The following is a 250,080-nucleotide window of genomic DNA, read 5'->3' on the forward strand; positions in this document are numbered from 1 at the left end:
ATCCACTACATCATGCTGCTTCCCATGGTCTCCTCCTTACAATCTACTCTTTTCCCCAATTATATTCCCAGTTTACCCTCTTCTTCTATCCACTACAGCATGCTGCTTCTTACCTCTGCACTTACATACTCACAACCACTCATAGGAATTCCGCACATTTTATCTTCCATACTCTACTATTTAAGCACTAACTCATCTATGTATCCCTCTTTCCATTCTCTTCTTTCAATTGATCAGTGGATTCCCTGAGTACCTACTATGTGCAAAGCACAGTACTAAACTCTCAGGAGAGTACTGCAACAAAATTAGCGGTCATGTTCCCTGCCCATTCTTTCTCCTATTTATTTTGTGTCTGTCTCCCGTGCTATATTGTAAGATCCTCTAAGGCAGGGATTCTGTTTTCTAACTCTGTTTTCCTCTCTCATGTGCTTAATATAGCGCTTAGTACAGTGCTGTGCACACAGTAAGCACTGAATAAATACGATTGAATGAATAAATGTAGGACTTTGCTCACAGTAAATGTTCAATAAAAACTATTGATTAATTATGTTAGTTTTGAAAACACTACCTGAAGATTTGCTTCTTCATTGTTGAGTCTTCTTCCAAAATCTATAGAATACCATATACTTGTTTTAGAAAAATGAATTCCCCCACCCTTGTTTGCTGAATATTGCAGATCCCCTCATTGTGGGCAGGGAATTGTGTCTACCAACTCTCTTATATTGTAATAATAATGATGGTATTTGTTAAGCGCTTACTATGTTCCAAGCACTGTTCTAAGCACTGGGATAGATACAAGGTAATCAGGTTGTCCCACGGGGGGCTCACAGTCTTAATCCTCATTTTACAGATGAGGTAACTGAAGCACAGAGAAGTTAAGTGACTTGCCCAAAGTCACACAGCTGACAAGTGGTGGAGTTGGGATTAGAAGCCATGACCTCTGACTCCCAAGCCTGTGCTCTTTCCACTAAGCCACGCTGTATTCTCTCAAGCGCTAAGTACAGTTCTGTGCACACAGTAAGTACTCAATAAATACTATTGATTGACTGATTGATGGAGGGGTTAGAGTCAGCGTGATTTAGTGGATTGGGCCTGGGCTGCCGAGTCAGAAGGACCTGAGTTCTAATCCCACTTCTGACACATGTCTTTTGTGTAACCTTGGGCAAGTCATTTCACTTCTCTGTGCCTCAGTTACCTCATTCATTCAATCGTATTTCTTGAGCGCTTACTGTGTGCAGAGCACTGAACTAAGCGCTCATCTGCAAAAGGGGGATAAAAACTGTGAGTCTCATGTGGGACAGGTGCTGCGTCCAACCTGATTACCTTGTATCTCCCCCAGCACTTAAATACCACCATCATCATCCCAAAGGAAGTGGGAGGAGGAGGGAGGGAGTGGCGAGAGGGATAAAGAAAGATGGGAGGAGGAAGAGGGCCATAGTAGCTCAATAAGTTGCTGTTACTGCTTGAGGGTGCCATTTTCTGCCCACTCCTGCAGCCAGCATTGCTGCTTTCTGGGCTGAAGGGGCAGCAGAAGTGGTTGTGGCAAACAGCAGTGTGGGAGGGGAAGGAGGGGAAGGAGGAGAGACTTGGCTTCTTCTGCGGCAGCCTCAACCGCCCCCACTGGCCTGACTCAACTGGGCTGTTTGGGGGCTGCTCACGGGAGTTTCTAACAGAGCCAGACTAACTCCTTATGTTTACCAACGTCAAAGCCAGCGACAAAGCCCACAGGCAGGTTACACCCTGCTTTGGTGGCAGTGGAATGTCCTCTACCGTTAATAGATCCATATTTAGAGCATTCCCTCTACATGACTTGTGTTTTGGAGAATGTGTGTTTCAGTAACCAGCCCATTCCCCAAGAACACAACAGGATAGGGCAGAGAAGAGGAGAATTGTGACATCCATATGCTCCTGGAGCAAAACACAGCTGGTTGTTCTATTTTAGGTCCACCTGCTTTCCAAGAATGTAGTGGCATCATTTAAGTACTACCTATCCCTTCAAAAGTCCCTGCTCTGTGTTTTGGTCTTTTGCTCTTCCCCCGGCATCTCCCTGCCCCACAGCACTTATGTATATAATCTATAATTCTATTTATTTATATTCATGCCTGTTCACTTGTTTTGATGTCTGTCTCCCGCCCACCCCGAGACTGTCAGCCTGTTGTGGACAGGGATTGTCTCTCTTTATTGCTGTATCATTCTTTCCAAGCACTTAGTACAGTGCTCTGCACACAGTAAGTGCTCAATAAATACGATTGAATAAATGAATGAATGGATGAATGAATTTTTTGAATTCTGGGTGTTTTCCTGCAAGGAGCCAAATGTCTGAAATAAAGCACTACTAAAATAATCAATCAGACTAATAGTAGCAAAACATAATTGAAAACCCCAAAATAACACTATCTCTGCTTCCCAAAAAGTCTCTCGTTGACTCATTTGATGATATGTACAGAAAAGTCATCAAGTTGTTCAGGATCCGAGGGTTGGGGAACATTAATGCCTAAAGGCAAAAACTCTGCGATTCCAGCTATAACTCTAAACTTATTAGGTAATTCAGTTTTCTAGCTCCTTCATAGAGGTAGAGTCTGTCATTCTGGGTCTGGGTTGTAGTCGGCTAAATTATGCCGGGTGTACCAATTTTGCTCAATTTACTTTAATAATACAACTTTTAACATATTTACCTAAAAAACCTAAAAGGTTCTTTCACTTCTGGAATAACAGGTAAACATCACACAGCTGAAAAAATCTGACTAGCTATGTACCTGACATGCCAAAATGGCTATTTCAGAGCATTCCACGGCACTGAGTCAAGCAGATTGGCCCAGGGAAAGAAAAGCAGTTCTGAACTCAGGGAATTGAGAACCTTGTTAAATTCCTCCAAAAAATACACAGAACAGAAAATGTATACATTTGTTTATGCACAGAGTTTTTTTTAATGTATAAAAAAAATATCCTCTTCAATCTCATTACTGCTAAGACTAGAAGAGGCCATGGGTTTATATCCGCTGATCCTATTTCTACAAGCTTTCAACTCTAGCACACTTGAAAAATGCAGGGCCAATTCTGACCAAGGGTGACACTTGTGATTCCCTCAGTATGCTAGCAGAAACGAGTGAAATCGCAGTGAGAATTTTATATGGGAAGAAAACATTATTTAGCGCCTCTCTGTTACATGAGAGAGCATCGAGCAGCAGCTTTTCAGAGAGCAGTGTGGCTTAGTGGCAAGAGCCCGGGCTTGGAAGTCAGAGGACGTGGGTTCTAATTCCAGCTCCACCATTTGTCTGCCGTGTAACCTTGGGCAAGCCACGTAACTTCTCTGGGCCTCAGTTACCTCATCTGTAAAATGGGGATTTAGACTATGAGCCCACGGGACAACCTGCTTACCTTGTATCTACCCCAGTGCTTAGAACAGTGCTTGGCACATAGTAAGCGCTTAACAAATACCAGAATTATTATTCATTATTATTATTAGAGATAGACAGTGAGTTTCAGCTGCTAAAACTTCCTTCACCTCTGCTTTCTCTCTGCCATTGGCATAAACAATTTTTTCATGTATTTTTTGCTCTTAGTAGGGAATCTACTCTATAAGTAGCTTCTAAACTATATTCTATCCAGAGGACATGTTATCCAATGGAAACTGAGATTTGGTCTGATCGAAAATTCAGATGTCTAAACTCAGTTGGTCAGCCTAGCTTAGACAAGCAGATACTTTGTTTTCATTATCCAGACTTTTAAATTAAATCAATTAGGTTCTGTTCGGACAATCGACGGGTTTAGATAACCAGATGGATAGCCAGATTTCCGCTGGAATAATTTACTGCATCAAGTTTAGATTCCTTTTTCAATTACTCAATTCCATGTTTGCAATTCTTACACTGATTTTCAGTAGTCTCAGTGTCTATATTACTAGTTTTAGAACAATTTACTTTTCAGTACCTAGCATTCACAAAATACTGAGAATAGTTCACACATAAAGAGTTCAGAGGGGGAAATAAAAATCATAGAGAATTGTGAATTTTAGCCATGCGCTAACCAGTAAGCTCCTCGTGGGCAGGGAATGTGTCTGGCAACTGTTGTATTGTACTTTCCCAAGCACTTAGTACAGTGGTCTGCACACAGCAAGCATTCAATAAATGCCACTGATGATGACGCTATGTAGCAGCATGGTGTAGTGAATAGAGCATGGGCCTGGGAGTCAGAAGGTCATGGGTTCTAATTCTGACTCCACCACTTGTCTGCTTGTTACTTGGGCAAGTCGCTTCACTTCTCTGGGCCTTAGTTCCCTCATCTGTAAAATGGGGATTGAGACTGTGAGCCCCACTTGGGACAGGGACTGTGTCCAACCCGATTTGCTTGTATCCACCCCAGCGCTTAGTACAGTGCCTGGCATATAGTAAACGCTTAACAAATACCATCGTTATTAGTAGTAGTAGTAGTGATAGTAGAAGCAGCAGCATTCAAGGGCCCGACCCTTGCAATGCAGTACACTAAACATTTGAGAAATAGAAAAGAAAGAAGTTACATGTTCTCTGCCCACAAAGAGCTTACACTTTAATGGGGCAGACAAAAATATTTACAAAGAGAATAAATTATTGAATTAAAGTTTATATAAAAGTTCGGACTAAAAATAAGTTCATAAGTGCCTGAGATTGCTGATGGAATGACTGGCGGGTGAAATGTGGTTGTTGAACTGTATGCATGTGTTTTCCAGGAAACCGTTTTAACTTTACAATATTTTGTCCTATTACACCCTTAAAGTAGCAGCGGGAGAAGCAGTGGGGTCTAGCGGACAGAGCACAGGCCTGGGAGTCAGAAGGACCTGGGTTCTAATCCTGGCTCTGTCACTTGGTTGCTGTGTGGCCATGAGCAAATCACTTCACTTCTCTGTGCCTCAGTTATCTCATCTGTAAAATGAGACTGTGAGCCCTATGTGGGACAGGGACTGTGTCCGACCTGATGATCTTGTATCTACCCCAGTGCTTAGTACAGTGCCTGGCACACAGTAAGTGCTTAACAAATACAATAAGGAAAAAAAAGCAGCACTATGGTATAAAAAAGTGAGACGATAAGTACAGGGGTGATAAGAGCTTGATAAAGAGGGTTGGAACACTTTTGTTTTGTACTCTCCTAAGTACCTAGTACTTAGGAAACAGCATGGCATGGTGGAAAGAGCAAAGGCCTGGGACTCAGAAGGTCATGAGTTCTAATCCCGGCTCCGCCACTTGTCTGTTGTGTGGTCTTGGGTAAGTCAATTCACGTCTCTGTGCGCCTCAGTTGCCTCATCTGTAAAATGGGGATTAAGACTGTGAGCCCCATGTGGGACAGGGACCGTATCCAACCATATTTACTTGTATCCACCCCAGCGCTCAGTACAGTGCCTGGCACATAGTAAGTGCTTATCAAAAACCACAATTATTAGTACAGTGCTCAGCACAAATGCTGACTGATTGATCCCCATATTTTCCATGAAACAAAAATTCCCAAATACCTATTTTACTAATAACCTCTCAAAAATAGAGGGGGACTTTTGCACAACTTTCTGTATCAAATATATTCTTACATCTAGGAAATGAAATTTGAAGCCTTTTTAACAGAAGCACAATTTACATTTGATTAAAAGATGAGATTTTGGGTTCAGCACTGCACTTGAAAGCAGAAAGTTTTACAGCAAAGACTAATATTAACTAGTAATGAACAATAGATTCTTGGGAATGCATAACCTCCTGTAGGTCTTTTGTACATATAATAATAATAGTAATTGTGTTAACAAGAGACTCTTTGTAATATCTTCTCAGAGACAATGATCCTGTCCATTTAGCTTTTGAATTAGATTTTACCTTTATTAATGAAATTAATTTTAGATGTAAGGATTATTTTAAAACAGCCTCATACAAAATTCACTGTGGGTTTAATGGAACTCTGCGTTATTTATTATTATTATTATTATTATTATTATTATTATTATTATAGAAGTCTTTTGCAAAAAGCATTCTCTACATCACCAGATTCACTCCTGAACAAATGTGCCTTTCAGTGCCAAAATTTCACAAATGTCAACTTAGATTCACACAGTTGATTCATTATTTTTATCATCAGTGTTAATAATAATAATGGCATTTATTAAGCACTGACTATGTGCAAAGCACTGTTCTAAGTGCTGGGGGATACAAGGCAATCAGGTTGTCCCACAGGGGCTCACAGTCTTAATCCCCATTTTATAGATGAGGTAACTGAGGCACAGAGAAGTTAAGTGACTTGCCCAAAGTCACACAGCTAACAATTGGCAGAGCTGGGATTTGAATCCATGACCTCTGACTCCAAAGCCCATGCTCTTTCCACTGAGCCATGCTGCTTCTCTGTTATTATTACTCTATTTGTTAAGCACTTACTATGTACCAAGCACTGCACTAAGCACTGGGGTAGAATGAATACAATCAAATCAGATACAGTCCCTGTCCCACTTGGGGCTCACAGTCTAAGTGGGAGAGAGAACAGAATTTGAATCTCCATGTTACAGATGAGGAAACTGAGGCCCAGAGAAGTTAAGTGACTTGCCCAAGGTCATAAAGTGGGCAAATAATAATAATGGCATTTGCTAAGCGCTTACTTTGTGCAAAGCACAGTTCTAAGCGCCGAGGAGGATACAAGGTGATCAGATTGTCCCGTGTGGGGCTCACAGTCTTAATCCCCATTTTACAGATGAGGTAACTGAAGCTCAGAGAATGGCAGAGTCAGGATTAGAACCCAGGTCCTCTTTCCATGCTGCCTCCCTACATAGCCTATCTTACATATCCTATTACTTAAGCAGTTACTCATAAGCATATCCCTTTTTCCTTTTCCTCGATCTCTAAAGCATTTCAGTGCTTGTCTAAGCTGCTCAAGGGCAGGGACTATGTCCACTAACCCTACTGTACTCTCCCAACCACTTTGTACAGTGCTCTGCACATAGCAGGCCCTCAACAAGTCTCATTGAATAATTGAATGATTTTTTTATATGGTATTTGTTAAGTGCTTACTATGTGCCAGGCACTGTACTAAGTTCTGAGGGTGACACAAGTAAATCAGTTTGGACACAGTCCCTGTCTCACATGGGGCTCACAGTCTTAATCCCCATTTTACAGATGAGGGAACTGAGGCCCAGAGAGTGAAGTGACTTGCCCAGAATCACACAGCAGATAAGTGGCAGAGCCGGGATTAGAACCCAGGTCCTTCTGACTCCCGGGCCTGTGCCTCTATCCACTAATAATAATGGTGGTATTTGTTAAGTGCTTAGTATTCATTCATTCATTCATTCACTGCTTAGAGAAGCAGTGTGGCTCAGTGGAAAGAGCACGGGCTTTGGATTCAGAGGTCATGGGTTCAAATCCCGGCTCCACCAATTGTCAGCTGTGTGACTTTGGGCAAGTCACTTAACTTCTCTGTGCCTCAGTTACCTCATCTGTAAAATGGGGATTAAGATTGTGAGCCCCCCGTGGGACAACCTGATCACTTTGTAAATTCCCCAGCGCTTAGAACAGTGCTTTGCATATAGTAAGCACTTAATAAATACCATTATTATTATTATTATTCATTCAATCATATTTATTGAGCGCTTACTGTGTGCAGAGCACTGTACTAAGCACTTACCACACTGCTTCTGTTTGCAGAGCCCTGAACTAAGTACAGGCACATAGTAAGCACTTAGCCTTAAGAAAATTTAAAAACATATATACCATCAATTGATTGATTCTAAGCATAGCACTTCACACACTGTAAGGACTTCATTGAACTAAACTGGAACAAATAAAGACTGTTTTCATATTTGTATACCATGTACATGCTTTCTAGAATTAGAAACCAAATATGAATACGAGCGTCTATTTGAGTGCCCTTTACACGTAGCATATATACTAGCAAAAACACTCAGTTTTCACCTGGGTTAGAGAAATATTGTATTTTTCTTCCTTTTCTCTCGCTTTACTCTTTCGTTTCTCCCACTCTTGGTAACATAGGGCTTTTCCCTGATAATAATAATAATACTGAGAAGCAGCGTGGCTTAGTGGAAAGAGCATGGGCTTGGGAGTCAGAGGTCGTGGGTTCTAATCCTAGCTCTGTGACTTTGGGCAGGTCACTTAACTTCTCTCTGCCTCAGTTACCTCATCTGTAAAATGGGGATTGAGACTGTGAGCCCCTCGTGGGACAACCTAATTACCTTATATTTACCCCAGTGTTTAGAACAGTGCTTGGCACATAGTAAGTGCCTAACAAATGCCATAATAATAATAATAATTATTATTATCAATAATAATGATGATGGTATTAAGTACTTACTATTGGGAGACAGGACAGGCATCAAGACACGAAAGTTACACAGTAAGCACTTTAAGCACAGTAAGCACTTTATATATCTTTTTATCTGTCTCCTCTTCCAATCAATCAATCCTATTTACTGAGCGCTTACTGTGTGCAAAGGATATCTTGGGGATTAGGGATCATGCCTAATTCTCACCTGTGTTTTTTTCCCCAGAACTAAGTATAGAGCTCTGCACAGAGTAGGCACTTAATAAATACCATTACTACTATTACTATGAGGACTAGCATAGATCCAAGTTATTCAGATCAGACAAAGTCCCTGTCTCACACAGCGCTCACAGTCTTAGAGAGAGAGAGAGACTACAGGTTCAATAATGACAACAATAATTGTAGTATTTGTTAAGTGCTTATTATGTGCCCGCACTATACTAAGCACTGGGGTAGATACAAGCAAATCGGGTTAGACACAGTCCCTGTCCCACATAGGGCTCACGGTCTTAATCCTCATTTTAGAAGATACATCTGTTCAGGAGGGAATCTAGTGATGTAGAGAATAATAATAATAATGGCATTTATTAAGCACTTACTATGCACAAAGCACTGTTTTAAGCGCTGGGGAGTTTACAAGATGAGCAGGTTGTCCCATGTGGGGCTCACAGTCTTAATCCCCATTTTACAGATGAGGTAACTGAGGCACAGAGAAGTTAAGTGACTTGCCCAAAGTCACACAGCTGACAAGTGGCGGAGCCAGGATTTGAACAGATGACCTCTGACTCCAAAATCCATGCTCTTTCCACTGAGCCATGCTGCTGCTTTTTACAAAGGACTTCTGCAATAATACAAATGATAATTACAAAATGCAGAGTTTCATTAAACCACCGATGAATTTTGTATGAGGCTGTTTTAAAAATCATTCATTCATCTAAAAATGAATTTTATTAAAAGTAAAATCTAAGTTTTATTTAAAAGCCAGTTTGGCAGGATGACTGTCGCGGAGAAGATAATACAAAGAATCTCTTGTTTGTCTGATATTGCCTCAGAAAGTTAAAATTAATGGTTAATAAAAACCCAAACTACCCACCTGGGAACCCTGAGGGTTCTGTTTCCAAATAAACAACAAACAACTTCAGGCAAATCCTGGTATCATTTTACCCACCCAGCAATAAAACTGGATAAATGCAAACAGAATGCAGAGAGAAACATCTGCTTCATCTGAGATGAACTATTATGAGTCTGGGAATTACAGGGAGACTCAGAACCCAGAGAACAGATTTAGAAATTAAAAAGAGGGGGACATCTATCAATGTCATACTTCTCCCTTATTTCCCAAATGCCCTAACCCTTTTCCCCTACTCCACCCTTTCCCCACCAAACCTAGGCAGGATCACAATCTTTCAATCACGCAATAATTCTCTAGGTCCTTCTAGCCGTCGGTCAGCACTTAAATCTCTCAGCCTCCTCCCAGCCTTTGCACATCTGTCCAGATCTGCTATTTTATGTCTTTTGCTCTCTACTCTTTTTTTTTAATGCTATTTGTTAAGTGCTTACTAAATGCCAAGGCACTGTACTAAGCGCTGGGTAGATACATCGTTGGATACAGTCGTGTCCCATGTGGGGCTCACAGTCTTAATCCTCATCTTATAGATGAGGGAACTGAGGCCCAGAGAAGTGAAGTTACTTGCCCAAGGTCACACAGCAGACAGGTGACAGAGTTGGGATTAGAATCCAGGTCCTTCTGACTCCCAGGCCTGCGCTCTATCCAATAGGTGACACTGTTTCTCCACTAGCAAACATCAACAGGGTTTCTCCTTCGGAAACATCCTCAAGTAAGATCAAATGCTACAGAATAAGCTTCCACTTCTGCTGTCATCTTCTTTCTCCTTTAGGAGCCATGCTGTATAGCACCATAATCTATAATACTTCAAAAAGTCCTCGCTTGGCTAGTCTTAATTCCACTGAGTACCAAATAAACACCACGATAATCACAATCATGTTTATCAATGCCACAAGCAGTGGTGGCTTAGTGGAAAGAGCCCGGGCTTGGGAGTCAGAGGTTGTGGGTTGTAATCCCAAATCTGCCACTTATCTGGCATCAATAGCATCAAAATAGATAAACAGAATTATAGACATATACACATCATTAATAAAATAAATAGAATAATAAATATGTACAAATATACACAAGTGCTGTGGAGAGAGGAAGGGGGTAGAGCAGAAGGAGGGAGTCAGGGTGATGGGGAGGGGAAGAGGAGCAGAGGAAAAAAGGGGGCTCAGCCTGGGAAGGCCTCCTGGAGGAGGTGAGCTCTCAGTAGGGCTTTGAAGCGGGGAAGAGAGCTGGTTTGGCAGATGTGAGGAGGGAGGGCATTCCAGGCCAGGGGTAGGACGTGGGCCAGGGGTCGACAGCGGGCCACCTTGACTACCGCATCAGCCTCCAAACTGACCTCCCTGCCTCTGGTCTCTCTCTATTCCAGTTCATATATCACTCTGCTGCCCAGATCATTTTTCTACAAAAATGCTCAGTTCACATCTTCCCACTCCTCAAGGAACTTCCAGTGGTTACCCATCCATCTTCACATCAAGCAGAATCTCCTTACTGTTCACGTCAAGGCACTCAATTAGCTCTCCTCTGCCCTACCTAACTTTGCTAATCTTCCACTACCACACTGTCCACAAACGTCGTTCCTCCATCACCAACCTGTTCACTGTATATCTATGTTGTCTGTCTTGTCGATAACCCTTTTGCTCAACTCCCCCATCTAGGCTGGAACTCCCTCCCTCTTCTTATCCAACAGATCATCACTCTCCCCACCTTCAAAGCCTTCCTAAAATCACATCTCCTCCAAGAGAACTTTTCCCTCACTAACCCTTTATTTCCCCAACTATTCACCCTCCCTTATGCATTTCTTATGCATGCATATGCTTATAATAATAATAATAATTTTGGTATTTGTTAAGCGCTTACTATGTGCAAAACACTGTTCTAAGCACTGGGGAGGATACAAAGTGATCAGGTTGTCCGATATGGGGCTCACAATCTTAATCCCCATTTTACAGATGAGGTAACTGAGGCACAGAGAAGTGAAGTGACTTGCCCAAAGTCACACAGCTGACAAGCGGCAGAGCAGGGATTTGAACCCATGACCTCTGACTCCCAAGCCCGTGCTCTTTTATGCATGAGAAGCAGCGTGGCTCAGTGGAAAGAGCACGGGCTTGGGAGTCAGAGGTCGTGGGTCCTAATCCTGGCTCTGCCACTTGTCTGCTGTGTGACCTTGGGCAAGTCACTTCACTTCTCTGGGCCTCAGTTAGCTCATCTCTAAAATGGGGATTAAGACCGTGAGCCCCACATGGGACAACTTGACTACCTTGTATCTACCCCAGCGCTTAGAACAGTGCTTGGCACATAGTAAATGCTTAGCAAATACCATTATTATTATTATCATTATGCACTTGAGTCTGTACCTCCTAAGCACCTTTCTACCTCACACCAGCCTCACAGCATTTATGTACATGTCCTTATACTCTCCCCTCTCAGGGTCACACCTAGAGAGTTTCCAGTCCTCTACCAGTCTCGGGTATGGGAGGGAGAGTCAAGCAGAGGCATACCCATTCCATTCCTAGCTTGGCCAGTGGCTAGCGAGTGGAAGGCAATCTGCTACAAGTCAAAGCTCACCTGTTCTGGGCAGCAGCAGCATGGGAGAGAGTCAAGTGTGGAGACACAAGTTTAATATGCGGAGGAGGTGATGTTAAACCACTTCTGTATTTTTATCAAGAAAACTCTACAGATACGTTTTCAGAACGATTGCAGATGGAGGTGGCATTGCCATGGGTCGCAGATGATTCAACAACACAAGACAAGACTGTCTGTCCACCTCACTAGATTGTAAGCTCCTTGAGGGTAGGAATTGTATAATAATAATAAGAGCATTTATTAAGCGCTTACTATGTGCAAAGCACTGTTCTAAGCACTGGGGAGGTTACAAGGTGAACAGGTTGTCCCATGTGGGGCTCACAGTCTTAATCCCCATTTTACAGATGAGGTAACTGAGGCACAGAGAAGTGAAGTGACTTGCCCAGAGTCACACAGCTGACAAGTGGTGGAGCTGGGATTAGAACCCATGACCTCTGACTCCAAAGCCGGGGCTCTTTGCACTGAGCCATGCTGCTGCTGTATCTCCCAACTCTATTGTATTATACCCTCCCAAGCTGCTTAGTATGGTTCTTTGCACACAATAAGAACTCAATAAATATCACTGAATCTTTGATTTAAATTGTAATGCTAATTATGACAATTGGTGGGTTGATTAGATGATTCCTGATAGAGTCATACTGATGCAAACAAAAGCCACCCCATTTCTTGGAGGCAAAACTGCAGTCTTAATTAGTGCCAGCCTGCAAACAGTAGCCTTCAATAGTCAGCAGGAGACAGAATATGTAGTGTGCAAAGTACTGTTGGCAAGTATGAGTTTCTTTTCAAATACCTTTGTGTGCACTTTGCAATGATTCATTCATCCATTCAATCATATTTATTGAGCGCTTACTGTGTGCAGAGTACTGTACTAAGCGTTTGAGAAGTACAAGTTGGCAACATATAGAGACGGTCCCTACCCAATAGCGGGCTCACAGTCTAGAAGGGGGAGACAGACAACAAAACAAAACATATTAACAAAGTAAAATAAATAGAATAGTAAATATGTACAAGTAAAATAGAGTAATAAATCTGTACAAATATATATACAGGTGTTGTGGGGAGGGGAAGGAGGTACGGCTGGGGGGATGGGGAGAGGGAGAGAAAGGAGGGGGCTCAGTCTGGGAAGGCCTCCTGGAGGAGATGAGCTCTCAGTAGGGCTTTGAAGGGAGGAAGAGAGCTAGCTTAGCGGATGTGTGGAGGCAGGGCATTCCAGGCTATGGGGAGGACGTGGGCTGGGGGTCAACGGTGGGACAGGCGAGAACAAGGCATAGTGAGGGGGTTAGCAGCAGAGAAGTGGAGGGTGCGGGCTGGGCTGTAGAAGGAAAGAAGGGAGGTGAGGTAGGAGGGGGCGAGGTGATGGAGAGCCTTGAAGCTGAGAGTGAGGAGTTTTTGTCTGATGTGTAGGTTGATTGGTAGCCACTGGAGATTTTTGAGGAGGGGAATAACATGCCCAGAGCGTTTCTGCACAAAGATGATCCGGGCAGCAGCATGAAGTATGGATTGAAGTGGGGAGAGACAGGAGGATGGGAGATCAGAGAGGAGGCTGATGCAGTAGTCCAGTCCAGGTAGGATGAGAGATTGAACCAGCAGGGTAGCAGTTTGGATGAAGAGCAAAGGGCGGATCTTGGTGATGTTGTGGAGGTGAGACTGGCAGTTTCTGGTGCCAGATTGGATGTGAGGGGTGAATGAGAGAGCAGTGTCGAGGATGACACCAAGGTTGCGGGCTTGTGAGACGGGAAGGATGGTAGTGTCTCCCACAGTGATGGGAAAGTCAGGGAGAGGGCAGGGTTTGGGAGGGAAGATAAGGAGTTCAGTCTTGGACATATTGAGTTTTAGATGGCAGGCAGACATCCAGATGGAGATGTCTTGAAGGCAGGAAGAGATACGAGCCTGAAGGGAGGGAGAGAGAGCAGGGGCAGAGATGTAGATTTGGGTGTCATCAGTGTAGAGATGGTAGTTGAAGCAGTGGGAGTGAATGAGTTCACCAAGGGAGTGAGTGTAAATAGAGAACAGAAGGGGACCAAGAACTGACCCTTGAGGAACCCCTACAGTAAGGGGATGGGAGGGGGAGGAGAAGCCCACAAAAGAGACTGAGAATGAATGGCCGGAGAGATGAGGAGAACCAGGAGAGGACAGAGTCTGTGAAGCCAAGGTTGGGTAGCGTGTTGAGGAGAAGGGGGTGGTCCACAGTGTCGAAGGCAGCTGAGAGGTCGAGGAGGATTAGGACAGAGTAGCAGCGTGGCTCAGTGGAATGAGCCCGGGCTTTGGAGTCAGAGGTCATGGGTTCAAATGCCAGCTCTGCCGTTTGTCACCTGTGTGACTTTGGGCAAGTCACTTAACTTCTCTGTGCCTCAGTTCCCTCATCTGTAAAATGGGGATTAAGACTGTGAGCCCCCGGTGGAACAACCTGATCATCTTGTAACTTCCCTAGCGCTTAGAACAGTGCTTTGCACATAGTAAGTGCTTAATAAATAAATACCATTATTATTATAGAGTAGGAGCTGTTGGATTTGGCAAGCAGGAGGTCATTGGTGACCTTTGAGAGGGCAGTTTCAGAGGAATGTAGGGGATGGAAGCCAGATTGGAGGGGTTGAGGAGAGAGTTGGTGTTGAGGAATTCGAGGCAATGATGCTACCCTCCTGCCTACTCACTCGCTATATTTGGTGCCCTATGGGGAACATGACTGGCAGGGATGAGAGAAAGCAGGTGGTGCCTCACAAACCACTAGCACCACAATCAATTCCTCCAGGCAGGACCAAGGCTCACTCGTTATTCTTCATTGGAGACTCCATCATCTCTTCACAAACTTGTTGGGACCACGGCTAATTCAAATCACTGAAAGCTTGACGAACTGAACAGAATTGGGTTTGCCTCTCTCTGACATGCTACGGTTCATAATTTTGTTTGTTGTTTCCTGAACTAGAGAAGCAGTTTGGCTCAGTGGAAAGAGCATGGGCTTGGGAGTCAGAGGTCATAGGTTTTAATCCCGGCTCCGCCACTTGTCAGCTGTGTGACTTTGGGCAAGTCACTTCACTTCTCTGAGCCTCAGTTACCACATCTGTAAAATGGGGATTAAGATAGTGAGCCCCACGTGGGACAACCTGATCACCTTGTATCCCCCCAGCACTTAGAACAGTGCTTTGCACATAGTAAGCACTTAACAAATGCCATCATTATTATTAAATTGGTCTCATTTCAATGACCAACCTTTGGACAATCAGCTTCCCACTGAACAACCTCAGCTGGGTCATCTGCGTAAAAGAAACGCAATGATTGCATTTTGCAAAGAAAAATGCAAATGATTGTATTTTGAAAAGAAAAACTTATAGATGCACAACAAGAATAGTCTCTTCTATTCATTTCACTATCCGTTTCAGGATAGTGTGTGACTGAACCACATGGGTGAAAGTACGTGATTAACACGAGTTCTTCTTATGGACTGCCTCGCCATGTATACCACTGGACACGCTCACTTGCTCACCCTTCTGTGTTTTCTACGCACTTGGATCTGGGACCCTTGAGCATTTGATATTCGCCCCACCCTCAATCCCACAGAACTCATGTACTGTGAGCCTGTTGTTGGGTAGGGACCGTCTCTATATGTTGCCAACTTGTACTTCCCAAGCACTTAGTACAGTGCTCTGCACACAGTAAGCGCTCAATAAATACAATTGAATGAATGAATGAATACATATCTTTAAATGATATATTATAAATTACTTATTTATTTGTATCAATGTCGGCCTCCCCCTCTAGACTGTGAGTTGCGTACACACAGAGAATGTGTCTGCTAATTCTATTTTACTGTACTCTCCCAAGCACTTAGTATAATGCTCTGCACATAGCGCTCAATAAATATCATTGATTTGATTGATTGACCAGTCGATTGTGTGTGAAAAGCTCAGTGCAAACCATCTCCACTAGGGCAAAAACTAGTTAAGCGTATGTCCCACTGGCAATAGGACTTACCCACCCCCCACCCCCATCAATCGATAATAACAATAATAACAATTATGGTATTTGTTAAGCACTTACTATGTGCAAAGTATTTACTAGGAGCCTACTGTGTGCAGAGCACTGTACAAAGTGCTTGGGAGAGTACAATAGTTAGTAGATAATATTTTGGCTCCCAGAGAGCTTACAATCTAGCAAGGGAGTCCTACACTACAATATTTTCAATCAATCAATCAATCATCTATTAGTGTTATTATCAATCATCCTATTATTATCATCCTATTTATTGTGTGCTTACTGTATGCAATTTCAAGATAAGGGGGAGAAGGAAAAGGAGGATAGGAAAATAATAATGATATCAGATAATCGGATTACACATAGTCCTTGTCCCAATCACAGTCTAAGTAGGAGGGAGAACAGGAATTGAATCCTCATTTTGCAGGTGAGGAAACTGAGGCACTGAGCAGTGAGGTGACTTTCTCAAGGTCACACAGCAGATAAGTGGCAGGACCGGAACTGGAACCCATGTCTTGTGACTCCCAGGTCCAGGCTCTTTCCACTAGGTCATGCTGTTTCACTTAAGAACTCACAAACCTCCATATCATTTACGTAGAGATTTCATATACTTAATTACTTCCTCCTATATGAAGTTTACTCTGTCTCCTCCACTAAATTGTAAACTCCTTGAGGACAGGGATCATCTCTACTAAATTTACTGTATGTTCCTAAGCACTTAGGTTCAGTGCTCTGCATGAAGTAGGTACTCAATAAATACTATGCATCGATTGAGTGGACAAAAAAAATAAACACTTTCATGTCCAGAACAATTCAACCAAGCTCATTTCACTAATCCATAAAAGCTTGAGTCCTCAAAGAACCGAATCGAATATCACTCAAGTAACTGTTAAGTGTTGAAATTTCAAGTAGTCCAGGCTTATGTTTGAAGTACAGTGGAATTGAAGTGCCTTCTGAAAAAGAGGCAAGTTTAGTCTTTCCTTTTCAATCGTGTTAAAAATGATTGAATTTGCCTAAATTAATATAACAGAAGGAATGTACGGCTCATTTTATATCACTAACTGGGCAAAATTTGCAGTCCAGATAAGGAGATGTTACTAATGGAATGTTTTAAGGAATGAGAGATGAGGAGGAAGAAGGGAAGACAATGTCAGACACTAAATAAACAGTACAACACAACAAGGGAACACATTTTTACATATCTAATGTGGCCAGGGCCATGGATTCTGCATTGACTTTTTCAGGCACACATCCACTCAGGAAAATTTCAAAATCAGTGGTGTCTTCCATGGATATGAAGGACAACTACATATTTAATGGAATATTTGAAGTTTATCATGGAAGAAAATACAGAACTAATATATAGTTGGTCTTGTGCTAAATAATTTAAACTATTTAATAAAATAGTATGTCAGAACATACGTTGGTAATGCAAAAATGGCTGTTGGAACAAATTATTATTATGCTGTGATCTCTAAAATGAATATGGAAAGATGCCACCAGGGAAAATAGGATAAAAATCTCAGCGGCACCTACAAATGAGGGCTCAGTTAGGGATATGGTTCAAACCAGAGAATATCCAAGCATTTGTCTGATGGCTTGAGGAGAGGAGCATAACCTTTCTTCACCTGACCCAAACCCTAGCTTAAATAGGTAACTCTAAGAAGATTTTGTGAATAAGGTTAAGAAAGAAAAGCAGCATGGCTTAGTGGTTAAAGCATGGGCCTGGGAGTCAGAAGACCTGTGGTCTAATCCTGGCTCCACCATTTACCTATGTGACGTTTGGCAAGTCACTTCTCTGTTCCTCAGTTACCCCATCAGGAAATGGGGATTAAATCCCCCTCCCTCTGACTTCAACTGTGAGCCCCAGGGGACAGGGATTGCATCCAACCTGATAAACTGAATAAATCCTCTTATTTCCCACTGAAACAGAAGCCCACACATGATAGTGACATTAATAACAAATTCTCAAGAACAGTTCTATAGGCATTAGAGAGAGACTATTGCATCATATAGTAAAGTATACCACATCGGTCACGTTTTTGTTTTTCAGACTGTGAGCCCTAAATGAGACATGGACTACATCCACCTGATTATCTTGTATCTACCCCAGTGCTTAATACAATGTCTAGCACATAGTAAGCACTTAAGTACCATTAAAAAAAAGCTCTTCTCTACATGCTCTATCCAGCGGTCTACTATCATGCAAATTCCCTCAGTCTGCTAAGTAGAGGGACTCCAACCCTAATTATAAAGGATTTTACACAAACCTTGATATAGTAAGCACCAAGAAGCAGCGTGGCTTACCAGAAAGAGTACAGGCTAGGGAGTCACAGGACGTGGGTTCTAAACCTGGCTCCGCCACTTGTCTGCTGTGTGACCTTGGGCAAACCACTTAACTTATCTGTGCCTCAGTTACCTCATCTGTAAAATGGGGATTAAGACTGTGAGACCCACGTGGGACAACCTGACTACCTTGTATCTACCCCAGCGCTTAGAACAGTGCTTGGCACATAGTAAGTGCTTAGCAAATACCATAATTATTATTACTATCATTATTATTATGTAGTAGCTGGACCTCATCATAATCATATTAATTGGAAGCAAAGGTCCCGGAGCAGTGAATAAAAGGGTAGCCGGAGAAGCTTGTCACCTTCTCCTCCTCCTCCTCCTCAGTGCTCCTCTGTTTGCACATTCATAAATACGATTGATGATGATGATGATGCACATTGCTGTAGCGGAGACTTGGAGAACTTAGAGAAGCAGCGTGGCTCAGTAGAGAAGCAGCATGGCTCAGTGATAAGAGCACAGGCTTGGGAGTCAGAGGTCATGGGTTCGAATCCCGACTCCGCCACATGTCTGCTGTGTGATCTTGGGCAAGTCACTTAATTTCTCTATGCCTTAGTTACCTCATCTGTAAAATGGGGATTAAGACTGTGAGCACCACGTGGGACAACCTGATCACCTTGTATCCCCCCCAGCACTTAGAACAGTGCTTTGCACATAGTAAGTGCTTAACAAATACCATCATTATTATTATTAGAAGAGGTAGAAGACGTGACCTCTACCTTTAACGTTTTAAAATTCTGGGATGTTTTATACAAAGAGGTACATTCAGCGGATTCCTGCTTTCCAGAGCTTAGACTGGAAATCGCTAATGGGGATTGTATTTAGGAAACCGCTGTAAATTACAGAGGACTTCGAACTTGTCCTTCAATTATGACATGATGTATTATTTCAAAAATAAGGTTGGGGACTACTTGAAAATTAGAATTAGAATAGAATATAGAATTTTGGACTATTTAGTTACTAAAATGAAATTTTTAGTGTTGGTAAAATGAATCCTAGTCAGGACTATGCAGCAGGTGTTGAAATTCCATCAGCCTCTTGCAAGTCACATCTGGGACCATTTAGAAGTTTGAAGAAAGTCCTGTAAAAACTGCTTATAAAAAAAAAACTACTCACCAGTGAAATCTATGGCCATATTTAGCCATCTCTTACATGAACAGTTGAAATATTTTTAATGCAATTTGTAAAAATTTTGCTCTTCATAAAATTCTAAGAATTTCAGGCACTTTCCAAGATAGATAGCATATATGAATGGGTGTGGTTAATAAGAAGGTAGGCCTGCATACGTCTGTGGTTATTTTATGATCTGTGAGTTGAGAGGAGGAAGATATTTATTTCAAACTATGAAAGAGATTTAAACTCATTCTGGATAAATACGCCTGTGGATTTAGCCTGCCACCTGTTTGTTAACTCAAGAGGTTATTATTAGGTAACTCTAAGACGTTTTTGTGAATAAGGTTAAGGAAGAAAAGCAGCATGGCTTAGTGGAAAGAGCAGGGGCCTAGGAGTCAGAAGGACCTTGGTTCTAATCCCAGCTCTGCCACATGTCTGCTGGGTGACCTTGTGCAAGTCACTTCACTTCTCTGGGCCTCAGTTACCTCACCTGTAAAATGGGGATAAAGAGTGTGAGAGCCCCATGTGGGACAGGGATTGTGTCCAACCTGATTAATTCGTATCTACCCCAGGGCTTAGAAGAGTGCTTGGCACATAGTAAGCGCTTAACAAGTACCATAATTACTATTACAGTTACAGAAGCAGTGTGGCTCAGTGGAAAGAGCCCGGGCTTTGGAGTCAGAGTTCATAGGTTCAAATCCCGGTTCCGCGAATTGTCAGCTGTGTGACTTTGGGCAAGTCACTTAACTTCTCTGTGCCTCAGTTACCTCATCTGTAAAATGGGGATTAAGACTGTGAGACCCCCGTGGGACAACCTGATCACCTTGGAACCTCCCCAGTATTTAGAGCAGTGCTTTGCACATAGTAAGTGCTTAATAAATGCCATCATCATTATTATTACTATTATTAATAATAATAATAATAATAATAATGACACAGAAACTTTTTACAACTAATTTCTCTAGTATGGCCCTTTAAGTAGTAGTTTGTGATCTCTCTGAGATTCTTGGCATATATTTTGGAATGATTAGATTTTAACTCATATCACATCACTGGGTTTAACTCCCTTTTACAACAGATTGAACCAATCCGCAACTGCATGATTTCTAACATCTTATGAAGTATTCATTCTGGTAAGAAGCCTGCTAGAGGTCACCATTTGTAGGGGACACTTTACACCTATCCATAGCCAGAAATATTACTGGACTAAAGCTTGAATCACTTACTATATTGCTCTGAAGTGAAAAATCTTTCCAACCTATGAGAGAAAAATAAACATTCCTCCTGAACCGTAATGTCCAGGTGTCTGAATCCCTCTGGTTTTTGAAGCTCCCTAGAGTCGAAGCAAACATAAGTGAACAGTGTCACCCAGTGCTCAAACATAATCAATCAATCAATCGTATTGAGCGCTTACTGTGTGCAGAGCACTGTACTAAGCACTTGGGAAGTACAAGTTGGCAACATGTAGAGACAGTCCCTACCCAACAGTGGGCTTACAGTCTAGAAGGGGGAGACAGAGAACAAAACCAAACATACTAACAAAATAAAATAAATAGAATAGATATGTACAAGTAAAATAAATAAATAGAATAATAAATATGTACAAACATATATACATATATACAGGTGCTGTGGGGAAGGGAAGGAGGTAAGATGGGGGGATGGAGAGGGGGACGAGGGGGACAGGAAGGAGGGGGCTCAGTCTGGGAAGGCCTCCTGGAGGAGGTGAGCTCTCAGTAGGGCCTTGAAGGGAGGAAGAGAGCTAGCTTGGCGAATGGGCAGAGGGAGGGCATTCCAGGCCAGGGGGATGACGTGGGCCGGGGGTCGACGGCGGGACAGCCGAGAACGAGGCACGGTGAGGAGATTAACAGCAGAGGAGCGGAGGGTGCAGGCTGGGTTGTAGAAGGAGAGAAGGGAGGTGAGGTAGGAGGGGGCGAGGTGATGGAGAGCCTTGAAGCCAAGGGTGAAGAGTTTCTGCCTGATGCGCAGATTGATTGGTAGCCACTGGAGATTTTTGAGGAGGGGAGTAACATGCCCAGAGCATTTCTGGACAAAGACAATCCAGTCAGTGGCGTGAAGTATGGATTGAAGTGGGGAGAGACACGAGGATGGGAGATCAGAGAGGAGGCTGATGCAGTAGTACAGACGGGATAGGATGAGAGCTTGAATGAGCAGGGTAGTGGTTTGGATGGAGAGGAAAGGGCAGATCTTGGCAATGTTGCGGAGCTGAGACCAGCAGGTTTTGGTGACGGCTTGGATGTGAGGGGTGAACGAGAGAGCAGAGTCGAGGATGACACCAAGTTTGCGGGCCTGTGAGACGGGAAGGATGGTAGTGCCGTCAACAGTGATGGGAAAGTCAGGGAGAGGGCAGGGTTTGGGAGGGAAGACAAGGAGTTCAGTCTTGGACATGTTGAGTTTTAGGTGGCGGGCAGACATCCAGATGGAGATGTCCTGAAGGCAGGAGGAGATGCAAGCCTGGAGGGAGGGGGAGAGAGCAGGGGCAGAGATGTAGATTTGGGTGTCATCAGCGTAGAGATGATAGTTGAAGCCATGGGAGCGAATGAGGTCACCAAGGGAGTGAGTGTAGATCGAGAACAGAAGGGGACCAAGAACCGAACCTTGGGGCACCCCCACAGTAAGGGGATGGGAGGGGGAGGAGGAGCCTTCAAAAGAGACTGAGAATGAATGACTAGAGAGACAAGAGGAGAACCAGGAGAGGACAGAGTCTGTGAAGCCAAAGTTGGATAGTGTGTTGAGGAGAAGGGAGTGGTCCACAGTGTCGAAGGCAGCTGAGAGGTCGAGGAGGAGTAGGATTGAGTATGAGCCGTTGGATTTGGCAAGCAGGAGGTCATTGGTGACCTTTGAGAGGGCAGTTTCTGTGGAATGTAGGGGACGGAAGCCAGACTGAAGGGGTTCGAGGAGAGAGTTGGTGTTGAGGAATTTGAGGCAGCGCGTGTAGACGACTCGTTCAAGGAGTTTGGAAAGGAATGGTAGGAGGGAGATGAGGCAATAACTAGAAGGTGAGGTGGGGTCAAGAGAGGGTACATACATAAGAAACATACCCTCATGTTCATTAATATCCTTCCTGCCTTTGGCCTATATAAGTGGACAAATTTTCTTGAAGTTCAAATCGATTCGCTCATAGTAAACCACTCTCTGAGCTTAAGCTGAAACTCTCCTTCTCACAATATGAGAAAACAGATTGCACTATTATCATGGGGTCTATGTTTTCCTTTTGTTTCATTCACATGCAAAGATTCAGCTGAAATATCACTCAAAATAAAGCAATGAGTTCTTAACTTGCAAGAAAAGCAAATAGATGGGGGTGGTTAGCTCTACATTTCATGAAATTTTCAAGGGAGAACACTTGGAGAAGAAATGGAAAATTTCACTGAATCTCTCCAATTTTTTTTTTTTTAATTTGAAAAGGTACAGAAATACCCTAAGGTCGAGTGTTAGCTGAAATTTCAAAAATTGATATTTTTAAAACAATTTAGAGGTGTGCTGATTAAAGCCATTTGTACTTCATTAAACCCAGCTAAAATGAATTAACCACCATCATGTCGTTATTATACAAATAGCATTTAAGAAGAGCAGGTGCATACAAGGTACGGTATTAGCTGCTGTGTAGAATAGAACAGAAACCATACTACTCTCTAATCAATTGATCAATACCATTTATTGACCACCTGATGTGTGCAGATGTACTAAGTGTTTGGTAGAGTAAAACAGAGTTAAAAGATACAATCAATATTATTTTTTGAGTGTCTACTACGGGCAGACCTCTGTACAAAGCACTTCAGAGATTAGCAAATAGATATACTGCCACCTTTAAAGAGTTCACAATCTAAATAGGGAGGCAGACATGAAATAATTTACAGATAGTTGGAAAAAGAGAATGAAATGATGAATATGAGGAGAAGTGTTTAAGTAGGAAAGTATGTAAATCGATACATATAGAAGTGCTCCGGGTGGATGTGAGTGAATGAGTTCGGAGGTGGCACAAAGCTGCAGAGGCGGTAGTTGAGAGGATATGATCTGGGGAGAAGAAAAATGAGTCAGGGACAGCCTCCTGGGAGAGGTGGGAGTTACAGAAGAGCTTGAAGATGGGGAGAGCTATAGCCTGATGGATTTGAAGGGAGAGGTTCTAGGGAAGAGGAAGGGTGTGAATGAAGGGGTAAAGGCAGGGGAGACACAAATGAGGCATGGTGAATAGGTGAGTTTGAGAGGAATGAAGTGTGTGAGCTGGGGTGCAGTGGGAGAAGAGAGTGTAAAAGTAAGACAAGAGAAGATGGAGTGTCTTAAAGCCAGTAATCCGTCAGTCAGTCTCTCTGGTTGATAAGGAGAGGGATGGGCAAAGAATGAAGTTTTTTGAGGTGTGGAGAAATTCTGGTTTGGGAAAAGGACCTGGGCAATAGAATGAAAGGTGAACTGGAGGCCGGGAGACCAATAAGGAGGGACATAGAGTAAATCGGAAACAGAATTGCTAAGTGAGAAGCAGTGTGGCCTAGTGGAAACAGCACGGGCTTGGGAGTCAGAGGACCTGGGTTGTAGTCCCGGCTCTGCCACTTGTCTGCTGTGTGACTTTGTGCAAGTCACTTACCTTCTCTGAGCCTCAGTTAGCTCATCTATACAATGGGGATTAAGACTGTGAGCCCCACATCTGGGACATGGGCTCTGTTCAACCTGATTAGCTTGTATTTACCCCAATGCCTGCCCCTCTCAGGGTCGCACCTGGAGAGTTTCCAGTACTCTACTAGTCTCAACTATGGGAGGGAAAGTCAAGCAGAGGCCTACCCATTCCATTCCTAGTTTGGACAGTGGCTAGAGAGTGGAACGCAGGCCATCTGATACAAGTCAAAACTCACCTGTGCTGGGCAGCAGTGGCATGGGAGAGAGCCGAGGGTGGAGACTCAAGTTTACTTCGCGGAAGGAGGCAATGGTAAACCACTTTCGTATTTTTACCAAGAAAACTCTATAGATCCACTACTAGAACGATTGCAGATGGAGGTGGGGCATTCTGGGAGAGATGTGTCCATGGCATCACTATGGGTCAGAGACGACTCAACAGCATAAGACAACACAAGACCCCATTGCTTAGTACAGTGCCTGGCACATAGTAAGGGCTTAACAAATACCATTAAAAATAAGAATCAGGATTGCAGATGAGACTTTACAATAGATCTGTAGATTATGCTCTTAGAGTTTACAATCTGTGGGGCAATGCTACAAACAGAACTTGGCCCAACTGTTGTGTGTTTCACCCAAAGATTGCATAATTACACAGTAAAACTCAGGCTGCACACTGTTCTAAGGCCTAAGAGACCAAGAAGTGTATCAATCTAGGATATGACTTGCCCTCAGTGAGGTTAAGAGAAGAATGGAAACTTGCAAAGTTTCTTTTTTACAGGACTGATTTTCCAGCTCTGCACACCACTTCTGGAGTTGTTTCAAATGTGTCCACTGTCCAGCCAGGGGGTGGAAAGCTGGGAAGACTGGAAGTTGTTGAGTATTAGACGTTAAAATATGGTTAGGGTCTGCAAACTAGCTGTGTAACAGTGTCCCTTTCTTAGACAACATACCTGCTGCCTGTGGGTCACTCAACGTACCTCAGTTGACATTATGGGCCAAAATACGTTTTCACTTTCACAAATCCTCCTGGGATACTGCAGCTATGCAAGAGCTGGTTTGGATTCTGTACTACTTCATGCATCATTGACAGAACTGTTAGATAAGATCTGAATACAGAATCTTTATAGCTGATGATGTAAGAGGTAGAAAGATCACAGCTGGACTTGCAGTTCCCTAGTGGAGAGGGAGGTGCTGACAAGCCTTTAAAAAAAAAATTTAAGTGAAAAAAACTACTGCGAAAGTAATGGAAAAATGATAAAAATGAGACTTCATTGTCATGTTTCAGGGCTTTGCTTTTCTGACAATACTGTACTAAAAACTCACAGCTTGCATTCTCCTCTGAGAATTTCCCCAACCATGCTGAACGTAATTTACTGGCCATCTTGTTTTCTGAAAGAACTATACATTTTAATATGCAAAAAAACCCAAAACTATTTTTCACATCCTTTCCAGAGACATTCAGAAAGTGGTCATGTCCAATGGCTACATACATCACGAGGTGACCTTGGGTAAGTCACTTAACTTCTCTGTGCCTCAGGTTCCTCCTCTATAAAATGGGGATCAAATACCTGTTCTCCCTCCCCCTTAGACTATGAGCCCTATGAGGGACAAGAACTATATCTGACCTGATTACCTTTTATCTCCCCTAGCTTTAGTACAATCCTTGGTTCACAGTAAGCACTTAACAAATACCACCAAGAAAAAACAACCACCACCAGACATCTAAAATGAGCGGAAAAAAGGAAATGTGAACATCATCTATTATGTGCTGGTGCATTCATTTCAAGAGGAAGAATTATTTTATTAAAGTCACTGACAAATTTGTATTTGGAAATAAAACTGGTTTTTGATCATAAATTTTAATTTTGGAAAGCAAAAAAAGGGAGTGGATTTTCAGTAATATTAAAGGTGACCAAACAATGGGTTTTGTATAGACTCAACCTTTACATTTTATTTAGAGAAACCCAAGATCTCATATGCTATTTCATGCAATAAATGGTGAAAATCCTCTGAACAAAGTAGAGAAAACTTCAGATTAATTGCCACAAGACCTGGGAAAATGCAAGTAGTTCTGGAATAAAGTTACAAGGACAAGATAATTAGAGAGTGAGTTTAAAATAAAGATGTAATTTGAGTGGGGGCATAATACATCGAATGCCATTATTATAGTCTTAAAGTATTTATGCTTGTTTTGTACTGTAATGCTGTTACTTGAAACCCATTTTTCTCTAAAAACATCAATGACTGAAGTTGTATTAAGACTTGAGAAGAAAGTCATTTTGAAAGGGTACTTCTGGATTGAACTTCAAGAGGGACGAGAAGCAGGGTGGCCTAATGGATAGAGCACGGCCCTGGGATTCAGAAGGATCTGGGTTCTAATCCCCAGCTCCGTCACTCATCTGCTATGTGACCTTGGGCAAGTCACTTCACTGGCCCTCACTTGCTTCATCTGTAAAATGAGAGAAGACAGTGAGCCCCATATGGTACCTGGACTGTGTCCAACCTGATTACCTTGAAGCAGCATGGCTCAGTGGAAAGAGCCCGGGCTTTGGAGTCAGAGGTCATGGGTTCAAATCCCTGCTCTGCCAACTGTCAGCTGTGTGACTTTGGGCAAGTCACTTAACTTCTCTGGGCCTCAGTTACCTCATCTGTAAAATGGGGATTAAGACTAGGAGCCCCACATGGGACAACCTGCTCATTTTGTAAACTCCCCAGCGCTTGGAACAGTGCCTTGCACATAGTAAGCGCTTAATAAATGCCATCATCATTATTATTATTATCTACCTCAGAGCTTAGTATAGTGCCTGGCACATAGCAAGCTCTTAAACAAATACCATCAAAAAGGGTAATCCTGATTATTTAGATTAGGGGTGGACAAAATATAGCCCCTTGGACTAGATCCTCTGCTTCCCACCCCCTCAATGGATTGGCACTATTTCCACCAGAAGCTCTGAGTGTCTTGGCATGTGGCGGCTGGACTGCATCCAATCAATCCATAGTAGTTATTGAGCATTTACTCTGTGCAGAATGCTGCACTGTGTGCTTGGGAGAGTAATAATAATAATTGTGGTACTTGTTAAGCGCTTACTATGTGCCAGGCACTGTACTAAGCACTGGGGTGGATACGAGCAAATCAGGTTGGACACAGTCCCTGTCCCATATGGGGCTCACCTTCTCAATCCCCATTTTACAGATGAGGTAATTGAGGTACAGAGAAGTGAAGTGACTTACCCAAGTTCACACGGCAGACATGTGGCGGTGCGGGATTAGAACCCATGACCTTCTGACTCCCAGGTCCGCGCTCTATCCACTATGCATACTACTTCTCAATAATAATGAGGGACATGAGCCTTGAGGGACATCAACAGCTCAGGAGTGGGAGGCAGAGGAATGGCTGATAAATGAGAAAGGTAGCATGGCCTAGTGATAAGAGCAGGGCCCGGGAGTCAGAGGACTTGGGTTCTGATCCTAACTCCTGCCACTTGTCTGCCGTGTGACCTTGGGCAAGTCACTTCACTTCTCTGCATCAGTTTCCTCATCCGTAAAACGAGGATTGACTCCTACTCCCTCCTACCTAGACTGTGAGCCTCCTGTGGGGCAGGGACTGTGTCCACACTGATAACCTTGTATCTACCCCAGCATTCAGAACAGTGCTTGGCACCTAGTAAGCTCTTAATACCATAATTACGATAAGTCCGAAAAGGATCGACCAGAGAGTTGAGGAGAACCAGGAGGGAATGGTGTCAGAAAAACCAAATTTTAAATAAATCTAACTAAGTTCTTTAAGGACAAGAGTTGACTAAAGAGATCACATTGGTCAAGGTGATGGGGAATTAATCAGGGAAAGCTTGTTGGAGGAGGTGGGATTTTAGGAGGGATTTGAATGAGGGAGAGCTGCAGTCTGCCTAGTGTGGCGAGGGAGGGAGTTCCATGGGAGGGGGACATCATGAGTGAGGCAGTAGAGTCGAGAGTGAGGTACAGCTAGAAGTTTGGCTTGGATGGAGCGAAGACAGAGAACTGGGGAAGAGCCTTCTCTCTGATCTCCCATGCTCCTGTCTCTCTCCACTTCAATCCATACTTCATGCTGCTGCCCGGATTATCTTTGTCCAGAAACGCTCTGGGCATATCACTCCCCTCCTCAAAAATCTCCAGTGGCTACCAATCAATCTGCGCATCAGGCAGAAACTCCTCACCCTGGGCTTCAAGGCTCTCCATCACCTCGCCCCCTCCTACCTCACCTCCCTTCTCTCCTTCTACAGCCCAGTCCGCACCCTCCGCTCCTCCACCTCTGATCTCCTCACCGTACCTCGCTCTCGCCTGTCCCGCCATCGACCCCCGGCCCACGTCATCCCCCGGGCCTGGAATGCCCTCCCTCTGCCCATCTGCCAAGCTCGCTCTCTTCCTCCCTTCAAGGCCCTACTGAGAGCTCACCTCCTCCAGGAGGCCTTCCCAGACTGAGCCCCTTCCTTCCTCTCCCCCTCGTCCCCCTCTCCATCCCCCCCATCTTACCTCCCTCCCTTCCCCACAGCACCTGTATATATGTATATATGTTTGTACATATTTTTTACTCTATTTATTTATTTATTTATTTTATTTGTACATATCTATTCTATTTTATTTTGCTGGTATGTTTGGTTTTGTTCTCTGTCTCCCCCTTTTAGACTGTGAGCCCACTGTTGGGTAGGGACTGTCTCTGTGTGTTGCCAATTTGTACTTCCCAAGCGCTTAGTACAGTGCTCTGCACACAGTAAGCGCTCAATAAATACGATTGATGGTGATGATGAACTGGGGAAGAGCTGGTGAAGAGAACAGATGTGTAAGGTGGGGCCAGGTGGTGGAGCCTGTTGTGGGCAGGGAACATGGCTCCCAACTCTGTTCTACTGTAATAATAATAATAATGATGGTATTTGTTAAGTGCTTACTATGTGCAAAGCACTGTTCTAAGCACTGGGGGGATACAAGGTGATCAGGTTGTCCCATGTGGGGCTCACAGTCTTAATCCCCATTTTAATAATAATAATGATGGCATTTATTAAGTGCTTACTATGTGCAAAGCACTGTTCTAAGCACTGGGGGGATACAAGGTGATCAGGTTGTCCCATGTGGGGCTCACAGTCTTAATCCCCATTTTAATAATAATAATGATGGCATTTATTAAGTGCTTACTATGTGCAAAGCACTGTTCTAAGCAAGACACAGAGAATTTGAGTGACTTGCCCAAAGTCACACAGCTGACAATTGGTGGAGCCGGGATTTGAACCCATGACCTCTAACTCCCAAGCCCGGGCTCTTCCCACTGAGCCACACTGCTTCTCTGTACTCTGTACTCTCCCAAGCACTTAGGACAGTGCTCTCTACACTTAAAGCACTCAACAAATACACCAATTGACTGGAGAACCTTGAAGCTGATTATGGGGGATCTTTGTTTGATGTGAAGAGACCCAGGGAGTCAGAGGGGAGTTGTGAGGAAGGAGAGATGTAAACTGAGCAATTTTACAGGGAAATAATCCATGCAGCACCATGTAGTGTAGATTGAAGAGAGGAGAGGCTGTTGGCTGGGAGACCAGCAAGGAGCCATAGTCTGATAGAGGCGAGATCAGAGCCTGTCCCAGGATGGTAGTAGTTTGGGTCGAGAGGAAGAGGTGGCTCTGAGAGATGCTGGGTGGGAAAAACTAACAGTATTTGACAGCAGACTCACTGTGAGAGTTCAGTGATAACAAAGAGACATTAGTATAGGCACAATCCCAGTTACCTTTCAAATTAGGGGCATTTAAAGTGTCACAAATTATTTTGGCCCTACTTAATGGAATCATCATTAGAGTTTCACCACAACCAGAGAAGGTCATTTAAAAGGTCTAAAATAAGAAATCTTAGTTTCAATTATTGGAGAAAGGAGATCTTCCAGTTCTGCGGCTAAGGCCAATTTAAAAGAACTGTCCTAAGACTCACTCAAAATACTCATATATTGTTGCTTCACAAGAAGGTATATCTTTTAGATGCTTAACGTTTTTAATTTTCAAATTCCCTCACAGGAGGCTATTCTATACCTTTACAATTCATTGCAAAAATTCTCATTTAAATTATGCAATCATTTATTGTTCAAACCCTCCCCCATGCTATACGATCAACTGAAAATGTTCATTTGATTTAGATATCCATTCATTTTGTTCCTTGGTTTACTTAGATACTGTGAAAACTGAATCAACAGGCATTTTAAAAATGTTTATTGACACATTACTTGGATGACATTAGAGCATCAGATTCAGAAAGATTTATGTTCTGAGGTCATTGCTCCAAACCAACATTGAATTATTGATCCTGTTATTTCAAGATTCCAGTTAACACATTTCTCTATAGTTTGACGATTTGTACTTCCCAAGGGCTTTGTACAGTGCTCTGTACACAGTAAGTGCTCAATAAATACGATTGAATGAATGAATGAATGAATTTACCAGTTGTAGAAAGGACTCAAAGGCGACTCTAGTGATGGGATCTCTTGTCAGCAAGATGGATGAGTCTCAGTCCTATCACTAGACTGTACACTCCCTTTTTTCTGGTATTCCATAATAATAATAATTATGGTACTTGCTAAGTCCTTCCTATGTGCCAAGCACTGTTCTAATCACTGGAATAGATATAAGTTAATCCGGTTGGACACAGTCCCTGCCCCACATGGGGCTCACACATTTATTCCCATTTTACAGATGAGATAACTGAGGCACAGAGAAGTTAAGTGACTTTCCCAAGGTATTTGTTAAGTGCTATGTGTCAAGCAGTGTTCTAAGAGCTGGTGTAGATACAAGTTAATCAGGGAGTCCCTGTAACAGCACTTGTGTATATTTGTACATATTTATTACTCTATTTTTATTAATTCATTCATTCAATCGTATGTACTGTACTTGGGAAGTACAAGTTGGCAACATATAGAGACAGTCCCTACCCAACAACGGGCTCACAGTCTGGGGGGGGGGGGGGGGCAGATATATAGCTATAATTCTATTTATTCTGATGTGACACCTGTCTACTTGTTTTGTTTTGCTGTCTGACTCCCCCTTCTAGACTGTGAGCCTGTTGTTGTGTAGGGACCATCTCTCTATATTGCCGATTTGTACTTCCCAAGCGCTTAGTACAGTGCTCTGCACACAGTAGCCCGCTGTTGGGTAGGGACCCCCTCTCTATGTTGCCAACTTGTACTTCCCAAGTGCTTAGTACAGTGCTCTGCACACAGTAAGCGCTCAATAAATACAACTGAAAGAAAAAAAAGAAAAAGTAAGCACAATTGAATGAATGAATGAATGAATGGGGCTCAAAGTCTAAGAAGGAGGTAGAACAGGTATTGAACTCCCACTTTGCAGTTGAGGAAACTGAGGTACAGAGAAGGTAAGTGACTTGCCCAAGGTCACGCATCTGGCAAGTGGCAGAGGCGGGATTAGGACCCAGGTCCTCTGGCTTCCAGGGCCATACTTTATCCACTAGTATACTCTCCTAAGTGCTTAGTACAGTTCCCTGCACACTTTAAGCGCTCCATAAAAACACCTGATTGATCGATCTCTAATTTTACAGAACGTTCTCCCACAGGAGGGTTTCTTTACAAAATGACTAGAAACTAGCATTGTTACCTATCATTTGAGTAGCAGCCTGCTATTAGTGGAAAGAAGTCTCAGCCGGTGCTGTAAATTGCTAGTCTTTTCTGCACTCCTTGTCCTTTCCACATCACTGGGATCTGTGAACAGAATCAATCAATTAATCATATTTATTGAGCACTTACTCTTTGCCGTGCATTTTACTAAGCACTTGGGAGAGTACAATGTAACAGAGTTGGTAGACATGTTGAGGGGGAGACAGACATTAAAATAAATTATGGATATGTACATAAATGCTGAGGGTTGGGTGAATAAAGGATGCAAATCCAAGTGTAAGGGGTGTTGAGAAGGGAGAGGGAGTAGGGGAAATGAGGGCTTACTTTTCTCATTGCAGTTTCTTGTAAATGAGCCATTGTGTGTGTTGGACAGTGGCCCTGCTTTCCTGTTGATGGGTTATTCTGAATGAATGTAGATTTATCCTGTCCTGGAAAACCGGGGTGCTGTGTGATTTCTGATAGGTAGATTTATTTCACCCTTGACAATGGACATGGCTGACTTCGGTATTGTTGTTTTAAATGGGGGTTATTATTTCCATGAACTCCATGGAGTTAGGTCAATTATTAATCAATTTCCCAAAATGTGAAAAATAAACCTCCTTCTCCTCCTCACAGCACCTGTATATATGTTTGTACAGATTTATTACTCTATTTATTTTACTTGTACATATTTACTATTCTATTTATTTTGTTAATGATGTGCATCTAGCTTTATTTCTGTTTATTCTGATGACTTGACACCTGTCCACATGTTCTGTTTTGTTGTCTGTCTCCCCCCTTCTAGACTGTGAGCCCGTTGTTGGGTAGGGACCATCTCTATATGTTGCCAACTTGTACTTCCCAAATGCTTAGTACAGTGCTCTGCACACAGTAAGCGCTCAATAAATATGATTGAATGAATGAATGAATAAATAAATATTTGGGATATATACACGGACCAGAGCAGCCAGAAAACTCAGAAAAATGTAACTGATGAAGGGATATGAAGTCGTCAAATCTAGGGCTGTGAAAAGTTAATTTTAAGTAAGTTTAATAAACCTCCCTCAGTTAACCGGAGGTCACGGGATTGTAAACAATAGGCAGTAGACTTAAGAAAGATATTTTAATCAAAGAATTGTGGTTACTGCCTGAGGACAGGCTTACTTTCCCTATCAAGCAAATTGTTTAACCACTATAATTTCAGTGTGTTAAGTATTTGGGGAATAATCAGAGTGACATCAGTAAAGGTTGCAGGGCAGAGGTTGAAGGGCAAACAAGAAGTTAGGGGGAGCAGATGGAATGGGAAAGGCAGGAAGATTAAGGGAGAGGAAATTGTCCTAAAAAGTTAAAGGCACAGAGACTAACATCTAAAACTTGATTTGAAAGCTGAGGGAAACTAGAGTCTTTAGCTATGATCCAGGATAAAGCAAACAACAATGCAGTGATAAGAAAGACTTGGAAAAGATTTGGGCACAGATTTGAAAATCATTGAGGCACAGATTTGGCAAGAAATGAGCTGTCTGCTCCTTAGAAAATCTGTGAGCCCAATCTCTTTTGGGGAAATGGTGAGAAGTCTGTTCTTAAAAAAAAAAACGCACACTCAAGAGAAGCAATTTAGAATTATTTCTGTGAATTGAGCAGAAAAGCTCACAAATTCACTGAAAATGAACTTAATTGTTAAGACTTGGTGGGTTACTGAATGTTCTGGACTGTTACATTTTCTGCTATAGTTGAGTGTGTTTCCAGGTCTCCACAAGTGTCTTTTTACTATGAGTACAGTAGTTTATTGGAAAACTACTGTAATACAATAAATTCCCATTAGCCAAAAAGGCAGAAACATTTGCTGGAGCTATGGACAACTAACTGGCTATTCATCATTAGCACACTTCCCCCCTTCAAAGCCCTACTGAAAGCTCATCTCCTCCAGGAGGCCTTCCCAGACTGAGCCCCTCTTTTCTTCTGCTCCTCCTCCCCTCCCCATCACCCCTACTCCCTCCCTCTGCTCTACCCCCCCCACAGCACTTGTGTATATATATGTACATATTTATTCATCATTCTATTTATTTTATTAATGATGTGTATATATCAGCACTTAGAACAGTGCCCAGTACTTAGAACAGTGCTTGGCACATAGTAAGCACTTAACAAATACCATCATTATTATTATAATTCTATTTATTTATATTGATGCTATTGATGCCCATCTACTTGTTTTGTTTTTCTGTCTTCTAGACTGTGAGCCCGTTGTTGGGTAGGGATTAATAATAATAAAAATTATAATGATAATGATGGCATTTGTTAAGCGCTTACTATGTGCAAAGCACTGTTCTAAGCGCTGGGGGGGGATACAAGGTGATCGGGTTGCCCCATGTGGGGCTCACAGTCTTAATTCCCATTTTACAGATGAGGTAACTGAGGCTCTGAGAAATTAAGTGACTTACCCAAGGTCACACAGCAGACATGTGGTGGAGCCGGGATTCAAACCCATGACCTCTGACTACAAAGCCCATGCTCTTTCCACTGAGCCATGCTGCTTCTCTTTAATTTCTCTTCAAATTGTCTCTATTTGTTGCCAAAATGTACTTCCCAAGCGCTTATTACAGTGCTCTGCACACAGTAAGCGCTCGATAAATACGATTGAATGAGTGAATGAATCACTAGGAGACCCATGTAATGGCAGAGCTGATAAACCATAACTCATAAATGAGTTTACATGACGTAAAGGGATAGGGAAATGATGATGCCATTCAAAAAATGACTGATGGCAGGGAATACATTTAATGAGGCCTCTATCACTGCATGTTTTAGTTGACGAGGCTATGCATCATATTTGCTGTTCTTTGAGTTCTAATAGTTGAACTTTAAAGCACTCAAAGGAGGAGATGCACCTTCAGTAAGGCTTTGAAGGTGGGGAGAGTAATTGTCAGATATGAAGAGGGAGGGCATTCCAGGCAGAGGCGGGACGTGGGTGAGAGGTCTGCGGTGCGTGATGTAATGGATAGAGCACAGGCCTGGGAGTCAGAAGGTCATGGGTTCTAATCCCGGCTCTGCCACTTGTCTGCTGAGTGACCTTGGGCAAGTCACAACTTCTCTGTACCTGTTACCGCATCTGTACAATGGGGACTGAGACTGAGCCCCGCGTGGGACATGGACTGTGTCCAACCCGAATTGCTTGTATCCACCCCAGCTCTTAGTACAGCGCCCGGTACATAGTAAGCACTTGACAAATACCATAATTATCCATTAATATTATAGATGAGACCGAGGTACAGTGAGCAGGTTGGCATTAGAGGAGCAAAGTCTGCGGGCTGGGTTGTAGTAGGAGAGTAGCAAGGTGAGGTAGGAAGGGGTAAAGTGATTGAGACCTTTAAAGCCAATGGTAAGGAGCTTCTGTTGGACGCAGAGGTGGATGGATGACGACTCTCCAGTTCCTACCCTAACCTAGTCCGCACACTTCACTCCTCTATTGCCAACCTGCTCACCATACCTTGATGTCTTCTGTCTTGCAACTAACTCCTTTCTCCTGTCCTCCCCTCTGGCCTGGAACTTCTTCCCCTTCATACATGAAGGCTCAACACTCTCCCCCGCTTCACAGCCTTATTAAAATCACACTTCCATCAAAGACCTTTCCAACCAAGCCCTCGTCTCCCCTACTCCCTCTCCCTTCTGCACTGCCTATACACTTGGCTCTGTGCCCTTGAAGCACTTGATATTCACCCCACCCTCTCCCCCCCAGAACTTATATACACATCCATGATTTATTTTAATGGCTATCTCCCCCACTCTAAACTGTAAGCTCCTTCATTCATTCATTCAATTGTATTTACTGAGCGCTTATAGTGTGCACAGCACTGTACTAAGCTCTTGGGAGAGTATGATACTACAACAAACACACTCCTTGCCCACAGTCCTGGGGGGCTTGGAGAAAGAGACAGTCTACCAACTTTGTTGTATTATACTCCCCCTAAACGCTTAGTATAGTACTCTGCACACAGTAAGCATTCAGTAGAGACCATTAATTGATTAAATTATTGAACCCATTACTTATAATAATAATAATAATAATAATAATAATAATGGTATTTAAGCGCTTACTATGTGCAAAGCATTGTTCTAAGCTCTGGGGAGGATACAAGGTGATCAGGTTGTCCCACAAGGGGCTCACAGTCTTAATCCCCATTTTACAGATGAGGGAACTGAGGCACAGAGAAGTTGTGACTCACCCAAAGTCACACAGCTGACAAGTGGCAGAGCCGGGATTAGAGCCCATGACCTCTGACTCCAAAGTCCGCACTCTTTCCACTGAGCCACGCTGCTAATTATGGTATTTGTTAAGCACTTACTATGCGCCATGCACTTGTACTAAGCGCTGGAGTAGATACAAGTTAATCCAATCGGTCACTGTCCCCATCCCACGTGGGGCTCATGGTCAAAGCGGGAGGGAGAACAGGATTTGAATTCCCATTTTACAGATGAGGAAACTGAGGCACAGAGAAGTTAAGTGACTTTCCCAAGATCACAGAGCAAGAAAGTGAAGTCGGGATTAGAACCTATGTCGTCTAACTCCCAGGCCCATGCTCTTTCACCTCGGCCATGCTCTGATATACAATCTACTGTGGAAACAGGGTCAAGAACTGGTAAATCAAGCCTAAGCATATTTTTTTATTTTAAAATATTTAAAGTAGACTTGAGGCCAGAAAGCTCCAGTGGTGTGCTGAGTTGGAGCAGATCGAGTTCTTGGGAATAATTCTAGGATTCCTCCTACCCAGATAGGAGAAGAAGCCATCCAAGTACCTACTACAGTTTATCCAATGGAGTTTTCCTGTCCCGCCGTACAACCTCGCATTATGGAAAAATAGAATTAGAGTACTCATACCTCAGAGCCATGCCAAGGCCATATGCACACAACTGTTTCTTCTTGCACTGTGTCTACTTGTGTCAACTTGGATGGATTGCCTTCTGTGCAGATAGACACATGTTGTGGAAAGACTGTTCTCGAATTCAACAGCCTTCTATCCAAATCTTGTAATGAAGACAGCGTGGGTTATTGGAAAGAGCGCGGGCTTGGGAGTCAGGAGATGTGGGTTCTAATCCCGCCTCCGCCACTTGTCTGCTGTGTGACCTTGGGCAAGTCACTTAACTTCTCTGTGCCTCAGTTACCTCCTCTGTAAAATGGGGACTAAGACTGTGAGCCCCCCGTGGGACAACCTGATGACCCTGCATCTACCCCAGTGCTTAGAACAGTGCTTGGCACACAGTAAGTGCTTAACAAATACCATTATCATTATTATTATGTGTTACAACAGTCGATCAGTGGTATTTATTGAGCACTTGGTGTGCAGAGCACTGTACTAAGCGCTTGGGAGAGTACAACATAAGAGTTGGTAGGCACGTCATACCCTGCCAAGAATGAATTGCTGAATGAGTCACGTGGCTTGTTAGGACTGTAGTGAGACTAGCAAAACATTCATTCATTCATTCAATCATATTTATTGAGTGCTTACTGTGTGCACAGCACTGTAGTAAACACTTGGAAAGTACAATTCAACAACAGATAGAGCCAATCCCTACCCAACAATGGGCTCACAGTCTAGAAGTTGAAAAATTACCACCCTTGAGATTGGTCCAAAGAACTCCTCCCCGCAAAACATCAGAGAAATGATTATGGCAGATCATGTATGTGGTAGCTATGAACTTTTTTAGTTTTATTGTCAAACTGGGGGTAAAATCAACTTAGTATTGCATAGGTAATGACTGCCCCCTGGAGTCATAAGAAGGACAAACTGCTCCAAGAATAGTAAGACATCAATAATAATAATGGCATTTATTAAGCACTTACTATGTGTAAAGCACTGTTCTAAGCGCCAGGGAGGCTACAAGGTGATCAGGTTGTCCCTCGGGGGACTCACAGTCTTAATCCCCATTTTACAGATGACGTAACTGAAGCACAGAGAAGTTAAGTGACTTACCCAAAGTCACACAACTGACAATTGGCAGAGCCGGGGTTTGAACCTATGATCTCTGACTCCAGAGCCCGTGTTCTTTCCACTGAGCCACGCTGCTTCTCTATTAGTCCCCTCCCCACAGCAGTTGTATATATTTGTACAGATTTATTACTCTATTTTATTTGTACATATTTACTCATCACATCACACATTTTATTACACATTTTATTAATGATGTGTATTTAGCTATAACTATTCTGATGGTATTGACACCTGTCTACTTGTTTTGTTGTCTGTCTCCCCCTTGTAGACTGTGAGCCCGCTGTTGGGTAGGGACCATCTCTATATGTTGCCAACTTGTACTTCCCAAGCGCTTAGTACAATGCTCTGCACACAATAAGCGCTCAATAAATACAATTGAATGAATGAATGAATAAATACAACTGAATGAATGAATCAATCAATCAATCGTATTTATTGAGCACTTACTGTATGCAGAGCACTGTACTAAGCGCTTGGGAAGTACAAGTTGGCAACATATAGAGAGAGTCCCTACCCAACAGTGGGCTCACAGTCTAGAAGGGGGAGACAGAGAACAAAACCAAATAACAAAATAAAATAAATAGAATAGATATGTACAAGTAAAATAAATAAATAGAGTAATAAATATGTACAAACATATATACATATATACAGGTGCTGTGGGGAAGGGAAGGAGGTAAGACGGGGGGATGGAGAGGGGGATGAGGGGGACAGGAAGGAGGGGGCTCAGTCTGGGAAGGCCTCCTGGAGGAGGTGAGCTCTCAGTAGGGCCTTGAAGGGAGGAAGAGAGCTAGCTTGGCGGATGGGCAGAGGGAGGGCATTCCAGGCCAGGGGGATGACGTGGGCCGGGGGTCGACGGTGGGACAGGCGAGAACGAGGCACGGTGAGGAGATTAGCGGCAGAGAAGCGGAGGTTGCGGGCTGGGCTGTAGAAGGAGAGAAGGGAGGTGAGGTAGGAGGGGGCGAGGTGATGGAGAGCCTTGAAGCCCAGGGTGAGGAGTTTCTGCCTGATGCGCAGATTGATTGGTAGCCACTGGAGATTTTTGAGGAGGGGAGTAACATGCCCAGAGCATTTCTGGACAAAGACAATCCGGGCAGCGGCATGAAGTATGGATTGAAGTGGGGAGAGACACGAGGATGGGAGATCAGAGAGAAGGCTGATGCAGTAGTCCAGAAGGGATAGGCTGAGAGATTGAAAGAGCAGGGTAGTGGTTTGGATGGAGAGGAAAGGGCAGATCTTGGCAATGTTGCGGAGCTGAGACCGGCAGGTTTTGGTGACAGCTTGGATGTGAGGGGTGAATGAGAGAGCAGAGTCGAGGATGACACCAAGGTTGCGGGCTTGTGAGACGGGAAGGATGGTAGTGCCGTCAACAGTGATGGGAAAGTCAGGGAGAGGGCAGGGCTTGGGAGGGAAGACAAGGAGTTCAGTCTTGGACATGTTGAGTTTTAGGTGGTGGGCAGACATCCAGATGGAGATGTCCTGAAGGCAGGAGGAGATACGAGCCTGGAGGGAGGGGGAGAGAGCAGGGGCAGAGATGTAAATTTGGGTGTCATCAGCATAGAGATGATAGTTGAAGCTGTGGGAGCGAATGAGGTCACCAAGGGAGTGAGTGTAGATCGAGAACAGAAGGGGACCAAGAACTGAACCTTGGGGCACCCCCACAGTAAGGGGATGGGAGGGGGAGGAGGAGCCTGCAAAAGAGACTGAGAATGAACGACTGGAGAGATAAGAGGAGAACCAGGAGAGGACGGAGTCTGTGAAGCCAAGGTTGGATAGCGTGTTGAGGAGAAGGGGGTGGTCCACAGTGTCGAAGTTCAGTCACGTGTTGTACAGGATGATTGAAAGCTGACAATAAAAATTAGCATTTAATAAAATAAAGGCATAGAAGTTGGAGCAGAATTTCTCCTCTAGACAGTAAGCTCACTTTGGGCAGGGAATGTGCCTACCAATTTGCTTGTACTGTACTCTCGCAAGTGCTTAGTACAGTGCTCTGCTCACAGTAAGTGCTTAATAAATACCAATGATTGAATATGGACCTATCTTCAATGGCTATCTAAATATTGAAAAAGATGTCATAAATAATAAACATGTACCAAAGCAACGTGACCTAGTAGAAAGAGCGTGGGCCTTAGGTCAAAGGACCTGGGTTCTAATCCCAGCTCTGCCATTTGTCTACTGTGTGACCTTGGACATCACTTCACTTCTCTGTGCCTCAGTTCCCTCATCTATAAAATGGGGATTAAGACTGTGAGGCAGGGCCTGTGTTCAACCTGATTATCTTGTATCTACCGCAGCACTTAGTACAGTGCCTGGCACATAGTAAGCACTTAACAAATATCACAATTATTAAGTATCAAATTAAATACACTGGATGAGACATGTGAAGAAAATGGGTGACAGAGAGATAACTAAGTCGCGGCTGTATGGTGAATTGAAATGGGGCAACCAAAAGTGAGACACGGGGAAGAAAAAAGATGGACAAAGGACATAATAAAATGCCGGCGAAGGCATCACAGCTAAAAGCTGGAACAGCGTCGACTAACGGATAGAGCCCGGGCCTGGGAGTTAGAAGGACCTGGATTCTAGTCCCTGCTCCGCCACTTGTCTGCTGTGTGCCTTTGGGCAAGTTGCTTCACTTCTCTAGGCCTCAATTACCTCATCTATAAAATGGGGATTAAGACTGTGAGCCCATGTGGGACATGGACTGTGTCCAAACTGACTTGCTTGTATCCACCTCAGTGCTTAGTACAGTGCCTAGCAAATGCCATTTATTATTATTATTATTACATCAGTGACCCAAGCCATCTTGACACACTGCAAACAAGAAATGAGTGGCTATTTGAACAGCAAGACAAAACAGCAAAAACTAAAAGAGCACCAGCCCCTCAAACATGTTATCAGTATTGCAAGGGCCAGGAATTATGTGTACCTAGGGTGGTTAGTCAGTCAACTGCATATACTGAGCATTTACTGTGTGCAGAGCACTGTACTAAGTGCTTGGGAGAGTACAACACAATAGACACATTTTCTGCCCACAATGGGCTTACCATCAGTCAAGTATTAGCCTTTCCAGGAAAAGTGCCCATAAGCTAAAATTCACTCTCACAATGTTCAATTATTAAAGGCAATTTCATATATACAGAAATTTTTTTATCATAAGGTGGATTTTAAGGTCCTTGAGGATGGGGTTTATGTCTTTTAACTCTACTGTATTATCCCAAGGAGTTGGTACAGTGTTCTGCAGGTGGTTAGGTGGCCAATAAATACTATTGACCGACACACACACAATACACACACACACCACACCCCCACCCCCACCCCAACACCACCACCACCACACCAAGGATGAGGCTACCACTGTAGAATCAACAGAGCGACACACTAACAGGAAGCCTCCAGCACACCAAAGTTAAGTACCAGCTTTCAGCTGGGAATCTTCAATCATTAATATTTAATAAGTGCCTCCTGTGTACATAGCATTGCACTAAGCCTTTGGGAGAGTTCAAAATAATTAGTATATGTGATCCTTGCCCTCAGGAGACACTAAAATAGATTTCAGAGAGGAGGAAGCAAGAGAAGCAGCAAGGTGTAGTGGATAGAGCTCGGGCTTGGGAGTCAGGAGGTCATGGATTCTAAGCCCGGCTCCACCACTTGTCTGCTGTGTGACCTTGGGCAAGTCACTCTACTTCTCTGGGCCTCAGTTCCCTCATCTGCAAAATGGGGACTGAGACTGTGAGGCCCACTTGGGACAGGGACTATGTCCAACCTGATTTGCTTGTATCCCCACCAGTGCTTAAAACACCAACTGGCACATAGTAAGCACTTAAAAACTACCATAATTATTATTACTACTATGGGAGAGCATGGCACAGACATTTCTGCCAACTCGATTGTATTGTACTCTGGCAAGGATTTAGTATAGTGATCTGCCCATAGTAAGTGCTCAATAATTACTACAGCTTTAAACATATACACATACACACACACACACGAGAAATATACAGGGACTGTCTGACCTGATCATCCTGTAGCTTCCCCAGTGTTTAGAACAGTGCTTGACACATAGTAAGAGCTTAAATACCACAAGCATCATTATCATCAACACAGAGCTGAATCCTAGCATTGATTCTTGCTACCTAAGCTGAATGTTGTCCCATACTGCTCAAGTAACAACGGTAGAAAACTAATTCAAGGACGGCAGCATGCATTTTGGGAGGACAGTGATGTCAGCCTAGAGCCTGGGTTTATAGTCCTGGCTCTGCCAATTGCTTGCTGTGTGACCTAGGTTAAGCCATGTTCATTTATTCAATAGCATTTATTGAGAGCTTACTGTGTTTACAGCACTGTACTAAGCGCTTGGGAGAGTCCAGTGTAACAGTAAACAGACATATTCCCTGCACACAATGAGCTTAGAGTCCAAATGGGGAGACAGACATTAATATAAATAAATTACAGACATCGAACTTGCCCACTGAATAGTGGGTGACTTTAAACTGTCCCACACGCTACCACTTGGTATTCCTTTCCACCAGAAATGGCAACAGTGTCCTGTAAGTGCTGTGGCACTTCCATAGTTATTCCTAGGAGCTATTAGAAAGGCTTCATGCCAGGGAGGAGTCCACAGATACCTGGATGTCAGCCTATACTGAGCCCAATATAGACAATTTTTTTATGGCAACTGCGTGGCTTAGTGGAAAGAACCCGGATTTGGGAATCAGAGGATGTGGGCTCTAATCCCACCTCTGCCACTTGTCTGCTGTGTGACCTTGGGCAAGTCACTTAACTTCTCTGTGCCTCAGTCACCTCATCTGTAAAATGGTGATTAAGACTGTGAACCCCAGGTGGGACTGACTGACTGAATGAATGAAAGTTTACTCAGGGTTATATACTATATCAATCACAGGAACTGAGGTTCACATTAACAACAAATCCAGGAAATGCAGAGATGCGACATTATGGGCTAAATGGATATCAAGGGTACAGAAGTCTTTTTAAGACCTAAACAAATGGATGAAATCTGCCAGAAGTACCCTGGGAATCAGAAGGCCATGAATTCTAATCCCAGCTTCACCACTTGTCTGCTATGTGGCCTTGGGGAAGTCACCTCACTTCTCTGTGCCTCAGTTACCTCATCTGTAAAATGGGGATTGAGACCGTGAGCCCCATACAGGGCAGGGACTGTGTCCAACCCAATTTGCTTGTATCCACTACAGAGCTTAGTACAGTGTCTGGCACACAGTAAGTGCTTAACAAATGCTATTATTATTTCTTCTTTGAAAATGAGACAGCTTTTCAGTTATAAGTACATTTAAGCGCAAGAGACAAGATCTGGTGAGGAAAACACTCAAAAACAAAAGGCAGAAGAGCTATTTTATAGTGATGAGAGCTTATACATGATGAAACATGAAGTCTAGCTTTCAGGCATATAATTTGTACTAAACCTGACTAATCAACGAGCCCCTATTTCCCCTCTTCCAAAGCCTGTGAAGGATATATATGGGAGGGGCATGGTAAATGGCAAGCTTAGAAGGTGGCTCTTCTCCGGAGGCAGTGTAAGTGAGGACACAAAAGAAGATACTCACGGATGTCTAGTTGACATGTTCCAAGAGTTTTCTTCTCCAGGAACTGGTTCTTAAATGAGAATTTGAATTCTGCTTTTTAGTTAACCTTTCCCTTGTCCAAAAAGGAGGAAAAACTAACGTCTACTAACTGAATTATGTTAAAAATCAAAAGTGCTTCACAATGGCAAATGGCCAAAATACAATTTTTGTTGTCTGTCTCCCCCTTCTAGACTGTGAGCCCGTTGTTGGGTAGGGACCGTCTCCACATGTTGCCGACTTGTACTTCCCAAGCGCTTAGTACAGTGCTCTGCACACAGTAAGCACTCAATAAATACGATTGAATGAATGAATCAAGGAAATGAGCCAACTCTGAGTTTGGATCATTGACTTTGAGTTATCAGATCTTGATCTTTTCTTTTGGGAGCCTCTGAGTTTGGAGGAAGTTTTGGTTCTCCTCTCCCATTTTTCAGGGAGTCAATCTGAGTATTTTTTGTGGCAAAAGCAGTCACCCATTCCTTTCCTCCATTATTTCCAATAAGCAATGACACTACAGGCCACTATTCTAACTGCAACAGGGACAAACAGGCTAAAATCTGCCCTTTCCTCTCCATCCAAACTTCTAATCCACACTTTTATCCTACCCCACCCTGACTACTGCATCCGTCTCCTGAGTGGAGCTCAAACTGGAACTGTTTTCATGCTGAGACTCAAATCATAGCAATTTAACTGAACTACTTCAAATAGAGGAACTTCTGCATATCCTTTTTTTTAAAAAAAAAAAAACAGGTCAAAACATGGCAAACTGTGTCTTAACAGTATAGAAATAAACAATTATGCAGGCAGATCCTAGCTTGTGCTTATGTTCAGCCCTGCAACCAACTGGAGGGAAGGGTGGGTGTGAATGTACTCACTTATGCAAGCTTTAAAGTCTGGATAATTTTAAACATAAATTTATTTTCTCCCTAAATGCTTAGAGCAGAATCTTGGTCCTACTTAAAATTTAAGTGTTTGCAGTAATTGTGGTATTTGTAAAGCTCTTGCTATGTGCCTGAGGTTATTGTTAAATTCATATGAGCAGTTTGAACTCATTTTTACTGCATCTTCAGAGGGGAAGGAAGTGGAGAATTTAATCAGGTTGCATAACGAGGGGTTGTTTATTTTCCTGAATAACTTTGCATTCAGCAAAGCTCATAATGAAGTACTCATGCTGTGTCCGAAGTCAGGTGCACACACAATACCTTATCTTCTGACACCTAATTCGCATTGTGCTGCACACAGATGTGTGTTGTCAGAACATTCCCTAATTCCACAATAGCATTCTATCCAAAACGTGTATTGAAAGCACCTAATGGCAGGACTGTGAACCCGTTGTTGGGTAGGGACTGTCTCTCTATGTTGCCGACTTGTACTTCCCAAGTGCTTAGTACAGTGCTCTGCACACAGTAAGCGCTCAATGAATACGACAATGAATGAATGAACTAACTGTGGTTGAGAAAGAGCAGCATTTTGAAAGTCTCTTTTCATGACGAGTAGATTTCCTTGACAATGTTGAGCAGACAGTGTCAGGTGCTGCCTCTGATCTTGATATTTTCTTTTTGGAGCCTGTAAGTTCAGAGAAAGTTCTGGTTCTCCTCTCCCATTTTTCAGGGAGTCGATCTGAGTATTGTTTGTGGCGAAAGCAGTCACGCATTCCTTTCCTCCATTATTTCCAATAAGCAATGACAACTATAAGCCACCATTTTGACTACAACAGGGACAAACAGGCTAGAATCTGCCCTTTCCTCTCCATCCAAACTTCTACCACGTTAATCTATGCTTTTATCCTATCCCACTCTGATTACTGCATCGACCTCCTTACTGATCTCCCTGCCTCCTGTCTCTCCCCACTCCATTCCGTACTTCACTCTGCTGGTGCCTGGATCGTTTTTCTACAAAAACATTCAGTCCAGGTTTCCCCACTCAAGAATCTCCAGTGGTGGCCCATCCACCTCTACATTAAACAGAAACTTCTTACCATCGGCTTTAAAGCACTTGATCACCTTGCCCCATCTTACCTCGCCTTGCCACTCCCCTACAACCCACACTGCACATTTCTCTCCTCTACTGCCAACCTACTCGCTATGCCACGATCTCGTCTTTCTCGTCACCGACCTCCACCACTGCCCATGTCCCGCCTCCGACCAGAAACGCCCTCTCGTTTTATATTCAACAGTTGCTCTCCCCACCTTCAAAGTCTTATTGAAGGCACAACCCCTCCAAGAGGGCTTCCCTGATTAAGCTCTAATTCCCTTTTTTCCCACTCCCTTCTGTTTCTCCCTGACTTGCTCCTTTTACTCACCACTCAGTCCCTGCCCCAAAGCACTCATAGACATATCTGTAATTTATATTAATGCCTGTCTCCCCCTCTAGACTGTAAGCTCATCTTGGGCAGGGAATGTGTCTCACTCTCTCAAAGGCTTAGTACAGTGCTCTGCACAAAGCACTCAATAACTATGATTGACAACCATATATTTTGTAGACTTACATCTTTGTCTTTCCAGATGTAGAGTCCTATTTTTTTTCCTCCCAGTTTATCCCCATACAGAAGCTTCTCCCTCCTCCTTCAGTGACTTGAAGAAAAAAGAAGAGCAAGAGAGATGTGCTTAGGTTGGTCTAGGCCTAAATCCAAGGCCTAGGGAATAAAACACAAATAGGAGAAGAAAGCAAATGGTTTGCAGAGAGAAATGTGTTTGAAGGGAGGCGGGGTGGAGAGAGAGAAGAAATGAATTCAGAGTGGAAGAATACAGAGCTTTGAAGACAGTGATGTGTGCTTTGATAAAAGCAATTCAAAGTCAGGGAAAGCAATACAGAAGCTCACTGCAATAGGCGAGATAATAATTTTGCAGATAGTATTTTAACTACTTGTTAAGGACCTGGGCTCGCTTCTGGTCTGATCAGACAGTTGCTAAGTGTGCCCCAGTTGAAGAAAAAGCAGTTATAGGGCCTAATATTTATGCTACTACTTGTGATGAAATCAGTCATCTACAAGTTACTGCCCCAATAAGAGTGTTACTTAACTTCCACTTTAGAAGGAAGCATAGTGTGAAATCCAACAGACTTTCGGGTAGCTTCAAAGCTCTCACTGCACCCCTGCTTCCTTCTCTCTATTATGTGGGTAACAAGTGAGGTGACTAATGAGTCAGCGAGTGTGGGAAGGGAAGTGTTGGTTTCTCTCGAATTCAACAGGTTCAGCTTAGAACTTGCCTAGGATTCTCAATCATATTTATTGAGCTCTTCCTGTTTAGAGCACTGTACTAAGCACTTGGGAGAGTACAATATAACAGAGTTGGTAGAGACATTCCCAGCCCACAAGAAGTTTACAGTCTAGAGGGGGGAGACAGACACTGATGAAGATAAATTACAGATACGTACGTAAGTGCTGTGGGGCAAATAAAGGGTACAAGTGCGAGGGAGAGGGAGTAGGGGAAATGAGGGCTTAGTCAGGGGAAGGTCTCCTGGAGGAGATGTGATTTTAATAAGGCTTTGAAGGTGGGGGGAGTGATCATCTGTTGGATGTGAAGGGGGAGTCCCTTGAGGAATTTCTGGCTGGGAATAGAGGAATTGTTGGTGTATGTGATGACAAAACTGGTTCTCAACAGGCCCAGATCCTGAAACACACTGTGAGACAGGAGACAGAAAGGCATAGAATGAATAAAGGGTGGGGTTCTGAGAGGCTAGGATGGCCTGAACCGAAAGCCCAGACTTAAGGAACCTAAGCCCTAAGCCTGTAGTAGCCCAGGGCTAGTCTCATAAGGCTCATTCAATCGTATTTATTGAGCACTTACTGTGTGCAGAGCACTGTACTAAACGCTTGGGAAGTACAAGTTGGCAACATATAGAGACGGTCCCTACCCTACAACGGGCTCACAGTCTAGAAGGGGAGACAGACAACAAAACAAAACATTTGGACAGGTGTCAAGTCATCAGAATAAACAGAAGTAAAGCTAGATGCACATCATTAACAAAATAAATAGAATAGTAAATATGTACAAGTAAAATAGAGTAATGAATCTGTACAAACATATATACAGGTGCTGTGGGGAGGGGAAGGAGGTAGGGCGGGGGGGATGGGGAGGAAGAGAGGAAAAAGGGGGCTTCTGAGCCTGGTCCAGATAGTCTCCATCCATCACTCAGATGACTGAAAAGGTCTATTTGCTTTTCTTGATCATATGCGATTCCATGTAACTACTACTTAAAAAAAAAAAAGGCAGAACAAATCCTATGAACTGGAAGGCAATCCATATATCCAAAGGGTGTGTTCCATTCCCGTTTTGGGAAGGGGCTATATTGTGTGCCTGCTACTGAAAAAAAGAGCACAAACTATTGAAAATAGTGGATGGAGTTCTCCCTCCAGTGGCAACAGCCTGTAAAGCAGGCCAAGATGTAACAGCAAAATTGAGCACAAGCTACAAAGGATAACTTTGGAACTATTTAATAGCTTTTCATCTAAATAGTAATGATATTTCTCAAATGCAATGTACTCTTTTAAGCACTTGGGAAGAACAGAAGCACAACACATGTTTCCTGTTTAAAAGGAGCTTGCACTTTAATGAAGGGGGGGGGGATGGAGGAAAGCAGAGAAAGTCCAAAATTCACAAGCAGTGGAATCAGAAAATATAAATTTGCAACTTCAAATGTATACACACAAACACATATATAATACACATGTGCTAAACATGGACATAAATTCTAAAGTGCAAGTTACAGTTGAAGGGTTAAGAGGTGTGGAGAAGGTGGGATTTTAGGAGGGCTATGAAGTTGGTGAGGGTAGAGGCCTTCTGGATTGGTGGGGAGAGGGGAGGAGGGGAAGAAAAGCAGCAGCAAAATGGCCAGATGGAAAGATCATGGGCCTAGGAGACAGAGGACCTGGTTATAATTCCACCTCGGCCACTTGCCTGCTGTGTGACTTTCGGCAAGTCTCTTAACTTCCCTTAGTTTCCTTAGAGAAGCAGCGTGGCTCAGTGGAACATGGGCTTTGGAGTCAGAGGTCATGGGTTCAAATCCCGGCTCTGCCAGTTGTCAGCTGTGTTACTTTGCGCAAGTCACTTCACTTCTCTGTGCCTCAGTTCCCTCATCTGTAAAATGGGGACTAAGACTGTGAGCCCCATGTGGGACAACCTGATCACCTTTTAACCTCCCCAGCGCTTAGAACAGTGCTATGCATACAGTAAGCGCTTAATATATGCCATTATTATTATTATTATCTGTAAAATGGGGATTCAATACTTAGACTATGAGCCCCAAGTGGGATAGGGACTGCGGTCCAACGTGAATACCTTGTATCTACCCCAGCACTTAGAACGGTGCTTGAAGCATAGTAAATGCTAACATATTTTAAAAAATTGTATTTATTGAGCATTTACTATGTGCAGAGCACTGTACTAAGAGTTGGGAGAGTATAATACAACAGAATCAGCAGACACGTTCCCTGCCTATACAAGCTTCCAGTCTAAAGGGAGAGACGGACATTAATATGAATTTTTAAAAAAGTAAGTTCCTCTAGGCTGTCAGCTCCTTGTGTACAGGGATCGTATCTACCAATTCTATTGTGTTGAACTCTACCAAGTGCTTAGTACAGTGCTCTGCACACAGCAAGTGCTCAATAAATACCACTGGTTGAGTTCCAGGACCTGGGGAACAATGTGAGCAAAAGGTCAGAGGTGAGAAAGATGAGAGCAGGGTATAGCCTGGATATGGGCTTGGGGAAAGCTGGGAAGTCGTGGGTGAGAGCCTGTAAGACGGAAAGAGCTGCTGGAGAGTCTTTGCTTCATGTGGAAAGAGATGGGCAATCATTGGAAGGTTTTGAGGAGAGTTGAAGACTGAAAAAAATAATAATAATCTGGTGTTTCGATCATTTCGAAAAAGAACATTTCACATTAGGTGCAAGTAGTAGTAGAAAATTAAGTACGTTAGACGCGCTCTAATTTAAGACAAAAATGCAAACTAATGCAAATATGTCAATATTTATTTAAAATACCCACATCTTAAATACACAAGTTAATTTCAATTTGATAACTCACGGTTTTTGAACTCTACACAGTGCCAAAATATTTTCTACAGCAGATCACTTTAAGGATCTTGCAGACACCCTTGGGTGAAGATACATACGTATAGACAGTGACAACCCAAACCAACCACTCAGTCGAAAGCCACAAGCACCTAAGGGCGATTGAAATACCACTGACTAAGAAGCTCTGATTCTTGAGTCTCTTCCCAGACTTCTTGGTTATTTAAAGAGGCTTCTTTACTGACTTCAGAGGACAGCTCAAGCACCTGGGCAAAGCTCCTAGAACAAAAACAAAAGTCCCACCACCCAGAATGGATTAGTGTTCTATCCAATGTCCAGGGTTAGCCCACAACCACCCCTGCCACTGATGACGAAAGGTTATGATGCAAATGATCGAGAACACATGCGGGTAAATCAGGCAAGAGAGACAATAACACGAGTTGGCTGCTTTGCTTTTCTAGAGTGAGAGCATTTCCAGAAACCATGAATAAAACTTCTGACTCACTGGGGAGCATGAGTAAGGAAAGACATCACAGTATTGCTCCCCCAGGCCTGCAGATAGTTTACATGTCCACAGACCTCCCTGGTTGGTTTGTTAATATTTTCCAAGAGCTGCAGCCAAAAAGAAGGCAGCGATTCAGCATGACAGAGGGTAGCAGACTTAGTCCAACTAGATCTGTAGAATTACCAACTGAGAATTCCCATTTAGTAACTCACAATGACTTCGGCTTTTACAGTCAACTGGGAGAGGCAGAGAAACAGTTTGAGAATTAAAGAGTTTTCTATGAAGTTGGTTTTGAAATACCTCTGAAGCTCTGTGTCCTTCTTTAGCACTACTTTCTGGAGGTCACGCATCGCATCAAATGCTTTACAATTCTCTTCTGAGTGCTCGTTAGTAACTTCTGACAAGAGGCTACGCGAGATGATTAGTTGATGTTGTAGATCGTCTTAAAAAAAATTGACATCGCACAGAATGATTTCAGTCCAAAAGACAGAATTGGTAGGGTTTTTTTTCGGAGGGGGCGGGTTAGAGGAAGGATAGAAAGGGGTAAAAGGGTGTTAGGGTTAGCTTTAAGTCTCTAGGATGCTACTTTCATACCTAAAAACTTGTGTCTATTTCCTTCCATGTGAATCTGCTTCACTGGCAGTTCATGCCTGGTGGAATCTAGAGCGGTTGCAAAGGCTTTATATTCCTCTTTAAAACATTCAGACTTGGCTACAGAGGGAGCAAGCATTTCATTCTGAAAAGGAAGAGAAACAAAAAAGACATTTGATATTCACCCCACTCCCAACCCAACAGAATTTCTGTACACATTTTTAAATTGAAGCAGCATGGCGTAGTGGATACAGCACGGGCCTGGGAGCTAGAAGGACCTCAGTTCTAACCCTGCTTTGCCACCTGTCTGCTGTGTGACCATGGGCAAGTCCCTTCACTTCTCTGGACCTCAGTCACCTCATCTGTAAAATGGGGATTAAGAATGTGAGCCCCATGAGGGACATTCATTTATTCATTCAATTGTATTCATTTATTCATTCATTCAATCATATTTATTGTGTGCTTACTGTGTGCACAGCACTGTACTAAGCACTTGGGAAGTACAAGTTGGCAATATATAGAGACGGTCCCTACCCAACAACGGGCTCACAGTCTAGAAGGGGGAGACAGACAACAAAACAAAACATGTGGACAGGTGTCAAGTCATCAGAATAAATAGAAGTAAAGCTAGATGCACATCATTAACAAAATAAATAGAATAGTAAATATGTACAAGTAAAATAAATAGAGTAATAAATCTGTACAAACATATATAGAGGTGCTGTGGGGAGGGGAAGGAGGTAGGGCTGGGGGGATGGGGAGGGGGAGAGGAAAGAGGGGGCTCAGTCTGGAAAGGCCTCCTGGAGGAGCTGAGCTCTCAGTAGGGCTTTGAAGGGAGGAAGAGAGCTAGCTTGGCAGATGTCCGGAGGGAGGGCATTCCAGGCCAGGGGGAGGACGTGGGCCGGGCAGGACAGACAAGAACGAGGCACAGTGAGGAGGTTAGCGGCAGAGGAGCGGAGGGTGTGGGCTGGGCTGTAGAAGGAGAGAAGGGAGGTGAGGTAGGAGGGGGCGAGGTGATGGAGAGCTTTGAAGCCAAGAGTAAGGAGTTTTTGCCTGATGCGTAGGTTGACTGGTAATCCAGTTGGGATAGGATGAGAGATTGAACCAGCAAGGTAGCGGTTTGGATGGAGAGGAAAGAGCGGATCTTGGCGATGTTGCGGAGGTGAGACCGGCAGGTTTTGGTGACAGATTAGATGCATGGGGTGAATGAGAGAGCGGAGTCGAGGATGACACCACGGTTGTGGGCTTGTGAGACGGGAAGGATGGTAGTGCTGCCCACAGTGACGGGAAAGTCAGGGAGAGGGCAGGGTTTGGGAGGGAAGATAAGGAGCTCCGTCTTGGACATGCTGAGTTTTAGATGGCGGGCAGACATCCAGATGGCGATGTACTGAAGGCAGGAGGTGATATGAGCCTGGAGGGAGGGAGAGAGAACTGGGTGGAAATGTAGATTTGGATGTCATCAGCGTAGAGATGATAGTTGAAGCCGTGGGAGCGAATGAGTTCACCAAGGGAGTGAGTATAGATGGAGACCAGAAGGGGAACAAGAACTGACCCTTGAGGAACCCCTACAGTAAGGGGATGGGAGGGGGAGGAGAAGCCCATGAAGGAGACTGAGAATGAACGGCCAGAGAGATAAGAGGAGAACCAGGAGAGGATGGAGTCTGGGAAGCCAAGGTTGGATAGCGTGTTGAGGAGAAGGGAGTGGTCCACAGTGTCAAAAGCAGCTGAGCGGTCAAGGAGGATTAAGACAGAGTAGGAGCCATTGGATTTGGCAAGAAGGAGGTCATTGGTGACCTTTGAGAGGGCAGTTTTGGTGGAGTGTAGGGGACGGAAGCCAGATTGGAGGGGGTCTAGGAGAGAGACGGGAAGTTGGAGTTGAGGAATTCGAGGTAGCGAGTGTAGATGACTCGTTCTAGGAGTTTGGAAAGGAAGGATAGGAGGGAGATAGGGTGATAACTAGAAGGGGCGGTGGGGGTCAAGAGAGGGCTTTTTTTTTAGGATGGGGGAGGTGTGGGCATGTTTGAAGGCAGAGGGGAAGGAACCAGTGGAGAGTGAGTGGTTGAAGATGGAAGTTAAGGAGGGGAGGAGGGAAGGGGCGAGAGTTTTCATAAGATGAGAGGGAATGGGGTCCGAAGCACAGGTGGATGGGGTGGCACTTGAGAGGAGGGAGGAGATCTCATCTGAAGATACTGCTGGGAAGGATGGGAAAGTAGCGGAGAGGGTTGAGAGCGGGGCGGATGGAGAAGGGGGAGGGGTGACTTTGGGGAGCTCAGACCTGATGGTGTTAATTTTACTAATGAAGTAGGAGGCCAGATCATGGGGGTGAGGGGTGGAGAAGGGGGAGGAACAGGGGGCCTGAGAAGGGAGTTAAATGTCCGGAACAGCTGATGGAGGTGGTGGGCATGGGTTTTGCCTGGCAGAGGAGAGGGCAGAGTTAAGGCAGGAAAGGATAAATTTAAAGTGAACAAGGTTGGCTTGGTGTTTAGACTTTCGCCAGCTGCGTTCAGCAGCTCGAGCACAAGAGCGAAGGAGGCGGACAGTGGCAGTGATCCAAGGCTGTGGGTTAGTGGTGCGAGAGCAACGAAGGGAAAGGGGAGCGAGCGAGTTGAGTAGAGAGGGTGGAGTTGACAGCAGTAATCTGGTCATCAGACCATGACCAATCTGATTATTTTATATCTACCCCAGTGTTTAGTACGCTGCCTGGTAATAATACTAATGATAATGATGGTATTTGTTAAGCGCTTACTATGTGCCAAGCACTGTTCTAAGCACTGGGGTAGAAACAAGGTAATCAGGTTGTCCCACTTGGGACTCACAGACTTAATCCCTGTTTTACAGATGAAGTAACTGAATCAGGTTATCCCACTTGGGGCTGTCAATCCCCATTTTACAGATGAGGTAATTGAGGCCCAGAGAAGTTAAGTGACTTGCCCAAAGTCACACAGCTGACAAGTGGCAGAGCTGGAATTAGAACCCATGACCTCTGACTCCCAAGCCTGTGCTGTTTGATTCATTCAATCATATTTATTGAGCACTTACTGTGTGCAGAGCACTGTACTAAGTGCTTGGGAAGTACAGTCAGCAACATATAGAGACGGTCCCTACCCAACAACGGGTTCACAGTCTAGAATAATAATGATGGTATTTGTTAAGCACTTACTATGTGCAAAGCACTGTTCCAAGAAGGGGGGCTCACAGTGCTTCTTAATTAGCTTCAATTCCCAAACTACCCTCCCTTGATAACCAAATAGACTTTCTTAGCATCACCCTTACTACTGAACTCAACTCACTGGCTCCCCTATCCCTTAGCCGATCTCATACCACGAACCCACAGCTCTGGATCACCTGCACAGTCCACCTCCTTCACTCTTGCGCTCGAGCTGCAGGGCGCTGCTGGCGGAAATCTAAATATGAGGCTTTGTCCACTTCAAGTTTATCCTTGCATGCTTTAACTCTGCCTGGCAAAACTATTTCTCCACCCTTACTGACACCATGCCCATCACCCTCGCCAGTTGTTCCAGACATTTAACTGCCTCCTCTGGTCCCCTGTGCCCGCGCCGCCCCGATCCCTTCGTCCCAATAACCTGGCCACCTACTTTTTTATGCAAATTGACACCATCAGGTGTGAGCTCCCTAAAATTGTCCCTGCCCCTCCACCATCCCTCCTGCTTCCAGCCCCCTCTAAAATTATCCCATCCTTCCCAGTAGTATCTCTAGAGATCTCCTGCCTCCTCTCAAAAGCCACCCCCACCACCTGCGCATCTGACCCCATTCCTTCGCACCTTATCAAAACTCTGGCCCCCTCCCTTCTTCCAACTTTCCAAGTTCACGTGCTCACTGTGCCTTGCTCTCACATACTACTACTGCTAATAGTGGTATTTGTTTAAGTGCTTACTCTGTGCCAGACACTGTACTATGCACTGGGGAAGATACAATCTAATCAAGTTGGACACAATCCTTCTCCCGGGTGGGGCTCTCAATCTTAATCCCCATTTTCCAGATGAGGTAATTGAGGCACAGAGAAGTGAAGTGACTTGCCCAAGGTCACACAGCAGAAAAGTGACAGAGCCGGAATTAGAACCCATGACCTCCTGACGCCCAAGCTTATCCAACAGACCACACTGCTTCTGTATCCAATCCACTGTTTATGCCCTTCCCCCAGCCAGAACTACCCCCTACTTCATTTCTGGCAAATTATAATCACCCCCAGATTCAAAGTCCTCAACCCCCCACCACAAAAACTTTCCTGGATTGAACTCCCCAGATTCCAGTCATATCTCAACATCCATTTTAGCATTTAGATTACATACGCATAGCTACTAGAGCTATTCATTCCCCTATCCATCTATCCTTACTCTTGCCCTCCAGTTGAATCTGTATTCCTCCTCCTTCCACTAACTGTATATAATTTGGTTCTGCTTATCTTCCCCGCTAGACTGTAAGGTCCTTAAGAGTAAAGCCTATGTCTTGTATTTCTTTTGTGCTCAGTCAAGTTCTTAAAACAATGCTAATGCCACAGTAAGCGCACACTAAATACCACTGGTTCAAGTGAAATAATTTCATTTCTGCCCTTCTAGATGCTGACTTGAAAAAGCAAGGCCAAAGAATGATTTGATTACACTAAAAAATTACAATTACATTGGACCTTGATCTCGTCTATCTTGCCGCCGACCTGTGGCCCACGTCCTGCCTCTGGCCTGGATCGTCCTCCCTCTTCATATCTGTCAGGGGATCACTCTCCCTACCTTTGAATCATTATTAAAAGCACATCACCTCCAAGAGACCTCCCCTAAGCCCTCATTTCCTCTTCTCCCACTCCCTTCTGCGTCGGCCTGATTTGTTCCCTTTATTCATCCCTCCCTCAGCCCCAACACTTATATCCATATCCACAATTTATTCATTTATATCAATGCCTATCTCCCCCTCTAGACTGTAAGTTTATTGTGGGCAGGAAATGTATCTACTGACTCTGCTATTTTGTACTCTCCCAAGTGCTCAATACAGTGCTCAATAAATACGGCTGACTGATTGACAAAAGCCCTGGGGTAAGGGTTAGAACTAATAGGATCATACAATGTAGTAGCTATTTACCAAGGAAAATCAAAGCATTATAGATAGAAAGCATTTCATATTGAAAATACATACAGATAAGACTTGTACTTCCCAAGCGCTAAGTACAGTGCTCTGCACACAGTAAGTGCTCAATAAACACGATTGAATGAATAAGTTGTTGGCTTATCATTCCCAATATAAAACTAACCTGCTTAGTAAGAACTTCAGCAAGCCGCTGATCTCTCTGATGAAGTAGTAATCTGCGTTTCATTTCGTAAGCCTTTTGCTGCAATTTTTCCTTTTCTTCACATATTGTTAATAAATTTTTTTCAGCTTTTTCTTCCAGTCTTGTGAGATTTTTTTCCATCTGTCAGATTCAAAGATCATTCCGGCTCACAGTAACTATCTCCACACATTGAAAAATATTTTTAACAGGAATATTTAAAAAATGAATTAACTTTACCTTCACGCTTAGAAAGTTTAAAAGCAATGTCTGAGACTCAATCATTCTTATTATATCTTCTGGAGTCTAAAATAAAGCCAAACATTATTGAATAGATTTACAACAGAGAACATGTTTATATCAAAGTTTCTCAATTTAATACTTACTGAAGTTTGCTCCTTTTTCAGTGTTTTGGGCCCTATATTCTGATCTGTCTGCAATGGTTTAGAGGTCTTAAGATGTTTTGCATCTGGAACCTTTCCTCTGAAGAGACTTTTGTCTAAGCCAAGCATACACAAAAATGGGTATTAGCTTAACAAATTGGGTGGGCTGACGAAAAAGAAACAAAAGGACTTTTGGGTGTGTGTTTTCTACTAAAGTAGCAATTAAGTGACTTACCATTGATTGCAGAGAGATCTAGGTCAGGATGGGCAATACTGTGTCCTTCCAAAAAAGTTGACTGAAGATTATTTTTTGTAGTATTATCTGGTAGAGTAGGAACACCTGGAAGGCAGCGCTAATAAAGTCAAGCAGAACTCATGCTTACACCTTTCCAAATTTACCAGCTCTTTTAAATTGTACTCTCCCATTCATTCATTCAATCGTATTTATTGAGTGCTTACTGTGTACAGAGCACTGTATATTAAGTGCTTGGGAAGTACAAATCAGCAACTTATAGAGACGGTCCCTAAGCACTTAGTACAAGGGTCTGCACCCAGTAAGCGCTCAATAAATACCACTGATTGACTGATAATGATGATGGCATTTAAGCGCTTACTGTGTGCAAAGCACTGTTCTAAGCGCTGGGGGGGATACAAGGTGATCAGGTTGTCTCTCGTGGAGCTCACACTCTTAATCCCCATTTTACAGATGAGGTAACCGAGGCCCAGAGAAGTTAAGTGGCTTGCCCGAAGTCACACAGCTGACAAGTGGCGGAGCTGGGATTAGAACCCACGACCTCTGGCTCCCAAGCCCGGGCTCTTTCCACTGAGCCATGCTACTACTCTAACACATGACTGAAGGAATGTAGAAAGAACTGAATCTTCTTTTGAGGACGAATGATTTGTGATGAATAATAGACATTGTAACAGTGACCAAAACCTTTTCCTTTTTTTAGGGCTATGACTCATTTTCATTATGATCTGGATTTTTCATCTAACTCTCCTTGCCAATCTCCTCCCACACTGGCCGTCATAACCCCAGTTAGTGGATGCCTTTAAGGGAATTTCAAAATACCACCCTTTAAATAATAATAATAATGGTATTTGTTAAATGCTTACTATATGCAAAGCACTGTTCTAAGCGCTGGGGGGGATACAAAGTGATCAGGTTGTCCCACTTGGGGCTCCCAGTCTTAATCCCCATTTTACAGACGAGATCACTGAGACACAGAGAAGTTAAGTGACTTGCCCAAAGTCACACAGCTGACAAGTGGCGGAGCCAGGATTAGAACTCATGACCTCTGACTCCCAAGCCTGTGCTCTTTCCACTGAGCCATGCTGCTTCTCCTTTTATGGCTGGGCGCATTATTTTCTTGTTGAGAGCCGGGACCTTTTTTTTTTTTTATAATGGTATTTGTTAAGTGCTTACTATGTGCCAAGCACTGTACTAAGCTGGAGTATATACAAGATAATTAGGTAAGAGACAGTCCATGTCCCACGTGGGGCTCACTGCCTTCATCCCCATTTTATGGATGAGGTAACTGAGGCACAGGGAAGTGAAGTGACTTATCCAAGGTCACAAAGCAGACAAGTGGTGGAGCTGGGATTAGAACCCAGGTCATTCTGACTCCCAGGCCCAAGCTCCATCCACTGGGCAACACCACTTCTCAGTGTGACAACATTGCTAGTTTGTCCACCTTCCTTTTCTCTCTTGGCAACCTTGTGATGGGAAAAGTGTGGTTAAGTAGTACTAATAATATTTACTGAGTACAATGCACTTTACTAGTGCTTGGGGAAAGTCTAACAGAAACAAGAGTCATGTTTCCTACTTACACTCTAAAGGAGAAGTCCCACGGCATTCCACGACATTTGCACCACCCGTCCGAGAACACTCTCCCAGGACTAAAGAGGACATCTAAACTGAACACGTTCCAGACTGGAACACGGAATCCCAAGCCCTTGGAGTGAGCAAGAGTAGGTGGGAGGTTGCTGCCGGAAAGGCTGACTAGTTTAAACCAGGTCAGTGCCAACTATGGGTTAATTTAATTATTTTCCTAAAACTGCCCTAGATATCCTACAAGAATCCAGGCTAGATCAGAATACATCACAATTATTTATGGTGTGCTTATTGTGCTGAGCACTGAACTAAGCAATTGGGAGAATACAATAGTGTTTGTAGACAGGACCCCTGTCCTCAAGGAATTTACTATCTAGTGGAGGAGACACAATAAAAATACATTACATACTGGAGGAAACAACAGAATGTGAAGATATGTACAAAAGTTCAAGTGGAGAAAGGGAATACTCAAGTCCTTAGGTGACATGGAAGTGCTTAAGTGGCAGTGGAGGTGTGTGGAGTTAAATAAAGGAAGGCTTCTTGGAGATGCGATTACAGGAGAGCCCTCGAAGACGAGAGCAGTGGTCTGTCGGATGTGATGGAGTACGGAATTCCAGGCGGAAGGGCGGGCATGGGCAAGAAAGACAAGAATGAGACACAGTGAGAAGGCTGGCTTGAGAGTGAAGCATATGATCTGGAATATAATGGAAGCGAGATTAAATTATGGCAGGGGGAGGGGAGGGGGCTGAGTGCACTAAAGTTAATGGTCAAGAGTTTCTGCTTGACGCAGAGAGGACGGGGCAACCACGGAAGGTTTTGAGGAAACATGCCTTTTTTTTTTTTTTTTTGAGAAACATGATCCAGATATCTGTGTGAAGAATGGACTGGAGGCAGGGAGGTCACCAAGGAGGCTAATGCAGTAGTCAAGTCAGGATATGATATGGGCTTGGACCACGTGATGGCAATTTACAAGTCGAAGGGACATATTCTGGAAATGTTGTAAAGGAAGAATTGATAGGATTTGGTGGGGGGAGAGGGGAGGGAGGGGAGAGGGGAGGGGGGAGGGGGGGAGAGGGGGGAGGGGGGGAGAGGGGGAGAGAGGGAGAGGGGGGAGAGAGAGAGAGAGAGAGGAGAAAGTCAAGGGTATTCATTCATTCGATCGCTTAGAGAAGCAGCGTGGCTCAGTGGAAAAAGCACGGGCTTTGGAGTCAGAGGTCATGGGTTCAAATCCCAGCTCTGCCAATTGTCAGCTATGTGACTTTGGGCAAGTCACTTAACATTTCTGTGCCTCAGTTACATCATCTGTAAAATGGGGATTAAGACTGTGAGCCCCCCGTGGGACAACCTGATCACCTTGTAACCTCCCCAGCACTTAGAACAGTGCTTTGCACATAGTAAGCGCTTAACAAATGCCATCATTATTATTATAAGGATATCACCATGGTTTCCCTGTGCTGCGAGACAGGGAAAATGGTGATATGAGTGCGGTCCCTACTCTTAGCAACCACAAGTTTATTTTTTAACCACTACCGGAATTTTATATTTAAATTGTCAAAATACTAAAACTACAGGTTGGAAAGTTATATGCAAACCACCAATTTACATAACGTACCTGAAGTAGTTTTGCATTTTCTTGTGGGTATTTTCACATTTGAAAATGACTTCCCACTACAATTAGTTGATTGATCAGCTACAGAAGTCTGTCAAAATGACAAATAAGAAATTCAGAGGGTGATGATAATTTCAAGTAGTTCTCTGCATTTATTAGCATTTCTATTGCAATCCACAGTAAAATATCCATAGTTATCTTTCTATTCTTGCTTGGCGCGGGGAGCGGTAGGAGGATGGGGGCATGAGGGTGAAGAACGAATTTTTATTTAACTGTGATTGTTTAATTCCATCCTGTTTCAGTTTCTGACAACACACCTAACATTCCTAAAGGAACAGTACCATAACTCTGCAGACATGGTCTGAATGTTTCCACAGAGTGAAGTTGTACAGATATGGAAGTCTAGTTCTCCCATTTGAAAAGCAAGCATTTGGTGAGGAGTATCAACTCTTTTAAGCTACTGTAAGATCATGTATTGCTTTGTCATGTACTTTACGCCATCACTGCTGCAATATACTGTTACAAGACTCTAGGGAGAGAGAAGGCCTTCTTCCATCATCAACACCAATTGGATAAAGAAAGCAATTAATGGACTCTTGAAAAAGATTCTTTTCATTAACTGATGGAAGACTGGTTATGAAAAACAATGAGTTCTAGGCACTGAAATCAGAGATTCTGCAGAAGACAGAGCATGTGCCAAAATAAACTTAATATTGCAATTTATGATTTTTTTTAAAAAAGCTTCACCATGGTCCTCTCTGCAATTCTGTGAGCCCCATGTGGGACGGGGGCTGTGTCCAATCTGACTACCTTGTATCCACCCCAGCGCTTAGTACAGTGCCTGGCACACAGTAAGCACTTAACAAATGCCATTATTATTATTACATCAAAACAGTGGCCAAGGGAATACCAACCACTACCCTAAGGGCAAATAGTTCTGCCATATTTCATCACCTTCCCAACTGCTTTCTTCTCATATTGCATATACCGAGACTTCACCAATCTTCCTGTTGGGGAGACAAAGAGAATACTGTTGGCAACATGCAAAAGACTTTCAGCCTGCAGCTATCACTGTGCCATGATCCAATGCTTATAATACTGTCACCTGACAATGATTAATCCTGTTTTAGAGTATAATCATCTGATCCATTAATGCTATACACTCTGTTGCAAAGAAAAAGATCCCCATCACCCTTTAATGAAGTAGACAAAGAAGGCTTATATCTACACCTGAATAATGATCAATCAGTCAGTTAGTGGATCAACCAAAACCTGGGAAGATGCTATAGCCTTGAGTTTTATGATGTGCTCCTAAACTCTTCCTAAAAACACTGTTGTCCCCCTCTACCTCCTCATCAAACAGAAACTCCTTACCATTGGCTTTAAAGCACTCCATCACTTTGGCCCCTCCTATCTCACCTCAATGCTCTACTCCAACAACCCAGCCCACAAACTTCACCCCTCTGCTAACCTACTCACTGTACCTCGATCTTGTCTATCTTGCCACCAACCTCTTGCCCACATCCTGCCTCTGGCCTGGAACACCCTCCCTCTTCATATCCTTCTAGACTGTGAGCCCGTTGTTGGGTAGGGACCGTCTCTATATGTGGCCGACTTGTACTTCCCAAGCACTTAGTACAGTGCTCTGCACACAGTAAGCGCTCAATAAATACGATTGAATGAATAGCCGACAATTACTCCCTCCACCTTCAAAGTCTTATTGAAGGCACTTCTTCTCCAGGTGGCCTTCCCTAAGTCCTCATTTCCTCTTTTCCACTTCCTTCTGCATCACCCTGATTTGTTCCCTTTATTCACCCCTCAGCACCACAGCACTTATGCACATATCTATAATTTATTCATATTAACTTATATATTAATGTCTGTTAAGCAGTGCGCCTCAGTGGAAAGAGCCTGGGTTTGAGAGTCAGAGGTCATGGGTTCTAATCCCAGCTCTGCCAACTGTAAGCTGTGTGACATTGGGCAAGTCACTTAACTTCTCTGTGCATCAGTTATCTCATCTGTAAAATGGGGATTAAGACTAAGTCCCATGTGGGACAACCTGATCACTTTGTATCCTCCCCAGCGCTTAGAACAGTGCTTTGCACATAGTAAATGCTTAATAAATGCCATCATTATTATTATTATGTTAATGAGAAATAGCATGGCTTAGAGGCAGGAGCACGGGTTTGGGAGTCAGAGGTCATGGGTTCTAATCCCAGCTCTGCCACTTGTCAGCTCTGTGACTTAGGGCAAGTCATTTAACTTCTCTGTGCTTCAGTTACCTCATCTGTAAAATGGGGATAAAGACTGTGAGCCCCACGTGGGACAACCTGATAACCTTGTATCTACCAATGCTTAGAACAGTGCTTAGCACATAGTAAGCGCTTAACAAATACCATCATCATCATGACACCTGTCTACTTGTTTTGTTGTCTGCCTCCCCCTTCTAGACTGTGAGCCTGTTGTTGGGTAGGGACTGTCTGTTGCCCGAATTGTACTTTCCAGGTGATTAGTACAGTGCTCTGCACACAGGAAGCACTCAGTAAATATGATTGAATGAATGAATGGCCCCCTCTAGACTGTGAGCTTGTGGTAAGGGAATGTGTCCACCAACTTTGTCACATTGTACACTCCCAAGCACTTTGTACAGTGCTCTGCACACCATAAGTACTAAATATATACAATGGATTGATTGAAGTCAGATCAACTACATCCACAGTCAAACGCTTCTGCTCTCCATCACCTCGCCAGCTCCTACCTCACACCTCCCTTATCTCATTCTCCAGCCCAGCCCGCACCCTCCGCTCCTCCACCGCTGATCTCCTCCCCGTACCTCGCTCTCGCCTGTCCCGCCATCGACCCCCGGCCCTGGAATGCCCTCCCTCTGCCCCTCCGCCAAGCTAGCTCTCTTCCTCCCTTCAAGGCCCTGCTGAGAGCTCACCTCCTCCAGGAGGCCTTCCCAGACTGAGCCCCTTCCTTCTTCTCCCCCTCGTCCCCCTCTCCATCCCCCCATCTTACCTCCCTCCCTTCCCCACAGCACCTGTATATATGTATATATGTTTGTACATTTTTTTTACTCTATTTATTTAATTTATTTGCACATATCTATTCTATTTATTTTATTTTGTTAGTATGTTTGGTTTTGTTCTCTGTCTCCCCCTTTTAGACTGTGAGCCCACTGTTGGGGAGGGACTGTCTCTATATGTTGCCAATTTGTACTTCCCAAGCGCTTAGTACAGTGCTCTGCACATAGTAAGCGCTCAATAAATACGATTGATGATGATGTTGCCGACCTGTACTTTCCAAGCGCTTAGTCCAGTGCTCTGCACACAGTAAGCTCTCGATAAATACGACTGCATGAATGACTACCCCATCTCTTCTCCCAAACCAATGTATTGAAATGAACGCTCTACGAAAGAAGCGGGGGGCATTAACGAGCTTTTGTACCTTGCGTTTTCTTGGCCTGTGGCTTGGGATTGTCCGGAATAGTTGACCCATCTTCCATAGCGAACCCCCTAAAACAGGTAAGAGACGGGAGGGAAATCAAGTTGCCCTCAACCCGGGACGGATTGTGAGGAAAATCTACCCTCTCCTCCCTTTTCCCTTCGCTCTCTTAAGCCAGTCTCCTCTGGACAGAAGTTCTTTGGGGAATTCCAGGATACGTTGACCCAACCGCCAACCCAATTAACTGACTGAACCACTCACTCGAAACCCGAAACGTTCGCCATTTTCCCGCCTTCTCCCCCACCCCCCCCAACACACCTTATATCGCCCAATGTTTTTTGGGCAAAGCCATAGTTATGGAAAGGGCGTTTTAGTATGGAAGGAGCAACTCTTCCCTCGTTTGGATGGAACGTACAACGACAGAGCAATTAAATAGAATTAGGGAAGGATATAAAGCGGGCGACTCGATCAAACATCCCTTTCCTTCAAAATCAACCTCCCCCGTCTCCCGTCAGATTTGGTCTCGCCCGGCTGTGGGACGTAGCGCCGCCCTCGCCGTCGCCTCCAGGTTACGTCGTGACGTCATGACGCATGCGCGGAGACGCTGCCTTTCCCCCCCCTTCTTTCTCCCCTCCCCCCGCCCCTCACCTCCCTCGACGTCCCCCGCCCTCCCGGAACCCGGAAGTGAGACGGAGCGAGGGAGCTGCGGGCGGAGCGGCCGGGAGGAGCCGCCGGGGGTAATCCGCCGCCGCCGCTTCGCTCAGGTACGGTCGTAACAGGTAAAGGTTTCTAACTGGGCGGGGGACTATGGGGGGAGCATTAGGCGGCATTTGCGGGGGGACGGGGGACGGCAGCGGGCGACGAGGGAACCTAGAAGCCCCCCTCGCCCACCCCTCCCCCGTCCTTTTTTCCTGCGCGCGCTTGAGGCGTTCGAGAGTCGTCTACCCGGGGGGAGGAGGAGGGTGGGTGTGGGGAAGAAACTGAGGAGGGGATGGAGGTTGAAGAGGACGGCGACCTGTGAAGAAGGGTGTTGCTGCGGGAAACGTTGGGGCTGCTCTGAAGGGAAGCTGCCGGAGAAGGGCGATGAGGGACAGTGATGCGGTGGGAAGGGTCAGAGGTTCTGGGCGGCGTAGGTAACTGCAAAGAGTGGTGTGAGAGGTTCGAAATTTATTTTGTTAGTATGTTTGGTTTTGTTCTCTGTCTCCCCCTTTTAGACTGTGAGCCCACTGTTGGGTAGGGACTGTCTCTAGATGGTGCCAATTGGTACTTCCCAAGCGCTTAGTCCAGTGCTCTGCATCATCATCAATCGTATTTATTGAGCGCTTACTGTGTGCAGAGCACTGGACTAAGCGCTTGGGAAGTCCAAGTTGGCAACATATAGAGACAGTCCCTACCCAACAGTGGGCTCACAGTCTAAAAGGGGGAGACGGAGAACAAAACCAAACATACTAACAAAATGAAATAAATAGAGCCTTCTCTAAGTGGCTTAGAGAAGCAGTGTGGCTCAGTGGAAAGAGCACAGGTTTTGGAGTCAGGGGTCATGGGTTCGAATCCCAGCTCTGCCAATTGTCAGCTGGGTGACTTTGGGCAAGTCACTTCTCTGGGCCTCAGTTCCCTCATCTGGAACATGGGGATTGAGACTGTGAGCACATATGGGGACTGCACATAGTAAGCGCTCAATAAATACGATTGATGATGAAATACAAGGGCCACCGATCTCTGGTGGGCTCATTCATTCGGTCGTATTTGTTGAGCGCTTACTGTGTGTAGAGCACTGTATTAAGCGCTTGGGAAGTATAGAGGCAATTCCTGCCCACAGCGGGCTCACAGTGCTTTGCACACAGTAAGCACGATTGAATGACTAATGGCGGGGCGGGGGGGTCCTCTCCTGAGACTGAAATCAACGCATCTCAAATGGGGTGGTGAGGTAGCTCGGGTGACAGATTTCCCAGGCTTCCAGTCCACCGGCTCAATCTGAACCGCGTTGATTAATAATAATTATGGTATTCGTTAAGCGCTTACTACGTGCCAGGCAAGCAACGCTTGGGAAATAGTTTTGGGCCGGAATAACAAGAACGAGATCGGCCCTCGCGAAAAGGCTTCTAGACCCTGGCATCCCTTTCCCTGAAACAATCACACGTCAAAGCCCTATTGAAGGCTCACCTCCTCCAGGAGGCCTTCCCAGACTATGCCCCCCTTTTCCTCAGCTCCCCCACCATCGCCCCGACTCTGCTCCCTTTGCGCTTCCCCCCATACCACAGCACTTGTGTATATATGTTCAAATCTATAATTCTATTGATTTCTACTAATGCCTGTTGACTTGTTTTGATGTTTATATATATTTCCAATTCTGTTTATTTCTATTGATGTCTGTTTACTTGTTTTGATGTCTGTCACCCCCCTTCTAATAATAATAATGATGATGATGGTATTTGTAAAGCGCTTACTATGTGCAAAGCACTGTTCTAAGCGCTGCGGGGATACAAGGTGATCAGGTTGGCCCACGTGGGGCTCGCAGTCTTAATCCCCATTTTACAGATGAGGTAACTGGGGCACAGAGAAGTTAAGTGACTTGCCCAAAGTCACACAGCTGACAAGTGGCAGAGCCGGGATTAGAACCCATGCCTTCTGACTCCCAAACCCGGGCTCTTTCCACTGAGCCATGCAGGGATTGTCTCTCTCTGTTGCTGAATTGTACTTTCCAAGCACTTAGTACAGTGCTCTGCACAAAAGAAAGCGCTCAATAAATATGATTGGATGAATGAATGAGTGAACTGTACTAAGCGCTTCGTATTCAGCGCCTATGTCGGAAAAAAAGGACTTTTTATGAAGGGATATTATAGCTCATCTTTGTTCCAAAGGAACGGTTTGAAAATTCAGGTGATAAATCCTTTAGGCATAGGTAGCTAACGAATTCAACTCATTACCCTTAAAAAAATGTTTTCCCTTACGCTTAAGTTGGTAATTATTGAAATAAAGTAGCCCAACGTACTGATAGGGTTGCTTCCATTTTCTTGTTTATGATTTTCGTGAAGTAAACAAACCCTACATGGCTGGAATAATACATGCCCACAGCAACTCTGAAATTAATTGATTTCATTGTCTGTATGCTTAACAAAAAGGGTTTGAAGAAGCCCTCAGATTTTCCTGGCTTTAGCAGGATATGCCCGAGGCTGCGTTCTTCTGGCACCATCCTGTAAGCCTGATTAGCATTAATCGTGCTTTCTCATCTACAAATTCTTATCTGTGATCTGGTGAGAAGGAATGTGGATCTTTACTCTTTTTAAATGATGTTGAATAGAATAAAAAATGCATAATTTTAGATCATCATGTGAAGGTTAAAATGGTGTTCAGAGAATCCGATTACAAATCAGGAGATTTTATTTTCTGCTTTGCTAATGTTTGCAGTATGGATTAAAGGTATTCCATTCATTAATAGCATGTTTAATTGGAGCAAGGAATGCGGTCGTAATTAGAACACAGAACTTGATAACTGAACTTTTGAGATTCTGCTACCAAATCTGCCGCTATCCCATATGAGTATATCGTAGTAGAAATGCTTTATAATTACATCAGTTTTCTATCTCTAATGAACATATAATAAAAAAGGAAAATCAAGAAATCAGACACAAAGGAGAAGGTATAAATAAGAGAAAATGAAAACCAGAAACTTTATACACAGGCTGCTTTTTGTCTGATTTGTGTGCCATAATTTTAATTTTCTTTTCATTCAGAATGTCATCCTGACCTGGATGACTCTGAAAGTGTACTTCTAAACCATGCATTTTTTAAATATTTTTCTTTTCTAAAATTAAAGTTATCTAAACTCTTTCCCAAAATACCGATTGGAGTTAGTAGCCCAACTAGTTATGAAAGAGTAGTGGATTTTTTAGTAAGCTTTAAATTCACTGAATCCAGTTGACAGGGTTTTCTTTTGGTTCAGTATGCTTATTAATGTTCCAGTTTTCGATATGGTTTTATTCCTCTCTGCTTATTTGGCTTAGTTAAAAACAGAATTAGACGTCTCAACTTGGCTTCTTTTTCTCAAGATTAGCCCCTGTTACCATGAAATTGGGTGGGGGAGGGGGAATTCTTTTTATTTGATTAAACAGGATTTTGATGCAGCCTCCAGCTTCTCTTTTTGCGTCTTCAGAAGGGCAAAGATATACAAGCCTTTTGTACAAAGTGCAAACTTATTCCCAGACCTGTCACTGCCAGGCAGCCCCTTCTCACAATGATGCCCATGGAGCTGGCACCAAGCAGCTTCCTAGCTCTCTCAAGAAAAGCCCTGCTCTTCTGCAGTCTGAGAATGACCGACTGGCTTAACAAAGAGCTTTGTCTGGAACCTTACTTGGTTGTAACGTACGTCAGTCAAACGAGGCAGCCCACGGGCTTTCAGAAGCGCTTTCAAACCGCATGGAAGGCTTATTTCTTTTCTCTAACATTTGAAATTTGCCGTAGAAAAGACTGCAGTGATTTAAACATCCCAAAAATGGGCCAGATTAATTTTGTGCCTTTTACTCATTTCCTTTTTTGAGGCTTTTTCAAATGGAAACTTATGATAAATAAAGTAGTTATTCAAGCACTTAGACCTGTTGGTTAGTATGATGTATGAATAACTAGCCTATTCTGACTCACGCATTTATAGCCCAACTGACTGCCCAGCCTTAATATCATTTTATTAGCTGGAGGATAAATTCTGCTTTCTCATAATGAAGAAATAGTAGGAAAAAAAATCTCGCAAGAGAGAAAATATATTTGTTGCCTAATAGCGATTTCTGTAAGTCTTATGTGGGATTGCATGGGTCATTTTTTGTAACTTTTTTAAATGTAAGGATTAGACTAGTGCCATATTTTTTCTTTTTCTGTATTCTTATAAATGTTCTGAATGAGTTAACATTTTAGTTCTTAAAGCTTGCTGGTTGCTTCTAAGTGTGTGTAGAGTGAGGGGCAGACCTTGTCTTCAAGGACAGCAAATGCAGATGTATTTCAACTGATACATTTTTTTCTAAATATCTAAATCATTTTGTGCTAGAAACCTTTTGTCCTTCAGAAAAATAGGAGATGCAATTCAATTCTCTGTTTCTGACAGGGTAACATGAAAATATAAAGTGTTAGATTCCGTGCCCTCTTGTCGCTGATTTTTGCTGCTATTATTATTGCCCAGGAAATACAATATAATGCATAGTTTAGTTTCTAGACTGGAAATCAAAAGCCCAGATGTAGTTCTGACTCCTGGTATTAGCTTTCAGTGTGCCCTTGGGCATGTCATTTAACCTCTTTTTGCCTCAGTTTCCTTGTCAATCCAGTGGGCAAAATACTGGCTCATGGAAATGGTTAGTTAAATGAGTAAATATAGTATAACCCCATTTATCTAAGTCACTCGGGACCAGACATTATCTGTATAAAAAATGGAATAGTTTGAGCCCTGAGACAGGGACTGTGTCCAAATCTATTGTCTTGTTTTCTACCCCAAGCACAGTGTGTGGCCCATAGGGAGTGCTTAATAAATATTGTAATCATTTTAATGCAGTACAGTACAGGCTTGTTGCTGGCAGTACAGGTTTGTTGCTGGCAGCGTGGAATTCATCCTGACCCCAAACACACATGAAGCAATCTGGAATGATGCTAACATAACTAGAGAATGTTAGTGAGCACAGTGGTTCGCGTAAATCAGAGATTGGGATAAACAGTGGCCAGAAGCAAGGTGGCTCAGTGGAAAGAGCATGGGCTTGGGAGTCAGAGGTCATGGGTTCTAGTCCCAGCTCCGCCACTTGTCAGCTGTGTGACTTTGGACAAGTCACTTCTCTGCCTCAATTACCTCATCTGTAAAATGGGGATTAAAACTGTGAACCCCGTGTAGGACAACCTGATTACCCTGTATTCCCCTCCTCAGTGCTTAGAACAGTGGTTTCCACATAGTAAGCGCTTAACAAATACCATTATCATTATTATTATTATTAACCATTATAATCAGGTTGTCCCACGTGGGGCTCACAGTCTTATTCCCCATTTTACAGATGAGGGAACTGAGGCACAGAGAAGTTAAGTGACTTGCCCAAAGTGACACAGCTGACCAGTGGCAGAACTGGGATTAGAACCCACAGCCTCTGACTCCGAAGCCCGTGCTCTTTCCATTAAGTCACGGTATAAGGTTGTGCTATCTATGTAAAATATTTCTGATCTGTGGCTGAAAAATGCTATGTCAATTCAGTGTGCTGCACTGTTACTAGTATTGGTATGATGGGTGAGGAATAGAGGTGTTAATCAGGATGTTATTGTTATGTTTAAATGAGTTCAGTGCACTTTAAGACCTTTTAACTGGCAGTTAACGCACCAGCAAAGAACATATTAACATTTGTAAGTATTATTCTTTTGTTGGCATATGGTGGTATTAATGAGTACTTGTCTGGGGAGTACGCCTGTGGAGTGCTTCCATCTCTCTTTCTTGACTGACCCCATTGGGTCACAGCTTTCAGCTCGAGCTCCAAATGCCTTGGCTCTTTCAAAATGCTAGAATTGAAACTTCTCCCTAACAAACTGTACAACAAAAACTCCACGTTCACATTTTTTGTTGTTGTTGGTCCTGGCAAATAATTTTGGAATTGATCACCCTGCACTATATACAGTAAACGCTCTTGGCGAAGGAAGGTTGAGAGTTTATTCGTTCCCGGATTAAGCCACCCTTTTCCTCTGCTCCCCCTCCCCTCCCCATCGCCCCAACTCCCTCCCTCTGCTCAATCCCCCTCCCTGCCCCACAGCAATTGCGTGAATATATGTACATATTTATAATTCTATTTATTTCATTAATGATGTGTATATATCTATAATTCTATTTATTTATTTTGATGCCTGTTTACTTGTTTTGATGTCTGAAACTCCCCCTTCTAGACTGTGAGCCCATTGGTGGGCAGGGATTGTCTCTGTTGCTGAATTGTACTTTCCAAGCGCTTAGTACAGTACACAGTAAGCGCTCAATAAATGTGATTGAATGAATGAATGAATTGGTTGAGCATGCTGCCCCAGCAACTGACGGGTAGCGGTGCACTGTAACCAAAAAACCTCCACCTTTACCCCAAGGGGTGCCTGGAAACCTCAGCTTGGGTGCACCATGCTGAAGTTTAAAAAATCTCCAACCTTCACAGCGAGGGGTATTTTTTTTTTAATGATCCCGACTCGCTTTTTTATTTTCTGGTTCACTGGAGCCGGAGATTGAACCAGAAAATTGAGAGATTACAGTACTCTCTAGATAAAGCCTCTATTGGGTCTCCTTCAATTGTTCTAATGTGATTTTGTCTTGTCTTACACTGTCGCGTCGTCTCCGACTCCATGGGCACGTCACTCCCAGAGTGCCCCAACTTCATCTGCAGTCGTTCTGGTAGTGTATCCATAGAGTTTTCTTGGTAAATATATGGAAGTGGTTTACCATTGCCTTCTTCCTCGCAGTAAACTTGAGTCTCTGCCCTCAACTCTTTCCCGTGCGGCTGCTGCCCATCACAGGTGACTTTTGACTTGTAGCAGATTGCCCTCCGCTCACTAGGCACTGCCCAAGCTAGGAATGGAATGGGTAGGCTTCTGCTGGATTCTCCCTCCCATAGTCGAGACTGGTAGACTATTGGAAACTCTCCAGGTGCAATCTTGAGAGGGGAATGTGATTGTTCTGTACCCTTAATTCTTTCTATAACATTTCTTATTTTATGTTTATCTGTATAGAATGTAGTGCCATGATGGAAGGAATGACTTTGTGGGGAGGTGGATGTTGGTCAAAGCTCATGTATGCTAACAGTTGTCCTTAACATTAGGGTTGGCCCAAGCGTGACCCCCACATTATAGGAGAATGGAGTGGAATGGAGCCATTCTTTAACATCCCACCTCCTGATTAGGGATGTACTTGCTAATACCCCTACCTTTTCCCTATAATATTCCATCATGGACCTAAAGCCAAAACTCTCATACCCTTCTTTACCCATCTAGCTTGTCTAATTTTTCCCTCTGGTAACGCATTATGGCTCTCTCATCCATTAATTTTTCCATATTTTTTTGTCATCATCATCAATGGTATTTATTGAGTACATTATGTGTGCAAAGCACTGTTCTGAGTGCTTGGAAGAGTACAGTACAACAGAGTTGATAGGGACAGTCCCTGCTCACAGTGACCTTACAGTCTAGAGGGGGAGATCAATTTATAAATAATTTATAATCTGTAATTTATCTATGTCCATAAGTGGTGTGGGGCTAAGGGTGGGTAGAATGTCAAATGCCCATAGGTCACAGATCCAGTGCATATTTTCTGCATTTACAACCTACGGTGATTAATCCCATACTCCATTTGTTGTGTAAAGAAATGTTTCCATTTGTTTTTTTTTAATCCATCACTTTGAAAGCTCCTAAAAGTGCAGAATTTGGAGAACAATTTGATATTCCTTGTCCACATCTTTCAGGTAGACTTCTGTCATATTCCTTCTTTCTTCATAATTCCAAAGACATAATCTTTTTAGAGTATCCTCACAGAAAGCTTCTGCATCTACTTGACCATTTTGGTGATCCTTCTCTGTAGTTTTCCCAGTGTTTTGTTTTATGTCATTCTGGAGGTCCGGAAATGTCTGCAGTATTCCAGGAACATTAGAACCATGACTTTTATATAGCGGCCAAGATACGCTTTTTGCTTTCTGTACCCTTACTGATGATGCACATCATTTGGACTTCCTTGGTTGCTGCCATACATTTAGGCAGTAATCTTTAAGATAATGTCTTCAAGTTTGAGGACCCACCATTTTGTAGTTTGGATTATTTTCCCTGAGTGCATGATTTTACATTTGCTCAAGCTGAAGCATCTTTTTTGTGAAATCTTCTTGCAGTTTACCCCTTTCGGCCCAGTATTTCAACCCCCAAAACAGCTTCACGTTATCTGCAGACTTGGAGATGTCGATGCACAATCCCTCTTTCAGATCATTAATACAAGTGTCAAATTATATAGCACCTAACACTGATCTCTGGGGGGGTCTGTTTACATTTCTGTATCGGAAGTGGCTATTCGTGTTTTGTTTCCTATCTTTTAGCCAGTTTTTTTGATGAAAGAACAAATCCCATGATTATTCAATTATTTTTAAAAGCCTTTCAAGTCTTGAACACTGTCAAGAAGTTTTTGGAAATCGAAATATAGTATGTCTGTTCCCCTCTACCTTTGTGCTTATAGACCCCTTCCAAGTGTCCAGATTTCCACTTATAGAAATCATAATTTCTTCCCCTCAACAGATTGTCTAAGTACTTACTGAGCTTAAACTTTATTAAAGATTCTCCTAGTTGGTAGGTACAGAAAGGAGACCAACTGGGCTGTATTTCCCAGATTCCCCTTTGGAACATTTCTTATAGGTGGGTGCTATATTAGTGAACTGCCAGTCGTCTGGTACTTTCGCCATATGTAATATCAATCAATTGTATTTATTGAGTGCTTACTGTGTGCAGAGCACTGTACTAAGCGCTTACACACACTTGCCAGAAGTTCCATATCTTCCCCCTCAAGTTCCTTCAGAACTCTCATGTCTTTCGGGATCCAGGATTGGTGATTATCACTGTGGTCTAAAATATCTGATGTCATCCTCGACTCCGCTCTGACGTTCAGCTATCACATCGTCAGCTGTTAAATCTTGCCGATTCTTCTCCCTAAGCTTTTACTGCCTCTGACCCTTCCTCTCCACCAAAACGGCCACCACCTTGTTTCAAGCTCTTGTCATATCATGGTTAGACTACTGTATCAGCCTTCTCTTTGGTCTTTCTGCCTCTGGCCACTCCCCAACTCAGTCCATACTCCATACTGCTGCTTTGATGAGCTTGTAGAAATGCCACTCAACAAAAGACTCTCCTCATGTTTTTGAAATCCCGTTTCTCTCCATCAAAGACTCCTTGCCATTAGCTTCAGGGCTCACAACGAGCTTTCTCCATTTTACATGTTGGCTGTCTTCACCGGCTCCCCTCCCAGCTCACGCTCTTCATTCCTCCCAAGCACACCTCCTAGTGTTGATATTTCCCATCCCCTTGCTCACACTCTTCCTCCATCCGGGAACTTTCTTTCCTGCCTCCTAAATCCTCCACACGTCAGCCTCTTCAGATTCCAAGCCTCCTAAAATCCCATAATAATAATAATAATGGTATTAAGTGCTTACTATGTGCAAAGCACTGTTCTAAGCCTGTCCCTAGTCATGTCAACCCAACAACCACCTGTAGTATTTTTGTGTCTCTTTATACTCAGCACTAGTGTATATAGGCATGTTCAATTATATGATTGTTCTGATATTTCATCGTGACATACTTGTTCAGCTACTTATCTGAAACTTGTTCTACCTATTGTTCCCACTATTTGTAAATAATTGGGTCTTCAATAAATTGTGAGCTCCTTTTGGACAGGGAATGTGACTTGTACTTTTATGCTTTTCCAAGCGTTTAGTACAGTGCATTGCACTCAGTATGCTCTCAATAAATACCATTTAACACCACTAAGGGGAGTTCAAGGCTGGGGGAACAATGTGAGCAAGGGGGCAGGGGTAGTGACAGTATGGTCAGGTTGTTCCTGTTATTCTTTCATTTAGTCATCTTGATTGAGCACTTACTGTGTGCAGAGCACTGTACTAAGCGCTTGGGAATGTACAATGCAGCAATAGAGACAGTCGTTGCCCATAATGAGCTCACAGCCTAGCCCTTAGCATAGGTTTGTGGGAGGGTGAGAGTAATGAGGTAACCATTCAGTAGTATTTCTTGAGTGCTTACTGTGTGAGTGTTTGGGAAAATCCAATATAAGAGAGTTGGTAGGGAAAAATGACAAGAAAGGAATGAGGATTAAAGTAAGGAAAACGAAAGAACTGAGATACATGTTAGGGCTTTGCCTGTTATTTTTATTATTTTTCTCAACTCTGTAAGGTATGGCAATCTAATTTTACGTATGATGAAAATAAGGACTTGTGGGGCTACGTGTCTTGACCAAGGTTGCGCAACATTGTGACCTTGGGCAAGTCACTTAACTGTGCTTCAATTTCCTCATCTGTTCTCCCTCCTACTTAGATTGGGAGCCTCTTGTAGTACAGTAACTCTGCCCGAATTGATTATCTTGTATCTACCCCAGTGCTTATTAAAGTGTTGTGCACATGGTAAGCGCTTAACAAATGCCACTGTCATTGTTGTTATTATTCAAACTTAGTACCTGGATTTATTATGCAAAATCCATTAGGCTTTCTAGGAGTTTAGCCACCTGTTACCCCTGCAGTTCTATCCTTTTATAGATTCCTTTTCGGACATTTAGTAGCACTATCCATGATTCCAAGAAATTTGTTCTGTAATAATGAATATTGGAATTTCTGTCCCTTCATTTTATTGATGTTCAGGTTTTGGCAATATAGGTTTGACTACTATTTGTAACTAATCTAAATTTCGGCAAGAGTTTTTTGAAGGGGGAGAGATGGTACCATTGATTGATTAGGGAATGGAAGACTGAAGTAAGGTAGGCAGTACCCTCAAGGCAAATGTTTTTGGACTTTAGAAGAAGGACAAAGAAGGAGCATTCTTGGAAGAGAGATCCTGACATTGAGAATGAAATGATGGCAGTATCCCAAAATGGAGCATATGCCCCATGTTGAGTTTGCCCACAGGATGGAAAGGGGGTTTCATGCTAGAAGGAATATTTTTGTAGGAATAATAATAATAATAATGGTACTTTTTTAAGGGCTTACTATATTCCAAGTACTCTGCTAAGCATGGAGTGACTATATCGTATACTATATATACAGGATGACTATATCGTAAACAGCCCCTGTCCCACATGGACCTCAAAATCTAAGAGGGAGGGAGAACATGGTTCTTAACCCCATTTTGCAGATGAAAAACTGAGGCATGGACAAGTCAAATGACATGCCCAAGGTCGCAGAGTAGACAAGTGGAGAAGAGAGTTCCAAGGCTAAATGTCTCAAGGTGCTTCCCCAGGATGGTAGAGGAGATATGACCACTGTGGAATATTTGTTCCATCAGTCAGTAACATTTATTAAGTGCCTGCAGTGTGCAAACCACATTGAGAAGCCTGCGGGGACATTGTTTCAGAAATAGTCCTTGATCCACATTGAGCTCACAAGCTAAAGGAGGACGACGATGATGATGATTATTATTATTATAACCACCACGTAGGGGAAGCATGGTCTACTGGAAAGAGCACAAGCCAGGGAGTCAGAGGACCTGAATTCTAGTCCCAGCTCTGCCACTTGCCTGATGTGTTAACTTGGGCAAGTCACATAATTTTTCTGTGCCTCAGTATCCTCATCTATAAAACGGGGATTCAGTGCCTGTTCTCCCTCCTAATTAGACCGAGTTTCATGTGGGACATACTTAATCTGTCACCAAATCCTGTCGATGTCAAGATTTTATCTTCACAACATTGCTAAAATCTGTCCTTCCCTCTCCATCTAAAATGCTACCTCTTCCATGATGATCCAGGCACTTTTCCTATCCTGCCTTGACTACTTGACTGCTTGAGAAGCAGCGTCTGTCAGTGGAAGAGCAAGGGCTTGGGAGTCAGAGGACATGGGTTCTAATCCCAGCTCCACCACTTGTCTGCTGTGTGGCCTTGGGCAAGCCACTTCGCTTCTCTGGCCCTCAGTTACCTCATCTGGAAAGTGGGGATTGACTGTGAGCCCCACATGGAATAACCCAATTACTTTGTATCTACCCCAGTGCTTAGAACAGTGCTCAGCACATAGTGAGCGCTTAGCAAATACCATAATCATTATTGTTGTTATTATTATTATCACTACATCTGCCTCCTCTGACCTCCCTGCCTCTTGTCTCTCCCCATTCCAGTCCATACTTCACTCCGCTGCCCAGATCATTTTTCTAAAAAAATGTGCAGTTCGTGTCTCCTCACTCCTCAAGCACCTCTGATGGTTGCCCATCCACCTTCCCATCAAGCAAAAATTCTTATTGGTTTTAAAGCACTCAATCAGCTCACCCCCTTCTACCTTACCTCACTGTTCTACTACAGGCCAACCTTCACACTTTGCTCCTCTAGTGCCAGCTCATTCACGGTGCCCTGATCTTGTCTGTCATGCTACTGACCCCTTTCCTGCATCATCCTCCTAGCCTGAAATGCCCTCCTCCCATATGTCAGACCACCAACTCCCTCCCCACCTTCAAAGCACTATTAAGGTAACATCTTCTTCAAGAGGCCTTCCCTGATAAAGCCCTCTTTTCCCCAGCTCTCTCTCTTCTGCGTCATCTGTGCACAGAGATTTGTGATCTTTGGACATTTGATGTTTGCCCCACCATTGACCCCAGGGCACTTATGTACACTTCTTTAAATGATCTATTGTAAATTATTTATATTAATACCTGTCTCCCCTCTAGATTGTGTAAACTCACTGGGGGCAGGGAAAGTGTCTGCCAATTTTGTTGTATTGTACTGCCAGTCCTCTGCATCTAGTAAGCACTCAATAAGTACCATTGATTGACTGGGACAGTATCCAACCTGATTAGCTTGTATCTACCCCAGTGGTTGGCACATAGTAAGGGCATAACAAATACCATCCTCATCTTTATAGGGAAACAGAAAAAAGGAAGCAAGCTAAGCCAATCCAGAAAGTGAACAGTAACAGTGAATTAATCATTGCGAGGGGTCATCCTTGGTCTCTCCAGCCCCTCGCTGCTCCAGTCTGGGCATCTCACACAATCTCCTCAGTGTTCTCCATGTGAAGGTTGGGGCTTCTGCATGTCCTTTGCTTGGGCCGCTTGGTTCCCCGCTTTTTCCTGTCCTCCCTGGGTGTCGGGGCAGGAGGAGGGAGGTTGCCCTCGCCTCCGGAAGGCCCTATAGCTCCAGGGACATCGAGGCTCTGGGCTTCTTTAAGTAGGAGAAGTGTTGGTGGCTTGGAGGATTATAGGATAAATATTCCATGTTGTATCCCTTACTAGCTGCCTTGTCTGAAGCTTACTGACAAATCTGGTTAAATTTGTATGGGATTTTTTCCTCCCCCGTTTGCACATGCAGTTCTTCAGTGGTTTGAAATGGTGTTCAGACATGGAAAGCCTGGGCCATGTTAATAAAGAACGTTGTGTTCTTTTCCCTTAAAACATATTGCTTTTAGTCTTAATAAACTTTTTGGACTACAGTTTTGGCTTTGCAAAGTTGCTTGTAGAGTTTTAAAAATATAATTCAGAAAGAGAAGTGATCTATCTAACCAAAAAATAATGTTCAAGGCTTTCTTTTTCATCTGCTCTGGATTAGCTTCAGGATAACACTTGACATGTTTTGAAGGGATTTGGTGCAGTTTCATTGTTTTGGCCTTTGGCTTTTTCTGTGACCTCACTGAACCTACCCCTTTTTCCATGAGATAACTTAAATTGTCTTTTTATTTAGAGACAAAGCCAGAATCCTTTCTTTGGTTTTGAACATGACCTTGACATTTTGTGCACAGCTTTTGTATTAACTTCCATTTTTATTGATAACTATTCACAAGATTTTCCAAAAATTGTTTGAAATTAAATTAAATCGATTTTATGTCATTTTCCATTAGTGACATCGAAGGATTTTTCTTTTTCAATCAGTAATTCGATCGTATTTACTGAGCACTTAGTGTGTGCAGAGCACTGTATTAAGTGCTTGAGAGAGTGCAATACAATAGAAGTTGGTAGACATATTCCCTGCCCACAACATTTTCAACTGGGGGAAGGGGAGCAGGGTGGAGAAGGAAACTTTTGACGTGCATTTTGATATATATATATATTTTAATTGGTCTGGCTATTTACAAAGGTAGTGACCATTGATATTGCCTTTTGTTTTGAGGAAATATTTTTGACTTATACTTTTGAGATTCTTAACTTATTTGACTGTATAAACTAAAGGAAATTTGCATGAAAATAGAAAGCACTAAAATACAGACCGTTCTTGAATGCTTTTGTAATGCTAGCCTTCTCTTTTTAGCTTTAGTATGATTTCACTGGATAAACATGTGGCTTCAAATTATGGCCTTATATAAACAAAACAGCTACACTACACTGATTGGGGCTCTGTTTTACTTATTTTTCCAGTAAATTCCAATAGTTTCTCAAACAGATGCAGAATGCTCGTTTTCATCCATTTTATGTTTCCCTTGGCTTTATTGGTGTTCTAGAACAGAACCCAAACAGATACTAATTGAAGTTTTGGTTTATAGGACAACTAGATAAAATTAGACCATAAACCATTTTGCTCCATACTCTCCCAAGATGAGCCGTTTATGAAGTTAATACTAATCACCTACTGAAATTTAAATTCTTTTAACTTTCAGAAAGAGTAAGTGAACAAATGTGATCTGTATGCGCTAAATTGAAAGGCATAAAAAGTCTTTCCTTTGGGGATATAGAAGTACTAGTTATGGTATTATGTGCCTACTGAGTGTATTATGCTGTACCAAACGAGGGTGTTTTTGTTCTTTTGGTTTATTAGTTTTCTCTATTCAGAAGTGTCATTGGTTAAGGACACTACAGTAGTCTTAGTACTTAGAATTTGTCTTATTTAACATATAGGGAATATTTTATTTTATAATAATTATTTGTAAACTAATAGCTGCATTCCTCACTTGTTTTGTTTCCTGCTAGCATTTGGGTGATTCAAGTAGACATCTAGACAGGAAGGAGTGAGGAATGAAACTTGAAAATGGAGGTTTTAAGACTTTGAGATCTTAGTATTCATTTCATTTTGGTAATTCAAAAATATCTCAAAGCACTTTAAAGTCAAACTAATTAACTGGGTAGCTTTTCCTACTCTAGATGGCATATAACATCACCAGAAGCTCCTAGAGATAGCCCGGAAGGACCAATTTTGGTGTATCTCTAGACTGTAAGCTCATTGTGGGCAGGGGGCATGTCTACCAACTCTGTTGTACTCTCCCAAGCATTTAGTACAGTGCTCTGCATACAGTAAGTTCTCAAGAAATGCCGTAGATGATGATAATCTAAGGGGTCGTGATTGCTGCTGACTGTCTGACCAGTCCAACAAAGTCGTTGGGCTGGGTGTTGGTGGTGATGGTAGCAGGAGCCAAGCTCTGGCTGAGCTGCTAGGGCCAGGCAGCCACAGATGGAGGTGGAGGAGGATGTAAGGCCCTGCCAAATCCCTCCTCCCCTCTCTCCTGCATTTTAGAATCATTCATTAATCCTCTCTGTGCTTGTATTTTGTTATCCCTATTTGGAAAACGTCTCTTGGAAATTCTCTCCAGTAGCCTGACTTGATGAGTCGTTTTTCTAAAGTGAAAAAACACCCATTTTTCAAAAATAGCGTAATTAACTCATCCTAACACGATACAGCAGTTTTGCATGGAATAGAACCTTCCAAAGTCAGATCTTCAGAAAAGTGAAGTAAACTGGTCTGGATTGTTAACTTGCAAGGAGACCACTTTTCTGATTTTTAAAATTTTTTTTTCTCAGCATGGAAGTAGTAACAAAGTGAATTTTCTCCCCCTCTCCAGATATGAGCTTCCTTCTAGAGAACGTGCAAAAATGCTTGTAAGGTTGGGAGAGGCAGATTCAGCAGTATTTATGAAAATGAAGTCAACACATTTAGCCACCAGAATGTTGCTGTGGACACACTTGTGGCCATAGCACAAATTTTCCATTGAGTTACTATCTTAGAGATGTGTTAAAAACGTCTGTGCTTAGTTTTTTTTTTTCTTATTTTGCCAAAGTGTTCCTACTGGAAATGAGAGAATAAATGAATTAGTCCAACCCTTTTGTCCACCGAATCCTGGCAGGAAAAAGAGAACCCAGTTTATCACTGAACAATGCCATTCCAGCTAGAGGTAGCTGAATTTAGAAGCGTCACAAATGAACAATGCCCTCCATTACCATCAGTGGAATAGAGTTCTTTAAAACTAACTGGCAGAAACCTCAGAAAGCAGTTTTAGCCTCATGATATGAGGATTTTTGAGGGATTTTAGTGGTATTTTTATTCATAGAATCTTTTATATTTTCTATCAAAATAGGTAAACCAAAGTAGGTAAATTGTTATTGTTCTAATTTAGCATTTGTTAGGTGCCTAGACTGTTTTGGAACTCTTCTCAGGCCCAAGCCAAACCCCAGGAGTGCAAACTGAGGCTAAAGACCTTACTAGATCTGAGCAGACCTGGTCTCATCTTGCGTGGTGCATGGGCTGTTGGGATGCCAGGGATTGGAGGTCCAGAAAGTGTACAGGGATTTCCGTTTGTGATTTCCGCCTGCGACCAATATTCAGGTGCACCATAGATGCCTTATTGGCTAGTAATAGTGTGACTCTGTGGCCAAAAATGGTCCTGCTATTTCCCTATATAAGGTGACTCTGGAGTGCCTTTCAACAGGGTCTTTAATTGACCTAAAAAAGTCACAATCCAGGCTCACAAGAAATGTTCATTCTAAATAAAGATCAAGACATTCAGAGTATCAACACAAATGTGCACAAGCATTTCTTTTTTAAAAGTCTTTTATTCCGTTGCAGTTTTATCTCTTTAAGGTGGGCAAGGTTAAGTGGGTAACAGCGCGTTTGTCATGATCCTGTGGAAATCTGCTGAGTTTTGGCTAAATTGAAAGAAAGGGTTAGGAAAGAGGTAGGTTGGGAAAAGGTTGTGAGTTGGGTGAAGGATGGTATTAATTCTGAGAGATTTGTCTCTGATAAAAAGAGAGGGTGAGAAACTATGGGAGAGGAGAGAGAGTGACCTAAATTCCAGAAGAAGGATGAAGGAGTGGGAAAGGTGAAACTGTTCTGTGGACTTCCTTTTGTCTATTGCTATCCGACTTGGTGGGTGTCAGTTTTTCTCTTTTATTATGGCAAGGAACTTGGGACTGGCTGAGCACCAAGTGGGTGGGGCATTGGGAGATAAGAGGAGGGAAAAGGAGAGCAGTGAGGGGTGGGGACTGTAGGGGTGAGGCGGGTGGACGGCTTCAGCGCTTAGAACAGTGCTTGGCACATAGTAAGTGTTTAACAAATACCATCATTATTATTTACCTCTTGAGCGTGAGGATACCGGCAGGGAACAAAATGGTGAGCCAACATCCTGGTCCCACCTGTGATCTCCTCCCAGCTCCAAGAGGCAAGACATGCTAGCCATTGCCGCCCGCTCTGTCCAGAGTGTTCTGGGGACAAAACTAATAGTTTCACTCCTTCAGGGCAAATCCCAGGGGGGCAATTCCCCCTTTGGAATTGGCACCTAAAGTTGTAGCAGTGTGGTTGGGTACTGTGGCTGTTTGCCATGGAATATAATGATAATAATAATAATAATGATAGCATTTATTAAGAGCTTACTATGTGCAAAGCACTGTTCTAAGCACTGGGCACTGTTCTAAGCCCTGGACCGATAGTAGTAGTGATAATAATAGTATTTATTAAGCACTTTGTGCATAGCACTGTCCTAAGTGTTAAAGAAAGAATACACCGGTGGGAATTAGACTCTCCAGGGGCTCACAACCTAAGAATGTAAATGGTTACTTATATTATCTATCTCCCCCTCTAGACTGCACGCTTCTTGTGGGCAGGGAATGTATCTACCAATTCTGTTATTTTGTACTCTCCCACGTGCTTATTGTTGCATTGTACTGTCCCAAGCGATTAGTACAGTGCTCTGCACACAGTAAGAGCTCAGTAAATATGAGTGATTGACAAAAAAATATGCTCGATTGGTGGAATCATGTCACTGTATTGGACATGACAGGGAAAGAGCTTTGTAAGAGCTAAATTGGCCTTTAAAGGTGAGTTTTCTGCCCACTGTATTGCTGTTTTTCAATCTGAATTGTGTAGCTTAAACACGATCTTAAACTGTCCAAACACTCTGGGGAGTGTTTGGGTGAAGAAAGTTTATTGTGCCACACATCCTGCTTTTAAGTTCTAACTCTCGAACTCTCCTTTCTACAGACAGGACATTGAACACCGAGCCAGGGAGGCATGCTGAAGCCAGGCTTTGGGCAGAATGAGTTTAAAAGATGCTGGCAGTGCAGCTTGCCAGGAGAAAGGAGTCTATCATCTTCTCATTTACCCTCAGCTGTCTACAGAAAGCGCTGCCTGCTGCAGAGTCACAGCCACTAAAGATACCACCACGTCAGATGTCATCAAGGATGTGATCGCTAATCTGAATTTGGATGTCACCAAGTGTTATGTGTTAGTGGAGGTGAAAGAATCCGGAGGCGAGGAATGGGTATTAGATGCGAACGATCCACCTGTACATAGAGTACTGTTGTGGCCCCGGCGGGCTCAAGATGAGCACCCCCAAAGGGATGGGTACTATTTTCTTTTACAAGAGAGGGACAAAGATGGGACCATAAAATATGTTCACATGCAGCTGTTCTCTAAGGCAAAGGAAGCACGGCGTTTGGTGGAGAGGGGCTTTCTTCCTTGGCAGCAGGAAGACTTTGATGATCTATGTAATCTTCCTAATTTAACAGAGACAAATCTTTTGACAAATCTCAAGCACCGTTTTCTACAACGCAAGATATATACTTACGCAGGTAGCATTCTCGTCGCAATTAACCCCTTTAAGTTTCTCCCCATTTACAACCCCAAGTATGTCAAGATGTATGAGAATCAGCAGCTTGGAAAGCTGGAGCCACATATCTTTGCCATTGCCGATGTGGCCTACTTCACCATGCTCAAAAAGCATATCAACCAGTGCATAGTTATTTCAGGCGAAAGTGGCTCTGGGAAAACGCAAAGTACAAACTTTTTAATTCACTGTCTCACTGCACTGAGTCAGAAAGGGTACGCAAGTGGAGTGGAGAGAACAATTCTGGGTGCCGGACCGGTATTGGAGGTAAATTCCTTTTGTTTTGTTATTTTTTAACCCTTCTTTGGGGTCTTCTCTCTTAGAGACTTCTGGAGGGACAGGGTTTCCATTTCTATGTTGGATTTGTAGAGAGAAAATGTAATTGGGGATAGGCAGTAAATGTTAAATCATACCTACATTCTTCTGGAAATACATTTCAAGTACGGTTTTGTTTTCTTGTTGCTTTGTGTAACCTGTATTGCAGCCTTTATTTTCAGCCCCGAATTTGAATTGTTATTCATCTGATTTACCCCAAGTGACAGAATATTTCCATTCTAATCAGTTATTCTTTGAATTGAGTTTTTGAGTTAAGCTGGCTATAGCCAAAGCAAGGCTGGACTTTATGTAATTATCTAAATAATGTGGGTTGTTTAGGCGTGTGGCCAATCCAAATATTTGAATTCCTCAACCCTACAAATAACCCATATCATTTTGGCAATGAAACCCAGCCAAAAACCGTCCTCCGATGTATGTTTAAAAACTCAACTCTGTGTGCTTATTCTTTCATTCTAAAGCTCTTGATTTGTGTTCTATGTCATCTTATTCTTAATGTATTTGGATTTATTGCTAACTTACAAGTTAAATAAAAACCAGCACTGGAACTGTCTTAGCGATGAAAATTCAACGAAGTCAGGTCAGACTGTATCTGTCCTGATGAACTTTTATCTACCCCAGTGCTTAGTACAGTGGTTGGCACCTAGTTAATGCTTAACAACTACCACAATTACATATTGGGCAGTTTTAATTTAGTCACTTTCTAAATATTTCTCTCGCTTTTAAGTCAACTTTGGATTGCGAAGATTTGCAGAACATGCAAGTTTTGGTCTTGTTTTTTTGCACCTTGAAAGGAGAAGTTAGCTTGTTTTGAGGTTTGATAGTTGCTTGGTCTCACAGTGCTTGTGCAGCTTAACTATGCAATTTTGAAGAGAAAACAGGAAGGGGTCACTGTGGAAAGCTTGGTTCAATCAGCTGATCTTGCCATGTTTAATATAGTTAACTGTTACTGTCACAGTGCTACAGGACGTGATGCAGCAGAGTGAAATCATTGGCCATTCTTGAGTGTTGTGCCACAAGACAAACCCAGACGTCAAAACAGTACAAATTGGAGCACGGCGCTTTTTAAACGCTTCAGTACAACAGACAGTATCTTGCTAAAAAATATTAGAAATTTGTTTGGACTAAGTGGGAGTGAAAATACAGGCTGCATAGACACTGGAACGATGTCCATTTTGATGCACTTTTATTTGGAAACTCTGGATGTTTCTTGAGAGTCTTAAGGGTAAGGTTTAGAGTGGGAAGCACTATTTTTGTAGAAGGGACAAAAGTACATTTGTCTACAATGTATCAAGGAGTCTCTTATTTTCCCTTTTGCTTCAGCTCAAAAACCAGACCTATAAATTGTAATTACTGGGTGAGAAGCTATATTTCAGGTTATTCTTTAAGCATCAAAAGGGTTTTTTATATTTGCTAGTGTGCATTGTAAAATATGAAGCAACAAACACTAGTGATGCTTTTTGTTTGATTTTGAAAGCAGAAGTGAAATGAGGATCCTTACTGGTTAGGTCCTATCCCTGAAATAATTAAAATAAGAAAGTTTGTTGGGGGTTTTTGGGGTTTTTTTTACATTTCAAGGCCTAATGAAGTAGGCAGAGGAGTTAAGTTTAGGAGTTAGATCTGCTTGACTGGGGTTCTATCTATGTGCATATTCGGCTTAGATGTACTTGGATTGTGACAGAACGTGATTATGAAAGTGTTCCTAATTATAGTCCCTTTTGGGTTATTAAAATGGGGATGTGTAGAACACACTTTTTTCTCTGTGGCAGACCCCTGGCCCTTCTTCTAGCCCATATCACCCCCCAAAGCCACTCGTGGAAGGGCGCAAACACTTGGAGGGGCCCCCAGAGTCCTAAAGCCCTCCACCTCTTCCTTCTGAAGAAGGAAAAATTTCCCCCCTTGACTGGTCAGATCAGCACGCTTGAATGTCAAAGGGATCATTCGGGAGCCAACCAGCTTTGCTTCAAGAGGGCTGGTTACTGTGCATCTGAAAGACGTTTCTCCCTCTATTATCTGAATAGCACGCTATCCTCAGTTATGAGCCATGCACCCTCCCCATTGGACTCGGACACCAAGGTTAGTAGAAATAAGTAGATTTTAATTAATTTTTACCCTTCTTGACCGTGAGCCCGTTGTTGGGTAGGGATTGTCTCTATTTGTTGCCGAATCGTACTTTCCAAGCACTTAGCATGGTGCTCTGCAAACAGTAAGCGCTCAATAAATACGATTGAATGAATAAATTTTAATAGCTAATGTGTTTAGGTAACAGTATAAAACATCTTGTTAATAATAAGAGCGGCAGCCTGGCCTAGTGGATAGAGCATGGGCCTGGGAGTCAGGAGGACTTGGGTTCTAATTCTGGCTCTGCCACTTGTTTGCTGTGTGGCCTTGGGCAAGTCACTTCTCAGTACCTCAGTTACCTCATCTGGTAAATGGGGATTCAGACTGGGAGCCCTATGTGGAACAGGGACTGTGTCTAACCAGATGAGCTTGTATCGACCCCAGCGCTTAGAACAGTGCCTGACACATAGTAGGCACAGAACAAATACCACGAAGACAAACAAAGCAAAACAAACCGCCTATCTCTTAACTGATCTGTTCCCCATTAGGTTTACTTTCCCTTCCCCAAGACTCTTGTACTTTACAAGACATCCTGGTGGATTTCTCTTTATTGACTGACATCCTGGTTCAGTTCTTCCCAGTGCACCCCTTAACAGAGACTTTCCCAGCCAACTCTGCCCAGGGAGCCATGCTCCCTGGGATCCTAACCTCTGGGGAGTCTGGAAGTTCTCCCTCCAGCCTGTAAGCTCCTTGTCTTCCCACTCTGTTGTCTTGTACTACAAACTGCTATTCCGTTGATCCAAACTCTTATCCTATCGTGCCTTGACTACCGTATCTGCTTTTGCTGAACTCCCTTCCATCTCTCTTCGCTCCAGTCCGTACCGCACTCTGCTTCCCGGATCGGTTTTCTAAAAAAAAAAAAAAATGTTCAGTCCATGTCTCCCCACTCCTCAAGAACCTCCAGTGGCTGTCCATCCACCTCTGCATCAAAAAGAAACTCCTTACCATTGGCTTTAAAGTACTCAGTCAGCCCTGATCTCATCTATCTCATCGCCAACCCCTTTCCCACATCCTCCCTCTGCCTTGGAACTTCCTAAACGCCAGACCGCCACTCTTCCCACCTTCAAAGCATTATTAAGGTCACATTTTTTCCCAGAGGCCTTTCCTGATTAAGCTGTCCCTTCCCTGCCTCCCTCTCCCTTCCGTATCATCTGTGCACTTGGATCTTTGACCTCTGGACATTCGGTATTCACCTCAACCTCACAGCACTTAGGCACTTAAATCATGTATTATATTAACGCCTGCCTCCCCTTCTATACTGTAAGCTCATTGTGGGCAGGGATTGGGTCTTCCAAAGCTGTTGTATTCATTCATTCATTCAGTCATACTGTGTGCAGAGCACTGTGCTTGGAAAGTACAATTCGGCAACAGATAGAGCAATCCCTACCCAACAACGGGCTCACAGTCTAGAAGGGGGGAGACAGACAACAAAACAACAGTTTTATTGTGCCCTCATAAACACTTAATACAGTGCTCTGCACAGAGCGCTCAATAAATTCCACTGATCGATTGATACTCTTTCAAGTGCTTAGTACAGTGCTCTGCACACAGTAAGCGCTCAATAAACATGATTGAGTGGATGAATGTAACCACTCCATAAATAATATAATTAAGGTGCTTATTATGTGCCAACACTATACTAAGTGCTTGTGTAGATACAAGATAATGAGGTCAGACACAGTCTATGTCCCACATGGGAGTTCACAGTCTTCATCCCCATTCTACAGATGAGGGTAACTGAGGCACAGGGAAGTGAAGTGGATTGCCCAAGGCCACACAGCAGACAAATGGTGGAGCCTGGATTAGAACCCATGACCTTCTGACTTCCAGACCCATGCTCTATTTCCTACGCTCTGCTGCTCAGGTAGCAAAGCTGAGATTAGAACTCAGGTTCTCTGACTCGCAGGCCTGTGCTCTTTCTACTAGGCCATGCTGCTTCTCAGTAAATACCATCGACTGATTGACCCTAAAATGGAGAACTCTTCTCCAGTGTCCCAGCTCCAGAGCAGTGACACACCCAAGTCCCCTGCTGCGGTATTTAGATATCGAAATATTTTTACAGGCTTTATGGACACAGGCGATTTTAGTTCATTTTTATGGACTCTTTGTGAATCTATAGCCCATTTGGTGATGTCTGCGGGCACAACAATTCCAGCACTTCAAGGAGCAGGCCTATGTGGCGACAGGCACATTCATGTGAATTTACAAACGGTTGACAATCTGGGTCCCAAGGATCACTCAGGCCCTTCTAACTTAAAATGACCTTAGGGATTCTTCCCCACTTAGCTAGCCCCCTCCTTCTTTTCCCAGCCCTCCATTGAAGTTCATTGGGTTACAGGTAGAGCCATTCAAATAAGTACCTTTGGGAGTGGGTTCCCAGGAAGAAGTAGTCATTTGTCCAGAAATGTCAGAGTTCCTTTCCCTATCTCTGGTTTTGGGGTTAGAGTGACTATCACAATATGTGGAAGAGAGATTCCATCAATCAGTGGTATTTGAGTACTTAACTGTGTGCAGACCACTGTATTAAGCACTTGGGAGAGTGCAATGGAGTAAGGAGACACAATCTCTGCCCCGAAGAAACTTACTTTCTAGCCGGGGAGACAGACACTAAAATGAGATATAGGTAGGGCAAACAAGCAAGTATATAAAAAAAAATATGTATGTATATATATATATATATATATATATATATATATATATATATATATAATGTATGTATGCACTGTGGGGGTAGGACATGGGGAGATAATCTAAATGCTTGAATATTAGTGTTTTCATTTTCAAACTCTTATGGTTCCCATTAATTTCTCAAGGCTCAAATTCTTGATGCTGCAGATCAAATATTTAGGAATTGTTGGTTATTGGATGTTTTGAGTTGCTTTCATTTTACAGAATTAGTTTCAGATAATTGCCTCCCATTTTACTGTGGCCTACAATTGCTGTGCATCTGGAGATTCAGTAAATGTTAACCAATCACTCATATTTATTGAGCGCTTACTGTGTGCAGGGCACCGTACTAAGTGCTTGGGAGAGTGCAACACAATATAACAGACACATTTCCTGCCCACAGTGAGCTTACAGTCTATCAGTCATAATTATTGGCTGCTTCCTCTGTGCAGAGCACCATACTAAGTGCTTGGGAGAGTATAATAGAGTTAGTATAAATGATCCCTTCCCTTTGTACGTAGGCACATCAGAAAGGTGTGCGTTCCCAAGTGCTTAGGTGACATGGCAGAAGTTGGGAAATAAGGTGGGGATGTGAGAGGTTAATCAAGGAAGGCCTCTTGGAGGAGCTGTGATTATAGACGGGCCTTAAGGACCGGGAGCGCAGTGTGTGAGAAGTTGGGGGACGTACGGAATTGATGTTTTCGGAAAATGATCTGGGCAGCAGAGGGAAATATGGACTGGATCTTGGGAGGTAAGCGAGGAGGCAGGTACGATAGTCCAGTTAGGGTGGGTCTTTTCTCAGAAATGACACAAACAATTATAGCTAGACTGCCATCTTTTATGACATATAGCATTAAGCTATAGTCCAAATTTGAAAATACAGTCAGATATATGTAAATTCTTTGGGGCCAAGGACCACATCTAACCCAAACTCCTCAAATCCATTTCCACTTCCAGAGAGTGCTGGTGCTTAGACTAAGCAGTCTTAGTGCTGGTTCTTAGGATGGTGGAAATTCTGTGATTTGTTTACTGTTCTTTTTTCCCCTCCAGTGATGTTTTTGGATGTGAGGATAGTTGGATCTTTGTGATTTTTGTCTCTTAGGGAACAGGCTTTACCTAACCTGAAAATAATAATAATAATAATAATTGTGTTATTTGTTAAGTGCTTACTATGTGCCAAGCACTGTTCTAAGCGCTGGGGTAGATACAAGGTAATCAGGTTGGACAGAGTCCCTGTCCCACATGGGGCTCACACCCTTAATCCCCATTTTACAGATGAGGTATCTGAGGCCCAAAGAAATGAAGTGACTTGCCCAAGGTCACATAGCAGACAAGTGGCAGAGCTGAGATTAGAACCCATGACCTTCTGACTCCCAGGCCCGTGCTCCATCCACTATGCCATGCTTTGCCCATATCACATTTTTGAAGTTTTTCTGTTGGGTAGAGGTGAAGCATATTATGTAGTGTAACTTGAGAGAGGCTTTTTTGTGTCTGGAAGGGTTTAGTGCTAATTTTCATTTCAAATGAGCATTCTTTAGGGAAGTGAGATGTAGCTCTTTCAAAAGAGCAGTAGTTGTCATTATTATTATTATCTTGCTTACAGTTTGCTTCTGCATAGCAGCTCATTCATATTTGGCTTTATTCATGCACAGAAAAACTTGGATGTAAGAGAGTACTCTTCCATGAACTTGAGTATAGCATGGAACCAACCCTGTATCCTGAATATGTCGGGGAAGTCTGGGCCAGCTGAGCTCCTGCAGTAATAATACCAATGGCATTTATTAAGCGCTTACTATGTGCAAAGCACTGTTCTAAGCGCTGGGGAGGTTACAAGGTGATCATGTTGTCCCACATGGGGCTCACAGCCCTATTTTACAGATGAGGTAACTGAGGCACAGAGAAGTTAAGTGACTTGCCCAAGTCACACAGCTGACAATTGGCGGAGCCAGGATTTGAACCCATGACCTCTGACTCCAAAGCCTGTGCTCTTTCCACTGAGCCATACTGCTGCAATGCCACTTTCAGGTTGGGGTGTCATGAGCTCTGCAAATCATGCCGCTGTCCTTGAGTGCCCCACAGCACTTGCTCCTCTGTGGGCAGCTGGGGCCTGGGCTAAAGCAGCAGAGGGGAATGGGTTAGCTCTTCTCTAGTCTGTAAGCTTCTTGAGGACAGGGATTGTGGCAACCTACTCTACTGTATTCTCCCAAGTGCTTAGTGCAGTGCTCTGCACACTCTAAGTGCTCAGTAAATGCCATTGATTGTTGGGAAGTGCTTTTGAGATTCAGTTGCTGAACTCCTATATTTGAAGAAAATGGACTTGCAACAGATGGTATTAAGATGGATGGTAAAGGGATTAGAAAGTGATTAAGGAGCTCAAGACGGGCTCAGTTATGAACTGGATGAATTTTGGTTTTTCTAACTCACCATGCTTGATTTCTAAACTTGAGCATTGTGGTAAAACCTTTAAATAATGCTTTCCACTTTTGCATATTTTTTGAAAGTCGCCAGTGCTATTTGGAGTTGGCTACTACACCCATGTCTCCTATGACATGGGAGTTGCCTTCTTGCATTAAGGAAAACTTGGACCGGGGCACCCGTTGGTTTTAGATGCCAGCCACTTTGCACTAATTGTTTCTTTCGACACCGCAGCATGCTGTATCCACACAGACTCATTCTGTGGCCTGATGTTCCCTAATTTCCAAAATGCACATGAAAAATCACATTATTGCAGAACTGAGTGTATTTGGTTTTCAGTTTTGATCTATGAGGCATTGTGCGTCACCAATAGAAACCGGATGGACGCCCTGTAAGCCAGGGGTGTTGATATTTTTCCAGTCATGAATCTCTTTAAAAGAAAACTAAAATCCTCACATTGCCCAAATTCCTAACCCCTTCGACTTCCCAGATGCACCGGTTTCTCTGCCCTTCCCCACACCTCTTCCTGCCTGTCCTCCTTTTCCTGAGGCCATTGACCACACTATTCCCCCCCCCCCCCCCCCCCCCCACACACCGTTTTTGCATCTTTCTATCCTGAATCCCCCTTTTCCGGACCTTATCTTCATTCATCTGCTAGGAACAGTAGCCAGTCCTGCAAGTCTCCTGAGAGTGAATGTTGATCCACTTTGATCCACTCATTTTTAACCTGAACTGAGAGGCTGTGAAGAAGCATCCAAATATGCCTGGGTTTGGTCGTGCAGGACCCACAGACTTTCCTAAATTCACCGAGGGCTATTATGTCTGGCAAAAATCCAGGTATCGGGCCGACCTGATGTCATCCATCTCAGACTCATCCTCACTTGCTCCAACTCTGCTCTCCTCCACCCAATAACAATACTTCTCCACCCTTATTTACTCCGATGCCCATTTCCCCTCGTGACCTTGCCTCCCCATCTCTTGTCCCTAATGACCTTGCCACCTATTTTACTGATAAAATTAAGACCATCAGGCATGATCTCCTTAAAATCTCCCCTCTTTTCGATACTTCCATCCTTCCCAGAAGTTTCTCAAGAGATCTCCTGCCTTCCCTTAAAATCTACCTCCCTGTACTTCCCACACATTCCTTCCCACAGTTATTAAAGCACTTGCCCCCTCCCTTCCTCCTCCGTCCTTGGCCCCCGTCTTCAACTGCTCACTTTCCAGTGGCTCCTTCCCCACTGCTTTCAAACATGTCCATGTCTCCCCTATCCTAAGAAAGCCCTCCCTTGACCCCATGGCCCCCTCCAGTTACTGCCCATCTCCCTCTCACCAGTCCAGTTCAAACTCCTCAAGTGAGTTGCTTAAGCCCCCTTCCTCTCCTCCCTCTCCTCCAATTCTCTTCTTGATCCCCTGAAATCTGGCTTCTGCTCCCTCCACTCCACAGAACCTGCCCTCTGTGAAGTCACCAATGACCTCCTTCTGGCCAATCTAATGGCTTCTACCTCATCCTCATCCTCTTTGTCATCTCTGCCTTTGACAGTATCAACCACCCCCTTCTGGAAACATCCAAGCTTGGCTTCGCTACATTGTTCTCTCCTGGTTCTCCTCTTACCTCTCTGGCCCTCCTTCTCAATTTTTTTCGCCAGCTCCATCCCTGCAAACATCTTACCATTGACTTTAAGGCAATCAATCAATCAGTGATGTCCTGTTCCTCCCTCACCTTCTGCTCTCTTGCTACAACCCATCCCACACACTTCGCTCTTCTGTCAACCTAGTCTTTGTGCCCCAGTCAATCAATCTATGGTATTTGAGCGCTGACTGTTTGCAGAGCACCATTACTAAGTGCTTGGGGGAGTACAATATAACAAAGTTGGTAGACTCGTTCCCTACCCACAATGAGCATACAGGCTAAAGGGGGAGACCAGACAATGTAAATAAATTACAGATATGTACATAAGTGCTTGATCTCTCCCTCTGGCTTGGAACCCCCTTCCCCTTTATATTCAACAGACCCTCCTGTTCTCTCCACCTTCAAAGCCATCTTAAAATCACCGCTCTTCCAAGAGAATTTTCCTGATTAAGCTCTCACTTCCTGTATTCATCCTCCCTTCTGTGTCTCCTATGCACTTGGATATTCACTCCACTCCCAGCCCCATAGCACTTAGGTACATTTATTCATTCATTCAATCGTATTTATTGAGCACTTACTGTGTGCAGAGCACTGTGATAAGTGCTTGGGAAGTACAAGTCGACAACATATAGAGACGGTCCCTACGCATCCTTAAACTCTGCCATTTTCCCTTTCTGTAACTAATTTTACTGTCTGTCCCTCTAGACTGTAAGATTCTTAAGGGCAGGGATTGAGTCTGCAGCTCTTTTGTATTGTTCTCCCCTCAATGCTCAGTACAGAGCTTTGCTGCAGTAAGCACTCCATAAATACTACTGATTCCAAGGTTTGTCCAGCAAAATGCCAGAGGGAGCATCAAGAGGGAGCAGAGCTTTACTTCCCTCCATTCCTCGGTTAAACCACCATTAATTTACATAGTGATCAAGTAGGAGAGCAAAGTAAAATAGCCAGAATTTCCAGGGACTTTATAGACTAGGGCTTAATATCCTCAGCCCACTAGTTCCTGTTGTGGCTATGTGTTTAGATGCTGTCCCATGACAATCCCAGCCTCCTAAGGGCAGGATTTAGGAACTGCTTGGGGCAGCTCACTGAACCAGCCCTGCAGCTAGTTTGCTACTTCCTTATTGAGGGCAGAGATCATAGCTTCCTGCAAAGTACTCTCCCAAGCATTGCACATAGAAGGTGCTCAAAAATACTGTCGATTGATTTGATTTTTTTGCCTATAAAACCAGATTTTCCCTAGCATGCAAAATGGCTTTTGAGCTTCATGCTGACAGTATCCTGATGTAGGTGGTTGAACCAAAGCAATTTTCTCTAATCCCTTCCTCTAGCACAGAAATTTCCAAGCAAATATTTCTCTTTGGAAAAGGTGGCTGCCTGGATATGGTCAATATGCAGAATTGAGCACATTTTTTCTGTTCAAGTTCTATTCCATGTAACCAGGTAGACCTGTATTATCACAGATAATTTGGGGGTTTTGGTTTTGTTTGTTTTTTTAAATCAAAGGAGAAAAAAATATATTTGGGGAAAATACCCTTTACTACAAGAAAGAAGTGGCATTATGGGGATATATTTTAAGTACTAATAATGTATCACTAAACTTATGAAAGGGCTTGATTAAGAGCTGTGAACGTTTGATCCTCGGAAACTTGTTGAATTACTTCTGGCCATTTTAAATCTGAATTGGATCAATGTACAAAAGTCATTTTCCATGAAAATGCTAGGACCACTTTATGCATTTTTATTCTTTGAGCCCTAATGGCAAATTTTCTCTGCCTCCCTTGGACTGTGTGTCTGAGAGAGGTAGACTCTCTCTTAAATTTTAACAGTTGGAAAAATTGCCAATGCTGCAGTTTTCAAATAGGATACATTCTTGGCTAACTAGTTTGCACAATTTCAATATAGATGGTCTCTCTAAAATTTACTTTTTGATGACTCAGCTGCTAAACCAAAACCAGCTCCTGAAAGTAAATAATGGTATTTGTTAACATCCTTGAGCTGCTTTATAACATCATTCATTAGGACTCAAAAATACAGCTGGCCCTTTCTTTTTTTGATTTGGTCCCCAAACAGTTGCTGCTGTTCCTTCCATCTTAGAGCCTAAAACGGTCAGTTGGATGCTTTAGGCTGGGTAAGAAGCGAGAAAGTCAAATTAATTGCGCAAAGCCAGACCCAGTTAATAATAATGATGGCATTTATTAAGCGCTTACTATGTGCAAAGCACTGTTCTAAGCACTGGGGAGGCTACAAGGTGATCAGGTTGTCCCACGTGGGGCTCACAGTCTTAATCCCCATTTTACAGATTAGGTAACTGAGGCACAGAGAAGTTAAGTGACTTGCCCAAAGTCACACAGCTGACAATTGGTGGAGCCGGGATTTGAACCCGTGACCTCTGACTCCAAAGCCCGAGCTCTTTCCACTGAGCCAGGCCCCCCCCCAATCCCCCCCCCAGTTTTGGGAACATCAGGCAGTAGGGAGCTTGGGGTCCTGCTAGAACTCATATCACCTTAGCACAGTGCTGTGCACACAGAAAGCGCTCAATAAATACGATTGAATGAATGCAGTTGGTCAGTCATATTTTTGAGCACTTACTGTGTGTAGAGCACTGAACTAAGCACTTGGGAGAATACAGTATAACAGGCATATTCCCTGCCCACAACGAGTTTACAGTCTAGAGGAGGAGGCAGACATTAATATAAGTAAATAAATTCCAGGTATGTACATTAGTGCTGTGGGGCTGGGAGCTGGGGTGAATGAAGGGAGCAAGTCAGGGTGACACAGAAGGGAGAGGGAGAAGAGCAAAGGGGGGCTTAGGGAAGGATTCTTGGAGGAGTTGTGCCTTCAATAAGGCTTTTAAGAGGGGGAGAGTCATTGTCAGATTTGAGGAGGGAGGGCGTTCCAGGCCAGAGGCAGAACGCAGGCCAGAGGTCGGCATTGAGATAGACGAGATCGAGGTACAGTGAGAAGGTTGCATCCCATGCCAGCATAGGAGTGGGCCCCAGAAATGAGCTAGGACCACTTCAGCCTGCCCCAGCCCCATCCTGGCTCCGGCAGTGAGCCGACTCCTGGATTTCCAGTCCTTGCAGGGCTTGTAACTCAAATGCGTGCCAGAAATCTTGTGGAACTTGTTGTTTTTCAAGCGTTGAACTTCCAAAACCATAGAAAATAAGTGTGTTTCCTTTAGTAGTTGGTGAGTGTTGTGTGGAGCAACGTAACATGGAACTCCAATCTTCCTGATCCAGGAAATCGTGTGAAATCACAGTCTGCTGCTCTTTTCGGATCCAGAAAGATGAATTCAGGTCACTTTAACACAGATCATTTTAACACAATCATTTGTGTCATTTGGATGATTTGTACACTTCATGAAACATTTCTTTTTGGCCATGTAGGTAACAGAGCTCAGAACTGAAGAACAATCAGCTCTGCTGTATGTGCTTACATTAAGTGAGTTGCATATTAATCAATAATAGTTGTGGTGTTTGTTAAGCGCTTACTATGTGCCAGGCACTGTTCTAAGCGCCGGGGTAGGTAGAAGATCATCGGGTCGGACTCAGTCCATGTCCCACATGGGGCTCACAGTCTTAATCCCCATTTTACAGATGAGGGAACTGAGGCACAGAGGAGTTAAGTGACTCGACCAAGATCACAGAGCAGACAAGTGGCAGAGCTGGGATTCATGCTCTATTCATTAGGCCATGCTGCTTCTGCAGTGAAGCAATAAAAAAAACTTGGAAATGTTCTTCTTCCAGCTCGAGTCTGTGTGCAGAATAACACGATCCACAGGTTGGCATAAATAGCTGAGGTTTAGGAAGAAACAGTTGTGTGGCAGGTGGCATTCATCAAGGCGTGATGCTGCTAAACTTCCCAGCCTTTGCATCAGCCTTACTTGACAATACACAGGATATGTCTTATCTACCTAACCCCAAGAAACCTTCCTCTTTCCCCCTTCCCACCCTCCCCCCCTACTCAAGAGGTAGTTTGATAACCAAATCAAACTTGTTGAGCTTTGATGAAATGTGGCTTTTAAAAAAGAGGAAAATGAAAAACCATCCACGTTTTGAGCCGATCCCTTGCAGATATTTTCGTGACAAGGCTCCAACAGTAGTCACGTCCACCATCTTCAAGAAGAAAGGCTCAGTTTCAGGGCCAGATAAAGTCTGGTTATCTCTGAGAAGAGAAAGGGCAGCTGACTATAGAAGCTATCGGGATTTCTCTCTGTTTCTCGATGCCAGCAAGATTCTAGCCAGAATCCTTCTGGACAGGCTCCTTAAAAAATAAAGTTAGCCATGCACACTACCTGAATTGCAGTGTGGCTTCAGATCAAAAACCAGCACAGCAGATATCATCTTTGCAGCACAACAGTTACAGGAAAAGTGCAGAGAGCAACTTGAAGACCTCTGTACTGCTTTTGTAGACCTCACAAAAGCATTTGACACCATCAACAGGGTCTGAACTCTGACAACTGCCAAGCAAGTTTGCTGGCCCTGAGAAGTTCACAAAGATCTTTCAACTACTCCGTGATGTGTCAGAGTTGAAGGGGCACCATCTGACCCTTTGCCCACCACCACTGGAACGTAAGCCAGAGCTGCGTAGTGGCTCCAGTTCTATTTCACCTGTGAGCCAGTCATTGGGCAATCAATCAATCAACCAAGCAGTCTCATCTATCTTGCCACTAACCCCTTGCCCACATCCTACCTCTGGCCTGGAACTTCCTCCCCCTTCCTATATGACAGAGCACTTTCAAAGCCCTCTTAAAATTACATCTCCAAGAGGCCTTCCCCAGCTGGCCCCTCATCCGCCCTTCTCCCTCTGCTTTCTGCATCCCACTTGGATTAGACCCTTTAAGCACCTGATATACACCCCACCCTCAGCCCCACGGCACTTAGGACATATCTATAATTTATTTTAATGTCTGTCTCCCCCTCTAGATGGTAAGGTCCTTCTGGGGAGGGAATGGGTCGACCGACTCTGCATGGTACTTTCCCCACCGATTAGTACAATGCTGTGCACACAGTAAATGCTCAATAGAGTGTCTACTGTGTGCAAGGCATTGTACTGGACACTTGGGGAAGTATTCTCGTGATAATTTGTGATATTTGTTAAGCGCTTTCCTGTGTGTCCGGCACGTTTCTAAATACTGGGTAGATACATGCTAATCAGGTTGGACACAGTCGCTGCCCCACATGGAGCTCATAGCCTAAGTGAGAGGGAGAGTTGGTATCGAATCCCCATTTTGCAGATGAAGGATCTGAGGCCCAGAGAAATGAAGCAACTCCCCCAAGGTCACACAGTAGACAAGTGGCAGAGCTGGGTCCTCTGACACCCAGGCTCTTTCCGCTGGGCCATGCTACTGCTCATATTTTGTACAGTACAGAAGAGTAGATATAGACAATCCTTGCTCATAGGGCGCTTACAGAGTAGAGGGGGCACTGCTGCATGCTTAGATGCATACTTAAGACAGGCAGATAATCAGGAATTACCTCCGAGTCAGCTCATCCCTATGGACTGGCTAAACTCAGTGTCTTGCTGTGAGAAGTATTGTGGCCTAGTGGCTAGGGCACAGGCCTGGGAGTCAAAAGGACCTGGGTCCTACTCCCTGCCCCACTACTTCTCTGCGGCTGTTACCTCACGGGGATTAAGACTTTGAGCCCCAAGTGGGACATAGATTGTGTCCAACCTGATTAGTTTGTCTCTACCCCGGTAAGCGCTTAACAAATACCATTTAAAAAAAAGTAGGCTATGCCCAGGAAGCTCTTCCCACAACCGAAAATTTTCATAGGCCACACAAAAATAATTATTGTCATTGATTTCTATTCCCTAGACAGTACACTACCCAGTGATGCTTTGAGAGACAAGGTAGTAGGGAATACATTTAAAATTCAGCATAGCTTTTGGGAGACTAAAAGTTTGACAACAGGGCATCAAGCTTCATATGCAAGTGAAGGTCTTCTACCAGGCTGTAAGACCTGATCCTTCCATTGAAGGAATCAGCTACTAGAGCGGTTTCACCAGCATGATCAATGAGCCCTGCTTTTTTTTATGGTATTTGTTAAGCATGTACTATTGTCAAACACGGTTCTAAGTGCTGACAAAGTGCCCTTCCCCACATTCAAATCCCACCTCCTCCAATAAGCTTTCCCCACTTAATTTCCCAGCATCCTGAGCCATATAATCTCCTCAGCCAACTCCAGCACTTAGGAATTTATTTACACCTCCCTTAGCACTCGTGTGTGTGTGTGTGTGTGTGTGTGTGTGTGTGTATGTTTCCTCAATTTAATTATCAATCATTCAATCAGTGGTATTTATTGAGCACTTACCATGTGCAGAGCACTGTACTAAATGCCGGGGAGGGTGCAGTACAACAGAGTTGGTAGACACGATCCCTGCCCTCAAGGAGTTTGCCGTCCAGTAGAGTTTGACAGCTCTGTTTGTTCATATTTGTATTTTTGTCTCCCCCATTTAGAGTGTGGGGAGGGAGCATTTCACGTCTTTATTCTACACTTCCCAAGTACTTAGTACAGTGCATCAACTGGGTGCTCAATAAATGCTGCTACTACTGCTAATAATAATTATAATTATGGTATTTGTTAAGCGCTTACTATGTGCCAGGCATTGTTTTAAGCGCTGGGGTAGATGCAAGATAATCAGGTTGGACACAGTCCCTGTCCCACTTAGGGTTCACAGTCTTAATCCCCATTTAATAGATGAGGGAACTGAGGCACAGAGAAGTGAAGTGGCTTGCCCAAAGTCACACAGACAAGTGGCGGAGCCGGGATTACTAATACTACTACTCAGGCTCAGACTGACTGAGGAGAATAGGGTAACATTCAAGACCATTCCAGCAGCAGCCTCTCCCATGTTTCTTATTGCTATATTTTTTTTAAAAAAAATTTGGCGCCATAGACCTTACCAGTATTGCGAGAGCAGCGGACACCGTAGATGCTCCCAACTTTTCCTGTCCTGTATTAGCATGGCGTAGTGGATAGAGCATTGGCCTGGAAGTCCGTCTTCTAGACTGCGAGCCCGTTGTTGGGTAGGGACCGTCTCTATATGTTGCCAACTTGTACTTCCCAAGCACTTAGTACAGTGCTCTGCACACAGTAAGCGCTCAATAAATACGATTGAATGAATGAATGAAAGTCAGAAGGTCATGTGCTCTAATCCTGGCTCCACCACTTGTCTGCTGTGTGACCTTGGGGAAGTCACTTCCCTGGGCCTCAATTCCCTCATCTGTAAAATGGGGATTGAGACTGTGAGCCCCATGTGGGGCAGGGACTGTGTCCTACCTGATTTGCTTGTATCCACCTGAGCGCTTAATACGGCGCCTGGCACATAGTGAGCGCTTAACAGATGCCATTATTTTTATTGTTGCAAGAACTGTTCAAAATGCCTGTCGCATTTTTGATTTTTTTAATGATAAAATCTGAAACCTCAAGACCCAGTCATTTGATTGCAAACGAGCTTGGTTTGTACAGTTGCTTTATAGCTCCCCTGTGATGACTGTCATTTTAGGCAGTGTAGGTTTTTACTAAACTTTTAGTTTTTAACTATTTGTTATTTTTAACTTTTAGTATTTTAGTGTTTTTCAAGAATTTTTCACTCCAAATTGCTCTAGGGCTGTCCATTAAGGCTTGGCATAGTACATGTACAGAGTCTTTATATAAACCAGATGGGAAGCAGCGTGGCCCAGGGTATGGAGCACGGGCCCGGGAGTCAGAAGGACCTGGATTCTAATCCCAGCTCTGCCACTTGTCTGCTAAGTGACCTTGAGCAAGTTACTTAACTTCTCAGTGCTTCATTTATCTCATCTGTAATATGGAGACTGAGACTGTGAGCCCCATGTGGGACAACCTGATTACTTTATATCTACCCCAGTGCTTGGCCCATAGTAAGTGCTTAACAAAATCTGTAGTAATAATAATGAACTTGTATCTACCCCAGCACTTAGTACAGTGGCTGGCACGTAGTAAGCACTTAGTAAATACGATTTTTTAAAAAAGTACATTTAGAGGTACGTTTCTTTAGTATTTCTAAAATATTTGTTTCAGTGTTCTGTTGAGCATGCTATACCCAGAGAGATAATCAATCAATCAATGGTATTGAGTGCTTACTATGTGCAGAGCATTGTACTAAGTACTTGAGAGAGTGCACTATGAGAAGCAGCATGGCTTAATGGAAAGAGCCCGGGCTTGGGAGTCAGAGGTCATGGGTTCTAATCCCGGCTCCACCGCTTGTCAGCTGTGTCTGGGCAAGGGCAGCTGGGCAAGTCACTTAACCTCTCTGGGCCTCAGTTACCTCATCTGTAAAATGGGGATGAAGACTGTGAGCCCCACGTGCGACAAGCTGATCACCTTGTACCTACCCCAGCACTTAGAACAGTGCTTGGCACATAGTAAGCGCTTAACAAGTACCAACATTATTATTATAGCAGAGTTGGTAGACATCGTCTCTACCCACAGTGAGTTGACAGACTGGTAATCAATTGGTCAGTTGAAATTTTGAGGGATGCGAGGGATATTCTGACCTACTGCAGCCCAGCCTGCACAATTAATTCCTACTGCGAGCTTACTCATGGTGTCCTGATCTTGTCTGTCTCGCCTCCGATCCCTTTCCCACCTTCATTCATTCATTCAATCGTATTTACTGAGCACTTAATGTGTGCAGAGCACTGTACTAAGCATCTTCCCCCAGCCTGAAACTCCCTCCCCTTCCATATATGCCAGACCACCACCCTCCCCCCCTTCAAAACCTTATTATTATTATCACTACTACTAATAGTAATGGTATTTAAGTGCGTAACTCTGTGCCAAGCACTGTACCAGGCACTGGGATTGATACAAGCAAATCGGGTTGGACACAGTCTCCGTCCCAGGGGGGGCTCACAGTCTCAATTCCCATTTTACAGATGAGGTCATTGAGGCCCAGAGAAGTGAAGTGACTTGCCCAAGGTCACACAGCAGACCAGTGGCCGAGCCGGGATTAGAACCCATGAAGTCACATCTCCAAGAGGCTTTCCTCAGCCGTCTCTTCCTTCTGTGTTCTCTGTGCACCTGGATCTGCGACCTTTGGGCATTTTGATATTTGCCCTACCCTCAGCCCCACAGCACTTATGTGCTCATCTATAAATTTGCATATAAATCCTTTATATTAATGTCTGCCTCCCCCTCTAGACTGTAAGCTCATCGAGGGCGGTGACCATGTCTACCAGTTCTCTAGTACTCTCCCAAGCCCTTAGTCATTCATTCATTCATTCATTCAATCGTATTTATTGAGCACTTACTGTGTGCCAGAGCACTGTATTAAGCTCTTGGGAAGTACAAGTTGGCAGTCCTGTGCTGCGCACACAGTACGCGCTCAGTAAGTACCATTGGTGGTGATATCCTGCAGGATGTTGGCCTCAGTCTTACTGACATTTTCCTGGAAATAGAGAAGCTTCTCACTAAGTTTTTTCTGTTTGGTTTTTTGATTTTTTTTTTAAGTATTTAAGTGCTTACTATGTGCAAGGCTCTGGGGCAGATTCAACCTAATCAGGTTGGACACAGGCCCTATCCCACATGGGGCTCGGAGTCTTAATCCCCACTTTCCAGATGAGGTAACTGAGGCCCAGAGAAGCGAAGTCACTTGCCCAAGGTTTTACAGCAGACGAGCGGCAGTCGGGATTAGAACTCAAATCCTTTCCCTATCCACTTGGCAGTGTTGCTTCTCATAAGTTCTCATAAATGGAGGTAAGGGGGTGGTCAGTACCTTGAAGGATAGGGTCAGAATTCAGAGGGGCCTTGGTCAACTGGAGCAATAGAAACAAAGTGAACAATGTTTAACCAGGAGTTCAGGGTAGAACACCTGGAAAGGAAAAATAAACAGTACAAATACAAATGAGGAAAGAGTGGTTTTGTGCAAGTGCTACAGATTAAGATCTAGGAGGTTATAGTAGTTAAAATGACCATGAATCACCAGTGTAGTGCTGTATTAAAGCAAACACAATCTCAGGATACATAAACAGGAGTATTGTATGTAGGAACCGTGAGGTAATCTTCTCATTTTGCTCTGCCTTGTCCAGACCACTACTACAGTTCTGTGTCTTGTTCTGGGCTCCACAACTAAAAAGGGATGTGGAGGGACGCAAAGACACATATAAAGAGTTGCAAAATAAGATGTATGGCAAGTAAAGAGGCTGGGATTACTTAACCTGGAAAAGAAAGACTAAGGGATGATTTTAATAATGGTTTTCACGTGCATGAAGGGTACTCACACTGAGAAACTGCACTATCTCTGAAAGGAGAGCCAGAGAAAATAGGTTTAAACTTCAGACAAAGGGATGTGAGCTAGCTGTAAGTTTCCTGAGTGGGGTTTGTTAAGCATTGTGGAGGGGGTTACTAGGGGAAGGACTTTTTAAAAATAGGGTAGATTTCCTCAGGATAAATTTTATTGTGATCCTACTTGATATAAACTAGATGGCCCCTCAAGCCCCCATTATGCCTTTTTTTTTGCCAGACTGAGTGCAATGCACTGTCCTAAACACAATTTATAACCTGTTTTCATTCTTGGCTTCTAAATCCATTGCACAATTTAAAATTTTGATTAAAGAAAGCGCCATCAACACATTGGCCATTCTCCAATGGCTCCTTAGTTTCTGCTTCAGGGGTGTCCTCCTTCAGGTCAGAACTCCGAGATACTGATGAACCTTGCTCTTTGCCCCAAGGGTTAACAGACTAATCTTCCAGATTGGCAGCACAAGTATTAAAGGACTAAATAGCTAAGTATTTAATGAACACAATTCACATTCGTGTGTATTCACTCATTCATTCATTCAGTCGTATTTATTGAGCACTTAGTGTGCAGAGCACTGTACTAAGCACTTGGGAAGTACAAATCGGCAACATATAGAGATGGTCCCTACCCAACAGTGGGCTCACAGTCTAGAAGGGGGAGAAAGACAACAAAACAAAACAAGTAGAAAGGTGCCAATACCATCAGAATGGAGTTATAGTTATGTACACGTCATTAGTAAAATATAGTAAATATATACAAATAAAATAGAGTAATAAATATGTACAAATATATACAAGTGCTGTGGCGGGGAGGAGGAGGAGGAGAGGAAAATGGGGGGGTTCAATCTGGGAAGGCCTCCTGGAGGAGGTGAGCGCTCAGTAGGGCTTTGAAGGGAGGAAGAGAGCTAGTTTGGCGGATATGTGGAGGGAGGGCATTCCAGGCCAGAGGAAGGACGTGGGCCAGGGGCCGAGGACGGGACAGGTGAGAACGAGGCACAGTGAGGAGGTTAGCGGCAGAGGAGCGGAGGGTACGGGCTGGGCTGGAGAAGGAGAGAAGGGGGTTGAGGTAGGAGAGGGCGAGGTGATGGAGACCCTTGAAGCTGAGAGTGAGGAGTGTACCAAGTTGTGTACCAGGTTGGCCCTTGGAACTAAATAGGGCAGTGAGCAGGGTTTAAAAAAAAATTAACAGTATTTAAGTGCTTACTATATGCCAGGCACTGTACTAAACACTGGGGTAGGTACAAGCTAACCAGGTTAAATACAGTTCATGTCCCACATGGGGCTCACAGTCTTAATCATCATTTTACACATGAGAACTGTAGGCACAGAGAAGTTAAGTGATTTAACCCTCCGCTCCTCTGCCGCTAATCTCCTCACCGTGCCTCGTTCTCGCCTGTCCCGCCATCGACCCCCCGGCCCACATCATCCCCCGGGCCTGGAATGCCCTCCCTCTGCCCATCCGCCAAGCTAGCTGTCTTCCTCCCTTCAAGGCCCTACTGAGAGCTCACCTCCTCCAGGAGGCCTTCCCAGACTGAGCTCCTTCCTTCCTCTCCCCCTCGTCCCCCTCTCCATCCCCCCCTTCTTACCTCCTTCCCTTCCCCACAGCACCTGTATATATGTATATATGTTTGCACATATTTATTACTGTATTTATTTTACTTGTACATATCTATTTTATTTTGTTAGTATGTCTGGTTTTGTTCTCTGTCTCCCCCTTCTAGACTGTGAGCCCACTGTTGGGTAGGGACTGTCTCTATATGTTGCCAACTTGTACTTCCCAAGCGCTTAGTACAGTGCTCTGCACACAGCGCTCAATAAATACGATTGATTTATTGATTGATTTGCCCAAGGTCACACAGCAGACACGTCGAGGAGTTGGGATTAGGACCCGGGTTCTTCTGACTCCCAGGCCCATGCTCTATCCACTGTTCATTCATTGTCATATTTATTGAGAGCTTACTGAGTGCAGAGCACTGTACTAAGCGCTTGGAAAATACAATTTGGCAACAGAGCCAATCCCTACCCAACAATGAGCTCACAGTCTAAAAGGGGGAGACAGACAATGAAACAAAAAAAAACAAGTAGAAAGGCATCACTAGCATAAATATAAATAAATATAATTATAGATCTATACACATCATTAATCAAATAGAATAATAAATATGTACATATATACACGAGTGCTGTGTGGCAGGGAGGGGGTAGAGCAGAGGGAGGGAGTAGGGGCGATCGGGGGGAGGAGGAGCAGAGGAAAAGGGGGGCTTAGTCTGGGAAGGCCTCCTGGAGGAGGTGAGTTTTCAGTAGGGCTTTGAAGGGGGGAAGGCCACACTGCTTCTCAGGTTGACAGAAGAGCCGACAAAATGGTCGTCAACCTGTATTTTTTCCTAATCTCCCCAGCCCTTGCATGTTTCTGTCTGCATATGTGCTTTGGCTGTGCATGGATTCTCACCATCTGGCATGTATGCATTTGAAAATAAAAGCCGCGGGGGGTCAGGGTATGCCTGTGTAGCCAGGGGACAAATGGGGTGAGGAAACTGCACCTTCCCCCTCACCCCCCATTATCATTCTGGAGTCAGCCCGTACTATATCTCTGGTGATAGAGTTGCTAGGTGAATGAATGTCTCTTTCCTCCTTTTTTGCTTAAGATGGATTCATGAAAGTTGTCATTCACTGGTAATGGTAAACTGAAATTAAGAGTCGCAATTGCTTGCCAGTCCTCAAACGCCTTTCTTACAGGCCAGCTGTGTTTATGGTTTGAGTCAAAGATCTTGGCTTAAACTTAATGATGCTTCATCTCTGGTTTACATTCACCATGTTACCAATCATGCGTAGTATACTTAGTGGGCGTTGGCTATGTTCTATTTAAGTAGAAAGCTGCTTTGGAGACTGAAAAATGCTTGAGGGGAGGAAAAAAAAACAGATAGAGGGTGGGATTGACTCTTTGTAGCTTTAGATAAAAGATCTCAGAAGTGCTCCAAGTGCAGAAGTGGTTGTGTAAATTATTCTTACCCTTCATCTGTGGCATTCCCCACAATCCTGAATGGGATTGCCATTCTAAGAAATTATGCCAAAAAAGCAAAATTCTCCTTTTATGTACTGAAATGCTTTGTTACTTTTTAATAACTGGGATCCCACCAAAATTATAACTGTACAAGTATTTACAGCTTTTTTTTGTTTGTTAGTATCTTAATTTGGTTATCTTATTAAGAAAGATTGCAAATCTTGGTTTTGGGTAAACAACCTTTGTACTGTTGAAGTTGTGATATAATTCTGTTTAATTTTAGAAATTCCAGTTGATTTACCTATTGACAAAGTGAAAGAATGACACAGTTTTTCCATTTTTGAGTTTGAAAGACTTGTTTGTGAGATCTTGACTGTTGGACTGCTGTCCAACAGCAGTCCATTTTCATTCAAGAGCTACTTAAGACTAAGACTTGAATGTAGCAATTCTTCATCTGAAAGTGGTCTGAGTGTCAGCCTATTGCAGCGTGACTTGTTGAAAATAGCTTTGAGAGGGCTATCGTGAACTATTACGTTTTTCTAATGATCATTATCATCATCATGGGATTTTACAGCAGACAGGGAGGAGTTGCTGAAGCAAATTGGGGAAAACACAGCAAGATGTTTTAGACCAAATTGTTAAAAGTAGACATAAACACATTACCAGCCCTGTGTGGCATTCTCCCAAAAGTTCTGGAGGAACTTGGAGAGGAAGTTGCAGAACTGCTGGCATCTAAAAGAAGGGTTCCAGGGTTGAAGCTGGGAATTAAATACCAGGGATTTTAATTTAATTTCTAGATCTGGCAGCTGGCTATGATCTGTAGTTAAGTTTAGGACCAGTTAACATGGGGTGGGGGTGGGGGGCGGGGAGAAGAAAGAGAGAGAATGAAGGAGAATACCAGGTGATCACTGGTTTTTCCAGACACTGAAGAGGCAAGATCTCTACACTGTAAGTAGGGAATGTGTCCCCCAATTCCATTGTATTGGTCACCCAAGCACCTAGTTCAGTGATCTGTACACAGTAGGTGCTCAATAAATACCATTTATTGATCTCCAGGATCCTTCTACCAGTGCTCAGAGCAGCGTTTGGCACACTCTCTCTGTTGCCAAATTGTACTTTCCAAGCGCTTAGTACAGTGCTCTGCACACAGTAAGCGCTCAATAAAAACGATTGAATGAATGAATAGTAAGTGCTTACCAGATACCGTATTTCTACTGCGGGGACTTCAGGAGTTAAGACCAGAAGCTCATCCTTGGGGTGAGGGTAGAATGCTGCTCTTCTCTGATTCTGAATTGCATATAAAGGCCCTGGTAACCTTAAGGGAGCCCCTTCCCCTGTCACTAGCCCTAGCTCTAGCCCTCCCTCCTCATCTCAGAAACCTCCACTGCTTGCCCATTCCTCTTTGCATCAAGCAGAAACTTCTGAAGAACTTTGGCTTTCAGGCACTCAATCAGCTATTTCCGTGCTACTTTTCACTCTCCCTTCCCACTGCACTCCTGCTTGCATTGTTTGTTCCTCTCAAGCTAATGTACTCACTGGGCCTTGTTCTCATCTCTCCAGCCACCGACCTCTCACTCACACCTTTCCACTTGCCCAGAACTTTCTCACCCTTCAAATGTGACAGATCTCCGCCCTTCTGAAACCACATCTCCTCCAGAATGTCTTCCCTGGTTACTTTCTACCCTCCTGATATCCTCCGACTGCTGCTTTTTAAAATGGTATCTGTTAATAATAATAATAATAATGGTATTTATTAAATGCTTACTATGTGCAAAGCACTGTTCAAAGCGCTGGGGAGGTTACAAGGTGATTAGATTGTTCCACGTGGGACTCAGTCTTAATCCCCATTTTACAGATGAGGTAACTGAGGCACAGAGAAGTTAAGTGACTTGCCCAAAGTCACACAGCTGACATTTGGTGGAGTCAGTATTTGAACCCATGACCTCTGACTCCAAAGCCTGTGCTCTTTCCACTGAGCCATGCTGTTTCTCTAGTTTAGAAAACAGCAAACGAAATGATGAACCGTAGCATGTCTGAGAGAGGCAAACCCAATTCTGTTCAGTTCGTCAAGCTTTCAGTGATCTGAATTAGCCGTGGTCCCGACAAGTTAAGCATTTCAGCACTTCTGTAGGTAGCACTTCTGTATTCATTCATTCAGTCATATTTATTGAGCGCTTGCTGTGTGCAGAGCACTTTACTAATAAGCACTTGGGAAGTACAAGTATGCACCTGTGTACTCAAAACATCCTGTGGCCCTTATGGACATACATATCTTCTTTCCTTTTTCCTCTTAGCCGTAATTTCAGTGTCTCTTTCCTGCTAGATGGTAAGCTTCTTGAGGGCAGAAACAATGGCTGCTAACTCTAGTCATCCAATACTTGGGCAGTGCTTTGGCCACAGGCCGAGAAGCAGCATGGCCTAGTGGAAAGAGCAGTGGCCTTGGGAGTTAGAGGACCTGGATTCTAATCCGGGCTCCACCACTTCTCTGCTGTGTGACCTTGGGCAAGTCGTTTCACTTCTCTGGGTCTCAGTGCCCTCATCTGTAAAATGGAAATTAAGACTGTGAGCCCCACGTGGGACCAGGGACCATATCCAACCTGTTGGTCTTGTATCCACTCTAGTGCCTGTCAGTGCCCGGCACATAGTAATCCTTAAATACCATAAAAAAAAAAGCATTTCATGAGTACAACTCATTGATTGGTTATTGTTGCTTCCAGAGAAAACCCATTTCCCTAGCTAGGCAATTATGTCCCTTGCCTTGCTTTTCTAGGCTCTTTGCTATGGATTTGGCAGAGTGGGGAGTGGTTGGGAGCGGAAAGAGTGGCTCAACACTGGAGATGCTCTTACAACCTTTTCACCATCACTGTGAAGATGTGGAACCTTCAGTCTGGAAGGAAAGATGAAGAGTGAGAGGGGTCATGAATGATTGAAGTTTACCGAATTGTTCATGAAATCCCTCATCTCTCGGACTGAGAGACACCTTGAAGCTTGAATGTGGCAGGTTCAGGATGACGAAAGGAAACCCTCGATGCTGTGGGTAGTAAGTGTATGGAATTACTTATCACAGGGCGAATGGAGGCAAAAAAAACCCCAGAAGGTTTAAGAAGGACATAGCTAAATTGATGTGTGAGTAGCCTGTAGTAAATTATTCAAGGGATAAGTTAAGGGATGTTAAAAGGAACATTCTTAAACATGTATTTGGATGTCAAGGAGGGCAAGTATCAGATTGTTCATCCAAGCATCCATTGGTACCTTGTTGCAGATAAAATCCTGGGCTGGATGGGGCATTCATTCATTCATTCATTCATTCAGTTGTATTTATTGAGCGCTTACTGTGTGCAGAGCACTGTACTAAGCACTTGGGAAGTACAAGTTGGCAACATATAGAGACGGTCCCTACCCAACGGTGGGCTCACAGTCTAGAAGGGGGAGACAGAGAACAAAACAAAACATATTAACAAAATAAAATAATTAGAATAAATATGTACAAATAAAATAGAGTAATAAATACGTACAAACATATATACATATATACAGGTGTGGGGCATTCCCCACATTGCATTTCTTACATCCTTATGCATTATTCTTTTTGTAAGTCAGTGGTATCATATGCTAGGAGCAGTACAGCTGAAATTAGCAATACCTTGGATTTATGTAATACCTTAAGTCTTAAGAATTCTAAATTCAGTGGACATAGTCTCTACCTTCAAGAAAAGAATAATGAACATTTCTTCTGAAGTACGTTGACAACATTCGCTGCCTCCATTTCCTCTCCACCCAACTCCCTTCTTGACCTTCTACAATTTTTCGACCCTTTTCGCTCCACTGAGATGGGGCTCTCCAAGGGCACCAATAAACTCCTCCTTGCCAAATCAAACAGAGTTTCCTCAACCTCCTGGCTGCCTTGGACACCACTCCCTTCTTCTGGAAACATTATCTAAACTTGGTTTTTCTGAAACATTTCTTTCCTAGTTCTCCTCTTACCTCTCTGGCTGATCTTTCTTAGTATTTGGCTGGCTTTTGCTCTGCCTCTCTTCACCCCCTCCCCCCCATCTCTGGGTATCTCTCAAGAATCTGTTTTTTGGGTCCCCTTTTCTTCCCATTTTAAACTCACTCCCTCAGGTAGCTCATCTGCTCACATGGCTTCACATGGCCAGTTCTATGCAAGTGTCTCCCAAATCAATCTGCATCACCATCCCTGACTTCTCTCCTTACCTGCAGTCTGACATCTTCTACCGCCTCCAGAACATCTGTACCTTAATAATAATTGTGGTATTTAATTGCTTACTATGTGCCAGGCATTGTACTAAGCGCTGGGGTGAATTCAAGCAAATAGGGTTGGGCACAGTCCCTGTCCTTCATGGGGTTCATAATCTCAATCCCCATTTTATAGGTGAGGTAACTGAGGCGCAGAGAAGTGAAATGATTTGCCCAAGGCCACACAGCAAACAAGTGGCGGAGCTGGGACTAGATCTCCAGCACCTCAAGCTGATTTGTCTAAAACTGAATTCTTCTTCTTCCCTCAATCAATCAATCAATCGTATTTATTGAGCGCTTACTGTGTGCAGAGCACTGTACTAAGCGCTTGGGAAGTACAAGTTGGCAACATATAGAGACGGTCCCTACCCAACAGTGGGCTCACAGTCTCCTCTTCACCCAGTCCTCTCTTCGAATCAGTCATATTTATTGAGCTCTTACTGTGTGCAGAGCATTGTACTAAGCGCTTGGGAGAGTACAGTATAACAATGGAATAAACACATTCCCTGCCTACAAACAAGCTTACATTTTCCCATCACAGTGGATAGTACCACCATGCTCTCAAACCTGCAATGATGGCATTATTTTGACTCCTCCCTTCTGTTTCAACCCCCACATCCAGTCTGTCGCCAAATTTTGTTGTTATTATCATTATTATTTTATGGTATTTGTTAAACACTTACTTTGTGCCAGGCAGTGTACTAAATGCTGGGGTAGATACAAGCTAATCAGGTTGGAAACAGTCCCTGTCCCACGTGGGACTCACAGTCTTAATCCCCATTTTCCAGATGAGGTAACTGAGGCCCAGTGAAGTGACTGACCCAAGGTCACACAGCAGACAAGCGGTGGAGCTGGGATTAGAACCCAGGTCCTTCTGACTCCCACGTCTGTGCTCTATCCATTAGGCCATATCCTGTTATTTCTCTCATCAGGTTTCCATACTCCTTCCCTTCCTCATTAACTTAACAGCCATCATGCTGGCTCAGGTACTTGTCATATCCCAGCTTCGTCAATCACCATCATCAGTGGTATTTGAGTGCCTACTGTGTGCAGTACCAAGCACTTGGGAGAGTTGGTAGATACATTCCCTAATAACAACCATGCAGTCTAGAGGGAGAGGACAGTCATTGATATAAATAATTTATATAAAATTTATAGATCTGTAAATAGACAACTGCCACCAGCCTTTTCACTTATCTCCCTGTCTCCAGTCTCACCAGTCCATGCTTCACTCTTCTGCCCGAATTATTGTGACCAGTGTCCTACACTCCTCCCCTTTCCTCAGAAACCTCTAATAGTTGCCCATTTGCCTCTACATTAAGCAGAAACTCTTGGCCATTGGCTTTAAGGCCCACAGTCAGCTCTCTGCTTCCTGCGTATCCATTCTTCTCTTCTACTACACCTCAGTTTGCAATCTTCATTCCTCTCAAGCTAATCTGTTCACTATATAGAGAAACAGCGTGGCTCAGTGGGCAGAGCACGAGCTTGGGAGTCAGAGGTCATGGGTTCAAATCCCGGCTCCGCCACTTGTCAGCTGGGTGACTTCGGGCAAGTCACTTAACTTCTCTGAGCCTCAGTTCCCTCATCTGTAAAATGGGGGTTAAGATCGTGAGCCTTACGTGGGACAACCTGACCACCTTGTATCCTCCCCAGCGCTTAGAACAGTACTTTGCACACAGTAAGCACTTAACAAATGCCATCATTATTATATGCATCTTTCTCAGTGCTTAGAACAGTGCTTGGCACTTAGTAAGCACTTAACAAATACCATCATTATTCTTCTCATCGGCTGGCTCCCACTTTTTACCTCTTGTTCATGTCCTCCCTCCTGCTTGGAACTCCCTCCCTCCTTTACAACCCACAGACCCCAGCTCTCCCCATCTTCAAAGGGCTCCTGAAGTCACAACTCCAGGAGCATACCCACACACACCCACAAAAAACAAAACCTCCTAATCTCTATTCTTTTTTTGTCTTCCCACCTTGGATCCCTAACTGTCACTTTAACCCTTCTGCCACCTAAGCACTTGCTACCACAGCCTTTTAGCTCTTATAATTATAATAATATTTAAGTGCCAGACACTGTACTAAATGCTGGGGGTGGATACAAGCAAACTTTGTTGGACGCAGTCTGTGTCCCACATGGAGCTCACAGTCTCAATCCTCATTTTACAGATGAGGTAACTGAGGCACAGAGGAAGTTAAGTGACTTACCCAAGGTCACACAGCAGACAAGTCTGGGAGTCGGAATTAGAACCCATGACCTTCTGACTCCCAGGCCTGTGCTGTATCCACTATGCCAGGGTGCTTCTCTCGCAGCATCTTAAATGCATCCTAAAATACTCCACCCCTACCCCTATAAATAATTTAAGTGTGAGTCTCCCGTGCTTGATGGTTAGATGTGGGCTAACTCTTGTACTCTCCCCTCTCCCATGAGCGTAGTACAATGCTTTGAACACGGCATGCACTCAGTAAATGCTGTTGATGATGATGATAAGATGGTTGAACCAGCTCCGACTGATGAACAAACAGGTTTAGCCAGAAAAGGTTTAGCAAGAAAAGTTTTGAAAGTTACATTGATAAATCCAAGTAGATCAAAAGGTAAGGTATTTCAGGGCAAGCTTCAAATGTTCCCCTCCATTTGCAGAGGAAAAAGTTGAATTTGTTTCTTTTTATTATAAATTGTGAATTGCAACAATGGTGACACGTCTTCCAATTAAAACATTCTATTTCATTGGTGAAAGAGCCATTCTGAGGAAAGATTCATTAGTATATTGTATTTGCCAAATTATCAAGTACTACTGCTCACGCCCTTCTCACCCACTTCCTCCCGTTATTCCATCCTGTAACAAAACTCTTTGCCTTCAGACCCATTATTCCCAAAATTATTTTACTTGTCTTTTGAGTCTAAAATAAATTATGTGGGAGTAACTCTTGGAATCTTTGTGAGTTGTGTAAATGACATTAACATCACTCTGTTTTGCCCTAAACCCTCAAATTCATTTCTTGAAATATAATAGTATAAAATGGATATTTTTAGATTGGTTTTTTAAAAAGTAGCAGTGTGCTTAGACTGCATACCAGACATGTGAGATCATAGGAGCTATGGGGCAGCTTTAAACCATACACATTGCTTATGAGAGTAATTGCTTAAAAAAAAAAAAAGCCCTGGGTTCAGGAAGCCAGGACTGTGTGTTTTTCTTCTCATTAATTGTTTGACCTTGTGTTGCTTGTTTGCCATTCTGTTCTTTGCACATTAGGAAGCTACACATCTTGTTTTTAAGTAAACAAGTAAGTTTATGACAAGGTGAGGCTAATTTTAGTTATGCATTGAAATCTATTTGCACAGCTGGCAGCATAATGTATTATCTTGTCTATTTTAAAGACAAAATGTGGAGATGTCTTTCACCTCCCCTAGATTGTGAAAATCTTAGCAGTGATGTTCTGTTAGTCGACCTCTAAAAAATGTCCAGGCTGAGAGCTCAGGGGAATCCTGCATCCCCAGACTCTCCTTAGTGTGTTACACTAACACATCAGTATCTTCATCTGCAAATCCAAACCACGGCTCTATATAGGCACACACACAATCTCTCTCTCATTGTAAAGTGTCTTGGCATTGTTGAGGAAGCAATTATGCACAAATACAGAGGAGCAAGGATTGGGTCTATCATTGTAACATCTGGTGGTAGTTAAAACAAATGGGGACTTGCATACTTCAACAGTTGATGAATGGAGGTTTGTTTTAGGAAGGTGTTTCAGAAGAATTTTAAACCAAGAGGGTGGTCTTGTGTTGCGTTATTCAAAATCTAAAACTGGTAGTGAGGCCAGCTAGAACGCATTTCTCATTTTTGTACACTAAGAGTTAAGAGTTACTTGGTTGCATGGGTGATGTGTGTTTTTGGTCAAAAGCAGACCTTCAAAACGCCCTATAAATACCACTGTATTTTTCAAGAAAGCAAACGTTTGGCTGCTACCTCTCTTGGAGAGGGAGGTAAGAAGGAAAATCTAGTTACCAGAAAGCAGGCATTTCAGACTTCATCAGTTACCATGAAGGGGTGATATTTATGATGGAGAGAAGCAAATATTACTTGTTTGTACTCTGTGGCCCTGGAAAGCATGGAGATTTTGAAAAGAGTTCTTTTGATGTCTGATCTTTCCTTAAGGCAGATCTTTGAAATCCCAGATTCAGTTGACAGAGAAAGCGTCTAGAAATTTATGCTACCCATAAAGCAATTTCAATGTAATTCTCTTCAATTGCAAAACTGATTTCCAGAGGGCCTCATTTTTTATTTTTACTTCATTTCCCACAGGGTTAATTTTTAGAAACCAAACTGTAAAAGTCATTTTTGGTTTAAAAAAATACAACAACATTAAAAGGATCACTTCTTTTCCATCCTTTCTGAGACAATGTTTGTGGTTTCAAGTATTCTTGTTCAGGCGCAGCATTTATTTTTGGAACAGGAAGTTGATCTGTCTTGTGACCTTGATAAAATGGAGTCACTTCATGGTGACTGAGGAAGTCTTCCTATTATGAAGATGCCCCCAGACAGATGCGCCTGCTTTTTGATCATTTAAACTTCATAGTGCCTTTAGGGGAGGCAATTATATTGATGCAGTCTTTCATTTTGACCCAGTTTTGTGTTCTACACACTTCATAAAAGGCATACTTTCCTCCTCCCTACCATTTGTGCAACCTCTCACACTCCCCAGTTTCCTCCTTCTAACCGAGAAAGAAAAAAAAGAAACTTTGCAGCAGTAAAAACATTGTGGCCTGAGGAAAAATGGTTCTGAGAGAACTCAGCTGCTTACTTAACTGTGGCCTAATTTTATAAATTTCTTACTTACAAGCCTTACATATGTATATTACTTTTGGTAGATTATTTGGGATATGTAGTGCTAAAGCCTTGTCCTCCTAATTGAGTTCTACATATGATGAATTGTATGCTGGTGATTGACAAGCGTATAGAATCTCCAAATTCAAATGACATTGTTGTTTTTCTGGAAACTCAAACTCTTCTTTGCTTTACTTTCCAGGCATTCGGAAATGCCAAAACAGCCCATAACAACAATTCGAGCCGCTTTGGAAAATTCATTCAGGTCAACTATTTGGAGAGTGGCATTGTCCGCGGGTAAGTATGCCATAGGTAGACGTTGTTTTGTTTTGTGGCCAGTGTCAATTTTCCATTGAGGGTGTTATTTTGGTGTGTTAGTGGGCTGTTTGAAATTTTGATAACTTATTTAGCGAACTACTTGAGCCTTTTTAACCAATGGGCAATTAATTGCTTAAGGCTCAAAGCAGCCATCAACGGGATGTGCTGTTGCAGACGGAACACTCACTCCCCCTGGCCACCGCCTCTTACTTCCACCATGGCCACCAGTCAGTCTGAAAGTAGCCCTGGCATTGCTTAAGAGGGAAGTGTCTCTGCAGAGCTTCCATATATGTGGGCACCGGGGAGAGAGTGAACTTTGGTGTGGGGGTTTCCGTGAGTTTCCATTGCCCAAGGGCACACCAGTTGCTGTACACCGATCTTGCTTGCTACACCTCTATGGTTTTTACTAAGCTGAAATCATATCCTGCACTAATTAGATGCTGAATAATAGCCAAGAATGGCATTTATTCTCCTTCAACTTGTCATTAAAAGGGATACCGTTTGCTGTCTTTTATGTTATGTAATAAGGAGTTTAATAGGACATGGATGTAGGGGAAATCCTGTTTTGAGGAAGTTGCTTTACCTCATGTTGGAAATGAAGGTCAGAAATGTGTTTGGTAGTTTGTCAGTCATATTTATTGAGCATTTACAGTGCAGAGCACTGCACTAGGCACTTGGGAGAGTACAATATAACACATTCCCTGCCCACAGTGAGCTTACAGGCCGGGGAGGGGGAGAATTTAATGTTCTGTACTCAGTGATTTCGGAGACAGACCCGGGGAGAGGACAACCCTGGGAAAGAGGCAGACTCAAGGATGGGGAAGGCATGTGTGGGTGGGGAGAAAGGAGAGAGACCTGGGTCAGAGGAGAGAGAGAAAGAGAGAGAAAAGAGACACAAAAGCAAACTTAGACCTCTTTCTTCTTTTTTTCCTACTCTGAAGTTCTTCCAGTGCTAGGCTCCACCCCTCTTCTAGGGGTTGCTTGAGATAGAGGGAGTGGATAGGAAGTGCTCTTGCAAGCCCTTGATTTCATTGTGCTTTGCATCTCCAGCCCCCCTGGCAGAGAGCCAGCAGAGAATGAAGAGGGAGAGAAAGTGAAATACCTCTGCTCCCAGCAACCTGAGAGAATTTGTGTGCAATTTGAGGAGAGTCGGGTTTTTTTTTTTTTAATTCTAAAAATAGCCAAGAAAGGACCTATCTTGGTTTCAGGGCAATCTGGTAGTTTTCAGTGCAGGTCTGTTGTCTGGGGCATGACACCAAGTTCTCCATTTTATCAGGTTTCCATTTTCTTTGTGTTGAAGGAGAAAGACTGCAGAGTCTAGACTAGTAGTTCCAAAATGGGGTGCTTAAGAAGTGCAGTAGTGGGTGGGGTCAGTTAGGAAGTGAACATAACAATTACAATAAATGAAGAAAGGGGTTGTTTTCCAAGTAGCCTAACAGTGGCAGGCCTAACAGTGGCAGGCCTGACAGAGATGCTTTTTTTTTTTTTTTTGCAAGTTGGGTGTCCAATTCTTTCCAATTCAGTATTTAGAAGAAACCTTTTCGATTTAAACTCTCCGCACCTCCCAAGATTTGGATTTGGGTAATTGTTTTTTTATTTTGGTCTTTTAAAAAAAACTGATATAAAGAGGAGGTATCACTCATCCTTCCAAGAAAAGGGAAAAACCGTAGGCAGTCGAAGAAAAAATATGCATTTGACTAGTCTCATGTCGCACACACGATGGCTTAAAAAGTCAGGACAATATTCATCGGTTTCTATATTGACCCAGCCAGTGGTATTTATGGGGTGTCTACCATAAAGCTTCCGGGAGAGTACAGGACTAGTAAGATTCAGAATCCCTGTTCTCAAGGAGCTTACCATCCAAATCTGTAGATTTTCTTTCTTTTTTTTTTCTGAAAATGATTGTTTTTTGAAATTATTCTTTATCTTTAAATTTGATTTTGAAAGGCGTCTGACACCAATCAGAAATTTACTATTTGTTTCTCTATTCAATTAAAATTGATTTGAATCCAGAGCAACGATATACAGAATGTCACATTGCAAAGATGTGAAAAATGAAAAAATGAATAGAAGTACCTCCAATCCGAAGAATTCATTTTTTTTTAAAAAGGTAATTAAGTGCTTACTATGTGCCAAGCACTTTTCTAAGCACTGAAGTAGGTAATCAGGTTGCACAAAGTCCCTGTCCCATATGGGGCTCACAGTCTAAGTAGGAGGAAATTGAATCCTCATTTTGCAGATGAGAGAACTGAGGCACAGAGAATAAAGTGACTGGCCCGTGGTCACACAGCAGGTAAGTGGTGGAGCCGGGATTAGAACTCAGGCTCTGATTCTCAGGCCAGCGCTCTTTCCGGTAGGCTGCACTGCTTCATTCAGTCAGTCAGTCGTATTTATTGAGCGCTTACTGTGTGCAGAGCCCTGTACTAAGCGCTTGGGCAGTACAAGTTGGCAACACATAGAGATGGTCCCTACTCAACAGAGATATGTATTTACTAGTATGGATTGTAGCCGGTAGAATAAAGAGTCATAGTCATAGAAATTGAATTCTATTTCTCATGGTCAGGAAAAGGGAGGCATTGTTTCAGAATGTGTCCATTTTTTCCCCTTCCTTGACTTTATTGATGTTTTAGAAGTTATCACATGGGTCCGGCTTGTCACACCGTCTTGAGCCTTTGTAGAGTTCATAGCTGAACTTGCTCGTGTGGTGTAAGGTTTAAGGGAGGTTTTCTCACACCTCCCTTCCCACCACCCCCACAAGCATTGCCGGAGAAGCAGATATCAGCATCATGACCCCAACAGCTTCAGGACATCTCACTGGGCCAAAAAGAAGCAGGGGTGGGGAGCTCCCAGAAGGGGCATTGCCTTTTTATTGTTATCAGTGTTATTATTATTATTATTGTATTAAGTGCTTACTTGTGTCAAGAACTGTGGTAAGTGCTGAGGTTGATACTAGGTAATCAAATCAGATTGTGAGCCCTATGAGGGACAGGGACTATTTAAGAAGAGTGGAGATTAGGTATTTCAGCTCTGTTGTACAGAAGAAGAAATTGAGACATAATAATAATATTTGTGGTATTTGCTAAGCGCTTACTTTGTGCCAGGCACTGTACTAATCATAGAAGCAGCCGTGGCTCATTGGAAAGAGCCCAGGCTTTGGAGTCAGAGGTCACCGGTTCAAATCCTGGCTCCGCCAATTGTCAGCTCTGTGACTTTGGGCAAGTCACTTAACTTCTCTGTGCCTCAGTTACTTCATCTGTAAAATGGGGACTAAGACTGTGAGACCCCCGTGGGACAACCTGATCACCTTGTAACTCCCCAGCGCTTAGAACAGTGCTTTGCACATAGTAAGCACTTAATAAATGCCATTATTATTATTATTATTACTTATCACTGGGGTGGATACAGGCACATCAGGTTGGGCACAGTCTCAATCCCCATTTCACAGATGAGGTAACTGAGGCCCAGAGAAGTGAAGTGACTTGCCCAAGGACACCCAGCAAGTCAGGAGCAGAGCTGTAATTTTTAGTTAGTAACCACTAAATGACTTTTAGGGGCTCTTCTTTGAAAAGTGCTATTAGGCTATTACCCTATGTTTGTATCATTATTTATTTCTTTTGGGGCTTTCCAGGGCTGTTGTTGAAAAGTACCTGCTTGAAAAATCTCGCCTGGTCTCTCAAGAGAAAGATGAAAGGTAAGCATATTATCTTTGAGCCATATTTGAAAAGAGTACCTGGATTTCTAGTAAAATAAAAAGGAGAAGAAAAGTAAATGTTTGGGGGCACAGCACATTAATTTATCTGCAAGCTTTTTATGTTCGGCTGTAGTTAGAATAGGTGCCTCTTTTTTTTTTGGTATTTTTTTTTTGGACTGTGTTGTAGGCCAGCAAGACACTTGGTCTAGGGGAAAAAAAAAACCCAGTTACTATACTGTTTACTAAACTCTTTTCTGAATAAATGCAGTGGTACGAATTGACATGGATTTCTTTATTTTTTATTTTAAAAGAACTTGTCCCTTTTTCCCCCCACCAATACTATTTCTAGAACAATTGCTGAAATGACTGCTTTAAATAGCTGTCTGGCATGGGAGGGGCCAAAGACTTATTGTTTCTCTACTGAAATAAATATATTTTTTTTCTGATTTCAACCTCTAGGAATTACCATGTGTTTTATTACTTGTTGCTTGGAGTTACTGAGGAAGAGCGCCAAGAATTTCAACTCAAGCAACCTGAAGATTACTTCTACCTCAACCAGGTAAAGAATCCAGGACCCTCCCAACAGAAGTCATTTTTGTTTGGGTAATGGCTGTTTCTCTGCTGCTGTGGCTCAAAGGCATCTGAACCGTCGTCTTTCTGCTCTGCGATGAGTTGCAAGGAGCACCAAGAAAAATGGCATAAATTGTCGTATTTGTTAGGCGCTTACTTACTATGTGCCAGGCACTGTACTAAACACTTGGACAGACACAAACAAATCAGATTGGACAGAGCCCCGGGCCCACATGGGGCTCACAGTCTTAATCCCCATTTTACAGATGAGGGAACTGAGGCCCAGAGAAGTGAAGCGACTTGCCCGGGGTCACGGACAAGTGGCGGAGCCAGTATTGGAACCTAGGTCCTTCTGACTCCCAGTACCAGTCTCGATCCACTAGGCCAAGCTGCTTCTTGACTTACAACCGCTTGCAAAGCGTCTGAAATGGTTGAACGTCTTTCTTTTTCAGCATAACTTGAAGATTGAAGATGGAGAAGATCTGAGACACGACTTTGAAAGGCTAAAACAAGCCATGGAAATGGTTGGTTTTCTTCCAGCAACAAAGAAACAGTGAGTATAATTGTCCACCCCTTTTTCTCAAGCAGCCGGAGAGGATTTATGTACACTAGACTGTACCCCCAATTTTGTAATGGACTACCAACATTTATTGAGCCTAGATAGTCAACCTCTAAATGGGTATAAGAAATTAGATTCTGGTTTTTGTCAGGGTGAGGCACATGTTCCTGTGTACTTACCGCAAACAAAAAGTATTATTCAGAGAATTCCTATATTCAAGTACAAATTCATTTGACTCAATCAGTGGTCATTTGTTGAGCGTTTACTATGTGCAGAGCACTGTACTAAGCGCTTGGGAGAACACAATATAACCAAATTAGCAGGCACGTTCCCTGCCCATAACAGACATATTCCCTGTCCATAACGAGCTTACAGTCTAGAGGGACTCAAATTTTGACTTTGAGTGATATCACCTAATGTTTTAATGCCAGTTTCAACATTTGCTGTCTTGTTGATAGAGAGAATGAAGCATGTCTGTCTCTCACTGTAGACTTTAAGCTCATTGTGGGCAGGGAATGTTTGTTTATTGTTATTTTGTACTCTCATAAGCGCTTAGTACAGTGCTCTGCACACAGTGAGCTCTCAATAAATACGATTGACTGACGTACTATCGTTTGTAGTGGAGGTGCACCATGACTTCTGACTTACCCTAAGAGGTGTCTATTCTTGCTCATCACTTTATAGATCAAAACTGTTTCAAAGAAGGACTGATGTTGATTTGGGGTGTATGTAAATCTGCCTTTTTATCTGATTCATCCTGTGACTTTGGTGAATGCAAGTCGGTGACACACCACTAAATCCTATTCAGTCAATTAATCAATGGTATTTACTGAGCACTTACTCTGTGCAGGGCACTGTACAAAGCTCTCAGAAGAGTACAGTACAACAGAGTTAGCAGACATGTTCCCTGCCCACAACAAGCATTCAATCCCAAACATGCTGTATTCATATCTGACCCAAAAGGGGTTTTGTCATTGGGTCAGCCCAGTGACGCCTTAGTCGTCATTGCAGTAATCTTCTGCTTCTTGGAGTCCAGTCTGTTGACCTGCATACGAGATGCAGGGCTTTGTGGCTTTGTTTTTCACTTGCATCACCTTTTTGATTCCTACCTATGCCCCGATTTCTTGATTTAGACAGTATTCCTCAAAAGAAGCAGAAGTTCCAGTATTCTGGGTTACAGCCATTTTGTTTTCCTCAGCACATGTAGTCAGCCAGCATTCTGATCAGAATAATCCATTGGTGGCCAAACAGAAGCCAAAAGTCCTGTTTCTTCTTGGACAGTTCAGGTGCAACAACTACCTTCTGATTTTCTTTAAACTGATCCATGCAGCTTTCCTCCACATGATGCATTCACCATTGAATGGTTTTGGCCCTGTCGAATGATAATAACTGTGGTATTTGTTAAGTGTGGTGTTTGTTACTATTTGTCAAGCATTGAGGTTGTTAGAAGATAATCAGGTCAGACCCAGTTCCTGTCTCACATGGTGCTCACAGCCTAAGAGGGAGGGGTGGTGGGTGTTGAACCCTCATTTTACATCTGAGGAAAGAGGCCAAGAGAAGTTAAGTGACTTGCCCTAGGTCACACAACAAAGGGGAGACGTGGGATAGAACCCAGGTCTTCCGACTCCTAGGCCTGTGCTCTTTCCACTAGGCCATGCTTCTGGCTAATGTACGTATTCATTCATTCATTTAATCGTATTTATTGAGTGCTTACTGTGTGCAGAGCACTGTACTAAGCGCTTAGGAAGTACAAATTGGCAACATAATACAGTCTACAGTCTAGATGGGGAGAGAGACATTAATATACATACATACATATGGCTTTCCACCTCAGTTTCTTCACCATTTATATGAATGGATCCTTTTGGGCAATATTCACTGCATTTCCTTTGAGTTGTTGAGAAATGCATAACCATTTCAACTTGATGCAGTCACTTCTGCACTTAACACATCTAAAACAGAACTCCTTATCTTCCCACTCAAACACAGTCTTTCCCTTGACTTTCCCATCACTACAGATGGTACCACCAACCTTCCTGTCTCACATCCCGTATCCTTGGAGTTATCCTCGATTCCTCTCTCTCATTCAACCCACATATTCAATCCATCTCTAAATCCTGTCAGTCTCACCTTCACAACATCGCTAAAATCCGCCCTTGCCTCTCCATTGAAACTGTTACCACGTTAATCCAAGCCCTTATCCTATCCCGCCTTGATTACTGAATCAGCCTCGTTGCTGACCTCCCTGCTTCCTGTCTCCCCACTCCAGTTCATACTTCGCCCCGCTGCCCGGATCATTTTTCTACAAAAACATTCAAGCCACATTTCCCCCGCTCCTCAGCAATCTCCAGTGGTTGCCCATCCTCCTCCATGACAAACAGAAAGCGCTTTTCGTCTCTCCCCACTCCAGTCCATACTTCACCCTGCTGCCCGGATCATTTTTCTACAAAAGCATTCAAGCCACATTTCCTCCGCTCCTCAACAATCTCCAGTGGTTGCCCATCCTCCTCCATAACAAACAGAAAGCCCTTTTTGTCAGTTTCAAAGCACTCAATCACCTTGCCCCCTCCTACCTCACCTCGCTACTCTCCTACTACAACCCAGCCCGCACACTTTGCTTCTCGAATGCTAACCTTCTCACTGTACCTCGATGTAGTCTGTCTCGCTGCCAACCTCTCACCTATGTCCTGCCTCTGGTCTGGAGCACTCAACCTCTTCATAGCCGACAGACAATTACTCTCCCCTCCTTCAAAGCCTTATTGAAGGCACATCCCCTCCAAGAGGTCTTCCCTGACTAAGCCCTCCTTTCCTCTCCTCCCACTCCCTTTTTTGTCACCCTGACCTGCTCCCTTTATTCACCCCCCTTCCCAGCTCCACAGCATGTATGTACATATCTATAATTTTATATATTTATATTAATGTCTCTCTCCCCCTCTAGACTGTAAGCTCTTTGTGGGCAGGGAATGGCTGTTATTATTGGTATATCATACTCTCCCAAGCACTTAGTACAGTGCTGTGCACACAGTAAGTGCTCAATAAATGATTGACTACTGCAAGTTGCGTTTTCCTTTCCAGTTTTGCTACAGCATTTGCAAAAATGATGCAGTTGTCAATGAAGATGTTGCATCAGTTGCTCATTATCAAAACCCATTTCTTCCCTGTTGAGTCTCTAGAATAGAGATTCCAAGGCCGGCAAAAATGCATTTCTTGACACCTCTGCATCGGTTCGTACAGCATAGGCTGTTGAACAGCATGATTGCTGGTATACAGTTGCAGTCCATCTCCTCTACAACATGAAGACTGACTTTTTATAGTGTCTGTTGAAAACAGCATTGCATTTCACTGCCTCCAGTGCTTTCTTGTCATCAGATTTGAAGCAAACACTGATTTGGCATTCTCAGCATTTTTCTCTTATCAGTCAATGGGTGCAGATCTCTGTAAGCAGCATGGCTTAGTGACAAGAGCCCGGGCTTGGGAGTCAGAGGTCATGGGCTCTAATCCTGGCTCCGCCACTTATCAGCTGTGTTACTTTGGATAAGTCACTTAACTTCTCTGTGCCTGTTTACCTCATCTGTAAAATGAGGATTAAGACTGTGAGTCCCACGTGGGGCAACCCCATTACCTTGTATCTCCCCCAGCTCTTAGAACAGTGCTTGGCACATAGTAAGCACTTAACAAATACCATCATTATTATTATTATTACTAAGCACTTGGGAGAGTGCAGTATAACAGAGTGGGAAGACCCATTCCCTGCCCACAATGAGCTTATAGTCTGGAGGGATTGCAGGTAGAGGGAGTGGATGTCATCCACAGTTGAGTATTCTGAGTGTAATCTGGTTTATTTTCTGCTGGACTGAAGTTGAAGGTCATTTTTAATTTTACTGAGTATCACTCTGATGAAGGCTTTATGTATTTGTGAGAGGAGTGTTACTGGTGGGTAGTTTCAAAGGTCTTCAGTCTCTTTGTCAACACTATTGGCTTTGTTAAAGAAAGTTATGCAGAACCTTGGGCTAGAATCTTTAGCAGTCTGTCTCTTGCTTTGAGAAATTCCTCCCATTTCTTATCCCCACCTGGTCATTTTCCATGTTTCACATTGCATTTTCTTCACTAACAATATTTATTGAGGGCATGCTATGTGCAGAGCACTGTGCTAGGTACTTGGGGGGATATTAAAAAAAAATTCATGATTTCTTCCATCAACAAACTTGTCATCTAATAGGAAAGACAAGGGGCTATACATTGATGGAAACATGATTGTTAAAAGATATAAACACAGGAAGATAAGCTTCAAAACACGTATAGTTGTCCTTTGTACTTGAAGTTGTCCTACTTAAACTGTGAGCCCCATGTGGGACAGGGGCTGGGTCCAACCCAATTAACTTGTATCCAGCTAGCAAGTAGAACAATGTTTGAAACATCATAAACACTTACAAACACTATAAAAAAAGACACCACCGGCGAAATTCATGAATAGAAACGTATGGGTGTAAAGGCCAGTGCAGGGACTGCATCCACACAAAAGCTGTCTCTTGTTGAGCCATTAAGCTTTTGGTTTGCAGTGCTTGGCACTATCTAAGTTTTTGCCTCATTGTCTCACGATCCATACCAGGTTTCTGTTTGAAAAGAAACCCTCTCTGTCCTGGACTGTGTGGTGCGCTGTGCTGGTCTGTCTGTGGCATTTGTCTCCCATTTAGCCGCTGCGGTGAAGCAGCATCTGTAACCTTACGACACTTCCTCTGTTTTCTTTTGGTTTCCCAATTTCAGGCCACAATTCCTCAGCTGTTTAGGTACCCTCCTGCTGTCTATCCTCCTCACGTGCCCCACCCAGCACGGCTGGGCTGTAGCGAACGTAGCTTCAATCGATCCATCGTATCGATTGATCGACTCAGTGCTGGAGAACGTATTTCATGCTAGGATTTTGCTGTTTGTGGTCCTTTGGGAAGCAGCGTGGCGTAGTGGATGGAGCACGGGCCCGAGAGGCAGATGATCATGGGTTCTAGGGCAAGTCACTTCACTTCTTTGTGCCTCAGTTACCTCATCTGTAAAATGGGGATTGAGACTGTGAGCCCCATTCAGGACAGGGACTGTGTCCAACCTGATTTGCTAGTATCCACCCCAGCGCTTAGTACAGTGCCTGGCACATAGTAAGTGCTTAGCAAATACCACAATCATTATTAATTGTGAGCCTTTCTTGCTGTTTGCTGAGTATTGCCCATAAGCGACACAGACAGAATATCTTAAGGAGTCAGGTATGCCATCTGTGGGGAGGTCCAGTCTCCCAACAGAAGAAAAGGTTGGGCAGTACTACAGCCCTGTATACTTTTAGTTTGATCTGGGCCCTACAGATGTTAGTCTGTAAGACGTGTTCATTTAGCCAAGCCATTTTCAGGCATTTGCCTGTCGTCTTGGATGTGTACCTCTGGGACACAGTCATCTGTGTACAGCAATTCTTAAATGACTTTTTGTTTTAAGTGGTGCTTGGTAAACGCTTACTGTGTGCATAACACTATACTACGCGCTGGGGTAGATACAAGATAATCAGGTTGCACACAGTCCCTGACCTACATAGGATTCACAGTTTAGGAGGGAGTGGATTTTAATCCCCATTTTACAGATGAGGAAATGGAGGCCCAGGAAGTGACTTGCCAATGGTCACACAGCAGACAGGTGGCAGAGCCGGGATTTGAACCCAGGTCCTCTGACTCCCAGGCCCGTGTTCTTTTCACAAGGCTATGCTGCTTTCTGCTGTTTTAGGCTTTAGGATAATGCCCGAAGTCTGCTGAGTTAGGAAGAGTTTCTCACAGGAGCCAGAAGCATATTCTCCTACACCTGCATCTGGGTCATGATATATATATATATAGATATATATATATATATATAGATATATATATATATATATCTATATATATATATATATATAGTTGTCCTTTGTTTTCAAAGAAAACCCCACTGACGGTGAAGTTCACCTGTGAGCGCATGGCATGGCCCGGTGGAAACGGCCCGGGCTTGGGAGTCAGCGGACATGGATTCTGATCCCAGCTCCACCACTTGTCTGCTGTGTGACCTTGGGCAAGTCACTTTGCTTCTCTGGGCCTCAGTTACCTCATCTGGAAAATGGGGATTAAGACTGTGAGCCCCTCATGAATCAACCTGATTACCTTGTAACTACCCCCGTGCTTAGTACAGTGCTTGGCACATAGTAAGCACTTAACAAATACCGTTATTATTATTATGTGTGGCTGAAAAGGCCAGTGTATCATCATCATCATCAATCGTATTTATTGAGTGCTTAGTATGTGCAGAGCACTGTACTAAGCGCTTGGGAAGTACAAATTGGCAACATATAGAGACAGTCCCTACCCAACAGTGGGCTCACATGACCCACAATCTCAGCCACATTGGGCACACAAAAAAGATGTCCTTTGTCGTGGTGTTTGCTTAATGTTTGCAGTGCTTGACACTGGAATGTGCCTGTTGTATTGTTGTATTGCACTCTCCCAAGTGCTTAACACAGTGCTCTGCTCACATTCATTGTTGTATTTATTGAACACTTACTGTGTGCAGAGCACTGTACTAAGTGCTTGGAAAGAATAATTCAGCAACAGAGACAGACACTCCCTACAATAAATACGATTGACTGATTTCTGTTTTTGCCTTCTTTTCTCTCTTTCCATGTGAAGCTTTTGCTCCTAAAACTATTCCCTTCTTCCCCGGTGCTCCCATTTCAGATGCAGCATTGTTTGAGGTCTTGCTTTAACAGATAATCATCATTGTCCCACTGGGCAATAAGATCCTTGGATCTCCTCATTTCGCGTGTACCAGTGATATTTGTTTTTCCTTGTTCCTTCAGTGTGGCTCAGTGGAACGAGCATGGGCTTGAGAGTCAGAGGTCATGGGTTCAAATCCCGGCTCCGCCAATTGTCAGCTGTGTGACTTTGGGCAAATCACTTAACTTCTCTGTGCCGCAGTTACCTCATCTGTAAAATGGGGATGAAGACTGTGAGCCCCAAGTGGGACAACCTGATCACCTTGTATCCTCCCCAGCACTCAGAACAGTGCTTTGCGTATAGGAAGCGCTTAACAAATGCCATCATTATTATTATTATTATACACATGCTTAATCGATGGTGTTTCTTGAATCTTGATGGGCTAGTTCAGGCATTGTAGCTTACTGTACCCTAAGTCCTCTGGCCTTTGTCCATTGAATTCTGTGATGTCCCAGATGATGTGGCGCTTGGTCTGAAGTAGAAGCCTTTTCTTGTTTTGCCAGTTTCTGTTACTTTGTGGTAGTTTATTTGCAGCACTGCATTTGTGCTGCCAGCCGCTGTGATTTAAAGCTGGGCGGTTAATTGGGGTAAGCTTTGTAGAAGAGCTGGGATTTCAGACAGACTTTGCAGATGGGGGAAGTTGTGGTCTGGCCCATGTGAAAGGGAAGAGAATTCCAGGGGTGGGGGGAGGGCATGAACGCTTAGAACAGTGCTTGGCACATAGTAAGCGCTTAACAAACGCCATCATTACTATGAACAAGAGGCCAGAGCCAGGACGGTGAGTAACAGTGTGAAAATTTGCTGGGGAAGAGCATAGAGTATGAGCTGGGAGTAAAGAGGGCGGAAGAGAAAAAAGGCGAACCCTGAAGCCAGTGTCCAGGGATATTTGCTAGATGCCAAGGGAAGTGGGGATTTGAGGGGAGAGATGCGAATGTGAAGGAAGCTGATAGAGCCTGTGGAGTGGAGAATAGACTGAAGAGTGTGGAAATTAGAGACAGAGCAATCTTTGGCTGGTACAAAAATCAAATTGGGTGATGACATTAGCTTGAACCAGGGAGGTGGCCGTTTGGGTCCAAAGGGGGGGATGGATCTGAGAAATACCGTGGGGGCAAAAGTGGCAGGATGTAGTGACAGACTGAATGTGAGCATTAAGAGAGTGAGGAATCAAAGAAGACACCAAGATTGCAGGCTTCTGGGACAGAGAGGTGGGTTGTTGTAGTGTACTCTTCCAAGTGCTTAGTGCAGTGCTCTGCACCCAGTAAGTGCTCAATAAATATGATTGATTGACTGTTGGGGCTGGGGGGGAAGTTAGGAGAAGTGGGTTTAGGAGGGAAGATAATAATAATAATAATAATGATGGCATTTATTAAGTGCTTACTATGTGCAAAGCACTGTTCTAAGCGCTGGGGTAGATACAAGGTAATCAAGTTGTCCCACGTGGGGCTCACAGACTTAATCCCCGTTTTCCAGCTGAGGGAACTGAGGCCCAGAGAAGTGAAGTGACTTGCCCAAAGTCACACAGCTGACAAGTGGCGGAGCTGGGATTTGAACCCATGACCTCTGACTCCAAAGCCCGAGCTGTTTCTACTGAGCCACGCTGCTTCTGCTGCTGGGATATACATGTGGAGATGTCATGGGGGCAAAAAGAAACGTTAGATGGTTTAGTAGGGTAAAGGCTGGGACTGGTGAGGTACATTTGGGAGTCATCTGTATAGAGCTGTACAAGAAGATTAAGAAATCAATATTGAGCACTTACTGTGTGCAGAGCACTGTACTACGAGCTTGAGAGAGTACAATAACAACAGAGTTGGTAGGCACGTAAAGGAGACAGACATTAATAATGAGAAATGTTACAGATATCTACATACATGCCGTGGAGCTGAGGGTGGGGTGAACAGCAAGTGCTCCAATCAGTCAGTGGTATTTATTGAGCACTCACTATAACAGAATCAGCGTGCACATTCCCTGCCCAGAACAAGCTGACATTCTGTAGGGGAAGTCAGACATTAATATGAATACATAATTTGTAATCTGTAATTTAAAGATGTGTACACAAGTCCTGTGGGGTTGAGTGGGGCGAAATCAAATATCCAAAGGTCACAGATCCAAGTTCAGAGACAACGCAGAAGGGAGAGTGAGACGGGGAAAAGAGGGCTTAATCGGGGGAGGGCCTCTTGGAGGAGATGTGTCCTCAACAGTGCTTTGAAGGTGGAGAGAGTGGTGGTCTGGAGTACATGGAGGGGGAGGGAGTGGGAAAGGGGCGGTGGTGAGATAGACGAGTTGGAGCAGAGTGTGTGGGGTGGGCTGTAGGAGATCGGTGAGGTAAGGTTATGAGGGTGCGAGCTGATTGAGTTTCTTTTGGTTGCGGAGGTGGATGGGCAATGATTGGAGTTTCCTGAGGAGTGGGGAAACATGTCCTGAACATTTTAGTAGAGAAGTGATCCAGGCAACAGAGTGAAGTATGGACTGGACTGGGGAAAGACAGGAGGCAGGGAGGTCAGTAAGGAGGTGGAGGCAGTAGTCATGGCAGGATAGGATAATAATAATAAAAATAATAATGTTATGTAAGTGCTTACTATGTGCCAGATACAAGCACTGGGGTGGATAGAACCAAATTGGGTTGGGCACAGTCCCTGACTCACATGGGACTCACAGTCTCGATCCCCATTTTTCAGATGAGGTAACTGAGGCACAGAAAAGTGAAGTGACCTGCCCAAGGTCACACAGGATAAATGCATGGATTAGCATAGTAGCAGTTTGGATGAAGAGAAAAAGGTGGATTTTAGCAATGCCATGAAGGTGGAACCAACAGGGTTTGGTAACAGATTGAATGTTGGGTTGAATGAGAGTGAGTCGAGGGTAATGCCAAGGTTATGGGCTTGTGAGACAGGGAGGATGGTCGTGCTGTCTTCAGTGACAGGAAAGTCGGGGGCAGGACAGGGCTGGGGTGCGAAGATGAAGAATTCTATTTTGGATATATTAAGTTTGAAGTGTCGGCGGTATATCCAAGTAAAGATGTCTCAGAGGCAGGAGGAAATATGAGACTGCAGAGAAGGAGAGTGATCAGGGCTGGAGATGTAGATTTGGGAATCATCTGCATAGAGATGGTCATCAAAGCCATGGGAGTGAATGAGTTCTCTAAGGGAGTGGGTGTAGATGGGGAATAGAAAGGGATCCAGAACTGAGTTCCGGGGTGGGAGAGACTAAGAATTAGTGGCCAGAGAGAGGAGGAAAACCAGAAAGAGAGGACAGTGTCTGTGAAGCCAAGGTTGGATAACATTTCCAGGAGAAGGCAGTGGTCAATAGTGTCGAAGTCGGCCGAGAGGTCGGGGTGGATTAAGATGGACTAGAGGCTGTTGGATTTGGCAAGAAGGAGATCAGTGGTGACCTTGGAGAGGGCTAGTTTCTGAGGAGTAAAGGGTGGCAGAAGCCAGATTGTAGGGGGTCAAGGAGAGAATTGGAGGAGAAGTAGTGGAGAGAGTGGATGTAGACAACTCACCCAAGCAGTTTGGAAAGGAATGGTAGAAGGGAGCTGTGGAATCAAGGGAGGGTTTTTTAGGATGTTGGAAAGCAGTGGGGAAAAAAACCCCGTTGAAAAAGGGATAGTTGACGATGGTAGTCAGGGAGGAAAGAAGAGAAAGGGCAAGAAGATGAGCTCCCAGAAAGTGAGCAGGTAAAAGTAAGGGACCCAGAAAAGAGCCTTTAGGGACACCTGCAGTTTGAGGGTGGAAGGTGGAAGAAGAGCTAGTGAATGGGTAGTGAATGAGTGAAGAATTAGCCAGAGGGATGGGAGGAGAACTCGGGAGTACTGAGTTAGGGTTTCCAGAAGTAGAGAGTGACCCACAGTGTTAAAGACAGCAGAGGGGTCAAGGTTTAGGACCGAGTAAGCATTTAATATTCCTTTAAGCACTTGGTATTCACTCCACTTTCAGGCCCACAGCAGTTGGGTTCATCTCTGTAATTGATTTTAATGTCTTTCCCCCCGCCTAGTTTTGTTAAGCGCTTAACAAATACCATCGTCATCATGTCTACCAACTCTTTTGTCTTGTACTCTCCTAAGTGCTCCCATGGCTTCAACTACCATGGCTTCAACTCTTAACTCTTCAACTCTCCAGCCCTGATCTCTCTCCCTCGCTGCAGTCTTACATTTCCTCCTGCTTTCAAGACATCTCTACTTGGATGTCTTGTATCCACCCCAGTGCTTCATACAGTGCCTGGCACACAGCACTTAACAAATACTATTATCATTATTATTATTATTTCCAAAACAGAGCTTCTTATAATAATAATAATAATGGTACTTGCTAAGCACTTACTATGTCTTCCCACCCAAACCCTGTCTTCCCCATGACTTTCCCACTACTGTAGATGGCACCACCATCTTTCCTGTTCATTCATTCATTCAATCATATTTATTGAGCGCTTACTCTGTGCAGAGCACTGTAATTGGGAAGTACAAATTGGTAGCATATAGGGATGGTCCCTACCCAACAACAGGCTCACAATCTAGAACGGGGAGACAGACAAAAAAAATCCCAAGCAGACAGGTGTCAGTACCAACAGAATAAATAGAATTATAGCTATATACACATCATTAATGAAAATAGAGTAATAAATATGTACAAATATACACAAATGCTGTGGGGAGGGGAAGGGGGAAGGGCACAGGGGAGGGGAGGAGGAGAGGAAAAGGAGGCTCAGTCTGGGAAGGCCTCCTGGAGGAGGTGAGCTCTCAGTAGGGCTTTGAAGAGAGGAAGAGAACTAGCTTGGCGGTTGTGTGGAGGGAGGGCATTCCAGGCCAGAGGTAGGACGTGGGCCAGGGGTTGACGACGGGACAGGCGAGACGAGGAGATTAGCAGCAGAGGAGCGGAAGGTGTGGGCTGCGCTGGAGAAGGAGAGAAGGGAGGTGAGGTAGGAAGGGTCAAGGTGATGGAGAGCTTTGAAGCCGAGAGTGAGGAGTTTTTGCTTGTTTCGAAGGTTGATAGGCAACCACTGGAGATTTTTGAGGAGGGGAGTGACGTGCCCAGATCATTTCTGTACAAAGATAATCCAGGCAGTAGAGTGATGTATAGACTGTGAGCCCATTGTTGAGTAGGGACCGTCTCTCTATGTTGCCGATTTGTACTTCCCAAACACTTAGTACAGTGCTCTGCACACAGTAGGCGCTCAATAAATACGATTGAATGAATGAATGAATGACTGAAGCAGGGAGAGACAGGAGGATGGGAGATCAGAAAGGAGGCTGATGCAGTAATCCAGTCGGCCCGTAACCTTGGCGTTATCCTTGACTCCCCTCTCTCATTCAACCCACATATTTGATCCATCACTAAATCCTGTCCGTTCCACCTTCCACAACATTGCTAAAATCTGCCCTTTCTACTCCATCCAAGCTGCTATCATGTTAACCCATTCACTTATAATAATAATAATAATAATAATAATGATGGTATTTGTTAAGCGCTTACTATGTGCAAAGCACTGTTCTAAGCGCTGGGGGGGGGATACAAGGCGATAAGGTTGTCCCACGTGGGGCTCCCAATCTTAATCCCCATTTTCCAGATGAGGGAACTGAGGCCCAGAGAAGTGAAGTGACTTGCCCAAAGTCACACAGCTGACAAGTGGCGGAGCTGGGATTTGAACCCATGACCTCTGACTCCAAAGCCCAGGCTCTTTCCACTGAGCCACGCTGCTTCTCTATCCTACCCCACCTGGATTACTGTGTCAGCCTCCTTGCTGACCTCCCTGCCTCCTGTTTCTCCCCATTCCAGTCCATACTTCACTCTGCTGCCTGGATCATTTTTCTACAAAAACATTCATGCCATGTTTTTCCCACTCCTCAAGAAACTCCAGTGGTTACCCATCCACCTCCACATCAGTCAGAAACTCCTCACCATTGGCTTTAAAGCACTCAGTCACCTTGCCCCCTCCTACCTCACCTACTACTCTCCTACTATAACTCAGCCCACACACTTCGCTCCTCTAATGCTAAACTTCTCACTGTACCTCGAGCTCATCTATCTTGCCGCCAACCTCTCGCCCACGTCCTGCCTCTGGCCTGGAATGCCCTCCCTCCTCAAATTTGACAATTACTCTCTCTCTCTCTCCCCCCCACCCCCCTCCTTCAAAGCCTTATTGAAGACACATCTCCTCCAAGAGGCCTTCCCTGACTAAAGCCTCTTTTCCTCTCCTCCCACTCCCTTCTCTGTCACCCTGACTTGCTTCCTTTGTTCAGTACCACCCCCCAGCCCCCCCAGCACTTGCGTACATATCTGTACGCTGAGAAGCAGTGTGGCTTAGTGGAAAGAGCATGGGCTTGGGGGTCAGGTCGTGGGTTCTAATCCTGGCTCTGCCACTTGCCAGCTGTGTGACTTTGGGCAAGTCACTTAATTTCTCTGTGCCTCAATTACCTCATCTGTAAAATGGAGGTTAAGACTGTGAGCCCCTGCATGGTACAACCTAATTACCTTGCGACTACCCCAGTGCTTAGAACAGTGCTTGACACATAGTAAGCGCTTAACAAATGTCGTCATTATTACTGTTATTATTTATATTAATGTCTGTTTCCCCCCCACCCCCCAGCCCCTCTAGCCTGCAAGCTCGTTGTGGGCAGGTAACATGTCTACCAACTCTATTATATTGTTAAATTGTACTCACCCAAGTGCTTAGTACAGTGCTTGCACACAGTAAGTGCTCAATAAATATGATTGACTGTAGTGTGACAAGAGATGTGATTGAAACTAATGATGATGTTTCTCCAAGAGCATGCTATTGATTAGAGTTTTTCAACTTTATTTTGAAGGATTTTTTCAGTTCTCTCAGCTATTCTGTATTTGGGCAATGTCACTTACAAAAAGAGAGCTACTGGTCGGGATGAAGGTTTGGAAGTAGGACCCCCAGAAGTGCTGGACACACTCTCACAACTTCTGAAGGTATCTTTCTCTTTCTGCTGTCAGGGAAGTGTGAGGGTCACCAAGTGTACCATTAAAAAGAGCTCTCTACCTGGGCTATAGCAAAAGCAGGGACTAGGGGTAGGGCCTAATGACCAAATCTCCCAAAGCAGGAAACAAATCCCTGCTCTCCACCCTTCCAGTTTCCCACCACAGGAGACAAAGCTCTCTTTCTCCCTACCCACTGCAAACCCCCAACCTAGCCCACCTTGGGTATCTGAGCCTCCAAGGGAGGGTAACGCCCATGTTTCCTCCACCCCTTAATTACCATCTCATTGCCTGCTGTCTCCTATGTTGTCTCCAGTAAACACAATACAACTTTTTGGGGGGAAGTTGGGGGTGGGAGGGGTGTATGTTTGCTCTTGTGCTCAATTTTAGTAACTTGAAACAGTTTTCTACTGTCTCAGTATACAAAACCTTGTGGCTCCTGCTTGGAGAATGCTGGCCAAAGTATTATCTTAATGGAGATTTAAAAGACAAAGTAAATACAAAACTTTTGGCGTGCTGTCCTGACTGTCTTTAAACTCCTATTTTTGTGGCAAGGGAAAGAGGTCTTTCTACGCCAAAATAAAAGACTTTCATTTTGTGTTAATTTTGTAAATAGTGAAAAAATGTCATTTAAGACACAGTACGTCCTCCTATTGACTATGTAGCGTTAATAAAATACTTTGATATTTGAAGGGATAAAATGCTGTGTGGTGGTTTCTTAATCTTTTCCTTTTTTGTTTTTCAAAAAAAAAACCAAAACAGGTCAAGCGAGAGATTTTAGTGGAAGTTCTGACCAAAAGAAAAACTGTGACTGCTAATGACAAACTTATTCTTCCATATAGTCTCAGTGAGGTGAGCAGTGTGTGCAAGGCTCTTGGAATTATTCACTCATACATCCAGTCGTATTTATGACCATGAACATTGTGTTTTTAAATGAAATAACTTGAGTCCCACAGTTAGAACCTACCCACAACTTTTTCATGTCCCCAACAGAATAACTGTTTTTTACTTAGGTTAAAATGTTATTTGAGTTGTACTTCTCTTTTACTCTGAAAAACTAAATAGTCATTCCGGACACTTTGCCTTGTCTTTTGGCTGACTTGAGACTTTTTTCACCAGGCAAAAACAGCCCGTGACTCAATGGCAAAATCATTGTACAGTGCTTTGTTCGATTGGATCGTTCTACGTATTAATCATGCTCTTCTTAATAAAAAGGATATGGAAGAATCTGTTACAGTAAGTACTTTTCCAGCGATAATTTCATTTCTAGGCTCAACTGCTGAGTACATTGGTGTTAAACTCAGTTAAACTACTGAGTTTAGCAAATAAATACTGTCTATTCATCAGCGACAAGTGAAAAATCAAGGTTAGCCAGCAGGCTGTCCCCATTCCTTGTTAGCAAATAGCAGCAGGAAGAAGAGAGGCATTGGGAGGAGACATCAAATGGACAGAAAAAGAGATAAACCTAAAATAATAAACTGTCACATCCACACAGATAAAGAGGCAGAGAGACAAGCATCTGACAACTGTATTTTTGTTTGGCTGGGAAACTAAGTCAGCATTTGTTAAGGCCTATAGACGAAGTTCCTTGTATTAAGGTTGCTTTTCTTATCCAAGATTGAAAATTATACATTTTTTGATGTAGTGGAATGCTTTTGAATGCCATTTGTAGCAATAAAGCAGGTAAATATCTATAACATTTGTTTAGTTAAGCTTTAGGCTATTTGGCTACCACAGCTGAAAGATTTTTCCCTTCGTATTCATAGAAAGAGTTCCTTCAAAACATTTGTGTGTGATTTTTCTTTCTCCAAGTGCCTGTCTATTGGAGTACTGGATATATTTGGATTTGAAGATTTTGAAACCAATAGTTTTGAGCAGTTCTGTATAAATTATGCAAATGAGCAACTTCAGTATTACTTCAACCAACACATCTTCAAACTAGAACAGGTAAGAAATAAAATTTAAGCCTGCTAACCACAACAAGAAGAATGTATTCTCTCAAGCGCTCAATACAGTGCTCTTCACAGAATAAGTGTTCAGTAAATGCCGTTGATTGGTTGATTGAATTAGAACATGATTTTAGAGTAGTGATGAAGATTAACGTCTGTCTTTGAACATAATTTCCCCTCTGTCCATCCAAAGGTGAGCTTGATAAAATCCTATTCACTTGTGTTTGTAAAAACGTCAGGTGGTGGTGCTTTTTATGTTGTTTTGTTTTTAACACCATGCCTGTTGTCAAATGAGTCAGTAACTAAAGCCTCGTTGAGGATAAAGTGACACTGATTTTAGCCAGCTCTTAATACTTCCAGTTTTATGTGCAAAGACAGCTAACATATGTTTTATTATTTTTGAATTCTTCTCGTTCTCATTTTATCATTCAATTTGGGCATTAATCATACAGAAAATTTAGTGAAATTATGGAAATATTTGATATTGGATCTGTTATGGATTCTGTAAAATAATGAAGTTGTAAATACATTTGCTTTTCTGAAATAAAAATTCCACCATCAAGGTACTGTAAAACTCTAACGTTCTAAATCCAGCTTTCTCTTTTTTTTCCTGATAAAACATTTTTTCCTCATATGCTGTTTTTAAATTATACAGGAAGAATATCAGAGTGAAGGGATCACTTGGCACAATATTGATTATACGGATAATGTAGGTTGCATTCATTTAATCAGCAAGAAGCCCACAGGCCTTTTCTATCTGCTGGACGAAGAAAGCAAGTAAGCAGAAGTGATCTAGTTCACTCTGTGGTGAACCTGGGATTTGCAGTATTTGACAAAATTAGACAAAGCTGACTGTCCATTAAGCATAACTAAATTATAAAGCATTGAGAAGGTGGTTTTACATGCAAATTCCATTGGTTCATGCTTTAAAAATTATTTGTCTGATTTATATCTGTTAAGAATCTAAAGTTTCCATGTTTCTTTGAAAGCCACATTTTAAAACAAGATAGATGTGTTCTGTGAAAGGCAATAAAGTAAAATAATCTTTTGTAGCTCAGGGAACTAGGAGATCAGCATTACCAGACACCCCTCTGTTTAAATGGAGGCCTGTCTAGGAGCAGACTGGACTAGCTGATCTTAATGGTTCCTTCCAGCCCTATGATTCTGCGATGATTTTGTAATACATTTGAAGACTGTGTCCTGGTTATAGTGGAATATTTCAATATCCGAATCTTCCCGCAAACTCTAGCCTTCCTAGAGATTTGTGTCTGCATTTTTGAAGTCATCAATAATTGTCTACCAAAATCACTTCTTTTGTTTGTACTTTGAATGGAGGGGGGAGGGGGCGTTAGCATACATACAGAACACCCTGCAGTAATCAAATATATCAACTGTTACTCATCTAGCTGACCTTTACCAAACTTCTTTTAAATTTTCATCATAGCTTTCCCCATGCCACCAGCCAGACTCTGCTGGCAAAGTTCAAACAACAACACGAGGAGAATAAATTCTTTGTTGGCACCCCAGTAATGGAGCCTGCTTTTATTATTCAACATTTTGCCGGGAAAGTTAAATACCAGATAAAGGTATGTGATCTTTTTATTATCAGTCTAAAAAGTCATGAATAGTATCATTACCCAACCAGGAAAGATGATAAAAATCAGTTCAATTTGTTGTTTGTTGGATGACTTCGTTCATACAAGAAAGCCTAATACGTCCTCATAGGGGAGAGGCTCCGCCTACCTCTACTGGAGCCAAGAGTGGGTGGAAGCTGGATCCGTGCATAATGGAGTTTCCCCCAGTATCAGGGCCTTGGGGTCCCCAGGGATCCCTCTGAAGACCTGGCAGTCCCCTCCTCTTCGTCTCTGCTTCTCATCCAAGGAGGCTTTTCCTTGCTGTGTTGAAGTACCCAAAGAAGCACCCCCCACGCCCGTTTAACTTGTCGACCCTAAAACCCTGTAGATTTTTGACCTGCTGAAATGTAATCAGTTTTCTTGGTTGCATTCTCATCCTCCTCTCTGTCTGTCTGTATGTCTGTTCTCCCACTTCAGATTGTGAGCCCCTGGCAGGCCAGGGCCAGAGGCTTCACAGAGTTTCATCAGCACCCAATGCAGAGCTTGGCAAAGCACGATGCCGAGCGCTTAACAAATGTTAATGCAACAGCTGCTACTGTTGAAATATGGCTCGAATTCTTTTTTTCGAATATAGGCCTTGTAAACCTGCTTTCACTGGTTTAGAATGACACCTGCTCCTGTCGGCTACTTGTACGGTACCCAGTGCGCAAAGAACCTATCTGACATAAGGATGTGAGCATGTATGTGAGTGACTCTCTGACAATTTTCCCCAGGATTTCCGCGAGAAAAACATGGATTACATGAGACCCGACATTGTGGCTTTGCTGAGAAGTAGTGACAGTTACTACATTCGGGAATTAATTGGGATGGATCCGGTGGCTGTGTTTCGCTGGGCTATTCTGAGGGCAGCCATTAGAGCAATGGCAGTTTTCCGGGAGGCAGGACGTCTCAGAGCTGAGAGGACTGAGAAAACTGCAGGTACTGAGAAGAAACCACATCCTACACATTTTCAAAACCCCTGCAGTGGTTACTCATGACCACTTTCCAAAAAATAGACTTAACCAGCTAGTCACTATATACAGTGAAAACTGTAGCAGTTGTTGTAATGTAGAAAATTGGGAGCTTGTTGTTTCTTTGTAACATATTGCTGTTCTGAGCTGTATAATCAAGTGAACCATTTGCATCCAGATGGTGACTCGTGTCTGCTTTTTACGATCACTCTGAGAAATATAAACTTTGAAGACGTTTGAGGTCTTGAAATGTTTTAATGGTTTGAGTTTAGTAACTGTTCAGTCTTCTTGCAATACTAAGCAGTATTTTAGTACAGGAAGTGAAAGGATGCCATGCAGATATAAAGGGAATTAGAATAAAGAGCAGTGTTCTCTGTTGAGAAAGATTTGAACACCAAAATTTGCATCCCTCCACCCTCCCCACTCCCTAATCTGTCCCATGAAGAAGGAAAAAAAAATAAACCTATGGGTCACTAAGCATTCAGAAGTTTAATTTTGTGTATCTTCCAGAAGACAAAGTCAGCAATCCAGAACTTTCAGTGTGGCATTGGGACAATATTTCTGTTTGAAATCAGGAGGCCATCGCTATTTTCATTCCCAGCAGTAGGCTGGATGTTCCTCAAATGTCTCCCATTGAATATTACTCTCCATTAACCCTCTAAAGGATGAAAGCTAGTGCTAGCCCTGTGTGTTACTGTTTGAGTAGTGGCTTCATAAATCTTCGCAGTTTTACCATTCCCAAGTTTATCCAAGTCTTAAAAAAAAAAATCCAACTTTAGCTTCACATGCATCTTTAATTTGAAGGTCTATTTTCAGAGAAAATCAGTTCAGCCAACTCAATTCTCCATGTTCCTAGGGAGGGCGGCCCCTCTCCCCTCCAGTTTCCCTCTGAAGCCTTGCTGTGAAGACCTCAGAGACTCACTTCAGGTAAGCTTACTTGTCCTGGGCTGGTGGAGGGTGTTACACCCTCCACCCTCCACCCATTGGCACCACTAATAGGACTCCCATTCCATAAAAGCCTGCAGAACTCCAGTTCTCCCCCCCCCCCCCCACCTCCCCCCCTTTTATTGATCCCAGCACCCCAGGGTCAGTGGGGAGAGGGAGGTCCTCCCCAGGGCCAAGGAGAGTACCCTAATTGAAGTCTGCTTGGGCCCAGCCAGCTCCCTCGCCCCCCCGCCCCCTACCCCCCGACCGATACCTCCCCTTCCTTCCATCTTCCTTTGGCCTGGGAAGATTCCTCCTGAACTGCTGGGGTGCTGGAGATCCTTTAAATTAAAAGACTAAGAGCAAAGAAAGAGAGGGTGTGAGATCCGAGCTATTAGTTTCCCTAAAGATCCCGTCTAGCTGCTGGAACTTAGGCTCCTCTCCACCAGCTGTGCCACTATAGGCTCATTCAGGCTCCCAGGCTCTGCATGACCTCCACCTGAGACCTAGGGGTTAGGGGAGGGTTCCCAGTCCCTCCATTCAGGACTCCCTCCCCTACCAAGACCCCTCTGTCCTTTTCCCCTGGGAGCGAGAACTAGGGTGAGTCCACCCTAGCCCCAGGCCACCTGTGAACCAAGCCACCAAGGCAGCCTTGAGCATGCATAGATGAAGGGAGAGTTCCAAGTTTCATTGCAAGCTATTAGGGCTATTAGCTCCTCTCTCCCCAGTGCATCCTGTGCAGGTGAGTAATGGCAATTGTCTCCTTGGCCCTCAAGCTATGTCCCTCCCCTTCACTTCCCAAGGAGATGGGAAATACATTTTTTAAAAAAGGAAACACTCTCAGTAAGAACGTTTTGGGTTTCCCTCTATTTGTCAGGTTCCCAAGGGAACAGTGGTGCGTGGCTGCTTTTCAAGCTGCCTGTACAGCACCTTCTAAACCAAATCTAATTTGGCTACAGTCTAACATGGTGTTGCCCCACAAGAAACTGGCCATGCTGTTACTCATCCTTTAGCTGTCTGTCTCAATCCTACTGGGGGGACCCTGGAGAAGTTTGGCCAAGTTGGCGGAATTTACCGTCTCGACGACCGCCTCCCCACTGTTTAATCTGTGTCCGAAGCAAGGGTCGTCTAGCCAGTTGGGCTCCCGTCTCCCACCCTAGTTAACACAGTCCTTCCAGATGCTCCCTGCCCTACTAGCCTTTCAGGATGAGATGGTAGTCTATGCCAATCCTGTGAAATTGTGAGGTTTTAGCAAAGCTGGGGGTTCCGTGCAATCACTTGCTTGCCAGATCAAGCTTCTGGCATCACTGCCGCTGGAGGTCACAGCGGAAGAGTATTCTGGGGCTCTCCCTCGCCCGATGAGCCGGGATCCCTTCCCTGCGAGGGAGAGACTTTCTGAGAGGAGGCTTAGTGAGAGGAGGAGTCACCTCCCATGGTATAACTGTACCACTTCATGGACTTTGTCCTGAAGATGGAGTGGGCAGGGGTAGTTAAGCCACTCCTGGTCTTGGATCCTGCCTGTTGCTAGTACATCCCCAGTCATCCCCGATACCCATTCCATAGGGAAGTAGACATTTGTTCCTCCTGAAACCCTGTGATCCAATAGTCTGCAATCCTCGTTCCAATGTAGCAGACCGATTGCTACCCGCGTGTCGGGATTTGTCTCCTTTTGTCCTCAATGCCACATTTGAGGAGTTTGTTCCCGTGATTGTTACCATTTTGGGGATGAAGTATCTCACCCCCTTGACCCTGGATGCTAAGCACATTGGCACCAGAGTGTTTCACACGCTCAATTCTGCAGCCTGAGCTGCTAGGTTTTTGGCTTTCGTGATAGCATATAGCATATTCTGATGGCATTCCATCAGAGACCACTTGTACCTCCCATCAGAGCTGTGCATGATTCCATTGAGAACTCAGCCAAAGCCCGCAATTACCGGTTTATGGTGATCAAGGAGGTGGCTACCACCATTTTTGAGCCCATGAATATAATGAACAGTGCTTGGCACGTAATAAGCGCTTAACAAATACCATCATTATTATTATAATGCCCAACTACTGGCATTTTGCCTGGCTGTGCTTAACTAATTTACCCATTGTCGCCCAAGCCGGGGTGGAAAAGCCTAACTTGAATGGGCAAGATATTTTCAGGGAGGGTTTCAGTCAAATTTGTCTCCCAGGATATGCAGAACAAAGAATGAGTGTGTAGTGGCCTGAACCTCTCCCTCTCCTTACCCAGAGGAGGGCTTCCAGTCTGCCGCAGGGCTTTGGTAGGGACTGATAGTATACTCAGGATCAGTGCTATCAAAACAACCAGGCAAGCACCCAACAGCCATCCTTCCTGGACAACTTACTTAGAGGTGGTAGGGGATGAGACCAGTCTAGCCAGTGTCATCAGGATTCCTGGCAGCCACACACATCCAGCCACCCCTCTCTCACCTCAGGACACCCTGATGAGAGAGAGTTTGTTTTTCATCATGGACGGCCCATCATTTTCCCCAGTTCCTGGACCCTGAGCATCATTTCTTTTGCATAGGGCTTGGAAAAGAAAAAAAAAAAAGAAAGTTCAAGGGGATGCCCTGGAAAAGGCTATCCCCCCTCCTTACCCACTAAAGCCTGGCTATTCACGTTCGACCCAGAAGACACTTACCTCTGCTCCCCTATTCAACCAAAACAGCACAGATTGCTCCATTTTCAAATAAGTGACTTTCACGGCTAGTTTTGTTCAGTTCTGTTGGGACTGATGTCTGCCCTGTGAGTTTTCATGAAGTGTCTGGCAGCCCCTGCTCCTGGTTCAGACATCAGGGGCACCGTGTTGTCCCTTATCTGGATTACCGGTTGATCAAGAGTGTCCTGCAGGACCTGAGCTACACCGTGATACTGTTTCTACTTTTGGGTTTCAAAGTGAATCTACTTGGAGTCCAGACTGGTTCCATTTCAAGGCATTTGTTTCAATGGGCCACTGGGGACAGCAAAGCGGTAACACATTCCTTCTAGAAAGCAGCGTTCAGTACTCCTTGATATACATATGGCGTCTCCAAGCATGGAACTTCCAAGAGCAGCTATTACAGCCAGCCGTCGGATTGCAGTGGAGACCAGCACGTGTACCCTAGCCTTCAAGATCTGGGTAATCCAAGAAGTTCACATGGCTCTCAAGTGGCGGTCCTGAGGAGAAAACCTGTTGAACGGTGGCCATTTCATCCAACTTCCACCCCATCTCTTTAATCAGGTGGTATTCAGGACAGATGCTTCCCTGAAAGGTTAGGAGATCCCACCTGAGAGACCTTTAAAGCACAAGGAACATGATTCCGTCCCTCCGTTATCCCCTGCTTCAAAGTGACATAACACCTGTGTGGGAGAGACCAGAATTCTGCTGACGACACTTCACTAACCAGACCATCAACACACAATGTTCTACCTAAAGCAAGAGGAAACACATATTCCAGGGTTCTTCAAATCTCTATGGATATGGATCTGGGCAGAGGGTAACAGAGTGTGACTTAAAGCTACTTCCCTGCCAGGAATGGAGAATTCGCTGGAATTCAAACCAGGCCATGGGTGGTCCCTCAACCCTCAAGTTGGAAAAGGACTGCTTGAGTCCTGGGAAACACCAGACCTCAACCTTTTTGCCTCTCCATGGGACCACAAAGAAAGCTGTGTTGTGTTCCCCATCACTGTCTACAGCGACAGCAGTGGCGAAACCTCTGACTGGATTAGAGGAATCAGCATGAGTTTACGTGCACTCTTAATGCCCAGGGCTGTAGCCAAGATGAGAGACCAAGGGTAGGGAAAACCGATCCTAATGGTCCTAAAGAGTGGTTCCCCTGATCTCTGAGCTTATCACGGGTGGCCCACTTCTCCTGGGTCGCGATCTCTATCTACTCACCCGAGCCGAGGGTTAATCACAACATCCAGATCCATGGGGACTGGCTCCTGAGCAGGTAGAGATGGACGGACTGTGCCGGGCCATGTATTCAAAGCCTTGCTGGCAGCTAGGAAGCCCGCCAGACTTGGCCTATTTGCAGAATTGGATGTGATTATCTCTTTGACGTGTTCTGGAATTCTAATCCCACTTGGCCCAGGCTGGCGTCAAGGTGGCCTCCACTTTGGTGCATATGGTCACTATCTCTACTTTTCATAAAGTTCCTCTGAAGCAGTAGGCTTCTGGGGTGCTTCTCCAACTAGTGACCCACTTCCCAAAGGACCCTTTCAAACCTAAACTGCCAGTCAGGGCAGAGACCACTGCCTTTACTCCCTGGGACACTAGTGACGTATTTTTCTCCACCCCCTGCACCAGGATCTTCAAGACTGTAAGAATAGTGTGACCCTACCATGGCTATGTCCTTAAGGCAGTCTGTTCTCCAGGAGAACATCTTGCCTGCCTTCTCCCCAGATCCCCAGTGGTGGCAACCCTTCCTTCACAACCTGGGTGTTAAGAAGGTGGTCCTTTAGTATACGGATTGTTTGGAAACGCACAGGGTTAGTAAGCAGTTCTGCGTCTCCTGGGATCCCACCTTCATGGGGCGGATCATCCTGAATAGGCCGTTGGTGAAACGGCTCATCGACATTCATTTGTGTTGCCCAGGGGCAGGACTCACCCTCCCAAGGTCCGTCTCGATCCATTCTATAAGGGGTCGGGCAGCCACGGGGTCTACTCCACTTCAGTTTGCCAGCTACTGTTGTGTGAATACCATGATCCAACAAGAGGGATGCCCGTTTTGGTAGATCTACCCTGCAACATCTATCATAGACGCAATCCTACCGTCTCCTTGGGACTAGCTGTGGAATATGTGATCATCTGGTATGTCCCTCATCCAACTTTGGAGAAGCAAGGATTACTTACAGTAACCTGAGTTCTCCGAGGGTTCCTAGATATACCAGATGATCACACCTGCCCTTCCTCCCTTCTTTTGAGGGTGGTGCTTTTTTTTTTTTTTTTGGTCTCTGTGCTCTCTTCAGCAGGGCTCCGACTTTGTCGGGAAACTGGAGGGAAGAGGGGCCACCCTTCCTAGGAACATGGGAGGAGCAGAGCCTGACCCCTTTTCTGGTCAGGTTGACTGCTGTCAAGGGAGGAGACCCCTCACACGCTCTAGGAGGTCGTGGCCTGAGGCTATCGGGAAACGACTCCCAGAGTGATGATCTGGCATGTCTCCATACCTTTGGAGAACTGAGGTTACGGTAAGTAACCCATGCTTCTCTAAAGGTCGTCTAATGATGGGTTCAGTGGAAAAGCAGAGAAATAGGATAAATCCCCTATTAGAAGTGTATAAATTAAACTAAGCCCTGCATATTTGAAGGGATTTTACCTAGTCTTCCCATACTTTATCTCTTCTGCTTTACTTTGCAAACAGGTGTGGTACCTCTTGGACTCAGAACTCCTGTGGGAGACCTACAGAGAGCAAACACTCCGACAGAAAAATTTTATCGGTGAGAGTGGTCTGGGATTTGTCTAACTGAAAGCCGTTTGAACTCGGTGATGGAAAACAGGCTTAATTTTGAATGAAGGCGTGCATGTCTGAAAAAAATAACCAAGCTCTTTATTTTTCAAACAACCTTGAATGATATCGGGCTGCTGTTACTCTCGATTTCATCCTAGGTTATATCAGTTGTCTACCACAAGTGAAATTTCTGTGAAAGCTCCATTTTAGAATAGACAATGGTCTTTCGGTGTTTGTTGGTGGCCTTTTTGTATGCATAGGCAAGCAACCTAGGCTTGTACAAAGGGATGCATTTGTTATATCTGTACTTTTCTTTCTTTGTCCTATGACCATAAGGCTGTCATGAAAGTTATTTCTGGAATTTTCCTTTTCATTCTTAGGAAGCTATTCAGTATAATCCTTTCATTTCTTTTTTTTTTTCTTTTTGATCATTCAAAAGAATATTTGTTTGAAGGCAGGGTGAAGACTTTCAGCTTTGGGAATCTGTAATCTTAGAAAATTACAGAATAGTAAGATTCATATGGCCGAGTTCCCAGTCATGAAGATTCCACTTGTAATCCAGTTCTACTTATCTGTGTGAAGGCACTACTAGTTTTTAAATAAACAACTACGATGGAAGTGTCCCAAAATCCAAACTCAGTTCATGTCTTCCTGAAAGCTTCACCTGGTTAGAGCAGCACTCAAGGGACTCAGAAATTGAGATTGCCCTTACCTGGTTTTAGGGTAACCAGAAGCCAGTATTTATTTTACTACCATCTTTTTGTTGCCATAATGTTTGCCAGCCTCCTCAATCCTGCTGCCACTTTCTGGTTCCCACTGGGGCCTTTTTCCTCCTGGTACCAAACTGCTGCTTCATCCCGGTTGGTCCCTCTTTCCTTCTGATGCTTCCACTGTGTTCTCCTTTGAGTTGTGGATTTTCGTTTGTTTTAATGGTGTTTGTTAAGCACTTACAATGTGCCAAGCACTCTACTAAGTGCTGGGGTAGATACAAGATCACCAGGTTGGACAGTGCTGAGTAGATATCATTATTAATAATAATAATCATATTTATTAAGCACTTACTGTGCCTAAAGCACTGTACTACTACTACTAATAATAATAAGGATGGCATTTGTTAAGCACTTACTATGTGCCGAGCACTGTTCCAAGCATTGGGGTAGATACAAGGTAATCAGATTGTCCCATGTGATGCTCACAGGTCTTAATCCCCATTTTTACAGATGAGGTAGCTGAGGCACAGAGAAGTCAAGTGGCGGAGCCGGGATTAGAACCCACACCTCTGACTCCCCAGCTCGGGCTCTTTCCACAATGCCACGCTGCTTCAATAAGTACTGAGTGCTTGGGAGAGTACAGATACAAAGTAATCAGGTGGGACATAGTCCCTGTCCCACATAGGACTCACTGTCTTAATCCCCATTTTACAGACAGGGTAACTGAAGCCCAGAGAAGTGAAGCAATTTGCCCGAGGTCCCACAGCAGACAAGGGGCAGAGCCGGGATTGGAACCCAGGTCTTTCTGACTCCCGGGCTCTATCCACTAGGCCATGCTACTTTTCAGCCCTTCTTGCCAACCCTGGTGGCAGCAGTGTTGAAAAGAAGAGGAGGGACAAAGGGAGCCAGAGGGAAGAGGGTGTGGGGAAGGTGAGGGTGAAGAGGAAGAGAAGAAGGTGGTAGCTGTGGCGGTCAGATTGAGAATTTTGGTCCAGGATCATCCACAGTCTGATTCTGGAAGTAATTTTTCAGCACAGTAGCAGGTGTTTTAGCAGAAGTTGCTGTCACTGAGGTAAAAACAGCATGGATCTCATGCGGAATATGCTAGAGTCAAGCAGTGTCATGATTATCTTCTCAGCTCCAGCACTTAGTGCATTGCTGGGCATATAATAATGATGGCATTTTTATTAAGCGCCTACTATGTGCAAAGCACTATTCTAAGCACTAGGGAGGTTACAAGGTGATGAGGTTGTCCCACGGGGGGGCTCACAGTCTTCATCCCCATTTTACAGATGAGGTTAACTGAGGCACAGAGAAGTTAAGTGACTTGCCCAGTGTCACACAGCTGACAATTGGTGGAGCTGGGATATGAACCCATGACCTCTGACTCCAAAGTCCGAGCACTTTTCCACTGAGCCATGCTGCTTCTCTAAGCAGCTTGTTAAGCATATAGTAAGTGCTTAATGAGAACCATTATTGTTATTATTATTATTATCATTATCATCATTGTTATAACCAAATTTACATCCTAAACAAGGGCATTAAAACTAGCTTCTTTATTTTCTTGGATTTTTCCATTTTAATTAGGCTCAACCAAGACTGACTCATAAAGCTGTGCTCGTTTTTAGGAGCAGTGAATTTTGAAAAGAAAATTAAATGAGAAAAACAAGAGAATTTTTACCAGATACGTTCCAGGCATTACTGTCCATTTATCCACTAACTTCACAGTACTGTATTTAGGTTATTGTAAATTTTCCCTTTGCAGCCGCTCAGTGCTTGATTTCTCATTTGATTGCTCTGAGGATTTCGATATTAACGCTTTTGAGGACATCATTGCTTTTTATGAAAGCAAAAAGTAAGTAGAAGGGTGAGGACTTCATATAGAGTCCAGGGAGGCACATTCATGGAAATCTGAACTTTCCTGAAGCACTCAGTGCAATGATTAAAAATTGCAAGGGTGAACGTGGATTTACAGTGAACTGTCTGTGGGTTCCGAATCTGTAAAACTGAATAACTTTAGTAGAAGTTGCAAACAACAGTGCCATTCCAAAGCAAAGAACTGAAGACAGTCTTATTAAAAATCATTTTTGAAAGAATGGGACCCAAATATTTTGGGAGGTGGGGGAAGAAGCGCTGAGTTTTCACTGAGTTCAGAAGTATAATAGTATTTTATGTTTAGAAGTGAAAATTTACACTTCTATCATCTTTGATTTGTGCCTCTTTGGAGATTAAGGGAGAGAAGGTAAGTAAGCATCGTGAACAAACCAGCATGGGGCACTGTGAGTTGACTCACAAATTAGGGGTTATCCCAGGCTAATTTTTAAGCATTTAAAAATGTGTTCAAAATAAACTGGACAAATAATAAAATTTCATTATGGTGCAGTTTTTAAACCACTTTATTTTCAAAAGTTCTACAGAAAGTATTAGTTAATATTTTTCAATTTTTTTTTGCAAATCTAAGTTAATTTGCTGTAGCTGTCAAAAGGCATGAAGCTTCTCAAATAAATGAAAGTTTGGAATATAAAGTCAGGTCAGCTGTCTTAACAGATGTCATAAACAAGCATTATTGAAGTTTATAAATAAACACATCATCTCTTGTATATTTAAATATTTAAAGTCTAAATTTTTATGAAAAATGCAATTACTCCTGAGCAACATACCGTTTCTGACTTGAGATTTTAAATTAAATTGCCAAAAGATAATGGCTATTAATGTTTTCTGAACAAATTAAGGAGTTTGAAATTTTAGCACAGAGTAGTAAAAAGAAATCCACGTTAACCTGGCCAAAGATGCTATGTTTTTGACTGTCTCGAAGCATCTGTGGCCCGTGGGTTTGATTGGAGGAAAAAAAAAATCCTGGTAAAATTAATGCATTTGATGTGTTTGTACTAAAGTTTTGAAATGTTTTCTGTGTTCTCAATTGACTTAAAAATTGGTGAGAAATTCTGCTCTATCCTACTCTCGATAAAATAAGCCAGAATAGTGCATCTGAGAAATTATTTCTCAGAATTTACAAAAGTTTCCGTGCCAATACCTGCATCGTAAAAGTTTTAAAATGAGAGATTATTGATCTGGTTTAGTCGTGATGCCAAAAATGTGAGTGCATATGACAAAATAGCCTGAGAAAGCACCCTGAGAACTATTTGGAGCACACTGGTGTAATGGGATTTCCGGTTTTAACTCTTTCGGTGATGGGTCTTCCTATTTTAACTCCTTTTTCTGTGTCATGGCTGTGTCTGCCTTTCACTATGGATCAATTAGGGACTTGCATGATCAAATCATCAAGGATTTAAAAGGACTCCCCTGGCAGGGTGACGACGCTCATAAGCTTCTTCAGTCACGCAAACGGCTTCAGCAACCTCGGGCCAACTTCCTGTGAGTTCTTGATGCTCTGGGTAAACATCACTTGCAAGTGCAGCAATAACCATGTTACTCCTAAAATACAAAATTGGGGTTTTTTTGTTTTGGCTTTTGTTTTTATTTTGGTTGGTTTTTTTTACTTTCAAGAATGCAGTGCCTTTTCTTCAAATAATAGGCAAAGATATATTTTCCTTTAATAAATGCAATGCCAAGGAAAATGCTAAGCTGCCTTTTTAAATTTTTTTGTCTATTCAATTCTATTTTTTATTTTCTCTGTTCAATTTTCTTTTCATGATCTTTGGGCTAAGAACGTTGGAAAGTGTCAGAACTACTATCAGACTTTTAAAACCCAATACTATTACTGTAAAAAGTTTCTTAAAACATAGTTTGAGACTTTGAATTCCTTGTCAAATGTAGGTATTTTAGCACGTAGGTCCTAATTACGAAGGAAACTTTTCTCCTTCAGAATTACTGTTGTTTGGTCCCGAGAAGCTGAACCCAAATAGCACCCAGTGTTTGGGCTGTATGATTTGGTAACGTTTTTCAGCCTGTGGCCCTGATCTTACTGATATTTGCTGACTAGCAGGAACTGGAGTGCAGCACGCACAAAGGAGTTCATTCTGGAATTACTAGTTAGTTGACATGCCTCGTTTTTCTCCTCTCCCCCCCAAGAAGGATTAAGATCCAGGTCACATCTTCATTCTTTCCAAGTCAGCTCAATTCCCTAGTTTAGGTAAGCCTAAAAGTAATGGCCTTTGGACTGGTTGATTTTCCCCAGGGGGTTGCTGCAGTGGGGATTAGGCATCTGAAAATAGTCAACATCTAAATTAGTGGACGCTGAAATCTGGGAGGATGATCGGCAACTTGCTAAATGCATTCTTTGTGAAACATTAACAAAATCTAAAGCTGCCCACTTATTTTGTAGGTCAGCTGGCTGCACTAGGTTAGCAGTGGCAAGCAAATGCATTTTTGATTTTGCTGTCACTTCAGATTAAATGAGTTAAACATGCATAAATCCTTCCTTGGGTTTCTGAAAGGAGTTGTTGCACTTACGCTTTGCTGCTCTGCTTTTTAGCTTGATTTAACCTGCAAGGCATGGCTTGCTGAACTAACCTAAATATCAAAATCATGTGCATTTTGTTCATAAAACAATGTTTAATATTTTAACAGGAAAAGTAGAGGTATCAAACAAAAGCAGATCATTCCAAAGGTAAACATATTCAACACGTTTAAAGATAATGTCATATTTTGCAAGTCATGAAACTTCTTGATAGATGGACACTCTCAGGACAGTGTATTCCATAATAATTGAGCAAAAGTCCATGTATCTCTGGATTTAAAAATTTGTTTCACTTCTTCCTCTGACAAGAAATCGTCCCCCCTCCCCCTCACCCCCAAAAATCTATTTTTATCTAGGTTTCATTGAAGTGGCTTGCTCCTTTAGATAAGGTTATAAAGGAAGGGCACCAAACTTTCACTGCTTTGTGTTGGCAAAATCCCCGAAGTTGTTACAGCTGATGTTTTTCACTGGTTAATAAGTAGAAATATTCTTAAGAGCTTAACCCAAGTTGTACTAAGCCAGGGTGATAGTCCATCTCCAGTTCAATGTCCACCTTATTTCCCCTTTCTGGAGTCAGCCACCCCAAACCAAGATCAGCATTGGTGGAGATTGAATAAGACCGCAGTCCGGCAAGTAAGATTCCACGTCTCCCTAACCACTCTTTAACTGTTGCGAGGCCGATCAGTAATAATGGCTTCACTGAGGAGAGGAGACACCTTTTTTTCTGTTAGCTATTTAGCTACAAGGCCATGAGTCGCAGACCTTAATGTCCCTGCATATGGGCTGAAAAATCTCAACTGCTAGTTCAGGCCTGGTCCAAGAGAAGCAGAACCTGGGGCCCGAAGGGTCCAGATTCAGTCCAAGTTTGAGCAGCACTAGAAGATAAGTCCCAGCAGGTCCCAGCGGCCCATGGGAAACCACCTTCTTTGCGAGAATGCTCCACACACAAAGCAGCTCCCGACACACGATGAAAGGGAATGTTAAGGGGATCAGAGATGTGTCCGAGGCCAGCCCGGCCAGATTTCTTGAGAGGCTCTGCCTTACCTAGCTAATGGGCTAGTCGGACTCACGACATGCGGTCATGGGCCCGAACTCTGCAGGGCTCGAGCACTTTTTAAGTGGCCGCGTGCTTTTCTAAATTGCCTGAAGGAAAAGGTTATTTGGAGTAAAGAAATGGTGAAAATGCAAATAATCCCAAAGACTAAACACCAAACTCAGTACTGCTTTCAGACAGGAATGTATTGAAGCAAAGGATTTTACTGGCTAGTCTATGAATTTTCATTTTTAATGCACAGTTCCTGATATTAAAGAATTAATGGTTTGGAGTGTGAGAAAAGAAGTTCAGTCTCCATGTTTCTGATTTAGAATTTGTTGGACTCCAAGTCTTTGAAGCTTATTGTCAGTATGACGCTCCATGACCGCACAACCAAGTCCCTGTTACACTTGCACAAAAAGAAGAAGCCTCCCAGTATCAGTGCTCAGTTTCAAGTAAGTGGAACATGTTTTATTTTCTGTGCTTGAGATTTGACAAAGTCACGGAAGAGCTAGTTTTTGTGTTTGGGAGATTTTCTTGAACTCGCTTGGGATTCACACTGCCTGATACAGTTGGGTATTGTGTCTTGACTACAATATGCCGTGCCCAGAGCAAGACCCTGAAATGTGGTACGGTTAGTTGAGCTTTTTAAAAAAAGGATTGGATGCCTTGATTCTTTGCAGAAGGATTGAGGACTGGGAGAATGACATTCTCTGCTCTTCTAGGGGAGGTTTTACATGAACCGGCATGGTTTGGGGAATGTTTTTTTAATGGTATTTGTTAAGTGCTCACTATGTGCCAGTCACTGTACTAAGCACTGGGATAGATTCAGACTCATCAATTTGAATGCAGTCCGTCCCGCCTGGGGCTCACAGTATTAATCCCCATTTTACAGATGAGGTAACTGAGTCCCAGAGAAGTTTAGTGACTTGCTCAAAGTCACACAGCAGAAAAGTGGTGGAGCTGGGACTAGAACTCGACTCCTTCTGACTGCTGGGCCTGTGCTCTGTCCACTAGGCCATGGTGCTTCCCAAATTGTCCCCAACAAAATGCAAACATTTCTTAAACAGCAGTGAGAGTGCTGGATTGACGTGTGTTGAACGCCTTCCTTTTCAGGCATCCCTCAACAAACTCCTGGAGACCTTGGGAAAAGCTGAGCCATTCTTCATCCGCTGTATCCGTGCCAATGCAGAGAAGGTAGGAGGATGCTTTCAAAAGTTCTGTGGGAAGAGGCAACTTTTCTCAGCTCCCCATCCAGGTCCCAGGTAGAGTTACTAAGAAAAGTGCAGCTTTGTTCTTTTATTATAAATTTCCTGAAGGTCCTCAGATCCACATGGAGAGGAAGCATAAGATCTTAAGCCGGTGGTATTTATTGAGCACTTACTATGTGCAGAGAGCACTGTACAAAGCGCCTGGGAGAGTACAGTTTAACAGACATTAATAGGAATAAAACTACAGATATATACGTTAGTGCTCGAAGCGGGGATGAACGAAGGGATCAAGTCAGGACAATGCAGAAGCGAGAGGGAGAAGAGGCAAGGAGGGCTTAATCAGGGAAGGCCTGTTGGAGGAGATGTGCCTCCAATAAGGCTTTGAAGGGAGGGGAAGAGTAATTGTCTGTCGAAGTTGAGGAGGGAGGGCATTCCAGGCCAGAGGCAGGACGTGGACAAGAGCTTTAAGGGGCCATCCAAGACAGCTAGTTGTCTAGACTCTAGATTCTGTAAAAGCTATGTTATCCAGCACCATACCAACCAGCCTGGAAGCTCAAGGTTTTCAGGTACCCAACATTGCACTCTTTACCTAATGATGAGTGCCTCCACCCAATGAGGAAAATGTGCTTTGAGTCCTCCCCTGATCCTAGGGAGAAGGCTGATAGAGTCTAGCTGTTTTGAAGTATTTTACTAATCTGATTTAGTTTTCCCACTAAGGCAGCTTCAGGGTGGGGAGGATTTCCAGGGGCTGCACCCTCACCAAATACTTGAACTTAAGCCATGCTGGGATTCAGCTAACAGGCTTTTGAACTTTATTCCTAGTTTATTTTGACTCGCGGGAGTCCACTGATGGAGTGGTTCACCTGGGCAACCCTGACTTTTTTTCCTCATGGTATTTGTTAAGCGCTTACTATGTGCCAGGCACTGTTCTAAGCACTGAGGTAGTTACAGGCTAGACACAAGCCATGTCCTACGTGGGACCCACAGTATCAATCTCCATTTTACACATGCGGTAACTGAGGCACAGAGAAGTGAAGTGACTTGCTCAGAGGCCACACAGCAGAGAAGTGGTAGAGCTGGGATTAGAACCCAGGTCCTTCTGATTCCCAGGCTGGTGCTTTTTCCACTAGGCCATGCTGCTCCTCAGGACTTTTCAGCTCTGACCCTTAGGTACCTGGAATTTTTGCTAACCAGCACCTCCCATTTTCTCTATCAGTGCCAAATAACAGAATACTAATACTAGTGGCATTCAAGCACTTGCCATGTACCAGGCACTATTTCAAGTGCTGGGGTGGATCCAACATCATCAGGTCCCACGTGGGGCTCACAGTCTAAGTAGGAGGGTGAACGGGTATTGAACCCTCGTTTTGCAGATGAGGGAACTGAAGCACAGAGAAGGCAAGTAACTTGCCCAAGGTAAACAGCAGAGCTGGGATTGGAACGCATGTCCTCCGACTACTAGGCCCATATTCTTTCCACTAGGCCACACTCCTCCTCTAGTAGAAGCAGGACTAAGCACTGAAAAAGAATCCAGAGGTGGGAGTTAGACCCAATCCCTGGTCCTCAAGGGGCTCACATCTAAAAACATCAGCGGGGAAAGGGAACTGGTGACAGTCATAAGCTTACTGTATCTATATCTAGAAGAGAAATTTGAACATAATTTGTCAGGAGCCACCAGTGTGATAAAGGATAAAGATTTAGTCGTGATTGCATTTTATGTATCCTTTTTAGAAAGAACTATGTTTTGATGAAGAACTGGTTCTGCAGCAGTTAAGATACACCGGCATGTTGGAAACCGTACGAATCCGGAGGTCGGGTTACAGTGCCAAATACACGTTTCAGGTACTGTTGACATTCAAATTCAGATTTTGTGTGTGTGTGTGTGTGTGTGTGTGTGTGTGTGTGTGTGTGTGAGATGCAGTTTCAGCTTGTGAAGATCTGAGATTGACAGAACTATAAGACAACTGGTTAGATCATCTCAACCATCCCTGTGCTTCAGGCAGGTGCGTAACTAAACAAACCAGGACAGATGATTGTCTAGGTCTTCCTAGCTCTCTAGGGTTGAACAATTCTGCCACCTTCCACAGTAGTAATAATAATTATTATTATTATGATACTTGTTAAGCGCTTACTATGTGCCAAGCACAGTTCTAAGCCCTGGAGTAGATACACGTTAACCAGGTTGGACACAATCCCTGTTCCACATTGGGCTTACACTCTTAACCTCCATTTTTCACAGACGAGGTAACTGAGGCACAGAGAAGTTAAGTGATTTAACCAAGGTCATACAGCAGACAAGTGGTGGAGCCGGATTAGAACCCATGACTTTCTGACTCTATCCACTGCACCATGCTATTCACCGTAGTCCTGAATAGAGTATTTAATCACCTAGACAGTCAATAAAGCCTTCCGGATCTCCAAACCAAAATTATTTGTAGCCGTTTGCTCCTTTGACTTGGAGAACCACAGGTCAACATTCACTTCATAATAATCTTTCGTATACCTGAAGCCAGTAAGTATATACTTTCCTCAACTTTGCCCTCCTTAACCTTCACATCTCTTGGCTAAGCATTTCCCTCTAGGAAAGCCGTATTTCTTATGTGCTAGCAAGACCAGTGAAAAATCAATCCAATGAATGTGAATTTCCATTCAGGTTTTAAGACTTTTTGATCACATATTTATAAATGAGACTATATGTAAATCTCAGTAAACCACTGAGTACTCAAATCAAGCATCTCACCTCATGGTTGTCATGGGTTATAGCAGAATTGGGGATATGGCATTATTTTGATGAAGGATCTCGTTTTTCCTCTGAACTTCAGACCTTTAATCCGGCAGCCTGAAAAAATAGTAAACTTTTTCTGATCTTTTTGATAATGGTTGAACTGATCGGTTCTTAAAAGTGACACTCAACTTAGATGTAGAGGTGGGAATCATTTCCCTTTGTGTAGATTTAGAAACGCAACTAACCGTTCATTTCTATCTAATGAAAATGTTAGGATTTCCTGGATCAGTTCCAAGTGTTATTACCCAAGGATGCCAGCCCTTCTAAGGAGACCATCTCGGCTCTGCTGGAGAAAATGGACATTGACAAGAAAAACTACCAGATAGGAAAAACAAAGGTTTGTAAAATGTGTTTTGTTAAATCTTAAAGAAGTGAAATATTTTTTTTCTTTCGCAAAAAAATATTTTGAATTCATAGAAAGGGTCATTTGCTTGAAGAACCTCAGACAAGGAGCACAATTTATGTGTGCCTGGAAAATTAAAACATTTGTTTGGATGTTGTCCCCAGAAGCGGCATCACCTGTCAGTGAACATTAGTGCCATTGTAGGCAGAGCACTAGGTGTATGAATTACTAAGAAATCGCTAGATGAGGCATACAAGTCCCTGTCCTCAGGGAATTTATAGTTTAATAGAGGAAGACAGGTCAATCACAAATACCTAAATATAAATAAAGCTCCATTTAGCACAATGGACAGACGCATAAGTACAGAAAAGTTATATCTGCTGTCCTATTCATTCATTCATTCCGTTGTATTTATTGAACACTTACTGTGTGCAAAGCACTGTACTAAGCACTTGGAAAGTACAATTCAGCAACAGAGACAATCCCTGCCCAAAACGGGCTCACAGTCTAGAAGGGGGGAGACAGACATCAAAACAAGTAAACAGGCATCAATATAAATAAATAGAATTATAGATACACATTATTAATAAAACAAATAGAATTCTAAATATGTACATATATGCACACAAGTGCTGTGGGGCGGGATTGGGGGTAGAACAGAGGGAGCGAGTGGGGGTAGTGGGGAGGGGAAGGAGGCACATTCTCGCAGAACCCCACAATAGGAAAAACCCACACTGTAGTCAGAGGAACATTCCCTAATTACGCTGTCACTTTGTATCTAAAAGTGTAATGAAAACCCACATTCTGACTGAACGGAATATACAAATGCTTGTTGGAACACTAGGAAGGTTGTGACTGTCAGACTAGGGGCGGCCCCACCGGAAGCAACCAGGAGTCTGGAAGCTCTTCTTTTCAGGAGTGCCGTACTGTAGCTTTTGTTGTTACGTGCTTGATTTTTCTCCGTGTCTGCTACGTTTATCCCATTATTTCTTTCCCTCTCTGCTTGTTGTCAGGTCATTTCTCTCTCCGTGTCTCCTTTTTTAGATTGTGAGTACCCTGGGTGCTGGGGACCATGTCTGAAGTAGCAGCCTCATAGTTTTCTCTCGCAGTTAGGACAGTGGTTAGAGCAAAGTTGTGCCGATCAAGTGTAGGATGCCATCTCCCTTTGAGAACAACAGGTGAGCCAAGGGCCTAAGACTTGAGGACCGCAACCTATTTGCAGGAATTGATTGGTGAGCCATTCGTGCACTCTCTTGGCCCTGCTGGTTCTGCTCCCTCTGGGGTACAGTGCTTCTTCAGTTAGACCCATTCTGCACTGGTGGCATAGGCCCAGCAGGGGCCTGCAGAGCCAGGGCTAGCACTTGGGTCTCCTGATTCTTCGGGACCAATAGCAGTACAGTGCTCTGCACACAGTAAGCGCTCAATAAATATGATTGAATGAACGAATAGCAGGGCATATATATATCTTGGTACAAATAAGGTTTGTGGGGTTAATCCGGAAAGGCTTCATGAAGAAGTGTCGGCTCGGGCACGGAGAGAGCTGAGGGAAATTGAAGGCATGATCGAGGAATTGTGGGAATGACTTTTGGAAGGGGAGTGTTGAATTTTCTCTGAGAAGCAGCAAAAGCTTCCTTGCTTTCCTCTCCCCCGTGCTCCCACTATTTGTAAATAACTTCGGCCTGTCTCGCCAGTTGGATCGGGTGCCCCTTGGGAGCAGGGAGCCAAGGTCTGCTTCTGTTGTACTTTCCCAAATGTTTACTGCTACCACTCCCGGTGAGGTGTAGCATAGAGAACAGAGAGGCCATGGTTTGCTCCAGTTCAGGCACCTTTAATCCCACTCCATCCTGGGAGGGCTCAGCACACAATCGCTGGCCCAGGCACTGAGCAGTCCTACAGGCTGCTTACCCTGGCGGGGTTTTAATGCATCCTCCCGTCTATTTGTATAAACAAACACACACACACACACACACACACACACACACACACACACACACACACACACACACACACACACACACACCCCACCCCACCCCCCCCCCCCGCACCCCGGCTGACACAGGCAGCGCCCCTTGGCCCTCCTGAAGATGCTTCCACAGGAACGAACCCTCATCAGTCCCCGGTCTGTCCGTCAGGTTCCAGGGCTTCGCGCAAATCGGAGTCCCTCCTTCTCCAGTGGCACCCGTTCATCGTTCTTAGTCCCTCCTCCAGTGGTTGTGGCCTGATCTGCCATCTTGGAGCCTTGTGGCCGGAGGGGGGAGGAGCAGGGGGCACCCCCAATACCAAGGACTTGGGGTAACAAGGAGAGCTAAGGTCAATCCTAAGCCGTTATTGGGTGGGGATCAGAGGTGTCCAGCAGCTGCTTGAGGCGTTGCTGTGGGCTGCCCTCTGGGGTTGAGGGACACGCCGCGACTGGAGCCAGGCCTCAGGACTGGTAGCACACAGGCCTGGAGACGCTCCAAAGCAGTGGCAGCTCAGACCTTCGGCAGGCGTCGCAGGCAAGAGGGGTGGTGACAGCAGGTCGGAGCCCCCACTGGGCTGCGGAGCCACCTTGAACAGCGGGGGCAAAAATGAGGCCACACCCCAGCAGAGCTCAACCCGGACCGCAGTTTAGAACCAGGGAGGGGAAGGAGCAGTGGGGGAAACTGCCACGGCAGCATAGGCTCTTTGCACAGGGCTCCGTCTTAGAAGCAGCCCGGGCCTTATCTCTCTGCCAGAGTCCGAGCCTGAGGAGGGCAAGGGGAACGTTTAGTGTGGTGCTTCACCTCCAGGGGCTCAGTAAATACCTTTGACTGATTGAATAACCTTAACGTAACGTGGGTCTTAAACTACTAACTTGCATTTTGTCATCAATGGGTGTGACAGAGCTGAAACCCTGTGCGACTGCCGATAAATGTTGATTTCCAAAACTTAGGTCTTGAATTTGTTTTGGATTTGCAACTAGCTATTTGAACTTTAAGCTGGGCTTCATAGCCTCAGGGTTGAGGGCATGGAGAGAGAGGAATTTATATTACACAGAACGGGTATTATTAACTTAGTGGTCTTTTTATATGTATGTACATGTTTATTTGTATACCATTAGAAAATGGCACCCTCCCCGGTGAAAAAGTTGGGGTTTGTGTCTGATGTAAGGTGGGAACTCAATCTTCCTAGAGGCATTAAGTACGTGGCTTAGTGGAAAGAGCATGGGCTTGGGAGTCAGAGGTCGTGGGTTCTAATCTCGGCTCCACCACTTATCAGCTGTGTGACTTTGGGCCAGTTACTTAACTTCTCTGTACCTCAATCTGTAAAATGGGGATTGACTGTGAGCCCCACATGGGACAACTTGATTACCTTGTATCTACCCCAGCACTTAGCACAGTGCTTGGCACGTATTAAGCGCATAACAAATGTCATCATCATCATCATTATTATTATTATAAAATTAAACTCTTGTCCCTTGGATTTCTCTGCTTTTAAGAGGTGGGAGTGTGACTGGAGCCCTTTTCTTCCCAACCAGGTGTTCATGAAGGAGACCGAACGGCAAAAACTGCAAGAAACACTTCACAAAGAAGTGATTCGGAAAATCATTCTTCTCCAGAGCTGGGTCCGGGTGGTTTTGGAAAGAAGGCACTTCCTCCAGGTGAAGCAGGCCGCCATTACCATTCAGGTATCTTTCTTTTCCATTCGAACTTTACGTGTGTGGGGGGAGCAGCTCTCCTTTACCAGGGTTCCGCCTGCCTCTGACTACTTGTGTTTCTTAAACACTTTTTAGGCCTGTTGGCGTTCTTACCAGTTTAGGAGAGCCCAGGAGAGAGTCAACGCTGCCGTTTATTATATTCAGTCCTTTTGGAAAGGATACAGACAGCGGAGAGCCTACCTGCAGCAGAGAAGGAGAATTGTTTTTCTACAGAATCTCTTCAGGGGGTTCCTGCAGCGAAAGAGGTGAAGGAAGCGGGGATTCTGTTTGTCCAGATTTATGTCAAGTTGTATTGGAAACTCTTATGCCGACCACCTAGTTATTTTTGAAGGAGCCAAACGAGAAGCAGTGTGGCCCAGTGGAAAGAGCACGGGTTTGGGAGTCAGAGGACCTGGGTTCTAATCCTAGCTCCGCCAATTGCCTTGGGCAAGTCACTGAATTTCTCTGTGCCTCAGTCTCCTCAACTGTAAAATGAGGATTCAATACCCATTTGCCCTCCTACTTAAGACTATAAGCCCCATGCGGCACAGGGACTGTGTCCGGCCTAATTAACTTGTACCTACCCCAGCGCTTGGAGCAGTGTTGGACACATAGTAAGCACTTAACAAGTACCATAAAATAAAAAAATAGCCAAGACGTGGGATATTGGCATCCTAGCGAAATAGGGTTACCGTTGCCTATACCTTTTAACCCAGAGGTCCGTCTGGCAAAGCCCTTCTGAGCCAGCACGCAGTGCTCTGTCTTACTGCAAGGTGAACCTTGTGGGAAGTACAGGTCTCAAACTGCATTTCTTCCACCTACACCACGATCCAGGTGATTGGCAGTGAGTTCCATGGAGGAGCCAGGCATAGTTTGAGAGCGGCATTTTGGACCTCATTGGGTGAAGTTTCTAGTGGTGTGCCTGATGGCCCCCTTTTTCTGAAAGCCTTCTTTTTTCTAACCAGCTTTCGCCAGATGGTTTTGGAGAAGCGGAAGGCCGAGGAGAAGAAAAGGGAAATGGAGCAAATTCAGAACAGAGACGACACAGAAATTGTTTCGGGCCAGGCTGAGACCGGGGAGCAGATGTCTGAACAGATGACTGTCAGATCTGAAGTCAAGTTAGATCCTGTTTCTGAACTTGAAAATCAGCTGAGTGACATTTCAATTGCAGGAGGAGATGCGAAACAAAATGCAGAAACTGGAAAAGGCAGCCAGCGTAATGAGATGGCCCCTTCTTTCCAGAAACGTGTAGTTGAAAGTCACGAGAAAGTTGCAAGCAGCCGGGAAAAGCGTGAAACTCGGCGTCAGAGGGGGCTTGAACATGTAAAATTTCAGAACAAGCACATACAGTCCCATAAGGAAGAAAGCAGTATTAGTGAGGCTCCAGCAAAGAGAGTTCAAGAACAGGATGAATGCATCCAAGAGCAGGATATTTCACAAAATAGAATCCAGTCAGAGGTAAGCGTTTCACGTGAAATAGTAGCCCTTGGTGATTTATCCAAAGAGAAACCTGAAGAACTAAAGGAGGAAGTGTCAGATAACAAGGTTTTGGATGCCGTGAAAGTGGAAGAGGACCAGGAGGAACAGCAGAAAGGAAGCGAAAACTTCAGCAATCTCGAAAGACCATCAAGCCTCCCCCTGAGCGGTGAAATTAATCTTCCCTGTGCCAAAGGTCCCCCTGAGCATCACGAAGGTAAAAACAAACCAAGCGTTGGCCAGAAAGCCAACGAAGACCAGGATGGTCGGACTGCTACCCAAATCCAAAGATACCGAGAAACCGAATCGGACAAATTGGTCAATGCGCTAGAGCTGTGGAGAGGAAAGAAGTTCATGGCTGCTGGCCAAAGTACAGTACTGAGCCAATCCCTGGAAGAGCAAATCAGTGAGAAATACAGGACTGCCAGTTCTCCTCTGAGACCATTAGAGTAAGAGCAATTTACATTTTCTTTTCTTGGTTCCCCACAATAGATAATACCTGTCATTAAAGCCTAGGGCTCTGACAAATGTGTTGGCTTTAAATCTTTCTGTCCCGCTTAGAGTGACACTACTTGGCGACTTGTAAAGATGGATTTAAGGGGAAAGAGAATATACATTTGAACGGGGAAGGAAATTTGATTTTTCTCAGAGCAGATTTCAACTCTAGTAAATAACTGCCATGCTTTTGTAATCCCGTAGGGAGACGGGAACTCCGACAGTCAGTGAAGTCTGTAAACTAGTTCCTTCCTCCACCAAGAGTCAGGTAAATGCTTCAGTCAGGTAAATGCTTCATATGTGTTGCAGGAGGATTATTTTGTCCTCCATACCTGTGCAGAGACACAGGTATGGTCTCTTACATGGTCTCTTACATGGGTGTTTTAATTACTGTCACAAAAGCCTGCCTTTTCCTTGCATGTATATATCAAATGCGAACATTTTTCTCTGGGAGGGATTTAGATTAAGTACTCTTGTGGATCTCTGTGTTCACGTGTCCCCTTCTCTTAATCCCCTGCAGCCCGCTGCAGACGTAATAGACACGGAGAAAAGCACCAAGAAGCAGGTCGTACAGAAGAAGAAGTCCAACGAGCAGTCAGCTCAGGTGGATGGCGGTGCTGCGGGACTCTCTCCCGGCCAGCAGCCCGAAACCAAGTACGTGTTATAAACGTGACACCTTCAAAGTCGGTGGCCCCATCTTGAATTGTAGGAAAATAGGTCTTTCTCCTCTTCAGTTTACACTGTTGGGCCAAGTGCTGAAAAATCTTCTCAGTTGGGCAGAGAAGTTATCAACAATATAAATGCCTCAGTCATTCAGTATAGAGGGGCACTGAGATGTTGTACCCTGTCTCTGCTAACTGATAGGACAGTCGTTATCGATTTAAAAAGTACAGTCTAGGTCATGGCTTTTCGCCTTTTTGTTGTATTCTGCTTCACTAATGTTTGGAAATCTAGCACCTCCTTATCTTCTGTCAGACCGCCAGAGTTACTTCAGTTTGAGGCTCTGAATGTTTCTTCTAAAGCTGTGAAAATTGAAATTGTTTTTTTTTAACAAGGAGAAACACTGTGCTTGTTTATTATTCATTCAATTGTATTTAGTAGCAATTGCTCACCTAAATCCTAATGCTTTATTCTCATAGATCCACCTTTAAAAGGCTTTTCCTGCCCAAAAAGCAGGATAAGAAGACTTTGGAGGTAATGGAGGAAGGAGAAAACTTCACATCTACCACACATGTAGCATTGGATGCTGTAGTGGCGAAGAAGGTGGCAGAAGGTGAGTCTTCTGTGGTGTGGTTTTCCATGGATGTGGAAGTGGAATTAACCACAAGAACCTGAGAGAGATACAGTGATCATAGAGGGTTTTCTGTCAGTAAAACCTCACCAAAAATGACATTTTGTGAGTTTGATTTGAGTGCCATTCAAGGTGTATAGGATTACCAGAAAGTTCTATATATTATTGGCTTTGCTAGCGCTAGAGTTAAAATGGCATTTGTCTCTCCTAGATATTGTAGTATTGTTGCTATAGTAGCAGGAGTAGTAGTTGTATTATTTATGAAGTGCTTACTATGTGTGATTCACTCTACTAAGTGCTGGAAAAGAGTAAGCGGGTGGGGGAAGCAGCATGGCTTAGGGGAAGGAGCATGGGCCTGGGAATCAGAGGACCTGGATTCTAATCCTGGCTCTGCCAATTGCGTGCTGTGTGAATTTGGGCAAGTCAGTTAATTTCTCTCTGCCTCTGTTTCCTCAACTGTAAAATGGGGATGAAATCCTACTCCCTCCTACTTAGACTGAGCCCCATATGGGACAGGGACTGTGTCCAACCTGATCAACTCTTATCTACCCCAGGGCTTAGAACGGTGTTTGACGCATAGTAAGCGCTTAACGGATACCATAAAAAATGAGACACCGATGCTACCAAAGTAGTAGTCTACCTAGAATAAAAATGTCCCATACTGTTTGGGGTGTTTTTTTTCTTTTTTTGTTCTTAGCTCCATCTGGACATCAAAATCGCCCTCAAGCAGGGGAGAGAGAGCGCCATGTAAAAGAACCAGGTAGTAAAGCAAAGAAGAACCGTAACATTAAAATTGGGAAAATTACAACAGTATCTGAGAAATGGAGAGACTCTGTGTTCCGGAAAATTACAAATGCCAATGAGCTGAAATATCTTGATGAGTTTCTTTTGAATAAGGTGAGATTTCCAAATCAGTGTGCTTTACTATACTACTTAGGTATGAGTGACAATTTAGGGCCTAGTGGGAATAACTAAACAATAAAAATTTGCTTGGTCACTTCAGGACTCCAAGGGCTCTGCCCTTTTTTCTGGGAGTACAGGCAAAGATGAGCATTTATATGGGCTGCAGGGAGTTTGGAGGGGAGGTTGATTGAACAGAGGGAGCATAGAGGCCTGTACCGCCCTCCTCATCCCCCTCCAAATTTAGGAAGAGATCTGAAGCAATGGTTTTAGATTCCACCAGGCTCCTTGGAAAATGGCAGCCTTCCTCTTGAGGCAGGGGCCAAACAGCAGTGGTTAGACCAAGTATGAGACTCCTGGAGTGAACGATGTGCCACTCGGAGAAATTTGTCCACCACTGGCACAATGATGGTATATCTCATTTAGCCGGCCAGTGGGAAAATGGATGCTAAATTAGCTTATAAATCTGCATTTGTGTTTCTTCAGTCTACCTATGTCATCTCGTGTGGAAATAGTTTTGTTTAGTATTATTAGCAGATTAGCAAGACCCATTACTCCCACTTATTCATTCATTCAGTCGTATTTATTGAGCGCTTACTGTGTGCAGAGCACTGTACTAAGCACTTGGGAAGTACAAGTTGGCAACATATAGAGATGGTCCCTACCCAACAGTGGGCTCACAGTCTAGAAGGGGGAGACAGACAACAAAAAACATATTAACAAAATAAAATAAATAGAATAGTAAATATGTACAAGTAAAATAGAGTAATAAATCTGTACAAACATATATACAGGTGCTGTGGGGAGGGGAAGGAGGTTGGGCGGGGGGGAGGGGGAGAGGAATGGGGGGGGCTCAGTCTGGGAAGGCTTCCTGGAGGAGGTGAGCTCTCAGTAGGGCTTTGAAGGGAGGAAGAGAGCTAGCTTGGCGGATTTGCGGAGGGAGGGCATTCCAGGCCAGGGGGAGGACGTGGGCCGGGGGTCAACGGCGGGACAGACAAGAACGAGGCACAGTGAGGAGGTTAGCGGCAGAGGAGCGGAGGGTGCGGGCTGGACTGTAGAAGGAGAGAAGGGAGGTGAGGTAGGAGGGGGCAAGGTGATGGAGAGCCCTGAAGCCGCGTGAGGAGTTTTTGCCTGAAGCATAGGTTGATTGGTAGCCACTGGAGATTTTTGAGGAGGGGAGTAACGTGCCCAGAGCGTTTCTGCACAAAGATGATCCGGGCAGCAGCGTGAAGTGTAGATTGAAGTGGGGAGAGACAGGAGGGTGGGAGATCCAGAGAGGAGGCTGATGCAGTAATCCAGTCAGTGAGGTAGCTTTTATCATCTTCAGATATTTATCATCTTCAGAAAAAAAGAGTACTCATTCTAAGTTCTTGTCTCTCAGATAAACGATCTGTGCTCTCAGAAGACGCCCATTGAAATTTTATTTAATGAAGCCACAGAAAAATTTAGGAGCAATATAAAATCAATGTACTCAGTCCCGGTAGGTATCCTTTTCTTCTTAATGTAAATTTAGAGACTACGTTAGAAGAATAAGGGGCATTAACTGTATTTTCCTCTAGGGCATCTTAAGTCTTGTTCTTAAGAGTGTTTAGCCCTGTTGTCTCTATTACATATCTGTCTTTCTGTGGATCACTGCCACAGTCAGAGATAGAGAGACCGACAGGACCAGACACATGTTAAGCCAGAGGTAGAAGTGACTGCTGATGCCCGTGTTTGCCCTGCTTGGTGTTCTTGCCTTTTTCCGGCTCCGGTCTGTCCAGTTGACTATTTTGAGGCCAACTGTGTATTGTGGTGGTGTTCTTGATTTTTTGTTTTCTTGCTTGTTTTGGCTTTTACCCTGGTTTTCACAAGAAAGTAGAATAGAATCCTACAACCCTTACTTACTGAGCCACTCTTGAGTGTCTTATTCAAGAGGGCATTTGAAATGGGTAAGGGCACAGTGGTGTCTGTTGAGGTCTCAAAGCTGTTCTGTTCTAAGGACAAAAACTTCGCCCACTCCCTCTCCCCCAGTTGTCTCGCGGTGCGTGCCGTTTGGCACGGGGGACCAGGTGAGAGAGTGTGAATGGCTCAAGGCAAACCATCTCCACTACTATAAAAACAATTCAAGTGCATGTCCTTCTAGCAGTGGCACATGGACAGGGCCTATGTCCAATCTGTTTCTATTTTATCTGCCCCATCGTGGAGTACAGAGATTAGCGCATAGCAGGCGCTTAACAAAAACCACCGTTCTTCTTACCATTGATGTTTGAGCAATGTTTATCCTGAATGGCAAGGGACAAGAAAAGGGGTGCTACTAAATTTTCAGAGATGCAAGTGTGCCAGAGAGTCTCAGAGTCTCATGAGTCACACCCATGGATACAATCTTCAAACTGAGGGATACATCTACCGAGGTCTGAAAAGGAGGAAGTTTAGCCTCAATGTGTGCTTTTCACTTTTTTCCTTCCTCCCATTAGAATGGGAAAATTCACGTTGGCTATAAAGATCTGATGGAAAACTACCAGATTGTGGTGGATAACCTGGCTTTGGAGAAAGGAGAAAAGGATACAAACTTGGTCCTGAATATTTTCCAGTCCCTCCTTGATGAGTTCAGCAGAGGATACATAAAGAGAGATGATTCTGAACCACCAAAGGTATGACTAATCCTTAAGCAGCCAAATACTGGATGCTCTGCAAACAGTTGGCACTCAATAAATGCTGCTGCTGATGATATTTTCACCATCTCAAAGTCTTCCGGAAACCAGTTGGCTCCCACTGGACCTGTCCATTCCATTTCCCACTTCACACTCTCCATTTCAACTCAGCTTGTGGCTTTCTGGGACTCCCACACCCAGTCTTCCCTCCCTTCTCTCCTGTGTGATCTTGGATAAGTCACTTCACTTCTCCGTACCTCAGTTCCCTCATCTGTAAAATGGAGATTGAGACTGTGAGCCCCATATGAGACAGGGACTGTGTCCAGCCTGATTAGCTTGTATAGCCCCCAGTGCTCAGAACAGTGCTTGACACATAGTGAGCACTTAACAAATACCATTATTATTATCATTTGTCACAGCACAGAGCCACCTCTCCACAAACCTTTTCCCATCCATTCTTTCGTGAGCTAGTATAATCGTATAAACAATTCCATCCACTTCCTTCACATAATTACTGTATCTATAAAATATATGTTGATTGTATCGGGTTTTTTTTTTTCCTATTCCATCTTCCTTATTAGACTGTAAGCTTCTGGAGGGCAGAGGCCATGAGTATTCCTTTACGTATACCCTTAACCTACCGTGTTAGTACCGTGTTATGAGCCCCAGGTGGGACAGACCATGTCCAATCTGATTAACTTGTATCTCCCCCAGCACTTAGAACAGGGCTTGACACATAGTAAGCGTTTAACAAATACCATAATAATAACAACGCACCCTGTGGATCCCTAATAAGTACTTGGTGGTCGTTCTGATTAGCCCCTGTTGTCTTATGTTAAGCAGCATGGAAGCAGCGTGGCTTAGTGGAAAGAGCACAGGCTTGGAGTTAGAGGTCATGGATTCAAATCCCAACTTCTCCAGTTGTCAGTTGTGTGACTTCGGGCAAGTCACTTAAGTTCTCTGTGCCTCAGTTCCCTCATCTGTAAAATGGGGATTAAGACTGTGAGCCTCCCGTGGGACAACCTGATCACCTTGTAACCTCCCCAGCGCTTAGAACAGTGCTTTGCACATAGTGAGCGCTTAATGCCATTATTATTATTATTATGTTAGTCATCTCTATTTTTATCAAAACATTACCTATCCTGATGATGATTCTGAAGTGGTAAGGAGGACCTGGGTTCTAAACCTGGCTCCGCCCCCTGCCTTCTGTATGACCTCGGGCAAGTCACTTAACTTCTCTGGGTCTCAGTTCCCTCATCTGTAAAATGAGCATTCAATACCTGTTCTCCCTCCTACTTAGACTGTGCTTGGCACGCAGTAAGCACTTAACAAGTACTACAATTATTAATTAGTAGTGGTACTAGTATTGGTGTATGAGGGAAATCTAGTGTATTCAACCGGTGGTGAGGACTGTCTGTATAAATCCCTGCCAATATTAAAATGTAAATTGGAAAAGATAACTGTAGGGACTCCTTCCTTGTTTTTGAAAAGAACTGCCATTTCAACAGTCACTGTCCAGCCTCCCCTGCCCTAAATGAGGACCTGCAGTGAAAGGGAATTTGGCAGAGAGTAGTGTAAAATTTTCAAATTGTTGGAGTTCAGCACAAGAATATCTCCTTTTTGTTCCTTCACAGCAAAGCAAGGCTCAGAAGAAAAAGAGAAAACAAGACCGCGCAGTGAGTACAGTATTCTGCCCAAAAATGGAATGATGATTAAATTTGTCTCCTTACGAAAGAAGGCTATCCTAAAGCCTCTCCTGTAAGCTCGTTTTGGGCTGGGAATGTGTCTACCAACTCATATTGTACTCTCCCAAGTGCTTAGTACAGTGCTCTGCACACAGAGCACGTAGTAAATACAACTGATTGGTCGATAAAGGGCCTCATAATCATAAAATCCTAGAGCCAGGTGGTGGGCGGCGAAAATAGTTACCTGCCCTGATCCTCTCTTGAAATTTGAACAGGGCTCAGTCATGGTATGTTTTCTTTCCATTCATTCCATATTGGACCTTATCTACTAGCCACTTAGCTACTTATAACTAAACTTGAAATTCTGGGAAATTTGGCTTCTGGATACCACTGAGCACTGAGGGCTGAGATTGTGTCTACCAACTCTAGTGTATTTTTAGTCTCCCAAATGCCTTAGTTCAGTGCTCTGTCCACAGAAAGCACTCAATAAAAATATCACTGATTGATTCAAACTGTGGAATACCTCGGAGGGCCCCAGAGATTCACGAAGGACCTGCAGCCACCTCGGAGGGGCTGCTCTTGGATAGGCCAGTCCCCCCTCTCCCACTCTCCCACCCCCATTCCAAGTCAATTCTAGAAAAGCCTCCCTGGAAAAGTAGTGGAGGGCTACACAAAACCTATCTCCTCTTCCTGCTGGAAGTGCCCTGATATGATTGGGATTCTCAGAGAGGCTCTGGAAGTGTCCCTTCCCCTGGGAGTTCCCTGGAATGGGCAGAGCTGACTCAACCTGGAGTCAACCCAGAGTTCTGGCTGGGGGAATCCCAAAGTTGATGATGTTGGTACTAAGAGAGCTAGGAGCAGAGTTTGAGGGAGGGAGGGAGCGAGCAAAGGAAGGAGAGAGACTGAAAATTGACTCATTTCACTTCTTAGGAGGGGCTGTGTCCCGGTCTTTTAAGTTCTTGAGAAGTTACTTCATTGATAAATTTAGCAGTTGGGTTTGTTTTCAGGGAGGGGAGGGAGACTAAATCAATTTCTCACTTTTTATTGACTATTTCAGATTCAGGAACACAATGGGCATGTGTTCACAAGTTACCAGGTGAGCATCCCACAGTCTTGCGAGCACTGCCTTTCTTTCATCTGGCCCATGGACAAAGCTCTCCTTTGCAATGGTAAGTTGTAATTTGATTTTCACTCCTTTTAAAGTGGTTCCTTCAAAATGCATGCTAGAGAAGCCTGAGGTTCCAAAGGAGGTGTGTTCTCTCTCTCTGTCTCTCTCTCTCTCTCTCTCTCTCTCTCTCTCACACACACACACACACATACACACACACACACACACACACACACAAAATTACAATTGTTCCTTGAACTTCCTTTCTATACTTTATATTATTTAAATCATACACACCAAACAGACCAGATGTAACTGGATTGGATGGGCCAGTTCCCTCTCTCCCACTCTCCCACCCCCATTGCATGTCAATTATAGAAAAGCCTCCCTGGAAAAGTAGTGGAGGGCTACACAAAACCCATCTCCTCTTCCTGCTGGAAGTGGCCTGATATGATTGGGATTCTCAGAGAGGCTCTGGAAGTGTCCCTTCCCCTGGGAGTTCCCTGGAATGGGAGTAACATGTTGTAACAGTTTTTTCAAGTAACATGTTGTAGTGTCCTTTAAAAAGCAAAAAGACAAATTAGGGTGGGATCCTGTGGAGTCTGAAGAAATTCTGAAAAGGAACTGTGTGCTCTTCATAAATATATTTTGGCTGATTGACTCAATCTTTGAAGTAAAATTTCAAGATTCTCTGAAATGTAGCTTTGCTCCAGGGTGTTGTAACTCAAATGTTCCAAATGCCTTGGCGTGACAGATGTGTTGGACATTAATTCTCTCATTTTAACAGGGATCTCAGCCAGAGGGTTACTAATGATTGGTTTTGATACTTTTTGCAATCTCCACCAGAACAGCCTTAACTAAAAGCAGTCAATCAGTAGTATGTATTAAGCGCTTACTCCATGCAAAGTGCTGTACTAAGCGCTTGGGAGAGAACAGTATAACAGACTTGGTAGGCACGTTCCCTGCCCACAATGAGCTTTCAGTCTAGAGGGGAAGACAGGCATTCATATGAATAAATAAATTATGGGTATGTACATAAGTGCTGTAAATAAAGTGTATCTCTTTCCTGGTTAGAGGGAAGATCGAGAGATGTCTTTTCTGCTTACCTGTGAGCGAGCTAGAAAGGGCATTTCATCACCAGTCTTTTTTTTCCATGAATGAACAAACCAAGCAGCAAAAGTTGGCTGCATATCAGAAAAAGAACTGGTGTGAAGAATTTTAATCACTGAGTTTCTGCTGTTCCCCATGTTCTGTAGTTTGCAAGATGGCCTGCCATAAGAAATGCGTTTCCAAAATTCAGAGCTTTTGTTCATCCTCTTGTGGAAAGAAGGTGAGCGCTGTTCTGTGTATGGGGAATGGGCAGTGGCACCTGGGGGCATCATGGGAGCCCGGTTTGGTCTTGATGTTATGTTCTGAAACTACTGCAGACTGTGGACCGCCCCAAAAAGTGGTTATTACATTCCATCCGCTGAAACCACTTGTTCGGCAACAACAGCCGAGACAAGCACTGGGGTTCTAGAGGCTGTGCGTCTGTACATTTTGTGGTGTGACACCTCTTTTTGGTTTCCAGAGTGAGCCTGGTGCCGAGCTCCGACACTTTGGGGTATGTGTGAGCTCCCTGACGAATGACAAGGTTTCAGTCCCTGTGGTTCTAGAGAAGCTTCTTGAGCACGTGGAAATGCACGGTTTATACACGGAAGGGATCTATCGCAAGTCAGGGGCAGCCAACCGAATGAGGGAACTCAAGCAGTCCCTCCAGTCAGGTATGATAAACTGCTAAATCCGGAGTTAAGCTGTCTGGCAGCTCATCTGTTACTTAATTCCTTCCTTCTCACCCCCCTGACATTGAGCCCTCAGGCTAGAGACTGCTTCAGTATTCAAGCCATCATCACTGTTTTGTAAGAGAGCAAGATAGCACAGATCCTATTTCCCTTTGACCCAGAAGAACAGTCCTTTACTCTTAAGTACCCTCCTGTATCTGCATCATCTCTTGGACATGAGATGTTACTTGAATCTTCTTTCTTTGTGTGTGTTTGTCCCTTTCCCCCTCCAGATGTAAATTGCTCCTGTTTCACAGCAAATCTCTCTGTCTTTCTCTCAGATCCCAATTCGGTCAAGCTGGAGAATTATCCCATTCATGCCATCACAGGGGTTTTGAAGCTGTGGCTGAGAGAGTTGCCAGAGCCCCTCATGACATTTGCTCAGTATAATGACTTTCTCAAAGCAGTGGGTGAGTGTCTCTCTGAGATTGTTCTAATAATCAATCAATCAATCGTATTGAGTGCTTACTTTGTGCAGAGCACTGTACTAAGTGCTTGGGAAGTACAAGTTGGCAACATATAGAGACGGTCCCTACCCAACAGTGGGCTCACAGTCTAGAAGGGGGAGACAGAGAACAAAACCAAACATATTAACAAAATAAAATAAGTAGAATAGACATGTACAAGTAAAATAAATAGAGTAATAAATATGTACAAACTTATATACATATATACAGGTGCTGTGGAGAAGGTAAGGAGGTAAGGTGTGGGGGGGATGGAGAGGGGAAGGAGGGGTCTCAGTCTGGGAAGGCCTCCTGGAGGAGGTGAGCTCTCAGTAGGGCCTTGAAGGGAGGAAGAGAGCTAGCTTGGCGGATGGACAGAGGGAGGGCATTCCAGGCCAGGGGGATGACGTGGGCCAGGGGTCGACGGCGGGACAGGTGAGAACGAGGTACGGTGAGGAGATTAGCGGCAGAGGAGCGGAGGGTGCGGGCTGGGCTGTAGAAGGAGAGAAGGGAGGTGAGGTAGGAGGGGGCGAGGTGATGGAGAGCCTTGAAGCCGAGGGTGAGGAGTTTCTGCTCCTAGCACTCCTAACGCTAGCAGTGTGTCTGCTCTTTCCAGCTTGTAACCAAGCCGCAGATTCTGAGTCCCTCAAGCTCATGAGAGCGACTTCTCTCAGTTGTCACGAGAGAGCAAGACTCGGTGTACTCTTGGCCTCCTTATCTCATGCCTTTTCTCTGTGCAGAATTGCCCGCGAAGCAGGAGCAGCTCACGGCTATATACACTGTACTCGACCAGCTTCCCGAAGCCAATCACTTAAGCCTGGAGCGGCTTATCTTTCACCTTGTCAAGCAAGTTATCCCTCTCATGTTTTATCTGACAATTAAATGTCCCTTCTAGGAAAGTGTTCCATTTTCCCAGAACAGTAGATCTCGTGGTGGTCAGGAATTTAGTTGGAAGACAGCTGGGATTCCTCTTGGGAAATTTCCTGACAGAGGCAAGTTTTGGGTCGTATACCCATTATGCTTGAGTGGGAGAGAATTCAAGTCCAAAACATCACCCACTTGGACATTCCAGGCAGCAGCTTGGAGGGGTGGCTGTGCTGTGAGGGTACTATCAATCAATCAATCAGTCGTATGTATTGAGCGCTTACTGTGTGCAGAGCACTGTACTAAGCGCTTGGGAAGTACAAGTTGGCAACATATAGAGACGGTCCCTACCCAACAGTGGGCTCACAGTCTAGAAGACGGACTTCCAGGCCAATGCCCTCGTCATAATAATAATAATGGTATTTATTAAGCGCTTACCATGTGCCAGGCACTGTTCTAAGCCTGGGGTAGATACAAGATAATTGGGTCAGACATAGTCTCTGTTCCACACGGGGCTCACAGTCTTCATCCCCATTTTAAAGATGAGGGAACTGAGGCACAGAGAAGTTAAGTGACTTGCCCAAGGTCAAAGGGCAGACAAGTGGTGGATCCGGGATTAGAACCCGTGACCTTCTGACTCCCAGGCCTGGGCTCTGTCCACTAGGCCAGGCTGCTTCTCAGGGGCATTAAGACCACGAACAGAGGTCAGAGCGACAGAAGAACACTAGCCCTTAAACCACTGGAAATCGCATTCCATGCATGGAGTTGGAGGAAACATGTCAATTGGGCGGGATCCTGGAAACTGCTGGAGGGGAGAGGAAAAACTATCAATCCAGCCAAGTCTTGGGGAACCATTCAGTCGGTTGAAAGGGCCAGTGTTTTCATTGTGAGAAGCAACGTGGCTAAGCGGAAAGAGCACGGGCTTGGGAGTCAGAGGTCGTGGGTTCTAATCCTGGCTCCGCCACTTGTCAGCCGTGTGACTTTGGGCAAGTCACTTCTCTGCACTTCAGTTACCTCATCTGGAAAATGGGGATTAAGACTGTGAGCCCCACATGTGACAATCTGATAACCTTGTATCTACCCCAGTGCTTAGAACAGTGCTTGGCACATAGTAAGCGCTTAACAAATACCATCATCATTATTATTATTGCGGGTCTTTTGTTGCTTTTTCAGAAACATTTAAGAAACAAGTATTTTCTGTACTTATACTGGACTTTTTATTCCTGTTTAAAGTACTTTCCCCAAGTCACCACACCTGTGAATTCTTTCATGAAGATTTGTACTTGCTCTCTGTGTAGTGGATTAATTTTCTTTGTAATTGGTCCCCAAATTTATGCTACAGAGTGGCCGAAATCGAAGAGGTGAATAGGATGTCTCCCAGTGCTTTGGCCATTGTCTTTGCGCCGTGTCTCTTGCGCTGCCCTGATAATTCTGATCCCTTGACCAGCATGAAGGATGTCCTAAAGACAACTACGTGAGTCTCAACCATTTTATTGTTGAATTCATTAGATCGTAATGGCTAATTCCAAAGCTATGGATTCCTGGATATGGGAGGGTGTCCACATGGGCACAACAAGCCGGTCACTCTTCTGGTAGTCTGGCCATCGCTTACCATTTTGGCCCTGGTACTTTGTGGGCTGGCTGCTTGAAGCAGTGATGAGTCTAAAGTTGAAACTTTAGACAGCGACATAACTGTCACATCCTCTTAGCAACTAGCAGTCAGTAACCTGTTAGCTTCTCTAAAGCACCCATCATTTGAATATAAATGCAGCATAAGAAATTTGGACCCAGGAGAGTGTGCAGCTCAGTCTCTCTTGATCTACCTTGATTGTCACCAGTTCCTCTTCAGGCTACAAAGGCAGGCATATTGTTAAAGGAGCATGGCTTTTCACTTGCTGTAGTGCTGTGGCAATCTACCTCAAGGTTCCCATGTGGTTTCGGGAGGCAGAGGTGGTAGTTTTTCTCACTAGCACCACTGCCCACTAGATTGTAAGCTCTTTGAGGGCAGGACTCGGGTCTTCCAACTCAATCAGTTGGATTTACTGAGTGCTTACTATGTGCGGAGCACTGTACTAACCAGTTGGGAGAATACAGACTAACAGAGTTGGTAAACACCTAACCTGTGTAGACACCTAACCTGCTTACAGTCTAGAGGGGGAGACAGACAGTAATATAAATGAAGTATGGAGGAGCACATAAGTTCTGTGGGGCTGAGGGACGAGTGAATAAAGGATGCAGAGACAGCCTAGTGCAAGGGCGACACAGAAGGGAGTGGGAGAAGAGGAAAATGAGGGGTTAGTTGGGGAAGGCCTCTCGGAGGAGATGTGTTTTTAATAAGGCTCTGAAGGTGGGGAGTGAGTGTCAGATAGGAAGAGGGAGGGAGTTCCAGGCCAGAGGCAGGATGTAGATGAGGGGTCGGTGGTGAAATAGGCAAAACTCTGAGGTACAGCGAGTCGTTTGGCATTGGAGGAGCAAAGGGTATGGATTGGGGGGTAGTAGGAAATTAGGCAAGTCACTTCAATCAATCAATCAATCGTATTTATTGAGCGCTTACTTTGTGCAGAGCACTGTACTAAGCGCTTGGGAAGTACAAGTTGGCAACATATAAAGACAGTCCCTACCCAACGGTGGGCTTACAGTCTAAAAGGGGGAGACAGAGAACAAAACCAAACATACTAACAAAATAAAATAAATAGAATAGATAGGTACAAGTAAAATAAATAAATAAATAGAGTAATAAATATGCACAAACATATATACATATATACAGGTGCTGTGGGGAAGGGAAGGAGGTAAGATGGGGGGATGGAGAGGGGGACGAGGGGGAGAGGAAGGAAGAGGTTCAGTCTGGGAAGGCCTCCTGGAGGAGGTGAGCTCTCAGTAGGGCCTTGAAGGGAGGAAGAGAGCTAGCTTGGCGGATGGGCAGAGGGAGGGCATTCCAGGCCTGGGGGATGACATGGGCCGGGGGTCGATGGCGGGACAGGCGAGAACGAGGTACAGTGAGGAGATTAGCGGCAGAGGAGCAGAGGGTGCGGGCTGGGCTGTAGAAGGAGAGAAGGGAGGTGAGGTAGGAGGGGGCGAGGTGATGGAGAGCCTTGAAGCCGAGGGTGAGGAGTTTCTGCCTGATGCGCAGATCGATTGGTAGCCACTGGAGATTTCTGAGGAGGGGAGTAAAATGCCCAGAGCGTTTCTGGACAAAGACAATCCGGGCAGAAGCATGAAGTATGGATTGAAGTGGGGAGAGACACGAGGATGGGAGATCAGAGAGAAGGCTGATGCAGTAGTCCAGATGGGATAGGATGAGAGCTTGAACGAGCAGGGTAGCAGTATGGATGGAGAGGAAAGGGCAGATCTTGGCAATGTTGTGGAGCTGAGACCGGCAGGGTTTGGTGACAGCTTGGATATGAGGGGTGAATGAGAGAGCGGAGTCGAGGATGACACCAAGGTTGCGGGCTTGTGAGACAGGAAGGATGGTAGTGCCGTCAACAGAGATGGGAAAGTCAGGGAGAGGGCAGGGTTTGGGAGGGAAGACAAGGAGTTCAGTCTTGGACATGTTGAGTTTTAGGTGGCAGGCAGACATCCAGATGGAGATGTCCTGAAGGCAGGAGGAGATACGAGCCTGGAGAGACGGGGAGAGAGCAGGGGCAGAGATGTAGATCTGGGTGTCGTCAGCGTAGAGATGATAGTTGAAGCCGTGGGAGTGAATGAGGTCACCAAGGGAGTGAGTGTAGATCGAGAACAGAAGGGGATCAAGCACTGAACCCCCACAGTAAGGGGATGGGAGGGGGAGGAGGAGCCTGCGAAAGAGACTGAGAATGAACGACTGGAGAGATGAGGAGAACCAGGAGAGGACGGAGTCTGTGAAGCCAAGGTCAGATAGCGTGTTGAGGAGAAGGGGGTGGTCCACAGTGACTTCACTTCACAGAGACGTCACTTCTCTGTGCCTCAGTTACCTCATCTGTAAAATGGGGATTAAGAGTGTGAGCCCCCTGTGGGACAACCTGATCACCTTGTAACCTCCCCAGTGCTTAGAACAGTGCTTTGTACATAGTAAGCGCTTAATAAATGCCATCATTATTATTATTATTATTATTATTATTATTATGAGGAGACAAGGTGAATGAGTGCTTTAAAGCCTTTAGTAAGACATTTCTGTTTGTTGCAGAGGTCGATGGGCAACCACTGGAGGTTCTTAAGGAGCGGGGAAACACTGACTGAACAGTTTTGTAGAAAATGATCCGGGCAGCAGGGTGAAGTATGGATTGGAGTAGGGAGAGACAGGAAGCAGGGAGGTCGGCAGGGAGGTCAGCATGGAGGCTGATACGATAATCAAGGCGGGATACGATAAGCACTTGTTTTAACGTGGTAGTAGTTTGGATGGATCAATCAGTAGTATCGAGTGCTCACTGTGTACAGAGCACTGTTCTAATACTTGGCGGGTACAGTATAACAGAGTTGGTAGAAACGTTCCCTGCCCACAGCGAGCTTACAGTTGAGAGGGGGAGACAGACTTTAGTATAAATAAATTACAGATATGTACATAAGTTTTGTAGGGGTGAATTAAGGGTGCAAATCCAAGTAAAAGGGTGATGTAGAAGGGAGAGGAAAGGGTGGATTTTATCAATGTCGTCAAGGTAGAACCAGCAGAATTTGGTGGCACATTGAATATGTGGGTTGAGTGAGAGAGAGGAGTCGAGGACACGCCAAGGTTCCGGGCTTGTGAGACTGGGAGGATGCTGGTGCTCTCTGCAGTGATGGGAAAGTCAGGAAACTCCATTGTATTGTCCCCTCCCGCTCTGCACAGGGTAAACGCTCAGTAAGTACCACTGACGAATTGCCCTACTGGTCTTCCCTCTCCTGCCCCACAAAGGCTAATAGCCCCACAAAGGTCAATAGCTAGGTAGGTGAGGAGGGCAGAGGCAGGGTGGTGAACCTGGGGCACCTGCCCCTTCTGCCTGAAGAATTGGGTCTCTTTCTGGAAAGTGCTGAAATGAAAACCGTTGCCAAATTTCCTGCAGGTGTGTAGAGATGATAATCAAGGAGCAGTTGAGAAAGTACAAAATAAAAATGGAAGAAATTAACCAACTAGAAGCGGCAGAGACCATTGCGTTCCGCAGACTGTCATTTCTTAAGCAGAATACAGTAAGTATCCAAAATAACAAAGCGTCTTGTATTTTGAGGGATTTGGGTTTTCTGAAAAACTTGGAGTTTGGAGCCTTGCAGCTTTTTTCTCTCAGTTGGACATGAGTTATTCACATGAACATATGATGAGACAAAGAGATGGAGCCGTTGGTTTCAGGGGGACCTGTCCTGCAGTTCCACTGTTTATTCCTTTTACACTCAAGAGGATGGTTGCTGAAAGCTAGCTAGTGATGACTTGCTGATGTTGGGGCCCAGAGTTCACTTGGATTCAAAGACTCAGAGACTTCTGCGAGGAAGTTATGATTGGAGGGCACAGGGCAAGTTATGTGAGGTGGTCTCCAGGCTAAATGAGAGGTAATGAAAAACTGAACAGTGTGAATGATGAAAGAAATATTCCAGAACTGGCTAGGTGTCACCCCGGGGGGAGTTGACCTCAGATTAAATCAGTCCTGCCCTGGTATTGACCAACAAAGCAGAAAATTGAGGAAATTACCCAGAGTTCTCTGCTTCACCCCTCCAGTGGAGACGATTTAAAATGGAGCTAAGGAAATATTCAACCCACATATTCAATCTGTTACCAAAACCTGTCCGTTCTGCCTTCATGACATGGCTAAAATCCGCCTTTTCCTCTCCAAAACTGCTACTGTGCTGATCTGTATCCTGCCTTGACTACTGCATCTGCCTCCTTGCTGACCTTCCTGCCTCCTTTCTCTTCCCGTTCTAGTCGAAACTTCACTCTGCTGCCCGTATCATTTTTCTAAAATACCAATTCAGTCCACATCTCTCCACTCCTCAAGAACCTCCAGTGGTTGCCCATCCACCGCCACGTCAAACAGAAACTCCATACCATTGGCCTTAAAGCAGTCAGCTCACCCGCTCCTACGTTTACCTTCATTGTTGTTTACCTCTGATTTCCTTCTACGATCTAGCTAGTTCATTTCTCTAACGCAACTTTCTCAGTGTTCCTCGGGCTCATCTATCTCGCCACTGACCCCTCACCCATGTCCTGCCTCTCATCTGGTACTCCCTCCCCCTCCATATATGACAGATCACCACTCTCCCCACCATCAAAACTCTCCTAAAATCCATTTCCTCCAAGTGGCCTCCCCCATTTAAGCTCGCTCTTTCCCTGCTCTCTCTCCCATCTGTCTCGCCTATGCACTTGGATCTGTACCCTTTAGTCACTTGATGTTCACGCCACCCTCAGCCCAGCATTTATGTACGTAGCTGGAATTTATTCATATTAATGTATGTCTTCCCCCTAGACTGTAAGCTCCTTGCAGGCAGGGAACGGATCCACTGATTCTGTTGTATTTTACTCTCCCAAGCAGGCACACATTAAGCACTCAGTAAATACCACTGATTATGCTCCACGCATCTAGTGAGACCGTCATATCCCTCATGCATTACTTTCTTTTACAGCCACATGCAAGTGGAAACTATATTTAAATTGAGTGCATCAGTCAATTTATTGATCACTTTGTGTGTGTGTGTGTGTGTGTGTGTGTGCGCGCGCGCAGGGCACTGTACTAAGCACTTGAGAGAGGACCACACAACAATATAATGGCACATTCCCTGCCCACAACAAGCTTACAGTCTAGAGGCATGTCTGTAAATGTTAACACCCTGTACTTGTACTCAAAATACATGTTCAGTCTATCACTGGGGATTTTTAGCCGCAGGCAGCTAAGGCACATCTTCACTGGCACATCGAATTAATATTTAGCTAATGCCATCAAATCTCAGTTTTTCATTCACTGAAAATTCACAGGTCCAAGCCTACAAACATTTTTTAAACCTTGTTTTCCCCTGCTTGCTTGTAAGTGTAGAGAGGTGATGGTGTGGGACGGGAAGATATCACCAGATGAAGTAAATATAACAAAGCCAACGTTCTTCCTCTGCTCCAGCATGCAGAAATGGGTTGATGTTTTTGTTTTGGGGGTTGTTTTTTAATGAAGTAATGAAATTTCTGCTATTTGGAGAAAAAACCTCCAAGTTACCTTGTATGTTTGATATAGTCAACCTGGTCTTCATCTCTTCCTAGCAGTGGCCTCTAAAACTGGGGTTTTCTTCTCCCTATGAGGGGGTGCTGGTATGTACAAAACTTGGTGGATTCATATAATGCATGATTCTTTCTGACCGCATGATCTGGGTTTTTATGGCTTCTTATCAGTTCTTTGGTTTGCAGCTTTCAATTGTGGTCCAGCTTGATTTAACTGAAAGTGCATGCCTCATTGCAGTGGCGTTCCCCACTGGCTTCTGCTTTTGGAGATGCTAAACTGCAACAACACACAGAAAGAAAATTCTTCTTGCTGGTTCAGAGTCATACAAACTGGCCACTGATGGAGTTCAGCCAGTCGATTTGGCTAGATTTCAAATTATTTTCAGAGAAATTGGCCTAGGAAGTCCCTCTTGCATATGAACTAACACCCATTTAGCTTTGTCCGGTAGTCTTTCCATGCATCACAACTAACCCTAACTCGCCTAGTTGGAAAGATGTCCCCTTACAACTGCCTTCTCGGTTCCAGAGCAAAAGCCCGAAGATCAAGGCAAATGACAGCAGCTTAGCCAACCTAGGGATTCTCCAGGAGGAGCAATTAGATGCAGATGATGATCGGGAGAAAGAGATTCTGATTGAACATATTCAATCAATAAAGGAAGAAAAGTAAGTTTGCTTGTGGTTGCCTAGCGGCTGGGGCATGCTTCTCCTACTTCCTCCCCTTCTGAGGACTTGCTCCTCAGTGCAGTGGTCAACTTGAAACACCTGATGATCAAATTAGGGCCGCTGTCACACCGTTCCTCCTTTGGTGCCCCCGTGAGAGGCAGATTTAGTGGACTGGGGAGGTCACTGGTCTGATCCAGTTGGGCATTTATGTTCTTAAATTGGCTTGGCATCGATCCCAGGTTGGCCTCTAGCAGTATGTGTTTGTGGTCGTGTTTCTTTCTTCATCTGGGTTTCCTAAATTCCGCTGTGCTCTCTTGCTTCAGGGAAGACATAGCCTATCGACTACCTGAGCTAGATCAGCGGGGCTCCGACGAAGAAAATCCAGATTCAGAGACATCAGTCAGCACCGAGAGCCTTTTGGACGAACGAAGCGGGCGGGTGGACACGGAAGGTCAGTATTAAGGTAGTGTGCACTTTTTGTTTTTTACTTTCTCAAATACCACTGATCAATTTTATTTGTTTTCTTCAGATTATTAGCGACACCTCTGTAAAGGGCAAATGACTTGGCAGTAATAGGTCTATCTACTGCCTATAAACACAGGTGGTAATTGATGTATCTTTCTTTGAAAAGGGACTGCCTCACCTGGACTTCCCTGTCGTGGTATCCCCACTAAGGATATCCCCGAAACAGCCAACAGATCCCATCCGTCGATTCTTCCAAGCCGCCATCCGGATTCTTCTTCTGTGAAAAAAAGAGCAACTTCAATGACGGTTAGAATGAAGATTCCCCGGAGGACTCCAATAATGCCTACATCTAACATCAAACTCCCTTATGGCATGCTGACCAATGTCCAGAGAAGAACTTCGGCTGGTGAGGAGGCTGTGGTCCTCGTGAAACGAAGAGATCAGCCTGCCCGGCGAACGGATCCGATCCATTCCGTGTATATTGCAGCGGGGGCTGAAGCGGTCCCAGCTCAGGAGCCCTTGAACGAATACGGCCTGACTGCAGAGACAAAGCGGAGGTATTCGGACCCTCCCATTTACTTACTCGGCCCGCAGTGAGCAAGTCAAGATGGATTGAGTTGGGATCAGATGGCCAGGCTTCATTGTGATTGCGAATTGACTGAGTGTAAACCTTTGAAGAATGCAAACTCCGGGGTGGGGGGGAGGGGCCGGGGGGGGAGAGCGGTGTGTATGTATATGTGTGCGTGTATGGATAGGAAAACAAAATGTGGTAGGTGTCCTTCTGAAGAGAAAACACCGAGCGAAAGTCTGTCCAACTAGATCACCGGCCTCGATCTTTTGGAAGTTTGCCCTATAAGGCACTGTTTGTCACAAATAGTAGTCTGCTATCGGAGAAGTACTAAATTAAAAGCTGCAGAGTTTTTATAGGTATTAAATCTGCTTTGGTCGCAAGAGAAAATGCCCATTCAAATGAGTCTGCCAACTCCAAGCTAGATTAGGTGCTGTTTCAGCTGCTGTGCCTTTCATATTTGCTTACAGAGAGCTATGATAGGACCAAAATCAAGTTGAGATCTCTCTGCCAATGTCTCCTTAGTCTTCACTTTTGTATGTTTTTATGATAACTCTTTCTTTGTATGTGGTTTACATAATTTTTTAATGTAACGCCTTAATGAAAGACCAAATTATATATATTATATATATATAAAAACTTTTATATTAACATAATGCATCTTCCTTTAAATATATGCTTGAGTTCACTTGATGAGAATTGTGGCCGCTGATTTAATAATGATGGTATTTATTAAGTGCTTATTAGGTGCCCAAAGCATTTTTTTTCCAAGTTGTTGGGAAATCCATGACTTCAGTAACCAAACATCATGGAAAATATGTCCTTGTGAAAATAGCAGGGAGAGTAACTGAATTTAATCAACATTGACACTGATCGATGAACTCAGCAAGCAACATATAATACTTGGTTATGTGAGATGAGAGATCTCTATCACCATCGCGGAGTCTTTTGAAGTGACAGTACTGTCTATAACATCACCTACTTCTTCTGCCCTCTCCCAAGCACTTAGTACAGTGCTCTGCGCTCAGTAAATACAATGGATTGATTCATCGATTGAATTCACTGACGGGGGGAGGGTGGTACAAAAGGAGGATGTTAATAGCTTTGAATCTGCCTCTGGGCCCAAAGAAGGTGAAATCAGAGGTCTAAGATGCATTTCTCTCTGCTACTAGTTCATCAGATAAGGAGGCCCTTCTTCACTGTTGCTACCCTCTTCTATCATTTTAGTCACTCTTCTCTAGACCTGCTTCTGTTTTTGCACGTCTTTTTTTTAAACGGGCAGCAATCAAAACTGATGAAGGTCTGACCGATTGAAAGAGTAGCAGAAGGATAACTTCCCACCCTTGCATATCATACTCCTGTGAATTCCTCCTGGTTCCATGGTAGTGTAATGTAGAATGGCATTAGTTGCTCATGATCAACTCTGAGCCCCAGGTCCTTTTTATGCTGTTATAATAACCATACAGACATTCCTCCTACAGTATAAAGTAGTAGCGTTCCTGCCAACTTTCCCCCAAGGACTTCCAAAAAAGTCATTCTGTTAACCACTGCTTCAGTGAGGAATAAAGGTTCATGGGGAAGATAGTTCAAAAACAATTGAAAGAGTACATGGCTTCTTTCACACACAGTGAAATCCAGGAAGGATGTGGGGAACAAAAGAGTTTGTTTCAAGCAGTCTGCATAGTCTTGCTACTTCTGTGCAATGAGGCACTGAGAATCAATTTGCAACAGCTTAAAAATCATTTTCCAGTAAACAATGGTAATGCTGCAATTGATTCCCTGTGCAATGCTAATGAGCAGATATATATTGCCACAGCAAGCTTTTGATCCTGCTCGAAGCAAACATTTGAAACAATCGTTCCTTCAGAGCCGCATCATGTTAGAATCAATTCACAGCCGTACTGTGGCACGAGTCTTCTATTTTTTCCATTGTGTTCTTCCAGTTTTGTGTTGTAAAAATGTCACAATCTGGTAGGAATACTTGTACCTTGTATTTGTATGGCACTTTTTATTTTTCTAAAGCACTTTCACTTCAATTATCTCGTTTTCTCCTTACTATATCCTTGTGAGGTAGTGGGAGGTTGGGTATTGTTATCCACATTTTGTAGATAAGGAAACCAAGACCCAGAGGAGTTCAGTGAGTTGCCTGAGGTGACACAGTAGGCCAGTGTCAGGACTGGAACCCAGATTTCCCACTCTCCGGTCTGTACATTTTTCAATAGACCTCTGATATCTCCTCCTAATTGCGTTTGTGCTAGGGTTTTTGTCCCCAGTTGCATTAGCTTGTGTTTTTCCCTATTGACTTGAATATTGTAAGACCACTCTTTTCCATTTAAGTGCAGTTAGCATGTTATTCCTGTTTCTGAAAGTGCTACTACACTGACCAACAGAGTATCATCTGCACATCTGAAGAAGGTACCCTCAGACCCTTGGTTCAGGTCTTCAGTATTGTAGCAACAACAACTTTAGAACAGTTTTCTTGGGGATCACTAGCCAACCACATTGTTCTTGCTAGGCCAGTCGTCCATCCAAGGAGCTTGCCTCAGTTAAGTGCCACTGTGCCTCATGTGCGTATGTGTACTCAGTGAATGAGTCCCTTTGCAAAGTAAGTAAATTTCCTGTCATATGCACACATTTATCGGACACACTTCTGATAGTGAATAGTAGAGGCATTTGGCATTTTGAGTTCCACAGTGTGAAATCTCTGCGGTGCAAATGAGAGTCAGAAGTTCTCTCGGGTTGTAGAGTTCGATATCACAAGAGGGAAATCTTCAACCAAACATCATTCGAGCAGTTCGTTGTCATTCTATGTGTTCTGTGCCTCTTGATTTGTGGCAGACTGTTGAACGGAAAAGCAAGTTGCAGCTAAGAACCATCGTGACTATTGTAAAACCTAAATCGTTTTTGCTTTCAACAGAGCAAAGTTTAGGAAAGCGAGGCCTGGAGAGGAAAGGGGTCCATGGAAATCATAAGGAGAAATGTTCCCCATTTTTTCCTTGTTTAATCCCAGATGCCCTTAGAGAAAGAATTGCCTCCCACTCTCTGCAATCCTGAAGCAGTTCTCTGGGACGCACGTCCTTCTGAAAAAGGTCGAGAAGCCAGCCTTCTACCCCTTTCTCCTTCCTGTACCAATGTCACAGTATTACTACAATGCCAAGACCTGAAATTGAGAGCCTCTATATAAGATTTCTGTGACATGCTGGAGCACCGGAGGCTGTGTGACCCACTCCCCTGAGACGTCACCCCCCCACCCCAACACAACTTGATATGTCTGCTTGTTGCCACTCTGGACACTTAAGCAGTAAATCTGTTCTCTTCCAGCAAATGCTGCAGCCTATTTTTAATAAATTCTAATTTGCATGCTTTGCTTATAATGTGCGTTCTATTCATTCAGTGCCAAAACACACACCAGCCTCATGTTTTAACATGATTGGGGTCCAAGAGAAGGTTATGGCGAAGGGATACCAATCTAGGTAAATGGTTAGGGTTGCCAGACATTCCGGATATGCAGGATGGTTCCTTGTTTCCTGGGCTGGTCCCATTTTCCCAGAAACGGTTGGGGAGGGACACACAGTTGTACTTCAAGTGAAACAAATCTCACTCTTAGCAAAACCAGGGTGCAGGCGATGCCAGACTACAGCAAGTCAGTGTCTGTGTTCAATAAACTGAAATTTGGCAAAACTACAGAAGTGCACTTTTCTAACACATGCCCCAGTAGTGGATGGGTGGGTGATAGGAGGATCAGTGATGCCAAAACCAGATTATATCCTCATCAACAACCTTTACTGGGTGCAGATCACTGTACTAGGGATGTGAGGACACAAGATATCAAATCAGTCAATGATATTTATTGAGCGCTTACTTTGTGCAGGGCATTGCGCTAAGCACCTGGGAGAGTACGATACAACAGAGTCTGTGGACGTGTTCCCTGCCCACAAGGTGCTCACAGTTTGAGGGAGACAGACATTAGGGACATGTAAATAAATGCTGTGGGAGGAGGGTGGGGTGAATATCAAGTGCCTTAAGGGAATAGGTCTAAGTACATGGGTGATGCAGAAAGAGGAAGTAGGGGAAAAGAAGGCTGAGTCAGAGAAGGCCTCTTGGAGGAGATGTGATTTTAATAAAGCTTTGAAGATGGGGGAGTAGTGGTTTGTCGGATATGGAGGGGGAGAGAGTTGTGAGCAAGGGGTCAGCGACAAGACAGACGATAGAAGTAAAAGAGGTAGCCCTGCCTTTGAGGAGCTTATAGGTATGTTTAAGTGGGGAAGTCTTCACTGAGGAGGTGAGAGTTCAGCAGTGGGGGTGGTGGGGCTGTGATCTGAGGAAGCAGGATGGTTTCTGATATATTGGGAGCCCTGGGCAATGCTCCTCTAGTGCTAACCTCACTGTGCCTCCGTCTCGCCTGTCTCGCCGCCGATCCCTGACTCACATCCTGCCTCTGGCCCGGAATGCCTTCCCTCCTCAAATACGATAGATAGTTACTCTCCCCGCCTTCAAAGCCTTATTGAAAGCACATCTCCTCCAAGAGGCCTTCCTAGACTAAGCCCCACTTTTCTTCATCTCCCACTCCCTTCTTCGTCATCCTGACTTGCTCCCTTTGCTCTTCCCCTGCCTCCCAGCCCCATAGATGTATGTACATGTCTGTAACTTTATCTGTATTAATGTCTGTCTCCCTCCCTCTAGAGCGTAAGCTCGTTGTGGACAGGGAATGTCACTGTGTTCTCATATGGTACTTTCCCAAGTGCTTAGTACAGTGCCCTGCACACCGTAAGCTCTCAATCAACACGACTGAATGAAGAAAGAAAAGAAACAGAAAGCAGGGCTTTTAGGTCTGCGGTGACTAGCCAGTAGGTAACCTTGACATATCAAAAAATTCCCAATTTTGAAAAGGTAACTGGGCACCCTTGTAGTAGTAGTAGTAGTCATGGCGTTAAGTACTTAGGAAAGTACAACAAAAGCAAAAGACATGTTCCCTGCCCACAAGGAGCTTACACCCTAATGGGGTAGACAAAAGTATTTTTGTAAGTGGAATTAGAATGGAATATACCTATATATTTAAATGCTGAGGGTGAGTATAAAGACATACATAAATGCTAGCTGTGGCTATTTGGTTTATATGACCTAGAATGTTAGGAATTTGTTGGGGAAGGCTTATTGGAGAAAATGGGGATTTTGGAGGACTTGCAGATCTGGTGAATGTGGGGGTGTGGGGAGTTCCAGGCTGGGGGGACAGTGACACCGAGGCAGGTGAGAAGAGCAGGTTACAGTTAGGCTTGGGAGAAGCAGAGTATGATGGTGAATAGAAAGGAGATGTGTAAATAGAGCTAGTGGAAGGTCTTGAAACCACTGATAGGGAGTTTGTCTTTGATGTGGAGAGAAATAGGCGCCCACTGTTGGGTAGGGACTGTCTCTATATGTTGCCAACTTGTGCTTCCCAAGCGCTTAGTACAGTGCTCTGCACACAGTAAGCGCTCAAATACGATTGAATGGAAGGTTTGGAGAAAAGAGCAGCATGGCCTAGTGGATAAAGCACAGGCCTGGGAGTCAGAAGGATCTGGGTTCTAATTCCAGCTCCGCCGCTTGTCTGCTGTGTGGCCTTGGGCAAGTCACTTCTCTGTGCCTCAGCCACCTCATCTGTCAAATGGGGATTAAGACTGAGTCACATGTGGGACAGGAACCGTGTCCAGCCTGATTAGCTTGTATCTACCCCAGTGCTTAGAAGAACGTTTGGCACTCAGTGCTTAACAAATACCATAATTATTATTATCTACCCCAGCACTTAGAACAGTGCTGGGCATATAATCAATCAATCAATCAATCAATCGTATTTATTGAGTAAGCACTTACTCAATATTGAGTATTTAATTTAATACTCAATTAAAATTGAGTATTTTATTTAATACTCAATATTGAGTATTTTTATAGTAAGCACTTAACAAATACCAGTAAAAAAGAGGAGATGTGTGCTGAGCAATGTTTCAGGAAGATGATGCCTCAACGTTCCCAGCACCATGAGCTCCAGAGAAGGGCTATGAGTGCTACTACATTGGAAGCAGCAGGAAGAATAAGAGTCAACAGTAGCTGCAGTTGACTGATGTTTCTGTTTCCTGGAGCAAAAAAATGGGGATCATGACAGACTTTAGGGTCTCTGGATCAATATGCTCTCTATATAATATTGTTACGCTGCTTAGCCTATGCAATGTAATATTATGGTGGCCACTAACCACTTGCCCAAATAACCACACAAGGAGATGCCCGGGACATCCCGTTGGGTAGGGATTGTCTATTAGTTGACGAATTGTACTTTCCAAGCACTTAATACAGTGCTCTGCACACAGTAAGTGCTCAGTAGATACGATTGAAGGAATGAATGAACATACCCTCCATTTCCCAGGCCACACAGCCTAACGTGATGATGTTGTGGGCACCATTCATTCATTCAATCGTATTTATTGAGCGCTTACTGTGTGCAGAGCACTGTACTAAGTGCTTGGGAAGTACAAGTTGGCAACATATATAGAGACAGTCCCTACCCAATAACGGGTTCACAGCCTAGAAGGGGGAGACAGACAACAAAACAAAACATGTGGACAGGTGTCAAGTCAGAATAAAGAGAAATAAAGCTAGATGCACATCATTAACAAAATAAATAGAATAGTAAATATGTCCAAGTAAAATAGAGTAATAAATCTGTACAAACATATATACGGGTGCTGTGGGGAGGGGAAAGAGGTAGGGCGGGGGGGATGGGGTGGAAGAGAGGAAAAGGGGGGCTCGGTCTGGGCGGTCAGTGACGATTAATGACTGTTTCATTAATTGTTCATTAATACCACTACTCTGGCTATTCCCTTGAGCTTAGACAGCTCAGAGACCGACTTTTCCCGTCCGATAGGCCATGGCGGAAGCCGTGAAGTCCCCGTGAGGGCTCACGGGGTGGGTCTCTTGCAGAGAGCGGGCAGCCCGACCCTCCTACATTGTGAAAATAAAAGATGGGGGAATCGCTTTATATTTAGCGTGGCTTAGAGGAAAGAGCCCGGGCTTGGGAGTCAGAGGATGTGGGTTCTAATCTCGGCTCCGCCACTTGTCGTGTGACCTCGGGCAAGTCACTTCACTTCTCTGTGCCTCAGTTACCTCATCTGGAAAATGGGGAATAAGACTCTGAGCCCCACCTGGGACAACCTGATTATCTTGTATCTACCCCAGTGCTTAGAACATAGTAAGTGCTTAAGAAATACCATTATTATTATTATTATTATTATTATTATTATTATTATTATTATTATTATTCAAACCCCCAGCATATAGGGCTTAAAGAGCAGAACTAACCCCTCTTCCCACTCCCTGTGTTACATTGTGCCATTGCTGCACTGCCTTTTTTTTTTTTTTTTGCTCTGCCCTTATAACTCTCCTAGGTTATACCAGCTTTTCCCAGACAACTGAATTCCTACCACCAAAGAAAGCCACTTAATCAGGCAGTGCTAATAGTGATAATAATAATAATGGTGGCATTTGTTAAGCACTTACTATGTGTCGAGCACTGTTCTAAGCACTGTGGGGGAATATCAATCAATCAATTGTATTTATTGAGCGCTTACTGTGTGCAGAGCACTGTACTAAGCGCTTGGGAAGTACAAGCTGGCAACATATAGAGACAGTCCCTACCCAACAGTGGGCTCACAGTCTAGAAGGGGGAGACAGAGAACAAAACCAAACATACTAAAAAAATGGAATAAATAGAATAGATAGGTACAAGTAAAATAAATAATAGAGTAATAAATATGTACAAACATATATACATATATACAGGTGCTGCGGGGAAGGGAAGGAGGTAAGATGCGGGGGATGGAGAGGGGGACGAGGGGGAGAGGAAGGAAGGGGCTCAGTCTGGGAAGGCCTCCTGGAGAAGATGAGCTCTCAGTAGGGCCTTGAAGGGAGTAAGAGAGCTAGCTTGGCCGATGGGCCAAGGGAGGGCATTCCAGGCCCGGGGGAGGACGTGGGCCGGGGGTCCATGGCGGGACAGGAAGTCTGAGTAGGTGCGAATGAGGTTGTCGTTAATGTAACTTGGTGATAACAAGGGCCTTTTCCCCGGGGTGGGGTGGGGGGGAGAGTCAGTCAGGACCGGACTGGGAAGGGGGGTTGGGGGGCACTATAAGGAAGGGCGCTTAAGTAGGGGGGGATGGAAGCAGGGGGCGTCTATGGCGGTGCTCGGAGGAGAGGAGCCTTCCGGGAGCAGCGGGGGCCATGCGGTGTGATGGCGGGTGGGCGGGCCTCTCGGGAATGGAGCCCCGGGCGTCTATGGCGGGCCTCTCTGGCGCTCTGAGGATATGAATACAAAAGTAATTTATGATATATCATCTAAAGATCTGTACATGTACATGAGAAGCAGCATGGCCTAGTGGAGTACCAGCACAGGCCTGGGAGTCAGAAGACCCTGAGTTCTAATCCCAGCTCTGTCAGTTGCTTGCTGTGTGACCTTGGGGAAGTCACGTCACTTCTCTGTGCCACAGTTTCCTCAACTGTAAAAGGGGGATACCTGTACTTCTGCCTACTTAGACTGTGAGCCCATTATGGGACAGGGACTGTGTGCAACCTAATGAACTTGTACCAACCCCAGCACTTAATACTTCCCAGGCGTTTAGTACAGTACTCTGCACACAGTAAGCACTCAAAAAATATGATTGAATGAATGAATACCATAAAAAGTGCTGTGGGGTTGTATTATTCATGTTAGAGAAACTATATGCAATGTGATGCCGTTATAGCGTTGTGTGTCTCCCCCCTTCTAGACTGTCAGCCTGTTGTTGGGTAGGGATTTATTGCCAAATTGTGCTTTCCAAGTGCTTAGTACAGTGCTCTGCATACAATAAGCGCTCAATAAATACGAATGAATGAATTATAGTGCCGCCCATAAAAAGGATCTAGCAAAAAGGAGACAGATAAGGGAAAAAACGAAACTCCATTGTAAAGCAGCATGCAGGAACAAACAGCATGACCTAGTGGAAAGAGCAAGGACCTGGGTTCTAGTGCCGACTCTGACACTTGTCTTCTGTGTGACCCTAGGCAAGTCGTTTAACTTCTCTGTGCCTCAGTTCCTTCATCTGCAAAATAGGTATTCAATACCTATTCTCCCTCCTCAGACTGTGAGCTCCATGTGGGACCTCCTGATCTTTACCCCAACGCTTAGGACAGTGTTTGGCACCTAGTAAGTGCTTAATATGAACCAATCAATCGTATTAGCAGACCCATTCCCTGCCCACAGCGAGCTTACAGTCTACTAGGGAAGACAGTTGTTCATATGACTGTAGTAGTATTATATAAAAGCAGACAATTGACCATCCTAGCCATCGGTCACTACCCTAGGTAAAGCCGCCTTTCATTCAGAAGCAGCGTGGCTCAGTGGAAAGGGCATGGGCTTGGGAGTCAGAGGTCCTGGGTTCTAATCCCGACTCTGCCACTTGTCAGCTGTGTGGCTTTGGGCAAGTCACTTAACTTCTCTGTGCCTCCGTTACCTCATCTGTAAAATGGGGATTAAGACTGTGAGCCCCACGTGGGACAACCTGATGACCTCGTATCTACCCCAGCGCTTAGAACAGTGCATGGCACATAGTAAGCGCTTAACAATAATTTCTATTTATTATTATTCATTCAATCGTATTTATTGATCGGAAGATCTTCTCTACCCCTTATCCAGCCAGTCTTCTTTAAATGCCGTCGTTTCTGACCTGTAGCAACTCCATAATAATAATAGCAATGGTATTTAAGCACTTACTATGTGCCAGGCACTGTACTTTGTCCACTCCATGGACACCCCCTCTTCAGAACAATAATAATAATAATGATGGCATTTGTTAAGCGCTTCCTATGTGCAAAGCACTGTTCTAAGCACTGGGGAGGATACAAGATGATCAGGTTGTCCCAGGTGGGGCTCACAGTCTAAATCCTCATTTTCCAGATGAGGTAACTGAGGCACAGAGAAGTTCAGTGACTTGCCCAAGATCACACAGCTGACAATTGGCGGAGTTGGGATTTGAACCCATGACCTCTGACTCCTAAGCCCGTGCTCTTTCCATTGAGCCACGCTGCTTCTCAAACATCCCATCTTCTGTCATAAGGTCAAGACATCTCCACCTGGATGTCTGCCCGCCACCTAAAACTCAACATGTCCAAGACTGAACTCCTTGTCTTCCCTCCCAAACCCTGCCCTCTCCCTGAATTTCCCATCACTGTTGACGGCACTACCATCCTTCCCGTCTCACAAGCCCGCAACCTGGGTGTCATCCTCGACTCCGCTCTCTCATTCACCCCTCACATCCAAGCCGTCACCAAAACCTGGCGGTCTCAGCTCCGCAACATTGCCAAGATCCGCCCTTTCCTCTCCATCCAAACTGCTACCCTGCTCGTTCAATCTCTCATCCTATCCCGTCTGGAATATTGTATCAGCCTCCTCTCCGATCTCCCATCCTCTTGTCTCTCCCCACTTCAATCCATACTTCACGCCGCTGCCCGGATTGTCTTTGTCCAGAAATGCTCTGGGCATGTTACTCCCCTCCTCAAAAATCTCCAGTGGCTACCAATCAACCTATGCATCAGGCAGAAACTCCTCACCCTCGGCTTCAAGGCTGCCCATCACCTCGCCCCCTCTTACCTCACCTCCCTTCTCTCCTTCTCCAGCCCAGCCCGCACCCTCCGCTCCTCTGCAGCTAATCTCCTCACAGTGCCTCGTTCTCGCCTCGTCGACCCCCGGCCCACGTCCTCCCCCTGGCCTGGAATGCCCTCCCTCCGCACATCCGCCAAGCTAGCTCTCTTCCTCCCTTCAAGGCCCTACTGAGAGCTCACCTCCTCCGGGAGGCCTTCCCAGACTGAGCCCCATCCTTCCTCTCCCCCTCCTCCTCCTCTCCATCCTTCCCGCCTTACCTCTTTCCCTTCCCCTCAGCACCTGTATATATGTGTATATTTGTACATATTTATTTATTTTACTTGCACATATCTATTCTCTTTATTTTATTTTGTTAATATGTTTGGTTTTGTTCTCTGTCTCCCCCTCCTAGACTGTGAGCCCACTGATGGGTAGGGACCGTCTCTATATGTTGCCAACTTGTACTTCCCAAGCGCTTAGTACAGTGCTCTGCACACAGTAAGCACTCAATAAATATGATTGATTGATTGATAAGGTCGTTCTGGTATGTGTAACCGTACTGTTTTCTTGGTAAAGAGAACTATCCAACCATACATTATGGATTTTTCGATCCTTAACCAAAACGCAGGCGATTTGTGGGGGCGAGGGAACTTCCTTCAGAGATGAAGTTCGTGGAGCTTTCGCCCTCGGCTAAGATGGCGGGCTGGTTACTTTTGCCCACAAGAAAGATGGCGGGGACGGAGCACTCTTGTTTGCCCACAAGAAAGATGGCGGCACTTGCGCAAGCGGTGAAAACGACGGTTGGTGGGGGCGGGGAGCCATTGCATTCATTCTTCGGAGAAAGGATAATAGTGAAAGAGGATCGTAAGCATTGATGGTGACGGTGTTCGTCAAGCACTGTTCTAAGCGCTGGGATTGGACACGGTCCCTGTCCCCCATGGGGCTAACAGAATTTTCTTGTTCCTATTTGCGGCCAGTCAACAAAATCAATCAGTCAATCGTATTTATTGAGCGCTTACTGTGTGCAGAGCACTGTACTAAGCGCTTGGGAAGTACAAGTTAGCAACACATAGAGACGGTTCCTACCCAACAGTGGGCTCAAGAATGGGAGGACTTTCACGCTAAAGCCCGGCCTTGGGAGTCGCAGGTCGTGGGTTCTAATTCTGCTCTGCCACTTGTCAGCTGTGTGACTTTAGGCAGTCACTTCACTTCCCTGTGCCTCAGTTACCTCAGCTTTAAAATGGAGGTTAAGACTGTGAGCCCCACGTGGGACAACCTGATTGATTAGCTTGGATCCCCCCCCGGCGCTTAGACTAGTGCTTGGCACATAGTAAGCGCTTAACAAATACCATTATTAACAAATACCCTCTCCATCCCCCCCATCTTACCTCCTTCCCTTCCCCACAGCACCTGTATATATGTATATATGTGTGTACATATTTATTACTCTATTTATTTATTTATTTATTTTATTTGTACATATCTATTCTATTTATTTTATTTTGTTAGTATGTTTGGTTTTGTTCTCTGTCTCCCCCTTTTAGACTGTGAGCCCACTGTTGGGTAGGGACTGTCTCTATATGTTGCCAGTTTGTACTTCCCAAGCGCTTAGTACAGTGCTCTGCACATAGTAAGCGCTCAATAAATACGATGGATGATTATGATGATGATTATTATTAATAAAGATGGCGTCGGCGACCATTTGGGAGCCCTTTAAGGGAAGCTTAAAGCCCAAAGTCGGACCAAGTTAGAGAAGCACTTCCGCCCCTAGTAAAAATGGAGATGAACAACTTCCTTTTTTTTTAAACCGGAACCTGCCTTTCACTTCCGCCCCGAACAAAGATGACGGCGAAGGCGGGCTCTTTCCGCCCAGAGTCAAAATGGCAACGGCGGGAAGGCTATTCCTACTCCATAATGGGGTCTACCCGGCTGGAGCTGAACCTGACGCGACTACTGGCCCGCTGCGAGGCGCTGGCGGCGGAGAAACGGGATCCGAGCGAGTGGCGCCTGGAGAAGGTGGGAGGCGCCGTGGAGGGGGGGGGCCCCCGAACCCTCCTGCCCCCAGCGGGATCGTCGCCCCTTTCTGGGCCCTGGGGCTGACGTGGCTTGGGCTTTGCCTCCTCCTCAGTCCCGCCCCGCCTTTCCCCCTCTCCTCCCCGGGGGCTGAAGGAAGTTCTCCGCCAGCCGCCTCTCCCTCTCTGTCCAAAGCGAGTCATCCCCAGCCCCCTGTGAGGAAGGACCAGAGGGATCCAAGCTCTGCCGCTTGTCAGCTGTGTGACTTTGGGCAAGTCACTTCACTTCTCTGGGCCTCAGTTCCCTCATCTGGAAAATGGGGATGAAGACTGTGAGCCCCCACCGGGGGACAACCTGATCACCTTGCGACCTCCCCAGCGCTTAGAACAGTGCTTGGCACATAGTAGGCGCTTAATAAATGCCATTATTATTATTATTATTATTTCTGTTGCCCTGCCAACCCCCCCTCGGCCGTGGGCCACCGCTTCTCCCCTTTTCCCCGAAGCAGCGCAGCCATTGCGACCAGCCACAGGGGGGCAGCACTAGCCTTCACTGCCGTCGGAGGCTTTCTGCGGCCTCTTTTGGGGCCCGGAGGGGGCCAGGCTGCTTGCCCCACCCCAATCAATCAATCAATCAATCGTATTTATTGAGCGCTTACTGTGTGCAGAGCACTGTACTAAGCGCTTGGGAAGCACAAATTGGCAACATATAGAGACAGTCCCTGCCCAACAGTGGGCTCACAGTCTAAAAGGGGGAGACAGAGAACAAAACCAAACATACTAACAAAATAAAATAAATAGAATAGATATGTACAAATTAAATAAATAAATAAATAGAGTAATAAATATGTACAAACATATATACATATATATATACAGGTGCTGTGGGGAAGGGAAGGAGGTAAGAAGGGGGGTAAGACATCCAGATGGAGATGTCCTGAAGGCAGGAGGACCCCAGGCTCCCCTGCAGCGGGTGATTGTACATATTTATTACCCTATTTATTTATTTATTTATTTTACTTGTACGTATCTATTCTATTTATTTTATTTGGTTAGTATGTTTGGTTTTGTTCTCTGTCTCCCCTTTTCACCTCCTCCAAGAGGCCTTCCCAGACTGAGCCCCTTCCTTCCTCTCCCCCTCGTCCCCCTCTCCATCCCCCCCATCTTACCTCCTTCCCTTCCCCACAGCACCTGTATATATGTATATATGTTTGTACATATTTATTACTCTATTTATTTATTTATTTTACTTGTACATATCTATTCTATTTACTTTGTTAGTATGTTTGGTTTTGTTCTCTGTCTCCCCCTTTTAGACTGTGAGCCCACTGTTGGGTAGGGACTGTCTCTATATGTTGCCAATTTGTACTTCCCAAGCGCTTAGTACGGTGCTCTGCACATAGCGCTCAATAAATACGATTGATTGATTGATTTTAGACTGTGAGCCCACTGTTGGGTAGGGACTGTCTCTATATGTTGCCAATTTGTACTTCCCAAGCGCTTAGTACAGTGCTCTGCACATAGTAAGCGCTCAATAAATACGATTGATGATGATAATGATGATTGCTTTGGCCGCTGCCCCTCCCCCCGTGGCTTAACGTGCCTCGTGTCAGCCGGGGAAAAAAACCCGAGGAGCATTCATTCAATCGTATTGATTGAGCCCTTGCTGTGTGCTGAGCACTGTACTAAGCGCTTGGGAAGTACAAGTTGGCAACATAGAGAGACGGTCCCTACCCAACAACGGGCTCACAGTCTAGAAGGGGGTGACAGACAACAAAACAAAACGTGTGGTCAGGTGTCAAGTCATCAGAATAAATAGAAGTAAAGCTAGATGCACATCATTGACAAAATAGAGTAGTAAATATGTACAAGTAAAATAGAGTAATTTATTGACTGGCAGAGGATTGTGGAACAAACATTGGCTGTTCCTACTCAGGCTTCTAAGTGCTTCAGTCAATCAATCAGTCAATTGTATTTATTGAGCACTTACTGTGTGCAGAGCACTGTACTAAGCGCTTGGGAAGTACAAGTTGGCAACATATAGAGACAGTCCCTACCCAACAGTGGGCTCACAGTCTAAAAGGGCTTCATTTTCTGACAAGCCTCAAAAACCAGTAAAGTGAGTTTTAGGCTGATTTTTTTTCCTTTCCTTTTTTTCTTTAAGTGGTTTTTGTTGCCTAGGCTACTGGCATCCCAATGCAAACCATGAACACTCCCAGCCTTTAACTTCCCCCTTTGCTTTCGTCTTCTGCCACTGGGCACATAAGGAAGCATCATCTTTGTTTTACTGCTTCGTGGCAGAGCGGGGACTATCCAAAACAGTTTCACAAAGGAGGGACTGGATTCAATCCTTGGTGATGGTCAGACCTCAATCGATCCATGGTATTTATTGAAGGATTACTGTGTGCTGAACACTGCACTAAGCACTTGGGAGAGTACATTACAACAGAGTCAGCAGACCCGTTCCCTGCCCAGAGCTCAAGAACCTCCACCTCCAGTTGTTTACCACCAGCTTAGATATCTGCTCACACATGGGGAACAATACTTCCCAAGTGCTTAGTACAGTGCTTTGCACACAGTAAGCACTCAATAAATACGGTTGAATGAAAGGCAGGTGTCTCTTCCCATCTCTTGGCTCAGGGGCCACGTGACTTCCCAGTAGTTACTCTCTCTTTGATGGTCAATCGGTAGAGAAGAACTAGGTGGAAAAATGTCATCACCTTTCGTAATTGTTCGGTCACATCCCCTTTGTATGTGGTGCCAGAGAATGATGATAATGGTATTTGCTAAGCGCTTACTATGTGCTGAGCACTGTTCGAAGCGAGAACCTATCCACTCTGTGAATTGGGGCTAAGTGTAATAATAATAATAATAATGGCATTTATTAAGTGCTTACTATGTGCAGAGCACTGTTCTAAGCACTGGGGAGGTACAGGTACAAGTGTAGGGAAGTCCAAGGGGCTTGAAGTGGGTTTGAGGCGATTGTTCCATGTGACCACAAAGAATAAAACAGACCATGTCCCCGCTGTCCCACATATGTATATAGCATTATTTCTCTCCCCTTCCTGGTGGGAAATCTATCCCAGAGTTACTAGCAAGAGCCATCTTCTTTCCTTCCCCACATCCACCCTGGTGTTTTTGTTTGGTGAAAAACATAAAGGAAGGGGACTTCTTTGTTGGTCATCAGTAATTTAGAGTCTGTATAATACAGTTGTCCAGGGACAGATATTTGTTCTGTTGGTTTTGTTAAGACCCAAGAGAGGGTTGAGGGTTGTTTTTTGCCAAGTGAATAACCTATTGCCTTTTGTTTTCAGTATGTGGATGCTTTGGAAGACATGCTCTGTGCTGTGAAGCAGCGCTCGAGGTGAGATCAGGAGGGGGACTAGGGAACGACCTTTGGAGAATATGGCTTCCTGGCTGAGGACCGAGAAACGCTTCTTTACGTCTCGTTGTGAAAATGAATTTGGTTGCGATCTGGGAGGAATAAGCAGCATAAGAAAAATGGAATCGGAATGTAGGGCATTTCTCAGCACGTTCAGCTCTGCCCTGCAGAGCGTAGACTTTGTAGATTCGGTGTTGTCCTCACTTACTCGGTCCTTTTTTTTTTCTTCATGTCAGTGCCGTGAGTCCACCTGGGTCTGTATTTTGTGGGGAGGAGTTGGTGTTGTGTACATACCAGAGAGGTATTATTACAGGATTCTATCCAATTATTGAGAGGTAATTGAGGGAGGTCATGGGAACAGGAAATGGGTGGAAATAAATTCTTAATGGTTACTTAATGAAAACAAATGATTTTATTTCTTTAATTCTCTACTATGATGCCAATCTCGGCTCTCCTGTTCCTCCTCTCACCCTTGAGCCATTGTATTACGTGTGGTTCTCACAAGCCTGTACTCAGGCTCAGCATTTATCCATTTCTCTTCCGATGAGAGTAATTAAGGAATTTATAGTTGGTTCTCACTTTGAGAAAGTCTGTTCTTGTCACTTTTATGGGGAAAAAGGAAAACGGAAGCAACTCTTTATAGCAAAAGTTAGTGGCTTCTAATCTCTAGTCATTCCCCATATGGTCAAAGTAGAACCATTGCAGCCAGTATGGTTGAGCACTTCCTCTGGGCCAGGGACCTCAGTGGGACCTAGAGCTGATGTGCAATCTATTGTTGTTAATAGTGCTAACATTCCTTAAGCTCATTATGGACAAAGCACTGTACTAGACGCTGGGGATAAATCAATTAAGACATAGACTCTGGCCTACAGGGGGCTCAGAGTCGAAGTGGGAGAGGGCAGACACACAGAACAAAAGAATATTATACCAACACAATACACTGTAATGTTTTTCAACACGCCCCCACCCCCCAATAGGGAAATCCTCCACGCACAAAACCATTACTCTCTATTCCTGGTATAGGGATTCATAATAGTTCCAGAGACAAATGTACCTTATGCCAGATGACTAGCTTATTCTGTGTTTCGTAAACTTTTAGAGGTGTGCGGTGGGGGAGGGAATAGGAGACTCTGAGTTAGTACCGCTGTTCCCGCTGAGGACGAACACGATTTGGTCCTCTGTGTAAAGAGTTTGAGGTGATAGCTGCAAAATGGGATTTTGCTTCATTTTCGATTATTCGATTAACATTTGTAAAGTGGTGGAAGGACACAGTAAAAGTTATGGTGTGTTGTGTTTTTTTTTTTCTGCTTTTACTGTTTTAACTTTTTTGCTTTTAATTCTAGTAAACCTGGTTGTGAGATGCTTAATGAGTACTCCAGAAAAGTGGAATTTTTGAAAGGCATGTTAAGAGTGGAAAAACTAGTAAGTAGGCTCCTTTCCCTTTGGGACAAGGTCAGGGATGACAGGCATGTTCTGTGAACCCTGAAACTCAGTTGAATGTCATCACTTTGAAAACAAAAATCAGATTCTCATCATTTTTATTTTTTTTTTAATTGCATGTTCATTTCAAGGCTTTTCTATTTGGTGGACCAGATTAAACTGGCTCAAGTAAAGCTGCTCTTTGACAGATCAGATTGCCTGTGGCCTGTAGGATTACTGGGCTGCTGGAACCAGTTGGGGTTCTCAGGGAATCTGATCTAGCAACAATCTCCTTGATGCTGAGAAGGTCCCTGGAAATCCCGCTAATGACTCTGATCCTTCCGTTTGCAGCCCTCCTCCTCTGAGAAAGCCCTGGCTAATCAGTTCTTAGCTCCCGGCCGAACTCCCACCACAGCCAAAGAGAGGGTGTCGGCCACCAAAACTGTCCACCTGCAGACAAAAGCTCGCTACACCACTGAGATGAAGAGCGAGCTGCTGGGAATGGTACGTTTGGCAGTATTGCTCCTGGCTTCTGTTCTCGCTGGATGTTCATTCATTCATTCAATCGTATTTATTGAGCACTTACTGTGTGCAGAGCACTGGACTAAGCGCTTGGGAAGTACAAGTTGGAAACATATACAGACGGTCCCTACCCAACAGCGGGCTCACAGACTAGAAGGGGGAGGCAGACAACAAAACAAAACATATTAACAAAATAAAATAAATAGAATAGTAAATATGTACAAGTAAAATAAATAGAGTAATAAATCTGTACAAACATATATACAGGTGCTGTGGGGAGGGGAAGGATGTAGGGCGGGGGGGATGGGGAGGGGGAAAGGAATGGGGGGCTCAGTCTGGGAAGGCCTCCTGGAGGAGGTGAGCTCTTACTATGTGCCAGGCACTGTACTAAGCTTGTTGTTTGCATAGGGGCAGTTCCTGGCTCCACATAATAATAATAGCGGTATTTGTTAAGTGCTTACTATGTTCCAGGCACTGTACTGAACACTGGGATGGATACAAGCAAATTGGGTTGGACACTGTCCCTGTCCCACATGGGGTTCACGGTCTCAATCCCCATTTTTCAGATGAGGTAACTGAGGCCCAGGGAAGTAAAGTGACTTGCCCAAGGTCACACAGCAGACAAGTGGTGGAGCGGGGTTGCCTTATCATCCTCTGCTCTCCCGGCTGCTCTTTTTTTGATCATTGGTGGGTTCGAAGTGAACTGGGGATCTGCCAAAGAAGCAGCCCAAAGTCCCTGATGTGACTAAAGGGGCAAGTCCCCATCTCCATCGGCACCTCTCCCCAACCAGCTGGCAGTGGCATGCTTTAATAGAAAAAGAAAAGAGAGGGTGGGGGGCACTGAGTAGAGGGGAGAAGGGGATGCAAGCCCCAGCCTAGTGGAGTGGGGAAATGATCATTCCATCTCTCAACCCGGGGCCCTCGGGTCAGCACCTTGTTGAAGGTGGGGAATCTGAAGATCTACAAATAACTGTAACAGTGAAATTAATTTGCTCATTCTGTGTCTGTTTCCCTAGGTTTCCTCTTCCAGGGGTAAGTGATTAAAGTTAAATGCTTTTTGTTCCCAAATTGAGCAAGTAAAGTGCTCCCACTAGATAGGGTGCTGTTTGTTAATTAGTTGTATTTATCGAGCACTTACGGTGTGCAGAGCACTGTACTAGGCGCTTGGGAGAGTACAACACAACGTATAACAGTCACATTCATTCCCTGCCCCCAACGAGCTTACGGTCTAGTTTATTAATGATCCTGCACAAAGCAAGTGCTTACTAAATTCCATCAATTGATTCCAAAAAAGAGACAGGAAAGGGAGCTTTCCAGAGTATCTCAGAAACATGGAAAAGTGTAGCAAGTGAGAATCAGCTTGGCCTAGTGTCAAGAGCACGGGCTTGGGAGTCAGGGGATGTGGGGTCTAATTCCAGCTCCACCACTTGTCTGCTGTGTGGTCTTGAGCAAATCACTTTACTGTTCTGGGCCTCAGTTACCTCATCTGTAAAATGGGGATAAAGACTGTGAGCCCCATGTGGGACAAGGATTGGGTCCAACCTGATTACCTTGTGTGTACTTCCATTCATTCATTCAGTCGTATTTATTGAGCTCTTACTGTGTGCAGAGCACTGTACTAAGTGCTTGGGAAGTACAAGTTGACAACATATAGAGACGGTCCGTACCCAACAACGGGCTCACAGTCTAGAAGGGGGAGACAGACAACAAAACAAAACATGGGGACAGGTGTCAAGTCATCAGAATAAATAGAATTAAAGCTAAATGCACATCATTAACAAAATAAATAGAATAGTAAATATGTACAAGTAAAATAGAGTAATAAATCTGTACAAACATATATACAGGTGCTGTGGGGAGGGGAAGGATGTAGGGAAGAGGGAGGGAGGAGGAAAGGAAACGGGGCTCAGTCTGGGAAGGCCTCCTGGAGGAGGTGAGCTCTCAGTAGGGCTTTGGAGGGAGGAAGAGAGCTAGCTTGGCGGATGTGCGGAGGGAGGGCATTCCAGGCCAGGGGGAGGTCGTGGGCCAGGGTTTGACGGCAGGACAGGTGAGAACGAGGTACAGTGAGGAGGTTAGGGGCGGCAGAGGAGCGGAGGGTGTGGGCTGGGCTGGAGAAGGAGAGAAGGGAGGTGAGGTAGGAGGGGGTGAGGTGATGGAGAGCCTTGAAGCTGAGAGTGAGGCGTTTTTGCTTGATGCATAGGTTGACAGGCAGCCACTGGAGATTTTTGAGGAAGGGAGTAACATGCCCAGAGCGTTTCTGCACAAAGATGATCTGGGCAGCAGCGTGAAGTATAGACTGAAGTGGGGAGAGACAGGAGGATGGGAGATCAGAGAGGAAGCTAATGCAGTAACTCCAGTGTACTCCACTGCTTAGAACAGTGCTTGGCACATAGTAAGGGCTTAACAAACACCATAATTATTTAATGAATGTTTATTCTGTGCAGAACACACCTGGGAGTGTTCAGTAGCATTAGTGGGCACAGTCTCTGCCCTTAGGGAGCTCACAATCTAGGAGAGGAGACAGTCACTAAAATTACAGGTAGGAGAAAGAAACAGAGTTTAAAAGTCTGTGTATAAGTGCTCTTTGGGAGAGTAGTGGGGTGTAGACCCAAGCACTTAGGGGGTGAGGATTCAAATGGGTAGGTGATGCCAAAGTGCTTAAGTGTCAGGTGGTGGGTAAATAGGGTGGGGAGATGAGAGATTAGGCAGGGAAGGCTTCCTGGAGAAGACGTGATTTTAGTGGAGCTTTAAAGATAGGAAGAGCAGTGGTCTGTGGGATGTGAAGAAGCAGGGAATTCCAGGCAGGAGGGAGGACGAGAGCAAGGGGTTGGCGGCAAGAGAAAAGAGATCGAGGCTGGGGTGTGGCGGAAGAGCAGCTAGGAGAAAGAGTGAGGCCAGAACTGCTTGAGTGCCTTAAGTCAGTGGTGAGGAGTTTCTGCGTGACGCAGAGAGGTACAGGCAACCATTGGAGGTTCTTTGGGGAGTGGGGGAATGTGCGCAGTACGGTGTTTTAGAAAAATGATCCTAGTGATAGTATGGACTGGAGGCAGGGAGTTTCCACGAGGAGGCTCACGCAGTAGTTGTCAGGGTACGACACGTGCTCGGATGCTCGGACCAGCGGGGTGGCAGTTTGGATGGAGGAGAGAGGGCGGATTCTGGAGTTGGGGGAGAAAAAAAAGAACTGACGGGATTTGGTGACTGAGTGAATATGGGGATTAAAATCAGTCAATCAATCAGTCGTATTTATTGAGCGCTTACTGTGTGCAGAGCACTGTACTAAGCGCTTGGGAAGTAAAAGTTGGCAACATATAGACGGTCCCTACCCAACAGTGGGCTCACAGTCTAGAAGGGGGAGACAGAGAACAAAACAAAACATATTAACAAAATAAAATAAATAGAATAGATATGTACAAGTAAAATAGAGTAATAAATACATACAAACATATATACAGGTGCTGTGGGGAAGGGAAGGAGGTAAGGCGGCAGGGTGGAGAGGGGGAGGAGGGGGCTCAGCCTGGGAAGGCCTCTTGGAGGAGGTGAGCTCTCAGTAGGGCCTTGAAGGGAGGAAGAGAGCTAGCTTGGCGGATGTGCGGAGGGAGGGCATTCCAGGCCAGGGGGAGGACGTGGGCCGGGGGTCGACAGCAAGACAGGCGAGAACGAGGCACAGTGAGGAGGTTAGCGGCAGAGGAGCGGAGGGTGCGGGCTGGGCTGTAGAAGGAGAGAAGGGAGGTGAGGTAGGAGGGGGCGAGGTGATGGAGAGCCTTGAAGCCGAGGGTGAGGAGGGAGGGGAGTCACGGATAATGCCAAAGTTGTGGGTTTTTGGTATTTAAGTGCTTACTCTGTGCCAAGCACTGTAGTAAGTGTTGGGATAGATACGAGATAATCAGGTTGGATACAGTCCCTGTCTCACGGGGGCGCTCAGCCTCAATCCCCATTTTACAGATGAGGTAACTGAGGCCCAGAGAAGTGAAGTGACTTTCCCATGGTCACACAACAGACACGACACCCGGAATTAGAACCCAGGTCCTTCCAACTCCCAGGCCCGTGCTCTGTCCACTAGGTCATGCTGCTTCTCACACTGAGTGTCAGAAGGGGTGGTGGTCATGAACAGGAGGAAGAGAATATTTGGGGGTGGAGGGTGAGTTAGATGTTGAATTAGAGATGCCAGCAGGGCATCTGTATAGAAATGATCTGGAGGCAGGAGGAATGCAAGATGGCAAAGAAGGAGAGAGGGGAAGTTAGGTAAATTTGGGAGTCATCCCCATTGAGATGGTAGTTGAATCTGTGGGAATTGGCGAGCTCCCCAAGGCAGTTGAATGTAGATTGAGAATTGAAGAGGACCCCACAGCAGAGCCTCGAGGGGACCCCCCAGCCAGTTAGGGAACTGGGGAGAAAGCTGGCTAAAGAGACCGAGAGAGAGCCCCCAAAGAGCTAGGCAAACTAGGAGAGGACAGTGTCGGAGAAACCAAGGTTAGATAACATTTCCAGGAGAAGAGGGTGGCCCACAGTAATCAAGTAGCTGAGAGGTCAAGGAGGATTAGGGCAGAGTAGATTGCTAGATGTGGCTAGAGGAGGTCATCGATGGCCTCGGAGACCACGATTTCAGTAGAGTGAAGGGTGCAGAAGCAGGATTTCAGGGGGTTGAGGAGGAAGTCGGAGAAGCGGGTGTGGAAGTGGTGCCATTCGAGGAGTGTGGATAGGAATGCTAGGGGGGAGATATGGGGCATTAGTGGGGTTGAGAGGGTTTTGGCGGGGCAAGGAGATGTGGGCATGTTTGAAATCAGAGGGGAAGGAACTATCAGGGTGTGTGGTTGAAGATGGCGGTTAGGGAGAACGTGAGTGGGCGTGAGTGTTTTTATAAGGTTCAGAGGGATCAGGTTGGGGGGACTCTAGAGGGGATTAATTCCATTGTGTTTATTGAGCACTTACTGTGTGCAAAGCACTGTAACTAAGTGCTAGGGAAGAGTACAATATAGCAGTAAACAGGCACATTCCTTGCCCACAATGAGTTTACAGTCTGGGGATAGATCTCAAAAGCAGGCAGGAGACCGCTGCTTGAGATGAGGAGGAGAGAGCGGGATGGGAAGGCAGGAGAGGAGGCTTTGGGGAGCTCGCAGCTGGTGATTTCAATTTTGTCACTAAAGTAGGTGGCCAGGTCATCAGAGCAAGAAATGGGGGAGGCGGAACACTGGGGTTTAAGGAGGAAATTAAGTCTGTAACAGTTGGGGCAGGCAGTTGGGAATGGGAGTCAGTAAGGGGAAGGGTGGTGCTATTGGGCAGAGAGGGCAGTCAGAGCAGGTGAGAATGAGTTTGCAATGTACTAGTTCAACCTGCCGTCTAGATTTTCGCCAGCAGCGCTCCACGGCTTGAGCGCAGGAATGGAGGAAGCGTGCTGTGGAGGTGGTTCAGGGCTGCAGGTTGGTGGTACGGAATCCATGGAGGGATGGGAATGAGAGAGCTGAGTTCAGTAGAGAGGGTGTGGCTTTTTATGCATCAGGAGAAGGGGTGACCTGGGATATATGGAGGAGAGGGAGATGGGAGGTCTCTGTACAGGAACAGGACAGTCTTGTGGGGAGGAGGTATACAGGTGAAGAGGTTGGGGCGGAAAGTGGGGTTTCAGAAATGGAGAATTTCAAGATTTTGCAATGACTAGAGATGTCAAGATCAAGCCTGTTACCTAGTGGGTAAGGTGGGGTGGAGCTGGAGGTCGACCAAGTTGAGCGAGGGGAAGCAGGCGGCTGGGAGGCCATCAGGAACGTCCGCATGGATCTTGAAGTCCCTGAGGATCAGTGTAGGAACGGAGGAGGAGAGAAGGTAGGTGAGAGAGGCATCGAGATCGCTGAGAAAATTGGAGGTGGGGGCCCCAGGGGGCAGTAGGTAATGGCAACTAGTAATTGAAGTGAGTGGTAGAGGCAGATGACATGAGCTTCCAAGGAAAAGAAAGAGAGGGATTGGGGGGTGGGTGCGGACAGTGAGCCTTAGGGAGGGGAAGAAGATGAGGCCCCCTCTGGAGAGATCAAGAGGGGAGACGGTGGTTGCAGTAACTGGGTCAGGAACAGGTCGAGGACGAAGGGGAGTTTGCCCTTGATGGAGCGGGGGTTCCACGGGCCGCACTTAGCTGGGGCTGTCGGGAGGGGGATGAGAGGAGGGATGGGGAAGGGGGTGTAATGCTGGGGATGGGTGGTTTAGGGTGGCTTGGGGAAAAGACAGGGTTGCAAGGTGGAATTTGGCGAGTCATCCATCAAAAGTCCAAAAAAGACTCCGAACTGGAGTGAACACCATATCCGGTTCTTAGCTCAGGCTAGCATCCAGGTTCTTGTCTGGTGTTTCTGCAACATCTAGTCGTGATCCTTTCTGACAGTCGTGGAGGGAACTGGAAAGCAGCGTGGCCTGCTGGATAGAGCACGGGCTTGGGAGTCAGAAGGATCTGGAATCTAATTCCGGCTCCGCCAAGCGACCTTAGGCAAGTCATTAAAACTTTTCTGTGCATCTGTTACCTTATCTGTAAAATGGGGATTAAGACTGTGAACATGGGACATTGGCTGTGTCCAATCTGATTAGCTTATATCTACTGCAATGCCTGCCACATAGTAAGTGCTTAACAAATGTTTAAAAAAGGTCGGGGGTGGAGGGGGCGGTCCTCTGGCATGGTTTCAGGCTTGGGAAACACTGTGTGAAACCTGCATTTTAGTTCTCTATTTTTGTGTTTATTTCCCTGCTAAAGTGTAAACTCGTTGTGGGCAGGGCACGAGTTACTTGTTTATTCTCTACCTCCCAGACTGCTAGTACAGTTCACCGTGCCAAGCAGTCACTTGATAAATATTATTACTACTACTCTATGAAATTGTGAGATGGAGATCTGTTCTTATTTCAGATGCCAAGGAACGAAGTTTAAGAAAACGAATGTAAGTGACTTTCGGATCTTTGCCCATTTGTCAGAGGGAATATCAAGCCTGCCAATCTTATCCGAGCCTTGTATTCTGCTCTGATGAATCAGATTCTGTTGTCACCATGAGGGCTGCTCAGAAGAAGGCCTGGTGCTAATGTGAATCAATTTAAAAAAAAAAAAAAGAAGAAAAAAAGAATTTTAACCTCTCTGCCCTCTCTACTGTCGAATGCAGGCTTCAGACTCTTCCAAATGGTTAAGCCTCAAGGCCAGCCCTTCCCTTTTTCCAGTTAGAGAATTGGAAACATGGTTCCCTTTGGGGGAGATAAAGTTTGGGTTTTTTTGTTTATTTGTGTGTGTGTTTGTTGATTTATTTCCATCTCTTCCCGGTTGTCACCCCCTAACAATCCTCAGTGGTGTTGGGCCCGAGGAGAAGCAGTCAGCATCTGAACTGGATGCCATGTTACAGCACCATCACAACGTCCAGGAGAAGTTAGCAGAAGAAATGTTGAGCTTGGCCCGCAATCTCAAAAACAATACTCTGGCAGCACAAAATGTTATTAAACAAGATAATCAGGTAAAAAGACATGAAGAGCGAGAATCCATTCGGGCTCTGCATATCATGACCTGTAGCATTCATGTACTGAGGCAGGCACTGGGGGAGCTGAAATATGTATTTGTAATTTAATTTTGAATGTGAATAGAGTTGGAAAGTGCTCTGGAAAGATCTTCCTTGTTTCCATTGTGTGGCCATCCTCTTACTGTAAACTAGTTCTTTGATGTTTTTACAATGTTAAAGGAAGCTCAGCGCTGAAATCTTTGAAACATTAAGCTGTTTTTCATTCTAGAGCCATGGCCCCGGCCATTTAGCATTTGTCATTGATTAGACCGAAGTTGCAACGAGCACAAGTCGAGAAGCCTTTTTTCTGTCAGTAAGGATGATGCTGCTGACTTACCCTGACATCTCTCCTGCTTTATTCCCAGACACTCTCCCACTCCCTCAAGATGGCGGACCAGAACTTTGAGAAGCTGAAGACCGAATCGGAGCGCCTGGAACAGCACACAAAGAAATCAGTCAACTGGCTTCTCTGGATAATGTTGATTTTAGTCTGTTTTATCTTCATTAGCATGATACTTTTCATAAGAATCTTTCCGAAGCTGAAGTGACGGCTTTAACTCCAGGGGTAGCTAGCCGCCATCGGACGGTTGTGCGGTTCGGCCTTCGTAGACGGCCAGCCGGCCCCCTCCCCTCATCTTCACCCTTCCCTTCCAAAGCTAGTGGGAAGTATATACATGATTCCACATCCAGCGTTCTGGGTGAGTCCACTCAACCTCCTTGTCTTGGTCAGGACTGTTGCTTCTTGCCAGAAGAGATGAATTACGGTTTTGTTGCTCCACATGGCCATTGGGCTCTGTTTATGTTTAATCTAAGCTCTCATGGGCAAACTGCTTTGTCTCTGGAGCCTGTTTCAAATCTGGATTGCAGCCCCAACCTCGTATACTTGGAGGTTTTAACAGGGTTACTTTAGATGGGGGTGGGGGTTGGACTCGATATTGAGGTGGAAATGGTCACAGAAAGAAATCAGAAAACTCAGTCACCTGTTAGTATGGATCCTGCTCCTTGGCAAATGTGTCTTGGATGTGGGAACATTATGACAAAATAAGAGTTGATGTGCTTAAGGTTTTCTCTTTCCGGTTTAGAGGTAACCCCATAAAGGTGAAGTTTTCAATGAAATGTGAAGTTTTTTTCCTCCTCCCTCTCCTTGCTCTCCATTCAAGACAGCTCTCACCACTTTTCACTTCCGGGACTTAATCTATAACCATATCCCATCGATGTGTAAGACAGGTACACAGGAGTTCTAGTATTTAAGAAAAATCTCATGCTGTCGAACTTGATGATTTAAAAATCTAAGTGAACACTAGAGGCGCCTCCCAGCCATTGAATCCATGGCCCATAAAGTGAGAACACTCATGAGTTTGACTCCTTCACTAACAAAAATCACTTTTAAAAGGTAGCCTATAGTTTTGAGTTCCTTTATGCTGTAACCGCAAAGTTCCATTTTCTGTACTTGAAGTGAAAATAAGAATTAAACCTTCCTCATTCACTCTTTCCATTAAAAACAGTACACCGTCTCATGTTTGTGTGCCTTGTAATCTGAGTCCCTGATCTGAAGTGTTACATAATGAGGCTAGAATGTAACATGAGGGCGAAAGAAATGGCAGTTTGCATGTTGGATGATATCGATCGAGGCATGTGTCGTAATGCAAGTTTGCTTTGTCAGATTTGTCAAGGATGTAACCTCCATGTTATAGAACTGGCTGAACTACTTTAAGTGGTGAGAGTGGGGAAAGTATCAAATGCCAAATAACAGCATTGATTATGGGCCAGGCACTGTTCTAAGTGCTGGGGTAATCAGGTTGGACACAGTCCCTGTCCCACATGGGGCTCACAGTCTTAATCCCCATTTTCCAGGTGAGGTAACTGAGGCCCAGAGAAGTGAAGTGACTTGCCCAAGGTCACACCACAGACAAGCGGCGGAGTTGGGATTAGAACCCGTGATGTTGTGACTCCCGGGCCTGTGCTTTATCCACTACGTCATTCTGCTTCTTTAGTATTTGAGTGCCTTGCTGTGTGCACAACACCGTTTTAAGCACAGGAGAGTTTAGTAGACACGATCCCCACTCTCAAGGAGCTTATAAACTAATGGAGACAGACAAGAAGGTGAATTGAAGGTAGGAAGAAGCAATCGAGTGTAAAGAGCTGTGCATGAAGGCTAAGGGGTGGATGGGAGTACTCAAGTACTTCGGTGACGGAGAAATGCTGAACTACCAGTTATGGAGGAAATGGGGTGGGGGAATGAGGGATTAAGCAGAGAAGGTATCTTGGAAGAGGGTTGGGTTTATACTCTGCTTTTCAATAGGGCATATATACCACCTCAACTCAAAGCTGTCACCTTAAAGCCCAGTTTGTTTTTGTTTTGTTAAAAGGAGGAGAGCTCCAATGTTACCTCCCACAAGGTAAAGTTTAAGCACCTCTATTTCTCTCTGACCCTTTCAATCAAATCAAGTAAAGGTGTTTGGAAGCCCACATAGTAAGCGCTTAACAAATGCCAACATTGTTATTATTATTATTATTATTACCCAGCATAGGCTTGGAAGTGTGCAGGGCATGGTACTAATTGCCTCGTCCCCCTCTCCATCCCCGCCATCTTACCTCCTTCCCTTCCCCACAGCACCTGTATATATGTATATATGTTTGTACATATTTATTACTCTATTTTACTTGTACATATCTATCCTATTTATTTTATTTTGTTAGTATGTTTGGTTTTGTTCTCTGTCTCCCCCTTTTAGACTGTGAGCCCACTGTTGGGTAGGGACTGTCTCTATATGTTGCCAATTTGTACTTCCCAAGCGCTCAGTACAGTGCTCTGCACATAGTAAGCGCTCAATAAATACGATTGATGATGATGATGATGCTTGGGAGAATCAAAAGCCCTGGTCCCTGCCCTCAAGGGGCTTACTGTCTAATGGGGGAGAGGCAAACAGGAGCTGGAAGAATGAGGAGATAAGTGTTCTCTTATCTCTCGGGTCCTTCATTCTCAGTCTTTTTCACAGGCTCCTCCTCCCCCTCCCATCCCCTTAGTGTAGGGGTTCCTCAAGGTTCAGTTCTTGGTCCCCTTCTGTTCTCGATCTACACTCACTCCCTTGGTGACCTCATTTGCTCCCACAGCTTCAACTATCATCTCTACACTGATGACACCCAAATCTACATCTCTGCCCCTGCTCTCCCTCCCTCCAGGCTTGCATCTCCTCCTGCCTTCAGGACATCTCCATCTGGATGTCTGCCCGCCACCTAAAACTCAACATGTCCAAGACTGAACTCCTTGTCTTCCCTCCCAAACCCTGCCCTCTCCCTGACTTTCCCATCTCTGTTGACGGCACTACCATCCTTCCCGTCTCACAAGCCCACAACCTTGTGTCATCCTCGACTCCGCTTTGTCGTTCACCCCTCACATCCAAGCCATCACCAAAACCTGCCGGTCTCACCTCCGCAGCATTGCCAAGATCCGCCCTTCCCTCTCCAGCCAAACCGCTACCCTGCTCGTTCAAGCTCTCATCCTATCCCTTCTGGATTACTGTATCAGTCTCCTCTCCTCCTCGCCCCCTCCTACCTATGCCTATGAGTGCTACTACGTTGGAAGCAGCGGGAAGAATGAGAGTCAACAGTAGCTGCAGTTGACTGGTATTTCTGTTTCCTGGAGCAAAAAAATGGGGATCGTGACAGACTTTAGGGTCTCTGGATCAATATGCTCTCTATATAATATTGTTACGCTGCTTAGCCTATGCAATGTAATATTATGGTGGCCACTAACCACTTGCCCAAATAACCACACAAGGAGATGCCTGGGACATCCCGTTGGGTAGGGATTGTCTATTGGTTGACGAATTGTACTTTCCAAGCACTTAATACAGTGCTCTGCACACAGTAAGCGCTCAGTAAATACGATTGAAGGAATGAATGAACATAACCTCCATTTCCCAGGCCACACAGCCTAACGTGATGATGTTGTGGGCACCATTCATTCATTCTATCGTATTTATTGAGCGCTTACTGTGTGCAGAGCACTGTACTAAGTGCTTGGGAAGTACAAGTTGGCAATGTATAGAGACAGTCCCTACCCAATAACGGGCTCACAGTCTAGAAGGGGGAGACAGACAACAAAACGTGGACAGGTGTCAAGTCATCAGAATAAATAGAAATAAAGCTAGATGCACATTAACAAAATAAATAGAATAGTAAATATGTCCAAGTAAAATAGAGTAATAAATCTGTACAAACATATATACGGGTGCTGTGGGGAGGGGAAAGAGGTAGGGCGGGGGGACGGGGCGGAAGAGAGGAAAAGAGGGGCTCGGTCTGGGCGGTCGGTGACGATTAATGACCGTTTCATTAATTCATCATCAATCGAATTTATTGAGCGCTTACTGTGTGCAGAGCACTGTTCATTAATACCACTACTCTGGCTATTCCCTTGAGCTTAGCTCAGAGACACCTTTCCTGTCCGATAGGCCGTGGCGGGAGCCGTGAATTCCCCGCGAGGGCTCACAGGGTGGGTCTCTTGCAGAGAGCGGGCAGCCCGACCCTCCTGCATTGTGAAAGTAAAAGATGGGGGAATCGCTTTATATTCAGCGTGGCTTAGAGGAAAGAGCCCGGGCTTGGGAGTCAGAGGATGTGGGTTCTAATCTCGGCTCCGCCACTTGTCTGTTGTGTGACCTCGGGCAAGTCACTTCACTTCTCTGTGTCTCAGTTACCTCATCTGGAAAATGGGGAATAAGACTCTGAGCCCCACGTGGGACAACCTGATTATCTTGTATCTACCCCAGTGCTTAGAACATAGTAAGTGCTTAAGAAATACCATTATTATTATTGTTATTATTATTATTGTTCAAACCCCCAACATATAGGGTTTAAAGAGCAGAACTAACCGCTCTTCCGACTCCTTGTGTTACATTGTGCCATTGCTGCACTGCCTTTTTTTTTTTTGCTCTGTCCTTATAACTCTCCTAGGTTATACCAGCTTTCCCCAGACAACTGAATTCCTACCACCAAAGAAAGCCACTTAATCAGGCAGTGCTAATAGTGATAATAATAATGATGGTGGCATTTGTTAAGCACTTACTATGTGCCGAGCACTGTTCTAAGCGCTGCGGGGGAATATGAATACAAAAGTAATTTATAATATATCATTTAAAGATCTGTACATGTACATGAGACGCAGCATGGCCTAGTGGAGTACCAGCACAGGCCTGGGAGTCAGAAGACCCTGAGTTCTAATCCCAGCTCTGTCAGTTGCTTGCTGTGTGACCTTGGGGAAGTCACGTCACTTCTCTATGCCACAGTTTCCTCAACTGTAAAAGGGGGGTACCTGTACTTCTGCCTACTTAGACTATGAGCCTGTTATGGGACAGGGACTGTGTGCAACCTAATTACCTTGTACCAACCCCAGCACTTAATACTTCTCAAGCGCTTAGTACAGTACTCTGCACAAAGCGCTCAAAAAATATGATTGAATGAATGAATACCATAAAAAGTGCTGTGGGGTTGCATTATTCATGTTAGAGAAACTATATGCAATGTGATGCCATTATAGTGTTGTCTGTCTACCCCCTTCAAGACTGTGAGCCCGTTGTTGGGTAGGGATTTATTGCCGAATTGTACTTTCTAAGTGCTTAGTACAGTGCTCTGCATACAGTAAGCGCTCAATAAATACGAATGAATGAATTATAGTGCCACCCATGAAAAGGAGCTAGCAAAAAGGAGACAGATAAGGGAAAAAAGAAACTCCATTATAAAGCAGCATGCAGGAACAAACAGCATGACCTAGTGGAAAGAGCAAGGACCTGGGTTCTAGTGCCGACTCTGACACTTGTCTTCTGTGTGACCCTAGGCAAGTCGCTTAACTTCTCTGTGCCTCAGTTCCTTCATCTGCAAAATAGGTATTCAATACCTATTCTCCCTCCTCAGACTGTGAGCTCCATGTGGGACCTCCTGATCTTTACCCCAGCATTTAGGACAGTGTTTGGCACCTAGTAAGTGCTTAATATCAACCAATCAATCATATTAGCAGACCCATTCCCTGCCCACAGCGAGCTTACAGTCTACTAGGGAAGACAGATGTTCATATGACTATAGTAGTATTATATAAAAGCAGACAACTGACCATCCTAGCCATCGGTCACTACCCTAGGTAAAGCCGCCTTTCATTCAGAAGCAGCGTGGCTCAGTGGAAAGGGCATGGGCTTGGGAGTCAGAGGTCCTGGGTTCTAATCCCGCTCTGCCACTTGTCAGCTGTGTGACTTTGGGCAAGTCACTTAACTTCTCTGTGCCTCCGTTACCTCATCTGTAAAATGGGGATTAAGACTGTGAGCCCCATGTGGGATGACCTGATGACCTCGTATCTACCCCAGCGCTTAGAACAGTGCATGGCACATAGTAAGCGCTTAACAATAATTTCTATTTATTATTATTCATTCAATCGTATTTATTGATCGGAAGATCTTCTCTACCCCCTATCCAGCCAGTCTTCTTTAAATGCCGTCGTTTCTGACCTGTAGCAACTCCATAATAATAATAGCAATGGTATTTAAGTGCTTACTATGTGCCAGGCACTGTACTTTGTCCACTCCATGGACACCCCCTCTTCAGAACAATAATAATAATAATGATGGCATTTGTTAAGCGCTTCCTATGTGCAAAGCACTGTTCTAAGCACTGGGGAGGATACAAGATGATCAGGTTGTCCCACATGGGGCTCACAGTCTGAATCCCCATTTTCCAGATGAGGTAACCGAGGCACAGAGAACTTAAGTGACTTGCCCAAGGTCACACAGCTGACAATTGGCGGAGTTGGGATTTGAACCCATGACCTCTGACTCCCAAGCCCGTGCTCTTTCCATTGAGCCACGCTGCTTCTCAAACATCCCATCTGCTGTCATAAGGTCAGGACACCTCCATCTGGATTTCTGCCCGCCACCTAAAACTCAACATGTCCAAGACTGAACTCCTTGTCTTCCCTCCCAAACCCTGCACTCTCCCTGACTTTCCCGTCACTGGTGACATCACTACCATCCTTCCCGTCTCACAAGCCTGCAACCTGGGTGTTATCCTCGACTCCGCTCTCTCATTCACCCCTCACATCCAAGCCGTCACCAAAACCTGGCGGTCTCAGCTCCGCAACATTGCCAAGATCCGCCCTTTCCTCTCCATCCAAACTGCTACCCTACTCGTTCAAGCTCTCATCCTATCCCATCTGGACTACTGTATCAGCCTCCTCTCCGATCTCCCATCCTCTTGTCTCTCCCCACTTCAATCCCTACTTCATGCTGCCCGGATTGTCTTTGTCCAGAAATGCTCTGGGCATGTTACTCCCCTCCTCAAAAATCTCCAGTGGCTACCAGTCAACCTACGCATCAGGCAGAAACTCCTCACCCTCGGCTTCAAGGCTCTCCATCACCTCGCCCCCTCCTACCTCACCTCCCTTCTCTCCTTCTACAGCCCAGCCCGCACCGTCCGCTCCTCTGCAGCTAATCTCCTCACCGTGCCTCGTTCTCACCTGTCCCGCCGTCGACCCCTGGCCCACGTCCTCCCCCTGGCCTGGAATGCCCTCCCTCCGCACATCCGCCAAGCTAGCTCTCTTCCTCCCTTCAAGGCCCTACTGAGAGCTCACCTCCTCCAGGAGGCCTTCCCAGACTGAGCCCCATCCTTCCTCTCCCCCTCCTCCCCCTCTCCTTCCTTCCTGCCATACCTCCTTCCCTTCAGCACCTGTATATATGTATATATGTTTGTACGTATTTATTACTCTATATATTTATTTATTTTACTTGCACATATCTATTCTATTTATTTTATTTTGTTAATATGTTTTGTTTTGTTCTCTGTCTCCCCCTTCTAGACTGTGAGCCCACTGTTGGGTAGGGACCGTCTCTATATGTTGCCAACTTGTACTTCCCAAGTGCATAGTACAGTGCTCTGCACACAGTAAGCGCTCAATAAATACAATTGAATGAATGAATGACATGAGTAGGCCAGGAATGAAATCACTGAGTAAATGATGGAATATACATTAAGTGCTGAGAATGGACATATCTAAGAGTGGCTGGTGGATTGACTCAGCTTGGAGCATTTGGACTTAATTGGAGAGGCTTCTTGGAAGAAGTGGGATTTTTAGTAGGGTTTTAAAAGTGGGAAGAACTGTGGTCTGGCAGCTTTGAAGAGGAAGGTAGTTCCAGGCACAGGGAATGCCAGGAGCCATGTGTCAGAAAAGGGAAGAGTTCAGAGTGAGGTTCAAATAGAGGGAGAATTGGGGAGCAGTGGAGTGAAGAGAGCTGCTTTATTTCAAAGGGGAAACCTAATATTCTAGTGGATAGAGCCCGGGCCTGGGAGCCAGAAGGACCTGAGTTCTAATCCTGGCTCTGCCACTTGTCTGCTGTGTGACCTTGGGCAAGTACCTTCACTTCTCTGGGCCTCAGTGACCTCACCTGTAAAACTGGGATGAAGACTGTGAGCCCTGTGTGGGACAAGGACTGTGTCCAACCTGCTTAGCTTGTATCTACCACAGTGCTTAGAACAGTACTTAGCACATATTAAGTGCTTAACAAATACCATCAATACTATGATTATTATTATTATTATTATGAAGGTACATGAAATTTGAAGGTGGGGGGAATCACTTGTCCTCAAGAGTTTGTGTCTTTTACAAGTTCTCATTTTCAGTGTGTTAATTATTCTTCCCATGAAGAAGAAAAAATTTGGCAACTATGCCTCTGAATGAATTCAATGCAAAGATTGATAAGGGTTATAACTGAAAAAGTACTACCAAGTCAAGAAGGCTTTAGCTACTTGTATGGGCTCATGTTGCCTATTCTTTGTATTTTAGGATTTATACCTTTGGTGAATATATTCATCACATTTTACATGAGAAAAATTTTACACCCCACACATTTGGGGTAATTTTGGTTGTCAAATTTGACTTTGCAAATCCAAAGAGTCAGGAAATATCATTGTTCATATCCTATTTTTGAATTTTAATTTCCCTGAGGTTGGTTCTAAAGACATTTCAGCCCATGTGAGAGACTGCAGTGTGTGAATTCTCACCCTCCCCTAGGCTGGGCCCCACATTGAAAAGGCAAACCATTGTACCATAGGCTCGGCCGCGTCATCCTCAAAACTTAACTTTAAAAACTTGTGCATTGAACTGTGGTTTTGTTTTTTGTGTTTTCATTTAGCCCAAGCGTCATGCTCCCATAAGCTAATACAATACAGACATCACCTTCCAGAAGAACCGAGCTTTTCTTATACTCAAGTTTCAGGTCACTTTTAAAAAATCAATCGATTGATTTATTGAGTGCACACCGTGCAAAGCACCGTATTAAATGCTTGGGAGAGGACAATCTAACTGAGTTAGTAGACATGTTCCCTGTCCATAAAGAACTTACAGTCTAGAGGGAGAGGCAGACGTTAAAATAAATTCTAGATATGTACATAAGTGCAGTGGGACTGAGGGTGGGGTGAATATCAAGTGCTTAAAGGGTACAGATCCAAGTGCAGAGGTGACGCAAGACGGAGTAGGGGAAATGAGGGCTTAGTCAGGGAAATCCTTTTGGAGGAAGTGTGATTTTAATAAGGATTTGAAGGTCGGGAGAGCGATGGCCTTTTGGATAGGAGGGGGGAGGGAGATCCAGGCCAGAGGCAAGACATGGCCAAGGGGTCAGTGGTGAGGTGGACGAGATCGAGCTACAGCGAGTAGGTAGGCATTAGAGGAGTGAAGTGAGCATGCCAGGCTGCAGTAGGAAATCAGCGAAGGTAAAATTGGAGGGGGCGAGGTGATTGAATGCTTTAAAGGTAACGGTAAGGAGTCTGATGCAGAGGTGGGTGGTCAACTACTGGAGGTTCTTGAGTGGGGAAACATGAACTGAACTCTTTTGGAGGAAAACGATCCAGACAGCAAAGAGAAGTATGGGCTGGAGTGGGGAGAGACAGGAGGCAGGAAGGCCAGCAGCGAGGAAGCTGATGCCGTAGTCAAGACAGCGTAGGATAAGTGCTTGGAACAGAACAGTAGCAATTTGGGTGGAGAGGAAGCGGCAGATTTTAACAATGTCGTGGAGGTAGAACTGTTGGGATCCAGTGACCGAATATGTGGTTTCAATGACAGAGATGAGTCGATAATACCAAGGTTACAGATTTGTTAGACAGGGAGGATGGTGGTGGTGTCTACAGGGATGGGAAAGATGTAGATTTGAGACTCATCCACATAGAGATGGTAGTTGAAGCCCTGGAGGCAAATGAGTTCTCCAGGGGAGTGGGCGTAGATGGAGAATAGAAGGGGTTCCGGAACTGAGCCTTGAGGGACTCCCACAGTTAGGGGGTGGGAGGCAGAGGAGGAGCCTACCAAAGAAAATGAGAATGAACAGCCAGAGAAATAGGAGGAGAACCAGGAGAGGACGGTGTTAGTGAAGCCATGGTTGAATTATGTTTCCAGGAGAAGGGGGTGGCCCATGGCGTCGAAGACAACTGAGAGGTAGAGGAGGATTAGGATGGAGTAGAAGCTGTTCTATTTGGCAAGAAGAAGGTCATTGTTGATCTTAGAGAGGGCAGTTTCCATGGAGTGAAGGGGGCGGAAGCCAGATTGGAGTCGGTGGGGGGGGGGGGGTGGGGTGTCAAAGAGATTATTGGAGGAGAAGTGGAGGCAGCGAGTGTTGACAATTCGTTCAAGGTATTTGGAGAGGAATGGTAACAGGGAGATGGGGTAACAATTGGAGGGAGCTGTGGGTTCAAGGGAGGGTTTTTTTAGGATGGGGAGACGTGCATGTTTGAAAGCGGTGAAGAAGAAGCCACTGGAGAGTGAACAGTTGAAGATGGTGGTCAGGGAGGGAAGAAGGGAGGGGGCAAGCGTTTTGATAAGGTGTGCAGGGATGGTGTCGTAGGCACAGGTATTTTTAAGAGTTTTAAAGAGTTCCATGCAGTGCAAAATAACCAGACGTGTCAACACACAGAAATTATCAGGATAATTCAGGTCTCAAAACTACAAATGATCCCTATCATCCTGATATTTTCAGTAGGTGGGATTTAAAATATCAAGACAACAGTGCTTGGCACATAGTAAGTGCTTAACTAATACCATAATTATTATTATTAGATTAGTGTGTCATTTTAGGCCACAGTGTTCCAGATAATCAGCACATGAAGACCCTGGCACTCTATGGGATATTCTAATTGCCTCTATGGGATATTCTAATTGCATTTGCCTTGAACTGCATGATGGCTGAAGCCATTTAGCTCTAACTTCATGAAAGCAACCATCTGCTGAGGCACAAAGAAGTTTTTAGTTCAAAAGGAACTCGGCTTTTGGAAGATGAAAATATCTCGGGTAAAGGGAATGGTGGATGTTTAAAATGGAAAGAGGCTTTTCACTGTGTAACATTTGATTCAGAGAGCACTAAAGGTACAGAACATCGAGTCCCCTGTTGTGTCACAATGAGACCAGTAACGGGAGTGAGCTGTATGTTGAGTGTACCCCCATGTTAGGAATTCACTGTTCTGTTCAGGGGATTTTTCTCTGTGTGTGTGTGTGTGTGTGTGTGGTGGGGGGTGCGAGGGGGAATGGTGGTGTTTATGACAGACACTCAAAATTAAGGCCGGCCAGGGGGTTATCGGACTCCATTTCTTCTCCTGGTGTCCGAATGTTCCCAAAGGCTGTGTAATACTCTGATAGGCAAAGCTTTTTTTTTTATGGTATTTGTTAAGTGCTTGCTATGTGCCAGGCACTGTTCTAAGCGCTGGGCTAGATACAAGCTAATCGGGTTGGACACAGTCCGTGTCCCACATAATCAACAGCTTTAATCCCTATTTTACTGATGAGGTAACTGAGGCATAGAGAAGTGAAGTGACTTGCCCAAGGTCACACAGCAGACAAGTGACAGAGCCAGGATTAGAACCCAGGTCCGTGCTCTATCCACTAGGCCACGCTGCTTCTGAACTATGCAAAGCTGCACTAAAATATGAAGTAAAAGCTACTTGAGGCTTAGTAGCCTCCAGCCTGCGGCCAGGAATTACATTCATCCCATTTTCAGCTGGGTCTGTCCCCTGCATTGATGATAATAATAATAAAAACAATAATAATAATTTTGGTATTTGTTAAGCACTTACTGCATGCCAAGCACTGTACTAAATGCTGGGGTAGATACAAGATCATCGGCTCCCACGGGGCCTCACAGTCTAAGTAGCAGGGAGAATAGGTACTGAATCCCCATTTTGCAGATGAGGGAACTGAGACCCAGAAAAGTGAAGTGACTTGCCCAAGGTCACACAGCAGACAAGTGGAGGAGTCAGGATTAGCATGGCATAGTGGATAGAGCGCGGGCCTGGGAGTCAGGAGGTCATGGGTTCTGATCCCAGCTCAGTCACCTGTCTGTTGTGTGACCTTGGGCAAGTCACTTCACTTCTCTCTCCCTCAGTTACCTCATCTGTAAAATGGGGCTTTAAGACTGTGAGCCCTATGTGGGACAGGGACTGTGTCCAACCCGATTTGCTTGTATCCTCCCCAGCGCTTAGTACAGTGCCTGGCACGTAGTAAGCGCTTAACAAATACCATAATTAATAATAATAATAATGATGGCATTTATTAAGCGCTTACTATGTGCAAAGCACTGTTCTAAGTGCTGAATATTTATCCTTCTAGACTGTGAGCCCGTTGTTGGGTAGGGACCAATGTTGCCGATTTGTACTTCCCAAGCGCTTAGTACAGTGCTCTGCACATAGTAAGCGCTCAATAAATACAATTGAATGAATGAATGATTAGAACCCAGGTCCTCTGACTCCCAGGCCCGTGTTCTTTCCATTAGGCCACAGTACGGTGAAGGGGTGGGGGAGAGATTCTCGAGCACCATTAGCGCCACCCTACTGAGGACACTGTCTTGTCTTTGGCAGGAGCTTACCTTACCAGAAATCTTGTTTTTGGCAGGGGCTTACCTCACCAGAACCTTCCTCCTCTGGGAGGTGATGGGAAATGGGTCCTGAATATGGCGAGCTCCTCGAGCCTCTCGGTTTCCCGGACATTTCATCTCTGGCCTTTCACCTACTTATGAGGCGTATTGGGTGAGCTCTCATTCCAGAGGGCCCTGCTTTCTCTTCCACACCCCAGGGAAAATAAAAGGGCAAACTGTGAGGCTGTAGCAATAAGGCCCACTTCTCCCAATAGGAGAATACGTGACTCCCACCAGGACTGAGGGGAAAAAGATTCAGTCGGTAACAGCTACCACATTTTCCTGTTCTCCTTCACCGTGGCTGATTCTCTGGCATGTTACTGTGTCACCATAGCAACCCCCTGGGCTTTTCCCTCTCACATCCAAAGCAGCTTTGGAGCTGTGGGGCCCCAGAATAAGGGCCACAAGAGAATGTTCTGCTGGACTGTGAGACCAGTTTAAGCACTGAACCCCAAAAAGAGGTGTGGGGGGAGGCTAGGGAGGAGCTTCGGGTCACACGTCCAATTATGCCGAAAATGATTTCTTCTGAGCACGAGTCTGCTCTTATCTCATGTTTGGTTGGAGGGAGCAAATAGTTTGCTTCTCGAAGTAACCACTGAGCAAGGTCAATAATTCACTTCAGAGCCTCTGACCCCACTTTTTTGTGGCCCCATAGAGCCAAAGCAAGTTATTTTTCAGCAAGTGTGAACAATACCCAGATAACCACCGGCTTTCCAACCCCACGGGATTTGAATGCAGAGTCCGTTGTAACCATTTCATTACCTCAGTGAAGTTGGAGGGACAAGATGGCCTCCTCTCTCAGGGTATTTAGCATATGATTTTCTGGAAAATGTTTGTACTCACTTGTTGGAAGTGTTGAGTTTGTTTCCTCCAGCTTCCCAGATGACTGATTATGCAGGTATGGGGCGGTTGTAGCCAAAATACATATATGTTCTGCTGTCAACAGCATGCTGGCGGTCTCTTATTGCCACTTTGGATTTGCAGCCAGTTTGGCAACCCCTTACGCAAAATTGACAGTTACTAACGAGTCTGGGTCTAAAGTAAGTATTTTCCTAGCATCAGAATAATTACCCAGGCCCTGACTGAGGGGGCCAGCCTGTTTTGCTAAATGTCACCTATTTCTAGCTCTTCCAGAAGAGCTCGGGTGAAAGGCTCTGCTTTGGAAAGCCTGTAAGCTGGGCCAACTCAGAGCAAGGATTTCAGCCCTGGACGGGGAGTCAGAAGGACCTGGGTTCTAGACCTGGGGCAAGTCACTTCACTTCTCCGGGCCTCAGTTCCCTCATCTGGAAAATGGAAATTAAGACTGTGATCTCCATATGGGACAAGGGACTGTGTCCAACCTGATTTGCTTGAATCTACCCTAGTGCTTAGAACAGTGCCTAGCACATAGTAAGTGCTTAACAAATGCCACGATTATTCTTATTATTATCATTATTGTATTATTATTAAATGTTCCAATTTAACAGTCAGTGAAGCCTGGGCCTGAGCTTCAGAAGATTGGGGGTTGACTTCTGATTTTCTGTATTAATTGGCATCGTGCACTTAGGCTCATAGAATCCTAGAACAAGAAGGGGACCTGAGAATTCCTCTGATTCCTCTCCCTGCCTCCAATTAATCCATTAATCAGTCATATTTATTGAGAGCTTACTGTTTGCACAGAGCACTGTACTAAGTGCTTAGGAGAGGACAATAGGCTCTAACCACTGGAGAAAAAAGGGGTAGCTGCCCCAAAATGCAATGCCCTCAGGAAAACACACCACCTTCAAGGGTTTTTCCTCTCTCTTTCCCACCCCCCCCAACTCCACCCCCATCCCTCACTATCGGAGGGGGGCAGTCCACCTTCCTCTTTCTTCTGCTGTGGCCAATGCTGGGCAAAAAATTGTCCAAAGTGCACCTAAACTTATCCCTATTGGATGAAAATTGATGCCACGGGCAGCAGTCCTCACAGAAGGAGACTCTATGGCCTTCCCTCATAATCCATTCTTGCCTCTGACCATCCTCCTTATCTCATCAAACCAAAATCTGGCCTCCTGCAGTGGAAGGCTATTTCTTCTTGTTCTCTCTTCAGTGGGGATGGAGGAAAGCTAGTCAATATTCTTTGGTCAGTGCCCTTCAGGTTCTGGATCATCATCATCATCATCAATTGTATTTATTGAGCGCTTACTATGTGCAGAGCACTGTTCTAAGCGCTTTGGAAGTACAAATTGGCAACATATAGAGACAGTCCCTACCTAACAGCGGGCTCACAGTCTAAAAGGGGGGAGACAGAGAACAAAACCAAACATACTAACAAAATAAAATAAATAGAATAGATATGTACAAGTAAAATAAATAAATAAATAGAGTAATAAATATGTACAAACATATATACATATATACAGGTGCTGTGGGGAAGGGAAGGAGGTAAGATGGGGGGGATGGAGAGGGGGACGAGGGGGAGAGGAAGGAAGGGGCTCAGTCTGGGAAGGCCTCCTGGAGGAGGTGAGCTCTCAGAAGAGCCTTGAAGGGAGGAAGAGAGCTAGCTTGGCGGATGGGCAGAGGGAGGGCATTCCAGGCCCAGGGGATGACGTGGGCCGGGGGTCGATGGCGGGACAGGCGAGAACGAGGTACAGTGAGGAGATTAGCGGCAGAGGAGTGGAGGGTGCGGGGTGGGCTGTAGAAGGAGAGAAGGGAGGTGAGGTAGGAAGGGGCGAGGTGATGGAGAGCCTTGAAGCCGAGGGTGAGGAGTTTCAGCCTGATGCGCAGATTGATTGGTAGCCACTGGAGATTTTTGAGGAGGGGAGTAATATGCCCAGAGCGTTTCTGGACGCTCTGGATCAGCCATAGATGCCTGGACCTACTCCTCTTCCTCTTCCTCCAAGCGTCTCTCTAGCAGTAAATGGATTTGTGCGGGACCAGAAACTTGAGGTTTGGAAATGGCATCATTGAAATGCAATTTTTACTGGAGTTTTCAGCGAGTCCCTTTTGAGAATTTTTTCCCTAGCCCTCTCATTAAGCTCTCTTTGAGTTTAAATTCTGAATTAATTTATAAGGTATATTTCCATTGGGATTTTCAAAAATAGATACTACTTGGGTCCCTCTCAGAGAATGGAAACTCTGAATGAAAGTCTAGAGTAAGGATTGTTCAAAAGATTTTTTTTTCTTGTTTCATGAAGGGATTTGGATTTTTTTTCCCAAATCTTAAATTGGGCTTTGAGCAGTGAAAACACATCATTAATTGGACTTTGGTTAGGGTTTGTTTTTTTGATATTTATTAAGTGCTTAGTATGTGCCAGGCACTGTACTAAGCAGTGGGGTAGGAAAAAACTAATCAGGTTGAATACAGTCCATGTCCCACATGGGGCTCACAGTCTTAATCCCCATTTTACAGATGAGGGAACTGAGCCCCAGAGAAATGAAGTGACTTGTCCAAGGTCACACAGCAGCTGGGATTAGAACCCAGGTCCTTCTGACTCCAAGACCCCTGCTCTATCCACTAGGCCAAGCTATTTCTCAGGTTACTCTTGTTTAGAAACCTTAAGAATTTAGGTTCATTAACAGACAACCTCAAGTCTCACAGGGAAGGGGGAAAAATTGGGCCCTCCAGAGCCACATAGATGCTTTCAGTTATAAAACCTGGTTTCCAAACCAATCTCAGAGGCATTTCTCTGTGGAATATTATACAATGGGAACATCCTCTGGAATAGGATGACCAAGGTCCTCCAACAACTAGCATGCAAAACACTGATGGGAAATATATGACCTAGGATTTGTCTTTCCTTTGGGTTTGAGGAAACCAAGGGCAAGAAAAGACAACAAAAGGGGGGAAGTGAAAATGCTGGTGGATAAGGCCATTCATGGACACGCAGCCGTCACATCCTACCAGCCAGGAGATCGCTTTTCCTCTCAGGACGTTACTGAGTCACTATTTGTGTGGAGCGGAATGCCGTGTTATCTTTTGATCCCCTGCTACTTTGACAAAAATATTTTTCAAAGACAAATGGAGCTCTGGTAAAATGTATCTGGGAGAGAGTGGCTCTCCGGTATTGTTAATGGGGCTAAGTAGGAATTTGAGTTCTTGGATTCATGGATCCATGGATCAGTTGGTGACATGTAGTAATAATAATAGTTGTGGTATTTGTTGAGCACTTACTTTGTGTTCCAGGCACTGTACTAAAGCACCAGGGTGGATACAAGCAAATCGGGTTGGACACAGTCCCTGTCCCACATGGAGTTCACAGTTTCATTCTCCATTTTCCAGATGAGGTAACTGAGGCCCAGAGAAGTGAAGTGACTTGCCCAAGTTCACACAGCAGATGAGTGGTGGAGCCAGGATTAGAATGAATTGAGAGTGTATTGAGCTCTCACTTCGGGCAGAGCACTTATTGAGCACTTGGGAGAGTACAGTAGGATAAATAGACACACCCCTGTCCTCAAGGAGCTTATAGTCTAGTAGAGGAGACGGACATTTAAATAAATTGCAGGTAGTATAAAGATATATACATACATGCTGAGGGATAGGAGGGGAGGTAAGTCCCTAAGGGCTTAGGAGGTACAGACTCAAGTGTGTAGGGAATGTTGTAGGTGGAGAAAATCAGATGGGGAGATGAGAGATGAGTCAGGGAAGACTTCCTGGAGAAGATGTAATTTTAGTAGCACTTGAAAGATGGAGAGAGTGGTGTTCTGTCATGTGTGAAGTGGGAGGGGGTTCCAGGCTGGAGGGACAGTGTGAGCAAGGGGTCGATGGCAAGAGGTGAGATGTGTACATATATCTCTCATTCTATTTATTTCTATTGATGCCTGTTTACTTGTTTTAATGTCTGTCTCCCCCCTTCTAGACTGTGAGCCCGTTGTGTGCAGGGATTGTCTCTCTTTGTTGCTGAATTGTACTTTCCAAGTGCTAAGGTACAGTGCTCTACACAAAAGTAAGTGCTCAATAAATACGATTGAATGAATGAATGAATGAATCGAGGCACGGTGAGTCGGTTGGCAGTAGAGGAGCGAAGTGTGTGGGCAGAGTTGTCAGGGACGACGAGTAAGCATAAGTAGCGGGGAGAGAACTGATTGAGTCTCTTAAATCTAATGGTGCGGAGATGATGTGCAGATAGATGGGCAACCATTGGAGGTTTGGGAGGAATGGAGCAATGAGTGTGGAACAATTTTTTAGACAAACGATCCAGGCAGCAGAGTGAAGTATGGACTGGAGAGGGGAGAGGCTGGAGGCAGGGAGGTCAGCGAGGGGACTGATGCGGTAGTGGAGACAGGCTATGACAAGTGCTTGGACCAGTGTGGTGGCAGATTGGGTGTAGAGAAAGGGGCAGATTCTGGAGATTTGCCCATCCACCTCCACGTCAAACAGAAACTCATTACTATGGGCTTTTAGCGTGTCTGCCAACTCTGTTACGCTGTACTCTCCCAAATGCTTAGTATAGTGCTCTGCACACAGTAGGCACTCAATAAATGTCATTGATTAATTGTTTGATTGCCCAGAGCCCTGGAAAATCATAGTGCTCTTTGGCCAAAACAGAAAACAATGATACTGCTAATCAATCAATCAATCAATCAATCAGTGGTATTTATTGAGCATTTACTGTGTGCAGAGCACTGTACTAAGCTCTTGGGAGACTACAATACTACAGAGTTGGTAGATATGTCCTCTTCCCCCAATGAGCTTACAGTCTAGAGGATGTAAGCAGAACAGATAGTGACTGAGTTTCCACAGAAGGGCAAGGAAATGGAGAACAGGGGTGTGAAGATATGTCTGAGGAGACAAGGCGAGTTCCTGCTATATTTCCACTCTGCCCTTGATGAGTTAGGCATATTAGTTATTGGTTTACAGTTATTAGTTATTTTGGTTGTTTTCCACTTGAGAGCAGTAATATGGCATCCTACCAAATTATCCCCTTCTTCACATCACCCTACAACTCTGTCTTCCGTATATCCAGCAAATTTTATATGACCCCTTTTCTGCCTCCAGAGAGCACCCAAGAGGAATAGAGTGAAGGAGCTTCACTTCTGACAACCCCTTTAGCAATCATATCATATAAACTTTGCTGCTACTCCCCCCAATCTGTAATTAATTTAAATATCTCTCCTGGCACTAGATTGTTAGCTCCTTGAGGGCAAGATTGTGTCCACCAACTATATTGTACTCTCCCAAACACTTAGTACAGTGGTCCACCTAGAGTAGGCATGCAATCAATGCTATTGATTGAATGGGAGGTTAAGAAGGAAACCATCTTTTAATAACCTTGTCTTTCAAGGAAATTACAATCCTCTCAAAGGTGACCTAACACACCGTGAAGAAAATAATTTTGATCCATTAGTAGTCATCATCATAGTAATCATAATAATAATTATGGTATTTGTTAAGTGCTTACTATGTTCCAGGGTGGACTAAGCGCTGGAGTGGGCACAGGCAAATCAGGTTGGACACAGCCCCTGTCCCGCCTGGGGCTCACAATCTTAATCCCCATTTTACAGATGAGGTAACTGAGGCACAGGGCAGTGAAGTGACTTGCCCATCGTCAGAGAGCAGACAAGTGGCAGAGTCAGGATTAGAACCCATGACCATCTGACTCCCAGGCCCATGCTCTATCCACTGTGCCATGCCACTTTGAGATGCCATGTAGTAGTAATGGTATTTATTGGGCACCCACTGGGTGCAGAGCACTGTACTGAGAGCTTGGAGGAGTAGAACACAAGGATAGTACATGGTCCTAGACAGCAAGGAGTTTACACCCTTTGGGGAGACAGACAAACACATTTACAACTAATGGAATCATAAAACACTACTGAATGTTCAATTTAACATATATACATGTCAGTCAGTTGAATACATATTCAATTGAATTTTCAATACATAGCCATGTACCAAGAGTATATATAAATAAATACCTAAGTGTCCAAGGTGCTTTTGGATTGCTATGATTCAGCCTGCCAGGAATTGACTGGTCAAAGAAAATGTCTTTCACTAATGAACTCTGATCATATTGACAACAACTGTTCCTGCTTTGGGGAGTGAAGGGGCAAATGGTAAGTATTTAAATTCCCTTTTAAAGTCCATAATCAGGGTAGCTTCTCCTGAAGCCTGCTGGAGATAGAAATGGCTTCCACCTGACTTCGGTAGACTGTTCAGACAGGTCTTTTAACCCCAGGTTTCACTCCAAACTTTACATCGGGTGGCTCCTCCCTCCATTTAAGCCGGAAGGTTATGCCATTAGGGAGAATGAAATGATACATCAGGATTTGAAATCAACAGTTTGGGTTCCTGAGCTGTGTAGTAACCTTGGTTCAGAATCCAGTTGAACTACTGAAGACCCTCGTTTGTCTTGGCTAATTCTTTTTCCAGGGGCCTTCCAGCTAAGGAGAGAGGGACTCAGGTGTTCTGCACCAAAAATAGGAGGTCTGTCTGGGTTTGCCTATCCTAATCCTCCACACAGCCATCCATCTAGTCATTCATTCATTCATTCATTCAGTCGTATTTATTGAGTGCTTACTGGGTGCAGAGCACTGTACTAAGCGCTTGGGAAGTACAAGTTTGCAACATATAGAGATGGTCCCTACCCAACAGCGGCTTACAGTCTAGAAGGAGGAGACAGACAAAAAAACAAAACATATAAACCAAATAAAATAAATAGAATAAATATGTACAAGTAAAATAAATAAATAGAGTAATAAATATGTACAAACATATATACATATATACAGGTGCTGGGGGGAGGGAAAGGAGGTAAGGCGGGGGGGATGGGGAGGTGGAGTAGGGGGAGAGGAAAGAGGGGGCTCAGTCTGGGAAGGCCTCCTGGAGGAGGTGAGCTCTCAGTAGGGCTTTGAAGGGAGGAAGAGAGCTAGCTTGGCGGATGTGCGGAGGGAGGGCATTCCAGGCCAGGGGGAGGACGTGGGCCGGGGGTCGACGGCGGGACAGGCGAGAAGGAGGCACAGTGAGGAGATTAGCAGCAGACGAGTGGAGGGTGCGCGCTGGGCTGTAGAAGGAGAGAAGGGAGGTGAGGTAGGAGGGGGCGAGGTGATGGAGAGCCTTGAAGCCGAGGGTGAGGAGTTTTTGCCTGATGTGTAGGTTGAATGGTAGCCACTGGAGATTTTTGAGGTAGACTGTCTGAACAGTCTACTGAAGTCAGGTGGAAGCCATTTCTCTCTCCAGCAGGCTTCAAGAGAAGATACCCTGATTATAGACTTTAAAAGGGAATTTAAATACTTACCATTTGCCCCTTCACTCCCCAAAGCAGGAACAGTTGCTGCCAATAGTCATTTTGGCAAGTGTTCCCTTGGGGAACTTTTCCAAAATATAAGATTTAATCTTTCCCTTCACTGTCTTTTAAAAACACCTTTGTGAATTGCCATTGACCACACAGAAGACACATATAATTAAACCTACTATTTGACACCCTTCTTCCCACCTGCATTTAATGCCCTAAAGCCAAATCTAATCTTCCCAGAACAACTATGTTATGACTGAGTTGAGGAAGAAGCTGAAAACAGGTTCAACCTGTTGTCCAAGTCAGTGATGGGCACACTTCAAAAAGCACAGAGGCCTAATTGGGATTAAAAAATACAGTACAGAAGTTGAGGCAGATCACGAGTTGGGATTGGGGGCAGGTGGTGAAGGAAGGGAAGGAGGACAGACCTGAGGAAAGAAGAAGGTGGACTATGGAGGAAGAGGCCGGAAAAAAGAATGAAGGAGGACTCAGTGCAGTTTTGGGAATTCACTTGTTGCAGCAGAAGAATTAGTAATTAGAGGAGCAGCGTGGCTCAGTGGAAAGAGCACGGGCTTTGGAGTCAGAGGTCATGGGTTCAAATCCCGGCTCCACCACTTGTCAGCTCTGTGACTTTGGGCAAGTCACTTCACTTCTTTGTGCCTCAGTTACCTCATCTGCAAAATGGGGATTAAGACTGTGAGCCCCATGTGGGACAACCTGATCACCTTGTAACCTCCCAAGCGCTTAGAACAGTGCTTGGCACATAGTAAGCGCTTAATAAATGCCATCATTATTATTGTTATTATTATTATAGTAGTAGTAGTAGTAGTTGCAGTAAGATAGAGACGGGCCTGGGAGCCAGAAGGTCATGGGTTCCAATCCCTGCTCCACCACTTGTCTGCTGCGTGACCTTGGGCTAGTTGCTTCCCTTCTCTGGGCCTCAGTTCCCTCATCTGTAAAATGGGGATTGAGACCATGAGCCCCATGTGGGACAGGGATTGTGTCCAACCCGATTTGCTTGTATACACCTCAGCACTCAGTACAGTGCCTGGCACATAGTTAGCGCTTAACAAATACCATAGTTATTAGCAGCAGTAGAAATGGTATTTATTGATTGAATGCCCACTGGATACACTGCACTGTACTAAGCACTTGGGTAAGTATAATAGAAGCACAAAGGACACCCTCCCCGCCCACCAGGGGATTACACCCTAACGGGGGAGAAAGCCACAAATGATTTACAAAAACAGTATTCCTAATAAATAAAAGAATGTCCATTTAACATTCTCTCCTACTCACGCAAGGAGAGTAACAATTTTAACAATTTATTCCAGGTGAGTTGTGAAGACTACCAGGATAACTCATCTGGGGGTGAATGGCCTTGGTTAAAAAAAAAAAATCTGTGGGGATTGGTAAATAATTTGAACTTATTTATATGATTATCCTAATCATTGTCAGAGTAGCTGAAAGGTTTCCTGAAGGAACTTTCTGTCTCTCTTGTCTTGAGCAACTTCCTCTTACAGACAGAATGTTGGGGACCATCTGTTTGATCCCTTTTTGAACATTCTTGAGCAGCAAATTGAAACTACGTGTGACAGTTAGCCAAAGGGTCATAATTTAAATGCTTTGGGATATTATCATTTCACAAATACGTGAGCGATACATTTCCTCAACACATGGAATATATTTGCTTCATATGGAAGAAGCCGCTCCAGATTGGGTTTTATTAAGTAAACCAACAGATATGCCTAGACTTCTCAAATGTAGCCCATAAGAGGCCTTTCAATCTATTGCTTCTCAGCTTCACTGACCCTGTCCTCTCCTGGTTCTCCTCCTATCTCTCTAGCCGCTCATGCTCAGTTTCTTTCGTGGCCTCCTTCTCTGTCACAGTACTTATCTCCATATCTGTAATTTATTTATTTATAATAATGTCTGTCTCCTCCTTTAGGCTGTAAGCTGGTTGTGGGCAGGCAACGTGTCTGTTATATTGTTATATTGTCTTCTCCCAAGTGCTTAGTACAGTGCACAGTAAGCGCGCAATAAATACAACTGGTTGATTATTGCTCTTCCAAACTAGCTTGGTGATATTTCTCTTTTCTACTTGTGAATGATCACAAAACCAGAACTGTGGTGAATAGTTCATGTTTGTCAACTTCTTTGCAATGAAAAGCAGCTATTTAAATCTCATATTGAGTTGAGAATTTATTTTGGCCAGTCAAGCTTCCTGGTTTGAGTTTTCAAAGACTTGTATTTGGGGCCTTTGCTAATAGCGTGTTTCTTCAGAACTGTAATAATAATAATAATAATAATGGTATTTATTAAGTGCTTACTATGTGCAAAGCACTGTTCTACGCATTGGGGAGGTTACAAGGTGATCAGGTTGTCCCATGGGGGCTCACAGTATTAATCCCCATTTTACAGATGAGGGAACTGAGGCCCAGAGAAGTTAAGTGACTTGCCCAAAGTCACACAGCTGACAATTGGCAGAACTGGGGTTTGAACCCATTACCTCTGACTCCAAAGCCCGTGCTCTTTCCACTGAGCTACGCTGCTTCTCAGCGTACAGTAGCTTCTCGCTACTGTAGGTAGGAGCAATGGCTTATTCATTCATTCATTCATTCAATCGCATTTATTGAGCGCTTACTGTGTGCAGAGCACTGTACTAAGTGCAGAGCACTGTACTAAGTGCTTAGGAAGTACAAGTCGGCAACATATTACATATTACATGCTAGGCCCTTGGCCAAGAGAGAGACGTATGTGAACGAGAAAAAACAAGTTAACTAAGAGAGGTTCGGGTTGGGAGTACATGATTGTTCTTCTCTAGACTCTAAGCTCCTTGTGGACAGGGAACGGGTCTACCACAAGACAAATACCACAATTATTATTATTATTACCAGCTCTGTTGTATTGGACTCTCCCAAGTGCAGTACTTAGTATTGCGCTCTGCACCCAGTAAGTGCTCAGTAAATACTACCGGTTGATTTTAGTGGACCCAGCGGGGCTGATATATTTAATCCCTTCTCCCTAATCAATCCAGAAAAACCCTATTCTACCCTATTTTGAATTTGGACTTCTTCTCCATGGATGATTTACTTTGATCGGGGGTATGACTGGGTTGGAAAGGCCAAATTACTGACAGGTTCTGGAAGAATGAACTTGTGCTTAATAGGGAAGCAGCGTGGCTTCCTGGAAAGAGCACGGGCTTGGGAGGCAGAGGACGTGGGTTCTAATTCCACCTCTGCCACTTGTCTGCTGTGTGACCTGGGGCAAGTCACTTAACTATTCAGTTACCTCATCTGTAAAAGGGGGATTAAGACAGAGCCCCACGTGGTACAACCTGATTACCTTGTATCTACCCCAACACTTAGAACAATGCCTGGCAAATAATAAGCACTTAACAAATACCATTGTTATTATTATTATTACAAAATCACCACTGCCCGCCAACAGCCAGGAATCACCACTTTGGCTTCGTGGCTGAGAGAGAGGAATCACCAAACTTTTTCATGAAAACTACACTTTATTTTTACCCTCAACTAGAGCCCCCACGGTGATAGAGGGAGTGCCAGGTTTCACACCCTAAAAAACGTGCTGTTGTACTTTTCCAAGCCCTCGATAAATCTGATTGATCGACTGATTGATTGATTAGAAGAGGAGAAGGACATTCTGTACATGACTCTAAGTTTCCAGTGTGACAGAGAACAGGAAATCTTCCTGGAACACAAAACTACTTCAGCTGAACTCTCCAGAAAAAAATTCTTCAGCACTTGTGGGCTGCAATACAACAGTACACATGGGATGGAAAAAAATACTTGGCAAACTCAGGCCAAGATTTTTTTCTGACCTAATATATGTCAGAAAGTTCTTCCTCTTCAGTGCAAGGAAGCCATGCCAAATATGTCATGCATAAAGGCATATAATGTGAAACAGCTTGGACTTATGATAACAATAAACCCAATGTCCCAGAATCTTCTCCCCTTCAAGAAACTTATTTGCAGTGTAGTTGAAGATACAATAACAGTTGATGCTTGTTGTTTTAATGAGGTAGTTTAAAGGAATTTGCACCAGCCTTTAAAGCAGGCTGCAGGTACCCTTTTCAGTTTCACATAGAGGATAGTCAGTATTCTAACCCACTGTATTGGGAATTGCAACACCAGATTGCCACAATTTAATATCGGCTCATTGGTGGTATTTATTGAGCGCCTACTGAGTCATCTGCTGTGTGACCTCGGACAAGTCGCTTAACTTTTCTGTGCTTCAGTTCCCTCATGGGTAAAATGGGGATTAAGACTGTGAGCCCCAAGGGGGACAGGGACTGTGTCCAACCTGATTAGCTTGGTTCCACCCCAGCGCTTAGTACAGGGCCTGGCATGTAGTAAGTGCTTAACAAATGCCATAGGAATAAAATACAATTTTAAAGAAAGTACCATACTAAATGTTTGGGAGTTGAACAGGAGCAAAACACACACTCACTGCCCTCAAGGAGTTCACAGAAAAAAAGTGATTTGTATTAGTTCCTGCTTTCTAATCTCGGGGGTTTTATAACCTAGGGCTAAATAGATTAACTCTCCTGGGGACTGGAGGGAGTTTCCACTCAATGATGGTTGTGGCCCAAGCAGACATGTGATTATGTGTAGTTTGTAGCCTTAGTATCTGGGTCATCCCTCCACCCCTCCCACCAACTTAAATAACACAGACCACCACTCTCCCCACCTTCAAAGCCTTATTAAAATCACATCTCCTCCAAGAAGCATTATGGCTCAGTGGAGAGAGTGTAGGTCTGGGAATCAGAGAACCTGGTTCTAATCCCGGCTCTGCCATTTGTCTGCTGTGTGACCTTGAGCAAGTCACTTTGTTTCTCTGTGTCTCAGTTACCTCATCTGTAAAATGGGGATTCAATCTTGCTCCCTGTGACTTAGACCATGAGCTCCATGTGGGACGGGGACTGTGTCCAATCTGATGATCTCGTATCTATCCCAGTGCCTAGAACAGTGCTTGGCATGTAGCAAGCACTTAACAAATACCATAAAAGGAGGCCTTTCCCGACTAAGCTCTCATCTCCCCTACTCCTTCTTCCTTCTGCATCGTCTATGCACTTGGATCTGTACCCGTAAAGCACTTTTTTGTGGTATTTGTTAAGCGCTTACTACGTGCCAGGAACTGGACTAAGCGCTAGGGTAGATACGAGCTAATCAGGTTGACACAGTCCCTATTTCACACTGGGCTCTCAGGCCCAGAGAAGTGAAGTGACTTGCCCAAGGTCACACAACAGACAAGTGGCAGAGTCTGGATTAGAACTCAGGTCCTTCTGACTTCCAGGCTTGTGCTCTATCCACTAGGCTATGCTGCTTCTCAGCGTGATATCCATCCCCCCCGCTCAGCGCCACAGCACTAGTGCTCATATCTGTAATTTATTTGAATGTCTGTTTCCCCCTCTAGACTATAAACTCCTTGTGGGTGGGGAACGCGTCTACCAACTCTGTTGTATCGTACTCTCCCAGTCATTTAGTACGGTGCCTTGAATGCATTAGGCGCTCAATAAATACCATCGATAGATCAACTGACTGATGTACTCCCCTAGCGCCGATTTGTACTTCCCAAGCGCTTAGTATTAAGCATTCAATAAATACGATCGAATGAATGAATGAATGTAGCCTGGTGACTGTTCATACCAGTGACTCTCTGTAATCTTCTCCTTTCTCCTTCATACCTCAGTTGTCCTGTCTGTAAAATGGAACGAACATTGTCACCTACCTCACAGAGATAGCGTGGTGATCAACCCATAATTACCTCATTAACCAAGTGCTTGGAGCTCCTCAGGGGCGGACAAGAATCTTATAAGTACAAAGTATTATATAATAAAAATACAAACGAGGTAACAGCAGGCTCACGTTGAGTGATAATATAGGGTTTTATTCACAGTTTATGTCTACTTTATTTTTCTTTCCTTACTCTTACTGCCAAATTTTTTTGGGGGGGGGTTGTTTTTTTTTTTAAAGAGTAGAAAGGATTGTTGATGATTTACTGAGCCACTTCAAATAATACAAAAAAAGTTACAAAAGGATCTACCGAGTTCAAAACACAGAGGGGCAGAGTGTGCACATTCGACTCTACTAGACCTCCGTGGGAGCCGTACACATGTCTGGGAGCTGAGCCCGACTTTGTACAAAGCTGAATAAGATCCCTGGGCCCCATCCAGACTTTTGCAATGTGGAAGCTGGATTTGGCGAATTCTCGGGGATTTGAAAGGTAAATTCCCAAATGACTAAACCCGAGAAATGTTGGCATTTCTGGCAATCGCCACAGGCCAAGCCCCCAAATCTAGGGGAACCTGTTTCTCTCCATCCCACTCACTGGTATAACATCAACAGGATTTTCGACTCTGCAAATGTTGACCAAACTGTTCAAGCACTGAAAAAGTTAAAATTTTCGGGGTCGGGGAAAATTGTCCTCTAGCACCTTTGTTTACAGTGGCCCCCTCCTCCATTCCTGCCATTGCCCCCCTGGGGGTCTTTTTGCAGCAAAAACCTTTGATCCTCAGAAGTTCAATTCCCTTTTGAATCTCCAATGTTTGTAACCATAGGTATTTTTTGAAGGAACCAGAGTGGTTTTCGAAGCTCAGAGATTCTGATGGTCCAGGACACCTGCCCCGAATTGCTTGTTGGAGAAAAAAGAAGACAGAAAGAAAACTCAATGATCTCAAACCCTTGAAAGGCATTCATTCAATCGTATTTATTGAGTGCTTATTGTGTGCAGAGCACTGTACTAAGCGCTTGGAAAGTACAATTCAGCAATAGAGACAATCCCTGCCCACTCCGGGCTTTTGTGGGACTGTTTTTTTCCAACCACATCTGGTGCTGGAAATACTGGCTGATAAGGGGATGTACATTTCTGAGACTCTTGTTTTTCTGGAGGATTTTGGTTGGACTCTGAAGTTGGTTTGTAGCTGGAGGAGGCTGACTTAGTCCATGGTGGGAAAAAGTCCCTCGCTTCTTGGTCTGGAGCTCGTGGGTGGCTCAGAAGAGGGACTCCCTGGAAAGGGATTGATTGGTAGATGAGAAGCAGCATGGAGTAGTAGCTGGAGCACGGGCCTGGGAGTCAGAAGGTCATGGGTTCTAATCCTGGCTCTGCCACGTGTCTGCTGTGTGACCTTGGGTAAGTCACTTCACTTCTCTGGGCCTCAGTTACCTCATCTGTAAAATGGGGAAAGAAACTGTGAGCTCCATGTGGGACAGGGACTGTGTCTAACCTGATTTGCTTGTATCCACCCCAGCACTTAATAGAGAGCTTGGCACATAGTAAGCACTTAACGAATACCACTATTATTATTATTATTTTTATTGACTGAAGAGGTGACCTTTAAGGAGTGAGAAACTCACCTCCTTGTCCTCAGCCCAAACTACCAACTGAAGTAGAAATCATTTCCTCAGTCTCATTTTCTTGGCTTCATTTATTCTTACTGGTTACTGTTATTTCCAGTAATGTGCATTTATTTAGCATGATCTTTGTCTGCTGGGCTACTCCCAACATAGAACTAGATACAATCTCTGCCCAGAAGATTTGAAATGTGAAATAATCCACAGGTCCCTTGGGCAAGATAACACTCGTCATCTTGGAATCCAGGTCAGAACATAGCTGAAAATGGAAGTTTAAAGCCTGCACTCTACTTTTGCCCAATTCTGTTAATGGTATTAAATCTTTTTCACATGGGGCTATGGAGGATGTATCACTAAGCTTCTTCTCATCAACGATGCTGATGTTAAAAAGATATACAAGGCTTCCAAGGCTTAAATCTGCGATGGAAAATCACAAATGAATGGGGAAACAAAGAGTGCAAGAACAATAACTACTGCATGTGCCCAATGCTGATGAATATGAGTGTGGGTTTGTGAGCTCTACTTGAATTGTGCATTCTAATTCTTCTTTGGGGTTTTAAGTAGCCCGACAATTCAGGGCAGGAAGACACTACCCAAGTTTTCCTATAGGTGGTTTTCCTATGTAATAATACTAATGGTATTTGTTAAGCACTTACTATGTGCCAAGCACTGTTCTAAGCACTGGGGTAGATACAGGGTAATCAGGTAATCAGGGTAATCGGAAGTGCAAGATGTCACTGCCACCATCACCATCATCAGTGGTATTAACTGAGCGCTTACTGTGTGCAGAGCACCCAACTAAGCACTTGGGAGACTACAATAGAGTTGGTAGACTCATTCAATCGTATTTATAGAGTGCTTACTGTGTGTGAATAACTGTACTACACACTTGGGAGAGTACAAATAAACACATTCCCTGACCACAACGAGCTCACAGTCTGGAGGGTGTTCCCTGCCCACAAGGAGTTACAGCACGTAGGTGGAACAGGGATTCTACAGAGCCTTTATTTACTGCTTCAGTATAGTTGACTGAATGCGTATATAGCTGTCCGTTTTTGAAGATGGCACCACGGATGGTGAAATTGTCTTACAAGCCACATTTTGACCTGTCAGAGAGAAGATGGAAGCTTACATAGTGGTGAGTATATTCCAGGAAGCAGAGAATTCTGCTCTGCTCCAACCAGGTAAAAAACCTCCATTTTCCTCTCCCCCTCCACCACAACCAGGCAGAGAATGGGAAGCAATATGTGGCCCTGGTTTTTCACCTTTTCTATACCCTTAGGTTCTCTCTTCCCTTTCCAGTCAATTCAGCAGATTCTCATTCCAACCCCAGTGCAAATGAAGCCTTCAAACTGGCATTTTATAAAATTGCAATTACCATTACAATTGCTGAATGGTACTTTCCAAGTGCTTAGTACAGTGCTCTGCACACAGTAAGCGCTCAATAAATATGATTGAATGAATGAATGAATTTTGCTCGTGACAAGCTTGTCCCCATCTTCGTTGTTCCAATCTAATACTTGCCACACCCGGCACCGTTTTCTCTTTTGCCTCCTTGTATTAATAATAGTAATAATTGTGGCATTTGTTAAGCACTTACTATGTGCCAGGCACTGTACTAAGTGCTGGGATGAGAAGCAGCGTGGCTCAGTTTAAAGAGTACAGGCTTTGGAGACAGAGGTCATGGGGTCAAATCCTGACTCCGCCAATTGTCAGCTGTGTGACTTTGGGCAAGTCACTTAACTTCTCTGTGCCTCAGTTACCTCATCTGTAAAATGGGGATTAAAACTGTGAAACCCCCGTGGGACAATCTGATCACCTTGTAACCTCCCCAGCACTTAGCACAGTGCTTTGCACATAGTAAGTGCTTAATAAGTGCCATCATTATTATTATTATTACAAGGAAATCAGGTTGGACACAGTCCCTGTCCCACATGGGGCTCACAGTCTTCATCCCCATTTTACAGATGTGGGAACTGAGGCACAGAGAAGCTTAGTGACTTGCCCAAGGTGACACCGCAGACAAGTTTCTCCTTCCATATGAGAGGGGGCTTGATAGACTGAGGGAGATGAGTTAATGGGAAGAGATAATTTCAGCAGAGTCTCTGGGAGCAAGGTGTCATTTTGAGACACTCACAGCTTCTTCCTAACTGGTGGAAGGGAATGCCCTTCAGTCGGGGCCAAGACAGGTTGGGTGTGGGAAGATATTGTTCTTGCTTGTATTGGCTAACTACACCTGCTGAGTGGGCAGGAGGATGTGGCCCCCAAACCTCTTAGGTTTAGAAAATGATCAGGAACACAGTCCACTCCCTAGTTTCAAAGGTCATGTCTTTTGGAAAGGATTGTTTTAGCATAGTCTTTCTGGCTCCTATTTATTCAGTTTCATTCCTCAATTGAATCATTTGCATTTGCTCCTCAGTCTGGATGATGGTTTTCAAACCAGTAACTCTGAAATGCAAGGAGGGGGAATCACTGTAAGCTCGTCGTGGGCAGGGAGCGAATATACCAACTCTGTTACATTGTGCTCTCACAAGTGCTCAGTGCAGGGCTCTGTACACAGTAAGTGCTTAATAAATAAATATCATTGATGGACTAATGGATTGATGCACACAGTAAGTGTTCAATAAATACAACTGAATGAATGAGTGAACTAGTGGGGTTCAATTAGTAATCCGGAGATTAGAGAGAGAAGGGAGAATGGGACGGGGCAATGAAAAAGGCAGTGGCGGAGTGACAGAAAAACTATCTCGGATAGAGGGAAATGGTGTGCTGTGTTTTAAAAGATATTTAAAGGTTACGGGGTCTTTAGAAACCGATTTTAAAGTCTGCTGAAAAGTGTCATTGCTCGAGATCCCATTTTGGGGGATCGCACTGTTTCTACTGTTGTTTTTTAGTAATAAGGTTGCTGAAAACTTAACAAGCCTGTTGCAGTTTCACTGAAAGTTAATTTAGTTTACTTGGACTTTTTTAGAAATGCACTGCGTGGTGAACCCGAAATGTGCGGAAGTGTCAAATCTAAGCCACCTGCTGGCCAGCTGGTGCTAAATCATGTTTCTGTGTTACCGCGTTGGTGAGTGGTGGCCCGAGTCCTTGCGGAAGAGAGAATTTTTTCATCCTGTGGAGAAGTCAGGGGCTTATCCGTTTTTCGAATCCTTGCTCGACCACAATTCGAAATAGAAATTTACATTAAAGACATGTGCGGCAGCTCCTCGAGACAATTGGTTTTGATACCATTGACATTGCACCTGACAGTTTACCTTTTGAATACCAAAAATAAGCAGTTCAGACACAATCTCTGTTCCCACTCAGGGATCAGAGTTGCGGAGGGAAGAAGAGCAGGTCGCTTGTGCCCATTTTACAGATGAGGAAACTGAGGCCCACACAGCAGACCAGTGGCAGAGGAGGATTCACACATGAACAGACCCGGGGTGGGGTGGGGTGGGGTGAGATGGGGCAGGGGAATCAAAATAATTGTAGTAACTGAGGCCCAGAAAAGCTAAACGACTTGCCCAAAGTCACACCGAAGACAACTCCATAGGCTCTCAATCAATACCATGTGATTTTCCTCCACTAATATCAACTAGCTGTGTCATCAACGTTTTCACCTCTACATTGAATTTATTCTTAGGTAGTCTTAACTTAGTAAAACGAATCATTGTCTTTTCTGTACTGACTTTTATTTACATAAATTTCCAATTGAAATTGTAATTGGCAAAATTCTCATTCAAGAAATAACAACCTCTTTTAACACACCTCTGCCCCTCTAGGACAAAGAGGATTCATCACTTTATTCCATGACTTGCCTTCATGACTCTGGAAATCCTGAGACCAGTGTCAGCACCTTTAGGCTTTCCATATTATTATTATTATTATCATTATTATTATTACCATTATTATTATTATAAGTATATAAAATTATATATATTACTATTATTATATAATAGGTATGAATATATTTGTTCAGTGCTTTCTATGTGTTAAACACTGTTCTAAGCACTGGGGCAGATATAAATTAATCAGGTTGGACACATGGAGCTCACAGTCTAAGTAGGAGGGAGAACGGACATTGTAGCCCCATTTTACAGATGAGGAAACTGAGGCCCAGAGAAGTGAAGTGACTTACCCATGGTCATACAGCAGGCAAGCGATGGAGCTGGGATTAGAACCCAGGTCCTCTGACTCCCAAGCCCAGGTTCTTTCCACAACTTCTGAAGTTGTGACGGGCACCTTGAGCTGTCGCTTATGCGAATAATAATAATAATAATAATGACATTTGTTAAGCACTTACTTTGTGCAAAGCACTGTTCTAAGCACTGGGGTAGATACAAGGTTATCAGGTTGTCCCACATAGGGCTCACAGTCTCAATCCCCATTTTCTAGATGAGGTAACTGAGGCCCAGAGAAGTGAAGTGACTTGACAAGTAGTGGAGCTAGGATTAGAACCCATGACCTCTGACTTCCAAGCCCATGCTCTTTCCACTAAGCCACATGAACCCCTAGTATCTTTTTCATTAAAGACCCCGGGACTTTACAGAATCATTCTGTGACTTCAACCAAGGACAGTGTGCCTTACTGTTTTGAGTTTTGGTCCTGATGTTTGTATTGGTTTGTGTGGCTTTGGAATTTGTGCCTCATAGGGATTTTCAGGTTCAGGTAAGTCGGTTGGGAGATGAGGTAAAAGCCACCTGACCCCTACAGATGGCATTATTGCTTGTTCTCTGGGGAAAATAGCTTTTCTATCCAGCAACAGAACATTTCTATCTCTATTTCTATGGTGCCTATCACCAGGGTAACTAGGTATTCTGGCAGATGCAGTAAAACACACTGAAAAACAGCACATGACACATGCATGTGCTCCTCTCTCCTTTGGGTGCTGTCAGAGCCATGAAGAATTAGAGCTTCCTGTATCAAAGCTCCCAGGTTTTTTGGCCCAACTAGATCTGTGTGTCCAACTATGGGTGTTGGAAGAAGCCGATGAGGAGAAAGCAGACAAAAAATAGTCACTCAAGGACACTAGAGATGATAGCTATACCATCAATCCATTATACTTACTGATTATTGTGTTATTATTTACTGATAATTATTATTATTTGCTGAGTGGTTAAGCACTTGGGAGAAGACAATATAACAGAGTTAGTAGACGTGTTCCCTGCTCACAAGGATCTTACAGTCTGGAGAGGGGGACAGACATTGATATAAATAAATAAATTACAGATTTGTACAGAAGTGCTGTGGGGCTGGGAGGGAGGGGTGAATAAAGAGTGCAAATCCAATTTGTATTGGTTTGGTTGGCAAAGTGGATGGGTAATAACTGAAAATTTTTGAGGAGAAACAGCATGGCCTTAGTGGATAGAGCGCGGACCTGGGAGTCAGAAGGATCTGGGTTCTAATTCCGACTCCACCACTTGTCTGCTGTGTAACCTCGGGCAAGTCACTTCACTTCTCCGGGCCTCAGTTACCTCATCTATAAAATGGGGATTAAGACTGTGAGCCCTACATGGGGCAGGGATTGTGTCCAACCTGATTAGCCTGTATCTATCCCAGTGCTTAGTACAGTTCCTGGAACATAGTAAGGGCTTAACAAATACCAGGAAAAAACAAAATAAAAGGAGTGGGGATGGATGGATGGATGAATGAATAGTTTTTCAGAAAAATGATCCAGGCAACTGAAGTATGAACTGGAGAAGGGAGAGGGAGGGGGCAAGGAAGTCAGGAAGGAAACTGAATACACTGTAAGTGTCTACAAATTATGTTACATTGCTCTGCACACAATAGGTGCTCAATACATACAACTGATTGATTGATTAAGTGCTTGGATGGGGTGGTAGCAATTTGGCTGGAGGGGAAAGGGCATATTCAAGAGGAGTTGTGAAGGATTTCCTTACAGATTAAATGTGTGGGTTGAACGAGAGAGTTGAGTTGAGGATAATGCCAAGGTTACTGGCTTGTGAGACAGAGAGGATGGTGGTGTTGTCTACAGCGATGGGAAAGTCAGGAGGAGGACAGGGGTTGGGTGGGAAGATAAGGAGTTTGGTTTTAGACAAGTCAACTTGGAGGAGGTGGTGGAACATCCAAGTAGAGGTGTCCTGAAGACAGGAGGAAATGCAAGACTGCAGGAAAGGAGTCCTCATAGAGCTGGTAGTTGAAGCCATGGGAGTGAATGAGTTCTCCAAGGGAGTAGGAGAAGATGAAGAATGGAAGGAGAACCAGAATTGAGTCTTGAGGGTGCTCCACAGAGTTAGAAGATGGGAGGCAGGGGAGGAGCCAGTGAAAGCCGTTCTCCTTCCTTCTTTCTGTTCTCTCTCCAACTCATGTGGGACAAGGACTGTGTACTACCTGATTAACATAATAATAATAATTATGGTATTTGTTAAGCGCTTACTACGTGCCGAGCACTGTTCTAAGGGCTGGGGTAGATACAAGGTAATCAGGTTGTCCCACATGGGGCTCACAGTCTTAATCCCCATTTTACAGATGAGGTAACTGAGGCATAGAGAAGTTAAGTGGCTTGCTCAAGGTCACACAGCGGACAAGTGGTGGAGCCGGAATTAGAGCCCACGTCCTCTGACTCCCAAGCCCATGCTTTTTCCATTAAGCCACGCTGCTTCTTTATGAATCTACTCCAGCATTTAGAACGGTGCTTGACACATAGTAAGCACTTGACAGCTACCATAGTTATTTTAATTCTAAAGAGAAGGAGGAGATAAACTGGGGAGATTAGAAATTCTTTGGGGAAGACCTCCTGGAGGAGATAAGGGCTTTGTGGATGGAGAGAGCTATCAACTGTCAGCTATTAAGGGGGAGGGAGTCCGGGGGTGGGGTGAAAATGAAAGAGAGGTTAGTAGTGGGAGAGAGTTTAGTGGTGGGAGAGTGGTTAGTGGTGGGAGAGAGGTTAGTGGTGGGAGAGACAAGAACGAGGAACAGTGAGTAACTTGAGAGTGTGAGCTGGGGTTTAATGGGTGAAGAGAGTGGACAGAAGGAAAGCTGGCCCAGTCTATCCAGCTGCTTCAAGAGTAGTTCCCTTCTACTACGCTTCGTCCAACACTCTCCCTTTCCCAAACTATCTGAGGGCCCATTCAGATTTCATTTCTCTATTAGTAAGCCACATTCAATCAATTGTAGTTCATCAATGGTATCTACCAAGTGCCTCCTGTGTGCAGAGCGCTGTAGTAAGAGCTTAGCTCTGTACTGTACTTAGCAGAAGTGGCATAGCGTGGCCCAAAAGCATGGCAGTGCAGGGCTGGACATTCCTCTCTCCTCCCCTGGAGATCACTCCTTCTGCTCTCTCCCTCCTTCTCCCCACCCCACCCCACCCCACCCGCCATCTCTTCCATCCTCCTTCTGGGAACTAACCCATCCAGCAGGCCTGGGTTGCCCTCCCTCCACCAAACCTTGCTTATTTTCTAAAGAGCCAAAACACATGCCGATCAGCACCAGTGCAGCAACTAACCGCCGAACCTGGGCCTGGAACCAAAGGCAGCACAAGTGAGTCATCCATCTGGGCTGGCACACACATGTACAGCTGGGATTCTTCAATCATGTCCCACTGAGTTCAGTCGCAAAACCTGCAGCCAGGCAGAGGGCCGGATCCTGTCCCGGGTGCCACGTGTTGGCAAATACGAACCCTCTGGGATCGTCTCTGCTACTTAAATGACTTGGAATCGGAGAAGACGGTGACATTGGGGAATCGGGGAATTCTTTGGACTGAGCAGTAGAATAGTATGACTAGGAAGGCCAGATACGTGGCTATGGAGTAGCACAACAGTGCAAGGTGTAATACAAGAGTTAATCTTTCTCCTTTGAACACCACGATCCCGTATTATCAAATGTGGAGATTATAGTTTAAAAAGACTATATCGCTCTGTTGGGTGAATGATGTTTAACTTGCAGTTTGTCACCCTTCCATCTCATCAATCCTTCCGTATCCAGCCCTTATACCCAACCTCAGCACATTTATTTCCCTCAGTCAGCTGTATTTATTGAGCGCTTACTGTGTGCAGAGCACTATACTAAGTGCTTCATTCATTCATTCATTTGGTTGTATTTATTGAGCACTTACTGTGGGCAGAGCATTGTACTAAGGTGTTGGGAAAGTACAATATAACAATAAATAGACACAATCCCTGCCCACAATGAGCTTACAGTCTGGAGGGGGAAACAGACATTAATACAAATAAATAAAATTACAGATATGGACATAAGGGCTGTGGGGCTGAGAGAGGGAATGAATGAAGGAAGTGGGAGAAGAGGAAGGGAGGGTTTATTCAGGGAAGGCCTCTTGGAGGAGATGTGCCTTCAATAAGGCTTTGAAGTAGGGGAGAGTAATTGTCTGTTGGATATGAGTAGGGAGGCCATTCTAGGCCAGAGGCAGGACGTGGGCAAGAGGTCGGCAGTGAGATGGATTAGATCAAGGTACAGTGAGAAGGTTGGCATTAGAGGAGTGAAGTGCCCAGGCCGAGTTGTAGTAGGAGAGTAGCGAGGTGAGGTAGAAAGGGGCAAGGTGATTGAGTGCTTTAAAGTCAATAGTGAGGAGTTTTTGTTTGATGTGGAGGTGGATGGGCAACCCCTGGAAATTCTTGAGGAGTGGGGAAATATAGCCTGAACGTCTCTGTATAAAAATGATCCGGGCAGCAGAGTGAAGTATGGACTAAAGTGAGGAGAAATGGAATTTTTTAAGCACTGTACTAAGCACTGGGGTACTTAGAAGATAATCAGGTTGGACACAGCCCATGTCCCATATGGGGCTCACAGTCTTTATCCTCATTTTATAACTGAGGCACAGAGAAGTTAAGTGACTTGCCCAAGGACACAGGAGACAAGTGGCATAGCTGGGATGAAAACCCAGGTTCTCTGACTCCCTGGCCTGTGCTCTTTCCACTAGGTCATGCTGGTTATTCAATTATTCAATAAGCATTCAATTATTTATTGTGGTTATCCTGTAAATACTTTTATGTTTGTTTCTCCTGTTAGAATGGAAGCTCCTTGTGGGCAGGGAATGTGTTACTTTGTTTTGTACTTCCCAAATGCTTAATACATAGAATTGCACCCAGTAAGTGCTCAGTAAATGCCATTATTACTACTATTACTACTACTATGGTGTAGTGTTTGTTAAGTGCTTACTATGTGTGAGGCACTGTACTAAGCACTGGGGTAGATACCAGTTGCTCAGAGTGGACACAGTCCCTGTCCCACATAGGGCTCACAATCTGAATCCCCATTTTATAGATGAGGTAACTGAGGACTAGAAAAGTGAAATGGCTTGCCCAAGGCCACCCAGCAGACAAGTGGTGCTGCCCATACTTCATGCTGCTGCCCGGATTATCTTTGTCCAGAAACGCTCTGGGCATATCACTCCCCTCCTCAAAAATCTCCAGTGGCTACCAATCAATCTGCGCATCAGGCAGAAACTCCTCACCCTGGGCTTCAAGGCTCTCCATCACCTCGCCCCCTCCTACCTCACCTCCCTTCTCTCCTTCTACAGCCCAGTCCGCACCCTCCGCTCCTCCACCGCTGATCTCCTCACCGTACCTCGCTCTTGCCTGTCCCGCCATCGACCCCCGGCCCACTTCATCCCCCGGGCCTGGAATGCCCTCCCTCTGCCCATCCGCCAAGCTAGCTCTCTTCCTCCCTTCAAGGCCCTGCTGAGAGCTCACCTCCTCCAGGAGGCCTTCCCAGACTGAGCCCCTTCCTTCCTCTCCCCCTCGTCCCCCTCCCCATCCCCCCATCTTACCTCCCTCCCTTCCCCACAGCACCTGTATATATGTATATATGTTTGTACATATTTTTTTACTCTATTTAATTTATTTGTACATATCTATTCTATTTATTTTATTTTGTTAGTATGTTTGGTCTCTGTCTCCCCCTTTTAGACTGTGAGCCCACTGTTGGGTAGGGACTGTCTCTATATGTTGCCAATTTGTACTTCCCAAGTGCTTAGTACAGTGCTCTGCACATAGTAAGCGCTCAATAAATACGATTGATGATGATGATGAAGTGGTGGAGTCAGGATTAGAACCCAGGTCCTTCTGACTCCCAGGCCTATGCTCTATCAGCTAGGCCACACTGCTTCCCTACTACTACTACTATTACTACTATTGATGCTACTACTACTACTACATCACAGCAGGACTATACTATTCTGATTAACTCAAGAGTCCTGATATTAACCAAATATTTGGGAAATTTCAATATGTTCAGGAGAGCAAGAAAATTGGTTCTCCTGATTGTCTCACTGGTTCCCTGAAGTGTCCATGCAGTCCTACCTGGTAACAATTTTAATGGCCAGATTTCATCTCACACACATTCCTCCAAAAGGCCTTAGTCAGAACAAGCTTTCTAGCCTGTAAACCTGGTGTGGGCAGGGATTGTCTCTATTGCTGAATTGTACTTTCCAAGTGCTTAGTACAGCGCTCTGCAGGCAGTAAGCTCTCAATAAATACAGTTGAATGAATGAATGAACAAGCATCTTCACCTCCATTTCTGCAAGTTACCTGAAGTTATATTTTTGGTTTATGTATGCTCTTGACACCGAATGCTTTTATGTAAACACACAAGTTCCCCTAAAGGCAACACCTGAATACATAAGACAAGTATAATCATCACAAATTTTTGCCCTTTTGTGTGTGTGAGGGAGTAGCCAGGGAAATGTTTAGCAGGGGGTTTTCTATCCTGGGATAACAAAAATCCAATATAGAATAGTAATGTTGCAGTTCTGATAAACTTGAGGGAATTAAGTAAAAATGTGACACTCCCAAAGTCATATTTTTCATGTTCTTCTGCAAGCCAAAGTTGCAGGAGTTTAATCTCCAATCTTGAAATTTAATCCGGTGGAAAGAACAGTTCTTTTTTCTAGTTCCATTTCTTTCAGATTAGCATGTGAGTTTAAATTGAAACGGACATGGAAAGATGAGTTGATAACATGGGATAATCTTGTCCCCAGGAATAATTACAAACTTTCAGAGGGGATCCATTTGGGTGATCCGTGGTAATGGGATGTGGGGTTTCAATGTCATATCAAGTATATTTCCTATAATGCTTAACAAATGCCATTATTATTATTATTAGTAGTAGTATTAATACTATTAATACTAATGGCATTTGTTAAGTGCTTACTATGTGCCAAGCACTGTTCTAAGCACTGGGGGGGATACAAGGTAATCAGGTTGTCCCACATGGGGCTCACAGTCTTAACCCCCATTTTACAGATGAGGTAACTGAGGCACAGAGAAGTTAAGTGACTTGCCCAAAGTCACACAGCTGACAAGTGGCAGAGCCACGATTAGAATTCATGACCTCTGACTTCCAAGCCCATGTTCTTTCCACTGAGACAGTGCTCTATCTACAGTAAGTGCTCGATAGATACCACTGATGATGATGATGATGATGTTGATGATGAGAGTGTTAAACTAAACTCAGATTGGAAATGTGTAGAGAGGTGAGTGGAGCTTTTAGTCTCTTTCATACTATTTCTCTAGGAAGAAACAGCGTGGCCTAGTGAAGAGAACACGAGCCTCGGAGTCAGAAGGACCTGGGTTCTAATTCTGGCTCCACCACTTTGCTGTGTGACCTTAGGTGAGTCACTTCACTTCTCTGTGCTTCAGTTACCTCAACTGTAAAATGGAGATTAAGACTGTGAGCTCCATGTGGGACATGACTGTGTCCAACCTGATTGCTTTTATCTACCCCAGCGCTTAGCTCAGTGCCTGGCACATTGTAAGCACTTAACAAATATCATTTGAAAAAAAACAGAGACATCAATCAATCGATGGTATTTATTGAATGTTTACTATGTGCAGAACACTGTATTAAGCGCTTGGGAGAGTATGAGATAACAGAATGCTACTTAAAAGCCACAGAAAGAACAATTAGGAATGAATTAAACTTCAAAAGACTTCGTTCTTAAACCCCGATTTTCCTCACTTCCGATACCATTCAGAAGCAGAGCGTCAGCCCTCTTCACGCCAACAAGCCTTTTTAAAGAAAATGTCTACAGTCTTCCAGACTGCAAGGGGCTCTGGAAGGTCAGCGATCTTGGCTTTGTGACAGGCCAGCCTATTCAGCTGAGGCAGAAACCCACAGCCCAACCAAAACAAACACCTCTCAGCTGCAGGCTGTGGGGCTAGCCAAGGGGTGGAGAGCTCATGCCAAACAGCAAGCTTCCTTTTGCTTCCTGATCGGCAGAATTGCTGTGGGGAGGAACGGGGATGAGCGCCTGTTCTGAAGAGGTGGGGAGACTAAGTAGAGAAGGTGGGGAGATTGAGAGAGCTGAGGAGAGAGAAGCAGAGTGGCCTATTAGAAAGAGCATGGCCAGGGTGTCAGAGCAGCGTGATTCAGCGGCAGAAGCAGCGTGGTTCAGTGGCAAGAACCTGGGTTTGGGAGTCAGAGGTCGTGGGTTCTAATCCCGGCTCCGCCACTTGTCTGCTGTGTGACTTTGGGCAAGTCATTTCACTTCTCTGTGCCTAAGTTACCTCATCTGTCATGAGGATGAAGACTGTGAGCCCCACAGGTGACAACCTGATCACCTTGTATCCCCCCCACTGCTTAGAACAGTGTGTCGTACATAGTAAGCGCATAACAAATGCCAACATTATTATTATTATTATTATTGTTCCGGCTCTGTGTGGCCTTAGGCAAGTCACTTAACTTCTCTGTGCCTCAGTTCAATCAATCAATCAATCAATCAATCGTATTTATTGAGTGCCTATTTTGTGCAGAGCACTGTACTAAGTGCTTGGGAAGTACAAGTTGGCAACATATAGAGACAGTCCCTACCCAACAGTGGCTCACAGTCTAAAAGGGGGAGACAGAGAACAAAACCAAACATACTAACAAAATAAAATAAATAGAATAGATATGTACAAGTAAAATAAATAAATAAATAGAGTAATAAATATGTACAAACATATATACATATATACAGGTGCTGTGGGGAAGGGAAGGAGGTAAGATGGGGGGGATGGAGAGGGGGACGAGGGGGAGAGGAAGGAAGGGGCTCAGTCTGGGAAGGCCTCCTGGAGGAGGTGAGCTCTCAGTAGGGCCTTGAAGGGAGGAAGAGAGCTAGCTTGGCGGGTGGGCAGAGGGAGGGCATTCCAGGCCTGGGGGATGACATGGGCCGGGGGTCGATGGCAGGACAGGCGAGAACGAGGTATGGTGAGGAGATTAGCGGCAGAGGAGCGGAGGGTGCGGGGTGGGCTGTAGAAGGAGAGAAGGGAGGTGAGGCAGGAGGGGGCGAGGTGATGGACAGCCTTGAAGCCCAGGGTGAGGAGGTTCTGCCTGATGCACAGATTGATTGGTAGCCACTGGAGATTTTTGAGGAGGGGAGTAACATGCCCAGAGCGTTTCTGGACAAAGATAATCCGGGCAGCAGCATGAAGTATGGATTGAAGTGGGGAGAGACACAAGGATGGGAGATCAGAGAGAAGGCTGATGCAGTAGTCCGGACGGGATAGGATGAGAGCTTGAACGAGCAGGGTAGCAGTTTGGATGGAGAGGAAAGGGCGGATCTTGGCAATGTTGCGGAGCTGAGACCGGCAGGTTTTGGTGACGGTTTGGATGTGAGGGGTGAACGAGAGAGCGGAGTCAAGGATGACACCAAGGTTGCGGGCTTGTGAGATGGGAAGGATGGTAGTGCCGTCAACAGAGATGGGAAAGTCAGGGAGAGGGCAGGGTTTGGGAGGGAAGACAAGGAGTTCAATCTTGGACATGTTGAGTTTTAGGTGGCGGACAGACATCCAGATGGAGATGTCCTGAAGGGAGGAGGAGATGCGAGCCTGGAGAAAGGGGGAGAGAGCAGGGGCAGAGATGTAGATCTGGGTGTCATCAGCATAGAGATGATAGTTGAAGCCGTGGGAGCGAATGAGGTCACCAAGGGAGTGAGTGTAGATTGAGAACAGAAGGGGACCAAGCACTGAACCTTGGGGAACCCCCACAGTAAGGGGATGGGAGGGGGAGGAGGAGCCTGCAAAAGAGACTGAGAATGAACGACCGGAGAGATAAGAGGAGAACCAGGAGAGGACGGAGTCTGTGAAGCCAAGGTCGTATAGCGTGTTGAGGAGAAGGGGGTGGTCTCTCATCTGCAGTTCTCTCATCTGCGAATGGGGGGATTCAATACCTGTGCTCCTGTCTACTTAGAATGTGAGCCCTATGTGGGCCCTGATTATCTTGTATGTACCTCAGTGCCCAGTACATTGTTTGGCACATAGTAAATGGCTACTGGAAAGAGCATGGGATTGGAAGTCAGGAGACCTGGGTTCTAGTCCCAGCTCTGCCATGTGACCTTGGGCATAGTTTTCTCAGCTGTAAAATTGGGGTAAGATTCCTGGTCTTCTTTTTTTTATGGTATTCATTAAGCACATATTATGTGCCAGGCACTACATTAAGTGCCAGAGTAGATACAAGCTAATCAGATCTGATGCGATCCATGGCCCACATGGGGATCACAGTCTTAATCCCCATTTTACAGAGAAGTGAAGGGACTTCCCCAGGGTCACAGAGTAAAGTGGCAGAGCCGGCATTAGACCCCAGGTCCCCTGACTCCCAAAATGTGGGCTCTTTCCACTAGAACTCACGGCTGCTTCTATGAGACAGCAGTAAACTGTTGCTTAATAATAATGATGGTATTTGTTAAGCACTTACTATGTGCCAAGCATTCATTCATTCATTCAATCATATTTATTGAGCACTTACTGTGTGCAGATCACTGTACTAAGCGCTTGGGAAGTACAAATCGGCAACATATAGAGATGGTTCCTACACAACCTAGAAGAAGTTAAGTGACTTGCCCAAAGTCACACAGCTGACAATTGGCAGAGCTGGTATTTGAACCCATGAGCTCAGACTCCAAAGTCCAGTCTCTTTCCACTGAGCCACGCTGCTTCTCCTAAGTACATGACATATAATAATAATAATAATAATAATGGCATTTATTAAGCGCTTACTATGTGCAAAGCTCTGTTCTAAGCGCTGGGTATAGGTTGTAAATCCTAAAGGACAGGGGCTATGTTTGTTTTACCTGCTTCTATGGGACCCAGTTTGGTGTCTTACGTATGGGGATTTTTAATAAATACTAACTAGTGTAGGTATTGATCTACAGCTAATCACCAGAAAACCTCCCTTATTCTTACATGAAAATGTAAAAAAAAAATACCTATAACATAGACATCACCATCTATGTGATGGTGATGGTGCTCACAATCTAGAAGACACTGTTCTAAGCGCTGGGGTAGATGCAAAGTTATCAGGTTGTCCCACGTGGGGCTCACAGTCTTAATCCCTATTTTACAGATGAGGTAACTGAGGCCCAGAGAAGTGAAGTGACTTGCCCAAAGTCACACAGCTGACAAATGGCGGTGTGGGATTCAAACCCATGACCACTGACTCCCTATTCTGTGCTCTTCCCACTAAGCCACGCTGCTTCTCACCTCTTAGACAGTAAGCCCCTATGTGGGACAGGGGCCATGTCTGATCGCATTATCTTGTATCTATCCCGGTGACTAGCACAGTGTTTGGCACATAGTATGGGCCTAATCCATACAATAATCAGCTAACAGGGCAGTACAGCTGTGGTGGGAAAGTTGCAGCGCTGGATGGCAGCAGGGAAACTCCCAGCAACAGTAGTGGAGGTAGCATCCTCTTGGCGAGCATGGAGTCCAATTCACACGAACGGACAAAGAGACTCTTGCAATGCCACTCGATTCTGGGTCTACACTAGGGAAATAATGTGGGTCTTGGAGATTCATTTTTAAAAATACCATCTCTTGGTGGTATTATCCAAGTGTTTCTCATAAATGATGATGATATTTGTTAAGCGCTTAACTATGTACCAAGCACTGTTCTAAGCCCTGGGGTAGATACAAGGTAATCAGGGTGTCCCACGTGGGGCTCACAGTCTTAATCTCCATTTTACAGATGAGGTAACTGAGGCCCAGAGAAGTGAAGTGACTTGCTCAAAGTCACACAGCTGATAAGTGGCGGAGCTGGGATTAGAACCCACGACCTTTGACTCCCAAGCCCGTGCTCTTTCCACTAAGCCACACTGTTTCTCTATTTGCTGAAGCTATTTGCTTCTGTGTTTCTCACAAATGCAAATAGTTTGCCATGGTTTACAGACAAACAAACTTGGCAACCGGACACTTGGTAATTTTTTTTATAGTATTTGTTAAGTGCTTACTATGTGCCAGGCACTGTACATAGCGCTGGGATAGATGCAAGCTAATCAGGTTGCACATAGTCCTTGTCCCACACGTGGGACATCCCCATTTTAATTTTAATCCCCATTTTACAGATGAAGGAAATGAGGCCCAGAGAAGTGAAGTGACTTGCCCAAGGTCACACAGCAGACAAGTGGAGGAGCTGGAATTAGAACCCAGGTCCTTCTCCAGGCCTGTGCTCTATCCACTAGCCCATGCTGTTTCTCATGAATAACATCCATGTATAATGCATTTAACTTCTTTGGTTTTATAGAGCCCAACAAGTGATTTCAGGGGGTTGGGCAAGGAATCAGTGATTTGGATTGGACCTGCAAAATAGCACTGTTGCTGAGAATTTCTCCAGGACCATTGCAGACAAGGTAACTGAGGCTTGGGATGGTGATGTCTATGTTATAGGTATTTTTTTTTTAACATTTTCATGTAAGAATAGGGAAGAGAATAAGGGAGGTTTTCTGGTGATTAGCCGTAGATCAATACCTACACTAGTTAGTATTTATTAAAAATCCCCATACGTAAGACACCAAACTGGGTCCCATAGAAGCAGG

General features: G+C 44.4%; 3 protein-coding genes and 1 non-coding gene across 16 annotated transcripts; 3 read left to right on the forward strand and 1 right to left on the reverse strand.

The window, feature by feature from the left end:
* Positions 1 to 11,808: 11,808 nt before the first annotated feature.
* On the forward strand, positions 11,809 to 11,946 carry LOC119920321. Its single transcript, XR_005448077.1, has one exon. It is a non-coding gene; the product is annotated as a small nucleolar RNA SNORA7 (small nucleolar RNA).
* Positions 11,947 to 49,189: 37,243 nt separating this feature from the next.
* HAUS8 (HAUS augmin like complex subunit 8) lies at positions 49,190 to 63,182 on the reverse strand. Its single transcript, XM_038772824.1, has 11 exons — positions 63,152 to 63,182; positions 62,894 to 62,961; positions 60,401 to 60,453; positions 59,450 to 59,537; positions 56,239 to 56,343; positions 56,007 to 56,119; positions 55,861 to 55,926; positions 55,606 to 55,764; positions 50,349 to 50,490; positions 50,055 to 50,196; positions 49,190 to 49,528 (listed from the first exon to the last, which is right to left on the reverse strand). The coding sequence occupies exons 1-11, from the start codon at positions 63,172 to 63,174 to the stop codon at positions 49,402 to 49,404; spliced, it is 1,086 nt and encodes a 361-aa protein (XP_038628752.1). The 5' UTR covers positions 63,175 to 63,182; the 3' UTR covers positions 49,190 to 49,401.
* A 393-nt stretch (positions 63,183 to 63,575) lies between these two features.
* Positions 63,576 to 179,482, forward strand: MYO9B (myosin IXB). 13 transcript variants are annotated; one of them, XM_038773000.1, is made up of 42 exons: positions 63,576 to 63,654; positions 81,774 to 82,665; positions 114,119 to 114,213; positions 117,863 to 117,925; positions 118,385 to 118,484; positions 118,948 to 119,048; positions 132,621 to 132,750; positions 133,519 to 133,608; positions 133,876 to 133,992; positions 134,569 to 134,703; positions 135,361 to 135,482; positions 136,150 to 136,291; positions 137,053 to 137,257; positions 143,562 to 143,637; positions 146,124 to 146,213; positions 147,620 to 147,733; positions 148,889 to 148,928; positions 150,144 to 150,266; positions 150,928 to 151,008; positions 152,754 to 152,864; positions 154,022 to 154,144; positions 157,647 to 157,796; positions 157,902 to 158,071; positions 158,771 to 159,730; positions 159,981 to 160,044; positions 160,297 to 160,430; positions 160,916 to 161,049; positions 161,765 to 161,964; positions 163,349 to 163,447; positions 164,421 to 164,597; positions 166,232 to 166,273; positions 167,340 to 167,451; positions 168,647 to 168,720; positions 168,961 to 169,153; positions 169,492 to 169,620; positions 170,394 to 170,499; positions 171,860 to 171,991; positions 175,536 to 175,659; positions 177,704 to 177,751; positions 178,188 to 178,324; positions 178,648 to 178,775; positions 178,956 to 179,482. In XM_038773000.1, the coding sequence occupies exons 2-42, from the start codon at positions 81,829 to 81,831 to the stop codon at positions 179,384 to 179,386; spliced, it is 6,639 nt and encodes a 2,212-aa protein (XP_038628928.1). In that variant the 5' UTR covers positions 63,576 to 63,654; positions 81,774 to 81,828; the 3' UTR covers positions 179,387 to 179,482. The 13 variants fall into 13 exon arrangements, with proteins under 13 accessions (XP_038628928.1, XP_038628933.1, XP_038628927.1 ...); XM_038773005.1 differs by lacking the exon at positions 147,620 to 147,733 and adding an exon at positions 146,586 to 146,600 and having other exon boundaries at positions 63,593 to 63,669; XM_038772999.1 differs by having other exon boundaries at positions 63,593 to 63,669.
* Positions 179,483 to 191,844: 12,362 nt separating this feature from the next.
* Positions 191,845 to 206,347, forward strand: USE1 (unconventional SNARE in the ER 1). The gene is made up of 8 exons (XM_038772773.1): positions 191,845 to 192,009; positions 195,320 to 195,369; positions 196,731 to 196,809; positions 197,158 to 197,310; positions 198,345 to 198,360; positions 204,203 to 204,233; positions 204,629 to 204,791; positions 205,199 to 206,347. The coding sequence occupies exons 1-8, from the start codon at positions 191,908 to 191,910 to the stop codon at positions 205,379 to 205,381; spliced, it is 777 nt and encodes a 258-aa protein (XP_038628701.1). The 5' UTR covers positions 191,845 to 191,907; the 3' UTR covers positions 205,382 to 206,347.
* Positions 206,348 to 250,080: the final 43,733 nt, after the last annotated feature.

The sequence above is a fragment of the Tachyglossus aculeatus genome, chromosome X1, assembly GCF_015852505.1.
Source record: "Tachyglossus aculeatus isolate mTacAcu1 chromosome X1, mTacAcu1.pri, whole genome shotgun sequence".
In the NCBI taxonomy this organism is placed as follows: domain Eukaryota; kingdom Metazoa; phylum Chordata; class Mammalia; order Monotremata; family Tachyglossidae; genus Tachyglossus; species Tachyglossus aculeatus.

Bases quoted from the DNA above. Each gene is read 5' to 3' on its own strand.
- USE1 (XM_038772773.1), top strand. From the start codon at position 191,908: ATGGGGTCTACCCGGCTGGAGCTGAACCTGACGCGACTACTGGCCCGC. The intron at 192,010-195,319 runs GTGGGAGGCGCC...TTTTGTTTTCAG, and splicing joins GCGAGTGGCGCCTGGAGAAG to TATGTGGATGCTTTGGAAGA. The intron at 204,792-205,198 runs GTAAAAAGACAT...CTTTATTCCCAG, and splicing joins TTATTAAACAAGATAATCAG to ACACTCTCCCACTCCCTCAA.
- MYO9B (XM_038773000.1), top strand. From the start codon at position 81,829: ATGAGTTTAAAAGATGCTGGCAGTGCAGCTTGCCAGGAGAAAGGAGTC. The intron at 169,154-169,491 runs GTATGATAAACT...TCTTTCTCTCAG, and splicing joins CAAGCAGTCCCTCCAGTCAG to ATCCCAATTCGGTCAAGCTG. The intron at 170,500-171,859 runs GCAAGTTATCCC...TTTATGCTACAG, and splicing joins CTTATCTTTCACCTTGTCAA to AGTGGCCGAAATCGAAGAGG.
- HAUS8 (XM_038772824.1), bottom strand. From the start codon at position 63,174: ATGGCGAACGTTTCGGGTTTCGA. The intron at 56,344-59,449 runs GTACGTTATGTA...GCTGCCTTCCAG, and splicing joins AAAATGCAAAACTACTTCAG to GTGTTCCTACTCTACCAGAT. The intron at 56,120-56,238 runs GTAAGTCACTTA...TGCTTGGCTTAG, and splicing joins AGATCTCTCTGCAATCAATG to ACAAAAGTCTCTTCAGAGGA.